The 286766-nt window shown below is 44.1% G+C and overlaps 10 protein-coding genes, 1 long non-coding RNA gene and 1 other non-coding gene across 21 annotated transcripts; 3 read left to right on the top strand and 9 right to left on the bottom strand.

Annotated features, from left to right (window-relative positions):
- Positions 1-63001: 63001 nt before the first annotated feature.
- Positions 63002-69145, bottom strand: SPATA31F1 (SPATA31 subfamily F member 1). The gene is made up of 4 exons (XM_061199200.1): positions 69002-69145; positions 68297-68342; positions 67696-67756; positions 63002-66758 (listed from the first exon to the last, which is right to left on the bottom strand). Exons 1-4 carry the CDS (start codon positions 69143-69145, stop codon positions 63002-63004), a joined length of 4008 nt encoding a protein of 1335 aa, XP_061055183.1.
- Positions 69146-103349: 34204 nt separating this feature from the next.
- On the bottom strand, positions 103350-109605 carry SPATA31F3 (SPATA31 subfamily F member 3). Its single transcript, XM_061201161.1, has 5 exons — positions 109462-109605; positions 108896-108947; positions 108253-108313; positions 106804-107318; positions 103350-103867 (listed from the first exon to the last, which is right to left on the bottom strand). Exons 1-5 carry the CDS (start codon positions 109603-109605, stop codon positions 103407-103409), a joined length of 1233 nt encoding a protein of 410 aa, XP_061057144.1. The 3' UTR covers positions 103350-103406.
- Positions 109606-131555: 21950 nt separating this feature from the next.
- On the bottom strand, positions 131556-134942 carry LOC133098375 (uncharacterized). Its single transcript, XR_009702134.1, has 3 exons — positions 134877-134942; positions 134047-134116; positions 131556-131610 (listed from the first exon to the last, which is right to left on the bottom strand). It is a non-coding gene; the product is annotated as an uncharacterized LOC133098375 (long non-coding RNA).
- A 24952-nt stretch (positions 134943-159894) lies between these two features.
- On the top strand, positions 159895-173448 carry PHF24 (PHD finger protein 24). The gene is made up of 8 exons (XM_061201160.1): positions 159895-160138; positions 166901-167282; positions 167918-168103; positions 171495-171573; positions 171870-172075; positions 172410-172570; positions 172876-172971; positions 173299-173448. The coding sequence occupies exons 2-8, from the start codon at positions 166905-166907 to the stop codon at positions 173393-173395; spliced, it is 1203 nt and encodes a 400-aa protein (XP_061057143.1). The 5' UTR covers positions 159895-160138; positions 166901-166904; the 3' UTR covers positions 173396-173448.
- A 6435-nt stretch (positions 173449-179883) lies between these two features.
- Positions 179884-179990, bottom strand: LOC133098485 (U6 spliceosomal RNA). Its single transcript, XR_009702185.1, has one exon. It is a non-coding gene; the product is annotated as a U6 spliceosomal RNA (small nuclear RNA).
- Positions 179991-184794: 4804 nt separating this feature from the next.
- Positions 184795-192542, top strand: DNAJB5 (DnaJ heat shock protein family (Hsp40) member B5). 2 transcript variants are annotated; one of them, XM_061201158.1, is made up of 4 exons: positions 184795-184914; positions 188248-188492; positions 191371-191972; positions 192115-192542. In XM_061201158.1, exons 2-4 carry the CDS (start codon positions 188282-188284, stop codon positions 192346-192348), a joined length of 1047 nt encoding a protein of 348 aa, XP_061057141.1. In that variant the 5' UTR covers positions 184795-184914; positions 188248-188281; the 3' UTR covers positions 192349-192542. The 2 variants fall into 2 exon arrangements, with proteins under 2 accessions (XP_061057141.1, XP_061057142.1); XM_061201159.1 differs by lacking the exon at positions 184795-184914 and adding an exon at positions 185712-185893.
- A 1669-nt stretch (positions 192543-194211) lies between these two features.
- Positions 194212-225349, top strand: SPATA31G1 (SPATA31 subfamily G member 1). The gene is made up of 6 exons (XM_061199199.1): positions 194212-194253; positions 213608-213762; positions 213852-213956; positions 221513-221657; positions 222038-222158; positions 223818-225349. Exons 1-6 carry the CDS (start codon positions 194212-194214, stop codon positions 225347-225349), a joined length of 2100 nt encoding a protein of 699 aa, XP_061055182.1.
- A 4757-nt stretch (positions 225350-230106) lies between these two features.
- VCP (valosin containing protein) lies at positions 230107-243902 on the bottom strand. Its single transcript, XM_061200311.1, has 17 exons — positions 243609-243902; positions 240272-240383; positions 239914-240086; positions 238673-238815; positions 237973-238103; positions 237108-237239; positions 236069-236171; positions 235283-235416; positions 235069-235204; positions 234598-234710; positions 234025-234189; positions 233813-233935; positions 233340-233552; positions 232834-233142; positions 232398-232553; positions 230921-231075; positions 230107-230770 (listed from the first exon to the last, which is right to left on the bottom strand). The coding sequence occupies exons 1-17, from the start codon at positions 243623-243625 to the stop codon at positions 230665-230667; spliced, it is 2421 nt and encodes an 806-aa protein (XP_061056294.1). The 5' UTR covers positions 243626-243902; the 3' UTR covers positions 230107-230664.
- A 1569-nt stretch (positions 243903-245471) lies between these two features.
- On the bottom strand, positions 245472-252916 carry FANCG (FA complementation group G). Of its 4 annotated transcripts, none has more exons than XM_061200308.1 (15): positions 251370-252916; positions 251121-251241; positions 250835-250925; positions 249995-250126; positions 249561-249763; positions 248919-249054; positions 248611-248741; positions 248364-248510; positions 248078-248229; positions 247645-247711; positions 247097-247386; positions 246899-246945; positions 246567-246722; positions 245984-246107; positions 245472-245854 (listed from the first exon to the last, which is right to left on the bottom strand). In XM_061200308.1, the coding sequence occupies exons 2-15, from the start codon at positions 251214-251216 to the stop codon at positions 245746-245748; spliced, it is 1881 nt and encodes a 626-aa protein (XP_061056291.1). In that variant the 5' UTR covers positions 251217-251241; positions 251370-252916; the 3' UTR covers positions 245472-245745. The 4 variants fall into 4 exon arrangements, 3 of the variants coding, with proteins under 3 accessions (XP_061056291.1, XP_061056292.1, XP_061056290.1); XM_061200309.1 differs by having other exon boundaries at positions 251420-252916; XM_061200307.1 differs by having other exon boundaries at positions 251121-251413.
- A 96-nt stretch (positions 252917-253012) lies between these two features.
- On the bottom strand, positions 253013-260773 carry PIGO (phosphatidylinositol glycan anchor biosynthesis class O). Of its 5 annotated transcripts, none has more exons than XM_061200303.1 (11): positions 260734-260773; positions 259447-259958; positions 258700-258843; positions 258387-258510; positions 257561-257720; positions 257170-257349; positions 255397-256921; positions 254622-254825; positions 254190-254404; positions 253513-253583; positions 253013-253359 (listed from the first exon to the last, which is right to left on the bottom strand). In XM_061200303.1, the coding sequence occupies exons 2-11, from the start codon at positions 259955-259957 to the stop codon at positions 253098-253100; spliced, it is 3396 nt and encodes a 1131-aa protein (XP_061056286.1). In that variant the 5' UTR covers position 259958; positions 260734-260773; the 3' UTR covers positions 253013-253097. The 5 variants fall into 5 exon arrangements, with proteins under 5 accessions (XP_061056286.1, XP_061056285.1, XP_061056289.1 ...); XM_061200302.1 differs by having other exon boundaries at positions 259447-259987; positions 260734-260762; XM_061200306.1 differs by lacking the exon at positions 260734-260773 and having other exon boundaries at positions 255397-255448; positions 256697-256921; positions 259447-260727.
- Positions 260774-264523: 3750 nt separating this feature from the next.
- Positions 264524-267817, bottom strand: STOML2 (stomatin like 2). The gene is made up of 10 exons (XM_061201157.1): positions 267710-267817; positions 267333-267470; positions 266764-266863; positions 266588-266646; positions 266395-266496; positions 266115-266249; positions 265811-265955; positions 265612-265691; positions 265237-265365; positions 264524-264804 (listed from the first exon to the last, which is right to left on the bottom strand). The coding sequence occupies exons 1-10, from the start codon at positions 267752-267754 to the stop codon at positions 264667-264669; spliced, it is 1071 nt and encodes a 356-aa protein (XP_061057140.1). The 5' UTR covers positions 267755-267817; the 3' UTR covers positions 264524-264666.
- A 962-nt stretch (positions 267818-268779) lies between these two features.
- On the bottom strand, positions 268780-280012 carry ATOSB (atos homolog B). Of its 2 annotated transcripts, none has more exons than XM_061201154.1 (9): positions 279923-280012; positions 272822-272965; positions 271601-272570; positions 271383-271441; positions 271086-271191; positions 270802-270960; positions 270409-270477; positions 270150-270325; positions 268780-270032 (listed from the first exon to the last, which is right to left on the bottom strand). In XM_061201154.1, exons 3-9 carry the CDS (start codon positions 272492-272494, stop codon positions 269879-269881), a joined length of 1617 nt encoding a protein of 538 aa, XP_061057137.1. In that variant the 5' UTR covers positions 272495-272570; positions 272822-272965; positions 279923-280012; the 3' UTR covers positions 268780-269878. The 2 variants fall into 2 exon arrangements, with proteins under 2 accessions (XP_061057137.1, XP_061057139.1); XM_061201156.1 differs by lacking the exon at positions 279923-280012 and adding an exon at positions 275542-275606.
- Positions 280013-286766: the final 6754 nt, after the last annotated feature.

Raw genomic sequence — 286766 nt, 5'->3', positions numbered from 1 at the left:
AAAAAAAATAACACTCTAGGTCAGAGATACCATTATGACAAAATGGCCACTTGAGCATGCTCCATAACTGTGTAGTTGTAAATGATCACAAGTGGGTATCATGGCTGAACATTCCCCAAAATGTCCCCCCAAAATTTTTAAAAATTGAAATTAAAAAAAAAAAAATGAAATTGAAGAGAGTGGTTGCCATCAGTGTGGGGCGGTGGCAGGGGGCGGGGATGGAGCTCTCAGAATCTCTTTATCTGGAGTGTTTCCGCCTGGTCACCTGAAAAGGACAGGTATGAGTACATTTAAGGGGAAACTCTTGATGGAGCCTGTATTTGGGGCTGACAAAAATTACAAGACACAGAGCTTTTGTAGCTCTCCAAATTTCTTATCTCTACATAAAAGAAATTTCATATTTCCATAGTTTTTCTTTTCTTGTGGTTAAGAAACATATAACGTGAAATCTACCTTCTTGACAAACTTGTAAGTGTGCAGTACTGTCACCTACATGCACACTGTTGCAGAGCAGATCCCTAGAGCTTGTTCATGTTGAACGACTGAAACTCTCTAACCCACGGAACAGTGACTCTTCATTTCCCAATCCCCCAACCCCTGCCAACCACCATTCTACTTTCTAAGAGTTGGCTATTTTGATACTTCATGTAAGTGGAATTATACATTATTGGTCCTTCTGTGACTGGTTTATTTCACTTAGCATAATGTCCTCAAGGTTCACCCATGTTGTCACATACTGCAGAAGTTCCTTCTTTTTTTTAACGCTGAGTGATATCCCATTGTATGTATACACCCCATTTTCTTTATTCATTCATCTGTCAATGGACACTTCAGCTGTTTCCAACTCTTAGCTATTGTGAATAGTGTTGCAATGATCATGGGAGTGCAGATATCTCTTCAAGATCCTGATTTCAATCCTTTTGGATATACATGCAGAAGTGGGATTGCTGGATCATATGGTAGTTCTATTTTCAATTTTTTTGAGGAACCTGCATACTGTTTTCCACAGTGGCTGCACCACTTTACATTCCCACCAACAGTGTACAGGTTCCCAATTTCTCCACATTCTAACTAGCGCTTATTACCTTCTGTGTTTTTAATAACAGCCATCATAACAGGTATGAGGCAATGTTTCACTGTGGTTTTGATCTGCATTCCTCTGATGATTAGTGATGTTGAGCATCTTTTCATCTCCTCAAAAATTTTTTGCCTGAAGGACAAAATATTCCAGCAAGGAAAGGAAATACCATTGTGGTACCAGAAAATATGACCTCTCATCACTAAATTCCCTGATTTATGATCAGAAATCATTCCATTCCAATTGATTTTTTAGCTGTCTTAAAACTGTGACAGACAAGTACGTCCAGCTTCAAATGAAGAGAAGGAAAGACATCAGGGGAAAAGGTGTTCTGGATATCTCAGTGCTTTCAGAGCTCAGCCCTCCTCCCCCAAGGACACACCTGTCAGGGCAGCATAACCTGGAAGTAGAAAATATTGTACAGCCTGTTGAGCCTGGACAAGGTAACTCTGAAATGACGAGAATATCCAAGAGCAAAAAAGAGAGTAAAGATAGACTATCTTTGGGTCAAAATATGATCCCACAAACTTGAAAGGGGAAGAAGTAACATGATTAAAGGTCTAAGGGCACCACGGAACCACATGTTCACGGATCTTCAAAGCAGGATCACAAGTGACACTTGAATTTACCAGGGCATATTCACAGGTAGGAAACAGGGGTTGCAAACTGGAAATGGTATCTTTCCCACCTCACGGAGTATGCAAAATTAGAAATTTCTACTTAAAAGCTGGATGTTTCACCATCCTTTATAAGCTGGCACCGCTGGCAACACTGGGCCTACATCCTGCCTGTCAGCATCTGTCCGTCCCCCCAGCAGATAAAGCAGAGGCTGCTACTGGGCCCCAACTCCATTCTATCAGGTCAGTGTTACCTGCCTGGCCGCGGAGGCCTCTGAGTTTGTGAGCCCCTCTCCGTGACATCAGTCACAGCCCACGGGACGGTGAAGATGGGAACCTGAAGATAACCTGACCAGGACCTAGAGTCTCTCTTGTTGAAACTGTATCATCACCACACAAGATAAGTGGAGATAACGTCTCTACTGAAGAGAGGAAGAAACTGCCTGAATTTAGTAGGTGTGCTTGATTTCCGACCCCCAGTGAGACCTGGACCCAGACCCTCCACCTCATGATTCTTCCCATTCATTACACTCACTGGTGCCTCTGGAGAGAGAGCAACTGGCCAAGAAACTTTGATTTTTGACTGGATATGATTTTAAAGCACCCAGTTCCTAGCGCAGTCCCAGGCACATGTGGATACAAAAAAAAATAGGAAAAAAGCAAGAAGAGTTTCTTCTGTGGGCAAATGACAAAGATGATCCTTAAGACTGGGACCAATTTAAGATGAACTTCTTCCACAATATTTTTGCCCTCTATTTAAATGATGGACAAGATCAATAAGCAATGAAAAATGGAGAAACTAATGTTTTCAATCTTTTATAGTTCTTGAGGAGTTCAAGTCCTTTTAGAACAGTACTTCTCACACTTGACTAACATGCAGACCTTATTAAAGAAAATATCTCCTATGGATTGCAGAGTTGACGTAAATATTGTCTATATCATGCTATGAACTATGAACAAACTTAAACAGACATAAACTAATTATACTTATAGTTCCAAAACATTAATGTGCCCAACACACATTTGAAAATCAATGGAATGATAATTAACAACATTCCCTTAATCCAACAAGGGATGCACTTCCACTGAAACTACATCCCCACAGCTAATGTCAGTAGGCACTGGCAGCTTGTGTGCTGCACTTCTGAGCTACATTTACAGGATCAAAACCCCATTCCCCCATCACTTTTCCATTGAGAACACAGAGACTCCAACACTCTATGTTGTCAATCAGTTTCACTTTACACGGACACATCACTTACATTAAGCCCACTGCTGTGCCTTCCTCATCAGCCCATGACAAGTGCTGCTGTGGGTGCCACATAATCAGTCTGAAACAAAGAGGCAGGTTTTGAAATGCTGTAGCCAAATCTGTCATGCAAGGGTCATCCAGGTGATTGCAAATGTGCTCCAAATAATTTGTTTTATATTATCATATAATGATAACATAAAGTGAAAACAAAATGTTTAGTCTTCTAAGACTGCCAAGCATACAAGTAAAGACCCAAAGGGCCCCTGATTGGAGAAACATTCTTGACATGAAATGTCCATAGTCCGAGGATGTGACCAGAGGTATTTTTCCATTTATTATACTGCATCCCACGTCCTTCAGGTGTTAGAAACTCGTATTTTAAAAGGTGAAACAATAAGCTTCTTGAAGGTCAGGGTCACTCTAGTGCCCGGGACACTGGCAGGCACATGAACACTGAGGGAATTAAAGAAACATGTCTGAGCTACTGCACCTATATATCTTTATAAGACATACAAACGAAGGCCTTAAGGTTTAAAATTCACTTTCCTCTTTTTATAATTACTCTGACAAAAGCAATTATAATTTGGAAGACCCCAAACACTTACCAGTTGAAGCAATGAAACTGTTTTTCTTGTTTGTTTGTTTGTTTTTTAAATTTTTGGCCAGGCCGTGCGGCATGTCGGATCTTAGTTCCCCAACCAGGAATTGAACCCTGCCCCCTGCATTGGAAGCACGGAGTCTTAACCACTGGACCACCAGGGAAGTCCCATGAAACTGTTTTTTTGAGGAACTAATTTCAATGAAATATGTGTCATTCCACCATTACAACTTTCCTCTGGGAAATAGTGTTTACTTCCCATTTTACAACATGGTATGAGACTAATAGTCAGATACGAGAAGCCCGAGTACCATGATAAATAATCTCTTCCCATTTCTTCCTTCCAACAATATACCGCAGTCAGGGCCTACCTAAGCTTTACCAAGCTACACAAGAAGCAAGAAGGTATACTGTATATACCCTCTTAAGGGAAGAAAGCAGACATCTGAATCACTACAGCATCCTAACCTTCCCCATCATCTAAAAGCTCTCTCCGCCGTCAGCCTCTAAGCTTCCATTCACGGCACATTAGCCTGTTTCAACTACTTCCATTTTACAAATGAAATAAGATCATGTAACCTGGGAAGAAACTGAGAAACAGGTAAAGATGTTTACATGCTCAAAGTGACAGGAGTAGTATGACTGTGAATTTGAACAGTGATTCAGGATAGGAGTAAATGAAAACTTCAGGTTAAAAGACAAGCCAGAGAAGAGTCTGCGGCTCTTAGAGAGTAGTCTTCCAATGACACCTCACTTTAAGCCTTTCTCTTTTTGTCCACACCATAAGGCAGAGTAAACAAGCTCTCATCAAAATCTGACAGCAAAGCTCGGAACAAACAGTGAGATCTGAGGGTCAGAGCAGGCCACTGTCCCAATGGCCAACACTGGTAGTCCTCTAAGGATGGGAAAGCCAGAATACCTTTCTGGGGCCAGGAGGCCAAAAAGAAATTACTATCTTGAGATGAAACTCAAATATCAGAACCAGAAGGGGTCACCACCAGCAAGTGGAGCTCAGAAAAACTAAGCCACACACAGATCCCTGCCAGGCCCAGGCGCAAGGTTTGGAAGGTTCAAGGTAGGCTGCGGTTTTAATAGACAGGTAGGCTTCTCCCACTCAACAGTAATGACACACATAATTGTAACAGAGGATATATTGAAGGGAAAAAACAAAAAGCAACAAGCCAGCAACAATTAGAAAATAAAGATATATAGAGAGATACACAGATAGAGATATATAGAGATAGATAGATAGATCTTTATATATCTATGCATCCATCTCTATATATCTCCAGTTCTGAATGCACAAAAGGCAGAGAATCTCTGGAAAGCCTGTGGCTAGCACACTGATAGGCCCCAAAGCCAGTGCTAAAGGAAAGCATTACACACAGTCAAAAACACTCGGTGGCGCAGTGGTTAAGAATCCGCCTGCCAATGCAGGGAACAGGGGTTCAAGCCCTGGTCTGGGAAGATCCCACATGCCACGGAGCAACTAAGCCTGTGCGCCACAACTACTGAGCCTGCGCTCTAGAGCTCACGAGCCACAACTACTGAGCCCGTGTGCCACAACTACTTAGCCTGTGCTCTAGAGCCTGTGCTCCGCAACAACAGAAGCCACCTCAATGAGAAGCCACCGCAAGGAGAAGCCCGTGCACCACAACGAAGAGTAGCTCCCTCTTGCCGCAACTAGAGGAAGCCCGAGTGCAGCAACGAAGATGCAATGCAATCAAAAATAAATAAATAAAAATAAATACATTTTTAAAATAAATAAATAAATACTGTATTAAAAAAAAAAAAAACTCTTCCAGGACCGAGGCTCAGCCCACCATCATGCCTCAAGGCTGAAACAAATCTTTATCTCCTTGGAGAGCACAGATATTACTGGCCATATGAGTGAAAAAAATATATTTATCTTCAAACACTACAAACACAGTCCAAAGCACCCAGATGCTCACATTTGGAAGATACTCAAGAGCTGAGATCAACCAGAGGAGAGCTGATTTAACTCTCGCATCTCAAGCTGCCTCAGGGCTGTTCTCATTGAGTGGGAAGAGGAGGGAAACTGAGGCACTATGGAATCAATCAGTCAGTGTCTCTCCATCCGTCTGCTCGTCTTCTGCCCCCTCTCACCCTGTCCCTCTCTCTCTGTGTCTCCAGATCACTCTCTGTGTTTATTTCTCTCTTTGCGTCCACCTCTCCTCTCTTTCGTTCCCATCTTGCAAAGCACCGTATCACGTAGGTGAAGTGGGTTTATGAAGCAACTGCACTATTACAAAAGAAGATGATCAGAGGGAAAAGCCCTAAAGTGGAACCCAAGAAAGGGAAATGTAAAGGAAACCCTGACCAATGCTGAAACCATGCCTCTGCGTACTTGTAGCTATGTGTTTTAAAAAATCTAGTGAAGTGGGATTGGTGTTCAACTGTTGCTCTTTTCCTCTCTGTCTTAGTCATCATCTTTATAGTTGTACAGACATGCTGAAGCAAACCATTTTGACAACCCATATACAGGTCACACATGGGTAGTTTTGGTTCCTTCTCCATTAAATTTCTTGCTTCTAAATTATTCAACAAGAGTCCTCTTCAACATTGTGTGTGCAGAAAAGGTGCAAATCACGTGAAACAGCTGACCACATGGGTCCAATTTTGGCACCTGAACGAATCCCACCCTAGCCCTGTCTGGCAGGTCACCAATCACACTAACCCTTGTTACACTAGATGCACCCACCCTGGGTCTGTCCCTGGTCTGGCTATTGTGACACAACCAGTGCCCACGCACAAACCCATTGTGGTTCCGGTGCCAGCTGGACCCTTGTGTTTCTGTTTCTAAGAATGCGGGGTTCTAAGTTAATTTATCAACGTGAATCAGTCCACAAATGACACTCGCTATCACTACAAATGGAACTGAGAAAACTCTGAAAAGCTTCAGCTCTGATTAGAGGAGAGAGATGAATTCCTGTTAAGCCCTTGCCTCAGTCAAATGCTCAATGTGTGCGTGCGCGTGCACACACACACACACAGACACACAGACACACACACACACACACACCCTATATCCTTCTCTCCTTGCCAATCTCAGAACACACCAGCGCTCACTAGGAACTTGAAAGTATAGGGAGGGAACCAACAAAAGAAATGAAGAGATTACACGCAGCATGAACTAACTGCATTCTCAGTATATGAAGCAAGGAATCAAAGAACACGGGCTTATTTGATTCATTCAGCAAATATTTATTGAGTACACTTATTGTACCGGGTACAAACCTTGCTTTCACCAAGAGAATGCCCCTGGCACCAGAAACTGGCTAGACTAGGCTATTACAAGTCTGCTCTCTGTTTCTCCCCAGACATCCTCTCCCCACTTTATGGATTCTTCTTGGCCTGATACAATCCTCCATCCAGACTTCTCTTACATAACTACATCACCTTGCCCATTCTGGTTTCACCTGCTGGCTGACCTAGTTCTAGCTTACTAGGAAGTGGTGACGGCCCATCCTGACCCTCTGGACCATTCACACCTGCCCAACTCAACAGGTCACTCGGACACTACCGTCCCCAGCCTTTAAGGAAAGGAGTCCCTCAGTATTCTAAGAGAAAACGAACTTAAGAATGTGTTAACCAGAGACCATTTTTATTCTTTCCCAATGCAATATTATTTTCTCTCTAATATCGCAATTATTGATAACTGAGGAATTTAACCCAAATTTGCTTAATATTTTGATCTAAGAGCTTGAATGATCTTTGAAATGGAAATCGCCACCACGTTTTGCCTCTACAGGAACCAAACATTCTTATACTATCTGATATCTGTTCTCCTCAAACTGTACATGAATCCTCCTAGGATAGGCATGGGACAAGGTCACCTGGGGGAAGATGGAGTGCCAGGTGGGAAACTAAGCCACCAGATGAAATGGCATGGCTTCCCAGAGAGACAATTTTCCCCTTGAAAGGAAATATAACATTTTAGATTAAAACAAGCCCCAACATATTATAGAGTAAAATGAACAAATACATGATTTTTTTAAGATAAAAACTCAAAACTTCAAAGAAAGCTCCTGCTTGTGGGCAGTCTGTCAGGCTATGCCCACAATACATGGTGTTTCCTGCAAATAACTCTCTTGCCTTTACAAGTTCTTCGATGAAATTTTTGAGAAATGTTTAACCCACACTATGAACTTCCTGAGGGCATGAACTACGTCTCCTCTTTCTCTTTGTCTCCAGGGACCTAGGACAGTACATAAGACAGTGCCTGGCACAAAACAGGCACTCTGATGTTTGCAGGATTAATTTGGCTGAAATAATGGCAACAGCACTGTCAATAAAAAAAGATTTTTTATCACATTTGAATGGGAGGAAGGGAAGGTGAACAGCTGTATGAGGACATGGAATAGAAGCAACCCAATTTACCAAAACAGCTGATGGCTGCCATGTGAACAATCAGATGAAGCAACTCAGTTTATTTCTTTTCCACTTGAACAAGTACAGGAAGGCAAATATTGTACCTGTTAATCTCACAGAAGATGGGGGTGGGGCTTAGGACACAAGTCTACCAGATGACATTGGTGCCATTAAATTTAATAACTTCTGAAGAATTGGAAAAGCATTGTGATAATAATAATGTCACCAATGATATTAAGTCCTGGTTTGTATGCTGATCCTAAGAAGGTCATTTTGATCATTTAAAGGTTGTGTCATATATTTGCTGCTGAGACTTGACAACTCTGAAAAGTAGTTCAGTGTGTGTGTGTGTGTGTGTGTGTGTGTGTGTAAAACGTGGTGTGGGCGTACCTTTCCTTATTCTTAATATTGTTACCTTTTTTAACTAGCTGGACCCAAACCAAGTTACACATGAAAGATGATTCGAAGTATATGGCTTATAGCAAAGTTTAAATTTTTCTACTTCCCTGGTGGAGACACTGCACTTTCACTCATTTGTAAATAATAGAAAAGATGGGTATCACACACACTTTCTCCACACAATCCATCTTATACTGCAACGAGTCACTTCCCATGCCCAGTATTCTCGGAACTCTCCAAACTGCGGGGAGAGGCTGTCCGGAGGAGGAAGTGAGGACTCCCAGCCCTGCAGGTCTAAGCGGTGAATGGGTGAGCCAGGCCACTGCTGCCTTCCAGGGCTATTTCCTTTTCTGAGTCATATGTCTCAAATATGTGAACTGCCAACCAAAATGATGCCTTTCAGATCTTCCTAATAATGACAGCCAGAGATCCATAAAATTTCAACGGAAATCCAGAGAGCAGAAAACCATTTTATAGTATTAACATGCCTGTAGCGCCTGAGGAAGAAGTGAAAATAGCTCAAGACATACCATGACTCCTGGCAGATAGATGCAAATTAATCTCAATAAAACCCGACTATCTTTCCCTCTATGCCCTGAACCTGCAGCCATCCCCTTTCGCCTGAGAATTACGTAACTTGATGTTATGTTATTTCTGTCGGAGCCATAAGAGGAGAGAGTTTATTTTTCATGATTTTATCATTTTATTCTGTGATATAAAAAGCGAGAGTTTTCACTCTCAGTTTACAACATCTGGGATCAAATGCTGCTCTTTTATTAACTGGGCAAGTCCCTTAAAGTCTTTAGGTCTAAATTTCTCCATCAATCAGAGATAAGAAAGTCTACGACCTGTTTAATTCTGAAAATCAAACAAATGAGCTTGTAAAATAGTAGGCATCAATGAATATTTGTGTGCAGCAATATAAATGCACAACAATGTCTTGTTTTCTATGTAGTAGCAGGAAAACAGGGAGTACAATAACTGCTATAGAGAAAGCCAAACTGGCTAACAGCTCGGGTCACGGCTCAGGTGCCGCTCAGGCGCAGCCAGGAAGCCTGGAGTAGAAGGTGACGTAATCAAGTCGCTGAGAAGTGGGAGCGCTCCTAAATCAGTGTCTGGGAAGATTCTCCGGACGCTGCGGATTTCACTTTGGCCTGTATAACTAACAAAGTGCCCTTTGCAGGGCTCAGATACGAGCAACTAAAACTTTCTCCCCAAATTCTGCCTCTGAACTCATTCCCTTTCCTTAACGCTAGGGGATCTCGTCTTGGAGAAGTTAAAGCGAGTCGGCGAATGGAGAAAAAGGAACTCAGAGAGAGACTGGGAGGTCTGCACACTCCGCAGTGTAAGAGGGAGAGATGGCAGCGCCCCTGGGAGGACAAGAAACACCACCACCACCTCCCGCCCTCCAAACCACACACGCACCTGGGGATGAACTTGGCCTCGTCCCAGAGTCGTGCCTGGAAGTCCTGCCACGCCTAGCCAGGGCTCGCCGCGTCCCAGGAGACGGCCAGAGCCGCCGCCGCGTCTTGTCGCCCTCGTCCTCCTCGCTGTCCCCGGGGTCGGACCCCGCCTGGTTCTCGCGGCCCCCAGGCAAGGCGCCGTCCCCCGCGGCCGGCCCCGCGGAAGCCGAGCGCAAACTCCTGGAAGGTGAGGCGCAGTCGCGGTCGGCTTCGAGCCTCCGGAGCCGGCCTCGGCGTCGGCAGCACGCGCAGCTCCGCCCACAGCGCGTGAACTTCTTGCGCTCCAGGTGCCCTGAGTGGTTCGCAGGCGACGAAGGCGGAGCGCAGCCCGGCCAGCTCCTCCAGGTCCCCGTCCGCCTCCGTCCCGCCTGGTGGGGCCAACCGAAAGGGCTCCGCGGCGCGACGGGGCACGCGGTCCGCCCCGGCTGTGGCGACAGCGGGGAGTCCGGGGCCACCTGCTGCCCCCGGGAGCCGCGGCAAGTTCGGCGAGTCGGGCTCATTTGGCCACTGGCGGGAAACTCCGGGCGGGGCGAGGCGCCTGGGTGGGTCGGGACGGCGCGCTCCGACGCGGCTTCGCGTTCTGCCAGCCCTGGAGCGGTGCCAGCGCGCCCCTGGCCCCGCGCAAAAATGCCAGTCCGCGACTGAGTGCCCGGCACGGCCGCACGCGCCTTCACGGCGGGGCCTGGCTCTGCCCAGCCTGGGAGGAGGAGCGCCCAGCTCCGGTTCCCACGCCTCCGGGATCCCGGCTGTGCTTTCCGTGCAGAGCTCTGGAGCCTGGGTTTGGGGCTCTTGGAGTTGGGGGGCCCCGCCGGAGCTGGGAGTGAGGCAGTAGGCTCTTCGGCGTAAACAGTGTTTACTCGGGTCAATCAAGAGCTGGCAGGAGCGTAGGGAGCTAACTAACTGGACAGAAAGGGGAAAGGAAAGTAGGGGTAGGATTCCAAATTGGTTAACGTTATGTGTATTTTATTCTTTTCTGCTTCCGGAAAATTGGTAAACTTCTGTATATACAAGATTTACCAGAAGACCCCCATTCTCTGATTTTACTGGCTTTCTTTAATGCATGTCCGTCCAACATTAAGATCCAACTAGTTAATGCACATTAGTAATCACATAGATCTTCCAGATCCTCAAATCCAAATAATTTTTCTCAGTTCTTGTCTCCAAAACCTGAGAAAATTAATAACCAAAATCCTTGACAGGCAGCAATATTTAAACAAGAACTGAGGTAGCTTTTAAACAAATCTTATGGAAATTATATGTGCAGATGTATGTTACCCTTTGATCTTAATTTCAACAGTGCTATTGTTTTTTTAATACTGGCTGCTTAATGGGTATAAGATCTTTAAAATTCATCCATTTTTATCCTTTTTTTAAAAAATCTCGTCTTATTTTCAAGAGACCCTCACTTTGTCATATGACTTATGTATATGTTCCCTTTGGTGATTCTCATAGCTTGTGAAAATGCATTTGGGTTATTTTTACTTTATCACATCAGTTCCCTCCACTTTTTAGACTTTTTTATCTATTTCCATTTCTTTTAGTAATGACCCTGTATTCCATTTATTCTCATTCTGGATTCTCTCTATTGCTTATTACTTTGATTGTTTTCAGTGTCATAAAAATAGAGGATTTGACGGACACATTTCTTCAAGCTGATGTTCTTAAACAGAAAGCTAAATGCTAAACATCTGAAGAACTGTTTCTTCTTGAATAGTACAATAAATAAGGTCAACACTCACAGCGTCTGTCAAGCTGTAACTGCCACTGATATTCGCCATCTGTAAATTTAACTGGTAAATTATGAGAGGCATTCTATTAAGAAGCCCTGGTCTTAGCAATCTAATTGCTAAGTGAATATAGTTCTGTACAAGTAGATAGCTAATACATTGGAATGAATTTTATTATTAGTGCAATATAAATTGTTATTGATTTTGAGTTTATGTGCTTTCCTGTTTATTCTAAAGACTGATTTTTCCATATAAAGTAAGAAGTGGCCTCGGTAATGCCACTTATTACCTCAGTAATGCCTTTAAAGCTTTTCAAATATACTTATTAAACTGAATCTTTGATATATTATTATCATTCTGTTAGCCATTAATAAATATCTGTATTTTTCAAAATAGGTAAGTTAATATTTTTAACTGCTTTGCCAGAAATGCTTTCTTGAAGACTGCTCATGCAACTTCCTTCCTTAACTCACACTGACCTTTGCACTTAATTCTAAATTCTTATATTCTTTGACCTGCTTTGTCCTTTCAATAAGCCCCTTCACTGAGGAGTCATCAAGAAACATGGATTATTCCAAATGTCTGTGTACACGCCTTCTCATTTCCACTGATTTTAATCTACTCCAGACAGTTATCACAACAGTTATCATAACAACACAACAAACACCTAGTGATTTAAAATAGCAACCATTTTATTTGCATAATCTCACTGCCATCAACTTGGGCAGGGCTCAGGTAGGTGGTTTTTCTGCTGGCTTGCCTGGGATCATATAGTCATGGTAGCTTTACTGTGGCTGCGTGGTCTTAAGAGTGCCTCACTCATACGTCTGGAAGTTGGTGCTGGCTGTTAGCTGGACATGTGTCTTCAGGAGGCTCACACCAGCTTTGTCACATGGTGGCAGTGTTCCAAGAGGTTTAGTACCAATGCACAAATGCTTGTCAAGCCTCAGCTTGTGTCATGTTTGTTGCTATTCCATGGATCAAAGGAAGTCACATGGCCAAGCTCTAACTCAATGGAGGAGGGGATTATACAAGGTCATGAATACAGGGAGATGTACTTTATTGGAGGCCCTTACTATAATAATATACTATACTTAGCCTCTAACACATTCTCTCAGGCTCCTGTCCTGCCAACCTCCTGTTCGTTCTACACAACCACAGCTGGACAGTCCTTCTTAAACACCAATTATTCTGTCATTTTGGAGCTTAGTGTTTCTCAATCAGTGGTAATTTTGTTCCCCAGGAGACATTTGGCAATATCTGGAGACATTTTTGGTTGTCACAATTTGAAAAGGGGGAGATGCTAGTATCTAGTAGGTAGAGGTCAGGGATGCTGCTAAACATCCTATGATGCACAGGCCCAGCCACCCATAACAAAAAAATTATCTGGTCAAAAATGTCAGTAGTCCTGAGGTTGAGAAAGCCTGCACCCAAGCTCATCAACCCCTAGAGGTGTCCCAGTAAAAAGAGAACCAAGGGTAAGCTCTTCATCTGGGCATCCAAAATCCTCTACAACCTGGTCCCACCTTATACTGTATATACAAACATTTCTCCCTTTAGTCTCCATCAGGGCTCCTCCTGTCCCCCAAATATGCCACACTTGATTACATGACTAACTTGATAGCTCCTTATTGTCATGACAAAATGTAAATACTAAACATCCTTTAGCTTTTTTCACTTGTACCTAACCAAACCATTTCCCAGCCTTAGGGGAAGAGTTGGATCCTGCTTTTCCTACCAAAGTTTCCACAATTTCATTATGACATGTCACTTACAAGGACATTGCTTAGCATGTACTATGTCAGCTCAGGCCACAGGAATGCTTTTTTCTTTTCTTTTTTAGTCTTTTCCACATTTTTATTTTTCACATTAAAACGCTGATTCATCTGGAATTTATTTTGGGTCAGGTGTGAGTTGTAGATTCAACTTTATTTTTTTCTGAATTTCTGCCTAGTTGTCTCAACACCATTTATACAACAATCTCTTCGCCATGGATTTAAATACCACCTTTAGCATATACTAAATTCCTGTACGTTTGAGTTTATTTCTGGACTTTGTAGTCTGGTCTATTGAGGAATCACTCACATTTTGAAAGGACTCTTCAGCTTATAAAAAGATTCGTAAAGGAGTCCTATTGGGTTGCTTTTCGTATTTTTAAGTGTTTAAAGTACCTCACAAGGTACTAAGGAATGCTTTTGAATATCCCTAGAAATATACTCAGGGGAAGGCAAATGTTACATAATCTATCTTTACTATTTTGAAAAATTAGAGGAAACAGAGGAGAAAAAAGAAATAGGAGGCATTTATTTTCTATTTTAGCATCTGTGCACAACTATTTCCTTGGCATGAAATATTCTCCACAGTAACTCAAGTCTAAGGGTGTGGCATTGTCTGCAGTTTGTGAAAGGGCCCTATGGAATTCATGGGCTACCTAGAAGTCACTGCAATGCCCTGACACAAGTCCTGCTGAAATCAACACATCTGACATTGCTGTAGTACACTGTAGTACATATAAAACCAGAGTGTATACAATTAAATATTTGTGAGTTATAAGAAAGAAAATACTCCTTTCAGAGTTATCCAACTTATTCTTGTCTCATAATACATTGAGTGACTGAAAAAAAGTAGATTGCAATGTACCATAGTAATCTCAGGTAAAAATTTAAATGCATTACAAGCAAGCAAGAAAATACAAACACTTAAAATTCTGTATTTTTTTACTTTATCATTATTTAGAGGGGTGGAGAGGGCAGAGATGTTTGGCATGCAAAATGCATTATTTTTGTATGAGATGTCAAAATTTCATGTGCAGTTACCTCTTGCTTACCTATCTCCATCTAAATTTTAAAATAATTTATACCTACAGCTGGCAGAACTTAAAGTGATGTCTGTATTATTGATCAATCTATGACTCAAAATACTGAATAAAGTAAGGTTACTTCAAAAAATCTTATATCTTATTTTAATTGGGAAAATTTCTGGGCATATTTAACTAAGTATATTTTCAAAGTCTTTGTTGCTAGAAATGCTATTTTCCTGAAAACATTAGCAGGTAAGGGCAGACGTGTTGTGAAATACTTCGACTCTTTCGTAAGCTTCTTTTATTTTGCACAGGTCAGAAGTGATGGTACAGCTGCAAAGATGGAGAATCTTCAATATAAAAAGAGAAAAGACAAGGCCATAGATTATGTGGAGGAGATACAGTTGAGCCTAGATTCTAAGCATGTTAAATGCATGAAAAGTCTTTAAAGTAACCTTGACTTGTACTTTATGTTTCTCAAAGGAGATGCCATCAAACTTGAGAAAACAGATGTATTTTTAAAAATCTGTCCCATAAGTGAAGGAATAGTGAGAATGTCTGAAGTTAAAGACCACCTGTGTTCCAAAGGAAAGGGTATTAGGCCCTGCTGTGAGAGAGAATCACTGCCCATAAATAAAGATTTTTTGGAACACAGTCTTGCCGATTCACTTTCACGCTACAGGAGCACAGCTGAGTAGCTGCAACAGATACATATGACCTGAAAAGCCTAAAATATTTATTCCCTGGCCCTTTACAGAGAAAGTTTGCTAACCCTGCTCTGTTTGAAGATGTGAGGGAAGGTAATGCATTGACAAAGAATCGTCTTAATTTCAAACCATTCTTCTACCCTGAAGGTAGCTTCGGTGCCCCTAAAAATTCTTCAAACCCAATAAAAACATAATAATTCAACTTACAGGAGAAGAATTAAAGTCATTACAAGGGAATGGTGATAGGATAAAGGAAGAATGCACAAATTTTATTAATGGTAACTTATTTAACATTTTTTAAAATAAGAAAATACCAACCGACCAGAATCTTGTGCAATTTTGTCTGGATGGTAAGTTTTTCGGCTCCTCAGCAATTTAGAAGAATCCTATGATAAATTCTGCTTAGAATGTATTAATTTTCCCTTTAATGAAGAATTGCCAAGCCTCCTTTTAGAAGGCAAAAAGGACCAAGGTTTCATGATGTTTCCCATCTTATTTCCCTGCCAGTGATTTCAGCTTACGTTTAGTGTTAAACTGAGGGACTCAGTTTGACCTCGGTTCCATTTCTGCTCTTTCTCTAGTTGGTTTCTGATCAAATTTTTTTTTTTATTATAATTGTGAATTGCTCAGCTGTATGTATGTGTGTGTGTGTGTGTGTGTGTGTGTGTGTTTAACCATAAAAAGTCCCAAAGCCTTTTTGACAGTAGGCAGAGTTTATAAGTTATAAATAATTATAAACAACTATTAGGCAGCTGTGTTCATTTTAATATTGGTAATATTGGAATGATAATTATGTCAATATTTCCTTGTTAGCAATTTACTAATTATTTTAGAGCTGCTCAGGACACACTCAACTTTTTCTGAAACTTGTATTCTAACAATAGGCAGATCATGTTCTAAGACCACAATGAATTTTTTCCTAGGGAAGCCTATGAATTTTATCTCAAATACTCAAAAATTACTTTTAGCTCTAGGGAATGCAGTGTGTGCATTGTTAGGTCAGAGATACATTTATATTCATGCAAAATAATGGCGAAATGTACATTCCTGTGTGACATGAAAGTTGTTCCCAATTCTATATAAGATGTTAAAATATTAATCCTTTTTAGACCAAAAAAGATTAAAGCTCTTATTCCCAGAAGTACAAAATGAGACAAAAGATCAGTCAGAAAGAGATCTATAAAATTCTAAAACCATTCCTATTCCTCTGGAAAGCATTATATAATTCAGAATTCAAAGGATGAGATATTCAAATAAGGCTCTTTTCACCAATACCCAAGAGCCTCAGCTTAGCAATGAACTAAGATACTCACCTTTTACTAATGTAGTAATTAGAAATACAGAATCAGAATTTCTAATGTTGTTAATGTATTCCTTAATTTGTAAGTCTTTAATGTTATAGAAGATGAGTGAATAAAATGAAAAGTTAGCTTTATTAAAAAAAAAAGTAAGAGGTCACATTTGCACCGTACAATGAGATAGAATTCTTGCCCACCAACACATTTGTTGAGAATGCCATAACTTTAGAGATGATTTTTTAAAATAATGTATATTTCATTGTCTTTTAAGCTCTCAATTCATGTCTTCCTGTAATAAACAAATTATTAGTTAATTTTTATAAGATATTTACAGTTGGCAAAAGAGATTTCCTCAGACTATTCCAATATGTTGTTTGTTTTGAAACCTAAAAAGTTCCAGGGCCCCATATACAAGTATTTGTTCTATGTATTCCCCTATCTGTTCCATGGATTCCCCCATTTCATGAAAGATTATTACAAAAATCTTAGATTTCATTCAAAGAGATCAGATTTCAGAGAGTAGACTAGGACTAATAAAATAATTCTTGAAATATGGAACACTTGAAATGGTAGCTTCAACTCTGGTAACTCCTGAAATCTTTTTATTTCCTTAGCTTGTATAATTCTCGTAAATGGTGTTCCAAGGACAGAGGCTGAAATAACTGAAAGGTATTTCATTTAAGTTTTCCAAATATTTTTTCTGAACTTTTCTATGAATTCCAAAGTACATTTGAGATGTCATGAAAGCTTGGTTTTGTCTTTTTTTTTGTCTTTTTTTCAGGGCCTAGGTACATTTATTTGTTTGTTTACAAAATTAACTAAGCCCAACCCCATCCTAGCCACTGGGTTCCTCCAGGGCAGCAGCTGAGCCTACACGCCCCATATAACATGAGCAGCCCAGGAAGGAGAGACAAGTGGGAGCTAGGACCAAGGGAGGGGAAGCCACAGTGGTCTGCTATGAGTCACCTTGGTTTAGTCTTAAATAAAGTTACCAGAAGCTATTTTCTGGGAAATATTTAATGATTGCTAGAACTCTGTTAATAAAATGGAAACAACCACGAGGATTTATAAAGCACAAACCAATGCACAGCTAATATCACATTTCCTCTTCACTTCATAATGGCATTTGGGACTGAAAGAGACACAAGTGGGCAAAATCAACATTCTCTTACCGTCGACAGTTTTTACAAAGTTTTTTAACCACATCCAGGGTGACATTCTTGCAGAAACTGAATTTCACACATTCCAAACTAATATGACAATAATTAGCCAGTGAGCAAACCCTGGAAAGAAGAAAGGACAAAAGGTTATTAGAATAGATTCTGAAATGCACTTTTTACAAAGTTTACAAAAATTCAACCCTCAAATTTACCTTGGCCCTGCATATCCACTAACCCCACCCCATCGCTCCTCACCTACTGGTCCTGCCTTCCCAACCAGGCTGAGGCTACAAATGGACCTTCCAGCAACACACACAATGAAGACACCTAATACAATTTCCAGACCATAAAAATAAAGTAAAAAAGTAAACATGACAAGGGCAAAGATTTAAAGATGTCAGAGTTTCATTCTGAGATTCTGAGAAAAATGGTAAAAGTAGATAAATCCAGATAATTGTTACAGTGTTATCATTTTGATGTGTATTTAATAATAATGAGGTAAAAGTAATCATTATCTTAACATCTGGCACCAGAATTACTCCCAGAAGGGAACCATCTTAGTTTGGGATAATACATTAAAAAAAAAAAAAAAAAAAAGATTTATTTATTTATTATTTATCTTTATCCATTTTGGCTGCATCGGGTCTTAGTTGTGGCATGCGGGCTCTTCGTTGTGGTGTGCGGGCTTCTCTCTAGTTGTGGCGAGAGGGTTTTCTCTTCTCTAGTTGTGGTGCACGGGCTCTAGAGCGCATGGGCTCTGTAGTTTGTGGTGCATGGGCTCTGTAGTTTGTGGCATGCTGGCTGTAGTTGAGGCGCGCAAGCTCAGTAGTTGTGGCACACAGGCTTAGTTGCCCCGTGGCATGTGGGATCTTAGTTCCCTGACCAGGGATCAAACCCACATCCCCTGCATTGGAAGGCGGATTCTTAACCACTGGACCACCAGGGAAGTCCCTGGGGTAATATCTTGATAGACTCTTGCAAGAGAAAAGAATCTGCAGAATAACATGTAATAGTTCTGCCAATTTTCATAGACAAGGATGGATTTTTCTTCCTCCTGACAAGTGAATAAGGAAGACAGTGGAGAGAAGAGAGACGACAGAAAAATGGAGAGAGGCTGAAGCCAGCAAGGTGAGAAGGCTACTGGGGAGCCAGTGGAAGAACTTGTGAAAGTGCTATAAGCCCTTCCTAGGGTACCTGAAACATTTCTGCTGAAGTCTGTTTTGCTCACAAATGAACTAGAAGAAGAGGCTGAGTTAACACTGATCACGTGAAAGGGAGCAGGAGCCCAAGAGGCAAGAGAAGACAGGAGGGCACATGAGCACATAAATCGCACCCCAGAATTTGTCAAAATTATGGGCATGGAATTTTGATAACCTTAAGCAAATGTTTACCTAGATCTCAGGAGTCAAAAAGCCTCCTTCAGGACAAGGGATCTCTATAACCTAAATCACAAGTTCTCAAAGGATGGCTCCCGGAACAGCAGCAGCAGAATCACCTGGGAAATTGTTAGAAATTTGGGGAGCTTCACTCCGACCCACTAAATCAGAAATTCCAGGGGTCAGGCTCACCAATCTAACAAGTCTTCCAGGTGACCCTGATGCACAAAAAATCGGAGAACCACTGGCCTGAAAAATAATTCACAGCCTTGGCCATGTATTAGTTTCACCTGTGACATGATGATTAAAAAATACTGATGCCAGAGAATCATTCTCAATGATTCTACCAACATAAACAAATTATACTTCAAAGAAACAAATTCTCGAAAGTAAGTCTATAGGCAGAAACGCCAAAAATCTCTATTAGACATAGCTTCAAGATGGCGGAGGAGTAAGACGTAGAGATCACCTGCCTCCCCACAAATACATCAAAACTACATCTACATGAGGAACAACTCCTACAGAACACCTACTGAACGCTGGCAGAAGACCTCAGACTTCCCAAAAGGCAAGAAACTCCCCACGTACCTGGGTAGGGCAAAAGAAAAAACAGAGACAAAAGAATAGGGACGGGACCTGCACCTCGGGGAGGGAGCTGTGAAGGAGGAAAAGTTCCCACACACTAGGAAGCCCCTTCACTGGTGGAGATGGCAGGTGGCGGGGTTGGGGGGAGCTTCAGGGCCACAGAGGAGAGCGCAGCAACAGGGGTGCAGAGGGCAAAGCGGAGAGATTCCCACACAGAGGATCGGTGCCGACCAGCACTCACCAGCCCGAGAGGCTTCTCTGCTCACCCGCCAGGGCGGGTGGGGGTTGGGAGCTGAGGCTCGGGCTTCGGAGGTCAGATCCCAGGGAGAGGACTGGGGTTGGCTGCGTGAACACAGCCTAAAGGGGGTTAGTGCACCACAGCTAGCCGGGAGAGAGTCCAGGAAAGAGTCTGGAACTGCCAAGGAGGCAAAAGAGCATTGTTTCAGGGGGCACGAGGAGACGGGATTCAGGGCACCACCTAAACAAGCTCCAGAGATGGGCATGAGCCGCGGCTATCACCGCGGACCCCAGAGACAGGCATGAAACACTAAGGCTGCTGCTGCAGCCACCAAGAAGCCTGAATGGAAGCACAGGTCACTATCCATACCTCCCCTTCCGGAAGCCTGTGCAGCCCGCCACTGCCATGGTCCCGTGATCCAGGGACAACTTCCCCGGGAGAACACACGTCATGCCTCAGGCTGTTGCAACGTCACGCCAGCCTCTGCTGCCACAGGCTCACCCCGCATTCCGTACCCCTCCTTCCCCCTGGCCTGAGTGAGCCAGATCCCCCTAATCAGCTGCTATTTTAACCCCCTCCTGTCTGGGCAGGGAACAGATACCCTCAGGCGACCTACACACAGAGGCAGGGCCAAATCCAAAGCTGAACCCCAGGAGCTGTGCGAACAAAGAAGAGAAAGGGAAATCTCTCCTAGCAGCCTCAGGAGCAGAGGATTAAATCTCCACAATCAAATTGATGTATGCTGCATCTGTGGCATACCTGAATAGACAACGAATCATCCCAAAATTGACGCTGTGGACTTTGGGAGCAACTGTAGACTTGGGGTTTGCTTTCTGCATCTAATTTGTTTCTGGTTTTCTGCTTAACTTAGTTTAGTATTTAGAGCTTATTATCATTGGTAGATTTGTTTATTGATTTGGTTGCTCTCTTCCTTTTTTTTTTAATATATTTTTTTCCTTTTTCTCCTTTTCTGAGTGTGTATGTGTATGCTTCTTTGTGTGATTTTGTCTGTATAGCTTTGCTTTTACCATTTGTCCTAGGGTCTGTCTGTCCATTTTTGGTTTTGGGGTTATTTTTAGTATACTTTTTAGTGCTTGTTGTCATTGGTGAATTTGTTTTTTGTTTTGCTTGCTCTCTTCTTTCTTTTTTCTTATTACCTTTTCATTTTTTTATTTTTAATAATATATTTTAATTTCTTATTTTAATAACTTTATTTTATTTTGTTTTGTTTTTCTTTCTTTCTTTCTTTCTTTTCTCCCTTTCTTCTGAGCAGTGTGGCTGACAGGGTCTTGGTGCTCCGGACAGGTGTCAGGCCTGAGCCTATGAGGTGGGAGAGCCAAGTTCAGGACATTGGTCCACGAGAGACCTCCTGGACCCACATAATAACAAATGGCGAAAGCTCTCTCAGAGATCTCCATCTCAGCGTGAAGACCCAGCTCCACTCAACAACCAGTAAGCTACTGTGTTGGACACCCTATGCCAAGCAACTAGCAAGAAAGGAACACAACCCCACCCATTAGCAGAGAGGCTGCCTAAAATCATAATAAGTTCACAGACACCCCAAAACACAACACCGGACGTGGTCCTGCCCACCAAAAAGACAAGATCCAGCCTCATCCACCAGAATACAGGCACCAGTGCCCTCCACCAGGAAGCCTACACAACCCACTGAACCAAACTTACCCACTGGGGGCAGACAACAAAAACAACGGGAACTGCGAACCTGCAGACTGTGAAAAGGAGACCCCCAAACACAGTGAGTTAAGCACAATGAGAAGACAGAGAAATACACATCAGATGAAGGAGCAAGGTAAAAACCCACCAGACCAAACAAATGAAGAGGAAATAGGCTGTCTACCTGAAAAAGAATTCAGAGTAATGATAGTAAAGATGATCCAAAATCTTGGAAATAGAATGGAGAAAATACAAGAAATGTTTAACAAGGACCTAGAAGAACTAAAGGGCAAACAACCAGTGATGAACAACATAATAAATGAAATTAAAAATTCTCTAGAAGGAATCAATAGCAGATTACCTGAGGCAGAAGAACGAATAAATGACCAGGAAGATAAAATAGTGGAAATAACTACTGCAGAGCAGAATAAAGAAAAAAGAATGAAGAGAATTGAGGACAGTCTCAGAGACCTCTGGGACAACATTAAACGCACCAACATTCGAATTACAGGGGTCCCAGAAGAAGAAGAGAAAAAAAGGGACTGAAAAAATATTTGAAGAGATTATAGTTGAAAATTTCCCTAATACGGGAAAGGAAATAATCAAGTCCAGGAAGCACAGAGAGTCCCATACAGGATAAAACCAAGGAGAAACACGCCAAGACACATATTAATCAAACTATCAAAAATTAAATACAAAGAAAAAATATTAAAAGCAGCAAGGGAAAAGCAACAAATAACATACAAGGGAATTCCCATAATGTTAACAGCTGGCCTTTCAGCAGAAACTCTGCAAGCCAGAAGGGAGTGGCAGGACATATTTAAAGTGATGAAAGAGAAAAACCTACAACCAAGATTACTCTACCCAGCAAGGATCTCATTCAGATTCGACGGAGAAATTAAAACCTTTACAGACAAGCAAAGACTAAGAGAAATCAGCACCACCAAACCAGCTTTACAACAAATGCTAAAGCAACTTCTCTAGGCAGGAAACACAAGAGAAGGAAAAGACCTACAATAACAAACCAAAAACAATTAAGAAAATGGTAATAGGAACACACATATCGATAACTACCTTAAATGTAAATGGATTAAATGCTCCAACCAAAAGACATAGACTGGCTGAATGGATACAAAAAGAAGACCCATATATATGCTGTCTACAAGAGACCCACTTCAGACCTAGGGACACATACAGACTGAAAGTGAGGGGATGGAAAAGATATCCCATGCAAATGAAAATCAAAAGAAAGCTGGAGTAGCAATTCTCATATCAGACAAAATAGACTTTAAAATTAAGACTGTTACAAGAGATAAAGAAGGACACTGCATAATGATCAAGGGATCAATCCAAGAAGAAGATATAACAGTTGTAAATATTTATGCACCTAACATAGGAGCACCTCAATACATAAGACAAATGCTAACAGCCATAAAAGGGGAAATTGACAGTAACACTATCATAGTAGGGGACTTTAATACCCCACTTTCACCAATGGACAGATCATCCAAAATGAAAATAAATAAGGAAACATAAGCTTTAAATGATACATTAAACAAGATGGACTTAATTGATATTTATAGGACATTCCATCCAAAAACAGCAGATTAAACTTTCTTCTCAAGTGCACAAGGAACATTCTCCAGGACAGATCACATCTTGGGTCACAAATCAAGCCTTGGTCAATTTAAGAAAACTGAAATCATACCAAGCATCTTTTCTGACCACAACACTATGAGATTAGAAATCAATTACAGGGAAAAAAACATAACAAACACAAACACATGGAGGCTAAACAATACATTACTAAATAACCAAGAGATCACTGAAGAAATCAAAGAGGAAATCAAAATATTCCTAGAGACAAATTACAACGAAAACATAATGACCCAAAACCTATGGGATGCAGCAAAGGCAGTTCTAAGAGGGAAGTTTATAGCAATACAAGCCTACCTTAAGAAACAAGAAACATCTCAAATAAACAACCTAAGCTTGCACCTAAAGGAACTAAAAAGAAGAACAAACAAAACCCAAAGTTAGTAGATGGAAAGAAATCATAAAGATCAGAGCAGAAATAAATGAAATAGAAACAAAGAAAACAATAGCAAAGATCAATAAAACTAAAAGCTGGTTCTTTGAGAAGATAAACAAAATTGATAAACCTTTAGCCAGACTCATCAAGAAAAAGAGGGAGAGGACTCAAATCAATAAAATTAGAAATGAAAAAGGAGAAGTTACCACGGACACCACAGAAATACAAAGCATCGTAAGAGACTACTACAAGCAACTCTATGCCAATAAAGTGGACAACCTGGAAGAAATGGACAAATTCTTAGAAAGGTATAACCTTCCAAGACTGAACCAGGAAGAAATAGAAAATATGAACAGACCAGTCACAAGTAATGAAATTGAAACTGTGATTAAAAATCTTGCAGCAAATAAAAGTCCAGGGCCAGATGGCTTCACAGGTGAATTCTATCAAACATTTAGAGACGAGCTAACACCCATCCTTCTCAAACTCTTCCAAAAAATTGCAGAGGAAGGAACACTCCCAAACTCATTCTGTGAGGCCACCATCACCCTGATACCAAAACCAGACAAAGATACTACAAAAAAAGAAAATTACAGACCAATATCACTGATGAATATAGATGCAAAAATCCTCAACAGGGCTTCCCTGGTGGCGCAGTGGTTGAGAATCTGCCTGCTAATGCAGGGGACACGGGTTTGAGCCCTGGTCTGGGAAGATCCCACATGCCGCGGAGCAACTGGGCCCGTGAGCCACAATTACTGAGCCTGCGCATCTGGAGCCTGTGCTCCGCAACAAGAGAGGCCACGATAGTGAGAGGCCCGCGCACCGCGATGAAGAGTGGCCCCCGCTTGCCGCAACTAGAGAAAGCCCTTGCACAGAAATGAAGACCCAACACAGCCAAAAATAAATAAATAAATTAATTAAATTTAAAAAGTCCTCAACAAAATACTAGCGAACAGAATCCAACAGCACATTAAAAGGATCATACAGCATGATCAAGTGGGATTTATCCAAGGGATGCAAGGATTCTTCAATATATGCAAATCAATCAATGTGATACACCATATTAACAAAGTGAAGAATAAAAACCGTATGATCATCTCAATGGATGCAGAAAAAGCTTTTGACAAAATTCAACACCCACTTATGATAAAAACTCTCCAGAAAGTGGGCATAGAGGGAACCTACCTCAACATAATAAAGGCCATATACGACAAACCCACAGCAAACATCATTCTCAATGGTGAAAAACTGAAAGCATTTCCTCTAAGATCAGGAACAAGACAAGGATGTGCACTCTCACCACTATTATTAAACATAGTTTTGGAAGTCCTAGCCACAGCAATCAGAGAAGAAAAAGAAATAAAAGGAATACAAATTGGAAAAGAAGAAGTAAAACTGTCACTGTTTGCAGATGACATGATGCTATACATAGAGAATCCTAAAGATGCCACCAGAAAACTACTAGAGCTAATCAATGAATATGGTAAAGTACAGGATACAAAATTAATGCACAGAAATCTCTTGCATTCCTATACGCTAACAACAAAAGATCAGAAAGAGAAATTAAGGAAACAATCCCATTTACCACTGCAACAAAAAAGATAAAATACCTAGGAATAAACCTACCTAAGGAGGTAAAAGACCTGTACTCAGAAAACTATAAGACACTGATGAAAGAAATCAAAGATGACACAAACAGACGGAAAGATATACCATGTTCTTGGATTGGAATAATCAACATTGTGAAAATGACTATACTACCCAAAGCAATCTACAGATTCAATGCAATCCTTATCAAACTACCAGTGGCATTTTTTTTAGAGAACTAGAACAAAAAATCTTAAAATTTGTATGGAGACACAAAAGACCCCAATAGCCAAAGCAAACTTGAGGGAAAAAAACATAGCTGGAGGAATCAGACTCCCTGACTTCAGACTATACTACAAAGCTACAGTAATCAAGACAGTATGGTACTGGCACAAAAACAGAAATATAGATCAATGGAACAGGATAGAAAGCCCAGGGATAAACCCATGCACATATGGTCAACTAATCTATGACCATATGGAGAAGAGACAGCCTCTTCAATAAGTGGTGCTGGGAAAACTGGAGAGCTACCTGTAAAAGAATGAAATTAGAACACTCCCTAACACCATACACAAAAATAAACTCAAAATGGATTAAAGACCTAAATGTAAGACCGGACACTATAAAACTCTTAGAGGAAAACATAGGAAGAACACTCTGTGACATAAATCACAGCAAGATCTTTTTTGATCCACCTCCTAGAGTAATGGAAATAAAAACAAAAATAAACAAATGGGACCTAATGAAACTTCAAAGCTTTTGCACAGCAAAGGAAACCATAAACAAGACAAAAAGACAACCTTCAGAATGGGAGAAAATATTTGCAAAGGAATCAACAGACAAAGGATTAATCTCCAAAATATATAAACAGCTCATGCAGTTCAATAGTAAAAAAACAAACAACCCATTCTCCAAAGAAGACATACAGATGGCCAAGAAGCACATGAAAAGCTGCTCAACATCACTAATTATTAGAGAAATGCAAATCAAAACTACAATGAGGTATCACCTCACACCAGTTAGAATGGGCATCATCAGAAAATCTACAAACAACAAATGCTGGAGAGGGTGTGGAGAAAAGGGAACCCTCCTGCACTGTTGGTGGGAATGTAAATTGATACAGCCACTATGGAGAACAGTATGGAGGTTCCTTAAAAAAACTAAAAATAGTTCCTTTAAAAAACATATGACCCAGCAATCCCACTACTGGGCATATACCCAGAGAAAACCATAATTCAAAAAGACATATGCACCCCAATGTTCATTGCAGCACTATTTACAATAGCCAGGTCATGGAAGCAACCTAACTGCCCATCAACAGATGAATGGATAAAGAAGGTGTGGTACATATATACAATGGAATATTACTCAGCCATAAAAAGGAACGAAATTGGGTCATTTGTAGAGACGTGGATGGATCTAGAGACTGTCATACAGAGTGAAGTAAGTCAGAAAGAGAAAAACAAATATCGTATATTAACGCATATATGTGGAACCTAGAAAAATGGTACAGATGAGCCGGTTTGCAGGGCAGAAACAGATACACAGATGTAGAGAACAAACGTATGGACACCAAGCAGGGAAAGTGGTGGGGGGATGCAGTAGGGGGTGGGGTGATGAATTGGGAGGTTGGGATTGACATATATACACTAATATGTATAAAATAGATAACTAATAAGAACCTGCTGTATAAAAAGATAAATAAAATTCAAAAATTAAAAAAAAAAAGAAGGAATGAAATCTTGCCATTTGTGGCAACATGGATAGACCTAGAGGGTATGATGCTAATGAAATAAGTCAGATAGAGAAAGACAAATACTGTTTGATTTCACTTATATGTGGAATCTTAAAAACAAAGCAAATGAACAAATATAACAAAACATCATCAGAGATACAGATACACAAAACAAACAGGTGGTTGCCAGAGGGGAGGGGGTGGGAGGAGGAGAGAAATAGGTAAGGGAGATTAAGAGGTACAAACTTCCAATGGCAAAATAAATGAGTATAGTGTGGGGAATACAGTAAATTATTTTTTTGAAAAGTAAAACTTACAGAGTAAGCAAATTAGGAAGTAGCTATTCATTTTACAGATAATTCCAGGCCAAGTTCCTAAATATAACAAGCTCTGACTACACATTCAAGATGGTATTTGCTTCACAAAATTTCAATTGACACATAATTTACTGTGGTATAGCCTTCATAGCCTGGTCTCAACCCAGTCATTAAGTTAACATAAATTTACAGAGCACCGACCACATGCAAGGAACTGTGCTTTGCTTCATGATCAATACCTAGAGCCCCAAACACCTTTTGGGGCTGTGCTCCAAATCTGTACTCTTGCATGTCTGTTTTTGTGACAGAATCTACAGAATCCCCATTTGAATATATAAATCAGAGAGTCACAGAAGTGCTTATCCCATATTGTGCCTAGATTAACTAAGGAACCTCATATATGATCGTAATACAACACTTATTATACTAGGCTCAAATAATTTAAGCAATAGGCTCTGCCCTTATATGGCATCCATCATCTTATTTAGGATATCAAGTAATCTAACATGGCACACATAATGCTAATTTAGGCGCTCTTCATGGATTAGAAGTAAATGCCTAGAAATTGAGTAAGATTAAGCTATTGTTGCTGTGTGAGTTTGCTGTTTTGAGTGAAAAGAGACTAAGAATGAGAGTTTATTTCTTTCCAGAATTTTGAGTTTGTACAAGACTTCTCCAAATATATCTAAATACATCCCAAAGCAAGTTAAGAGTGGACTGTCAACTTTTAAAGGAGAATTCCTTTCAAGGACATGACATTTTGATTAAAAAGAAGAAATGAAGTATTGTTCTTCTCTCATTACTTCATTCAGAGCAGTGTTCAAGGCAAGAACACTTCAGACCCCAAGGTGAACCTGGTAAAAGAGAAAACTGAGAACATAAAATGTTTAATTCAACTGCTTATGTCAGAATATCCTTTCACTGGCTTCCAACCAACCAGTATCAAAAAGCATGATAACAATCTGTTCTCAGCCGGAAGTACTGTCCACTCCAAATTCACAGAATTGCAATCAACATTCAGTCTGTGAAAATCAGCCTGTCCCACTGTCATATCACCTTTTGGCTAATCGTATCTGAGGGAGAAGTCAGACTCCCTTCTCCTTCCACATAGATGGAAGCCAAGGGGGATACAGTGGGGGGAAAACAGCAAACTTGGGTCCAGGCTTACTAGCTCTGTGACCTGTATCATTTCTCTTTCAACTTCCAGAGCCTCAATGACTCTATCTGTAAACTGGGGACAATGCTACTTCTCACAAGTAGCATTGGTAAGATGGGAAGCTGATGAAATAACGTGTGTAACAAGTGCCTTGTACGGTTCCTAGAACATGGAAGGGGCTCAGTAAATAATAACTATTATCATTATCTCTCATTTGTTCAATAGTTTTATTGAATTATTGTAAATTTTAGCTCAGTTAGAAAAGTGGCAAAAGATCCAGTTAATGGGCTGACTTTTAGATCTATTACCTATTCCTTAACTAAATAGCGATGTTTCCTCAGGGAAACAGTTTCAAATATTTCTTCTTTTGAGTAGAAGAAAGAATCCAATGTCCAAACCCTTTCTATCACACAGGTACTCTGGGATTCTTTCCCTCCTAAAATGCACACTTCAGAGCATTACTTCATGGTGGAAAGTCTGCATTTTAATGTTTAATGAGAAGTGAACATATGGTGCTGATAACATGAAATGAATTGGTAAATTTAATCAGCAGATGAACAAAATTCACTAAGCATGGTATCCTCAGTAAATCCAAGCCAGTTGATCCTCCTATGTTATATGAAGCTGCTGCAAACACTGATTAGCAAATACTCAACCATTGCTCCTAGGGGAAGTACCAGGGTTAGGTTTCTGCAAGCGTTTGAACATAACATTTTCGTCAAATGATCAAAACATAACCTTGTTTTTTGCATGCTTTTGTTTAAAGACACCTTATTTAATATATATTATTGGTTCATTAACACTGGACTCATGGACAACAGCAATGTAACTCATGCCTGAACAAAGTTAATTTGACACATATTTTCTCTATAAGGCACGTCACAGCCTTCTTGCCCTCAGGAATACTACCCAGCACTTCAGTACTATGTTTGGGGGCCATTTTAAACAGCAAGATCACTAATAAAGAGCACAAAAAATGTGAAAAACATGGCACTAAATGGACCAAGAAAAGGCCACTTCTTTACAGTATGAGAGCTGAAACAAGAAGGCAAAGCGTCGCCCTGTTGGATCTCAACTGAGAACATACACCTTGGGCTACTCAAATTTGCCCCTGCTCTGCACATGTCCACAAATGGCCAGGAAAGCATCATGAGTATTGATTTTGGGGTTATAAATAAATTTCATCAAGTAGGCAAGTCCTTAAATATGGAATCCATGAATAATAAGGATCAACAATATCAATACAGTAAAATCAGCAACAGCATATATGGTCAAAGGCAGCTTACAGTAGAAGCAGCATTACCTTAGTATGGGCTAGTGATACCTAAATTACAGGATAGCCATGATCCATGGCAGTGGAGATTTATCAAAAAATTTTCACATTTCTTACAAATTGATAGTACACAAGAATATGGAACCACCCCTCACCCTCAACTTACAGGACATGAAAAACCTGATTGTTTTAAAGCATTAAGGATTGCAGGTATTAGTGTCTGTTCCAGCAGCAGGTACTGTTGGTGTATTTTTCACACATATTTATGTGACTTGAGTTACTACTTGCATGGGTTTTAGGAGCATCCTCCTTTCAGGTCACAATAAGGGCACAGGGAAGATAGTAAGTAATAACTCTGACTACCTGGTATAAGACTGCAGGTCCATGAGTTGGTTCTGAAGGAATCAGGAAACTCACACCAGCCCCTCTTCTTGCATGACTTTCAGTTGAATGATTACCTAAGGCAGCATCTCTCCAAATGTGGTTCCTGAACCAGCAGTAACTTGTTAGAAATACAAATACCTGGGGCCCACCCCAGATCCTCTGAGGGTGGAGCCCAGCCATCTGTGGTTTAACAAGCCCCCCCAGGTGATTCTCATGCCTTTAGTTTGCGAATCACGGACCTCAGGAATCTTCCTAATCACACCCAGGTCACTTTAGTAGTTAGCACAGGCATATGAGCCCTGAGTCCATGATTATACCTTGGATAAGTGAATTCATTACTGAATAATGACGCTTTAATCATATATTTCCCAGAACCAGTACAAAATAATAAAATACTTCTTTAAACTGACAGCATACTTTTAGGACATTACTTCAAAATCAATTCATATTAAAATGAATGAGTTATTGTGAAGTGTTTTAACACATGAACTATTTATTGCCCCATCCATCTATATAGGTTAATTTGAGTTAAGGAGTTTTTTTTTTTTTTAAGGCAATAGGAAAGTGAGTATTCAGGTGTGGGGTGTGTGTATGTTGTGCGTTTGTGGCTGTTTATGACTATATTTGTATGTATGTAAGCAAAAGTCAGAAAGACAAAACCTGGGACTTCCCTGGCGGTCCAGTGGTGAAGGCTTCACCTTTCAATGCAGCGGGTGCAGGCTCGATCCCTGGTCGGGGAGCTAAGATCCTACATGCCTCGCGGCCAAAAAACGAAAACATAAAATAGAAGCAATATTGTAACAAATTCAATAAAGACTTTAAAACTGGTCCACATCAAAAAAAATCTTAAAAAATAAAAGAAAGACAAAACGTAACATATTGGGGGGTGGTGGTGGTGGGATGAATTGGGAGATTGGGACTGACATATATACACTAATATGTATAAAATAGATAACTAATAAGAACCTGCTGTATAAAAAAAACCTAACATATTATACAGTGCAGGTATTATAATGAAATATGACATAAACTATTATAAGAACTTTTTCATAAGGAAATAATTAATTTCCCAGTTATTTAAATAAATATTTGTTATATTGACTGTGCTACAGCCAAGGAACTCATGGTCCACTAGAACTTGTTATTGTGAGATATGATCTATATTAAATACAAGTCAGATTTTACCAAAAATTATCAGAATAGTAAAATAATGTGTATCTTAGTATCAAAAGGCCTTCACCTTTTTGCAGCCTATGTTCTTAGGACAAGTCCTTTACCTCTCTGAAGCTCAGTTTCCTCACATGTAAAATGAGGATGTTGGATTTAGAAGGGTCTATGGTGTCTGATCTAAAATTCTACCTGAGATGGAAACTGAGCTGGAAATGTAAGAGTTAGCTTGAAAACTAGAGTCTCAGAGAAGAGGAAACACTTGAGGTAGAGTCAGGTACTGAGAGCCTCAGATATAGCCCTTCACTGTAGACCAGTGCAAGACTGCATGGGATATGCAGGACCAGCAGAAATGGTGGCCTAAGGGAAGAAATATTGGGGAGACATCAACAACAGGGTGTGAGGGAACACTGCCTTCCTATAGTCCTAGGGGAACGTATTTGAGATGATATTGATACCTAAGAAAAAATATAATTCCCCCTGGAACTGAGCCCACCTTGGGAAGCCAGCAAGATAACTGAATGATTGCCTATTGCCATTCAATTATGATGTCTTTCACATGTTGTTGACCTCATTGCCTGTCCCCTATTGCTTTTAGAGTTTGATCTCCAACTCAATTACCTGACCCAGGACTGTCACCTGCTTCCAACTAAGCTTGTCAAATCTTCCAGCAACAAGCCTTGATATTAAGCCCCAGAGATTTTACTCAGCCTTAACCATTTTGTTTTAAAGTGCAGGTTTTATTATTATCCAGGTATGGCCAGGCCAGCAGATCAGGAGATGACTGCCATTGAAAAGAGAGTTTGTTATACTCACAGTTCCCAAGAGGAAGTAGCATGCCACACCACACTGGGCCACATGGGGAAGTACCAGTGTCAGGAGGCAAAGGAATGAGGGAAAAAATGTGGGCAAGAGCCTTTATTGTGGTCTTTATTGGAAGGAATGGTGAGACAGAGCAAGCAGGTTTAGGATTGGCTGGATTGAATAATTTTGGTGGATTCTAGGGCATAGGGGCTGCTCCTAGTTGTCAGGTACCTGGCCCGGGGGAGATTACGACTGGCAGATAGTGGCCTGGAGTGTAAGAGCTAGGTAAAGGAGGTGGTTGGGGAACGTGGGCATTGGATTGGTTGGATTGCTTATGAAAGGCAAACTTGCAAGTGAGTCCTTTACTATGTCTAGGAATTAGAGCCCTGGGAAAGGCAATCTCTCCAGGGTCAGCAAAGCCCCAGGTGTCAAAACATCAGAATAAAAAGACATGTTTAATACACATCTCCAAAGGCCACTTCCCTCTGGCTATGCTCACACTCTTTAATTGGTCCACAGGTATCACAAGACCAAAAGAAAGGAGCCTCTGCCCAGAGCAGTTGAAGTCAAATGCCCAAGGAATAGCTTTTACTTGGTATGGTCACATCTGCACCAGAGTGTAAGACTGACTGAAATATTTATGAGACCCAGGTTTGAAACCCACTGCCCCTGAGAATGTCATTTAACCACTCAAAACCTCTGGTTTTTTAAAATCTGCTCGACAGTGATGATAAAATTGATCAAATTTTTGTGATAACCTAATGAAATAAGGCAGGCTGGAACTATAAAGCACTATGTAATTTTTAGCATTTATAGTTATTTTAACAGCATAAAAATAGATTGACAGAGGTGAATACTAAAGTGTTTAGGGGTGAAATAATACATGCGTGATCTGCTTTAAATTATCCCAGCAAACAAACAAAAAAGAGGGAGGAGATTGATAACAGAAGATTGAAAAAAAAACTGGTAATTACTGAAGCTGAATGAGGTACATGGGAATTCATTATACAGTTCTTCTTTTGTGTATTCATGAATATTTTCATAATAAAAAAATTTAATGTAATTTAAGAGACAGGGAAAAGAAGTATTAGCAATCATTGGAGGACTGCTATTATATTCAAACCCAAACTCTATTGTACAATATTTTGCTATCATGAATCAAAAGCTCATCCTCTTTCCACAGACTCCTGGATTACTAAGGTTACTTGATCTTTTTTCAATGGTTCCAAAGATCTCCAGGCTAAAATTGACTTAGTTTAATCAAATTCTTGTGATAATCCATTTGTGTTAAGCAATGGAATTCCTAATGGTAAAACTATAATCAACATGACTGTTTCATGATGAGAGGTCCTATCCAATTAGGGAATTTACCTATCAAAGGCCCTTCACTCTCAAGAGAGCTTCACTGAATAGTGATGGGGATTGCTTAATTAGTGAGGTTAAAACATCCTTCAGAAACAAGGTCAAGATGACATTTCTATCTGTGCCAAGTTGATGAAAGAATCCTCCAAATACAGCACTCAGAAATCTTGGTGTGAAAATTCCTGTAAGACTTATCAACAGAAGGAAAAGGAAAATACATTGATCTTAATGGTATCAATGGATTTTTCTTTAGGCACATTCTAGGTATGAGATTTACATAAATATTTCCATAAAGTTTCCATAAAGTGACCAACTTTTTGCTTGAGAAAACTCTTCCTCCAAATTCAGTGTTCCTGTTTAAAGAAATAAGAATCCATTAAAAAAAAACAAACAACTGTGAACCATAACTCCATAACTATAAAACAATCAACAGAGGAAATTTAAAAAGAAGCAATTCTCTGAGAGTCTTCTTTTCATGATATCTGTAAAACCTCCTCAAGAGATTGTAAGAAACACTGAGTTCGTCTATGAGATAGAAGGAGATGAACAATATAAAAGACCCTTTAATCAAAATGCTGTATGCAATGACAGAGCACTTGATAATCAGTGTGTCTGCTCAAGGAAAGGAGAGAGAATGCACCTACGCAAATATACCTGGTGGTATCAGACCATTCAAACTACAAAGAATTATTTCCTTTTTCTTCCCATAAAAAGAAAATCTCAATGACAAATCCCCCTAAATTCTTTGCTTCATCTGACTAAACAATTCTGCATTTCCCAATGATTCGGTTCTTGGTAGACAGCACCAACTGTCAAACCCCTCATTTAATTTTGTACACTTTAATACAGTTACAATGATATAAAATGTCAGCTCTCTAAAAACATTAACTGCCCAAACTAGTATCAGGATATCCAGAACATGTAAAATAAAATAAGTCACATTATTTAAGACTTGCCCACTACCAAGGCTAGTTCGCCTTGGGCAAAAGTCCTCTTTATAGCCTTCCTACACTTTCAAACTTCACTTGAGTGCCAAGTGTAAACAGCAGTTCAGCTAAGAGGAAGAAATGAAAGCCTCACATTTATTCAATGTCTATTTTATTCCGGGTAAATGGGTATCATAACTTTCATTGTTAACACGGAGGAAAATGGGGTTCAGGAGCTGTTGTGCAGCTTACTCAAGTTTGAGCATCTGTAAGATGCTAAGTTTCAACACTTCATGCCCTTTCTACCTCTTTTTGCTACTTCGAAGGCCAAAACTGAGCTTCAAACTACCAGCTAACTGTTCACAATATCTGCCACTTCCACCCAATCTCAAAGAGTCACAAAGCTAAATGAGAGAATACAGACTCCTGCACTGAGGAACACTATGTTAAAAGTGAAAAAATAAAGAATGGAGGGAAGCCATCATCAAGTCTAGAGAACAGCATGAAGACCCACCTGCTTTAAATTAGTTTCAACTTCACCCATTCAGAGTCACTGAAAACTGACAAGGGGAACACCTTGGCTCTCACTCCCCAAGCTTATTTTTCAAATCTTAACCCGCCTCAATGTGTTTTTTGTTTCCACTTGACAAACCAATTAGTCTAACAGAAATTATAAACCCAAAATAAAATTCTCTTTTCTCAGCCTTAATTGTGAACAAACCATAAGAGAAAAGCTTTGTTTTTATAAAAGTAAAATGCATGGCATTATATGGGATCATGTGCTTGACTGAAAGTACCTTGGAAATTGTTCTAAAAGCTTTAAACATTATGGAAGTGTATGACTGCATTATTATAGAACCCAGCCAACTATGACAAGCAAGTATGATGGTAGGATATAAAAGCTGAAACCAATCATAGCCAGGAATTTTGGTTATAAGGTTGAATGCCCTGGCTGCAGGGTTGCAGCCTAGAAGAACACCACCCAAGGCCAAGTGACTGCAGAAATTGCAGCTGCTCAGCCCAACATCTTCTAAGAGAAGTCTTAGAAGTCCACTGCCCCCTCTTTTCAAAGGGATTAACTGAAAGCCCAGCTTGCATTTTCACCAGGAATACCCAAAGAATGCATCTCTGGCCATCCATTCTCTCCTCCCTTCTGCTTGGTACTTCTGGACCCTTGACCCAGCCCATCCCTACCCTACCCCATCTAAACCCTTGAGCTGAGCTCTATGGGAATACTGCTCCATACACCAAATCCTCTATGAATTTATCTGTTTCTTTGCTTAATCCCTCTACCTTGCCTTAAGGGAGACCCCTGCTGCAAATACTTTCCCACACCCCTCACAAGTGGAGACTGTTCATTCTCTCACTGTCATGTAGCTCAAAATCAGGACAGGGAGTTTTTGTCCTCTGTGCTCCCCATCATCACTTGCCAAAAATTATCACCTCCCCTCACATCATGCATGACAGCTTTTCCTCTTAGCTGTCAGTTACCATCCTTGCAGTTACACATCAATCACCACCCTTCATGAAGGACTTTAGTACACAATCAGTCTTCTTCTTCACCTTAAGTCCTGCCAATATCCTGGGGGACTTCAGTAGCCAAGTCGATGACCCATCTAACACCTTAACCTTGGGTTCTTGACCCAATAACTTAGAACCTTGTCCTCTGCACCCCATCAGCCACCCACTCCGTTAGTATGGCCTTGGACCTTTTCTTTCCAGCTTATAACTACTTTTCTACCTACTCCCATTGAGACCTTCTTCCACGTCACCAGGACCTCCAAATATCTGTCTTCTTTGCTTTCACTCCTAACATCAGCCTTCTAATTTCTTCATTTTATCCTTTTTTTCCCCAAGGCCAGATGTCCCATGTTTATTTACATGTGAAATGTGTTTAGCACAGTTATGATGAATGTAGTGATAACACCTGACAGCAGCAAGACCTTTTGGGGAATCAATGTTGACTACAGTATATCATGCAAGTATCTACATATATACAAAAGACTCACTTTATTCTCTTATTGTTTAAATCCCATGACCTACCATTTCACCGATAATCTAGCCAGTATCCCAATGTCCTGTCTCACTTGTCTGTCATAGTCAGAATCCACATAAATTGCTATCCATGTTCTCCGGCCTTGCACTGGAGCAAGGTACACAATATACTTACATTTTACACAAATGATCAGCAACCTGTTACATTTGTCTGGCCAACACACTACACTCTCTGAAATGGCTTTCAAACCTATGTCACTCATCTCTAGACATGTCCTTATAGCTCCAACTTCCCTTTTCCTCATAGCCAATGACCTTGCCTCCTACCTCATGCTCAACACTCCACTACCATATCCTTCCACATATTTTTTCAACTTTCTCCACTCCTCCTACATTAGTTGACCATTTCTCTTCCTTTCAAAAGCTAATTCCTAATCTTTGGATCCCATCAACTCCAGCCTTTTCCAGAACTATATGCTGTCATCTATACTTTTTCCATCTTATATATCCAATCATTCTGTCTGAAATGGATCCTCCTCACCAGAATTTGAGCATGTTCAAGTTTCATCAATGAAAAACCAAAAGGTTCCTTTGACCTCACGTTCCTATCCCGTCATCACTTTATCTTTCTTTCCTGCCCTTGTAGATAAAATTGCTATTTTCTATCTCCATTTTCTTATTCCCCATTCATTCAAAATTTCATGCCAATGTGGTTTTTTACTCTGTCACTCCCCCAAAATAATTCTCATGAAGGTCACTAATGATTGCTAGTAGCTAAATCCAACAAACATGGATTTTATATACTTTAAGCAGCACAGGACTGTTAACCACTGCCTATTTCTTAAAATGTTTTATTCTTTTCATTTCTAAAGAACCAAAAAAACCCATATTCTTCTGGTTTTCCTCATATCTCTTTGGCTATTCCTTCTCACTCTCTTTTGCAGACTCAGCTTCTTCTATCTGATCATTGACTATTGCAGCTTCTCAAGGCTAAAGGCAAGATCCTCTTCTCCCTTACACCATAATATTTCTCTGGATGTCAACCATGGCCATAGCTTCTCCAACTTACATCTCCAGGCAGATCCTGGTCTGAGCTCCAGAGTCCTATATCCTTATACCTACTCAGCATCTCCACTGATATATCCCAAAGCACTTCAAACTGAGTATAGCCAAGAACACACTCCAAATTTTCCTCCTCAAATAACATTCACTTCCAAGTTTTCTCTATCTGTTCATAGAAACATGATTTGCAATAAGCCAAATTGGACAACCTAAATGTCCATCAATAATAGACCTGATAAATACAAAAAGTGTGATGTATCAATGCAATGGGATACTATATATTAATTAAAATGAATGCACCATAACCATATGCTTTAACAACAGTGCATCTCACAAACAATATTAAACAAAAGAAACAAATCACAAAATGATAAAAATAGAATGATTCCAGTTATAAAAAAAATTTTAAGTGGCAAAATTAAGCTATTTTTAAATGATGCATATATATGTGGTAAAACTATAAATAAAAACAGGGTGATGGTTCTCACAAAGGTCAGGCCATTGATGGTCTCTATTACAGAGGCAGGGTGACGTACACAGAGGGTTTTTATGCAATAGATGATATTCCATTTCTTAAGACAGGTGATAGTTACATGAGTGATTTCCAATTAGTGTCTGTACTTTACAATTATCTTTTAAATTGGCTGTGTGTTACAAATATCAGTCTATATGCAAGGAGTTTTTCAAATACACACAATTTTTTAAAAGGTAGAACTACAATCTCATTTAAATGAAGTTCAAGAAAAGGTAAAACTAAGCTATGATGATAGAAGAGAGAAGAGTGGTTACTTCCAGGGGAGGGAGAAGATTATAACTAAAGAGGAACATGAAGGCCCTTTCTGGAGTGATGGAAATACTCTATATCTTGATGTGGGTGGTGGTTACATGGGTATATACATATGCAAAAATTCACTGAGTTGTACACTTAAGACTTGTTCATTTTACTCCACGTAAATTATACTACAATAAGAAAGAAAAAAGAAAATTAAATAAATAAAATTCATACATTAAATATGATTTATATAAAAGGGAAAACTTGGATGTACTTCAGCACAGTATTTTGAAAGTTCCATCTTACCAAATCATAGCCTAAACCAGAGGTGGGAGAACTACGGCCCCTGGACCATCTTGTTTTTGTAAACAAAGTTGCATTGGAACACAGCCACACTCATTTATTTACAGAGACTCTATGTTCTTCAAAGCCTAAAATATATACTATCTCATGTTTTTCAGAAAAAATTCACCAACTCCTGACAGGTCAATAGTTCATAACTTTTTTAGGAATTCATGACTGTCTTAAAGAATCCAGTGAAAGCTATAGATTATCTACTCAAGAAAACACACAGCTTCTTAAATATAAAATGTTATTCAGGAAAAAGAATATATATATGTATAATTGAGTCACTTTGCTGTACAGCAGAAATTAACACAACATTGTAGATCAACTATACTTCAGTAAAAATTTTTTTAAATGTTATTCATAATTTCAGGAAGTTCACAGACCCTCTGAAGCAGTCACTAACCCCAACTTAAGACTTCCTGTCTGAGGTTTTCATCACAAATAACTAAACCACTCTACTGAGAACAGTCCACAGGTTGGCTCGGTTGGCTCTTTTCTTTGAACCACAAATGATTGAACTTCCATTTCACATTCTTGCTTGCTCCATGGAACTACTCATAGTTATAGCCAATAACAAAGTTGCCCAGGTCACAATATCCAGTCCTGTATCAATCGATTTATTTTGTTCTCCCTCTGGGTGACAGTCTATATGCTACTTAGCCTTGAGAAGTCTTTCTGAAAATGTGATATAGTTTGGTACCAAGGGAGACCAAGAACACCAGAAGTGATGAACTGGCAGTCCCTAGCCTTAATACTAGAAAAAAGCACAAAGCAATGGCTTACAGACAGAGGAGTGAGCAGTGTCACATTCACATATGAAGAACATTGGTGCATTTATTCAATAGACCAAAAATGTAGAGGAAGAATACCGACCAAGAATATAGAGGAAGTAAAAACTTGTGGACCAAATGATGGAGTGTATGTGGATGCGGTGTGCTCTTTTACAGCAGGGCCATTTTTGTGCATCTACTTAGTCCCTGCAGTGCCTTGCACGTTGTAGGAAACTAATAAGCAATTTTAAAATGGATAAATTAAACCAATTTATAAAAACAAAGTCATTATTTTATAAATGGTTTAGGCTTCCTGGGAGCAATATGATAGTTTGATTTATTTTGCATCACAGAAAAAGACAATTATGAGTGCGGAACAGTCCCTATGTTGCTGTAATTCTGATTTCTTATTAATGTGCTCACACAACATATATCAAAGGTCTAGTTGGTGGGAGGCTGGCCAACTTATTAGCACCATTTATTGTTCTGAAAGAAAGCACTCACAGAAGTCATTTGATGAGGACAAAGCATGTTTTGACCAATTCCAGAATAACAAAAAAAGTCTTCACACAAAATAGACACAGCAGCCAGCATGATCTCTGATCTAATGCTTGTTCTTCAATTTTTCATTACTGCCTTCCTCACTGCTGTATGAACAGTGGGTGGCATTCAACAAAAGCTGATTAATGCTGAGATTTCAAATTGCTGAAAATTGAAAGAATGTGCCCCATGCTGACAATTTGTTAATCAAAAATTGTCATTTCTACCTCCATGCAAGCTTTAGCCCATCTAATTTTCTTCCCAGATGCAATGTTATATATTCCCCTTTCAATGAGATTCAATGCATTTTTCCTAACAGTGAAAAGATTTTATGGGCTCATCAAGAGGCTAAATCTCTCTAATTCCAAAGAATCAATTTCCAAAGTGGAGGGAACATATTTTGTCCATATTTGCTACTTCTTGTATCAAGTTGATAAGAATCCACAGATTTATGTGGACACTGAACTTACAAGTTCATCAAAAAAGGATTTTGTTGCTTACCAATTATATTTTAAAAGAAAATTAAATGTTTGTATTCCTTTCTAGTAGTTAGCATTATTAAGGCCTCGGAGCAATTGGCACACATCAGCCTACGCAAAGTGGCCATCATCTCAATGTGGACAGGTGACAACTATCAGAACAACCATATTTAGGAGGCAGAATGGACTCAAAGAACACAAAGAAGACAGTAGGCCCCAGGGCTCCTAAACCACAGGGAACTTGGGTCAAACTCTCCTGGTTTTTCTCATCACCCCTTCCCTCTTGACTTGAGGTCAAGGACACTTCCCTCCCCCATAAGTGTATTCCAATGACTCATTCCAAAAAATCCCTCCCCCCAACTCTTCAACCTCCACTTCTCATACAGGCTGAGGCTAAGTGTTTGCCATCCTGCAAAACTAATATTATACTCTCTTAGCATGTCCTATATGGGTGGCCTACCATCTTGAGTTAGAATGAAGATGGCGGTACTTGGCTCAAACCTTATATTTTAAGGGCACCGCAGAACATGGGATTTTAAAGCCTAGGGTGTGTACAAGAGAGAAGTCAGAAGAGAAATGTGCCCACAGAGCCAGGATCTTAAATGTCTCCACCTTCAGTGAAACAATAAACTATGATTGCCCCAAAAAAGGAGACACCACAGAAATTGCCCATCTCCCCTGAGTATTTATGGTAATCATAAGTTGGCCTTCACACTGCTTTGTGGCCTAAATTTATATCACCTGTTTGGTCTGAAAAGCCCTAAGTCCAGAATTTCTTTTAAAGTGATTCGGGGTTAGTAGTGTTCCAGGAACCAGGAAGAAGAAAAAGCAAATCCTTACTGGAGAAATGTGTGTTCACCCAGTCCTCCAGGTGTTTCCAGGGGAACTTGAAACATAAGCTGACATTTAAAAAGTCAAACCACTAGAGGAAACAAGGCATCATGAGCAAGAATTACCAGAAACAAGTAGCAAAGTCAGATGGGCAAAGCCTGCAGATATTGGAGTTTTTAGGTACAAAATATAAGATAAGAATGCATATTAACACTAAAGAAATAACAGACAGCATTGACAGTATGAGCAAATAACGAGAAACTATCAAAATTGTTTAAGCAGATTTGAAAAAAAAGAAAATTTCTAAGAATGAAATGTAAAAATTAAAATTTAAAACAATTGATGGATTAAATGGCAAATTGCATGTGATGGAAGAATTAATGAACCAGAAAAAGATCTGGAGACAATATGCATAGTGCAAATGTTTATAAATGCTAACAATTCTTCCAAAATAGCTTAAAGTGTTTTGTTTGTTTGTTTTTGTAAACTTATTTATTTTATTTTATTTATTTTTGCTGCGTTGGATCTTCGTTGCTGTGCGCGGGCTTTCTCTAGTTGTGGTGGGTGAGCAGGGGCTACTCTTTGTTGCGGTGCGCAGGCTTCTCATTGCGGTGGCTTCTCTTGTTGCGGAGCATGGGCTCTAGGCACGCGGGCTTCAGTAGTTGTGGCGTGTGGGCTCTAGGCATGCGGGCTTCAGTAGTTGCAGCGTGTGGGCTCAGTAGTTGTGGCGCACAGGCTTAGTTGCCCCGCGGCACGTGGGATCTTACCGGACCAGGGCTCGAATCCATGTCCCCTGCATTGGCAGGTGGATTCTTAACCACTGCACCACCAGGGAAGCACCAATAGCTTAAAGTTTTACACAGAATTTAATAAGCAAATTTCAAAGAGAATTTTTGATGAGAAAATAATTCTATTGATAAATATTTTCTAGAAAAGCAAACAGGGAAGAATGAGAATAAAATGTTTACAAATAAAATAAGGAACTTCTTTCATATATCAGAATATTTAATAAAAATATATAGAAAAACAGGATATTAGCACAGTAATTGACAAATTAATGCAATAAAATGGATAGTCATTAAATATTTTCTGATGAGGAGGAAAACTTACAATATGTTAAAGAAAGCATTCCAAACCAACCAGATACCATTTAGAAACATTTCTAATACTATCTGGTAGGTAGCATTAGAAAATTGGCCCAGCTCACAGAAGTTATGCCAAATCCTCACCTTACCCTGGTGACAAAAATAAGAGTGAGAAGGGACTTTCTGGGTTGTCTAATGTTTAACTATAACATTAAATCTCTTTTCCCCAATAGCCAATAAAATGAACAACGGAAACAAGAAAAAATTGAAAATATCTAAAACTCTTCAAGGGCAACCCAACAAAGACAAGGGTCATTGAATGTAATAAATTTCAAAAACTTTTGAAAGGAAAGAAACAGATTCTGGATCAGAGAAGGATTAGTATGACTTGGTTTCTAACCCCCCCCCCCACATCCCCAGAATTCATGCTGTCAATAAAATGCTGAGAATTTTCAGCAATCCTCCAATTATGAAGAAAAGCAAAATAAATTATGTATAATGACCATATAAATTATAAGTAGATGACTTTTCCTTGAAAATATAAAAGATTGAAAAAAATTAAACATTAATAGTAGATAATTGGGGGTGTTAAGAATACATATAATTATGTTTTTTGTACATTTTTAGTTTCCAAAGAACAATATCCAATAACATCCAAGAATAATATATTCCAAAAAATAATAAATATTTGTGTGGAAAGAATACAAACATGTATTCCACAGAAGAATAGAGGCAAATAATCAATAAACATGATAAACAAATGTTCTAATAAATGTTCAACTTTGCAGCAAAGCAAAATGATGATGTATAACTCAAATCTATCAAAGAAGAAATTTTTTTTGTTTTTTTAATTTTATTTTATTTATTTTTTTTATACAGCAAGTTCTTATTAGTTATCTGTTTTATACATATTAGTGTACATATGTCAATCCCAATCTCCCAGTTCATCCCACCACCACCACCCCCACCCCACCACCCCTGCTTTCTCCCCTTGGCGTCCATATGTTTGTTTTCTATATCTGTGTCTCTATTTCTGCTCTGCAAACCAGTTCATCTGTACCATTTTTCTAGATTCCACATGTATGTGTTAATATATGATATTTGTTTTTCTCTTTCTGGCTTACTTCACTCTGTATGACAGACTCTAGGTCCATCCACGTCTCTACAAATGACCCAATTAAAGAAGCAAATATTTTTATTTAAAGTTATAATAGTGCTCAATGCTAGCAAAATGAGGTTAGATTACATTTTCACATTCTGTTGGGATGCATATTGTTACCTCTCTATAGAAAGTTATTTTGCAGTATTTATGTCCCTGCCCTTTGATCCAATAATTCCACCTCTAAGATTCTATCCTAAAATTTTCATCATATTGCACATAATAGCAAATATTTAGTAATTATACAAATATCTGTTAGTGAAGTTGCACATTCGTTTTATGGAACCATTAAAAATTATTTTCACTACGATGAGGTACCACCTCACACCAATCAGAATGGCCATCATTAAAAAGTCTACAAATAACAAATGTTGGAGAGTGTGTGGAGAAAAGGGAACCCTCTTTACTGTTAGTGGGAATGTAAACTGATACAGCCACTATGGAAGACAGTACGGAAGTTTCTCAAAAAACTAAAAATAGAGTTGCCATATGATCCAGCAATCCCACTCCTGGGCGTATACCCAGGCAAATCTATAATTTGAAAAGATACATGCACCCCTATGTTCATAGCAGCACTAGCTATGAACACAATAGCCAAGACATGGAAACAACCTAAATGTCCATCGACAGATGTATGGATAAAGAAGATGTGATATATATATACAGTGGAATATTACTCAGCAATAAAAAAGACTGAAATAATGTCATTTGCAGCAACATGGATGGACCTAGAGATTATCATACTAAGCAAAGTCAGAAAGAGAAAGACAAATACCGTATGATACCACTTATATGTGAATTCTAAAATACAGCACAAATGAACATATCTACGAAACAGAAACAGACACACAGACATAGAGAACAGACTTGTGGGTGCCAAGGCGGGTGGGGAGAAAAGGATTGGGAGTTTGGGATTAGCAGACTCAAATTAGTATATACATGATGGATAAACAACAAGGTCCTACTGTATAGCACAGGGAACTATATTCAATATCCTGTGATAAATTATAACGGAAAAGAATATGAAAAAGAATGTATATATATGTATAACTGAGTCACTTTGCTATACAGCAGAAATTAACACAACATTGTAAATCAACTATAATTCAATAAAATTGTTTAAAAAAAGAAAGTATCATCAAGGAAGACTTACCTTAAAAAAAAAAAAATGAGGGCTTCCCTGGTGGCATAGTGGTTGAGAATTTGCCTGTCGATGCAGGGGACATGGGTTCGAGCCCTGGTCTGGGAAGATCCCGCATGCCGCGGAGCAACTAAGCCTGTGTGCCACGACTACTGAGCCTGCGCTCTAGAGCCCGTGAGCCACAACTACTGAAGCCCGCGCGCCTAGAGCCCGTGCTCTGCAACAGGAGAAGCCACTGCAATGAGAAGCCCGCGCACCGCAACAAAGAGTAGCCCCCGCTCTCCGCAACTAGAGAAAAGCCCGCGCGCAGCAACAAGAACCCAACGCAGCCAAAAATAAATAAAATAAAATAAATACGTTTATAAAAAATGATGTTTTCAAAAGATATTTAACGGATTGAGAATATTCTGTGTACTTAATGAAAATAAATGCCACAAAACTATCCTTGTGATTATGGTTTTGTTTTAAAAAACTTTTTTCCACACATAGAATAAAGACTGAAAGGAAATATGTAAGATGTACACAGTGCTCATCACTGGGTAGTAAAATTAAGGGCAATTTTAATTTTCTTTATCTAATTCTGTATGTCCTAAATTTTTTTAAAAGCCTTATTTTTTAAAAAATAAGCATGGTACTTAAAAATCCTTATGGATTTAAGAGTCAATTTTCAACAAATAGATAACAAGTAAAATAAAATATGGATATAATAATCTGAGATCTAGACAGAAAAGAACTGCGCTATCTTAAAGATAATGAATGAAATTTCTTTGTTACAAAAACCACTATGCCTTCAACAGGACTTGAACAGAAAATCTACAACTGAAGAAATGGAAATGGCAAACATATTTAAAGATAAAACCAAATAACCAAAGACAAGAATAATAAAGCAATCTTGCAAAAGAAAAAACTTCTTTTCCCTGTCAAATAAGTGAAGTTCACTTTGTCCCTGTGCCTCAACTCCCCACCTCGCCTCAAAGAACAGTGACTGGCAAGGGTATGATGAAGAGGCATTCCCTTCCACTGTTGATGGAGTACACATTAGTCCAATCCTTAAGAACATTTGGAAATGTAAATCAAGATTTAAATTGTTTTTTTCATGTAGTTAGACCCAGAAATCCCACTTTGGAGAATCTAGCCTAAATAGTCATTAAAGGGGAGATGGAAATCTCCGTGTAAAAAGCTGCATCATTGGGGCAGCATTTGCTTCAAAATATTAGAAACATCCTAACTGTTCAAAGCTTATGATGCTAACGGCAAGTTTTTAATAATGTAGGAAAATATTTGCTAAAATGTTAAAGAGAAAAAAAGGTACAACTATTCAAAAAATTAACCTATGCCTTAGAAACAATTAGAAGCAAATATATCCAGATAGTAATACTTTTTAAAAAGAAACAAGAAAAAATACACTGGAACTTTTCTGAACCAAAGCATTGGTATTAATGTTCCAAAGTGAATGAAGGTGAGATTTGAAACTGTGGCAACAGGGACCATTTTGGAATTCCCTGCCAAGACTTCATTTCTAGTTTTATCTTTCCATTTAATGTTGACTTATGTCAAAATTGTTCAAGGGCTAGGATTCAAAAGACTTGAGATAATGCAGAGAAACCACAACCTGTTGCCAACTTACGTAAGAAATGTTGGCCTCCTTAATTTACTTGTATACTTTGCCAATCAGAATTGGATTTGATGAGGTTTTTATTGGCCAGCTCCAGCCTTTCTTTATCATAGGGGCCACACTCCTTGGTGTGTTTTTCTACCAAATAAGTTATTACACAATTCACAGGCTGTTGACGTTGAGAGGATTCATGGTGTTTCCCCAAATTATTTCCTGCATTGTGCCAGATCCTGAAGGTGTAAAAAGTATTCTTTCTTTAAAAGTTGGTTAAGGAGACAAGGTTATCGTTATAGAAATATTAGGGGACAGTGTGTGCCATAGGCATTTAGAGAGGGGTACAATCAATGTAGGCTGGAATAAAATAATTTAAGTAGCATTTACTGAGCACATACTAAATACTAGTCACTAAGGGTCTTGTATACATTATCTTTTAAAATTTTCACAACAGCTCTCCACGATAATCATTATGACCCACACTTTATAAATAACTTGGGCTCAGAAAATATATAACTTTCCCAGATTCACATAACTAATAAACAGGTCTATATGAATCCCACCTTTTCCCCCCTACTACTCAAAGAAGGCTTCAAAGAAAAGTAAGCGTCTTCCCTGGTGGCTATTCCCTGTGAATAGCAAGATGACAGACTTAAATCCAACCATATTAATAATATTAAAGTAAATGATGTAAACATCCCGATAAAAAGGTAGAGGTTGTCTGATTGAAAAAGCAAAACCCAGCAGTATGCTGCCTATAAGAAACACACTTTAAATATATAGACGCTAACTGGTTAAAAGAATAGAAATATATATACCATGCTAATCCAAATAAAAAGAAAGCTGCAGGGGCCATATTAACATCAAACAAAGATATCAAAGGAAAGAGTATGACCAGCGATAAAGGTTATTATTATTACCATTTCATAATAATAAATTTCAGTTAATCAAGAGGATGCAACAATCCTAAACATTTATACTCTTAATAACAGAGCTTCAAAATAAATGAAATGATAACTTATAGGATTGAAGGAGAAATAAATCTACAACTGCATTCAGAGGTTTCAATACCCCTTTCTCAATAACTGATAGACCAAGTAAAAGAAAATCAGTAAAATATAAAAAGCTTGGGGCTTCCCTGGTGGCGCAGTGGTTGAGAATCTGCCTGCCGATGCAGGGGACACGGGTTCGAGCCCTGGTCTGGGAAGATCCCACATGCCGCGGAGCAACTAGGCCCGCGAGCCACAAATTACTGAGCCTGAGCGTCTGGAGCCTGTGCTCCGCAACGGGAGAGGCCGCGATAGTGACAGACCCGCACACCAAGATGAAGAGCGGCCCCCGCTTGCCACAACTAGAGAAAGCCCTCGCACAGAAACGAAGACCCAACACAGCCAAAAATAAAAATAAATAAATAAAGAGAAGTAAGAATTTGAGGGGGGAAATGAGTACTATATCAATAGGTAAAAGGACAGGTAATCTGTAAACAAATTATAATGTATCCAATACTTCCTCCTCATAACAAGTTGGCCAATTACTTACATCAGTTTAGTAGAATATTTTTTCTGCTTATAAAGTAGAACGTCTAAGGCACCAAAATAACCACAGGATTAAGAAAATATCTAGAGTCTCTCAGTTACTCTTTCCAAAAACATAATAAACTGATTTTTATGCTTCATGATTTATAAAATAATCAGGAAGTGAGTTGATCAGAGTGAGGCTGTTTCAAACAGATTCTTGAGAATACATCAGACTTCCAGGTCGCGTTGGGGTCATGATACACCATATTTTTAACACATCATCACAGCCAATGTACAATTCAATTAGACTCTCCCAGGCTGATGGTGTTGAGAAATTTTATTTTTAAAAAAAGACAAACAAAAAGTTGAAGAGAAGGCAGTAGCCTTTCTCCATTGGGAGTGACCAAGAGAAAAATTCTGTTCATCCAGGGGTTGTTTGTGCACAGAGCCTACACCTTGGTTTTCACACTGGGTAAAACTCACCAGACTCCTTTGGAACAAAGGAGAAGCAGACTCAAATAAGAAGCAGACTTAAATTAGAGGAATAAAAATCTGCCACCCACCGAATCATTTCACCTCACAAATATGGAAGAAGCCCACACTGCTGTTCATGAAGCTTCTTTCTAGATGGTTTTTATAGGTGTAGGAGCAGCAGTAGCTGCCCTGAGAGACCAGACGTGGATCTTTGATGCCACCTTATTTGAGGATCCCACACGCTCTCGCTTGATGAGCCTTCAGGTTACAGAAGTCAAACCTCATCAGACCCTTGGGAATCAGGTAAGTCTGGAGTACCTTCCTGCAGGTGCCATCTGCTACTGGTCATCTTACTGTAGTGGGTGGAATTTCTTCCCCAAAATGTGGGAGAATGACAGTTACTGAAAATACAGCTATTTGATGATCTTCCCAGAACGATGGGGGAAAGCATGGCATCAACTCTTTCAGCCCAAGACAGTGGAAATCAAATCACGATGGGAAAGTCTCTAGTTTTTTGTGATTAGCTTTGCAGTTCTGAACAAGAGGAGAGAGGGAAAATGTTTTCAAGATGTTTCCTTGAGTTGTGCTACAACACAAAGAACACTATGCTTGAGACTGGAAGGTCTAGCTTCTATAACGTACTTTGTGCCACTTAGCAGGTCACTTAATGTCTCTGGGCCTCAGTTTACTCAACTGACAAATATGGATAATGCCTACCTCAATGAATGCTTGATGAAAACACCAAATAATTAAATACAAATACAACAACAGAATGTACTCTGTAAGCTAATAGGTGATATATAAATGTTAAGGTATATGTAAATGAGAAATTTATCGTTACTTACCTGTTCCCATGCTTTTCAACTAAAGCTTTAATGGCTTTGTCTGTAATATGGCATACATTAGTGGAGAGTCCTTGAAGGCTGAAAGTCTACCAAAAAAAGAAATATCTCAATAACATCTTTATTTTAAAAAAAGGATTTAATACCAAAAGCTCAGTTTATTAGCTATTCAAATAACCACAAAATTATCTAAAGAGGATTTTGTTTTGGTAAACAATGCATTTTAATTACATCAACTTTGGAGGGCTCAGTAAGTCAGGAACAGATATATATATCTTTGTTTCTTGGATTTCTTTTCTGTTGCTTTGATTTTGTCTTTGTAGAAAACATATTTTTATTTCAAATTATTTTATCAAGGCTTTGATTGTGACCAAAGAATATGGTTGTGTAAGGGATATGGAATGCTCCTTAAGTGGCGTGGCCACTTAAAGTATAGTTTCCATCATCACCACCATGTTATTTGGCCAAGAATAGTTTCCTAGGGAGATAAATTAAGGAAAACATACAGTGACATCATGATCATTATACAGATTCACTTTGCTTACCACCAGGCCAAACTTCAGTCAGAAATTGACAAAGAAATGAAATATAGTGAGTCTTACATTTGTTTTTAGATTTATCACCAAATATAATGGGACATAAAAGTGACAATGATTTTATATTATATACTTCTTCCCACTGGATGCACAAAATCAGAAAAGCTGAAAGAGCATCTTACCTGACACTCACAAATCTACACCACCAGTATGTATTCTTTTTGAACACGAGGCTCAACTCTAAAAAGTTGGCACTTTACTAAAACATGGAGTTGATTTAATATAAAGTCTTTATCTTAAAACATCCTACAAGGAAGCTTTTTACATTGAGAAGAATGATCAGAGGACCCTTGATAAAGTTACATGTCATAGAAATGGTTATCCTACATTAAGGCTTGGAGCAAAGGAAGGAAACTGAAGCACTAGCTCTGGAGATGAAGACTTCCCCTTCCCATCAGGCATGCCATCTGCCATTTTGAAGCAGGCCGTGGAGAGCCAGCAGTTTCACCATTTTCATTACACAGGTAGTTGGAGAAAATTATTGCTATCACTCAGTGCAGCCATTTCCTGGTTTTCATCTCTTATTTACATGTCGACACCCTCAACAACGAACTTCTGTTTTGCTTTCACCTTTTAGGAAACTGGTAAAGACACTGATATCTTTAAAATAATACTGTATTTTCCAAACAGTTCTTATGGACCCTGTGTGCAGAAAGTATATTTGTCATGCTTGACAGCACATCTGATTTTGCTGCTCTGGATGGAAAGCCATAATGACTCATTGCCTTCTGCATCTGATATATATTGACATCAAAGTTTCTGTTAAAATATCTGAAGGAGGCCTTGCTTCCTTCCAGAATAATTATCATCAAATTCATCAGAACTAGAGATTAGTTGATTAGAGAGGCAGGTGGAAAACTAAAACTACCTTGGCCACAATTCTACTCTAAGAGATTGTGATATCAGGATGACTGTTCACAAATGTCTGGTTTTCTCTTTCCTTCCGGGAATGTGGTAGGATTCCAATTCCCCATGCCACGGAGCTCGTTGCTCTGACTATGAAATGTAATCAGTTGCTTTAGGATGCAGTGCATGCTTCACCACGTCCTCTTTTTCCCTTCTTCCATGACAGTTGCCAGTACTCCAGCCAGTGCCTGCTCTCCTAGCCCAGGCCCTGGACCAAGCAGAATGAAGCAAGCTGTGGAGTAGAGCCTCCAACCCATCCAAGACGGGCATGAGCAAAACCTTTATTGTTTTAAGCTACTGAGATCTGAAGGTTGTTTGTTACCACAACATAATCTAGCTTTTCCTCACTGATACAAGGCCTACGCCGGCCTTCTATCACTAAAGGAAATGGTTCTGCAACTAGAACCCTGCAGATAATCAAAAAAATTGCAGAACTCTTTTACAAGGTTCTTCAACTCAGGTGACCCTTAAAATTGAAATGTAGATCTGTAATCCTTGTCTTGCTGACATAAACACCACCAGTGATGCAAATCTGATGAAATATCTAACCTTGGCTACTTCATTAGGATAAATTTCTGCATGGGGGATGATGCGCCCTTATTACAAATTATCGTATTACCTCCAAAAGATAACCAATTTATAGAGCCACTACAAGGAATGTGTACCAATTCTACTACAACACTGCTGATACTATATAATTTTTTAAACTATTTTAGCTGGCATATTTTAGTTGTCCAGAGTTGTTTATTTCACATATTTATTCTTGCAGTAATAAGTTTTTAGAAGTTGGCTTTTATTTCATTTACTTATTATCATTTATTTATTGAATATTTATTACATACCTATTATGTGTGAAGTACAAGGAAATGTCCCTGTCCTCTCAGAGCTTACAGTCTAGTGAAATGCACTGATATCCTCTTTCTCGTTTATCCTTCCAAGTTTGAATGTCTTCTTTATAAACATGAATTTTTTAAAATATTGTATATATCAGCCCCTTTGGGGTTTTTTAACGGTATAGAAATTTTATATACGTATATTCTTGAAGCTATCAATCATCCATTTACAATTTTTTAATTTCTTCTAAAATGAAGACGTTATCCTCCTTCTATATATTGAATAATGATTTAATCTTTGTCAATTTTTATTATAATTTGATTCAATGTTTATATTTTTATTCCATATAGATTGACTTTGAAACATGATAAAGCAGGGATTCACCTTAAATTACTGAAATGTTATCCTGTTTCTATAATACCCTATCTTAAACAACACTTCCTTAACCTCTTTAAACATACATACAGAGTTTTGCATACATATAATTGTCTATGTTGGTACTCTCTAGTCTGTTGTATTAATTGGTATTCCTTATTGTAGCAAATACTATTTGGGGAATTGTAGGTTTATGGACTAACCCTGATAGTACACATTAAAAAAGAACACAGTCACTAGATGCAAAATGAGTAAGTTAGTAAGTATGTAATAAAAAATAATAATCATAAAAACTGAGTAAGTTGGAGTAGGGAGCTAAGAGTTGTGAAATATTTGTACTAAAAGTTAATCTTGAAAAACGTATTGCTAGGTCTGTCTTATAGTGAGATTTCCTATAATAGTGGAACACAATTTAGTAGATAGAAAAAAGGACAATTATGAATGTTGAGAAAGAAGGACAAAGAGCTAGAGACAGCATGATAGTAACAGATGGGTTCATGCTGGGAATAAGAAAAAGAGAGTGGTACAAATAAATATTCAAAAGTTTGCTGACTAGGACTTCCCTGGTGGTCCAGTGGTAAAGAATCCGACTCCCAACGCAAAGGGTTCAATCCCTGGTCAGGGAACTAAGATGCCACGTGCTGCGGGGCAACTAAGCCCTCATGCCACAACTACTGATCTCGCGTGCCTCAACTAGAGAGCCTGCGTGCCACAAACTACAGAGCCCATGCGCTCTGGAACCCGCGCCACAACTAGAGAAGAGAAAACCCACGCTCCACAACTAGAGAGAAGCCCGTGCGCCACAACAAAGAGCCCATGCTGAAACTTGCACCGCAATGAAAGATCCCATGTGCCGCAACAAAGACCCAATGCAGCCAAATAAATAAATAAATATTTAAGAAAAAGCAAAAAAAGCTTGCTGACTGAAGTCAGAAGTTGGATCAGCTGGGGCAGGGTCCACTGGACGATGCTTTATCAGAATGACACAGAAGTAAGACAAAAGCAAGACAAAAGATACTTAAAAGATTGTTGTTTTGGTAGAGAATATACAAAACTTGAACGTTATCCTAAGGAGCTGACCTATTTTAAGATATAAATGCAATCTAATTTTTAGTTATGGAGAACAGTATGGAGTTTCCTTAAAAAACTAAATATAGAACTACCATATGACCCAGCAATCCCACTACTGGGCAAATACCCTGAGAAAACCATAATTCAAAAAGACACATGCACCCCAATTTCATTGCAGCACTGTTTACAATAGCCATGGAAGCAACTTAAATGTCCATCGACAGATGAATGGATAAAGATGTGGTACATATATATAATGGAATATTACTCAGCCATAAAAAGAAATGAAATTGGGTCATTTGTAGAGATATGGATGGACCTAGAGTCTGTCATACAGAGTGAAGTAAGTCAGAAAGAGAAAAATATCGTATATTAACGCATATATGTGGAATCTAGAAAAATGATACAGATGAACCTATTTGTAGGGCAGGAATAGAAATGCAGATGTAGAGAATGGACATGTGGACACAGTGGGGAAACGGGAGGGTGGGATGAATTGGGAGATTAGGTTTAACATGAATACACTACCATGTGTAAAATAGATAGCTAGTGGGAACCTGCTGTATAGCACAGGGAGCTCAGCTCGGTGCTCTGTGATGATCTAGATGATGATCTAGATGGGGGGAAGGGAGGTCCAAGAGGGAAGGGATATATGTATACATATAGCTGATTCACTTCATTGTGAAGAAACTAACACAGCAGAAACTAACACAACATTGTAAAGCAATTATACTCCAATAAAAAACAAACAAACAAAACAACTACAATGATTTGTCCGAGGCTATAGAATTGGTGTCAGTGGTACTTGTGTTAATCTGCTTTTTCCAAACATCTAAGGCCTTTAAAGCTTCCTGGGCACGTTGCTTTCCTACCTGTACCCACTGGCCAAATAATCCCAGCAGGCTAGTTTCAGATGGCGCTATCCCTGAAAATGACAGCATTATCTTTGCTTTACGTAAGGCTCAAGTTTACTCTTTAGGCATTTCTAGCTAAATGCCTTGTAATTCTGAGCTACAGCACAACCCATAAACTGAAATTGTCGATCATGAAGAAGATTCTCCAAAGAAAATATTAGACTAAGAAAGTAATTATGCTGGAGGAGAGGTGTAGAAAATAGTGGATGACAAGCAGGCAGGGGAATAAAAGCAGTCTTATCCTGAAAATTAACTCTGACTTAAGTTTAACACCATGCAAATGCCCAAACTGGCAAACAAAAGACTACAGTGGAATCTATTTTGAGGGGTCTTCTACAACATATTGTCCAAATCAATAGGGGTATTTATTTATTTAAAATTTATTTATTTATTTGTTTTTGGCTGCGTTGGGTTTTCATTGCTGCACGCGGGCTTTCTCTAGTTGCGGCGGGCAGGACTACTCTTTGTTGCAGTGCACGGGCTTCTCATTGCGGTGGCTTCTCTTGTTGCGGAGCATGGGCTCTAGGCGCGCAGGCTTCAGTAGTTTTGGTGCACGGGCTTAGTTGCTCCGTGGCATGTGGGATCTTCCCGGACCAGGGCTCGAACCCGTGTCCCCTGCATTGGCAGGTGGATTCTTAACCACCGCGCCACCAGGGAAGTCCCGGGGCATTTATTTTTATTAACTGTTAAATCTTCCAAATCAATAAGGGTATTTATTTTTATTGAATGTTAAAACATCAACAATTCAGCTCTTCTAGAGCAGAGCCAACCTTTTTAACCATAGTTTCTTTTCCCATAGCTCCAAATACACCGTTGGCTATTTTTGCGTTCTTTTCAGAAATCCTTTTTGGAGCTCTGTAATCTCCTCCTCCTGTATCCATGGCCTCAAAGGACTGTCTGAATTTTTATGACATCACCTGCTATACAACAAACGCAAACTTTTAGAAGCTTTTTTAAAATAAACAAACAAGGGACTTCCCTGGTGGCACTGTGGTTAAGACTCTGCGCTCCCAATTCAGGGGCCCCGGGCTCAATCCCTGCTCAGGGAACTAGATCCCACATGCATGCTGCAACTAAGAGTTTGCATGCCACAACTAAGGAGCTTATGTGCCGCAACTAAGGAGCTGGTGAGCCGCAACTAAGGAGCCTGCGAGCCACAACTAAGACCCAGTGCAACTAAATAAATAAAATAAACAAATAAACACATATTATTGGTGTCATGAAAATGATGTGTCATATCTGTAGTTGCCACCTCCTTACTCTGTCTCCTCCCAGACAAAAAGGCCATATCTGAATGTGAAATGGCACACGAGTACTGATGGAGTAATTCTTTGGTGACAGTCTCTGCTTTGGAGGCAGGGGTCACAGAGCACTAGGCCCTTGGTGAGTCTGGAAATGGAGATGTTGCAGAATTTTCCCTGTTTGTGTCTTCCTGAATGGTAATTCAAATATGAGTGATTTGGGCTCCAAATCACGGACATCGCATGCCAGCTCTTCTAGCACCGTAGTGCTCTTAAGAGCGGTATCCACATCACCAGGGAGCTTGTGAGAACTGCAGAATCTGCATTTTAACAGCATTCCCAGGGGATTCACACACACACATTAAAGTTTTCGAAGCACTGTATATTAAAACTTGATATTCGCTGCTCTAGCACACACTCCTCCAAGATATTTCTGGGTATATAAACTAGAGCAGAAAATGTATTTTTCAGGAATTTAAGCTAAAAATCTTAAGGGTCATAGAAAAATATTCCCTCCGAACATGAAAACATTTCATTAGTTAGCCAATATTTGGATATTTTTAGTATATGGTAGCAGGTTGCTAATTTTCCCCTCCAACTTAATACCAATGTGGTAGGAAAACACAATAGCAGAGGAAACTAAAGATATAAATCAATGATATCAATGATGTTTTTTAGTCATTGGGAGGAATTAGTTCTAACTGTAATGTGGTTGGGCCAGTGAGCTCATATAAGTGTCTTTGAAAGACAGCAACACAACCACAAACATGAACCATTATATTAGAGACCTAGTTCCTGAGGGGAATCTTCCTCCCTAAGGAAATTCTTCCCTGAGGATTCTTCAGTGTTTCATTCCTAGATTCACTCTGGAGTCCTATAACGCCCGGTGACTGAACTTGGCCATGAGCTCAAGGGCCCATCAATATCATACCCTGTGGTGTCAAGGCATGAGTAGGTGGGGGCAGAAAAAGGAAGCAATCCACTTTGGAGACTGGATTCCCCATGCTCTACTTCCAACAAAGCAAGAGCTTCATGCTGATTCAAAGTTTTCAGTAACAAATACACTATCTCATAGTTAGAAAACCAGGTAATGGGAACAAAGTCATGCCTCAATAAAGTAATGTTGAACTGGATAAATGTCTTCTAGATATTAAAACTTAAATGCTAGGGATGTGTGCATCTGCTTGGCCTCTAGCTTATTTCCTGAAAGAGAATTCTGACGGTACATTGGTGGATGGTGAGAAAATCCAAATAGAATATGGGTCCTATCAGCTGGCAAATATCAGACCGGAATGTATCTTCTTTGTTCAAAGTTGAGTAATCAGGAAAATTATATAACATGCAGCATTTGAAAATCAAAGAAGAATATTCTTGCTCCAAAAATACAGAGAAAAATTATTCTTATTAATACTATGAAATCAGATAAAAAATTTTAAAGCACATTTGCAAAAACACAGAAGAAAGTAACTTTATAAAATTAATTTTAAAAAAAACAATAAAAATAGAACCGAGATGCCAGAGTGATGTAAAAAGGTAGAGCAAGGACACGACACAAACTTAAAGAAATCTAACATTGCAATAGCTAACTAAAGCCCATCTCAAAGGCACTGCAGAGCAGAATGAACAGAGATAAAGATGATATGATAAAAAGAGATAGCGATAGATTAAAAAGTTCCAATCAGTTGGCAATTCCTATCATTGAGAAAAACAACATAAAAGTGAGCCTCCTGGCTAATGGCTGAGTGAGGAGGTCAGCAAATCCTTTTCCCCCAAACAAGTGCAAACAATCATCTGTGAAACATTTGTGCTTAAAGAACAGCTGAACTTTAAGTAGCAGCAGTGGGAGTCTGAAGCACTCTCGTCTGAAGCAGCTCCAATCACTCCCCTCACCCTTCAGCTCAGTAAGGTTCTGCCAGGGCAGCAGGCAGGCTGTGCTTTGGTGGAAGGGAGTTCACTCCATGTGGAGTGGTTGGCAACACCTATGTCCAAAGGCGTTGCTGGTAGAGGTGATGACCTCAGTGATGAGTGATTAAGGAGGGCCACTACCTGCCCAAGGTTGAGGTCATAACTGGGGCAAGTATATTTCTGGCTCAAGCTTGGCTAGGGCTGGGGTGGGTGGGAGCAGTAATTAACTGCAAATGAGGACAAAGGGACTTTGGGGGATAATGAAAATGTTCTGAAACCAAAAATCATTGAACTGTTTACCACTTAGCATGTGTAAACTTTATATGAAATCGATACACCAATAAAAGTTTTTTAAAACTATATATACAAAGGAAAACTTGCTAGGGTGAAAAAAAAACGTCCAAATCTACAGCTCTAATGAGCTCACCATGCCCCTGGCAAAAATTAATTTAATGTTGTTCAGTCTTCAACTTGTCTTGGCAACAGTTTTATTTTCGTGATAAAAACTGTATAAGAACTATGATCTTATCCATGCAGGAAAAGAAAGCCAAACAAAAAGATTACTTGCAAAGGAAGAATAATCACACTGAACCCAAGCTTCTCCTGTGCAAAAGTAAATGTCGTGATAATAAAGGAAAGAAATTTTTACAGAATTTTAATAGGACAACTGAGCTCTCAGAATTCTATGCCAGGCTAAGATGTAGCTCTTGTCAAGGGAATAGAAATATAATCAAGTGTGCTCATTTGATGTACAAAAGAGTTAGTTTTTAGTTACAGTTGATTCCTCTGAATAGCAAACTGCATACATTTCAGATGAAGTTTAATTTGTAAACAATATTTTTCCCCAGTACTTCATAGAAACACATCTATTGCAAATCTGAGGACTCAAGTTCAATTGCCTTCAGTGACAGGCAAGTAACACAAATGCAGGGAGAAAGTCAGGTGTATTTCCATGGTACGCCAGACTCATCATTTTGGGAGTTTAGTGCTACTCTCAATACTTAGCTTCTGCATCAGGGACACTTTAGGGAATGGTGAGGACTGTGGCAAACTGGAGTGAGTTCCAGAAGATTGACACTTTTCAAGAATGAAAAAACAAAACCTAATTGCTGGGTCTTTTAATTTTTCAAAAGAAATCAGATTACCTAGATTTTATATTAAAAAATCTTCAATTTACTCATCTGAAAATAGTTCGTCCAGAATCAGTGGCTTTCATGCTGTTTTATGCCATAGAAACCTTTCTTCAAATTAAATTCTCCATAAAACACAATCATATGAACCAGAGCTAGATTATCTTTCAAATATCTATGATTCTATGGGATCCTAAATAAGAGTTGGCCAAGTAATCTGTTATCTAGCTGGTCAGCATATTTACCTCATGCCAATTTAACTCATTAGGTTAGCTCAATTTAACATGTATTAAGTGATTATTATGGACCGGACACTGTGCCTTTATGGATGCATGATCCCACCATTGGCAGTCATACATACCTATTTCAGGGCAGGGAAAGCAGAACACCACAGAGGACATACAAAACCCTGCTTCTAGAGGAGGAGGGGGAAGACGTCAGCCAAGGGCACATTTCCACTGTGCCTTAAAGGATGGGTTAAGTTCTTCCAAGCAGAAATGGGTGTCTAGAAAAGCCTGAAGAAACACATATAGGTGTGAAAGTACATAGTAACTCCAGGGAAAGTGAGATAGCTGGTACACAAAAGGAAACAGCACCCAGAAATTAGGCATTCACCTGTTTACTGGTAATTGAGTTATACTAATCAGTCATTTTCTTACCGTATTTGCATGGAGGAGGAGAAAAAACAGGCCTCAGAGTGGTGAGGATGTAAATCCTAGCTTACATGAATAAAACATTTACATAATTATATACTTTAAGTTAGAATCACAAGGATAATCTGTTATTTTAAGTTGTTTTCTTTTTGAGTTAATAGATTTTAATCCTAGAAATTAAGACTAGAAATGTTGATGAGAATCAAACCCATGATATTTTGTGTAAAAATCTGTACACTTCTGTGTTATAAATATTTATAAAATTTAAGAGGATTTGGCTTATTAAAATAAGATTATCCTTATTGTTCTCTCACATGGTGCAGGACGCAGCATCTCCGTGGGGTTTATTCCTGTGCCGTCCTGTGTTCGTTGCCCTGTGTGGGCTGCAGTGAGGAGGTACAAAAACGAAGCAGCCACGCTCCCTGTTCGCTAGGACTTAGTGTTTAACAGAAGTGATTTTGTGGAGAAGCCATTCTCCTCCACTGCAGGAAGTCAGCTGCCTTAAATTCTTTCTACAGAATTCTGAAATGCTTTCCTCAGAGACCAGGAGAAGGGCTCCAGAAGGTCTAAACCTTTCGCCATGACAATATGGTATCTCTGAGGGCAGAGGAAACTCCAAAGTTCCCAAGCAAGCATTGATGTACTCCTAGCATCTACCACCAATTCTGGAAGAGTAAATACTTGAGTTTGTGCCCTGCCATGAGAGTTTTCATTCTGATTTTACCTCTTGAGCCTAGGGGGAGCTGGAAGGTGGGGCTTGTGCTAGGGTTATAGGATGGAATGAGCAAGGCTTCATCCCTCTACAACATCCTGCATGAATCATAGGCTCTGACCCGGTCTTCTCTCAGCTCTTAACTTTGCTGAGACTTGAGAATCCTGAAGGTCTCAGTTCCAGCTCCTCTCTCTACCCCCAGGGGCTGGGCCCCCAACCCTTAGGCACAGAATCACCATTCAGAGGAGGGACACATTCATGCTTCTTCCCATCTGGCTTTTCTGCACCCTGCTAGCAGTGGACACATTGTGCTAAGTGCTGAGTCCTATCATAGGAAGAGATTCCTGCCCCCACCTCCTGGTTTGATGGTATGTTGAGCCATCTTGGGTTTCCTTAGGAAACAGTGAGGCGGGGGCAGCCCACAGTCCCCCATACCACACCATGAGGAAGCCACAGCACTTCCTGCCCTTACTCTCTCCTCTGTGCTAAGTCAGAAAGTGGGACTACAGAAGTGCCAACTTCTGAGAGAAATGAGGTGTCCAAAACAGAGCTCCCTCCCATCCACTCAGGGCAGCATCTTTGTCTTTCTGCTTCCCAGTTCTCTCCTCCAAACCCCAAAACTCCCTGGTCCCTGGCCGAACACTAGGATGCCATGCCTGTTACCAGGTGATCACCAACTTCAACTTTTTTTTCTGCCCACCTGGGCTCACATGCTGCTACCAACTCCTTAGGTCTTAATAAAAAACCTTGCCATGGCAACTTCCAGAATTCCTTTTCGTCTCCGGCTTTGGCTCTATGTATCAGCCCCTCCCCCAAGCCATGATCCTTCCCAGTTCCTCATTCACTCCCTTAGGTATTTGCCCTGCTCTCTTAATTGTAGAAAAACCATTCTTCTCATGATACACAGAGTCCCTCCTCATTACTGTCACCTTGTCTCTACTTACCACCAGTGAAACGTCTGTGCTTTTAGCCAAGGCCAACCCCTCAACCTGTGACTCACTCCTATTATGTTACTTTTGCACCATAACATTGCTCTAGCAGTTCTCCCTTTCTCTCCTCCATCATCAGTTTATTCCTCTTGACTGGATCTTTTCCATCAACATCCAACATGCTATATCTCCTACCTTTAAAAAGCCCTCTTAATGCTGTCTCATTTTTCTGCACCTCTGTGGAACAAAGCTCCCTAAAGCAGTTGATTACACTTGCTATCACCAGTTGCTCTTCCTCTCTCTCAAATCTACTCCCGTCATGCTTTTTACCTCCACTTCTCACCTGAGTCTATTCTTCTCAAGGCCATGAATGATCTCTGTGTTGTTAAATCTAATGATCAACTCTGAGTCCTCATCTTACTTGGTGGATTGGCAACTTTTCATGCAGTTGATCACTTTCTCCTTGAAATACTTTCCTCTCTTGCCTTCCAGTATGCCACACTCTCCTGGTTTTCCTCCTACCTCACTGGCTGCTACTTCTCAGTCTCTGCTTATTGGTTCCTACTTTTTCCTCCAAATTCTTAATGTTGGGGTGTCCCAGAGCCTGTCTTTAGATCTTCCCTTCATTTACAATCATTGCCTTGGTGATCTTATCCAGTCTCATGGTTTTACGTATCTATCTTTCTCCCTTCCTTCCTTCCCTCCCTCCCTCCCTCCCTCTTTCTTTTTCTCTTTCTTCCTTCCTTCCTTTCTTCCTTCCTTTTTCTTTTTCTTTATTTCCTTCTTTCTTCCTTTCTTTCATTCTTTCTTCTCCTCCTCTTCCTCCTTCATATTCATCTTCATCATCATCATCATCATCATCATCATTCAGTCTTAATCTATCTTTCTATCTAGTCTTCTACAGCCAGGACCTTCCCTGAGGACCATCAAACTTCTGTGCTGAGAATAGACTGTTGGAAGTATGGTCTCAGGCAGAAGCTGGGAGATTAGTTATGATGCTACCGCAGTAATCATAGCAGCAGAGTGAGTGAGAGACGCCGTCATGTTCCGAATTCATTTCAGAAGGTAGAGACAACAGGATGGACTGGATATGGACAGTTAGGGAAACAATGTCAAGGATGACACCAATGTTTTTGTCCTGAACAACTAGAAAGATGGAGCTGCCATTAAGTGATGTTGTGAATACTGTGACTGGAGAATGTTTCATATGTGTAATTAGATGATGGCTTGGAGCAGGGAATCAGGAGTTCATTGTTCTATAGTTCAAGGTGAATATTGGACATTCAAGTATATGTGTTGATTAGACAATTTGGGCATGTGAGACTATCCCATGCAATCATGAGCTCCATTGTGCAAGTCCTGTGTCTTTGTCATATTAGCTATGGTCCCTTGCATATAGTAAGTAAATATTTTAACTGAGTGTAAGATATTTCTCAAAATTATTTTTTAAGTTTTTTTTGTCCAGTTTTGAGATATAATCGACACACAGCACTGTATAAGTTTAAGGTGTACAGCATAATCAAGGTTATTTTTATTGTGACCTGTCTGAGGTCCTCATGAGCTGAGTACCCCAGTAATCGTGTGTCAGCATTCCCTATTCTATAGCGCTCATCATACTAATGTAATGATTTGTCTGCCTCCCAAGCCCAGACTTTCAATTCAAGTACTATTAAGGTATTATTATGCTGCCACTATCCTAAGCCCTGGGGATATGAGACACTATTGTATTATTTAGGCAAGAATGGATGAGTAATCTAACAAGCAGAGGCAGTAAACACAGAAAAAAGGGGGCAAAGTTGAGATATATCAAGATTAGAACACAGTCACTGACTTCATGTTTGAGCTGAGCAAAAACACAGATTTACAGTTATACTAATCCCTGACACTGGAAAACAGTTTTGTGGGATTGAGGGTGAGTGTTCAGAAATTTTAAATTAATATGCATTGCCTTTGAAAACAAGGCTCAACTCACTGCTCTCCATCACACTATGGACAACAGACCAAAACTCAGTTTATTCATCTCCATCCCCTGAAAGCACTTGGGTATTGGGTTGGCTTCCTGGCTCAGGGTTCTTTAGAGTGCATAGCTAACCAGCCTTTTCTCTTATCATGCCCTCTTCAGGAACATGTCAACTTCTACCCCAGGTATTCAGACCTCCATCTACATGCTCTCCCTCCCTGCCTCTCTCCCTGCCTACCCTTGGGAGTGGGGACCAGCCCCTCTCCATGTTCTACTGTGATCTTCATTCCCAGTGTCATTCAGTCCATGCAGCTGATAGACAGTGGAGGTGGGATAGAGGCAAGAGAGCTACAGCAGCCTCCCAAGTGAGTTCTCCAGAAAGATCTAACCAATAACCAACAGGGAGCAGAGAGGGGAGATTCTATCATTTGCTTTTGACTGTTGTCATATTACCTATATGCTGTTGATAAACACAAAGCACCTCCTCAAGGTTGGAACACTGGCACTCTCCTAAAAACCTCCCTTCCAGAGTGTGGGCACATATAGAAGTCATCAGTGAATTTTGCCTGTGAGATTCCTGGCCACTCCTCCTTGACAGTTCTAGCCTCATGTCCACATTGCTCCTCTGGGCCGAAGGACACCATGATAAAATTCAAGCCTGACCTTTACCTTCAATGTACCTTAGACAAGGGCCTTCCTTCTCTGTTCAAGTCCCTTTATCCGTAGTCCGGGATGGGGGTGGGGTGGAATGCTACCCAGCTTAAGTGTGGGTTAAAGCCCCTTCCCTAGATAGGCAGGACATTTACCTCCCTTATGCCTTCCCTGAACCCACCGCAGTGGAGAGAAGGAGCAGACGCACACCTCTCTACTTAGAGATATACAGTGTATTTTGGGTGGCACTCTGTCCACCTGCACATCAATGAAAATGACAGTAGCAGTCTTCTTCAAGGGATGCAGACGTTGGAGAGACTACAAAGTCTCTTGACTGAGCTGGGTCTTCTTGAGCAGACCAGTGTTTCCCTCCGAGGTGAGAGTTGGGAATTAGGGTGGGTTCCCTGGTTGGGTGACACAAGCCACTCGAGGACAGTGCTGAGGGCAGTGGCGGGGGATGCCCAGGACTGAGGCAGAGTGGAGTTGATGGGAGCGGGAGTGGTGCCGGAGCTTACTGTCTGGGGAGTGGGGCACATCCGAGAACGCCAAGCCCACCTGCTTCTCAGTGGGCGGAAATTGGGCCTTACGGTGCCCTCCTGTCTTCTCCATCTTAGTTTGCCCCTTGGGACTTTTGGCTGAAGCCAGGCTCTTTTCCACATTTTTTTTTCTGGTGTTGGCCACTTTCTCAGATGTGGAGGACATGGATTCCTCATGCCCTTTGCCTTTTGTCTTGGGGTTAATAAAGTCCAGAAAAGATTTCATCTTATTTCTCCAGCCAGATTCTGGAAAGCTGGGCCTCTTGTGAGTACAGCCTTGCATCACCTGCCCCTGAAAAACCTGACCTTGTAAAGTTTGGCCCTGCAACGGCTTACCCGGAGTGAGTTGGCCCAGGAAAGGCTGGCCCTGTGACACCTGGGGCACCACAGGCTGGGCATTCTCAGGAACCCTTGCTGGTTTGAGGATGACATTGAGCTTGGCTTGACTGTCCTGCAGGTCATTCTTCTCAGAGTCTTTCCCCCCAGGGACTCCAGGAGGTAGCTCTGGGAGTTTAAACTGAGGGCGATGCTGGGGACTGTGCTGACAGGGAGCATGAGGGTGAAAGCGACGTCTCCGTCGCCAGGGGCTGCAGGGTGTCCCATTCAGAAGCATCCCTTCTGGCCTCTGGGCTTCAGCAGAGTGGCTTTTCTCTCTTGTGGCGGAGACTGCAAACCCGGCATCCCCTTCTCCGTGGTCCCCGGCCAATTTGGGTTTGCCTGGCTCCTCTCTCTTTTCTGCCAGTGTGGGTACTTGGGCTGAGTCCTTGCTCTTGTCAGGGCTTTGGGGCTCAGGGCTCCAGGGCTCCTCCAGGCTGCAGTTGTTCACACTGGCCTCCAGCTGACCACAAAGCTCCTGGGCCTCTGTCAGGTCCCCACTGGGTTGCGAGATATTGGAGGCCCAGTGGACAGAACCGTGGGATACTGCACTGGAACTGGGTTGCTTCTGTTCCTGATACACTGCCTTCAACTCAGTGGCCAGCTGTTCTCTGAGGTAGAGGCATTCTGGATCTGGGGCACGTGGCATATCTTGTGGGATGGGGAGTTCCTCGAGCAGTGTGTTTCCTTGGTTGTTTAGACTCCCAAGAGACTCCTGTGTGCATATGTTCTCTGAGGTTTCTACAATTTGTTTCCTGGACTTCCTTGCCTTTATGGGAATTCCCAGTTGTATCTCTAGCATCTTCTTTCTCAGATGGAAATTTAGTTTGGCCAAGATGTGTTCTCCAAGTGAGGAGGGCCTCGCAGGCTTTGTCTGACTTTCTAGAGGCACCATCTCAATTACTTCTTCCACCTGCACTTCAGCCTGGAACTCATCTGCAATGTCTGCACAAGCCTTGTTGGCATCTTGAAAGCCTGACCCAGGACTTAGACCCTGCTCTTCAGGTGAGGTCATCTGAGTCAGAGGTTCTGTTGGGAACTTGATAGGTCCAGGTACCATCTCTGTGATCACAGCTTGGGAAGTGATTGCTGGGGCCATGACCCTAGAGAGAGCCACATAATAAAGAGCCGGCAGCCCTGACAAGAAGGCCAGATACTTGTGCCGTAAAGTTGTCTCCAGTTTCTCAATGGCTCCCTTGGACAGGGCTCGGGGCAGCTTAGGATGTTCAATGACAGCACCTGGTGAGGTTTGTTGCTGCTGATCAAGGGCCGTTGGCATCCAGGGTATAATTTTCTGTTGTAGGTCCGGGTCACTTGCTGCCTGTAGTTCCAGGGGCTTGCTTTCTGGGATGCAGGTGAAGGGAACCACTTCCAGGCCCCCAGGAATTATGCACTCCCAAGAGCTATATACACAGGTAGGGACGTTGCCCTGGTGAATCTGCCCACATTTGGAGTCAATATGGCTCTGCAATATTGCCTTGGCCTGGTCAAACAAGTGTGGCATGGGGACTGTCACTGGGTCCACAATGGGTGAGAATGGGTCATCAGCCCCAGCGGCCTCTAGAGATGTAGGCCAGGGGCCATTCACACTGTCTAGGGATGTGCTGCTCAGGGACATAGTCTGCTGGTTAGTGGGGGACAGGAGCAATTGAATGGACTGTTGGATCTTCTGCGGCAGGCCCCAGCGGTGGTGAATCAACTGTCTCTGGAGGTGGAATTCCAGCTGCCTCCTGGCATGCTGCTGCGGGAAGAGTAGTTCTCTTGTGAGGACTGAGACGGGATGCCCTGGCCAGGAAGTTTTCACAGTCTCAGAAGACCGGGCTTTGTCACAGGGCTTATACTGCACAGGGCTCTGGGTGTGTTGATCTCTCTGGGAAACATCTGGCCAGTCCCACTGAAGCTGGAGCTGCCTCTGCAGCAGGTGCCACTCCAAGGCTTCACACTCATCCAGGGTCAGAAATGGGACACTGATCTGAGCTTGTTGGTGGTCAGATGGAGCAACCCAATTTTGAGAAGACAGAAGAGAGGGTGGAGCTGACTGGGGTGGAGTTTTAGGCAGCAGAGGGAGGAAGGAGAGTTCCTTGAAGAGAAAAGGATCCTTCAAGCGGGGCTTGGACATGCTCTCATTCATGGAGAGGCCTTGAGAAGCCAAGAAGGTGTCAACCAGGGACTCACTGTGCAGAGAAGGAAGACCACAGAATAGCTGGCTATATTTCGGCTGCACATGGCCCACTGAGTCATTAGCCTGTTGCCCAGGCATTTGATAAAGGCCACTTAATTCTTTAGGGGCTGAAGAGGGCAAGGCAAGAGCCATATGGTTTGGGGTTTGCTGGTAGCAGTGTATTTGTTCTGGGTCCATAATGGACCATTCAGAAACCCAGAAGGCCTGGGTAGGCTGGCCAGCCATACATGGACCCCAGTTCTGGTATGAAATGGTCCCAAATCTCTCAACAGAGAACTGAGAAGTATCATTCTGAATGAAAGAAACTGGTTGGTTATATACAGGTTGGTAAAATAATGGTGGATTTGGCATAAGCTGCCTCAGAGACTCTTCCACACGTCTGGGGAGCCCCCACCTCTGGAAATGCATCCATTTTTTTACATGTAGCTCAAGAAGCCTCAGGACTTCAGAACTCAGGAACGGCGGGTGGGCAGGGAGGACACTGACCATCTGCAAGGCCACAGGATGTGTCAGGGTAGTAATTTCTCGGTTCAGGGTCAGCAGAGAGACCTGGGAATTTAAGGGCTGCTGGCCTTGGTTCCCACAGACAAGGTTGAGGTTGCTCTGCATCATCTCCTGCAGCTTCACTGAAACCCTAGGTTCCTCAATCTTTGAAGAAAACATAGTCTCTGGGCCCCTGGGCACCTCTGGCACTTGAAATCCCTGCCTTAGCATGAGGTGTTCAGCCCAGAAATCATGGATGCTGGCTGCACCAGTTGACTGGGCAGCTGACTGGGTTAAGGATTTCTGTGACTCTGTGAGGGTTGCAGATGGAAGTGAAAGGTCTTTGGAGTGTGGGCCATGCTCCAGAGTCTGTTCAAAAGACACAGTAGATGTGGACAAAACCTCTAGGCAAGAGGAGCCCTGCGATGGCCCCCTTGAAGTGGGGGAGATCAGAGTGTTCTCACCCACCACCACCTGCTGAATCTCCAGAGCCACAGCGTTGCAGGTTTGGCAGCAGGGATCTGCACACAGGAGCCGCCGCACGCTCCCCTCCTGAGGAAGCCAGCCCTGGCTGGGAAGGGAAACATGGCAACCGTTTGTTACTGATGGAATGACATCTGCCTCTTTTCAAGTGTGTGGCCTAGAGATTGACACTGCCCCCGATAGCCCTGTAAACTCTGAGGCCTGCACCCACTGGGTGTTTACTCATCTACTTTTCTTCCTAGGGAAATGTCATTTGGCAAGTTATGGTGTGCTGGGCTGAGAGCCTGGGGCTTGTTGGGCAAGGTCTCAGGCAACTGAAGGGAACGCAGGGCCTTGAGAGCCTGGGAGGTGGGTGAGTTCTCTGCTGACCTGTGCTGAGAAGCTGAACTAGGAGAAGGCAACCAGGCAGATGGGGGAGCCAATGGTTAGCTGATGGCGCAGCACCAGGAACATCACCAGACAGAACCTGGAGTCAGCCTCGTTTGGGGCTACGGAGGTCCTTGTGGGAACTCTGCATTCTGGGGATTAGAGGGCATACACAACATCTCTTGGAAGCCAATCCCTATTCTCTAGAGATCTTAAGAGGGGGATAATATGACAAGCTCCTGCCTGAGGGCTGTCCCAGGATCTGGCCTCCCTGAAGACAAAACCAGAGGAGGTATGTCAGCAGGGTCTAGCTGTAAAGAGAATATGAAAATGATGACTGATTTATGCACTTAATTATCCATCCTCCTAACTTGTCTTGTGGCTGAGTGAAAACCCATGTAGTTTTAAATCCTGCACTAGTCAAATCCTGAATGCCAGGACCTTTGTGAGCCTAGCCCAGAGCAGAACTGCAGGACTCCTCTCTCCTGAGACGTCTGATCCCACCCTCTCCTCTGGGAACCCTCAACCAGCGTCCAGGCTCCACTGTGTCTGGCTACCTCCCAGCCATTATGCTCCTCCCCAACCCTGCCCCAGGCCAAGCGGAGAAATGATCACAGGCCAGGCTGGGAGTTGCGAGACGGCAAAAAGCAAGAGATCACCTTCTCATGACAGAGAGCAGCTCCCACGGCTTCTCAGCTTCTTCCCGGGAAAGTCTCCTAGCTGAGAAATCAGCAGACAGTTACATGGAACGGGAGAGGATTCAGGGACATCCTACAGGAAGCTTGAGACCTTTGAATGACAGGAGACTGCAAACCCTAACAGCCAGTGCTCTGAGGCACGTCTGACTACAACTTAACCAGGTATGATGTGCTCTCCTGGACCTAATCTCCTTTGACCTCCACAACCACACTGTGAGTGAGACAGCATCATCATGCCCATTTTATGGATAACAAGACTGAGAGCTGAAGTGACTTCCACTGGGTCATAAAACTAGTAAATGACACAGTTAAGGACAGAGCCCTTATTTCCTCACTCCCCTACTTCCTCTTCACTCCCAGGGATAAGGTGGAGAATTCTGGAACATTCCCAGGCTCTGATTTCCCACCCAAAAAAGTCTTCTGGGAGAATTTGTCAACTTGGGGAATTGGGCCTTCAGTGGTTAGAGCACCTGGTGCCTGGCACCAGGGGTCATTGAGGGACAGGGTTCATGGGAGCCTCACCCACAGTAGAGAGATGTCAGAGCAGAGACTGGGACTTTACCTCTTGATGCTGCATCTCTAGCCCTTTGTCTGGCTTTTCGGTGACGCTTAAAGACAAAAGAGTTAGAGTATGAAGTTGGGACACCATTTTCTTTTTCATGTCCAAACTGAGACAAAGCTAATATAGAGTTCCCAATCCCTTGTAATTTATCTGTATTTTATTTACTTTCCTAACTTTCCATACTCTATTTTTTCACCCCAATATTTCCCTTCTCTTATTACTTCTGATTCATTTTGAGGTTCTTTCATCCTCAATACCTCCCATTTTTTTCCTAAGAGAAGTTGTGTATCAGGCTTATGATGGAACAAGAGAAAGGGTGGAACAGAATAAAAGGTGTGTAGGTCTAATAACCAAAGGACTTCAATTTACAAATGCCTTAATGGACCACAAACTAGAAAAATCTCCCATAATGGGAGGTCTTCTAAGATCCAGTGAGGCACATTCCATTTCATCCAAGTCTCAACCCAAGTCAGATAGAGACGTTCTTGATTTTTCAATTAGAATACACTGCAGGGATAGCCTGGGAAGAAATTATTTGTAGGCTCTGAGAAGGGAAATACCTTGTAAGAGTAACTAATGGATGGTAAAAAAAAAAAATCAAGGGGAGGGAGGGGAAAAGGAAGGATAAAAGGAGAGATACTGAGAGCTTAGAAGCTTCTTATCTGAGGCTTAATTAGTTCAGTCGTGGTCATAGTGTTTCCCTACCTGGCAGCAGCTCCTTTTATGTTCCATTGTTAATCCATGGTAACTCTTTTTCACTTGCCAGACAATTAGGATAACAATGAAGATGGAGCCATAGGTATATAAGGGAAACCCCAAATCCCACAGAAAAAAAGTCGGGCTCAACATGGTCTAAACCTCATTAGCATGAGGAGACCAACCATCCCTATATGTAGGCATTCAGAGTCCTGGCGCCTAGTGACTTCCAATGCTACACTTTGTCGTCTCCGCCTCACAGACAACGGAACCAGGCCACCAGACTGCATCACAAAGCTCTCCTGTTTCACAAGGCAGCTGTGGTGTCAAAGACCTTTACCTGTCTAGAGAAGCGAATGTGGTGATTCCGTTTGTAGATACGGGTGTCTGGTTGTCTGTAAGGACTGAAGGTGCCGCTCACAGTCAGTGTCTGTTCTCCCACTTTGTCTCCACTCTCCACACCCTCCACCAGCCTGATGGCCAGAGTCTGGTTATGGCGTGGAAATGGAGAGCTTTGATGTTACAGGCAGTGGAAAATGGGAAATCAGAGGTGCATGAAGGGACCATGGCAAGGCCACGGTGGTAGCATCTTTAAATGACGTTGTGGGAGTCAGAAAGGAATGCCTCCCAGACTGTGTGGCCTCAAGCTTGCAGATGAGTGAAAAGAGACTGTAAACACTGCCTTCCATTGAGACACACTAATGAGACTTCCTTACAGAGCTCTTTTCTTTTTTTCTTAGGCTTTTTTTTTTTTTGAATTTTATTTATTTTTTTATACAGCAGATTCCTTTTTTGTTTTTTAATTTATTTATTTATATTTATTTTTGGCTACGTTGGGTCTTCGTTGATGCTCGCGGGCTTTCTCAAGTTGCAGCAAGTGGGGGCTACTCTTCGTTGCGGTGCGCACGCTTCTCATTACAGTGCCTTCTCTTGTTGCAGAGCACGGGCTCTAGGCGCACAGGCTTCAGTAGTTGTGGCATGCAGGCTCAGTAGTTGTGCCTCACGGGCTCTAGAGCGCAGGCTCAGTAGTTGTGGCGCACGGGCTTAGTTGCTCCGCGGCATGTGGGATCTTCCCGGACCAGGGCTCGAACCCATGTCCCCTGCATTGGCAGGCAGATTCTTAACCACTGTGCCACCAGGGAAGTCCAGCAGATTCTTATTAGTCATCAATTTTATACACATCAGTGTATACATGTCAATCCCAATCGCCCAATTCATCACACCACCACCACCCCCACCCCCCGGCAGCTTTCCCCCCTTGGTGTCCATACGTTTGTTCTCTACATCTGTGTTTCAATTTCTGCCCTGCAAACCGGTTCATCTGTACCATTTTTCTAGGTTCCACATATATGCGTTAATATACGATATTTGTTTTTCTCTTTCTGACTTACTTCACTCTGTATGACAGTCTCTAGATCCATCCACATCTCAACAAATGACTCAATTTCGTTCCTTTTTATGGCTGAGTAATATTCCATTGTATATATGTACCACAACTTCTTTATCCATTCGTCTGTCGATGGGCATTTAGGTTGATTCCATGACCTGGCTATTGTAAAGAGTGCTGCAATGAACATTGGGGTGCATATGTCTTTTTGAATTATGGTTTTCGCTGGGAATATGCCCAGTAGTGGGATTGCTGGATCATATGGTAATTCTATTTTTAGTTTTTTAAGGAACCTCCATACTGTTCTCCATAGTGGCTGTATCAACTTACATTCCCACCAACAGTGCAGGAGGGTTCCCTTTTCTCCACACCCTCTCCAGCATTTGTTGTTTGTAGATTTTCTGATGATGCCCATTCTAACTGGTGTGAGGTGATACCTCATTGTAGTTTTGATTTGCATTTCTCTAATAATTAGAGATGTTGAGCAGCTTTTCATGTGCTTCTTGGTCATCTGTATGTCTTCTTTGGAGAAATGTCTATTTAGGTCTTCTGCCCATTTTTGGATTGGGTTGTTTGTTTTTTTACTATTGAGCTGCATGAGCTGTTTATATATTTTGGAGATTAATCCTTTGTCTGTTGATTCCTTTGCAAATATTTTCTTCCATTCTGAAGGTTGTCTTTTTGTCTTGTTTATGGTTTCCTTTGCTGTGCAAAAGCTTTGAAGTTTCATTAGGTCCCATTTGTTTATTTTTGTTTTTATTTCCATTACTCTAGGAGGTGGATCAAAAAAGATCTTGCTGTGATTTATGTCAAAGAGTGTTCTTCCTATGTTTTCCTCTAAGAGTTTTACAGTGACCAGTCTGACATTTAGGTCTCTAATCCATTTTGAGTTTATTTTTGTGTATAGTGTTAGGGAGTGTTCTAATTTCATTCTTTTACATGTAGCTGTCCAGTTTTCCCAGCACCACTTATTGAAGAGACTGTCTTTCTCCATTGTATATTCTTGCCTCCTTTGTCATAGATTAGTTGACCATATTTGTATGTGGGTTTATCTCCGGGCTTTCTATCCTGTTCCATTGATCTATGTTTCTGTTTTTGTGCCAGTACCATATTGTCTTGATTACTGTAGCTTTGTAGTATAGTCTGAAGTCAGGGAGTCTGATTCCTCCAGCTCCGTTTTTTTCCCTCAAGACTGCTTTGGGTATTCGAGGTCTTTTGTGTTTCCATACAAATTTTAAGATTTTTTCTTCTAGTTCCATAAAAAATGCCATTGGTAATTTATTAGGGATTGCATTGAATCTGTGGATTGCTTTGGGTAGCATAGTCATTTTCACAATGTTGATTCTTCCAATCCAAGAACATGGTATATCTCTCCATCTGTTGGTATCATCTTTAATTTCTTTCATCAGTGTCTTATAGTTTTCTGCGTACAGGTCTTTTGTCTCCCTAGGTAGGTTTATTCCTAGGTATTTTATTATTTTTGCTGCAATGGTAAATGGGAGTGTTTCCTTCTCTTTCAGATTTTTCATCATTAATGTATAGGAATGCAAGAGATTTCTGTGCATTAATTTTGTATCCTGCAACTTTACCAAATTCATTGATTAGCTCTAGTAGTTTTCTGATGGCATCTTTAGGGTTCTCTATGTATACTATCATGTCATCTGCAAACAGTGACAGTTTTACTTCTTTTCCAATTTGTATTCCTTTTATTTCTTTTTCTTCTCTGATTGCCATGGCTAGGACTTCCAAAACTATGTTGAATAATAGTGGCGAGAGTGGACATCCTTGTCTTGTTCCTGATCTTAGAGGAAATGCTTTCAGTTTTTCACCATTGAGAATGATGTTTGCTGTGGGTTTGTCGTATATGGCCTCTATTATGTTAAGGTAGGTTCCCTCTATGCCCACTTTCTGGAGAGTTTTTATCATAAACGGGTGTTGAACTTTGTCAAAAGCTTTTTCTGCATCTATTGAGATCATCATATGGTTTTTCTCCTTCAGTTTGTTAATATGGTGTATCACATTGATTGATTTGCGTATATTGAAGAATCCTTGCATCCCTGGGATAAATCCCACTTGATCATGCTGTATGATCCTTTTAATGTGTTGCTGGATTCTGTTTGCTAGTATTTTGTTGAGGATTTTTGCATCTATATTCATCAGTGATATTGGTCTGTAATTTTCTTTTTTTGTAGTATCTTTGTCTGGTTTTGGTATGAGGGTGACGGTGGCCTCATAGAATGAGTTTGGGAGTGTTCCTTCCTCTGCAATTTTTTGGAAGAGTTTGAGAAGGATGGGTGTTAGCTCTTCTCTAAATGTTTGATAGAAGTCACCTGTGAAGCCATCTGGTCCTGGACTTTTGTTTGTTGGAAGATTTTTAATCACAGCTTCAATTTCATTACTTGTGATTGGTCTGTTCATATTTTCTATTTCTTCCTGGTTCAGTCTTGGAAGGTTATACCTTTCGAAGAATTTGTCCATTTCTTCCAGGTTGTCCATTTTATTGGCATACAGTTGCTTGTAGTAGTCTCTTAGGATGCTTTGTATTTGTGCGGTGTCTGTTGTAACTTCTCCTTTTTCATTTCTAATTTTATTGATTTGAGTCCTCTCCCTCTTTTTCTTGATAAATCTGGCTAATGGTTTATCAATTTTGTTTATCTTCTCAAAGAACCAGCTTTTAGTTTTATTGATCTTTGCTATTGTTTTGTTTCTATTTCATTTATTTCTGCTCTGATCTTTATGATTTCCTTCCATGTACTAGATTTGGGTTTTGTTTGTTCTTCTTTCTCTAGTTCCTTTAGGTGTAAGCTTAGATTGTTTATTTGAGATTTTTCTTGTTTCTTGAGGTAGGCTTGTATAGGTATAAACTTCCCTCTTAGAACTGCTTTTGCTGCATCCCATAGGTTTTGGATCATCGTGTTTTCATTGTCATTTCTCTCTAGGTATTTTTTGATTTCCTCTTTGATTTCTTCAGTGATCTCTTGGTTATTTAGTAAGGTATTGTTTAGCCTCCATGTGTTTGTGTTTTTTACGTTTTTTTCCCTGTAATTCATTTCTAATCTCATAGCATTGTGGTCAGAAAAGATGCTTGATATGATTTCAATTTTCTTAAATTTACTGAGGCTTTATTTGTGACCCAAGATGTGATCTATCCTGAAGAGTGTTCCATGCGCACTTGAGAAGAAAGTGTAATCTGCTGTTTTTGGATGGAATGTCCTATAAATATCAATTAAATCTATCTGGTCTATTGTGTCATTTAAAGCTTCTGTTTCCTTATTTATTTTCATTTTGGATGATCTGTCCATTGGTGTGAGTGAGGTGTTAAAGTCCCCCACTATTATTGTGTTACTGTCGATTTCCTCTTTTAGAGCTGTTAGCAGTTGCCTTATGTATTGAGGTACTCCTATATTGGGTGCATATATATTTATAATTGTTATATCTTCTTCTTGGATTGATCCCTTGGTCATTATATTGTGCCCTTCCTTGTCTCTTTTAACATTCTTTATTTTAAAGTCTATTTTATCTGATACGAGTATTGCTACTCCAGCTTTCTTTTGATTTCCATTTGCATGGAATATCTTTTTCCATCCCCTCACTTTCAGTCTGTATGTGTCCCTAGGTCTGAAGTGGGTCTCTTGTAGACAGTATATAGATGGGTCTTGTTTTTGTATCCATTCAGCAAGCCTGTGTCTTTTGGTTGGAGCATTTAATCCATTCACGTTTAAGGTAATTATCGATATGTATGTTCCTATGACCATTTTCTTAATTGTTTTGCGTTTGTTTTTTAGGTCCTTTTCTTCTCTTGTGTTTCCCACTTAGAGAAGTTCCTTTAGCATTTGTTGTAGAACTGGTTTGGTGGTGCCGAATTCTCTTAGCTTTTGCTTGTCTGTAAAGCTTTTGATTTCTCCGTCAAATCTGAATGAGATCCTTGCCGGGTAGAGTAATCTTGGTTGTAGGTTCTTCCCTTTCATCGCTTTAAGTATATCATGCCACTCCCTTCTGGCTTCTAGAGTTCTGCTGAGAAATCAGCTGTTAACCTTATGGGAGTTCCCTTGTATGTTATTTGTCGTTTTTCCCTTGCTGCTTTCAATAATTTTTCTTTGTCTTTAATTTTTGCCAATTTGATTACTACGTGTCTCGGCGTGTTTCTCCTTGGGTTTATCCTATATGGGGCTCACTGCGCTTCCTGGACTTGGGTGGCTATTTCCCTTCCCATGTTAGGGAAGTTTTTGACTATAATCTCTTCAAATATTTTCTCTGGTCCTTTCTCTCTCTCTTCTCCTTCTGGGACCCCTATAATGCGAATGTTGTTGCGTTTAATGTTGTCCCAGAGGTCTCTTTGGCTGTCTTCATTTCTTTTCATTCTTTTTTCTTTATTCTCTTCCGCAGCAGTGAATTCCACCATTCTGTCTTCCAGGTCACTTATCCATTCTTCTGCCTCAGTTATTCTGCTACTGATTCCTTCTAGTGTAGTTTTTATTTCAGTTATTGTATTGTTCATCTCTGTTTGTTTGTTCTTTAATTCTTCTAAGTCTTTGTTAAACATTTCTTGCATGTTCTCGATCTTTGCCTCCATTCTTTTTCTGAGGTCCTGGATCATCTTCACTATCATTATTCTGAATTCTTTTTCTGGAAGGTTGTCTATCTCCACTTCATTTAGTTGTTCTTCTGGGGTTTTATCTTGTTCCTTCATCTGGTACATAGCCCTCTGCCTTTTCATCTTGTCTATCTTTCTATGAATGTGGTTTTTGTTCCACAGCCAGAGCTCTTTTAAGGGTTGGTTTTCTAGAGCTGTTTTTAACCATGTTACAGAATTCTGTCTGCTAACAGAGATACATACGTATATATAGTGCAGAATTCAACAGGCATAATAAGGTATGTAGTAAATATATCTCCTTCTCAACCTCTCATCTCCCATTTTTCTTCCCTTGAAATAGTCATTTCTATCAGATTCCTGTGTATCTTTCAGAACTAGTCTAATATAGCCAAAAACAAGTGGAATTTTATGTCTTTCTTCACAAATGGAAGTATAGTATAGACAGTTTTCTCTCTCTTATTTCATTTAATAATTAAATATATCTTGTGCATGCCATTTTATAAAATGGCTGTTGGGCTTCCCTGGTGGCACAGTGGTTGAGAATCCCCCTGCCAATGCAGGGGACGTGGGTTCGAGCCCTGGTCCGGGAAGATCCCACATGCCGTGGAGCAACTAAGCCCGTGCACCACAACTACTGACCCTGCGCTCTAGAGCCCACAAGCCACAACTACTGACCCTGTGCTCTAGAGCCCGTGAGCCACAACTACTGAAGCCCGTGTGCCTAGAGCCGGTGCTCCGCAGCAAGAGAAGCCACTGCAGTGAGAAGCCCGTGCACCGCAACGAAGAGTGGCCCCTGCTCACCGCAACTGGAGAAAGCCCGCGAACAGCAACGAAGACCCAATTCAGCCAAAAATAAAATAAATAAAATAATTTTAAATTAAATAAATAAATAATAAAATGGCTGTCATGTCTTCCTTGATATGACTATAACACAACTCATTTTAAATTCTCTATTCATGGATATTTAGTTATGTACGGTCTTTTGCGCTGAATAAAACCTCATATATATAAATCCTTGTACACATGGGTATATATGTAAGAAAAATTCCTATGAGTGAACTGACATCTTAACAATATTGTCCTTTGATCCACAGATGCAGTACATCTCTCCATTTTTTTAGGGTATCTTTCTCAGAAACGTTTTACCGTTTTTTTGTACAAGTCTTGTACATATTTTGTGAATTTATCCCTGTCAAATTTTATGATGCTATTGTAAATGATACCATTTTTTATTTCAGTTTCTAATATTTGTTGCTAGTATACAGAAACAGAAATTGAATATTTATCTTCTATGCTGCAATCTTGCCAAATTCACTTATTAGTTGTAGTGGCTATTTTTTGTAAATTCTTTAGTATTTTCCAAATTGATGATAATGTTGTCTGACAATTTTACATCTTCTTTTCCAGTCTGAATGCCTTTTATTTCTTGTATATTATTGCACTGACTAGAACATTCAGTATAATGCTCAACAGAAGTGGTGAGAGCAGACATATTTGCCTTGTTACTGATCTTAGAGGGAAAGCATTCCCTTTTTTTTGCTCCTCAAACTTGATCATTTCAAAGTCCTATCTTTAAGTCTGCTATTCCTTTCTTCTGCCTGCACAAATCTGTTAAACCCCTCTAGTGAATCTTTCCATTCACTTACTGTATTTTTCAGCTCCAGAGTTTCTATTTAGTTTCTTCTTATAATTTCTCTTTGTTGATATTCTCATTTATTCATACATATTTCTTATTTCCTTTAGTTCTGTATTTTCCTTTAGTTTTTCTTTTGCATATTTCAGAGAGTTGCTTTAATGTCTTTATTTAGTAAGTTTAATGCCTGTGCTTCTTCAGGGACAGTTTGTGACAGTTTATTTTCTTCCTTTAAATGGGCCATGATCTCCTGTTTATTGGTATCCCTTGTGATTTTTTGTTGAAAGTTGGGCATTTGTAAAAACAGCCACCTCTCTCAGTCTTTGCAGACTGGCTCTGTGCTGGGGCAGTCCTCTAATTATCTGGGCATGCTCTAAGCCTAGGGATCAGCTCAAGGAAAAAGTTTAAAGTCTTCTCAGGTCTCTTCTAAACAGCTGTCTTGGCTGGACCTTTTCAATTCCCCCATATACAATGGCAGCTTTTGAATGTCTCAGTCTCCCAAAGAATCTCACCTGTTTCTCCTTTGGGCCTTCTATGGTCTATTTTATGTCTCCACCCATAATCGCTTACCCAGGAGGTCTGTAGTCCCCTTGTAGCTTTCATGAGCAGCATCCACCACTTCTCTCTGCCTGAGATCTGAATTAGGGGATACAGAGACCACTCCTTAGGCAGCCCCAAGATGGTTAGAACATTCAAATAAGGTCTGCTCTTCTCCCTTTGTTTCAAGGGAGGGAACTGGGAATTGGGCTGCCACTTCCTCTACACCAAAACTACACTACACTGGGGAGGGAGGTGGGGCAGCAAGTAAAAACATCATGAAATATTCTACTATTTTGAATGTGACTTTTCTTGATTGAATATTTGCTTGGTTGCTATAGCCCTTTGACTATTTTCCAGAGCTTTTATAAGGTTATTATAGCTGTCAGTTCCTGCTTGTTTTTTGCTGTTTCCATGGGAGAACAAGGGCTTGGAGCTTCCTAGTCCACCATTTTTCTCTATAAATATTCTTGAGCTTTGTTTTGTGATTCAGTTAAGTTACTTGGAAACAGTTTGATTCAGGTATTCCTTACAAGCCTTATTAGGCAGATCCCATCAAAATTTAGTCCAGGTTTTTTTTTTTTTTTACAAATTTTTTTTTGGCTGCATTGGGTCTTTGTTGCTGTATGCGGGCTTTCTCTAGCTGCAATGAGCGAGGGCTACTCTTCGTTGCAGTGTGTGGGCTTCTCATTGAGGTGGCTTCTCTTTGTTGCAGAGCACGGGCTCTAGACACGCAGGCTTCAGTAGTTGTGGCATGTGGGCTCAGTAGTTGTGGCGCACGGGCTTAGTTGCTCTGCAGCAGCTGGGATCTTCCAGGACCAGGGCTCGAACCCATGTCCCCTACACTAGCAGGCAGATTCTTAACCACTGCGCCACCAGAGAAGTCTCTAGTCCAGGATTAATTTTTTACTTACTACTGAGGCAGAGCCTTTCTTGTTACTCTACCCAATGTCCCATTTATTAGGAGATTTTCTACTTTGACTATTAGAATAGGGTCTCTATCTGCCTCTGTGTGTGACCTCTGATACTATGCCCTTATATCTTTTCAGGTGTCTTTTTTAACCCCACCTCTGTTGCATGTTCTGACCAATCCTCTGCTGAACATTTGAAGGGAACCCTCTTCAGATCTCAAGAGTTCTCTGTCCAGCCCTCTCTCCTCAGATAATCTGCCCTGTGAATTCTAGCTGCCTTGGCCTCCTCTGACTCCCAGGTCCATCTTCTCTACTCATAGACTGCTAAGTTCTACGTGGGTTTCCTCCCTATACCATGGCCTAGGAACTTTGTCTAGGCTGTAAGCTGACACTATTGTAGGACTACTTCATTGATTTCCCATCTCTCACTGATCACTGTCATTTGTTATTTGATGTCTAATGTCTTAAGATTCACTGTATATTTTGTCTAGTTCTATAGTTGTTATAAATAGTAGGATAAATTTCAGCCCTGTTGCTCCATCTTGACTGAAAGTGGGAGTCTCAACAGAGTTGTAAAGTTTTCTTTTTATCATTCCTGCTTTATTTTAATTAGGGTTTATTCCTATGTATTTTATTTTTTGCTATTGGAAATAAATGCTACTCAATTCTGTTTATTAACTTCATAAACAGGATTAAATTTTTCAGTTTCTTTTGGTTTCCATCATTGGAACATAGTAATTTTTTATATCTTTCCTTCTAATTTTTATTCCTATTTGTTTTCCTGTCTACTTGTATTGGATACTACAGAGTTGACATGCTCCTGACTTCAATGAGAATGTATATATATTGATGACTTTTGCAATGATATTTTTAAAAATTATGTATAGGCATATGTATGTGTGTGGGGTGTGTGTGTGTATGTGTGTGTATTATCATGTTAAGGATTCTATTTTATATACAATTTCTATAAAGAATAGATGTTGAAACCACTTCAGATAATAATGGAGTAATTGAACTGCATTAGCCCTCCTGTTGTAAAGAAACTCAAAATTAGACAAAATACATGCACAAATTGTTTGGACAGTGGACAACAATGGACTGTGATCCTTTACACAGGAGAAACACAAGAGGAAAGCTGCACAATTGCCCCAGCTTTCCGCCTGGGGGCAAATTGCAGACTATAGCACAGGAAGGTGAGGCCCAGGCACAGCACAGTTATGTTGCTGTGTTTCTGAAGTATGGAACATCATTTCTGGTTTTTGAGCCTTTCTGCAGCTGTGCAGAAAAGGAGCACTGGAAATATGTATAGTGTGCCCATTAATTCTCTGGCCAAATGATAATCTGCACATGTACAGAATGAGACTCTGTAAGATCTAGTTTAGGACAGCTCCTGGAGCCGTGAGCTGAATGGAATTTCTGGAGGTTTCACAGTAGTTAGATAATGGAATCCAATGGGTCAAAACGGAGGGAATTTACTGAATATCATGGACACTCAAACAGCCTTCCAAAAAGTCCACACTGTAGGGCAAACTACTCTAGACCTTGATATGGCCACTCTAATCCCACCCTAACAAAGGTTAGAAAAACCCTTGAAAAAAGATTTACTGATCTGCCAGTAAATTAACTGTCTGCCAGAATAAATATCAATACTCTCTAAACGTGAGGCTGAGACAAAGTATAAGATTAGCCTAGACATCTTGTGCCAAAAAGTATAGAAGTTCTCAGAAAATCATGAAGAGGTATCAAAAGGACACAGCAGACAACTTCACGGAGCTACCACTGGCCAAGCATAGGACAGTTTGAGCATCAATAGTGATAATAATGGCTTATAACATACTGAATAAGTTAAGAATCAATTAGTCCATACTGATATAAATAAATATGAAAGGAGGGAAAGCTCTTCCTTCCAGAAGAACGGCAACTTATAAATATAGGAGAAATAATGATAGAAAGTCTATAATGAATGCTTCAACTAGTGGGTGAAAGTTTGATGAGGAACAGAATATTTTCACAGACTCAGAGTATCTTGACATAAGTTAAGGCACCACCTTAATCAAATTTAACATCATTAATATTGGGACAAATCAAGTCATTTGCCTCCTGATATAATGCACTGAGAAGAATACAGTATCACTTTGGTTGCATAACTGTCAAAAATGCATGATTTGAATCCAGTCATGAAGAAACACTGAACAAATAGAGGGATAATCTATAAAGTAACTGGCCTATACTCTTCCAACAATAAGAGACAAGACAACTAAATGCATGAGGGAAAATTAGCTAAAAAGGACATTAGAGGAGTAACATTGTCAGTTTCTACTCTTTAGAAAGATCACTTTAGTTGCTTTATGGGGGACAGACTTTAGGGGAGCAGGAATAGAAAAGAGACCATTAGGATGACATTGTCTAGCTCAAGAGTATTAGGATGCTATACCTAGCTCGAGCTAGACATAGTTGGGGGTTAGACTGGGTTTTTAACAGTGGATTTGTTAAGAAGTTGTGCAATTTAGGATATATTTGGAAACACATCTACTGGTGGATAAATGTTGGGTGTGAAGGTAAAATAAAGAATTAAAGAAAATCCCTGATTTACTATTGGCCTGAGGAATTGGATGGATGGTACTGTTAATGATAAGGTGAAGACTTGGGGAATATGGACTTGGGGAGGTAGGGGATGAATACTTTGTATTTGGCTATATTATGTTTGAGGTACCTATTACACTTTTGAGCAAAAATATCATATAAGGAGTTGGATGTACAAGTCAGGGTGTAGGTCTTGGCCAGAAATACAAACTTGGGAGTCACTAGCTACACAAAATTGAAGCTATGTGGCCAGTTAAAATCTTTGAGAGAGTATAATTAGAGAAGAAAAGAAAATTAAGCAGGCCAAGGACCGAATCCAGGGTTACGCCAACATTTAGAGGTCTGGTAGAGGAGGAAGAGCCAGCAAAGGAAATCAGAAGGGATGAACGGTGAGTTTGAAGAGAAAGGAGAGTGTGGTGTTCTTCAAGAAGTAAGTGTTTCAAGAAAATGGAAACGGTCAACTGTGTCAAATGCTAATAAAAGGTCTATTAAAGTGAAGATGGAAAATGACCGTTGGCTCTGGTGAGATATGAGTCATTTGTAGATGCTGACAAAGGTCCGTTTCAGTGGAGCCGTGGGGAAAAAGCCTGGTTAGAGGAGGTTCACCAAAAAATGGAAAGTGAAAAAATAGGGCAAATGAGTATAAATATACATTTTCAAGAAATTTTGCTGTGTAGGAGAACAAAAGACTTGTTTGGTAACTAGAAAGAATACAGGATCAAGGTTGTGTGTGTGTGTGTGTGTGTGTGTGTGTGTGTGTGTTAAATTTGGTAGTACTACCACATGTTTCTATGTTGATAAGAGTGATCTAGATATGAAGAAATTGATGGAAAGAGGGAGGGAATACTTAATGCAGTGTAGTTCAGAGAAAAGGTATACTATGTGAATACAGAAGGAGAAATATTGGCAGAATTTGATGGGAAAATGAGAACATTTCTTTTCCAATTGTACTTATTTTCTATACAAAATTGTAGTTGTTCCTCACCTGAGTGTTAGAGAGGAGGGTAGTGAAGCTATAAATAAAATGGGGGTGTGAAATGGCTGGCTTGGGCGTGAAAAAATGTCTGTTAGTACAAATGCCCATTTGAGAATTACGGTAATAACCGCTGAGTCCAGTCAGCACTGTTAAATGATTTTCTCCTGTAAGGTTCAGCAGCTGTGTGAACTAAACAGATGATTTAGGTTAGCCAGAGTGTGAGTTTTACCAAGCAAGAGTTATGGACAAAAAAGAGGAGCAACGGGGGTTAGGTGTTTAAAAAAGACCATTTTTAGTGCTACTCCATGGCCTCTAGTCTGGCTAGGAAGGGAAGTGAGCATATGATGAAGGTGTAGGATAGTGAAAGAGTTTAGTCATTGAACTGAAAGTCATAATAACCAAAACTGGAAACAACCCAGCTGTCTATCAATTGATGAATGGATAAATAAAATATGCTGTATCTATAAGTAGGAATATTATTTGACAATAAAAAGAAATGAAGTACTGATATATGCTACAACATGGATGAACCATGAAAACATTATGCTAAGTGAAAGAAGCCAGTCGCAAAAGACCACATATTGTATTATTCTATTTATATAAAATGTCCAGAAAAGGCAAATATACATAAACAGTATTAGTTTCCTAAGCCTAAAGGCAGTGAAGGGAAGCAGGAAATGGGGATGGGGTATGCTGATGGTTACAGGGTTTCTTACTCTAGCAATAAAAAAAATTCTGAAATTGATATGGTGATGGCTACACAACTTTGAATATACTAAAAAGCATTTAATTATAAATTTTAAATGGGTGAATTGTATGGTATATGAATTAGATCTCAATGAAGTTATTTTTTTAATGTGAAGTAAAGACTTTAGACATACAAAAGTTGAAAGAATTCATCATCAGGGATCACAAAAAATTTTAAAGGAAATCATTTAGGCAGAAGGAAAATGATACCAGGTGGAAATAAGAATTATATAAAGGAATGAACTACAAATGGTAAGAACATGGGTAAACATATATTTTTCCTATTATTTATATCTCTTTAAAAATAATTGACTGTTTGAACAGAAATAACAATAACATAATTGTGTGTTTTTAAATATATGTATAAGCAAAATGTAAGACAATATCATAAAGGCACGGAATGGAGAAATAGAAATATACTATTGTTAAGTTCTCCTACTATACATGAAGTGGTATAGTATCACTGTAATCACTTGAAGTTGGTAATAAGTTAAAGAGTTAAACTGTAAACCCTAACATGACCATCAAAATAACAAAATAAATATTTATAGCAAATCCAACAAATAAGATAAAATGGAATCATAGGAAACAGTCAATCCAAAAGAAGGCAGAAAAAGAGGAAAATGGTACAAATAACACAGAAAATGAATAGCAAGATGACAGACTTAAATCCAACCATATTAATAATATTAAAGTAAATGATTTAAACATCCCGATAAAAAGGCAGAGGTTGTCTGATTGAAAAATCAAAACCCAGCAGTATGCTGCCTATAAGAAACACACTTTAAATATATAGACGCTAACTGGTTAAAAGAATAGAAATATATATACCATGCTAATCCAAATAAAAAGAAAGCTGCAGGGGCCATATTAACATCAAACAAAGATATCAAAGGAAAGAGTATGACCAGCGATAAAGGTTATTATTATTACCATTTCATAATAATAAATTTCAATTAATCAAGAGGACGCAACAATCCTAAACATTTATGCTCTTAATAACAGAGCTTCAAAATAAATGAAATGATAACTTATAGGATTGAAGGAGAAATAAATCTACAACTGCATTCAGAGGTTTCAATACCCCTTTCTCAATAACTGATAGACCAAGTAAAAGAAAATCAGTAAAATATAAAAAGCTTGGGGCTTCCCTGGTGGCGCAGTGGTTGAGAATCTGCCTGCCAATGCAGGGGACACGGGTTCGAGCCCTGGTCTGGGAAGATCCCACATGCCGCGGAGCAACTAGGCCCATGAGCCACAACTACTGAGCCTGCGCGTCTGGAGCCTGTGCTCCGCAACAAGTGAGGCCGCGACAGTGAGAGGCCCGCGCACCGCGATGAAGAGTGGCCCCCGCTCGCCGCAACTAGAGAAAGCCCTCGCACAGAAACGAAGAACCAACACAGCCAAAAATAAATAAATAAATAAATTTATTTATTTAAAAAAAATATATATATATATAAAAAGCTTGAACAATACTACCAATAAATGACATTTTAGAGGACATTTTATTCCACCCAATAACAGCAGAATACACCTTTTTCAAGAGCATGTGGAACATTAACCAAGACAGAAAATATTCTAGATCATAACACAAATCTCAATGAATTTAAAATAATTCAAGCTATACAAAATATGTCTTCTGACCACAGTGGAATTAAATTAGAAATCAATTTCAGAAATACATCTGGAAATCACCAAGTATTTGGAAACCAAATAACACATTTCTAAATAAGTCATCAGTAAAAGAAAAACTCAAAAGGAAATTAAAAGTATTTTAAACTGAGTTTTAAAATATATTTTGAATGAAAATTAGAATAAAATTTGTGGGGTGCAGGGAGAGAGAAATATATAGTACTAATCAGGTATATTCAAAAAAGAAGAAAAATCTCGAATCAACAATTTCAGTTTCCATCTTAAGAAACAAGAAAAAAAGAGCAAGTAAATTTCAAAGCAAGGAGAAAGAAGGAAATAATAAATATGAGAAGGGAAATCTATGAAATAGAAAACAGAATAGAGAAAATAGAGAAAACAGAATTTCTAAAGCTGTTTCTTTGAGATTATCAATAAAATTGATAAATTCTAGCCAGGTTGATCAGAAAAAAGAAAGGACTGAAATTACCAATACAAGGAATGAGAGAGATCACGTCACCACCAACCCTAGAGATAATGAAAGAATAATAAGAGACTATAATAAACAACTTTATGCCAATAAATTCAACAACTTAGATGAAAATAACAAATTCCTTGAAAACACAAACTACCAAGGCTCATTCAAGAAGAAATAGACAACCTTAGTAGCCCTATATCTATAAAGAAAATTGAATTTTTGTCAAAGACCTTCCCACAAAGAAAAATCCAGGCCCAGGTGTCTTTTTTTTTTAATTAATTAATTTATTTTATTTATTTATTTTTTGGCTGGTTTGGGTCTTCATTGCTGCGCATGGGCTTTCTCTAGTTGCGGCAAGCAGGGGCTACTCTTCCTTGCGGTGCGCGGGCTTCTCATTGCGGTGGCTTCTCTCGTTGTGGAGCACGGACTCTAGGCGTGCGGGTTTCAGTAGTTGTGGCACGCAGGCTCAGTAGCTGTGGCGCACGGGCTTAGTTGCTCCACAGCATGTGGGATCTTCCTGGACCAGGGCTCGAACCCGTGTCCCCTGCACGGGCAGGTGGATTCCTAACCACTGCACCACTAGAGAAGTCCCCGCAGGTGTCTTTATTGGTTATTTCTACCAAACATTTAAGGAAGAAATAATACCAATTCTCCACAAACTCTTTTGTAAAACTGAAGAGGAGGGACTATTTCCCAACCTGTTCCATAAGGCCAGCACTACCTTGATGCCAAAACCAGACAGAGACATTACAAGGAAAAAAAAAGTACAGACAAATATTCCTCATAAGCATAGATGCAAAACTTCTAAGCAAAATTTTAGCAAATTGAAACAAAAAATTATGAAGAAGATAATAAACCATGACCAAGTGGGGTTATCACAGGAATGCAAGGTTGGTTTAACATTTGAAAACCATCATACTGATATAATTCATCATATTAACAAACTAAAAAGAAACAATATGATCATTTCAACAGTGTAGAAAAAACGTTTGACAAAATCCAACATGCATTCCTAATTTTTTAAATCTCAGCAAACTAGGAAAGGAATTCCTCCACCTGATAAAGGGCATCTATGAAAATCCCACTGCTAAGGTCATATTTAATGGTGACAGACTAGATCAGTGGTCCCCAACCTTTTGGGCAGCAGGGACCGGTTTCGTGGAAGATAATTTTTCCACGGACGGGGTGGAGGGGGGAATGGTTCAGGTGGTAATGAGAGCAATGCGGAGTGATGGAGAGCGGCAGATGAAGCTTCGCTCACTCGCCCACCGCTCGCCTCCTGCTGTACAGCCCAGTTCCCAGTTCCCCTGGACTAGATGTTTATCCTCTAAGATTAGTAACAATACAAGGATATCTACTTTTAGAACTTCTATTCAACATTGTACTGAAGGTCCTAGCAAATGCTATGAAGTAAGGAAAAGAAATGAAAGGCATCCAGGTTGGAAAGAAAAAAGGAAAACTGCCTTTATTCACAAATGACATGATCGTCTACATAGAAAATCCTGTGGAATCTGAAAAAAAAAAAGCTATTAGAACTATAAGTGAATTTAGCAAGGTTGTATGATATAAAGCTGATATACAGATTCAACTGTATTTCTGTATACTGGTAATGAACAGATAGAAATTGAAATTTGAAAAAATCAATACCATTGAAAATATCATAAAAACATGAAATAGGGATAAATCTAGCAAAAATGTAAGAACAATGCACTGCATCTTTAAAACACTGCTGAGAGAAATTAAAGAACTCAAAATATAGATATAACTTGCTCATGAGTCAGAAGACTCAATATTATTATGATGTCACCTCTCTCTAATTGATTTAGATATAAAAGTCAGTCCCAATAAAAATCCCAGCAATTTTTTTGAGAAATTGACAAGCTCATTCTAAAATTCATGTGGAAATACACAGAACTCAGAATAGTCAAAACAACTTTACAAAAGAACAAAGTTTGAGGATTAATACTAAGTATTATATATTAAGTCACCTATTATAAAGCTACAGCAATCAAGACAGTGTGGTATTGGCATAAATATAGACAAACAGATCAATGGAACAGAATAGAGAATCTAAACATAGACTAACTCATGTACAGACAGATGATTTTCAACAAAGGAGTAAAGTCTTTTAAACAAATGGTGCTGGAATAATTGGTTATCAATATCCAAGAAAATGAATTTCAATCCCCACTTCACAATATATACAAAAACGTATTCAAAATTGATCATAGATTGAATGCAAAGCCTAAAAGTATAAAATTTATAGAAGAAAACCCATGAACATGAGTTAAGCAAAGATTTCTTAGACATAACTCCAAAAGTATGACCCATACAAGACAAAATGGAGAAACTGTACTTCATCAAAAATTTAAAACGGCTGCCCTCTGAAGGACAATGTTAAGAGAATGAGAATGTAAGTTATATAGCGGGAGAAAAATATTTGCATATCATATACCTGGGAAATGACTCATATCCAGAATATATAAAGAACTCTCAAGACTCAACAATAAGAAAGCAAACAACCCAATTTTAAAAAGAGGAAAAAATTTGAACACACTTCACCACAGAATTGGTGAGGCACAGGAATGCTGTGTCCAAGGCCTTTGCCATAACTGCAGTGCATATATCAAGAGCCCTGGAATTTATCAGAGCTTCCCCACTTCCTGTCTCTATTAAATTGCTTCATAACAAATTAACCCAAAACTTAGCCAGTTACAATAATACATATTTATCATCTCATGGTATCTGTGGGTCAAGAATCCAGACACAGCTTACCTGGATCTTCTGCCTCATGGCCAAAATCAAAGTGTCAGCCCAGGTTCTGCAATCTCATCCAAAGTTTCAAGTGGGGATCTGCTTCCAAGTTCACTCAGTGGTTGTTGGCATAATTCAGTTCCTCAGACTCTTCTGGACTGAGAGCTTCTTTTCCTCACTGGTTGTTTGTCACAAGCCACCCTCAGTGCCTTGCCATGTGGGCCTCTCCAACATGGCAGCTTACTTCATAAAAGCATGCACACCAAGAAGGCAATAGAGAGTTGGCTAACAAGATAGAAGTAACCTAATCATGGAAGGTGATACCCCTCAGTGTTGCCATAATCTATTGGCCAAAAGCAAGGTACTGAAGAGGAGGAGGTTATACAATGCCATGAGTATCAGGAGGCAGAGCTCAGTGGGAGTCATCTCAGAGGCTGCCCACCACACTGGCCTCAGAAAATGCAGTTCTCTGGCAGTTTATTTATTTATTTATTTTTATTGTATAATCTCATTTATATGAAATGTCCAGAAAGGCAAATTTATACATACAGTAAGTAGATCAGTAGTTGTCTGGGGTTGGGGTGGGAGCAGGCATTGATTGCAAAAAAACTGGGCTTGAGGAGAACTTCTGGGGTGACGGAAATGTTTTAAAACTGGACTGTGGTTGCATAACTACATATCTACTAAAAATCAGTGAACTGTACATTCAGAATGGAGGAATTTTATGGTAAGTTATATATCAATAAAGCTGAAAAAAATGTGAAGTTATTGCTGTACTACAACAGACGTGTCAAGGACGCCACAGCAAAGGAGAAAAGGTCAACCAACCAACTTTGCCTGTGTAAGTGGGGCAGAAGCCAAGGACAGAGAGGGACGGCAAGGCAGAAAGGAATACACAGATTTATTTCCTCAACAAATATCTATTGTCTACTCTGTTCTAGGTGCCTGAGAACAAATCAGGAGCAAAGCCTACACCTGTAAAACTCCTATGCTAAAGGGGAGATAGGAAATAAACAATAACAAATATAATAAACAAGTTAAATGCATAGTATGTATAGACAATATTTGAATTTAATATTAAATGACGAGATTCCTCAGGCACAAGGGGAAGGGCAGGTACAGGACGTAGGATGTGCCACAGAAGAACTAGGGTATGTGGTTCCACTGTGTTCGGTGAGCCCTATGACTGGGGGTGTACAGAAAAATAACCAAAGATGGCAACAAAAAGGTCAAAGTAGGAATCAAAAGTGACACTCACTGTTTCATTTAATTATTCTGCACCTCATATGTATTTTCATTGGTACAGATGAAACTGAGATTAGGGCATTTGCCTGGCAAAATGATAGTAGCAGTATGTACTGAAGATGGTCTTTATTGGACTAACAGTGCCTGGCATGTAGTAAATGCTCTAAAAATGCTTGCCATTATGTTTATTATTAATATTATGGTGTCACAGTGCCTAAATTATTAAGTTCTATAGTCTACCCTGAAAGCTATACAAAATGAATCAAGAAGAGATATAAAAAAAGATTTGAAAATGATCTCTTTCAAAATGATCCTTGCAGAAACAATACACAGAAGTGTATTTCTAATCCTTAGGGCATGGGTTCATACGACTGCAGTTCTCTCTTCCAGAAATACCTTTATAGCCCTTCCTTGAATTTATTGACAGTTTTAAAAACTACCTAAATCTTTCTTTCTTAGGCCACCAACTCAGTGCAGACAAAGGGAAAGCCTAACAGTAACAGAATACTCCACAGAGGTTATTGTGAAGATTAAGTGAGTTAATATATGTATGCACTAATGGGTTAATTCAGGAGGCCTGGGATGCCCAAACCCTGAACATCTCAAAGATCTTCAGGACTGGCCCTTGACTGGCTCCTGAGATATCCTCTGAGCCCTTGGAATATCCTGCTAGTACAGTATATTTGTATGCCATTCTTTGGGCCACACTGTATCAGCCTGACCAGACAATTTATGCTAACAATGTGACTTGCAGTGAATGATTCTGTAGGCCTGAAGTCCTTGGTTTGACCTCTGGGAGTGCTAGAGATTGAGTAGCTAAGATCAGCCACATGGGCACTACATATCCATGTGACTGACCCCCAAGAAAACCCTGGACACCAAGACTCAGGAGAGTTTCCCTGGTTTGCAACATTTTGTCACTGGGAGAGTTAAGTGTATCCCCATGCAACTTCGCTGGGAAGGGACATCTGGAAGCTTGTGCCTGGTTTCTCCTGGACTTCACCCCATGCTTTTTCCCTTTGCTCATTTTAAATCTGTATCCTTTCACTGTAATAAACCATAACAGTAAGGATAGCAATTTTTTCTTTTTTGGAGTTCTGTGAATCCTTCCAGTGAATCACTGAGCCTAAGGGTGGTCTTGGGGACCTGTGATGGAATACGGAAGTCCTTAGAACAGCACCTGGCATCTAGTGAGCAATATATGGATAATTATTATTGCCAAGTGCAGAGAAGTCATTTAAAGGTTTAAGGATAGCAAGATAGTGCTATTATTTCTGCCAATCTCTGATCTCAATTTCCACAGTAGGTTGGGGCTAAGATGATTAAACAAGAACATACTTCTTTCATCACAAGCTTGAGACACACTGGATTTGATGGCAACACAAGTCAATTTCCAGGAGATTCTGGTTCTAGTCAGTGGACAGTACTTGATTTCCTTTATGCTTGGAAGTGATGCATTTAGAAATTCCTCAGTTAATCTCTTCCAACTAGCAGCTTTGCTGAGATCAGAATGAATGATGAATTTTTCATAAACCCTTTCTATTGTCTTTCCTACTTTGTGGCCGTTGACATCTAAGAAACGATGAAATCTGAAGTTGGACCAGCCAAAGTGCAAGGCGAGCCAGAAGTTGGGGTCCGCCTTGTCCTGGACGCCGGCCACAAGGCGGACGAGCTCGCGCACGTCGCGTTCTTGCCTTCGGTCCACACGGCTCCAGGACGGCACCGGCGACGCCATACCTCTGGCGCTCCCGCCGTCCTTCGCGAGGTCCGGGTCAGTTTATTTTTAATTCCTGAAATCCAAGGACATATTTCCTTCTACTCACTTTAAGCATATTATTTCCAATCAGTTCTTTGGGCTGATAATTCTATGTGGAACGAGGTTTCCTTGCCTATTCCTACCCAGCACTCAGTCTGGTTTCATTCTGAGTCACAATAGGGTCTCTGTAGATCTATGTGCCTTTGTCTGTGCTTTTACCTCCTTCTAGAATAACTCTTCCTTTATACATTGTAGGAACTCTTAATTGACTTTTAAGATTTAACTTATGCAACAATACCTTTTAAAAAAAATCCTCCACTTAGCTTTCTATGTTACCACTTAATTGTTAATAAAATTTAAGCAGAAATATAAAAAAAAAAAATCCTCCGCTAATGCCCCCTACACACACATACTCACACTGCATTCTACAGGCTGAGGTTCCATTTATTCCTTTTACCAACATTTATTGAGAGGCTAATCTGTGCCTGTCACATACTAGTCTGCACTCAGCAAGTATCTGTAGAACCAACAAACTAGTGAATGGTGATAAACGGGGTGTAATGAGTGCCTTAAATGGGGCTGAATCTGTGCTTCAGGGGACCAGACCAGAGAACAAGGAGTGTCTCTCCATCTTGCTGAAAAGTTCTGCTTGCTAAGTGCAATCATAGCAGTCAGTCATCGATAGTGTGATGTTCCTTAACTGTTGCTCTGCTTTGGTGGGAAGCCAGCCCTACAGCTTTTCATGAAGACTCCTCCCAGGCCTCCAGGGGCTAAAGATCATGCCATAATTTTGTCCTCATGTTTATTAGAGCTTTTGGACTTTCAGTAAATATTAAACAACAGCAGCACCTCCCTCGCGCCTCATTCTCTTGAGCTGAGTCCAGGAAGACTCAGTTTCAGTCCTTGGAAACCCCAAAATAATTCAGTTAATTTAGGGTGGCCGTGTTTTCCTGGGCTGACTGAAGCCAGTTCTGCTGTACTATATAAACAGGAGTGAATGGAGAGACACTGTACCTACAGAGGTGGAAACTAAAAGGAGCACATAGGCTACAGCCAAATGACTCTGGCTAGAAATAGGCTCCAAAAGCACTGTGGTGAGGCACTCGATTCCTAAAACAACAGTCAGTCACTAGAGAACAGGCAGGTCACTTAGGGCTTGGATTTCCTCAAAGAGCTGGAGTCTCATCGAGGGGTTAAAAAGACTTTTGTTCTTTTGGTTTTGCTCAGAGTCTCCTCTGGGTTGATAACACCCAGACGTGCAGTGGTGTTGGTATGTGCGTTCTGCATTTCTTACAGATCCTAGTTCTGCTGGTTTTCCACTGTGTTAGGTATGTGGCTTTCCCTGAGCCTCTCACACAATCTTTCAGGCACATGCTTCCAGGAGCCAATTATCAACCACCCTGAAATTTTTCACCCTTATGTGCAGATGCTGCTCATGCTAAATTTCCCCAGCTCAAACCCAGGACAGAGGAGATGCATTTTTTAAGCTTCCTGCACATGCCTTTAGGGAAGCTGCCCTCCTGGGGGCCAGGCCACAATGCCCAGAACTTAGGATAAATGCAGGAAACTTTTGACTTTGGTAATTTTGATCTTTTCTTATCATTGTGGTTTGTGGTAACTGGCTAAATTCCAGAATTTTGTAGCTCTCCCCTGTGGTGAGAGAAATCACCTGTAGCTACTGTATGTGTTGCCTCTTCTCTGCTAGCCTGACTCACCATTCAGGCTCTTCCTCTGGGGAAGCAAAGTGGCTGTGATGAGCTGGTGACTGTGTACTTTCTAGAAGTGAGTTTTGAAGACTTGGTCTGATCAGTCCTTCTGGCCCATTTTTGAGGAAAAGAAAAGGCACCAATGCCATGATCTCAAACTTTTCTGTTGCCGAGTCACTGATGCAGCATTCATTCAACAAAGGTATACAGAACACGTGCTCTGTAGAAGGCAGTGACAGCTGTCTAGATTTGCTTTCCTCCCTCCTGACCTCAATGAAAAGTTAGGGCTTATTTTCCCACCTTTGGAACACTCTTCGGTTGCTTCCACCCATATTCCCTTTCAGAGGTTTCTTTTGCTTTGTTTTTGCCTAATGAAGACTTCTCATTTTTCAGGAGATCACTGTTACTTACCTTTGAGTCTTTTCCAAGCAGTTGTCACTCTCATGTCAAGAATCAAATGAAAGCAAAAGCTCATCTTTTACAACTGCATTTAACATAGCAGGATGAGACACCTTTGGTTGCTGCTGATTAGGAGGCTGCTCCTCAGACTTTCTCAGCAATTTTTCCTTACAGAGAGCTGTTCCTAAACTGCATTCTGATTCCCTCTTTCCCTTTCCTGCTGCAGAGTACCGCGCCCTCCCCCGCAATTTGCCCTTATAAATAAGCAAGTTCTCTGCAGAGAATATATGTTTTTTACATACACAGACACACAGCCCAAGTTGCCACATATATCTTACTACCTTACAAACACATCTAGACAGCCAGTCATCTGATTTCCTGTAGGTCATAACAGCCAGATAGATGGCCCTATTATACCTTTTGTCCCACTTTTTGCCTCTCTGACTTTGTTCTCCTTCAAAATTGAGTTAGCTATTCTAGGTCTTCTGTTTCTCCATATAAACTTTAGAATCAGTTTGTTGATCTCTACCAAATAACTTGCTGGGATTTTGATTGGGACTGCATTGAATCTATAGAACTGGCAAGAACTGACATCTTGATATACTGAGTCTTCCTTTCCTTGAATATGGAATATCTCTCCATTTATTAGGTTTTTCTTTGGTATCGTTCATCAGAGTTTTGTCGTTTTCCTCATATATATCTTACACATATTCTGTTAGATTTATATCTAAGTAACTTTGGGAGGTGCTAATGTAAATGGGAATGAGTTTTTAATTTCAAATTCCACTTGTTCATTACTGGTATACAGGAAAGCAATGAACTTTTGTATATTAACCTTATATCCTGCAATCTTGCTATAATCACTTATCGGTTCCAGTTTGTCAGTCGTTTTGGATTTTCTACATAGACAACCATGTCATCTGTGAACAAAGACAGTTTGATATCTCCTTTCCCAGTCTTTAAACCTTTTATTTCCTTTTTGTGCCTCATTACACTAGCTCAGACTTCCCAGACACTTGTTTTTACCCGTTACCACTACCACTTTTTTCTCTGGAAATTAGAGCTGAGTCTGTCAATTTCTCAAACACTCCATGCGCACTGATATCTGGGAACACACGCCTTAATCAAGGTGTCTTTTGTACATAGGTTTGTCTCCTCCATTAACCACTAAAGTCTTTGGCCTCATTCATTAAGCCTAATTCTGTTGTGCCCTCACAGTTTACTCTCAAAATCAAAGCCACGTCAATTTAAAATGACTTGGGATTCTTATTTGGATTTTGATGTACTCTTTTTAAGGTTCTATTTTACATTTTCTGCCTTTAGAGGGAAAAAAAATTGGCCAAGAAAATGGAGCCATCTTAAGTAAAAGGAACAGAAGTATTCTTAGAGCCTGTGGTCAAGGCTGGAAAGTGTTGCGGTGTTTTTTTGGGGTGTGTGTTTGTGTGTGAGGGTAGTTTATTTTACTGGTGGATATCAGCTTTAGTTCACTGAGATTCCTCTAAAGACAGACTCCTGAAGCCACCAATTAACAATTGAGTAGCTTAATAGTGATTCTTGTTATCCTTAGAGAATAACTGTTGTAGCAAGACTGCGGTGTATTAGGGGATGCCTGTGGTTAGTTTGCTGATACACTATTAATGAGTCAGTTCACTTACAGAGTAACCCTCCTAATCAGTTGGATGCTGTTCAATAACTCTGTCTTGCCTGAAAAAGTCAATAAGGACCAAATGCATATTTTATTGATTTTCCTCTAAGGAATCATTCTTAAAAAATTAATTTTCCAAGTATGTTTATTCCAGGTCTTTGAACAGTGTTTCTCAGTTTTTCAACATAAAAATCTTTTGGCTGCTCCCTAAGACTTTTGATATAACTCTGGGAAGGGGCTTTCCCGAACTATTTAGAGAGCTAGTGCCTTCTATGTATCCCCGAATACCAAGAAGATACTGTAAACCTTTGCTGTTTTGTAGTCTGTTACCAAAAAAAAAAAAAAAGCAGGTAATGGCTTTTTAATATTTGTTTTCCAAACATAAATATGTATATTATAATGGATATGCTTTTTCAGTCCACTCATTTCCCCCTCTCTTCCCCCCCCTCTTGGAGTTTCTTACATACACTTCCCACCTGCCTAGGATCCAGCCAGTTCACCATTTAATAAGCTTAGCTCTACACTTCCTATTCCTGTTGAGGTTGTTTCTACCTTTAAATCACCATAAACTATGCTCCAATAAGTATTCCTTTACATATGTCCATAGGTCACAGGATCAGCCTCTCGTATACAGTAGTTTTCTTCAGTCAAAGGTATATCAGTATCAGTTCAGATCTGCTAGACCTTCCAACCACACAGACTCGAAAGACAAGCTTGAGAATTCTGTTCTTGCATCACTCCAGTCAAGGGGAAAGCTTACCTTATACCCCACAATGTTGCCCTTGTCTTTTAGACGTAACCATGTTTAAATCAAAAGACAAAAGCGTAGTTCACTAGTCAAAAATATATAATGATCCTAAGGCTATGTTTTTCAAATTGCAAGTCCAGACCCATGAGGAAGTCATGAAATCATTTTAGAGAGTCACTATCAGGATTGTTTTAATGAACTAGGTTAGAGAGGATAGAAAATATCAGGGAGAATCATGTGCAGTAAAATTAGGATTGTTTCATAAAATTTGGGGTCAGTTATAGATCTATGAACATGTGTTTATAACTATGTGTGTACAGGATCACATCATAAACTACATTTCTTACTATGGGTCGCAGTCAAAAAAATGTGAAAAATATACCTCAGAAGGTTTCTGAGGAAAACACTGTGACCTTGGAAATAGTAATGGATCCTGAGGAAGGTTTGCAGTGAAGGGCTGGGTGTTAGTTTTGCATTCTCTTTCTTGGTGTGTTGTGCCTGTTCCTCTCGCTGTAAGGTGGGGGCTTTCACAGCCAGTGTGCATTAGGCATGTGGGCAGTGTCTGCAGACTACAGGCCCAGCCTCTCGCTTCAAGAAATTCCTAGGTGAATAGTCTAAAAAATGTTTACACATACACACAGAGTCCTCCCCTGCCCCGTGGCTGGATATCCCATGACTAGATGCTGCAATTAGGTCCATGGACTTTTAAAAGAATTTGAAAATAAACATGATCATTCTAGATGTTTATGACAGAAAGGGAACTCAGTGACTCTCTGTTCCAATACTCATTGATAGACAGGGAAACTGAACCCAGAGCAATAAAAGCTATGTTTTCTGAGTCACAGAATATTATATGTAAAACTAAAAGAAGCCACTATGTTGCCAACCCTGGGATTTTAAAAAATTATATAATGAAGTATATAATTAATTTGCAATGTAGGAAAATTAGAAAGTACAGATTACTAAAAAGATGAAAAACATATACACATTTTGTTCTTTCAAAAATGAGATTATGAGAAAATGTATATGACTTTGGGTTTGGTAGTGACTTTTTAGATACACCACCAAAAGCACAATCCATGAAAATAAATTAAGTTAGACTTCGTTAAAATTAAGAATATTTGCTCTCCAGAAGACACTGTTAACAGGATGAAAATACAGGTCACAGTTGGAGAAAATCTTTGCAAAACACATATCTGGTAAGGGACTGGTATCCAAAATACACAAAGAACTCTTAAAACTCAACAATAAGAAAATGAACAGCCCAGGCTTCCCTGGTGGCGCAGTGGTTGAGAATCTGCCTGCCAATGCAGGGGACACTTCCCTGGTCCGGGAAGATCCCACACGCCGCGGAGCAACTAAGCCAGTGAGCCACAATTGCTCAGCCTGTGCTCTAGAGCCCGCAAGCCACAACTACTGAGCTTGCGTGCCACAACTACTGAAGCCCGTGCACCTGGAGCCCGTGCTCCGCAACAAGAGAAGCCACCACAGTGAGAAGCCTGTGCACCGCAACAAGGAGTGGCCCCTGCTCGCTGCAACTAGAGAAAGCCCACGTGCAGCAATGAAGACCCAATACAACCAAAAATAAATAAATAAAATAAATAAATTTTAAAAAGAAAATGAACAACCCAATTTTAAAACAGGCAAGACCTGAACACCTCACCAAAGAAGATATACAGATGGCAAGTAAGCATATCAAAAAATGTTCAATATCATATGTCGTTAGAGAACTGAAAATTAAAACAGCTGTAAGATACCACTATACACCTATTAGAATATCCAAATTCCAGAACACTGACAACATCAAATGCTGGTGAGGATGGAGAGCAACAGGAACTCTCATTCATTGCTGGTAGGAATGCAAAATGGTACTGCCAGTTTGGAAGACAGTTTGGCAGTTTACTGCAAAACTAAACATACTCTTACCATATGGATCCAGTAATTGTGTTTCTTGGTATTTACCCAAATTAACTGAAAACTTATGTGCACACAAAAACCTACACACAAATATTTATAACAGCTCTATAACACAAACTTAGAAGCAACCAATATATCCTTCAATAGGTGAATGGATAATCAAACTGTGGTAAATCTATACAATGAAATATTACTCAGCCTTAAAAAGAAATGCGCTAACAAGCCATTTAAGACGTGGAGGAAATACATATTGCTAATAAGTGAAAGAAGCAAAACGAAAAGGCTACATACTATGATTACAACTATATAATGTCTGGAAAAGGCAAAACTATGGAGACAATAAAAATATCAGTGGTCAACAAGCAACAAACAAAAATTCAAAAATGGGCAATGGACTTGAATAGACAATTCTCCAAAGAAGATATGCAAATAGATATTAAGCACATGAAAAGATGCTCAACATCATTAGTCATTAGAGAAATGCAAATCCAAACCACAATGAGATACCATTCCAAACCCATGACGATGGCTACTATCAAAAAAAAACAAAAACAGAAAATAACTGTTGGTGAGGATGTGGAAAATCTGGAACCCCTGTGTACTGCAGGTGGGAATGTAAAATGGTGCAGCTGCTGTGGAAGATAATTTGGCAGCAGTTCCTCTGAAAGTTAAACATAGAATTACCATATGATCCAGCAATTCCACTCCTAGGCATATACCTAAAGGAATTGAAAACAGGGGCTCAGATACCTGGTCACCAATGTTCAACAGCTCAGATACCTGGTCACCAATGTTCAACAGCCAAAAGGTGGAACCAACACAAGTGTCCATCAATGGATAAATAAACAAAATGCAATATATACATACAACAGACTATTATTTAGCCTAAAAAGTAACTGAATTCTGATACTTGCTACAACATGGATGAACCTTGAACACACTATGCTAAGCGAAATAAGCCAGACACAGAAGGACAAATATTAACAAATGGTACCTAATTAAACTCAAAAGCTTTTGCACAGCAAAAGAAACCATAAACAAAACGAAAAGACAACGCACAGAATGGGGGAAAATATTTGCGAATGATGCGACCAACAAGGGATTAATCTCCAAAATTTACAAACAGCTCATGCAGCTCAATAGCAAAAAAACAAACAACCCAATCAAAAAATGGGTAGAAGACCTCAACAGACATTTCTCCAAAGAAGACATACAGATGGCCAAGAGGCACATGAAAAGATGCTCAACATCGCTAATTATTAGAGAAATGCAAATCAAAACTACGAGATACCACCTCATACCAGTCAAAATGGCCATCATCAAAAAGTCTACAAACAATAAATGCTGGAGCGGCTGTGGAGAAAAAGGGAACCCTCCTACACTGTTGGTAGGAATGTAAATTGGCATAGCCACTATGGAGAACAGTATGGAGGTTCTTTAAGAGACTAAAAATAGAGCTACCATATCATCCAGCAATCCCACTCCTGGGCATATATCCGGAGAAAAACAAGATTTGAAAGGATACATGTACCCCAATGTTCATTGCAGTGCTGTTTACAATAGCCAAGACATGGAAGCAACCTAAATATCCATCGACAGATGAAGGGATACAGAAGATGCGGTACATATTGGGTTGGCCAAAAAGTTCGTTCAGGTTTTTCCGTAACATCTTACGGAAAAACCCGAATGAACTTTTTGGCCAATCCAATACATACAATGCAATATTACTCAGCCATTGAAAAGAATGAAACAATGCCATTTGCAGCAACATGGACGGAGCTGGAGATTATCATACTAAGTGAAGTAAGTCAGACAGAGAAAAACAAATATCACATGATATCCCTTATATGTTGAATCTTAAAAAAAATTACACAAATGAACTTATTTACAAAACAGAAACAGACTCACAGACTTGGAAAACAAACTTATGGTTACCGGGGTGGGTGGGGGAAGGGATAGATTGGGAGTTTGGGATTGACATGTACATGCTGCTATATTTAAAATAGATAACCAACAAGGACCTACTGCATAGCACAGGGAACTCCGCTCAATACTCTGTAATAACCTAAATGGGAGAAGAATTTGAAAAATAATAGCTACATGTATAACTGAATCACTTTGTTGTACACCTGAAACTAACACAACATTGTTAACTATACTCCAATATAAAGTAAAAATTAAAAAAAAAAAAGATCAATGGTTGCCAGGGCTTTGGGGGAAGGGAGAAAGGGATGAATAGGTGGAACAAAGGGGATTTTTAGCACAATGAAACTCTTCTGAACTGTAATGGTGGATATATGTCATAAAACCCATGTATAACACAAATAGTGAACCCTAACGTAAACTATGGACGTTAGTTAATAATAATTTATCAGTATTGTCTTATCAATTTTAACAAATGTACCACACTAAATGCAAGATGTTAGTAATAGGGAAAACTGTGTATGTGACCAAGGATGAGGAAGTATACGGGAACTCTGTACATGCTGCTTAATATTTCTGCAAACCTAAAACCGTTCTCTAAAAGTCTATTAATATTTTTTACATCAGGTGCAGACAAATACCGTTTGATTCCGTTTATACAAGGTACCTAGAATAGTCAAATTCATAGTGTCAGAAAGTACATTGGTAGATGCCAGGGGCTGGGGGTGTGGAGGTGGGGAGTGGGAATGGGGAGTTAGTGTTTAATGGGGATAGAGTTTCAGTTTAGGAAGGTGAAAAATTCGGGAGATGGATGATGGTGAGAGTTGCACAACAATGTCAATGTACTTAGTGCCACTGAACTGTACAGTTAACTATGGTTAAAGTAGTATGTTTTACATTATGTGACCTTTACCACAATAAAAAAAATTTTTTTTAAGTCTGTTAGTATTTTTTATATGAGACTATAACATGGATATTTTTGTAACTTGCTTTTTCCCACTACTATGTTCATATATTATTAACATCTTTTCAGGGATTCAGCCTGGACAGGGTGGCGATGGGAAAGTTAGTCAAGGATAGAGATGAGGCTGTGGAAGGAGGATGATTCAGAGGATGTGGGAATTTAGGGGCAGGGGATGTTCTATTCAAAAGACCCACAGAGGAGAGGGACTAGAATTTGAGTGGACCAACAGACTAACTGAGCCCTTGAGTCGGAGCGTCTCCAGCAAGCTGGGAATTCGAGCAGGGCAGGGAATTTCAGTTCATGCTCAGGGAGTCCCAGTCCCCTGCTGGCAAGAGGCTGGCATGACAGGATTGAGCAAGTCACTCCTGAGCTCAGCAACAACCTTCCTGCTAGGGTGGAGTGAGCAGGTACAAAAGACAAGCAATCACGATGGTCAGTTGTCTGAAATTTCCGAAACAGGAATCTGCTGAGGCACGTGGGAGCCTGTGGGGGACCATGGGAAGGCTGGTCCACTTAAGCCAGGATGTGTGCACATTAACCTTGGCTTCCCACCTGACGCTGCTGTGACCCTTCTGAGTCACATTCCTTCGCCTGGGCATCCTCCTGCATGGCTCTCAGCCCAACTCCCACCAGGCAGGGAGGATGTGCCTGTCACAAGACTTCCTATGATCTTTGGGGATGTTTTAGGAAACCACTGAAGAGTGTGGTTCAGCCGGCCTGGGCCCTGTGCCCCCTCACTCTGGGGGCCACAACAGGGGCTGGGCCCCCAACCCTTAGGCACAGAATCACCATTCAGGGACTTCCCTGGTGGCGTCGTAGTTAAGAATCCACCTGCCAATGCAGGGGACAGAGGTTCAAGCCCTGGTCCGGGAAGATCCCACATGCTGCGGAGCAACTAAGCCCGTGCGCCACAACTACTGAGCCCGCGTGCCTAGAGCCCGTGCTCCGCAACAAGAGAAGCCACCGCAATGAGAAGCCCGCGCACCTCAACAAAGAGTAGCCCCCACTCGCCGCAACTAGAGAAAGCCTGTGCGCAGCAACGAAGACCCAACACAGCCTAAATAAGTAAATAAACAGAAATTGTAAAAAAAAAAAAAAAAAGAAAAAGAACCATTCAGAGGAGGGACACATTCATGCTTCTTCCCATCTAGTTTTTCTGCATCCTGCTAGCAGTGGATACACTGTGCTAAGTGCTGAGTCCTATCATAGGAAGAGATTCCTGCCCCCGCCTCCTGGTTTGATGGTATGTTGAGCCATCCTGGATTTCCTTAGGAAACAGTGAGGCAGGGGCATCCCACAGTCCCCCATACCACACCATGAGGAAGCCACAGCACTTCCTGCCCTTACTCTCTCCTCTGTGGTAGGTCAGAAGGTGGGAATGCAGAGGAGAGGTGCCACCTTCTGAGAGAAATGAGGTGTCCAAAACAGAGTTCCCTCCCATACACTCAGGGCAGCCTCTTTGTCTTTCTGCATCCCAGTCTCTCCTCCCACCCCCAAACACGCCTGGTGTCTGAACACTAGGATGCCACACCTGCCCCCTTTCTGTGTCCCTAGTCCCATCCTCTTCCTCATGTTCTGTGCATCTAGAGTTTCTCTGTGATCTTTCTTGCTGATCCAGTGTTCCAAGAGCACATTCAACCACCCTTTTATACCCACATGGGCCCTCAGTTGGCCACCAACTCCTAGGCCCTAATAGAAACTTGCCATGGTAACTTCCAGAATCTACCTCTACTTCTGCCTTCAGCTTTGGTTCTCCATACTACTTCTTCCACCCCCCAGCCATGGTACCTTCCCAGCTCCTCACTTACCCTTTTGAGTCTTTGCCCAAATTCTGTTACATGTGAGAGCAACCTTTCTTCTCCTAATACACAAAGTCTTACCTCATTAATGCTTCCTTCTTTCTACTAACCACCAGCAAAGTGTCTGTGCTTTTTCCAAGGCCATCTCATGAACTTGGACATTCACTCCCATCCCCTCACCTCTATACCACCACATGGCTCCAGCAGTTCTCCCTGCATCATCAGTTTACCCCTCCTCGACTGCATCATTTCTGTCAACATCCAACACCTTATGTCTCTCATCTTTAAAAAAAAAAAAACCCTCTCTGGGTTCCACTTCCTCCTACAGCTCTATCCCCATTTTTCTGTACCTCTGTGGAACAAATCTCCTTTGAAGGAATTGATTACACTTGCTATCACTACACTTGCTATCACCAATTGCTCTCCTCTCATTCTCTCTTGAATCCACTCCACTTCAACTCCATCACACGCGAGTCTGTTCTTCTCAAGGCCATGAGTGATCTCTGTGTTGCTCAATCTAGTGGTCAGCTCCACACCCTCACCTTACTTGGCCAATTCACAACTTTTCATGCAATTGATCATTTTCTCCTTGCAATATGCCAGTATGCCACACTCTTCTGGATTTCCTCCTTCCTCCCTGGTTCCTGCTTTTCAGCCTCCTCTGCTTACTTGTTCCTCTTTTTCTTCCCAATTTCTTAAGGTTGGAATGTCCCAGAGCCAAGTCCTTAGATCTCTCCTACATTGATACTCATTCCTTTAGTAACCTTATCTGGTCCCACAATTATACATCCATCTCTCCATCTCTTTCTCTCTCTCTCCAGCCAGGACGCTCCCTGAGCACTATAAGGCTTCTGTGTTGAGAACAGACTGTTGGAGATACGGTCTCAGGAAGAAGCAGGAGATTATGAAACTATTGTAGTATTAGTAGCAGCAGAGGAGGCAAGACAGGGTCGTTTTCTGAATTTTGAAGGTAGAGACAACAGGATTTACTGATAGACCAGAAGCAGACTGTTAGAAGCAAAAGTCATGGTTGACACCAGTATTTTTGGTCTGAACAACTGGCAAGAGAAAGGTGCCATTAACTGATGTGGGAGCAGGTTTGGTATGTGTGATTGGGTGGTGGTGGTGGTCTGGGGAATCAGTTCACTTTTGAAACAAATACTGGACATCCGAGTATATACACTTTTGATTAGACAATTTGGGCATGTGAGACTGTCTACCCCTTAAGACAATGATCTCCATGGAGGCAAGGCCTGTGTCTAGGTGACTGTTGTGTCTGACATAGTTCCTGGCACACAGTAAGTACTCAAACATTTTAATTGTTGAATGCAAGATGCCTCTCGAAGTCATTTGTATTGTGACTCTTTGGAGACATTATCATCAACTGATTTTCATTCTAGGAGGCATTTATTCCATGCAGCTGAAAGGCAGTGGGGGTCAAACAGGTAACAGGGCTACAGCAAGCTCCCAGATGGGTTACCCCTTAAAGTCTAATCAATAACAACAGGGTGCAGAGAAGGGAGATTCTATCAATTGCTTCTGACATCTATCATATTAGCTATGTGCCTTTGATAAACACAAAGCACCTCCTCAAGAATGAAGCACTGTAACACTCCTCTAAAAACCTTCCCTCCGGATCATGGGAATATATAAAAGTTATCAATGAATTGTGCCTGTGGGCAAAAAGTGCACTGGATTCTTGGCTACTACTTCTTGTACTGCATCATGCACACTTTGCTCCTCTGGGGCCCAAAGACAACACGGGAAGCCATGACAGAAGTCAAGCCTGATCTTTACCTTCAATGCACCTTAGACGAGGGTCTTCCTTCTCTGCTCAAGTCCCTTTATCCACAGTCCAGGGTGGAGCTGAAAGAGTTGTGTGGAATGCTGACCCATTTGTAAAATGGGTTTAAGCTCCCATACCATATGGGAAGTACAATCTACCTCCTCTACTCTCTCCATCACATATCACATAAAAACAAAGAGGCACAAACAGGTGGTTCTTTGCTTAGAGGTACACAGTATATTTGGAGAGGGTCCTGCCTCACCTGCATATTAATGGAAATGATGATGACAGCCTTCTTCAGGAGGATGCAGAAGTTTGGGAACCTATGAACTCCTTTTTCCTGGACTGGGTATTCTCCTTGTATAGATAAGTGCCTTCTGCTGAGGTGAGAGTTGAGACATGGGATGGATTTTCTGGCTGAGTGGCACAAGTCAGCTGAGGACAGTGCTTGGAGCTGTTGCAGGAAAGGCGCAGGAACCAGGATTGGCTGGACTGAAGGGAGTATCGCTGGAACTCATTGTCTAGGCACTGGAGGGCATCAAAGAAGGCCACGCCTTCCTCCTCCTTCTCTGACTGAGCGCCCTTCACAGGGCATTTGGTGGGAGGTGGACTCTTCTCAACATTTTTTGTCTTGGTTTTGGCCACCTTCTCATCCTTAGAGAGGAGAATGGATTCCTTATGCCCTTGACCTTTCACCTTGGGGTTAATCCAGTGTGTAAAGTGCTTCGTCTTATTTCCCAAGCCAGCTTCTGCAGCTTCTGGAAGGGTAGGGCTCTTGTGAGTATGGGCTGTCTTTACCAGACCCTGCAGCTCTTGGCCCTAGAAAGTGTGGCCCTACAAAGCTTGGATCTGAAAAATGTGGCTCCTTTAAATGCTGGACTTGCAAAATGTGGGCCAGCAAGTTGGTCCTGTAAGATCTGGCCCTTTAAGCCCTGAACACTCCAGATCTGGCATTCTCAGGAATCCTTGTTTGGGTGAGGTCATTCAACTTGCCCTAACAGCCTTACAGACCATTCTTATCTGGTCCTTTTGTCCCAAGGAATCCTGGAGGATGCTCTAGGAACTCAAGGTAAAGGGAGAAGCTGGTGAAGGTACTGACAGGGGGCACTAAGCTGACAGGATGGAGATGGTGGCTCTAAAGATCCAGACAGAGCCTTGCTAGTCCCTACTCACTCAACGCAACCATCCTGGCCAAACTAAAATTTTACCTGAGAAAGATTCTGGAGATACATTTGGGAAGTCAGGGGCTCTGGGGGTTCTACTTAGAAGTGTCCCTACTGGAACCTTGGCAGGGTAGATGTTCTCTCTGGTTGGAGAGAGACTCGGCGCTGTACCCCCTTCTCTGTGATTCTCTGATGCTTTGAGTTTCCCTGGGTCCTCTGTTCTCCCTGCTAGTGCAGGGAGTTATTCTCACCTTTGCAGAGGCCTGGGGCTCAGGGATCTTCCAGGCAGGGGTTGTTCACACTGGCCTCCAGCTGAACACAAAGCACCTGGGCCTCTGTCCTGTCCCCACTGGGCTGTGAGATCTTGAAGGCCCATGGGAAGAACCATTAGGACTGCTCTGGAACTAGCTTGCTTTTGGTTCTGCTGCACTGCCTTAGTTTAATTGCAAGCTCTTCTTTAAGGTGGGCCGTTTTGGGGTCTGGCGGGATGGGGAGTTCCTGGAAAAATATTTTCCTTTGGTTGTTTAGATTCCTAAGGGACTCCTAGGCACAGATATTCCTTGGGGCAGCCATAGTTTGTTCCCTGGACTCCTCTGTCTTTATGAGACTTCCCAAATGTATCGCTAGGAATTTCTTTTTCAGGTAAAAATTTAGTTTGGCCAAGATGGGTGTCTTGAGCAAGCAGGGGCTAGCAGGATCTGTCTGGCTCTCCAGAGGTGCTTTCTCCATTCACCTGTACTTCAGTCTGGAATGCCTGTGCACTGTCTATACAAGTCTCACTGTCATCTTGAAAGCTGGCCCAGGATTTATACACTGCTGCTTAGATGAGATTGAGCCAGAGGCTCTGTTGGGCCCCCAACAGGCCCAGGCACCATCTTTGTGATTGGAGATTGGCTAGTGATTGCTAGGGCCATGGCCTTGGAGAGTGCCACAATACAAAGAGCCCACAGTTCTGACAGGAAGGCCAAAACTTGTCTCCAGTTTCTCAAAGGCTCCCTGGGAGGGCACCTAGGTAGGTGCTAATCAAGGTGATCAGTAACAGCGTCTGGTGAGGCTTACTGCTGCTGGTTAAGGCCTGTCAGTATTCAGGGTGTCACTTCCTAGTCCATGTAGGGACTGATTGCTGCCTCTATGTCTAGGGGCTTACTTTCTGGGGTGCAAGGGAGCCGAGTTGCTGCCAGGGCCCCTGGAATTCTGCAGACCCAGTGATTTGAGTCCCAACCGCTGCAGATGTGGGCAGGGACAATCCCCTAGCAGATCCTCTCATATTTTTAGCCAGTATGGCTCTACAACATCACCATGGCCTGGGAAGCAACTGTGGGCAGGCACTACTGGCCACAATAGATCAGAAGAGGTCACTATCCCCTCTGGCCTCTGGGTCTGCAGGCTAGGGGACACTCACCCTGGTCAGTGTGCTGCACTGGGGCAGGGGCTGCTGGTCAGCAGGGGATAGAAGCGACTGGATGGACTGCTGGATCTTCTGGGGCAGACCCCAGCAATGGTAAATCAAACTGCCAAATCAACCACTTCTGAAGGTGGAACTCCACCAGCTCAGGGCATGCTCCAGGAAAATACTACCTTGCTCTTGAGGATTGAAATGGGCTTCCCCAAACAGGTAGGCCCCTAAGTCTCAGGAGACAGGCTTCAGCGTGTCTCAGGGCTTATGTTGTATGGCTCTCTGCATCTACAGAGATCTCTGGGCAACAGCTGGCAAGCCCCAGGGAAGCTGGAGCTGCCTTTGAAGTGAAGGTGCCACTGCAAGGCTTCACACTTGGCCAGAGTCAGAAATGGGACATTGATATAGGCTTGTTGATAGAAAGATGAAGAAGCCCAAATTCAGGTATGTGGGAAGAAGGTGGGTCTAACTGAGGTAGAGGAAATTTTAGACAGTTTGGAGATTAACAAATCATTGAAGAAAAAGAAACCAGGCTCCACTTTTGTGGCAAGATGTCTAGGGGTGGACCAGGAACTCAATGTGCAGAAAAGAGGAACCATAGAAAGGTAGCTGTGTTCTGCTGCAGACAGCACACTGAGGCCTCAGCATGTCCCCCAGGCAATGGACAGAGACCACTCATAAACTGAAAGTTGATAGAGGGTAGAGCCAGAGTCACAGAGTTTGGGATTTGTTTGCAGTGACATCTGCACTGGATCCATAGCGGATCCTAGAAAAACAGAAAGTTTGGGTGGACTTGCTTACCTCCCATGAACCCCAGGTCAGGGAGATAAAAGCCCATCTTTTCAACAGAGGCCTTAGAGGTAGCATTCATGATGAAAGAAATGGTAGTGTTTTCCCCCAGGCTTGGAAAATTTGGGGGCAGTGTGACATAAGTTGCCACAGGAATCTTCCACAGAACTTGGGAGCCCTCAGGTGTAGAAATGCATGCATTTATCTACACATACTTAAAGATACATCAGGGATTTGGGGACACGGGAACATGAGATGAAGGGAATGAAAAGTCATGGGGTATTTTAGGTTTGTGAGCTTTGGGTTCAGGGAAAGAAAAGGAATCAGATATTCAAGGGCTGCTGACCTCGTTTCTCTGGAACACATTCGGAGTTGCTCTTCTTCTTGTCTTGCTGGTTCACAGGAATCCTAGGCTCTTCAAGGCTTGAAGAAGACAGAGCTCTCACGTCCCAGGGTACCTCTGGCCCTTGACATTCCTGCCTTAGCTGCTGGTGGTCCGCCCAGTATTCGTGGATGCTGACTGCACTGGCGGACTTGGTGGTTGACTTAGTGGCTGACCTGGCAGCTAACCGGGTTAAGGATTTCTGACTTGTTAGTTGTGACACTATGCGCGTTGCTGATGGAAGCGAAAGCTCTTTGGAGTGCAGGGAATCCTGACTCTGCTCAAAAGAGAGACTAGACATGGACAAAACCTCTAGGCAAGAGGAGCCCTGCGATGTCCCCGAAGAAGTAGGGGTGGTCAGGGTGGTCTCACCCGATAGCAACTGCTGAATCTCCAGAGCCACAGCGTTGCAGGTTTGGCAGCAGGGATCTGCACACAGGAGCCGCCGCACGCTCCCCTCCTGAGGAAGCCAGCCCTGGCTGGGAAGGGAAACATGGCAACCGTTTGTTACTGATGGAATGACATCTGCCTCTTTTCAAGTGTGTGGCCTGGAGATTGACACTGCCCCCGATAGCCCTGTAAACTCTGAGGCCTGCACCCACTGGGTGTTTACTCATCTACTTTTCTTCCTAGGGAAATGTCATTTGGCAAGTTATGGTGTGCTGGGCTGAGAGCCTGGGGCTTGTTGGGCAAGGTCTCAGGCAACTGAAGGGAACGCAGGGCCTTGAGAGCCTGGGAGGTGGGTGAGTTCTCTGCTGACCTGTGCTGAGAAGCTGAACTAGGAGAAGGCAACCAGGCAGATGGGGGAGCCAATGGTTAGCTGATGGCGCAGCACCAGGAACATCACCAGACAGAACCTGGAGTCAGCCTCGTTTGGGGCTACGGAGGTCCTTGTGGGAACTCTGCATTCTGGGGATTAGAGGGCATACACAACATCTCTTGGAAGCCAATCCCTATTCTCTAGAGATCTTAAGAGGGGGATAATATGACAAGCTCCTGCCTGAGGGCTGTCCCAGGATCTGGCCTCCCTGAAGACAAAACCAGAGGAGGTATGTCAGCAGGGTCTAGCTGTAAAGAGAATATGAAAATGATGACTGATTTATGCACTTAATTATCCATCCTCCTAACTTGTCTTGTGGCTGAGTGAAAACCCATGTAGTTTTAAATCCTGCACTAGTCAAATCCTGAATTCCAGGACCTTTGTGAGCCTAGCCCAGAGCAGAACTGCAGGACTCCTCTCTCTTGAGACGTCTGATCCCACCCTCTCCTCTGGGAACCCTCAACCGTCCAGGCTCCACTGTGTCTGGCTACCTCCCAGCCATTATGCTCCTCCCCAACCCTGCCCCAGGCCAAGCGGAGAAATGATCACAGGCCAGGCTGGGAGTTGCGAGACGGCAAAAAGCAAGAGATCACCTTCTCATGACAGAGAGCAGCTCCCACGGCTTCTCAGCTTCTTCCCGGGAAAATCTCCTAGCTGAGAAACCAGCAGACAGTGTTACATGGAACGGGAGAGGATTCAGGGACAGGAGACAGTGTTACATGGAACGGGAGAGGATTCAGGGACATCCTACAGGAAGCTGGAGGCCTTTGAATGACAGGAGACTGCAAACCCCAACAGCCAGTGCTCTGAGGCACGTCTGACTACAACTTAACCAGGCATGATGTGCTCTCCTGGACCTAATCTCCTTTGACCTCCACAACCACACTGTGAGTGAGACAGCATCATCATGCCCATTTTATGGATAACAAGACTGAGAGCTGAAGTGACTTCCACTGGGTCATAAAACTAGTAAATGACACAGTTAAGGACAGAGCCCTTACTTCCTCACTCCCCTACTTCCTCTTCACTCCCAGGGATAAGGTGGAGAATTCTGGAACATTCCCAGGCTCTGATTTCCCACCCAAAAAAGTCTTCTGGGAGAATTTGTCAACTTGGGGAATTGGGCCTTCAGTGGTTAGAGCACCTGATGCCTGGCACCAGGGGTCATTGAGGGACAGGGTTCATGGGAGCCTCACCCACAGTAGAGAGAAGTCAGAGCAGAGACTGGGACTTTACCTCTTGATGTTTTATCTTTAGCCCTTTGTTTGACTCTCCGGTGACAGTGATGCTTAAAGGCAAAAGAGAGAGTGAAGCTGGGGTGCCCTCTTCTTTTCATGTCTAAACTGAGACAAAACCTGCAAATATTTCCCAAGCTTTTTCTGTGTTCCAATTTTACACATTCTCCTACCTTTCTTTTTCCTACTCTACCTTTTTCACACCATCATTTCCTTTCTCTTATTTCTGATTCATTTTGAGGCTCTTCATACTCCATACCTCCACCCCCATTCCCTAAACAAGTTCTGTGGAGAGATCAGGATAAGACAAGAGAAAGGGAGGAACAGAATAAAGGATGGGTGGTCCAGTAGCCAAAGGACTTTAGCCATCCAAGGCCCTAAATGTCCACCAACCAGAAGAATCACCCAAATATGAAGCTGTTCTGAGATCCAGTGAGGAAACTTCCTCCATTAAAAAAAAAAAAAAAAAAAAACAGGGGTAAGGGGTAAGGTTAACAAGAGACAGTGAGGGGATAAAACCTTGTTTAAGGCTTAATTGGTTCAGTCGTGGTCATAGTGTTTCCCTACCCAGCAGCAGCTCCTGTTAGGTCCCAATCTTAAATCTTGGTGATTCTTTCTCACTTGCCAAATAATTAATGCAATAATGATGATGGAGCCATAAGTGTAAAGTGGATATCCAACATCCCACAGAATAAAGGTAGGGCTCAACATAATCTAAACCTCACTAGCCATCCCCCTTAGTAGGCTTCCTAGGTTTTCAGGGTCTTAGAACCTAATGCCTCCAAATTCTAGACCTATCATCTCTGCCTCACAGAGCACAGAACCAGACCAGTAGACTGCATCACAAAGCCCTCCTGTTTCCCGTCATGCATAGCATCACAGACCTTTATTTGTCTAGGAGAAACTCATGTGACACAGTGCAGAGCCTGAGCCTAAAGGTGCCAAGTCACAGGAAGCAAATACTCTTTCATGCTCTATTCTCTATATCCTGTTGGCTCAGCCTTCTTCTTTCAGATAACAGTCTGGCATCTATCCCCAGATAACTGAGTCTTTATGTACACTGCATGCCCTAAAACAGAGACAGTGGCTAGGTCAGAGGAACTCCATGAACTATATCACCTGTACTGGGAAGATAACTAGAAAACACACAAGAGGACAGTGCACACATTGTCTTGTTAAGTCTTGGACAGTGAAGGTTTTGATGCCACAGGCAATAGGTGGTCAGTATCAAGAGGTTCAGGAAAAGGACAGTGATTAACGGGACAAGGAAAGGACATAGCTTCTGTTCTTTTAAATAACTTACTGAGAGTTAAAGAAGGAGTCCTCCCAGTCTCATCCCTAAGCTGGACGGTGTCAAAGGTACAAAGACATTTGAGTTATGTTACCTGCCTGCTCTCAAGACACTTAAAAACCTAGTTTCAAAGACAAGATTAATTCACAATCAAGAACGCACCTTATTAAGAGTTGAATCAAGAACCAGCCTTACTAGGAGTTGGGAAAGAGAGGTGTAGGGAGTTATTTAATGGGTACAAAGTTTCTGTATGGGATGATGAAAAAGTTCTGAAAATGGATGGTGGTGATGGTTGCACAGCACTGTGAATGTCTTTAATGTCAGTGACAAGTACACTTAAAAGTGGTTAAAATAGTAAAGTTTATATTGAGTATATTTTACCACAATTTAGAAAATAAAAGGCCAAGAAAACCCAATCGTTAGCATGAGGGGTTTTTTTGCTATCTATAAGGAAGAATATTCTGAAAATAATTTGGCAAAAAAATGGATTAGTGAATGTTTTTCTTAAATGTCCTTTTTTACAGAACAAAATAAATACAAAATAGATCCTTACATTTAAGATAATTTAAGAAGAGTCTCACCCTGAAGACGGGATGAATTTGAGCCATTTCAACATCTTTCCTGAACTTGTAAATTCCATAATACAGGAATGAGAAGACTTTTCCAACTAAAGAGCACTGAATGACAGGTTAACAATAATCAGTGAAAAAGCATCTTGCGTCAGCTTTTTAGCAGTAGATCAAGATACGTACAAAGTGGCTTGAATCTTTTATTACTGTTGTTATTCCTACCAAACCAAGCTCCGGCTTCCTGCAGCTGCTGCCGGCCTCTATGCTGCTGCAAAGGTTCTCAGCCTCCCGTTAACCTGACCCGGTATGGATGGCACTGCGTGGTGCTTGGGGTCCTCCTTCCCTGGACTATGAATGTAGGTAATTAATAAACTTCATTCAGTCTTATAGGTCCAGTGTCAGATGTTGCTCGTTCGGCCATCCCCAGAACCCCAGGGTTACCAATGGGATGAAGAGGAGGTGCATAGAACACTGTATCTCCTACACAACCAGCTCCTGCTTCCTGCAGCTACTGCTGCGACACTACTTGGTCTCCCATTAGCCTGACCTCTTTGCCCCAGACAAAATCACCAAATTTGGCAACATTGGCACCAGCTCCAACTAGTATACTATTTACTTAACAGATAATCCACAGCCACTGTCATCCCACTAAACTGTTAAAACCATATGCTGCGAACTCCTCTATAGCAACGTACCCACCCTTGCTCCTCTGTCTCAGAGCTGAGGAGGTAGAGTCAAATGACAATCTTATGCCGTTCTGCAGAGTAGACTTTTAGTACAGGTTTATTTATTGATTTGGTACCCACTGACAGAGAGTGCTTGTGTGGATAGGACAGTGGGATCAGCGTCTTCCTAAACAAGGGCACATTCATGTAATGAACACACTATTGTTTTTGTTTTTTTAATGGATCATTTTTTTAAAAATTTATTTATTTATCTATTTATTTTTGGCTGCATTGGGTCTTCGTTGCGATGCGCGGGCTTCTCATTGTGGTGGCTTCTCTTGCTGCGGAGCACGGGCTCTAGACGCGCGGGCTTCAGTAGTTGTGGCACACGGGCTCAGTAGTTGTGGCTCATGGGCTCTAGAGCACAGTCTCAGTAGCTGTTGCACACGGGCTTAGTTGCTCCGTGGCATGTGGGATCTTCCCGGACCAGGGATCGAACCTGTGTCCCCTGCATTGGCAGGCGGATTCTTAACCACTACACCACCAGGGAAGTCCACACACTGTCTTTTTTTTTTTTTTTAAAACATCTTTATTGCAGTATAATTGCTTTACAATGGTGTGTTACTTTCTGCTGTATAACAAAGTGAATCAGCTATACGTATACATATATCCCCATATCCCCTCCCTCTTGCGTCTCCCTCCCACCCTCCTTATCCCTCCCCTCTAGATGGAAACAAAGCACCGAGCTGATCTCCCTGTGCTACGCAGTTGCTTACCACTAGCTATTTTACATTTGGTAGTGTATATATATGTCCATGCCACTCTCTCACTTCGTCCCAGCTTACCCTTCCCTCTCCCCGTGTCCTCAAGTCCATTCTCTACGTCTGCATCTTTATTCCTGTCCTGCCCCTAGGTTCTTCAGAACCAGGTTTTTTTGTTTTAGATTCCATATATATGTGTTAGCATACGGTATTTGTTTTTCTCTTTCTGACTTACTTCACTCTGTATGATAGTCTCTAGGTCCATCCACCTCACTACAAATAACTCAATTTCGTTTCTTTTTATGGATGAGTAATATTCCATTGTATATATGTGCCACATCTTCTTTATCCATTCATCTGTCGATGGACACTTTAGGTTGCGTCCATGTCCTGGCTATTGTAAACAGAGCTGCAGTGAACATTGTGGTACATGACTCTTTTTGAATTATGGTTTTCTCAGGGTATATGCCCAGTAGTGGGATTGCTGGGTCGTATGGTAGTTCTATTTTTAGTTTTTTAAGGAACCTCCATACTGTTCTCCATAGTGGCTGTATCAATTCACCTTCCCAACAACAGTGCAAGAGGGTTCCCTTTTCTCCACACCCTCTCCAGCATCTACTGTTTGTAGATTTTTTGATGATGGCCACTGTCGCTTTTAATGATGTGGGCATGGACCTTCACCTTTGCCTTTCCTGCCTCATGGTTTATCGTGAACGGCAAACAAGGGAGATGAAGTACATCAAAGGCCTCTGTTGACTCTGGAGGGCTACACAACTGTAAAGGATTCAGATTCGTCTGTTTCTAGAAAACTTGCTAAAGCTGGACCCTGCTTGCATGATAATGCTACAGTGCCACAATTACTGTAATAGTAGAATTTCTTCAGGAAACTGTTCATGATTACTGATTCATATGCACCATGGGTCATATCACAGCCCGATAAAGAAAAATCCTGATAGGACACTGATGTGATTTTGTCCCTCCACACAAGCCTTACTTAGGAGTTTTGCTGTGTCTCATTCTCAGAAAACACTAGTGAATACCTTAGATGTCTCAGGTGATGGGGACAGAGGCATAGCTGCTTCCATTCAGAAGCAATATTTTTATATGCTAGCATTTTTATTAATGCCCAAGAGTTGGACAGGAAGAGTTGGACACACCCCAGAGCAGTATCTGCAAGACCACCAGCGCTTCACAGCAGGTTACTACGCTACGCAGAAGTGTAGCAAGCAGCTAGAGGCACTAGAGGGCAGCACTTGCCCACCCAATGAGTCCCGAGGACTCCGTTTCAGGAACTTTTAAAAGGCCGTCTGTTCCAATGGCTCTCAATCCTGGCCTTACATCAGAATCATTGGGAAGCTTGTGGAAATATACATTTCCTGGCCTCACCCTAGACTTAATGAATCAGAATCTCTAGGGGCATGGTCTTGCAATCTATGTATTAAATAAGTGTCAAAAATAATCCTCAAGCAATAGAGCACTGGGCTTTGGGGTCTGTATTGGGGAGCAAATGGCCTCCAAAGAGCAACAATTCTTCCTCCCACCCAAGTTTTATTGAGATATAATTGGCACATAACATTGTATTAGTTTAAGGGGAACAACATAATCATTTGATGTATGTAGGTATTGTGAAATGGTCACCACAATAAGTTTAGTTAACATCTATCACCTCAGAGTTATAATTTTTTTCTTGTAATAAGAACTTTTAAGATCTACTCTTTCAGCAACTTTCAAATATATTAACTACAGTCACCAGGCTATACATTAGACCCCCAGAACTTATTAATCTTATAACTGGCATTTTGTCCCTTTTGATCACCTTCATCCATTTCTCCCTCCCCCACTCCCTGACACTGGCAACCACCAATCTGTTCTCTGTTTGAATGAGTTTGGTATTCTTTTTAGATTCCATATATAAGTGAGATCACATAATATTTGTCTTTCTCTGCCTGACCTACTTCACTTAGCATAATGCTGTCAAGGTCCATCCGTGTTGTTGCAAATGGCAGGATTTCCTTCTTTTTTATGGCTGAAAAATATTCCATGATATCATCTTCTTTATCCATTCATCTGTCAATGGACACTTAGGTTGTTTTCATGTCTTAGCTATTATAAATAATGCTGCAATGAGCATGCGTGTACAGATATCTCTTGGAGATAGTGATATCACTTCCTTCAGATATATAACCAGAAGTGGGATTGCTGGATGAAATTTGAAGCAACTATCTGCGGATGATGTTATAAAAAAAAAATTCTCCTATAATAGGTGAGTTTGGCCATCTCTGGCAATGACCTAACTTAGACAGCGATCTGTAAATGGAAGTTAAGAATTCAGGAACACAAGGAAGAAAGGAGAATTGACCCTGACTGAGAAAAAGTACTATGTGCCAGGCCCTTTACACACATCACCTCATTCAGTCCTTACCCTCAACCAGACCCAGGTACTGTTATCCCTTGTTATGTACGAGGAAACTGAATCACCTGTAAGTAAAGTAACACTAGCCTGAGGTCACGTAGCAACTTAGTGATGGATAAAATGTTTGTTTCTAAACTCCACTAAGCCTTGCAACCTTCAATTCAATCAAGTTGAGAGGAAATGGACATACATATGATTCTAAGATGTTTGAAACTGCAGACTACTCACATGTCCAGTTGTTTTTGAAAAGAAGGGCCACAGTAATAAAAGGACTCTAAAACAGGAGCCAAAGAGCAAGGCTGGGTCCAAAGGTATCCAATGTCGTCCAGGTCATACCTACTTCTCATCAGCTATGTCCCCCAGGGGCAACAGCCCAGTGACAATAGCATCTGAGACTGTCCCATTCACACGCCTGGCTTGATTACAGGCTCACCAAGTGCCTTCTGACTAGAATGTAATGTACAATGTAAATGGACCTATACAAAGAGAATGACCTGACTAGCATGTAGGAGTATTCCAGGTCCCTCGGGATTATATTTCTCAATATAAATTCGTAAATTAGCATGATGATTTTATGCCTCAGACTCCTTTCAGTTTAATTTCAGTTGGTAATTCAGTTTAAATACAGTTGGTTTCTTCAGGAAACCAACTGGCTCAGAGAACCTTGACAAGATGTAGTCTTTCTACTTGTACAGCTGAGGAACACTGACTCCTAGTTCTCCCTCCTTTCCGTTCCTCCTAGTGAGTCTCCACCCTCCTGACCAGTTGCAGAGGCAGAGAGGGCAATTCTAAACATGAGGCTGCTGCAATGACCACAATCCCCAGCCTCCTCACAGAGGAAAGCAGCACCACTATTTCTCAGTCTGAGCTACCTTCCTCTGTGTGCCTCAGTTTTTTCCCATTAGTACAGAGTAGTATCTATCAAAGGCTATTTATTGAATAAAGCATTTGGGTGGGGGGGAGAGTAATAAATGTTATCCATAAGTGAATCCCGATAACTTAAAAGTAGGAAATAACAGTTAGTTATACAGAAACACTCAAAATATCTCAGAATGTGCCTGGTACAGATAAACTACTACATAAATCTCCTCTAAAGAGGAGAGAGGTTATTTTTGGCTGAAGTGATCTGGGAAAGCTCCATGTTGTAGAAAATGGCATTTAAACTGGTGCTTGAAGCAGACAGAGGATTTTAATACGTGGAATTGGAAGAGAGTGATCCACATGCAGGAGTCAGCATGGATAAAGCCGCTGGTGCCTCTGTGTAATGATATGTGGAAATAACAGAAGGATTCCTGAAATATTTATTTTACTATGGGTACATTTTATTTTGTATATATTCGATCTCAATGAAGTGAGGTTTAGATTTCTTTTTGTCTTTGTGTGAAAACTGAGGTTGTGGATATCTCCTTGTGGGTGTGTTTTTCTGCATCACGTGGACATGAACTGTGTAGATGGGTCTCCTGAATCTGACCATATGTGTTTCTAGGTATAAATGCCTGCATGGGTGCATTTCTCTACAGACTTTTTGATCTTTGTGGGTGTGTGCACATGCAGTCCTGAGGGAATGGGAAGGAAAGAGAGAGGAAGGAGTAGAGGTGAGGAGGAGAAGAAAGAGAGGAAAGGGAGTGAGAAGCTGTTGAGCTGAACCTCTGTCCAAAGCCCAAATGTGAAACTGCTACACATCATTAGTAGTTTAAGTAGTTGATAATTGATTGTCCTATTCACCTTGGAAGTTCCTTTTCTAATAATAAAACATTCATTGGTAAAAGGCTAGTGTTTCAAACTGCTATGTTTTATCCATCACATTCTACGTCTTTTCATTTGTCCTTCCTTTCACCCAATTTAGTCCTCTTTTTGGATTTTTTTTTTCTTTTGGTGTCTTATTTTCTTATCCTCCCAGTCCTATTAATTTCTTTATTGGAATTTTGTCTTTCTGTAAGTTTTTCCTTTCTCTTCTAACTTATGGGGCTAATACCATACCCCACCCATACCCCAGAAAACAAATGTTTTTAAATTGCGAAAGGGGTACTTCTTGTTGTAAAGATACTTTAGGCTCAATCTTAGGCGTTTATCTTCACTGCCACAGTCGATTCAACAGATTTTAATTGGGTCCTTTGGTGTACGTTAAAGGCATTGTTCTAGTTACTGAAGAAACAGAGAAAAATGCCTAGAATAGTCAACCAATTATATTAATGATCATCTTTAACTAAAGTAACCAGCTTTTCTTTTCTCCAGACATAGGCGAAAACTAGAAGACAGAAAAGCAAGAGTGATTTAGCTAGTTTTTCCATGGGCATCTACTACATATCATCTTAAGAAAACTGAGGTAGCAAATAATCATCCAGTGAATTTGCATATTTTTTCGTATTTGTTAATATACTGCCATTCCAAGAAATGAGGGTAAATCAAAATTATATTTAGTGAGCAGTATTTTTGCATCTGTTTCTTAGAAATAGTTCAGGTATCCAAAGATGGTTTATTAATTAACTTAATCATTTGTTTAATGATTAAGCTCTTAAGGTTAAAGATCTGGAAATATAATTTTAGCTAATATATCCTTATGAGTTCTAGAATTGTAAGGATTTCATAATAATTTCAGAAACAATGACTTGAAAATTGCTCAAACTTAATAAAATTCATAAATTCAAAATGTTCAATGAGCTCCAAACAGGACAAATTAAAAGAAAACCATGCCCAGACACATCATAATCAAGTTTCTTAAAACCAAAGATAAAGAAATCTTGAAAACAACAAGAGAAAAATACTACATTACACAGAGGACTCAAATCAATAAAATTAGAAATAAAAAAGGAGAAGTTGGGATTTCCCTGGTGGCGCAGTGGTTGAGAATCTACCTGCCAATGTAGGGGACACAGGTTCGAGCCCTGGTCTGGGAAGATCCCACATGCCGCAGAGCAACTGGGCCCGTGAGCCACAACTACTGAGCCTGCGCGTCTGGAGCCTGTGCTCCGCAACAAGAGAGGCCGCGACAGTGACAGGCCCGCGCACTGCGATGAAGAGTGGCCCCCGCTCGCCACAACTAGAGAAAGCCCTCGCACAGAAACGAAGACCCAACACAGCAAAAAATAAATAAATAAATAAATAAATTTTTTTAAAAAAAAAAAAGGAGAAGTTACAACTGACATCACAGAAATACAAAGGATCATAAGAGAGTACTACAAGCAACTATATGCCAATAAAATGGACAACCTGGAAGAAATGGACAAATTCTTAGAAAAGTATGACCTCCCAAGACTGAACCAGGAAGAAATAGAAACTATGAACAGACAAATCACAAGTAATGAAGTTGAAACTGTGATTAAAAATCTTCCAACAAACAAAAATCCAGGACCAGATATCTTCACAGGTGAATTCTATCAAAGATTTAGAGAAGAGCTAACACCTATCCTTCTCAAACTCTTCCAAAAAAATCGCAGAGAATGGAATACTCCCAAACTGATTCTAGGAGGCCACCATCACCCCGATACCAAAACCAGACAAAGATATCACAAAGAAAGAAAATTACAGGCCAATACCACTGATGAACATAGATGCAAAAATCCTCAACAAAATACTAGCAAACTGAATCCAACAATACATTAAAAGGATCATGCACCATGATCAAGTGGGATTTATCCAGGGATGCAAGGATTCTTCAATATATGCAAATCAATCAGTGTGATACACCATATTAACAAATTGAAGAATAAAAACCATATGATCATCTCAATAGATGCAGAAAAAGGTTTTAACAAAATTCAACACCCGTTTATGATAAAAACTCTCCAGAAAGTGGGCATAGAGGGAAACCTACCTCAACATATTAAAGGCCATATATGACAAACCCACAGGAAACACTATTCTCAATGGTGAAAAACTGAAAGTATTTCCTCTAAGATGAGGAACAAGACAAGGGTGTCCATTCTCGCCACTATTATTCAACATAGTTTTGGAAGTCCTAGCCACAGCAATCAGAGAAGAAAATGAAATAAAAGGAATATAAATTGGAAAAAAAGAAGTAAAACTGTCACTGTTTGCAGATGACATGATACTACACAAAGAAAATCCTAAAGGAACTTCCCTGGCGCCACAGTGGTTAAGAACCCACCTGCCAATGCAGGGGACATGGGTTCGATCCCTGGTCCGGGAAGATCCCACATGCCACGGAGCAACTAAGCCCATGTGCCACAACTACTGAGCCTGAGCTCTAGAGCCCACAAGCCACAACTACTGAGCCCATGTGTCACAACTACTGAAGCCTGCATGTCCTTGAGCCTGCGTGCCACAACTACTGAGCCCATGCACCACAACTACTGAAGCCTGTGTGCTCTAGGGCCCACATGCTGCAACTACTGAAGCCTGAGCACCTAGAGCCTGTGCTCCGCAACAAGAGAAGCCACCACAATGAGAAGCCTGCACACCGCAACGAAGAGTAGCCCCTGCTTGCAGCAACTAGAGAAAGCCTGCGCACAGAAATGAAGACCCAACGCAGCTAAATAATAAATTAAAAAAAAAAAAGAAAATCCTGAAGATGCCACCAGAAAACTACTAGAACTAATCAATGAATTAAGTAAAGTTGCAGGATACAAAATTAATACAGAGAAATCTCTTGCGTTCCTATACACTAACAACGAAAGATTAGAAAGAGAAATTAAGGAAACCATCCCATTTACCACTGCAACAAAAAAAGATAAAATACCTAGGAATAAACCTACCTAAGGAGGCAAAAGACCTGTACAAAGAAAACTATAAGATACTGATGAAAGAAATCAAAGATGACACAAACAGATGGAGAGACATACCATGTTCTTGGATTGGAAGAATCAAAATTGTGAAAATGACTATACTACCCAAAGCAATCTACAGATTCAATGCAATCCCTATCAAATTACCAATGGCATTTTTCACAGAACTAGATCAGAAATTTTTACAATTTATATGGAAACACAAAAGACCCCAAATAGCCAAAGCAATCTTGAGAAAGAAAAACAGAGCTAGAGTAATCAGGCTCCCTGACTTCAGACTATACTACAAAGCTACAGTAATCAAAACAGTATGGTACTGGCACAAAAACAGAAATATAAACCAATGGAACAGGATAGAAAGCCCAGAGATAAACCCACACACATATGGTCACCTTATCTTTGATAAAGGAGGAAAGAATATACAATGGAGAAAAGACAGCCTCTTCAATAAGTGGTGCTGGGAAAATTGGACACCTATAGGTAAAAGAATGAAATTAGAACACTCCCTAACAACAGACACAAAAATAAACTCAAAATAGATAAAAGACCTAAATTTAAGACCAGACACTATAAAACTCTCAAGAGGAAAACATAGACAGAACACTCTGACATAAATCGCAGCAAGATCTTTTTTGACCCACCTCCTAGAATAATGAAAATTAAAACAAAAATAAACAAATGGGACCTAATGAAACTTAAAAGCTTTTGCACAGCAAAGGAAACCATAAACAAGACAAAAAGACAACCCTCAGAATGGAAGAAAGTATTTGCAAATGAAACAACTGACAAAGGATTAATCTCCAAAATATACAAGCAGCTCAGGCAGCTCAATATCAAAAAATAAACAACCCAATCAAAAAATGGGTGGAAGACCTAAATAGACATTTCTCCAAAGAAGACATACAGATGGCCAACAAACACATGAAAGGATGCTCACCATCACTAATTATTAGAGAAATGCAAATCAAAACTACAATGAGATATCACCTCACCCTGGTCAGAATGGCCATCACCAAAAAATCTACAAACAATAAATGCTGGAGAGGGTGTGGAGAAAAGGGAACCCTCTTACACTGTTGGTGGGAATGTAAACTGATACAGCCACTATGGAAAACAGTATGGAGGTTCCTTTAAAAACTTAAAGTAGAACTACCATATGACCCAGCAATCCCACTACTGGGCATATACCCAGAGAAAACCATAATTCAAAAAGACACATGCACCCCAATGTTCATTGCAGCACCATTTACAATAGCCAGGTCATGGAAGCAACCTCAATGTCCATCAACAGACGAATGGATAAAGAAGATGTGGTACATATATACAATGGAATATTACTCAGCCATAAAAAGGAACGAAATTGGGTCATTTGTAGAGACGTGATGGACCTACAGAGTGTCATACAGAGTGAAGTAAGTCAGAAAGAGAAAAACAAATATCGTATAGTAACATGTATACGTGGAATCTAGAAAAATGGTACAGATGACCTTATTTGCAATGCAGAAATAGAGACACAGACGTAGAGACAAATGTATGGACACCAAGGGGGAAAGGGGTGGGGTGGGAGGAATTGGGAGATTGGGATTGACACATATACACTATTGATACTATGAGTAAAATAGACAACTGAGGGGAACATACTGTATAGCACAGGGAACTCTACTTAATGCACTGTGGTGTCTTAAATGGGAGGGAAATCCAAAAGGGAGGGGATATATGTACATGTATGGCTGATTCATTTTGCTGTGCAATAGAAGCTAACACAACATTGCAAAACAGCTATACTCCAATAAAAATTAACTAAAAAAAGAAAAAAAGAAAAATACTACGTTACAGTTTGAATGACTGAATTTCTCATCAAAAACCATATAGGCCAGAAGACAGTGTAACAACATCTTTAAAGTGTTCAAATTCCACAATGTTATAGCCAGCTAAAATGTCCTTCAAAAATGAAGATGAACTAACATGCACCCCAGTGTTCAAACTGCCAAGGTATGGAAGCAACGTGTCAATCAACAGATGACTAGATAAAGATGTGGTATATATATACAATGGAATACTACTCAGCCATAAAAAAGAATGAAATTTTGCCATTTGCGACATGGATGGACTTAGAGGGTACTTATGCTAAGTGAAATAAGTCAGACACAGAAAGGCAAATACTGTATGGTATCACTTATATGTGGAATCTAAAAAATAAAACAAACCAGCAAATATAACAAAAAGGAAACAGACTCACAATACAGAAAGCAAACTAGTGGTTACCAGTGGGGAGAGTGAAGTGGGGACGGGCAAGATAGGGATAGCAGATTAAGAAGTACAAACTATTATGTATAAAATCAGGGACTTCCCTGGTGGTGCAGTGGTTAAGAATCTGCCTGTGAATGCAGGCGACATGGGTTTGAGCCCTGGTCCAGGAAGATCCCACATGTCACGGAGCAACTAAGCCCATGCACCACAACTACAGAGCCTGCACTCTAGAGCCCACGTGCCGCAATTACTGAAGCCACACACCTAGAGCCCGTGCTCCACAACAAAGAGAAGCCACTGCAATGAGAAGCCCGTGCACTGTAACGAAGAGTAGCCCCCGCTCACCTCAACTAGAGAAAGCCCACCCACAGCAACGAAGACCCAACGCAGCCAAAATTAAATAAAGTTTAAAAAAAATTAAAATAAAATAAAATAAATAAGCTACAAGGATATATTGTACAAACACAGAGGGACTATAGCTAATATTTTACAATAACTATAAATGGAGTATAACCTTAAAAAATAGTAAATCACTAAAAAAAATTATAAATCACTATGTTGTACACATGTAACTTATATAATATTGTACCTCAACTATATCTTAATTTTAAAAGTTTTTTAAAATGAAGATGAACTAGAAACATTCTCATAAGAAAGAAAACTAACAGAATCTGTCACCAGTAGGCCTGCTCTAAAAGATATTCTAAAGGAAGTTCTTCAGGCCTAAGAGACATGATCCCAGAAGGAAAGCTGAAACTTCAGGAATTAAGGAAGAACAACAGAAAGGGTAAATATCAGGATAAATAGACTATTTTTCTACTCTTAAGTACTTTAATATATGTATGAATGTTGAAACCAACAATTACAACATTGTATTTATAGATGTAACACATAAGACACTGATAAAGGGACATGATAAAGGGAGCTTTGTGGTTGTAAGGCTCCTGTGTTTCACTCGAAGTGATATTAAATCTAAACAGACTGTGAGAGCTGGGTATGTATTATATATTATAATCACTGGAGCAACCACTAAAAATGATGCAAAGCTACATGGCCAAAAGCCAGTAAATAAGTTAAAATAGAATATTAGCAAATATGCAAAAATTCCAATAGAAGCCAGGAAAGCAGAGCAAGAAACAAAGAAGACAAACAGGAAAATAATAAAATGTACAACTCAATCTAACCATTTCGATTATCACAGTAAATATAAATGGTCTATACATAACAATTAAAACAAAGAAATTCTCACATTCAATTTTTAAAAGACCAAACTATATAACAATATGCTGCTTTCAAGAAACCTACTAGATAGATAGATAGATAGATAGATAATGCAAACACTAATCAGAAAAAAAGCTGGATTGGCTCTTTCAATGTCAGAAAAAGCAGACCTCAGAACAAGGAAAATTACCAGCAGTAAAGAGGAAAATTTTATAGTGAAGAATGGGGCAACTACCCAAGAAGAGAACAATTTTAAATGTACATGCTCCTAAGAACCCAGAGCTCCAGAATACATGAAGCAAAAACTGATAGAAAAGAGATAGAGACAAATCCACAAGTATACCTGGACATTTAAATACCCCTCTCTCTGTAACAGGTAGACCAAAAATTAGCAAGGATATAGAAGACCTGAATACTATCAACCAACTTGACCATATTGACATTTATAGAGCACACCACCCAACAGGAGCAGAATACACATTCATCTCAAGTGCACATGGGGTATTCATCAAGATAAGCCATATTCTGGGCCGTAAAACAAACCTTAACAATTTTTTAAAAATTAAAATTGGGGCTTTCCTGGTGGCGCAGTGGTTGAGAATCTGCTTGCCAATGCAGGGGATACGGGTTCGAGCCCTGGTCTGGGAAGATCCCACATGCCGCGGGGCAACTAAGCCCGTGTGCCACAACTACTGAGCCTGCGCGTCTGGAGCCTGTGCTCCACAACAAGAGAGGCCGCCATAGTGAGAGGCCTGCACACCGCAATGAAGAGTGGCCCCCGCTTGCCGCAACTAGAGAAAGCCCTCGCACAGAAACGAAGATCCAACATAGCCAATAAATTAATTAATTAATTAATTAATTAAAATTGTACAAAGTATATTGTCTGATCATAAAATAATTAAACTGCAAGTCATTATTTAATGACTACAAAGATTTCTGGAAAATCCCCAAATATTTGGAAATTATAAAACGCTGATGGAAAAAAATTGCTGATGAAAAAAATCAGAGAAGACCCAAATAAACAAAGAGAGATATTAAGCTTAAAGACTGGAAAATTTAATTTAGTTAATGTTTCAATTTTCCCCAAATTGATCTGTACATTCCCAGCAGGATTTCTTATAGATTTATATGGAAAAGCAAAGAAAGTAGAATACCCAAAACAATTGAAGAAAAGAAAAGTAAAGTGGAGGACTCCCATTACCTGATTTCAAGGCTTACTACAGTAACCAACACAGTGTGGTATTGGAGAAAAGAGAGACACAAAAGTCAATGGAACAGAATAGAGCAGGGACTGGCAAGCTGTGGCCTGTGGGCCAAATGTGACCGACAGCCTATTTTGAAAATAAAGTTTTATGGAACATAGTCATGCTCATTCGTTTACATGTTGTCTATAGTTGCTTTCATGCTACAATAACTGATTTGAGTAGCTGCAACAGAGACCATCTGACCTGCAAAGCCTAAACTATTTAATATCTGGCCCTTTAAGGAGAAAATAATAGTCAATTCCTAAAACAGGGAGTCCAGAAATAGATCCAACACATAAATGGACAAATGATTTTTGATCAAAGTGAAAAGTCAAATCAATGGAGAAATGATAAGTCTTTTCAACAAATGGTGCCAGAATAATTGTGCATCCATTTGCACCCTCCTCACAATAAAGACCAACTGATTCTTGACTTATACCTCACACACTCCAAATTAACTCAAGATTGATCACAGACCTAAAGGCAAAGTATAATACTAAAACTCTTAGAAGAAAACACAAGAGAACCTTTGTGATTTTGAGCTAGGAGCAGAGTTTTTAAATATACTATCCAAGCAAGATTCATAGAAGATCACATTGCTAAATTGTACTTCATCAAAATTCTGAACTTCTGCTCTTTGAAAGATACTGTTAAGAGAATGAAAAGACAAGCCACAAATTGGGAGAAAATATTTGCAAATCAGATATTTGACAAAGGACTTTATCCAAAATATATAAAAAACTCTCAAAACTCCACAGTAATAAAACAAACAACCCAATTTTAAAATGGGCAAAAGAAGATATACAGATGGCAAATAAGCACATGAAAGATGCCCCACATCACATGTCATCAAGGAAATACAAATTAAAACAATGAGGATGGACCTAGAGTCTGTCATACACGGTGAAGTAAGTCAGAAAGAAAAAAACAAATACCATATGCTAACCCATATATATGGAATCTAAAAAAAAAAAAAAAAAAAAAAATGGTTCTGATGAACCTAGGGGCAGAACAGGAATGAAGACGAAGATGTAGAGAATGGACTTGAGGACACGGGGAGGGGGAAGGGTAAATTGAGACGAAGTGAGAGAATAGCGTTGACATATATACACTACCAAATGTAAAATAGATAGCTAGTGGGAAGCAGCTGCATAGCACAGGGAGATCAGCTCGGTGCTTTGTGTCCACCTAGAGGGGTGGGATAGGGCGGGTGGGAGGGAGACGCAAGAGGGAGGGGATATGGGGATATATGTGTACATATAGCTGATTTACTTTGTTATACAGCAGAAACTAACACAACACTGTAAAGCAATTATACTCCAATAAAGATGTTAAATTTAAAAAAAAACAAACAAACAATGAGATACCACTAAACACCTATTAAAATGGCCAAAATCCAGAACACTGACAACACCAAATGCTGGCAAGGATGTAGAGGAACAGGAAATAATCTGTAATGTTTTGTAATGGACAAAAGCCTTGAACAGACAGTTAACCAAAGAAAGATACACAGATGACAAATCAGCACGTAAAAAGATGTTCAATATTATTAGTCATTAGGGAAATGCAAATTAAAGCCACAATGAGATACTATTATAAACCTAATAGAATGCCTAAAAACCAAACCAAAACAACAAAAAAAAACTGATGTTACCAAGTGCCAATCAGGATGTAGAACAATTGGACCTCTCATTCTCATACATCGCTGGTGGAAACGCAAAATACAAAATGCAAAACATTTTAGCAGTTTCGTATAAATTTAACAGACTTACCGTACAGCCCAGTTATCCCAGTCCTAGGTATTTACCTAAGTGAAATGAAAGCCTCTGATGACACAAAAACCTGTATGTGCATTTTTCTCATTTTTCTCTCATTTTCAGCCTTGATCCTGCCACCAGATGTCTCAACTGCTTTTGGCTTCTCAGCTTGACTCTCAGTTTTTCTTACAAACTTTCTTTATAACTCTTCCTAATCATCCTGTTCTTTGCTGCTTCAGTAAGTTATGCATCTTAGCATCAGCCCCTGGAACCTAACCTCTAGCACCAGCAAATACTCCACCTAGGACTACTAGTTTCAATTATAAGCATGATGTCATGCAAGTCCATTGCTCTGTTTTATCCATAAACATTTTATTTATTTTTTTTAAATAAATACACAATAGCATGCACTCTCTAACGGGCCCTCTACTAATTTTTAACACACTGGAAACTACCAAACTATGAAGTTATACGAAAATTGGAATAAAACTTCTCTAATGGCTCTGTTTAACTGAAGAAAATCCTGAGACTGAAAGACAGTACATAAAAATAGTTACATTTTACAACCACTTATCTATATGTATAAGGACTTTCCTAATGCTGTTCAAAACAAGTCAGAAATACAAACAAGGGGGCTGGGGCTCAAGAGTAAGATTAGATCAGCTTTTTTTTGTTTTTGGCAGCACCACAGCCTGTGGAATTTTAGTTCCCCGACTAGGGATGGAACCCGGGCCCTCAGCAGTGAAAGTGCAGAGTCCTAACCACTGGACCGCCAGGGAATTCCCTAGGTCAGCTTTTTTTTAAAAAACTACTTTTTTTGGTGTATGTGTTCGAGTTTAAAATTTTTGACCCAACCTCCCACCAGCACTATATTATCACACAAAATAAATATAAAATTACAAAAAGTGCTACTTAGGAATAAGAAGGGTATCCTGATTGTGTATAGGACTGACATGTAGCCTAACCTTGGGGATATGGCTATCAGGGAAAGCTTTGCAGAGGAAGTGACATTTAGGCTGAGCCTGAAAGAGTGAGTTTATTTGAAGAAGAACGTTTTAGACAGGGAATAATGTACACAAAGGGGTTGAAGTGGGAAAGCACTTGCACTATGAGGAACTGAAACAGACAGTACAGTGTGGTGGTGAAGTGCCCAGGTTCCAAAGTCAAATGGCCTGGGTTTGAATCCCAGCTATGCCCCCAACTTGCTGTGTGACCTTGGAAAAGTTACATAACCTCTCTGGACCTTGGTTTCCTCATTTATACCTACCTCATAGGGTGTTTGTAATTGTTCAGTAAATATTAGCTTATTATTATTCTGACTGGTGAGATTAAAATGAAGCGGTACTACAAGATGTTGGAGGGCCACAATATCATAGAGGTTTTTAGGCCCTATTAAAGATTTAGGATTCATTCTAAATGTAATGGAAAACTATTGAAGGATTTTAAGTAGGGGCATGGCATCATGAAACTTGTGTTTTAAAACATTAATCAATTGACAAATATTATGCTTCTGCTTTGTGGCAAAAAAAAAAAAGACTCTCATGAGCTAAACTTTTCCGATCAGTCCAGGCTTCTTTTCATTCTCTCCTTTGCCCCTTGATCTTTTCATATGTGATAGTCACTTTCTGGTAAGTATTAAGCCAATTCGAAGTTCAGCCCTCATAGGAGTGTTCTTCCCTTCCCCCTCCCGCTTCTCAAACACAGTGTCCCAGTGTCAGGGAAAGTCTACTACTCTTCCCTGGAAACATGGGAGTACAGCTGGTCTCTGTACTCTTTTTCTGCTGGTCTTCAATTGAGCTGTTTCACCCTGTTTATCTCTAATCCACCCCTGACTGTTAGTTTCTGTCCTTCTGGAATCCACTTGGGATCAACAAGGACCACCACCAACCTCCATTACTGCCATCATCTCAGTGGCTCAGGTGTCCCTTGGTCTTGCTGTCCTCACAGTACTCTAGGGCTACACAGAGACTGTTGAATCTCTGCATCTTAAATACAGATCACTGAGAACGAGCAGCATTTTGGGAGGAGTTTTACCCAGACACTTGCCTTCACAGATGCTCCTTCGTTGCCTACTCTCCCCTTCCCCACCTCCACATCAAACATAGAGCTTCTCCAAGGTTTGTACCTGCCATCAGGCTCAAAGGGTCTCAGATCACCTTCGCACTATCTGAATATTTCTGTTACATCCTCCCACCTCCATACCCCTACTCTCAAAGAAAGTGCTTTCTTTTACTTCATCATTTTCTCTGGAGGGAGTTTCCCCTCTATCATATGGTTCTTCTTTATGGTGGAGAACATACTGGTGGAATGGCTACAAGGGAATACGATTGGATTTGGGAAACATGATTGGGGTTAGGATGTCTGTGAAACAAATCCACATTAGTTTATTATTAAAATACCACCTCCATTTAAATTATTTGTTTATTGTCTGTCTCCACAAGATACAAGCTCCAAGAGGGATGGGTCTCCCTTGTCTGTCTTCTTTACTGCTACATCTCCAGCACCTAGCACAGACTGCTACGCAACAAATATTTGTGGAAAGAATGAAAAAAATATGAGCAAACCAATAAATAATGAGTGCCTTGTGCTACTGGCACTAGGATCCATTGGAGGCCTCTGAGCAGAGGACTGAAGCAATCAGATTTGCAGGTCATCAAATGTCTTTGTATGGACTAAATGTTTATGTCCCCCTTACAGATTCACATGTTGAAACCCTAACCCCAATGTGATGGTATTAGGAAGTGGGGCCTTTGGGAGGTAATTAGGATTAGATGAGGTCATGGAGGTGGAGCCCTCATGAATGGGATTGTACCCTTATAAGGGTCATGATAGAGCTTGCTTCCCCCTCTGTTTTCCACCATCTGAGACTGCAACAAAAAGATGGCCATCTATGAACCAGGAACTGGGTCCTCACCAAACACTCAATCTACTGACTGGCACCTTGGTTTGGACTTCCCAGCCTCCAGAGCCAAAAGAAATAATTCCTGCTATTTATAAGCCACCCAGTCTATGGTATTGTTATAGAAGCCCAAACGTATTAAGTCTTCAAGTTGTCACGTCATCATAAGCAGCAGTCTGTATTATCCTCCCAAGTAACAGTTATTAAATTAATTCTCAAGTATACGTATTTCAGTGGGAGAATTCATTACTGTAGATATTCAAATCTATGAACAACTTCCCCAGAAGAGCTGAGGAGATGTCACAAACCTAATACTGCCTCCTCCTCTCTCTACATCACCTATTTTTACCCCCTACATCTCCTCACACCGTAGCCCTTTAGTCAGCTGCACTAGTTAGCCATTGTAACCCTTTCCGAGAATTTCAGCTGAGATCTGGATACACAGCCCACTCTGATGTGGTATTTGCATTTCGTGCTTAATTTGTCTATAACATTACAAATTCCACACCCCTACATTTCTACTGTTATAATCATAATACTATTTTGGTACTTCTCTTCTGCAAGTGAGATTAGCATTTCCATGTAAAATAGAAAAACTGTTGGTCATCTCCCTAATGTGTCTAGGGGCTTCATCCAAGCCTGAAGTTTAAATTCTCAGCACCTGGGACAAGGCATCTGTTTATGCAGGTTTCTCAGTGCACTGAAGTGCTGCTGTGGACTCCTGCCTGGGTCTCTTCAAGTCAGAGGATGACCTGGCTGACTTTTCCTTTGGTAAAACAGAAGGAACCTGAGATCAGAGACACCATTTGGGAGTTTTCTCCTAAAACAACATCTCTTGTTCCTAACCCTCATAGGATTTTCCAACAGAATGACAAAGCATGGAGGCTGCACCATTAAAGGAGGTGCCAGGAAGCCAGTGGGCCTAGTGTCCAGAATAAAGAAAGCTTAAGGGCTTTGCAGCTAGTGCTCACACCCAGAGCAGAATCAAGGGAGTGTCTCAGGAAGGGGCCTAGAAGGCAGAAGAGCCTCCAACACATTTTCATCAAGATCGGGGACATTTACTCCTGATATTCATGAAGATTTCTGGTAATTGTGTGACTGTTGGTCTCATTTTATGAAATCTTGCTGTCAGAGAACTAAAGTTTTAAGCAGGACAAAGAAACAAACAAACTTTTCAGACAGCGTCAGGAACATGGAGAGAAACTTCCCAGATGACCTTTTTGGGCATATTTTTTAATTCCATAACTCTAATTCTGACCTTAAAAATCTACAAGTTGTTCATCAACTCATTTCAGTGTCCGAAGAGTGAGGAATAAATTGGGAAACTGCATCACAATTTAGATGTATCCAGGCAAGAACCCAGACTGAGAAGACATTGGTGGAAGCTGGAAAAGAGGGAAAGAGGCCAAAACCACAGCTTGTGGAACTCCAAATTAACTCATTTCAGGGTCATCTTAGCAAGGACTCTGGCTTGCATGTCAATCCACAGCCCTAATACCCTAACAGAAAGAAAAGTGTTAAGTCTTTACGTTGCGGGGGTAGGGGCAGCTGTTTCCCCAGAAATCACCTGAGGTTGAGAAGGCAACAGTGAGAACCTGGGGCTCCTCTCGACCTCCAGAACCTTCTCTCTGGTCTTCTGGCACCTGGCATGTCCCAGGGATTTAATCCTGATCCAGTCTACTCATCTTTACCTGCTCTTTTTCAGCATGGCCAATATTCCTCTCCCTTTACCTCATCCCTTCAAAGCAGGCTCTGGGCTAAGGGAGTTCAGGATGCCTTTATGTGATATCCTTTCCCACGGCTGCCATCCCACTGAGCTGTCTGCCACTCCAAGCCATGCCCAAATGTCAGGAAACTGAGCCCATTTTTCCTACGTTGAAGCAGGCGACTTAAAAGGAATAATATTGTAATGAAATTATAGATACTTTTTCTATCTTAAAAAATTTCAGTATGGTGGTATTATTATTTATATTATAATAAATAAAATAATATTTTCTTTAAATATTTTATAAATTCCTAAGTATATTTTTCCTAAAATAAAATAAACAAGTATATATTTAAATACTTTTATAAAAATGAATAGCTTAAACATAAACACTTAACCTATTGCTATAACAAAATACTATTTTTATATAAAAATTTCAGGAAAAAGTTTTTCCACACATATTCTAAATATACCCTAATCATGCTTCTCTCCTCTCTATCCCAGCCTAACTCCCACTAGAATGTTAAGTCCCTCCTCCACAATGATGTGAGTCCTCCCCATCCTGCCAGAATATAAGCTTCATGCGAGCAGGTACTCCTTTTTTGTTCACCACTCTATACCTAGCTCCAAGAACAATGCTTGATAAACAGTAGTCACTCAATAAATATTGCTGAATAAGTGAATGTACATCTGCATGCATCTTTACCCAAAGACAGGAACACTAAAGAAAGAAATCAAGTGGAGGAAATAAGAATGCATATGTTACTTGGGTCTTGTTACAGTATTAATAATGGATAACATTTATTAAGCACTCATTAGGTAAATACGCTAGGCACTATGCTAAACACTTGATATGTAAAAATATGATATAGACACTATTATTAATTTTATTTTTTAAAAATCTGGAGAAAACAATTTTTGAGAAGTTAGTATTGTTATTATGTACCTACATATAATATCTTTTTTAATATAGCAAAGTACTAAACCATCTTCATGAGTTACTCTTCATAATAAAATTACAGAATAAAACAGTGTTAAAGTTCTTCTTATTCGGATTCTCAAAGTCACAAAGGAAGTAAAAGAGGTGCAATAAGGATTTTGATTCCTTAATTCTAGTATGAGGCCAAAGCAGCTCAAATTTCTTCCCAGAAGACAAATACAAACATCTGTGGTACTGCTGCCCATGTCACAAGGTTCTGGTGGGGGAAAGTTAACAAGCGATTACAAAATTCTTTGTAAATACAAAGTGCTATAGAAATGCAAAACATCTACAACAACAGTAATTAGTTCTAATCACCATCTCTTTTCTGTGTGCAGCTGTCTCTCAAAATTCACTTTGGGAGTTTAATCACCCCATCTCAACAAATAAAGTAACCACCCTCTTTCTCAGACCCTACTAAGAAGCTGTCCCTCATTCCTCCCCCCAGCCATGCCCAAGTCACCCTCCACCCCCTACACACGTCCTTCTCCCACATGATGAGCAAAGGCTGAATGCTGACATTAATAAGAAAAAAGAGTTCAGATTGAGCCTTGAGCCTTGAGCCTTTTAAAACCCTTGAATTTTAAACAAAATTGGGCACAAGGTCCTGGAGAAATATACAGACATTTCAAAATAGAACTCCCCCCCACCCCCGTCCCCAGCACAGGTGGAGAACTTTTCCTCCCTCTGAGTTCCAGTAATGCTCAGGTAACTATGTTAAAATACCAGGTTGATAAATTATTGTTTATTTACCAATGTAAGGCTCAAAATAAACACTGAATGACTACAGCAATCATGACACTGATCAATTCAGCATTCATGTTTGTACTGTCTATGGCTTCTTGAGTAGTTGTAAAAGACCATATGGCCCACAAAACCAAACATATTTACTATCTGGTCCTTTATAGAAGTTGTTTGTCAACCCTTAATAGGGTATGAATATAGGTAGAGAAAAGGTCTGAGGCCGGAGTCCTAGGGTGCTCCGATATGATAAGAAATATGAGATAAAGAATATGAGGAGGAGCAGTTCATGATATAGGCAGGAAACCAGGGGAGTGTGCTGTCTCCAAAGTCAAGTGAACATCGTTTTGAAGGTCCCAAGGAGTGATCGACTATGTTAATATTGCCTAGTGGACAAGCAAGATGGGGACTTAGAATTAAATGCTGAGTTTCATAAACTGGAGGCCACTGGTGGCCTTCACAAGAGCATTCTCAGTGGAATGGTAGGAATGAAAGTCTAATTGATGTAGCAGGTTCAGGAAAAAATGGGGAGAGAGGCACTGGAAACAGATAAGAGTTATGCTAGAAAGGAGAACAGAGAAAAGAGCCATAAATTGAAAATGGTTGTAGAATAGAGTACATTTCTGTACTGTTTGTGGTTTGTAGTTCTGTGATTTGTAGTTCTGTGGTTTGTTTTTTGTTAAGATGGTATATCACAGCATGCTTGTGTGCTGATGAGAATATGGGAATGATCCAGTAGAGATGAGAATGATGATGAAGATGAAGATGGGCGAGAAGAGGTTAAATTATGATACGCTGTGGAAACTGCATCCTTACTGGAAAGGGATAGAGTTTCAGCAGTTGGGTGAAGAGACTCCCTGTGTCAAACATCTAGGGTAAGCAAGGCTCCTCAAAAAAGAAAGGGAACAATTTATTTGAAACAGAACAATTAAGGTGGGCCCTGAGGCAGACAGCTATCTGGCCTCACTCCTGTAAAAGGTAGTGGTTTTCACCTAATGGAAAGGGCCAGGAAGGGAAGACCTTGGCTGAGCTGTCCAGGGATGAAAAGCATCCTGCAGACTCTGAAAACAAACCTGACTTGAAAGCCATGTTGCCTGCAATAGGCAGACAGCACTCCCTAGGTTGGTTTTCCTTTTGTTATCCTTTACTAACATCTCATTCAGATATTCCAGCTTTCGATAGAGAATCTCACAAAAACCATATGTCCACGTGAGAATCCGCATGGTAAAAGAGCACAATCTCCTTGAGGCCAGGGCAGTGAGGGAAACTGTGATCAGGAAAGGGTGAATGAATTCCACAGGTGGTGCCTAGCCACAAAGTCCACACAGCCCTTGATTTTCACTCCTTAAAAATTGTGTCGTATTTAATTAAGAGGAAAACTCACAAATTCATAGAAGATGAGGGACATAAAGGAGGGACAATTACTAGTAAGATCATGCGTATAAAGGCATACAGCTTCTCTTATAAAACAAAACTCTGAACTTTCACGGTTTAACTCTCCAGAAAGACTCTCCAGGAAGGGAGGGGAAGTTCAGCAACCCTGTCCCCTTAGTTTCTCCTTCCCAGGTGGGTTCTTTAAACCCAAGAACTGTAACTGACCCCAAGAGTACAATGTTCTTTCTTTCACATTCTGTTACAAGTGTAGTACTCAGAAGTCCTCCTGCCTTTGCAGGGTAGAGACAGACTAGAATATTCAAAAGCCTTTCCAGGAGACTGGGGGAGAATGAAGCTAACAGAAACTGCAGAAGCAGGAAACAGAAATAAGAAATCTAGGCACATGAGCTTTGAAGCCAGATGATCCTGGATTTAAATCATGGCTCTGCCACTTATTGGTTATATAACCTTGAGCAGGTTACTCAACTTCACTGAAGCACAGTTTCTTCATCTATAAAGTGAGTAAATTTCTACCTACCTGTGTCAGTTCAGGTCCAAGAAGTAGACACCAAGATCAGACTAGACTTGCAAGAAACTAGGGGAAATGCCTGTGGAAAAAAATGGGGAGAAAGCTAGAGAAGGCTGAGATCTGCCGGACAGTGACACACATCTAACCCGTGGGAAGGAGCGAGGCAAAGAAGGAAGGTAGGAGGGGCCTTAGAATGCCATGAAGCTTTCAGAGAGTATCTGAAAGCTGATGTAGAATCCTCAGGCCAAAATCATCTGTCAGAGGCATCCTCTGTCTCACAGGAATGGGCCTGCTGTGTACCACCACTGTCTGGAAAAAGACCACAGGACACGTGGCCTCGGAGCAAATGTGGTGGTGTATGTAGATCAGAGCAGATGGGGCATCAACTACGCTGCCCACAGTAGGAGATCTGAGAGGCACATTCCCATGGCCGCACACATCTCCTTCTCCACAGGGGCCTGGGGAGCAGCTCCTCCATGGTTCCATGGGGCCTCTCTTCCTAAGGAAGGGCCCGCTGAGTGGAAAAAACTACAGCCCTCATCACTGCTGCTGATCTCAGGCCTGCAACTGGTACTCATACTCTGCCTCCTCCTTTCTAAATTCCCCTCACTGTCATCTGTCACCTTGGCTGGTCTTGTTGATTCACCTGGTAGTGTGACCTGAGTCTTCATTCCTGAAAGGTCCGGTAATCATGCTGTGGGTAACCACACCCTTCTCAGACTACAGTTGCTGCATGTGTCCATTCAAGAGGGCAAGGAAATACCAGGAAATGCCCAACTGCATCACAGAGATTCCACACATATTCCCTCCCTGTCCCCACTGGGTAAAAACACCCTTACCTTCTCCTGCTGATCAGGGTCAATTACTTCTGCCAATATGGTAGCTCTTCTCTCAGGCTGGTCCCTGGACACAGGAGTCCAAAATGCCCTGGTGGCAGCCATCGCTTATAGTTCAGTAGGATCCTTGCTGTGTCCCCTGGCAAGAGTACACCTTCTTTAGAGATCAGAATCTCCAACTCTACAAAGCTCAGAGGTGCAGGGATAGGAAGTACAAAATCCCCCACTGGGTCATTGTGAGTAATGGTAAGTGGGGTTACTTCTGCTTGTACCCCTTGCTTCCCAGAGCCATGTATTCTTCCCATACACACACTGGCACTTTAGCTGTGCCTTTAAAAGGCTATTCAACATTTTCTGAGACCAGCTGCCCCTGGCTGGTATAGTATGTGATACGACCAGTGGACCTATGATCATGGGCCCACTCCACACTTCCTTCACTATGAAGAGGTTCCCATGTTTGGATGCTAAGCTGTGTGAGAATCCCTGCCTGTAGATCAGGCATTCCATAAGTCCCTAAATAGTGATGCTGGCTGAGCCATTACAGGTAGGAAATGCAAACCCATACCCCAAATAAGTCATATATTCCTGTGAGGATGAACCACTGGCCCAGCCATTGTGGGAGAGGCCCAAAGCAGTTGACTTGCCACCAAGTAGCTGGTTGGTCTCCTCAAGGAAAAGTGCCCTATCAAGGGCTCAGCATTGGTCTCTATTGCTGACAGGTTGAATATTCAGAGGCAGCAGGAGCCAGAATTCCAAGGGCCTGCAAAGTGATTGTCCCACTGGAGCTTAACATATGCCCATACTGCATCATTTCCTACCACTGACACTTCCAACACCATAGGGTCCTCCAGATCCTATTGGCAGATACTTTCCTTTCCTCGGTCTCACTCAAAGCTGGCAGCCTTTGGTCACTCTATGTGAGCCAGAGCAATGAACCTAGTTGTAGAAAATATTGCTTTCCAAACCCAAAGAGGACTACTGGTGCTGTGCTTCCATCATTGTGGTAGGGGATACAAGATGCAGTGATTTGCTTTTTACTTTGGAGAGCTATCCCAACATACTCCTGACCACTGGAATCCTAAAAACTTCACTGAAATGGCAGGTTCCTGAATCTTTGTAGGGTTTTTCTCCCATCCTCTAGAGCACATCAGCATGCCATCAATGAAATGGATCAGTGTGATGGTCTGTGGAATGCCCAAGCAGTCCAGATCTCATCAAGCTATATTATGACTGGGCAGGAAAGCTGACATAGCCCTGAGGCCAAAATGTAAAGAATATTGTTGGCCATCCCTCGTGAATACAAACTGTTATGACCCTCTTTTCTGATTGGAACTGAAAAGAATGCTTTTGTCAGATCAATGGCCATATACCATGTACCTGAAGCCTTACTGATCTACTTTAGCAATTAGATCATATCTGGCACAGGAGCTATGATGAAGGCTACTGCTTGTTTAAGCCAGCAATAGTCTTCAGTCGTGCTCCAGGGATGTGATATTGTTTCCGATTTACTATCGTGGCTGGGAGAGGAAGGAAGATGAAGGAACAATTTCAAAGCTTCCCACTTGGCCTTCCTCACTATACCTTTTACCCCACAGACTAAGAACCCAACACGAGGGCTACCCTAACATGCAACTATATCAATGCAATCAGGAACAGGAGAAATGACCACTGAGTGTATCCACAAACCCAGCAGGCCCACTTGGAGCCAGACGTGAGCAAGGACTTCATTTATGTGGTCCCTGTAGGCCTATTGGAGGTCCACTCTATTAGAACTATGCTGATGCTTTGGGTCTCCAGGTATCAATGTCAACTCAGACTGTGGGTCTAAAAATGTCTGGGTATTTTCCCTTTCCCAATATACAATCACCCAAGTAAACGTCCACAGGTCCCTTTGGAAAAGAACTAGGGAAATCATCATAGTATATACCTGCCATGCTTTGCTACCTATTTTTCTCCTGGGGACATCATGCTCTATTACCATCTCCACAACTCCATGCAGCTCAAGTCCCTTGGCTGTTCCCTCAGACCCTGAAGGTCATTACAATTATTATGGCCTCTATTACAATGAAGCTCCTCATCCCCATGGATATTTATGAACTCAGCTCTGCGACCACCTCTCCTACAATTAGCCCTGACCTGTAGAGAAGAGCCACCACTGTGATGCTAGTGCTACTCTCACCAGTGCTTTCCTGATGGCCTTGGTGAATGGTGTGTTTCCTGAGCTCTCTCATGGAATACAATCAATGGATATGTTTTGTATCCTCACATAATATAGTCATTCGTCCTTGGCCACTTTCCTCAGCCTTCTACTATCTGCCAAGATAGCTCAAGCGTTTCTACTTCACTCAACATTGGGCATCACATTCTTTCTTTTGTTTTTTTTTTACTATTTAGTTTTAAGAGTTCTTTATAGCTCGGACCTCCAAGATGGCAGAGGAGTAAGACGTGGAGATCACCTTCCTCCCCACAAATACATCAGAAATACACCTACATGTGGAACAACTCCTACTGAATGCTGGCAGAAGACCTCAGACTTCCCAAAAGGCAAGAAACTCCCCAAGTACCTGGGTAGGGCAAAAGTAAAAAGAAAAAACAGAGACCAAAGAATAGGGACAGGACCTGCACCTCGGGGAGGGAGCTGTGAAGGAGGAAAAGTTTCCACACACTAGGAAGCCCCTTCACTGGCTGAGACGGGGGTGGCGGAGGGGAAGCTTCGGAGCCACGGAGGAGAGCGCAGCAACAGGGGTGCAGAGGGCAGAGCGGAGAGATTCCCACACAGAGAATGGGTGCTCACCAGCAATCACCAGCCCGAGAGGCTTGTCTGCTCACCCACTGGGGCGGGCGGGGGCTGGGAGCTGAGGCTCGGCCTTCAGAGGTCAGATCCCGGGGAGAGGACTGGGGTTGGCTGCGTGAACACAGCCTGAAGGGGGCTAGTGCGCCACAGCTAGCCGGGAGGGAGTCCAGGAAAAAGTCTGGAACTGCCTAAGAGGCAAGAGACCATTGTTTCGGGTGCGAGAGGAGAGGGGATTCAGAGCACTGCCTAAATGAGCTCCAGAGACGGGCGCGAGCCGCGGCTATCAGTGCAGACCCCAGAGACGGGCATGAGACGCTAAGGCTGCTGCTGCAGCCACCAAGAAGCCTGTGTGCAAGCACAGGTCACTATCCCCACCTCTCCTCCCGGGAGCCTGTGCATCCCGCCACGGCCAGGGTCCCCTGATCCAGGGGCAACTTCCCCTGGAGAACACAAGGCATGCCTCAGGCTGTTGCAATGTCACGCCGGCCTCTACCGCCACAGGCTTGCCCCGCACTCCGTACCCTTCCCTCCCCCCGGCCTGAGTGAGCCAGAGCCCCCTAATCAGCTGCTACTTTAACACCATCCTGTTTGAGCGAAAAACAGACGCCCTCACATGACCTACACGCAGAGGCGAGGCCAAATCCGAAGCTGAACCCCAGGAGCTGCGCGAACAAAGAAGAGAAAGGGAAATCTCTCCCAGCAGCCTCAGGAGCAGCGGATTAAATCTCCACAATCAACTTGATGTACCTGCATCTGTGGAATACCTGAATAGACAACGAATCATCCCAAATTGAGGCAGTGGACTTTGGGAGCAACTGTAGACTTGGGGTTTGCTGTATGAGACTGACTGGTTTCTGGTTTTAATCTTTATCTTAGTTTAGTATTTAGCATTTATTTTCATTGGTAGATTTGTTTACTGATTTGGTTGCTCTCCTCCTTTTTTTTTTTTATATAGAGATATATATTTTTTTCCCTTTTTCTCTTTTTGTGAGTGTGTATGTGTATGCTTCTTTGTGTGATTTTGTCTGTATAGTTGTTACCATTTGTCCTAGGGTTCTGTCTGTCTGTTTTTTTTGTTTGTCTTAGTATAGTTTTTAGTGCTTGTTATCATTGGTAGATTTGTTTTTTGGTTTGGTTGCTCTCTTCTTTCTATTTTTGTATTACTTTTTAATTTGTTTATTTTTAATAATTATTTTTATTTTTTATTTTAATAATTTTCTTTTTATTTCCTTGCTCCCTCCCTCCCTCGCTCCCTCCCTTCCTCCCTCCCTCCCTTCCTTCCTCCCTTTTCTTCTAAGCCGTGTGGCTAACAGGGTCTTGGTGCTCCCCAGGTGTCAGGCCTGTGCCTCTGAGGTGGGAGAGCCGAGTTCAGGACATTGATCCACCAGAGACCTCCTAGCTCCACGTAATATCAAACGGCGAAAGCTCTCCCAGAGATGTCTATCTCAACGCTAAGACCCAGCTCTACTCAACCACCAGATATCAACAGTGCTGGACACCCTATGCCAAACAACTAGCAAGACAGGAAAACGACCCAACCCATTAGCAGACAGGCTGCCTAAAATCATAATAAGGTCACAGACACCCAAAAACACACCACCAGACGCAGTCCTGCCCACCACAAAGACAAGAGCCAGCCTCATCCACCAGAACACAGGCACTAGTCCCCTCCACCAGGAAGTCTCCACAACCCATTGAACCAACCTTAGCCACTGGGGGCAGACACCAAAAACAACGGGAACTATGAACATGCAGCCTGCGAAAAGGAGACCCCAAACACAGTAAGTTAAGCAAAATGAGAAGACAGAGAAACACACAGCAGATGAAAAAGCAAGGTAAAAACCCACCAAACCAAACAAATGAAGAGGAAATAGGCAGTCTACCTGAAAAAGAATTCAGAGTAATGATAGTAAAGATGATCCAAAATCTTGGAAATAGAATGGAGAAAATACAAGAAATGTTTAACAAGGACCTAGAAGAACTAAAGAGCAAACAAACAATGATGAACAACACAATAAATGAAATTAAAAATTCTCTAGAAGGAATCAATAGCAGAATAACTGAAGCAGAAGAACAGATAAGTGACCTGGAAGATAAAATAGTGGAAATAACTACTGCAGAGCAGAATAAAGAAAAAAGAATGAAGAGAATTGAGGACAGTCTTAGAGACCTCTGGGACAACATTAAATGCACAAACATTCGAATTATAGGGGTACCAGAAGAAGAAGAGAAAAAGAAAGGGACTGAGAAAATATTTGAAGAGATTATAGTTGAAAACTTCCCCAATATGGGAAAGGAAACAGTCAATCGAGTCCAGGAAGCGCAGAGAGTCCCATACAGGATAAATACAAGGAGAAACACGCCAAGACACATAATAATCAAACTATCAAAAATTACATACAAAGAAAAAATATTAAAAGCAGCAAGGGAAAAACAACAAATAACATACAAGGGAATCCCCATAAGGTTAACAGCTGGTCTTTCAGCAGAAACTCTGGAAGCCAGAGGGAGTGGCAAGACATATTTAAAGTGATGAAAGGGAAAAACCTATAACCAAGATTACACTACCCAGCAAGGATCTCATTCAGATTCGATGGAGAAATTAAAACCTTTACAGACAAGCAAAACCTAAGAGAATTCAGCACCACCAAACCAGCTTTACAACAAATGCTAAAGGTACTTCTCTAGGCAGGAAACACAAAAGAAGGAAAAGACGTACAATAACAAACCCAAAACAATTAAGAAAATGGTATTAGGAACATACATATCAATAATTACCTTAAATGTAAATGGATTAAATGCTCCAACCAAAAGACACAGACTGGCTGAATGGATACAAAAACAAGACCTGTATATACGCTGTCTATAAGAGACCCACTTCAGGGCTTCCCTGGTGGCGCAGTGGTTGAGAGTCTGCCAGCCAATGCAGGGGACACGGGTTCGAGCCCTGGTCTGGGAGGATCCCGCATGCCGCGGAGCGACTGGGCCCATGGGCCACAATTACTGAGCCTGCGCGTCTGGAGCCTTGCTCCGCAACAAGAGAGGCCACGATGGTGAGAGGCCCGCGCACCGCGATGAAGAGTGGCCCCTGCTTGCCGCAACTGGAGAAAGCCCTCGCACAGAAACGAAGACCCAACACAGCCATAAATTAAAAATAAATAAATAAATAAATAAAAATGTACTTCTCAATAACCCATGGGTCAAAAATATCTCACAGGAAATTTAAAAAAAAAAAAAAAAGAGAGACCCACTTCAGACCTAGGGACACATACAAACTGAAAGTGAGGGGATAGAAAAAGATATTCCATGCAAATGGAAATCAAAAGAAAGCTGGAGTAGCAATTCTCATATCAGACAAAAAAGACTTTAAAATTAAGACTATTACAAGAGACAAAGAAGGACACTACACAAGGATCAAGGGATCAATTCAAGAAGATATAACAGTTGTAAATATTTATGCATCCAACATAGGAGCACCTCAATACATAAGGCAAATGCTAACAGCCATAAAAGGGGAAATTGACAGTAACACAATCATAGCAGGGGACTTTAACACCCCACTTTCACCAATGGAGAGATCATCCAAAATGAAAACAAATAAGGAAACACAAGCTTTAAAAGACACATTAAACAAGATGGACTTAATTGATATTTATAGGACATTCCATCCAAAAACAACAGAATACACTTTATTCTCAAGTGCTCATGGAACATTCTCCAGGATAGACCATATCTTGGGTCACAAATCAAGCCTTGGGAAATTTAAGAAAATTGACATCGTATCAAGTACCTTTTCCTACCACAACGCTAGGAGACTAGACATCAATTACAGGAAAAAACTGTAAAAAATACAAACACATGGAGGCTAAACAATATGCTACTAAATAACCAAGAGATCAATGAAGAAATCAAAGAGGAAATCAAGAAATACCTAGAAACAAATGACAATGAAAACACGATGACCCAAAACCTATGGGATGCAGCAAAGCACTTCTAAGAGGGAAGTTTATAGCAATACAATTTTACCTCAAGAAACAAGAAACATCTCAAACAATCTAATCTTACACCTAAAGCAATCAGAGAAAGAAGAACAACAAAAAAACCCAAAGTTAGCAGAAGCAAAGAAATCAGAAAGATCAGAGCAGAAATAAATGAAAAAGAAATGAAGGAAACAATAGCAAAGATCAATAAAACTAAAAGCTGGTTCTTTGAGAAGATAAACAAAATTGATAAACCATTAGCCAGACTCATCAAGAAAAAAGGGAGAAGACTCAAATCAATAGAATTAGAAATGAAAAAGGAGAAGTAACAACTGACACCGCAGAAATACGAAGCATCATGAGAGATTACTACAAGCAACTATATGCTAATAAAAGAGACAACCTGGAAGAAATGGACAAATTCTTAGAAAAGCACAACCTTCCAAGACTGAACCAGGAAGAAATAGAAAATATAAACAGACCAATCACAAGCACTGAAATTGAGACTGTGATTAAAAATCTTCCAACAAACAAAAGCCCAGGATCAGATGGCTTCACAGGCGACTTCTATCAAACATTTAGAGAAGAGCTAACACCTATCCTTCTCAAACTCTTCCAAAATATAGCAGAGGGAGGAACACTCCCAAACTCATTCTATGAGGCCACCGTCATCCTGATACCAAAACCAGACAAAGATGTCACAAAGAAAGAAAACTACAGGCCAACATCACTGATGAACATAGATGCAAAAATCCTCAACAAAATACTAGCAAACAGAATCCAACAGCACATTAAAATGATCATACACCATGATCAAGTGGGGTTTATCCCAGGAATGCAAGGATTCTTCAATATATGCAAATCCATCAATGTGATACACCATATTAACAAACTGAAGGATAAAAACCATATGATCATCTCAATAGATGCAGAAAAAGCTTTCGACAAAATTCAACACCCATTTATGATAAAAACTCTCCAGAATGTAGGCATAGAGGGAACCTACCTCAACATCATAAAGGCCATATATGACAAACCCACAGCCAGCATCGTTCTCAATGGTGAAAATCTGAAACCATTTCCTCTAAGATCAGGAACAAGACAAGGTTGCCCACTCTCACCACTATTATTTGATATAGTTTTGGAAGTTTTAGCCACAGCAATCAGAGAAGAAAAAGAAAAGGAATCCATATCAGAAAAGACGAAGTAAACCTGTCACTGTTTGCAGATGACATGATACTATACATAATCCTAAAGATGCTACCAGAAAACTACTAGAGCTAATCAATGAATTTGGTAGAGTAGCAGGATACAAAATTAATGCACAGAAATCTCTTGCATTCCTATACACTAATGATGAAAAATCTGAAAGAGAAATTACGGAAACACTCCAATTACCATTGCAACAAAAACAATAAAATACCTAGGAATAAACCTACCTAAGGAGACAAAAGACCTGTATGCAGAAAACTATAAGACACTGATGAAAGAAATTAAAGATGATACAAACAGATGGAGAGATAGACCATGCTCTTGGATTGGAAGAATCAACATTGTGAAAATGATCGTACTACCCAAAGCAATCTACAGATTCAATGCAATTCCTATCAAACTACCAATGGCATTTTTCTCAGAACTAGGACAAAAAATTTCACAATTTGTATGGAAACACAAAAGACCCCGAATAACCAAAGCAATTTTGAGAAAGAAAAGTGGAGCTGGAGGAATCAGGCTCCTGGACTTCAGACTATACTACAAAGCTACAGTAATCAAGACAGTATGGTACTGGCACAAAAACAGAAATATAGATCAATGGAACAGGATAGAAAGCCCAGAGATAAACCCACACATATATGGTCACCTTATCTTTGATAAAGGAGGAAAGAATATACAATGGAGAAAAGACAGCCTCTTCAATAAGTGGTGCTCAGAAAACTGGACAGCTACATGTAAAAGAATGAAATCAGAACACTTCCTAACACCATACACAAAAATAAACTCAAAATGGATTAAAGACCTAAATGTAAGGCCAGACACTATAAAACTCTTAGAGGAAAACATAGACAGAACACTCTATGACATAAAACACAGCAAGATCCTTTTTGACCCAGCTCCTACAGAAATGGAAATAAAAACAAAAATAAACAAATGGGACCTAATGAAACTTAAAAGCTTTTGCACAGCAAAGGAAACCATAAACAAGACAAAAAGACAACCCACAGAATGGGAGAAAATATTTGCAAATGAAGCAACTGACAAAGGATTAATCTCCAAAATATACAAGCAGCTCATGAAGCTCAATATCAAAAAAACAAACAACCCAATCCAAAAATGGGCAGAAGACCTAAATAGACATTTCTCCAAAGAAGATATACAGATTGCCAACAAACACATGAAAGGATGCTCAACATCACTAATCAATAGAGAAATGCAAATCAAAACTACAATGAGGTATTACCTCACACCAGTCAGAATGGCCATCATTAAAAAATCTACAAACAAAAAATGCTGGAGAGGGTGTGGAGAAAAGGGAACCCTCTTGCACTGTTGTTGGGAATATAAATTGATACAGCCACTATGGAGAACAGTATGGAGGTTCCTTAAAAAACTAAAAATAGGACTACCATACGACCCAGCAATCCCACTACTGGGCATATACCCTGAGAAAACCATAATTCAAAAAGAGTCATGTACCCCAATGTTCATTGCAGCTCTATTTACAATAGCCAGGACATGGAAGCGACCTAAGTGTCCATCAACAGATGAATGGATAAAGAAGATGTGGCACATATATACAATGGAATATTACTCAGCCATAGAAAGAAACGAAATTGAGTTATTTGTAGTGTGGTGGATGGACCTAGAGTCTGTCATACAGAGTGAAGTAAGTCAGAAAGAGAAAAACAAATACCGTATACTAACACATATATATGGAATCTAAAAAAAAAAAAAACGGTTCTGATGAACCTAGTGGCAGGACAGGAATAAAGACACAGACGTAGGGAATGGACTTGAGGATACAGGAAGGGTAAGCTGGGACGAAGTGAGAGAGTGGCATGGACATATATACACTACCAAATGTAAAATAGATAGCTAGTGGGAATAGTGGGAAGCAGCTGCATAGCACAGGGAGATCAGCTCTGTGCTTTGCGACCATCTAGAGGGGTGGGATTAGGAGGGTGGGAGGGAGACGCAAGAGGGAGGGGATATGGGGATATACGTATGCATATAGCTGATTCACTGTGTTACACAGCAGAAAGTAACACGACATTGTAAAGCAATTATACTCCAATAAACATGAAAAAAAAAAAAAGGGACTTGTATCAGAATATATAAAGAAGGGGCTTCCCTGGTGGTGCAGTGGTTAAGAATCCGCCTGCCAATGCAGGGGACACTGGTTCGAGCCCTGGTCCGGGAAGATCCCACATGCCGCGGAGCAACTAAGCCCGTGCACCACAACTACTGAGCCTGCGCTTTAGAGCCTACAAGCCACAACTACTGAGCCCACATGCTGCAACTACTGAAGCCCGCACACCTAGAGCCCGTGCTCCTCAACAAGAGAAGGCACCCCAATGAGAAGCCTGCACACCGCAACGAAGAGTAGCCCCCGCTTGCCACAGCTAGAGAAAGCCCATGTGCAGCAACAAAGACCCAACACAGCCAAAAATAAAAATAAATAAAATAAATTAATTTTAAAAAAAAGAATATACAAAGAACTCTCAAAACTCAATGATAAGAAGACAAACAAGTCAATTTTTTTAAAAAACGGGCAAAAGATTTGAACAGACACTTCACCAAAAATGTTAAATGAATGGCAAACAAGCACAGGAAAAGAGAAGTTCAACATCATTAGTCACTACAAAAATCCAACAGAACTCAGTAAGATACCAATACATACTTATTTAAATGTCTAAAAACAAAAAACTGATAATACCAAGTACTGGAGAGGATGTGGAGCACCTAGAACACCCATACATTGCTGATGGGAATGCAAAATGATACACCCATTTTGGAAAACACTTTCCTTATAAAGTCAGACATACACTTACCATACCACCCAGCCATCACACTCCTAGGTGTTTACCAAAGTGAAATGAAAACTTATCACAGAGAAACCTATATGTAAGTGTTTCTAGTGACTTTATTCATAATCACCAAAAACTAGAAACAGACCTAATGTCCCTCTACTGGATGGCCAAAGCATAAGGAAAAGGGATGGAAGGAAGAGAAGAAGATCCAAGATGCGGGAAGAGCAGGGACTGAGACAGATCTGGGGTCTAAGCAGCAGCAGTGGGAAGTTCTCTTCAGAACACATTCTCACTAACTCAGGTCTAGCAATTCCCAAGCTCTTTGCTGCTTGGTTCTGAGTTTCAGATTCCTGGGAGAGACTATGATTGCACCGGTTTATGTTGGATGTCTACCTCTGGATAAAATTGGCAGTAGGCGGTGGGCAAGTTACCTAAGTCTGAGAAAGTCGTTGGGACTTGTCCCTGTGCACTGGAACCATTCACAGCGAAGGGGAACTGTGTGCTAAGTAGGTGCCCCAAGAAATGTGTATTATAAGTAAAAAGGATGCACCAATCCTCTTCCACTAGAGGTCACCAACAGGATATGGAAAGGACAAAAAGAGTTCAGTGGCATTCTCATTACTTTTTCCCCCCCAGTCTCTTTAATATCCCAACAGGTTTTTGTCTACAGCCTAGGAGAAATTACCCTCATTCTCATGTTTATATTTTAAAGTTTTGTTTAAACTACTGACAAAATATCATATGCATTCTCACTCGGTCCTTCATCTAAAAGGTAATACCTCTAAATGCTTAGGTTATGACATATGTACACTATTGATACTATGTAAAAAATAGATAACTAATGAGAACCTACTGTATACAAGGAACTCCACTCAATTCTCTGTGGTGACCAAAATGGAAAGAAAATCCAAAAAAGAGGGGATATATGTATACGTATAGCTTGTTCACCATACTTTGCTGTACAGTAGAAACTAACACAACAGTGAAATAAAGCAACTATACTCCAGTAAAAATTAATTAATTTTAAAATAAAAATAAATAAATAAATGCTTAGGGTATGTTAGGTAGTAGCTTTAACATGCTACTACCTTGCTCAAAAACTTGTAGGGGCTCCCTATTACCCACCACATTAAAGCATCTGAGAATTTAGAGTTCCTTATCAAATAGCCCCTCCCTGACTTTTCCAACTCCTCATTTATTAAACATCTGTTGAACATACAGTGATCTCTACTTTCTAGACACTAACATGAATATGATGACCTTATTCGTCAATCTTATTGACAAGAATTTATGGGCATAATGGAATCAAATATCTGAACTGAGACCATCCCAGAATATTTGTGGCATGTTTGCCATAATTAAAAGATACCACACACACCAAAAAAAAAGTTGAAAACACAGTCTATCTTGCAAGAGTAGTTCTGTGTGGTACAGGCTACTGCCCAGCAACCTTTGACCCTGTTCAGAATCCAGGCTGCCCCCAGGCCTACCTTGTTCACACCCACCTTGCTTTTCTTTTGCTATTCCTTTGACCTTGAAAATCTTATCTTGTGCATCATCACTCTATTCTGTGCCCCCCACTCGAGGAAATAAGGTAAACCATCTTCAAAATGTTTGTGCTTACTAACCTCTCCATACTCTGAACAATTCTTGTAACATAACAAAGAGCTGTCTTTTCTGAGTATGAGAAGAACTTTGCATGTAATTTTTCAAAAATTAAGGAATTGGATAAATTTTTATACTATTTGTAATACTTTAGTATCAAGAATAAGTTAAACGATAATTATGTGTTTTCCTTAACCCAAGCACCTCCCTTCATGAGGTAATGTCTCTCTACTCCTTGGAACTTCCATTACATTTCATTCCTCTACTGAGCACAACTCGTTTTCTGTTTTGCATTATGGTTCTCTGTCAATACCTGTTTCTTCTGTGAGATTACGGCTCCTTGAGGGCAAGAACTGTGTCTTACTCTAATGTGCACCCCTTCTAGTTCTCAGCACAACACACTTTTTTCTTAAATGAAGGAATTAACCAACAGAGATTTCTATGGTGATATTATTACAGTCTCATCTTCCATATAAGCCTGTCGAACAGCCCAGAAATAAAACACTGAAAACAGTTCAGAGAACCCTATCTGTGAAATTGTTGGTACAATGTAATTCTAAAGTAGGTTTGGGGCCCCCAGACTATACAGAAAGCTGTCTTCTCTTCTGTGTTACTTTCCCAAGCAAAAAAAAAAAAAAAAAAAAAAGATAGTGGCTCCTCAGAAATAAGTGCTAATTTTAGCATTCCGTATATGAATGATTAGCAAGCAGCCAGTTCTTTCTCAGTAGCAGTACAGTAAAATGGTTAGGAACTTGGGGTCTGATGTCAGACTACCTGGATTTCAATCTTACCTCCACCACATATTAGCTATGGGACCTTAGGCAAGTTGTTTAATATCTTTGTGCCTCATTTTCATCACCAGTAAAAGGTAGAAACTTAACAGTACAGTCCCTCTAAGGAATGGTGTGAAAAATTAATGATTTAATATATTGAATATTTAAAGTGTTTAGAATAGTATACCTGACACTTTGTTTAAAAGTGATTGTAATATGTAGCACTACATTTACCTTATATTCCCTATTGGTAAGTTTCATGATGTTAAGAACAAAATGAGTTTTTTTTTTTTCTTTTTATCTCCTACAGCACTTAGCAGAGTGAAACAAATACTAGACGTTCAAAAAATGACGACGTGAATTGTATTTGAGACACAGAGATCGAATGCACAAGAAAATGAATGTAGGTTAGAATGTAAACACAATTAATTTAAATAAAAAGAGTTCTTGGCATATCATTTGCATACCTTCAGTTATTGCTTTATAATTAGTTGCTAGGTGCTTTATGACTTGATCTTTTTCTTGCCCTCTCAAAGCATGTAGTTTGGTGTAATACAGGTTATATCTCTCAGAACTGCTGGCCTCCTGACAAGCTGGCTATTCAGTCTGAGTGATGAGGTTACTGCAGCAAAAACTGGGTTAAAGTACATTACTTTTCTGCTGGAGATGAAAGGCCAATAATCCCAGAAAACAGCGCACAGAAAGAGTTGGGCCAGCCAAGCACTTTGTGAAGGCTCATTTAGACCCTCCGCCGTGGGGTACTATGAAGGTGAGTGCCCTGATGCCAGGGTCGCGGGCCCGGAGGCCTGAGTGGGCAGCTGGCCTCGGTAGGAGAGACAGAGCACGGCCGAGGCCTCTGGATGAATCATTCTCACCTCTCTAGGCAGGTGCGGGCGGCAGGACGCTTCCGCTTCGCCACGGCGCGGGCGGGACTGGGAGCGGCGGCATTCCCCGCGGAGCTCTCTCCCGGGCCGCCTCCTCCGGGCGGGCACTGACCTTGCCGTAGGCGTCCGGGCTGCCGCAGTCCCAGCGCTGCAGAGCCTGGAGCTGGTGGGGGGCGCCCACTGGCACCCGGACCCACAGCTCGTCGGGGCGGGCCGCGGAGCCCTTGTGGAGCCGCCGCCCTCCCGCCGTCCCTCGGCGCTTCATTCCCGCGCGCGGTAGCCGACTGAGGCGCGGGGGCCGCGCGTCTAGGCGCCGGAGGGCGGGGCGGGGTGCGCGCCCCCCGGACCGCGGAGGTCGTCTCGCGCGGGCGCACGCGCCGCAGCCGCGCGGGGCGGGGAGGGTGGGTATGCTTTGGGCGCGCGCGCCGCCGCCGCTTCAGCCTGCTGCTCCGCCCGCGCCGCCTGCTCCCGGCGCTCGGCCGCAGCACGCCGACTCCGGAGCGGCCATGGGCTGCGCGGGGCCCGCGGTGTAGAGTCCGCCAGCCCCGGACCCGCATCCCGCACCCTGACAGTCCCGGTAAGCGGGGGCGGGGGCGGCGGGGACCAGGCAGGCACCGTGAGGGGCGGGTCTGCGGGCAGCGGACAGCGGACTCAGAGGTGCTGTGTGGGAGCCGCCCCGAGGGGGTCCCTGTGTAAGTGGATGAACCCCGAGTGTCCCTGCCTCTCTACCCCTTGGGAGAGTCCCGGAGGCGGTGTGCGGAGCCGCCCCCATGGAAGACCCCTGTGCGAGTGGAGATTCCCAGGGCTCTCGGCATTTGCTGCCACGGGGAGGCCCAGTGGGGAGGACGCCATCCCCAGAGAGACTGTGTACCTACGGGAGGGCAAGGGTGGTCTCTGGTGTTGTCTCAGTGGAAGACCATTCGGGAACATAGGGGAGCCTTAGGAGCCTGCACCGTCGGGACGGACCCCACAGAGGACCCGTGTATATAGGAGGACCTGAGACTGTGCCCTAGACCTGCCTGGAAGAAACCTCTGACTGGAAGGAGAGGATCCTGCCTTGGGATCCAGGCCAGGAGTCACTTCCCGTATGCTCAAAGGTCTTTGGCTTTGACCTCCTTCAGGGCTCAGTGTTTCCTAACTTGTATCCCTCCAGCGTGGTCGAGAGGCAGGGGTCCTGTGGGGCTGCGCCTTTGTCCATTCGTCCCCCACCCTATTAGAATTTGTATTCTCCGTGGTAGCCCAGTTGGCTCCAAGCTGAAGGCAGGAACTAATATCAGAACACAGGGTGCAAGAGAGGGGAGGACCAGTGAGGCCTCTGAAGCAAAGAAAGGAGATTTGAGCCCCTGGGCTTGACCCTCAGGAAGAAAGCAGTAAAATCAGGTAGAATAACTGACTCAGCCAGGTCCTGTAAAGAAAATCCTTTGACCGAAGGAAAAAAGGATATGTAGGATTATTGAGCACCAGTGTGCCAAGTACTAAACCAGGGATGTTTAACGTCTCATAGAGTCCTTACAACAGCCTTACGAAATTATCCCCTTTTAAACATTTGGCACTTTAGACTCAGGTTTAGCAATTTGCCCAAGGTCACAAAGCATGGAATCATGAAATCTGTTTTTCTAAGTTTATTTGGGTATCAAGGAGAGGCAGAAGCAAGAATGTTTATTTGTTAATAAATTGCATTAAGATACCAAGCACAGGGCTTTGCAATAGTATACGCTCAGTAAATGTGATGATTAATTAAGTGGATGAAGACAGTTTAATTGGGGATGCGTGTGCTGCAGGAACTGATTTCCACTGAATCCCCAGATTTCAGGGTATGGCTTCCTTCACTGGCAACCCTACTGTAATTATGCCTCTGGGTGGCTCTGCACTTAATTGGGTCTGGGAGAGGCCTCTGGGTGTGGTCTTTGACAGGACTTGCTCTGGGGATCTAGTGGAACCCTTCGGAGGATGGAGTATTCTGAGACTACCCTCCCTGCTTGCAGAATCCTTGAGGGAGAGGACAGAGAGACAGGATCACTTTTAGGAAGCATGACCCACAGTGTCTTTGTGGCCATCTGACTCCATGCACTAGCAGACATTGGTCCACAGATACCACTCAGGATACTTGCCCAGCAGTGCCTCTGCATGATGAGGAGGAGGGCAGGAAAGGCTCAGAGCCAAGGAACGTTTATTGGGAGTCCATCGTCTGGGGAATGCAAAGGGTCTGTGCCTGACATAGTGATGCACCCTCATCTCACCCCCTGGGCTGTGGTAGCTTTCATGCCACCTGAATCCCAAGGGTGTGAATTTGGAACCAAGGATAGACTCTGGTTTCTTGTCCAAAAATGGAGTGGTGAGGGAGCTAAGCAGTGGAATTCACCAGAGTATTCTGGAAGAGTTTTCCTGTTCCCCTTCCTTTCTCCTTCCACATAGGCAAACCTAGTGACATCCTCCCTTAACAGAAGTGGGTTCCCTGGGCTCCTGGGGTTACATAGTGAGAAGGGAGATCAGGCTTGTGAGAAAACAGAAAAACCTGGGTGTGGCATCTCATGCACAGCTCAGTGGAACAAACTCTGACAAAGGCTGATATTGGTTAAGCACCTCCCCATTAGAGAATTGTTTATAATCCCCTTTCAGTTCAAACCCCTCTCATCAGTTTAACACACCAAAATAAACAGGGATATATATCTTTTTTAAGAAAATCAGAGCAAGCCTGCAAATATGATCTTTGCTCCGATTCAGAGATTTGTCACTGGGTTTTATTCCTAAACTGGTCGTTTTAGTGAGGGCTCTTGGTATCACACCCACTCATGACCCTGGAAAAATTGCTAGATGGCTCCAGGTGCTCCCCAAATATTGGACCTTGGATATCACTTTTTTGATGTCCAGCATTGGGTAAACATTAAGATTACAAAATCCTAAGAATACTGACTGTCTCCTCTAATCACAACGTGAGTCTGCAAATCAAATCATTCCACAGTGGGTATGAAGGATGTCACCAGGTGGCCTTAATCTTCTTTTTAAAAAAAAGCTCTCTCTAAAGAGAAGAGCATGGCTCACACAATTTCACTTGAGTGTACACAAATGAGTCTGGATTTTTTAGCCTTTAATCTTCCTCATCATCTCTGACCACATTCTTATGGTTTTCTTCCTCCTACATTTGCCATCTTTAGACAATGCTTCCTCTTCCTCAAACACATAAATAGTAGGACCTACCCCTGCCCATTTCTCATACTCCTTGTATTTTTTCCAGTACACCTGTTCCTAAGTGGATCATATTTATGCAAAAAGTTTCCTTTCTTTTTAGCTACAGAATCTATTATCTTCCAGTCCCACATGCTTTTCTCCAGCAGTGCTCTTGGTTTCTGCTATCTTCATTTCCAAAATTGCTTTATTCATTTCTAATGGGAATATCATTATCCACTCCGACCCCTCAATCTTAATGACCAAGTTCTGACAGAAATGCTTACCAGCTTTTGACCAAGAAACCAAGACCATCAGTGTCCAGCTGGAGACATGACTATTTTTTCTATTATAACATCCCCCTTCATCCTTCCTCCCCTTCCAGCAATCCACTCAGAGACCCATATACATTTACTAAGTGCTACCCACTTGCTAGGCACTATGCTAGATAAATATGAGAGTTCCTTCCCCTTGAGGTGTTCACACAGGATCAGTCTGCATTTCTCTAATCATTTACTATAAAAAGTAAGAAAAAAAAAGAGAAGTACAGCTTTACAGAGTATCTATAGGAATCATCATACACTATGCCTTTTCCCAGGCATCACTGAAGCACCACTGCTGTTCTGTGCCTCCTCTGGCAGCCACATCCTTAGCCCCCGTGCCATTGCTCTGCCAGAATTACTTCCGCCCATACACTTTGAATGAACTGGCCACTCTTGGCTCTCTATGATAATAATGACAGTACCTTATATTCGGATAATATGTGACAATTTACAAGCCCTCTTACATGATCTCATTTGGTTTTCAGAAATGTTTCATCTTAACTGTGGTCTTCTTACTAAAACAACAGTGTGTTGGTTGGCTGGCTGGTTTTCTCTCCTTTTTTTTGCTTTGTTTCATTTTGTTTTGTTTTTTGAGCCTCCTAATCAGGGTTACGGGTCTCCAGAGGGAAAACCCCAATTTACTACAGCCTCTACCTACTAGCTCTTAGGCTATGAAGAGGAGATTCTTGTTGGGTCCAAAGGCCAAGCAATGCACTCACTGGTCAACCCTGGGACTTATCAGGGCTGTCCTGCTACCTGGCCTCAGAAAATCCAATTCTCTGTGTTTTCTTTCCTCCCTGAAATCTAAATACATATTCCCTTCTAGACAAATAGTTTAAGCATACTATCTCAAACCAGTTCTTTGGGCTAATTCTTATGTGAAGGCAGGTCTCTTTGCCTATTTGTATCTAACACCCGGCTGACTTCATACCATCTAAGCCATGATGGAGTCTCCATATAGCTCCATGCCTTGGCATGTGCTTTTATCTCTTCCTGGAATGCCTTTTTTTTCCTTATCCACTGGGGTAACTCCCACTCATATTTCAAAATTTAGCTCAAGCAACACTTTTTTTTTTTAATCCTACACTTATGCCCCCTACACACGCACATACTCACACTGCTTTCTCACAGGCTGAGTGAGGTTCCATTTGTTCAATCTACCAACAGTTACTAAGCGCCTAATTTGTGCCTAACACATAGTAGGCTGCACTCAGCAAATATTTGTAGAATCAACAAATAAGTCATGATAATTAAGGTGTAATGAGTGCATTAAATGGGGCCGAATCTGTGCTTCAGGGCCCCATCTGTGCTTCAGGGCCCCAGAGCAGAGAACAGGGAGTGTCTCTCCATCTTTCTGAAAAGCTCTGCTTGCTAAGTGCAATCACACCAGCCAGTCACTGATGGTGTGCTATTCCTTAACTGTTGCTCTGCTTCTGTGGGAAGCCTGCACTGTAGCTTCTCATGAAGACCCATCCCAGGCCCCTAGAGGCTAAAGATCATGCCATAATTTTGTCCACATGTTTATTAGAGCTTTTGGGCTTTCAGTAAATATTAAACAACAGCAGCACCTCCCTCACGCCTCATTCTCTTGAGCTGAGTCCAAGAAGACATTTTTACTCAGTCCTCAGCCCTTCTGCTCCTTGGAAATCCCGGAAGAGTCCTGTGCAGTCAGGGGTGACTGTGTCTTCCTGGGCTGACTGAAGCCAGTGCCGCTGCACTGGATGAACAGAGGAGACTGGAAGAAGACAGGGAGGTATCAGTTAGACCCCTTTAGACATGAAAACTATAAGTAGCCCATAGGCTACTGCCAGGCAACAGAATGGCTGACTGGAAACAGGCTCCAGGAGCACTGTGGTGAGGCAATGGATTCCTAAAGCAGGACCCAGATACTGGAGATCATCCAGACTATTTCGGGCTTGAATTCCTCAAAGACGAGCAGAGGGTAAGGGGACTCTGATAATTTTTGTTTAAAGTCTCTAGATTGATGTTGATGTGCACAGTGAACTTAGGGTCTGTGCTGTGCATTCTGCATTTTGTAGACCCTGGTTCCGCTGGTTTTCCATACCCTTATGGCTAATCACCTTCTGTATTAGGTATGTGGCTTCCTTGAGGCTCTCAGACAACCTTTTAGGCACATGCTATACCTGGAGCCAATTGTCAACCACCTTGAAATTTTTCACCCTTATTTGCAGATGCTGCTCATCTCATGCTAAATTTCTCCAGCCCAAACCCAGAAGGGAGGAGATACACTCTTAAGTCTACTGCACATGCCCTCAGGGCAGCTGCCCTCCTGTGGGCCAGTTCACAGTGCCCCCAGGACACAGCATAAATGCAGGGGACTGTTGACTTTGGTAATATTAGTCTCTCTTTTTTAATAATTGTGGTTGTGGAAACTGGCCAAATTCAAAAATTCTGTAGCTCTCTCCTGTGGTCAAATAAATCACCCATAACTACTGTATGGTTACCTGTTCTCATCCCTGCTAGCCCTGAATCAGCAGATAGGGTCCCCTCTGGGGAAGCAGAGTAGATGGGATGAAATGAGCGGGTGACTGTATAGTTTCTAGAATTGAGTTCTGAAGATTTGGTCTGATCAGTCTCTCTGGCCAACTTTGAGGAAGAGAAAAGGTAGTGACACCATGATCTCAAACTTTTTATGTTGCCTAGTTATCTCTGCAACATTCATTGAACCAAGATTTATAGAACACATACTCTGTGGAAGGCAGTGGGAACCATCTAGATTTTTCTCCTTCTCAATCTCAGTGAAAAACTGGGATTCCTTTTTCCATCTGCTCAACCCACTCTGGTTGTTTTCCCCTGTCTCCCAGCTCAGAAGTTTTCTTTGCCTTGTTCCTGCCTGGGGAAGCCTTCATAACCTCCAAACAATCACTTTTAGTTGCTTTTGAGCCTTTTTCAAACAGCTGCCATTCCCATACCAAGAATCAGATGAAAGCAAGTAAATGTGCTTTACATTTAGCATGCCCAATGAGGAGACTCCTGCCTGTTGAGAGGCTCCTCACAGCCAGAAGTCTTTATAGAGAGCTTTGGAAGAGGTTTCCTAGCTGCCTTCCTTTTCCTTATTTTGCCACCAGCTCCTGCTGTGGAGCAACCCCTCCTCCTCTTACTCCCACCACTTTGCCCTTATAAATCATCCCACTGCGTTGTAAGCATGTGCTCTGCAGAGAATGGGTGTGTCTTGCACGCACACATTTCAAGCTGCCCACGTATGTCTTACTGCCTGACAAATTCATTTAGACAGACTCCTCTTCTCTGAAGAAAGGCTGTGGTTGTCATCTGTTTTCATTTCCTCCAGATCGTAGAGTCAGACAGCCCTGTTCTACCTCATGTCCCTCTTATTCACCACCACCTGCTCCTGCTCCCATGAGGTTTTTTTCCAAGCCTTCCCTAGGTTCTACAAATCCTCTGACAGTCACATCATTCTTGGAACAATGTCTTTTTATCCCTCTTTCATCCTTGTTAGGGAGGCAGAAAACCCCAGTTCCACCCATCAGCCAAAGGAGTAATCATTAGATATAATTTGTGGCATCTTTGCAACTTGATTTCCTTTTAACTCACTCTTCTTCCTAGGACTCCTTCCAGCACAGGAGAGGCCAGGTTTTTCTCACCAGGCATTTGTTTTTACTCCTCACTAATCAGGACCACTTGTTTCTCTAGAAATTAGAACTGATTTTGTTAATTTCTCAAACACCCCAGGTGCACATCGTGGATATTTCAGCATACTTGCTTTTAATCAAGGTGTCTTTTGCATATAGTTTCAACCCTCTCCATTAAGCATTAAGGGGTTTTAGCCTCACTCTTAAAGCCTAATTCTGTTGTGTCCTCACAGTTTACTCTCAAAATCAAAGCCATGTGATGAAAATGACTTGGGGTCTTGTTTGGATTTTGATGCCTTCCTTTTAATGGCTCTGCTCTACATTTTTCTGCCCTTATGGGCATAAAGTGGCCTAGAAAACTGAAGGGAATAGCAGTACTCCAAGATCCTGTGGTCAGGACTAGAAAGTAGTTTTTTATTTGTTTTTATGTCTGTTTGTTTGATTGTTTTGCTGGTGGATGTTATCTTCAGTCTTCATTGAAATTCCTTTGAGGACAAACTCCAAATCCACTGCAGTGACATCATTAACAGTTGAGTAGCTTAATAGTGATTCTTGGTATCCTTACAGAGAGTAGTGGTTGTGCAGGACTGCAGTGTGTTGGGATATGCTTGTGGTTAGTTTGCCGATACACTATTAATGAGTCAGGTCACTTACAGAGTAACCCTCCTAATTGGCTGGCCTTTGTTCAAAACTCTTATTACATTATCTGAAAAAGCCAATAAGAACCAAATGCATACCATTGATTTTCCTCCAATGAATCATTCTTGAAAAAGTGAATTTCATATGGTTATTCCAGGTCTCCAAATAAGTGTTTATCAACCTTTTTTTTAACCCATGCCTTCTTGCTGATAAACATTAATGTCGGGACTTCCCTGGTGGTGCAGTGGTAAGGAATCCGCCTGCCAATGCAGGAGACACAGGTCCAATCCCTGGTCCGGGAAGATCCCACATGCCACGGAGCAACTAAGCCCGTGCACCACAACTACTGAGCCTGCGCTCTAGAGCCCGCCAGCCAGAACTACTGAGCCCACGTGCCACAACTACTGAAGCCCGCGTGCCCTAGAGCACGAGAAGCCCGCGCACCGCGACTAAGAGTAGCCCCCACTTGCCACAGCTAGAGAGAGCCCGCGCACAGCAACAAAGACCCAGCGCAGCCAAAAAAATAAATAAAATTAAAAAAAATTTTTTTTAAATTAATGTCTTATGACTGCTCCCTAAAACTTGACCTACAACTTCTGGGAGGGGGCTGCCCCCAACGATTTGGAAAGCTGGCACCTTCTGTATCTCCCACAGGAACCAGGAGGATACTGTCAAGCTCTGCTGTTGTGTTGTCCATGTTACGAAAAAAAAAGTAATGGCTTTTGATATTTGCTTTCCAAATATAAATATATTATAATTTATATGCTTTTTCAATCCACTATTTCTTCCCTCCTCCTGGAGTTCTAATATATAAACCCCTATATGCCCCAGGATCCAGCCAATGTGAGTCATTGCTCTGATCTTTACGTTCATATTGGATTAAACCAGTTTTTTCTCTTTATTTTTATAGCATGAATATATCACAAGTTATCCAATAATTCTCCTACTAAGGTTATTTCCACCTTTTTATCACTGTGAAAAATGCTTTGATAGGGACTTCCCTGGTGGCGCAGTGGTTAAGAATCCGCCTGCCAACGCAGGAGACACGGGTTCGAGCCCTGGTCCAGGAAGATCCCACATGCTGAGGAGCAACTAAGCCCGTGCACCACAACTACTGAGCCTGCGCTCTAGAGCCCACGAGCCACAACTACTGAGCCTGCGTGCCTAGAGCCCATGCTCTGCAACAAGAGAAGCCACCGCAATGAGAAGTCTGCACACCGCAACAAAGAGTAGCCCCCACTCGCCACAACTAGAGAAAGCCTGTGCGCAGCAACGAAGACCCAACGCAGCCAAAAATAAATAAATAATAAAAATTTTTTTTTAATGCTTTGATAAATATTCTTTTAAATATGCCCACAGGTAGAGGATCAAACTCTTGTATGTAGTACGGTTTTCTTCATTCAAAAGTATATTAGTATCAGTCCAGATCTGCTAGACCTTCCAACCACACAGACTCTTAAGACAAGCTTGAGAATTCAATTCTTGCATCACTCCAGTCAAGGGGAAAGCATACCTTATACCCCACAATGTTATCCTTGTCTTTCAGAGGTAACTATCTTTAAATCAAAAGATAAAAGCATAGTTCTCTAATCAAAAATGTATAGTGATTCTAAGGCTGTGTTTTTCAAATTGCCAGTCCGGACCCATTACACAGTCACCAAATCATATTTTTACGATCTTTTTTTTATGTGGACGATTTTTTAAAAATATTTATTTATTTATTTGGCTGCACCGGGTCTTAGTTGCAGCACGTGGGATCTTTTAGTTGCAGCACGTGGGATCTTCCTTGCGGCATGCTGGCTCTTAGTTGCGGCATGTGGGATCTAGTTCCCTGACCAGGGATCAAACCCGGGCCCCCTGCATTGGGAGTGCAGAGTCTTAACAAGTGGACCACCAGGGAAGTCCCTGATGTGGACCATTTTTAAAGTCTTTATTGAATTTGTTACAGTATTGCTTCTGTTTTATGTTTTGGTTTTTTGGCCACGAGGCACGTGGGATCTTAGCTCCCCGACCAGGGATCAAACCTATACCCCCCACATTAGAAGGCAAAGTCTTAACAAATGGACCACCAGGGAAGTCCCTCATCAAATCATTTTAGAGAGTCACTATCATGATTGTTTTAATGAACTAGGATAGAGAGGATAGAAAATATCTGGGAGCATCACATGTAGTAAAATTAGGATTCTTTCACAAAACTTTGGGTTCAGTTATAGGTCTATGAACATGTGTTTATAATTTTGTGTGTACAGGGTCACATCATAAACTATACTTCTTACTATGGGTCACAGTCAAAAAATGTGAAAAACATACCACAGAAAGTTTTCTGAGGAAAACACTGTGGCCTTGGAAATAGTAATTGATCATGAGGAAGGTTTGCAGTGAAGGGCTGGGTGTTAGTTTTGCATTCTCCTTCTTGATGTGGTGTGCCTGTTTCTCTTGCTGTAAGTTGGGGACCTGCTTTTCCACCTAACTGTAGAGCACAGCCAGTATGCATAAGCCATGTGGGCAGTGTCTGCAGACTGCAGGCCCGGCCTCTTCAAGAACCCCCTGGGTCCACAGCCTCAGCAAAAGCTCTAACATACACACACTCCCTTCTCCACCCCTAGCCCCACCGCCACCCAAGGCTGGATACCCTCATTAGGTCACATGGACTTTTAAAAGAATATGGAAAAGAAGCATTCTAAATGCTTGACTACATATTCCAAGCATACGCATTAGCAGATAGAGAACTGAAGCCCAAAGCAGTAAAATAACGTGTCCTGGGTCACAGCAGATCCAGAACTAAAACAAGTCACCAGGTTGCCTCTGTGACTTTTTAAATTATATAATTAATGTACAATGTAGGAAAATTAGAAAAAAACAGATTAACAAAAATATGAAAAAACGTGCATTCTTACAAAATTAGATCATAACGAGCATTTCTGTAACTTGCATTTTTCATAAATATGTTCATATATTTTGAACATTTTTCCACATTAATAAATTTACTTTTACCTTCATGTTTTACATATTGTTCATTCTTCCATTGTACCATAATTTAACCATTCCCCTATTGTCCCATATTTGTTTGCAACTTAGGAAAAGAATGAGTTTTTAATCATCTTAAACAATTTCCTAATTTGATCAGTAAATCTTTCCTTGAACTCCCCTGGTGGCGCAGTGGTTAAGAATCCGCCTGCCAGTGCGGGCGACATGGGTTCGAGCCCTGGTCCGGGAAGATCCCACATGCCGCAGAGCAACTAAGCCCGTGCACCACAACTATTGAGCCTGCACTCTACAGCCCACGAGCCACAAGTACTGAGCCCGCATGCCACAACTACAGAAGCCCGTGGGCCTAGAGCCCGTGCTCCACACCAAGAGAAGCCACCGCAATGAGAAGCCAGCGCACCACAAGGAAGAGTAGCCCCCGCTCACCGCAACTAGAGAAAGCCCATGCATAGCAACGAAGACCCAACGCAGCCAAGTAAGTAAATAAATAAATGAATCTTTCCTCAATAAATCTCCTTTGCCACCATCCTGTAAATGACAGTCACTTACTCAAAGCAAATATTCTTTTTTTTTTTTTTTTTAATTCTTTATTTATTTATTTTTGGCTGTGTTGGGTCTTCGTTTCTGTACGAGGGCTTTCTCCAGTTGCGGCAAGCGGGGGGGCCACTCTTAATCACAGTGCGCGGGCCTCTCACTATCGCGGCCTCTCTTGTTGTGGACCACAGGCTCCAGACGCGCAGGCTCAGTAGTTGTGGCTCACGGGCCTAGTTGCTCCGCGGCATGTGGGATCTTCCCAGACCAGGGCTCGAACCCATGTCCCCTGCATTGGCAGGCAGATTCTCAACCACTGCGCCACCAGGGAAGCCCAAAGCAAATATTCTTTAGTCATATATTTTAATTTTACAAACAAATTTTACAAATGGGGAGAGGGGATCTTTCCTTTCTTATCAGTAGGTTTATAAATTTAAAAATATGGGCTGGGTTTCTTTGATAACAAGTGATGGCAGGGCAAGCACCCAGACAGGGTAGGAATTTGCACCACTGTGGCACAGAAAATAGTTGTTTCTAGAAAGAAGACGTGGCTGTCATCAGATATTATGAGTATTAAGACTTTATTGAAAAATCAGAAAGACTTATACACAATTAATTAATTGGGAAATATTATTAAATGCCTTTCCTCTTTTAGACATATTGCTAGGCAGTGGAGACAGGTACTACACATGGTAAAACGATCTAAGAGAGGAAACTGACACTGATTAGATAATCATCCTATTGAATATGTAATAACAAAGATGAGTGTTCTAGAGCAGAAGAGCATGGTGCTGTCAGCACACCTACCTGGCTTGGGGAGACGGCAGTAACTTCCATGAGGAAGCAGTACTTGAACTGAGCTCTAATCAGGGGAAAGGAATGTTCAAAGGTCCAAAATAGAGGGAGCATGGAGACTTCTCTGGTGGCACAGGGGACAGAATCTGCCTGCCAATGCAGAGGACACAGGTTTCAGCCCTGGTCCGGGAAGATCCCACATGCCACAGAGCAACTAAGCCCATGCACCACAACTACTGAGCCTGTGCTCTAGAGCCCGCGAGCCACAAATACTGAGCCCGCGTGCCACAACTACTGAAGCCCATGCACCTAGAGCCCGTGCTCTGCAACAAGTGAAGCCACCACAATGAGAAGCCTGTGCACCACAACGAAGAGTAGCCCCCACTCGCCACAACTAGAGAAAGCCCGCACGCAGCAACAAAGACCCAACACAGCCAAAAATAAATAAATAGATTTATTAAAAAAAATAATAATAATAGAGGGAGCATGGCAAACAAAGACGGAAAGACCAGTGTGGTTAGAACAGAGTAAAGAAGGGACACCAGACCGAGGAGAGCCTCACAGGCCATAGTAAAGAAACTGATTTGGAGGACTTTATCCTGAAAGCTTTGGAAAGCCATTGAAAAGTTTTAAGCAGCAGATAACATATCAGCTGAATGTCCCAGAGACATCTTTAATTCAATACATACAAAATCCAATTTCATTGTTCCTCTTTCTTATTTCCCAATTTCTTATTTCCCAATTTCTGTAAATGGCACTACCCTTCTTCTCGTTAGTCAATTTAAGACTGCCCTCTAAGTCAAGCGGGGATAGGCTGTATGAAATATGAAATACTGTATGACTTCACTTGTGTGCAAAATCTAAAAACATTGAACTCATAGAAACAGAGAGCAGAATGATGGTTGCCAAAGGCTGAGGGGTGAGGGAAATGGAGGGATGTTGGTCAAAGGGTACCAACATTCAGATATAAGATGAAAAACTTCCAGGAATCTAAGGTACAGCATGTGACCATAGTTAACAATACTATACTGTGTACTTGAAAGATGCTGTGAGAGTAGAGCTTTAATGTTCTCACCATAAGAACAACAACAAAATGGTAATTGTGTGAGATAAAAGATGTGCTAACTAATAAGAGAAAGAAGAACAAAAAAAACCCGAAGTTAGCAGAAGGAAAGAAATCATAAAGATCAGAGCAGAAATAAATGAAAAAGAAATGAAGGAAACAATAGCAAAGATCAATAAAACTAAAAGCTGTTTCTTTGAGAAGATAAACAAAATTGATAAACCATTAGCCAGACTCATCAAGAAAAAAGGGAGAAGACTCAAATCAATAGAATTAGAAATGAAAAAGGAGAAGTAACAACTGACACTGCAGAAATACAAAGTATCATTGGAGATTACTACAAGCAACGATATGCCAATAAAATGGACAACCTGGAAGAAATGGACAAATTCTTAGAAAAGCACAACCTTCCGAAACTAAACCAGGAAGAAATAGAAAATATAAACAGACCAATCACAAGCACTGAAATTGAAACTGTGATTAAAAATCTTCCAACAAACAAAAGCCCAGGATCAGATGGCTTCACAGGCGACTTCTATCAAACATTTAGAGAAGAGCTAACACCTATCCTTCTCAAACTCTTCCAAAATATAGCAGAGGGAGGAACACTCCCAAACTCATTCTATGAGGCCACCATCACCCTGATACCAAAACCAGACAAAGATGTCACAAAGAAAGAAAACTACAGACCAATATCACTGATGAAAATAGATGCGAAAATGCTCAACAAAATACTAGCAAACAGAATCCAACAGCACAATAAAAGGATCATACACCATGATCAAGTGGGGTTTATCCCAGGAATGCAAGGATTCTTCAATATATGCAAATCAATCAATGTGATACACCATGTTAAACTGAAGGAGAAAAACCATATGATCGTCTCAATAGATGCAGAAAAAGCTTTCGACAAAATTCAACACCCATTTATGATAAAAACTCTCCAGAAAGTAGGCATAGAGAGAACTTACCTCAGCATAATAAAGGCCATATATGACAAACCCACAGCCAACATCATTCTCAGTGGTGAAAAACTGAAACCATTTCCTCTAAGATCAGGAACAAGACAAGGTTGTCCACTCTCACCACTATTATTCAACATAGTTTTGGAAGCTTTAGCCACAGCAATCAGAGAAGAAAAAGAAATGAATCCAAATCAGAAAAGAAGAAGTAAGGCTGTCACTGTTTGCAGATGACATGATACTATACATAGAGAATCCTAAAGATGCTACCAAAAAACTACTAGAGCTAATCAATGTATTTGGTAAAGTAGCAGGATACAAAATTAATGCACAGAAATCTCTTGCATTCCTATACACTAATGATGAAAAATCTGAAACAGAAATTAAGGAAACACTCCCATTGACCATTGCAACAAAAAGAATAAAATACCTAGGAATAAACCTACCTAAGGAGACAGAAGACCTGTATGCAGAAAACTATAAGACACTGATGAAAGAAATTAAAGATGATACAAACTGATGGAGAGATAGACCATGTTCTTGGATTGGAAGAATCAACATTGTGAAAATGATCGTACTACCCAAAGCAATCTACAGATTCAATGCAATCCCTGTCAAACTACCAATGGAATTTTTCACCGATCTAGAACAAAAAATTTCACAATTTGTATGGAAACACAAAAGACCCTGAATAGCCAAAGCAATCTTGAGAAAAAAAAACGGAGCTGGAGGAATCAGGCTCCCGGACTTCAGACTGTACTACAAAGCTACAGTAATCAAGACAGTATGGTACTGGCACAAAAACAGAAATATAGATCAATGAAACAAGATGGAAAGCCCAGAGATAGACCCACGCACATATGGTCACCTTATCTTTGATAAAGGAGGAAAGAATATACAATGGAGAAAAGACAACCTCTTCAATAAGTGGTGCTGGGAAAGCTGGACAGCTACACGTAAAAGAATGAAATTAGAACACTTCCTAACACCATACACAAAAAATAAACTCAAAATGGATTAAAGACCTAAATGTAAGGCCAGACACTATTAAATTCTTAGAGGAAAACATAGGCAGAACACTCTGACATAAATCACAGCAAGATCCTTTTTGACCCACCTCCTAGAGAAATGGAAATAAAAACAAAAATAAACAAATGGGACCTAATGAAATTTAAAAGCTTTTGCACAGCAAAGGAAGCCATAAAGAAGACAAAAAGACAGCCCTCAGAATGGGAGAAAATATTTGCAAATGAAGCAGCTGACCAAGGATTAATCTCCAAAATTTATAAGCAGCTCATGCAGCTCAATATCAAAAAAACAAACAACCCAATCCAAAAATGGGCAGAAGACCTAAATAGACATTTCTCCAAAGGAGATATACAGATTGCCAACAAACACATGAAAGGATGCTCAACATCACTAATCAATAGAGAAATGCAAATCAAAACTACAGTGAGGTGTCACCCCACACCAGTCAGAATGGCCATCATTAAAAAATCTACAAACAATAAATGGTGGAGAGGGTGTGGAGAAAAGGGAACCCTCTTGCACTGTTGGTGGGAATGTAAATTGATACAGCCACTATGGAGAACAGTATGGAAGTTCCTTAAAAAACTAAAAATAGAACTACCATATGACCCAGCCATCCCACTATTGGGCGTATACCCTGAGAAAACCATAATTCAAAAAGAGTCATGTACCACAGTGTTCATTGCAGCTCTGTTTACAGTAGCCAGGACATGGAAGCAACCTAAGTGTCCATCGACAGATGAATGGATACGTAAGATGTGGCACATATATACCATGGAATATTACTCAGCCATGAAAAGAAACGAAATTGAGTTATTTGTAGTGAGGTGGATGGACCTAGAGTCTGTCATACAGAGTGAAGTAACTCAGAAAGAGAAAAACAAATACCATATGCTAACATATATATATGGAATCTAAAAAAGAAAAAAAGGTTCTGAAGAACCTAGGGGCAGGACAGGAATAAAGACACAGATGTAGAGAATGGACTTGAGGACACGGGAAGGGGGAAGGGTAAGCTGGGACGAAGTGAGAGAGTGGCATGGACATATATACACTACCAAATGTGAAATAGCTAGCTAGTGGGAAGCAGCCACGTAGCACAGGGAGATCAGCTCGGTGCTCTGTGACCACCTAGAGGGGTGGGATAGGGAGGGTGGGAGGGAGACGCAAGAGGAAGGAGATATGAGGATATATGTATATGTATAGCTGATTCACTTTGTTATGAAGCAGAAACTAACACACCATTGTAAAGCAATTATACTCCAGTAAAGATGTTAAAAAAAAAAAAGGATGTGCTAACTAACTTTATTGTGTTACACATTTCACAATATATTCATGTATCAAATCATCACATTTACAGTTTAAACTTAAACAATGTTATATGTCAATTATATCTCAGTAAAGCTGGGAAATAAATATAAAATTGCTCTCTTGCGCTTTATGCTTGATCCAATCAAGTTATCAATTTATTCCTAAATTTCTCTATTTCCATAGTATCAAATCAACTCAGTATCATTCCTGCTGCCACCATTTCAGTTTAAACTCTCTACCTCTTGCCTGGACTATTATAGTAGCCTTCTAGTTGGTCTGAATCTCTCTTCCTTCCCTCTGTCACCTTTTTCCCCAAACAAACTGAGGATAACTTCCTACCCATCCTTCAGGGTCCACTCTGACTCCCAGTAATATGGTCTCACCTTCCTTTAGGCACTTCCAGCACTCTGTCTTACTCTTCTTTCAGTTCTGATATTAAGTAGCTTGAGTGATGAGACTCTGTTCTCCCATCTTCTATTTCCAATGATGAGCAGTCGGTGCCTTGCATATAGTACTGTTCAATAAGCCTTGATTATGATGGACTGATAGCAAGGCTAAAATGGACTCTCTGCTCCACTTAGAACAAACATTCCCCAACTGAATGCCACTAAGACCCTTCAGGCTAGGAAATAGCAGACCAGCTTTGCAGTGTGCCATGTCATGCCCTCACTTTCCAATGCCCTGGTACTACAGAGGAAGAACAAGAATAACATTCCTTTTTAACCTGTAAAGGATATGGACCTTTCTTGAACAGTTCTGAGAATCAAAGCAGAAAATGTGGCAGTGACATTAGTAAAGCCTTGCAAGTGTGAGAAGCACCTGAGAGCTTGTGATGGGCAGGTTGTCTGTGATAGACAAACAGACCCATAAACAGGCATAGCTACTAATTAGAAGGAGCAAAGGAGTGTGTGAGACCTTGACCACATGGATGAGGTGGTAGAGTTTCCTGAATGCCTAATTCAGGAGTCTTCTAAAAATAGGAGTTCATTCACTCTGACTCAAAAAGTAGGCGTTTGATATGGATTCTTGTGCACAGCACTTGTCAGAGGAGCATTCCTTCAGTCAGAAGTCTGAAATGTGTAGCTGTAGTCTTGCTTTATGCCTTGGGTCATCTTTGGGAGAGACTTGGGCTCTGGAGTCTCCTACTATCTCAAAGTAGCGGAGGCCTGGGACCCCTAGACCTAATTGGCTTTGGGACAGGAAGGGAGACAGAGATACCATCTCACATTTGTAGAATGCTTTCTAGTCTACACGCGCTGTTAAGCCCCTTTTCTGATGTTATCCTCATGATAGCCCTGTGAAGTGTGCTGAGCAGATCGCCCTCATTTTGTAGACAGGAAAACCAAAGTCACAGGGCCAGTCAGAAATAGCACCAAGGTCTTCTGACTCCTTAACAAGTGCTCTGTCCACCCCGCCATGCTACTGAGTTCCAGAAAAGGGAGAAGCTATTTAATAGCACTTGCCACTTAGGTGAATGGTTGAAACGAATTGCCCTAATATGGTCAGCCATTGGCTGAGTCTGGGCCCCTCTGCTTTCTGTCCACAGAGCCATGGGGGTGTTGATGTCCAAGCGGCAGACAGTGGAGCAGGTGCAGAAGGTGAGCCTGGCTGTGTCTGCCTTCAAGGATGGGCTGCGGGACAGGCCTTCCATCCGACGCACAGGTGAACTTTCAGGGTCTCACCGTGGCACGGTAGACGGCTCTGTCCAGGAGGTGCAGGAAGAGAAAGAAGCAGAGGCAAGCACCCCAGCACTCCAAGAAGAGAGCAGTGTCAACCGTGCTGCCTGGGAGAGGCTCCGGGATGGGCGTGGAGTAGAGCCGGAGGAGTTTGACAGGACCAGTCGTTTCACACCCCCTGCCTTCATCCGCCCCACCCGGAAGCTGGATGATGACAAGCCTCCAGATATCCGCTTGGAGCCCAGAGAGCCTGTGAGTGTCCAGTAAGGGCAGAATCCCGCAGTCTTAGACCTTCTGGGGATCAGGGAGCAGGACAGGGAGGCCTGGGTATGGTTGAAGTGAGACTCAAAACCAGAAAGATGGAGCTGAGTCTTTGAATTTCTTCCCCAAGAATAAAAATGTTACATCCTGGATTTGTCTTAGTGAAAGACTTGAGGAAATGGGTGATAAGGAATTATACCATGCCAGCCCTCCCACCTAAGGGATAATACTGTCCCCTGTAGGAGGCATTTGGAAATTTGGGGTGGGGGTAGGGGGAGTTCAGGAAGGTCACAAAACTGGGAGTTGCTCCTGGTATTTGGTGCCAAGAAAAACAGGGATGATAAGGGTCCTGCAATGCCTGGGACAATCTCTCACAACAGATTATTCTTTCCAAAAATGCTAGTAGCATCCCTGCTCAGAAACATGATCACAGAGACCTGAGCAGCTGGAAGAACCTACTGGTTCTTGTCTTCCAGAGAGAAAGCTCTATTGCCATAACATTGGCTTCAGTTCCTTTAGGCTGCTCCAGGGTCACTCAGCCCCAGGCAGGTAGCACTGTGCTTGGTGGCCTAGGATCTTGCTGCTGTGTTTATACATCCCTATACACTCCTGCCATCTTTCCCCAGGTTGTTAATGATGAGATGTGTGATGTCTGTGAGGTCTGGACAGCCGAGAGCCTCTTCCCGTGCAGGGTCTGCACCAGGGTCTTCCATGATGGCTGCCTGCGCCGCGTGGGCTACATCCAAGGAGACAGTGCCGCGGAGGTGACTGAGACGGCACACACGGAAACAGGCTGGAGCTGCCACTACTGTGTGAGCCTAGACTGCAGGGATGGTGGGCTCCTGCACTGCCAGAGATTTGGCACATTTCCTGGAGGCCCAGTCTTAGAACACTGGTTTCTAGGCAGTAACCTGAAGAGTATTCAGGTTCGGGTCACTAGAGTTAGGACAGACTTTCCTTACCTCAGTACTGTTGACGTTTGGGGCACAATAATTCTTTGTTGAGCGGGCTGTGTGCACTGTAGGATGTTTAACAGCATCCCTAGCCTCTACCCATTAGACGCCAGTAGCACCCACCCCCAGTTGTGACAACCCAAAATATCTCCAGATACTACCAAATGTATCGTGGGGGAATGAAATTGTTCCAATTGAGAACCACTGAGCTAGAGGACTGAATGGGTAGGACGAGACCTAATTATTCACAACGAATTCTGCTTGGAGCAGTACTTACTCTCTGTTAGTCTATAGTTGTCATTCATTGTATTCATCTGAAAAACCAACCTGAAATCCTAACCGGCTTGCTTCCAATAGGGATGGATTCCATCCAAGGAAAACATCTTAGTCCTAAGATTCTCACTTGGTCTTCTACCTAACTCTTAGGAGCATTTTTCTTCATCTCTGAAGCAATCATTTTGTGAATTAAGTAACAAAGGCCTGTTGATTCAGAACTTTGCAAATTATACATAAATGCCTTCCAAATTTTGAAAAGATTAAAAGCCACATTCATAGCCATTTCTCAGCACACCTGAATAGAGTTCAAGTCTTGCTTTATTGATCTGTTGCCCTGCAGATATCTTCATCCACTGATTTCAGAGTAAGGAGTATCTGCTGATCCCCTCTTCTTCCTGCTGCCTAGGAGAAAGCAAAGATGTGCCACTTTCTAACAAATAACACTTTCTCTATGGCTTGTCCATAAAATGAAGTATAGAACAGTTATTTCCAGTCACTTAAATACCTTCTCCCCAGCTGGAATATGCCACAGCAGAGCCTGCTCTACAGGCAATCTTCTCTAGTCACCACTCCTCCAAATGCTAGCCTTTTCACACTCACAGCAACTCGGCTTGGCAGTGTTCTGCTGATGTAGGACTGAGTGTCTCCTTCCTAAACCCTCAGGATTACACGGCTCCCTTCCTGGCTTTCTGTCACAGTCCTGCCTTCATTACCACCACTCTCCACCAGACCTTTTACAAAGCCTTCTTCCAAGCTCCTCCCTTTTCTTTCCTTCCCTTCACAGCCAAGCTTCTTGAAAGGACTTCATTATCTCCTTGTGGTTCTGCAACCACTTGTAATTCGGCTTCTGCATCCATCATTTTGCTGAATTAGCTCTTCTAAGGTCGCCAGTGACCTAATTGTCAAGTCCGGTGACCTTTTCTCAGGAATCTTTTACTTGATCTCTCTGATGTATTTAGCACTTCCTTACTGCCCCCCCTTTTCTTAGGGTATGAGTATTTTTGTGAGAATTATTACACAAAACACGGAAACCAGAGAAAATAGAAAATCAATAAAATTCCATCTGACTCGTATAACCACTGTTAACATTACCTCCTACATTGTACAACTCTCTTTTCTTGGCTTCCAGTACCCTCTACTGATTCTCTTCCCAGGTTCTCCTCTGACCATTCTTTCTTTCTTTTTTTTTTTTTAGATTTTTTTTTTTGATGTGGACCATTGTTTAAAGTCTTTATTAAATTTGTTACAATATTGCTTCTTTTTTATGTTTTGGTTTTTTGGCCACGAGGCACGTGGGGTCTTAGCTCCATGACCAGGGATGGAACCCACAACCCCCTGCACTGGAAGACAAAGTCTTAACCACTGGACCGCCAGGGAAGTCCCGACCATTCTTTCTAAGTGCCCTTAGTTTCTTGTCCCAGTCCTAAATGCTGGTGTTTCTCAGGGTTCTTTTCCCACTATACTCTCTCTCTCTGGGTCTTCATCCACTTCGGTGGCTACTCCACCATCTAAATACCAATCATTCCCAAATCTGTGGGTCCAGACCTAAATTTCCTGTCTCTTGGACTTATATCCATCTTGATGTCTCACAGGTACTTCACACTCAACATGCCCCCAAATGAACTCATCTTTTTCCCCAAACCCATTCTCCCTCCCTGCCTTGTCTCTGTGAATAGTAATACCACCACCACCCCACAGTTACCAATCCCAACTCATTTCTCTCCCTCACCCCTCACGTCCAGTGAGTCAGCAGGTCCTATACACTCCACCTCCTAATCTCTCTCAAATCTCTCCCCTTTTCTTCATTCTTATGTCTTAGTTTAGCCACTTATCTTTTCTTTATTGCAACAATTACTTAACTGCCCTCCATGCCTCCAGACTTTGCCCATCTAATCCATTCTCCACACAGCAGACAAAGAGCTGACCATGGCACTCCACACTTAAAAACCCTTCCGTGACTCCCATTTGCCCTCAGAAAAAAAGGCCCAATTTGAGGGGCTCAATAAAGGGCATTTGAAGCACTTCACAGTCAGGCTTCTGCCTACCTCCCCTGCCTTATCTTTTATCCCCACCCTACCCTCTCCCAAGACACATACACACACACATTCTACATTCCAGCCATACTAAACATCTCACAGTGTTGTACACCATTGTGCCAAGCATATACTAGGTGCTCAAAAAGTGTTTATTGCAAGAATGGTTTGAGTTCTTCATGAAATGGGCAAATGAATAGACATGAAATGTCTGCTCCTGTTCTTTACTGGTATTTTAGAGGGAAAATGATCTACTATAAAGAATATTCGGTAGTTTAAAGACTGTAAGACTGTAAATTAATGCTAACAAAATAACATATCAGTGCTCTTTTGGAATTAAAACTTCCCTGGCACCCCAAAAATATTCATTTGGTTTTAGGAACTTTTTCATGATGGCATCTCTTTCAAAACCATTCTGGAGTTAAAGTGATACAACTTTAGGATTAAACAATTTTTAGAAATATGGAAACTGGAGTTAGAATTAAACTTTTTTAACTAAAATACTCTTTGAACACAGCCTAACACAGAAGCCACATACATAAAATGGATAAAGATGGAGCTGCTCTGGTTGATGGAGCTAGGGATTCAGAACCCTGCCCACTTGCCCCCTTCTCCCTTGCAACAGCTTCCTAGGGCACCTCCAGGGAACCCCTAAGCTATCTCAGAGAATAATTCAAAAACCACTATTTTAGTAAAAGGAACTCAGGGCTGGAGCCAGGATATCTGGGTTCTGGGAAAGATCCTGCCCAGAGCTGGACAGCTCTGAGAAAGTCCTTTCCCCTTTCTGGGGCCTCAGTCTCCTTGACTGTGAATGAGAGGCTGGGATTAGATGATCCAATAATTGCCTTCCAGCTGAAATACTGTTTCCATCCTTCTTGATCCTTGATCTTTCTTTCTTACTGGCCAACATGGCCACTGACTTAGCTCTTCCTCTTTTTCAGAACAACCTCAACTTGCTGCTAACTGAGGAAGAAATGTACAGCCTCACAGAGACCTTTCAGCAGTGTAAAGTTATCCCCGGTAAGGCTGGATGGTACTGCCAATGGAGAGAGCCAGGCAGATTTCTTCTTCATACTTTCTAGGATGAACCATGAAAGGAGTATTCCGGAATTTGTGGGGCAAGGGCATAAATGGGACCGTGTTCGCAAGCTGTTGGCCCACCACTGGCCACAGCCTGAGTTATCCTGGCTATGGAGACAAAGACTGGATGAGAGCTGTGGGTGGTGGGGCTCTGGAGGGTACCCTAGCGGTGAGTGCAGGTACTCCAGAGGCTGCGGAAAGGGTGGGCATGGCTAGCACGGGGTGCCTCCCCACAGACTGCTCCCTGACGCTGGATGATTTCCTGCGCTACCGCCACCAAACAGCGAAGCGAGGGGACAGTGACAGGGCTCTAAGTGAGGAGCAAGAGGAGCAGGCAGCCCGCCAGTTTGCAGCCCTGGACCCTGAACACCGAGGACACGTAGAGTGGCCTGATTTCTTGTCCCATGAGTCCCTCCTACTTCTACAGCAATTACGTCCCCAGGTAAGGGCCAGCTGGGGGTAAACGTCCGTGGGATACTGGGTGACAGAGACCAGGGAAACATGCCAGGCAGGTTGGAGGAGCACTGGGTACTCTCTGAGCAGGAAAGGGCTCAGGTTCCATCCAGTGACAGGTGATCCAGTGCCTAGGCTAGGGAAACTGCCCAAGGAAGATTGATTAGCGCTGGACCCCACTGCAAATGTTGGTGTTACCAGAAACGCTCTGGGCAGCTTCAAAGGGAGGGTGCAGAGGTGGTAATGGAGGTAGGATTCTCTGTGGCTTGACCGTTTACAAAATATTTTCACCTCCAGGTCTTACTATATCTCTTCTTCCCCAGAACTCTCTGTTAAGGCTTCTGACAGCCAAGGAGCGGGAGCGAGCCCGGGCCACTTTCCTGGCCCGGGGCAGCGGGAGCGCTATCAGTGAGGCAGAGTGCCGCCGTGCCCAGCACTCTTGGTTCTGCAAACGCCCCCCAGATGCTTCCTCCTGCAGTGTCAGGTCCGCTCCCTACCAATCCCTGCCCCTCCTCCTTTCTCCATGCCAAATGGCCCTTGGTATGAAAGGTACCTACCTCCCTGTTTCTCCTGCCAGTTTCTCCAACAGCCAGAAGATCCTCCTGTGCTTTACACAGTGGACAGTGACTGCTACTGGCCAAGGCGTAGAGCAGCCTCTGCTCCGAACTCCGTCGCCCCATGTCAGAAAAGCCTGGACAAGCACATCCAGAGCTTTGGGTTCACCAGAATGTGGAAGGGGCCGGACCTTTCAGTGTCCCACTCCTAACCACATGTCCTTGTGCCCAACAGCGTCAGCCATGTGGGTCCCATAGCAGACAGCAGCCCAGCCAGCAGCAGCAGCAAGAGTCAGGACAAGGCCCCGCTGCCCACAGAGCCTGAGTCCAGGTGAGTGACACCTCCTCACCTGGCTGTCTACACCCCTGACCCCTACACACACACAAGTAAGATTGGGTGTTACCCGCCATCACCCCAAAACAGCAAATGCCCACCCCAGAAACCAGACTTCAAGAGTACACATTTGACCCCAGATCCATAGGGCCAGTGAGCTGGTCTGTCACCCTGGAAGCACAGCCTGCCATCACCATGTCACGCACAAGCCAGGGCTTCCCTGAGTTTTGCCCACCTCAAGCCATGCTGCCACTGGGAGCAGGTCTCATGAGCCTCCAGGCTCAGCAACCGGCCTCACAAACCTGTTCTTTGCTTCCACTCCAGATTTGTGGACTGGCCTACCTTCCTGCAGGAGAATGTCGTCTACATCTTGGCTGCTCGCCCCAACAGTGCAGCCATTCACCTGAAACCCCCAGGATAGCATGGAGCAGAAAAGCTCAGTTTGGGGACAGTGGCGTTCTCTCCCTCCTTTACTTTCTCCCTTCCCCCACCAACCTCTGGTACTGAGACTTATGGGGATGGAGCACTGGCCACATCTCAGTTTGTCACTAAGCTTTATGGCACTGAAATCACCATTCCCATCACAAGAGAGACAGTAAATGCACTGCCACAGGGAGAAGCCCTGGGAGCTGTGGCAGTATCTGCTCCTGGACCACCCCCTGCCCTCACACCGTAGACTGGACCTGCCACTGCACACGTATATGTGTGCACACACATGCACACATACACACATGCCTAGCTGTCCATGCCTGCAGAGACCTGGTTCTTTTTGGTTGAAGAAGGACCAAAGTTCTTTCGTGAAGCCCTTGGTATAAACGAGGGGGTCTCTACTCAGCCCTTCTATTGGCCAGTTCTGATTCACAATAGATCAGTCTCTGGCCAAGTGATTCTTAATAAGGGGGCATATCAGACTCACATACTCTCCTAGAGATGCTGACAGGCTCCCTCTTCCCACACTGAAAATCCCTTCTGTGGTGAGCCACTGTTCTGGTAGGTGTGTGTTATGTCCCTCAGGTGGGGTGGGGAAATGGTTGAAAACCACCACTGCACTTATTATTTATTTATTATTTATTTAAATTCCAATTCCTGGTGACAGAGAAGGCAACTAGTCTGTGGAGTCCTAATTAGAAAAGGGAAGGCAGCCCCTCCCAGGGACTCAGAATTCTAGGAACCTCTCAGCCAGGTCATTCAAGTCCAAAAGTCTTTATTTAACAGAACAGTCCAAAACCAAGGTGAGCCATCCTGGCCCCTGTTTTTTAGGTGGGTGCTCATGGCCCAGAGCCCAGGGGCCTGAATGGAACAGGTATGATGGCAAGAGTCACAGCCCTCTGGGTTAAGTGCTTCACCCAAGTCAGCTACCACAGAGACCCAAAGCCTGAGCTCCAATGAGGACAAGGCCTGGATGGAAGAGGAGAGAAGAAGGCTCATGCTTTTCCATTCTTCCAGCTCAGCTCAACTGCAGACCTAGAAAAGTGTGCCATGGTATGGAGTACAGAGCCAGCCTTTTTCATAGCCCAAGAAAGAGCAACTCCACAGAAGCCCTCAAAAGGGATTCCTTTCAAACCACCTGACAATGAGGATAAGACACTGGAGCTAAGAAGAGGATTTGCATCTCAACTCTCTTGAACAGAGAAAGTCCCAGCAAAGCCTCACAGAAGGAAGAGGTGTTCCCTTCTCCCTGTTACTGAGATACGGCCTGAGTTGCTGCTTTTCCCCATTGCTCACTACATGTCCTTCCCCACCAGCTTAGGGCCTGGACCTGGCATGGGAAGACTTTGGGGGCAAGGAGAGGCTGCCACAAGGCCACCAAGCCTGGCCTCCCAGCCCCAGCTGTCCTTCCTAAGTTGTCATTAAATTCCCCAATCAGTGTATGTTACAGGTAAGCACAGGCCCTGGAGTTCAAGTTTCTGTTTCCAAGCTAATAGCTTAGGTTAGCCAGTTCTGACGACCAAGTTATTTGAGAGGGGGTTGGCTCAGTCATGCAGAAGTTAACACAACCCCATTGCTCAAGGCACTTCTACAGAAGAAGCAGCATACAGCTCAGTGCTGCTCAGAGGAAAGCAGGGAGCTGTAACCTGGGGCATGGTAAGAGCACTATATGGTCTCCTCCCTTAGAGCCTGACCTAGAAACCAGGTAAGAGGCTTCTGAGGTTGGATTATTTAGGACTGAAAGGAAGCATACAGAAGATGAACTGGGTTCATGTGTATGGCTCTGAACATTTCAAAAACCCCAGTTCTTTGTAAATACTCCATAGCCATACTCCCAAGACTAATCAGTAGGAGCGGCCATTATTCAGTCCAGCCAAAAAAAGAAAAAAAAACAAAGAAAGAAATAGAAAGCACATGACTTTTGGGCCCAAAGACTGCATCCGAAGCAGCCAGCCCTAGGGTTTTGCGCTGAGATTAAAGCACATTAAGCACAAGGGCTTTTGCTTACTCTCCTGGCAAATCACCTTCTATGTCAATGGCCTTGGGCTGCTTGATCTCATGGACAGGGCATTTTGAGTAAAAACAAGCTCTGGGCTTTGAGAGCTCGGTAGCTTTTTCTCCTGCCTCGTCATCAATCAAAAGGATTGGCAGTCCATCTTCTTGTTCCCTGATCCTTCACAGACCAAGGCGATGCCTACCTCTCTGGAGCTGCAGCTTCTAGCTTTCTGTGGGTGAGTGGTAAAGACTGGGGGCCACTGGATCAGGCCAGCTGTATACCAGGGCCTGGCAAAGCAGACCCCAGAGTTCTTCCACAACAGGATCTGGCCCATTTGGGATCACCCTCTCCCTATTCCAGGGCGGCAAGCTTCCTTAGTGGGGGCGTGCTGCAAAGGGTCCAGGGGACATTGCCCTCAGCAAAGGATAGAGTGCCCAGTCACAAGAATCCTAGGAAGCAGAAAAGCACAGAGAAGCAACCAGCCTCTTCTCCATAGGCATCTAGCTTTTTACCAAAGGAGAGGTTCCATTGCTCCCTCAGTCAAGAGTTGCAGAAGCTCTACCCCAAGCCCCTTTCTAAGATCTCCCTTTGCAGTGTCCTAATCCACAGAGCCCCTCTCCAGTACATATGGAGATGTTCAAACTTTTATAAACCTAGTGAAGCCAATTTCCTTTCCTTTTCAAGCCCTTTCATCATTGTGACTGTCTGAAATTCTGCCAAGTACAGAAATTAGCGACTGACTCTAATAAGAGTATGAGAAAATGTTTCAGTCTTTTCTCCTTGGCTGCCCAAAATTGCAGAGATCAGTTCTTTTCCCAAGCACCACCCACCCCACCCCCCAGCCAAGGGAGGCTGAGGTTACACAGATGCTCCTCTGAAGACTACTTGCCCTAAGTCTGTTTTTCACCCAGAAGTCCTCTTTTCCATGCTCAGATTTAAAGACAGGGGCATTTGATGACACGATGGAGCTTCAGGGACACAGGGTCAGCTAAGGCAATAGCTGTGGCCATGTAGCCTCTTTAGGTCTGCTCCGTGGCTTCCTCACCTGAGATCAGCCTTCCCCAATAGATTCAGGCTCTGCTCTTTTGAGCAATGGGCCCCTTTGATCCCAGGGATGGAGCAGTTTCCTTACTCCTAGGTACTGACCCCTTTCAAGAGCTCTTCCTTTGAGGACAGCCACGGCTGAAGCTATGAGCATGTTGCCTCTTTCTGTCCTCAGCCTAAGCAACTGTGGCTGCAGGCCAAACACTGGCCTTTCTGGCCCTGGTGCTCCCTATGGGATGTCACCCTGGCCTTGTTAGAGTGGCCAAATATAGGGGTCCCCCATTCCTATCAACAGTATGGGAAGCACAGAATCAAACCACCTGGGAAGAGGGCACCTCTCTGGGGGGTGGGCTCAGGATTGTGCCTAGGCCTCTAAGCCTCAACCTCAACCACTGCATGTCTCGTGGCTTCAGTAAAGCTGATGCAAGAAACCCTAAAGGCAAGAGGGCAGCTCAGAAGAAGCTGTATGGCAGGGTCACAGGCCAGCCATGACCACCACAGAGCCAAGAGTAACTTTCAGACAGGACTGGTGGCAGGCTCTAGTAATCCTGCAGGCATGTCCCCTTTAAACCAGCAGAGTAAAGGCAGATACATACTTGGAGTTTAAAAGGCAAAACAACATTGATGCCAGAATTTCAGGACATCCAGGCAGCACCTGTAACCGTAACCCCTTTTTACCCCTCTATTTACAGTGGAATAAAATTGCTGCTTTCTCCATGCCTCTTAGTTTGAATTGCCCAGAATCTCTCTCTGGGCCCTTAGCTACAGCCCAGACAACAGCGTTCTCCTTGATTGGGGGATAGTAATGCATCCTGCCTGCTCCCGACAGCCCACGCCGGAGTGGGGTGGGACTGGGCATTTTCTCTGCTGTTGCTTTTCTGCTGCCACTGCTTTTAGCAACCTTGAAAGGAAAGAAAATGAACAGGTTACAGAATCTCCCGTAGACCCCACTAGCACTAAGGAAAAACTTTCTTCCCTCTGGGCCAAATGCCCCGATGACCCAGATCATGGAGAGGGTGTCAGGTCTGCTCAGGCCAGTGACTAAGAAGCCCAATCACATTCCGGTTTGTATAGCATGGGTTGGCATGACCACAGATAAGAACGTCAATGTATAAGTAGCAACGCCTTTCCATATCCATGGTGAAACGAAGGCCATCAAGCCTAGCCTCCTATAAGAGATGGCCTCTGATCTGTCTCCCCGCCAAACACAGGCTTGTAAGAAGGGCTCTGAGAGCACTCAAGTAACAATGGAGGATCCAATGGCCTCTGGTCCCTTATGCCCTTCCTATGTGCTTTTCTGCGGAAGGTAACTTGACAGTAAGCTGAGGGGAACATCCTCAAGCCCTGTCTTCCCATCACTACAGCTGCATGCTCCTCCCCATGGCTCAGCCTTCACTCCAGAAGGAGCTGATGTTCCCAGAGGCTGGGCACAGTGGGAATCATAATAAAAAGATTGTGATGCTATTTTGGCTTCTTGTTTCCTGTTGTTTGGGGCACCTACCAAGTTTCTGTTTGGTTTCCTATCATCGGCCAATTCCTGAGTCTAAAACAGGAGCAGCTGTGGCCTCCAAGGAACCCATAAGATAGGTGGGGGTGGGAGGAGGCAGGGGCTCCACCACGGACACAGAGGAGACAAGGGCACTGAAGAGAAGAGCCAAAGTTTTTGAAGAAATTAAGGAAAAGGTAAGCCCTCCAAGCCTGTCTGCTATGTATTGCCCCCAAACACACACCAAGGGCCAGCTTTAGACATTTTTCCCTTCCCAGTTTCTGCTGAGCTACAAAGTAGGGAAGCTAGTTGGCTGTTTTCTCCGGGTCTTCTGGGCTGTCCTTGGTCTGAGTTTCCGCCCCATCTTTGCAAATTGTCTTAATGTGATATGGTAGGGCTGGGTAAACTAAGGTCTGGAGAAGCTTTCAGAGGACTATGAAATCCCCATTCATCCCTTTTGCCTGGTATGAACAGAGCCAGTACATGTAGACGGGAAAGCATCTCTAGACTGTGGATCAGAGGCAGATATTCTACCTCAAAACCATAGGAGCCCCAGATACAAATATGGTTAACCCCTGAGGGACCAGAGGCCATTTAGTTGCATGCGTCCACTTACATGAAGATTTTTTTCAATAAATAGGTACAACAGTACCACACAGTCCTCAGTTGGTTGAATCCACAGATGTGGAACTGGGGATACGGAGACCCAGCTATAAAGCTACAAGAGGATTTTTGCAGCGGGTGCACTGGCACCCCTAATTCCCACATTGTTCAAGAGCCAAATGTGATTACTAATATTTTTGAGCACTTACTATGCACTGGGCAATTCTAAGTGCTTTGCATAAACTAATTAATCTTCAAAACAACCCTATGTGATTTGTATTACAGATGAGAAAGTGAGGAACCGAGAGGCTGAGAATTTCTCAAGGTTCCACAGTCACACAGCTAGGAAGCAGGGGAACCAGGTAGTCTGGCTTCAGTGCCCATGCTCTTAACTACTTTATTGTGCTGCCTGTCAAAGTACACCTCAAAGAAAGCTGCTGTGTGGTCCAGCACCTCCTGTTTCCACACCCAGGGAATAGGCATACACAGATAGCCAGACCTGTAGCCCATGTCAGAGGATTTCTTACCACCCGCACAACTCACCCCCTTCACAAAGACTCCCACACCCTTCCCGGAATTTTCCCATGAAGGTCCATCAGGCTCAGAAACACCTTAATAACATCCTACACGTCCCTTTTCCTTATCTCCAGGCTCAGTGAAGCCAAGCATTGGGACAGAAGAAGAGGCATAAAAGCTGGACCTCTGTGAACCTTAATGACAAGCAAGGTTTCCCCACCCTCATTCGGGCAGTCCTGACTGGAACTTCAGAGCCTCCCAGCACTGTTCCTGCTACCAACTGCCACTTGTTCCCATGGTTGGCTGGAACCTCAGTTCCACAAAAACTTCCACCGACCCTGACTTTCCCTAGAGATAAAGAGGAGTGCACTTGAGCCAGAGCAGGGCAGTGGTTGCTAAATTTGCTAAATATGGAGTAATTAGTGTTCTCTCTCCCATCCCACTCATAGGGTTACTTGGAGTTTGGCCTTGCAAAACCTCAGTTTCCTCATCTGTAAAAATCTGGAAAACAGTTCATTTTGTATGCTTCCTGGGCTGATAGTTGAGTGAGGACAGAATACGTCTGGTAAGAGGAAAGAGCTTGGTACACTGTAAGGCACTGAGTGAGCAGCAAGAATTTCTGGCCCCACCTGAAGGCTGTGTGTGTATCATCTTCCACCCACCCACAGTCCCAGGCATAGCCGGGGGAACTTCCATTGGCCTCTGTCCACAGTGCTGAAGTCACAGCCAAGCCAGCTGGGGATCTTCAGTCCCTCTTTTTTTTTTTTGGCAATATACTAATTTATCCATATATACATTCACTTTACATTATTACATTTTAATATTCATCAAAAACAAAAACATGGAACGCTTCATGAATTTGCATGTCATCCTTGTGCAGAGGCCATGCTAATCTTCTCTGTAATGTTCCAGTTTTAGTATATGTGCTGCTAAAGTGAGCACTTGAGTCCCTCCTTGTCCCATCTAAGTAAGCATCAAATACAGAGACTTCCAAGCCCAAGGATTGCCCTAAAGCTCAGAAAGTAGTGCCAAAATGTTTATTTCACTAATTTCAAGTATCTTTGTCTTTAAAAATAATAATAAATAAATAATAACACTCCTTTCAAAATTATAACAGGTACAAAATGGGCAAGATGTGATTTAGCAGGTCAGGGAGAACAGAGGATGCAGTCTTCACCTGGTGTGAGTGAACTACTAAAAAGCTGATGTAACCTGAGGCTACATGGAAAGAAGTTCAGGGTGAGAGGAGGGACGCGGGCTGGCTAGTATGCTGCACCAGCACTCCTGGAAAAAGCTAACCAGAGCCAGGCATCATGAACTGAAACCCAGCCAGGGGAACATGGTCTTAGTGGCTGGAATTGAACAAGGCGAAGGAAGAACCCATGAAGGCCTGAGAGGTGTTCACCCTGTCAAGGATCAGACTCAAGGGATGCAGATGGCTGATGTCTGGTAGATGGGACCAATGAAGTCAATGTGACCTCAAGCACAGAGCTAAGATCAAAGGTGGAAGAGAGACAGATTTCTGCTCAATAGGACCAAAAGATAACTGAATACCAGGGAAGGTAGTGAAGCTGTACAAGCATATGACAGAAATGTGGAGTTGGGGGTGAAATGTCTTCCCAGGTGTCCAGTCCTCTTGAGACCTGCGATGCCAGTAAATGGTTAAGCACCTTCTGGTGCATCCCCAGCCCTGAGGCCTGCTGAGCTGTAGGGAGATCCATGCTTATACAGACCCAAGTGACCCCAAAGCATCAGCATCACTGGGTTGGGAACCTTTTTTTAGTTCAACCTCTTAAACTGACTGCTGTGCCTCCAGCTCTGAGTCCTGAACTGAGAGAAAAGATCCAAGATCCCAATATGGCTATTATCCCCTTTCCAGGTGGGCTCTGGGAAGCATGCCTTTAGAACCTGATGTTGCACGCCCTCTGCTGGTCATTCCCAGTACAGTTCTCTCACCCCAAAGAAAAAACCCATTTGAACCTTTATGGTACTAGTCAGTGCAGGTTCAGAACAGACAGGGAGACACGAGGCAAGTACCAGGGAGTTAGATCACTGGTCAGTGTTCAGTCAACTTACAGGATCATAACTGAATCTGTGGATGTTTCAAGTATCAGTATCAAGATTAGGGCTCATCTGTGTCTAGGAGGAGGGCTTAGACTGAGGCTGGGTATAGGGAACTTTCTGCTCCAGGACTAAGACCAAGGTCAGTGTCTCAGGCTGAGGCCAAAGTTAGGGCTCATTGTGGGACTGAACTCTGGGCTCAAGTGTCAGCATGAAGTGTGTATCCAGGTGATATGCTAAGAGTCTGACCACAGGAAGGAGTCAGTCTGCATCCAGGGTACTGGGGTCAATGTAGTATTCCTATACCAGGTGGAAACATCAGATAATAAGCACCAGCCATTGGAGAACTCAAGCAGAGATATTGCCAGAGAAGAAGTAGAAGAGATGGGGGACAGAATAAGCAAGTCGCTAATTTCTAAGGACCTCCCAACCTTAAAGATGGAAATAGCCAAGCTAGAGCACCCCTTTCTCCTCAGAATGTGAATCTCAGTATTCTAGTTCCAGCTTCCTGTTAAAGCCCCCCACCAACCCTAGTACTGCCACATACAAATTATAGGAACAATTTGGGGACAGGAGAGGTCCAAGGACCAGTCCTGTCACTGCAGAAAGCTGGCAGCTGTGGGGGTAGTCTTCCTTTCCCCCAGGATTCTCTGTGTCTACTGGCAACAAGGCTTGGCAGCCTCCCACACCCAGATCTTAGCAACCCTGGGAGCCCCTGGCAACTGCTGCCATGGTGACAAGACAGGGAACTGAGAACAAGTTGGGGGGGAGCACTTCCTCTGGAGGCTCCAGGATATGTGCAAGATAGGGCTCCCCCTCCCATACACAGTCTGGGAGGGAACATGTGCCCCTGTCTAAACACCTCCTCACTGGCACCCACCCCCGCCCCTGCCCCCGGGTTCTGGTTCCCTCAGGGTGAGGAAATGAGGGACATCTAGGGTTGTGACGTCTCCAGAGGGAGGGAGGGTGAGTGGGGGTGTTTGGAACTGACATGATCACAGATGCATGCATACACTGGCAGACATGGTGTCAGCATATCAACAGCCATGAAGCCACACTTCATCCGCTCTTTGTCATGTAGACACAGGCCTGCTTAGTCATTTAATCACATATGTACAGTAACACAAAATCACATACCTACAGCAAATAACACAGAATCAGGCACACTACCACACAAAAATAATTACACAGATACACTCACTTACAAATTGCATGACAGATACAACATGACAAATAATTCCCAGGCTCAAACATTTACAGATGCACTCACATACCGAGATATCTGTGAGCATACAGTGTAAGTTAACTTTCTTGAGCGTTAACTACAGGCCGAGCTCAGAACTAAGGGCATTACATGTGTTACCTTAATTAACCCTCTCAACGACCCTATGAGGTACTGCTGTCCCCATTTTACAAAGGAGTAAATGAGGCACGGATGTGGCAAGTAACCTCACAAGGTCAACAGTCTGCCTTCAGAGCCTACATTCTCATACCCTATGCCACACCCTGAGGCACCCCTGGTTCCTCTCACACATTCCTGATACCCAGCGCAATGGGACACAGGACAGCAACTGCAAACTCGGCAAACAACGGAATCTGTGCCACCAATACCTGAAGGCACAGCCCTGCACCCTTGAAGGTCTAAGCCTACACTTCAGCATTAGCAGGGACCAGGTAAAGGCCGGTGACTAAACTCTGCCTCCGTGTTGGCACAGGCAAGGCTGGAGGAGGCAAAATAGACAAACCTGGCATAGGAAGAAGCAGAGCCGCCCACAGCCCAGGCCCCCATGAATCTGGAGGTGGGGGAGTGAGAGCCCTCAGACATAAGGAGCCAGTACCATTCCTGGGCCCCCTCACCCTCCCTTTCCCACCTCCATGTCACACTATTCCATTCCCTCATCACCCCACCTCCCCTCCCTTCCTCATTTCTTCTCACCTCATCTCTCTGTCCCATCCTTTTGCTACTCATCCCATCTCCCCTCCCTCCTCTCCCTATCCCCCTCACCCCATCTCCCCTCCCTCCACTCCCTTACCCCATCTTCCCTCCCTCCTCTCCTTATCCCCAGCACCCTGCCTCCTCTTACCACATTTCCTTTCCTTGCCACACACCTCACACCCCTTTATACCTGGGATCCCCATCGTGATAACTAGAAAGAAGGCATATAGTGGAGAATAGGCAGACCTAACCTCAGGATCCCTAGACTGCTCTCCTGTTCTGCTCTGTGGCCTAGGTATTGATGCTCTCCAAGCCTGTTTCCAGCTCTGTCTAGTTTGCATGACCTCATGGGTGTCCATACACTGCCTCAGGGAAACTGCAAGGAAAGAGAAGTGAGAGCTTCTGCTCTGGCCCTTCCTTTGTCCTCAAAGCCCCCAAGAACTCCTTCCCTCTCTTCACCCCTGGATTACCCCCTCCCTACCCCCGCTCCCTCTAGCACAGATGGGCCTGGGAGACAGTGACGTGGGCGCCAGGCACCGTGTCTGCTCAAGCGTCGGCTTCCGCTGGCAACCGCCTACGCAGCCCTGCCTGCTCTGAACATCGGGGACACTGGGGCTGAGAATTAATGGGGGTGGGGGTGGGGGTACTGAAATGGGAGATTCTGAGGGTGTTAAGAAAGGAGATCATGTGGAGCTGAGACGAAGGGTTAAAGGGGGGGGGGCTAGGATAGGGGAGCTCATGGGAGTGGATAAGGATTAAGAATAGGATAAGACAGAAGATCATGGGGGAAAGACAGGAGATCATATGGGGCCAGGAAGGGAGGGGGGGAGTAAAAGGGGGATAAAATGTGGGAACTCAAAAGGGAAGTAGGATGAAAGATTATAGGGAGAACTTTAATGAGGATTGTGGGGACTGTTGAGAAGGGGCTGCTCATGAGGGAGCAGGGATGAGGGGATTATACAGAGGATGAAAAGGGGACTCATAAAGGGAATCTTGGAGGTGCTAAAACCGTGGAGAACTGCTCGGTTACAAAGGAGAGAGCAGAAGGGTACTTAAGCTATGCTCGTCTACCGGGGTCCGTTTTGAGATTCAGTTAGGTCATATCAGGTCAACTCCGGGTCACGGTAAGGTAAAGCTAAATCAGGTCAGGGCTAGGTCAGTTCACGGTTCAATGGAAGACAGGTAAGAATGGTAACCTTTTCACCCCGGTCCAGGGACCACACCTCCCAGAGTACACTATTCTCTCCCCTACCCTCCTAAATGAAGACAGGAAAGAATGCCCAGAGTCACCGCCAACTGGTGGGCGCAGTTTTCCTTTAAGGCTGCCTTTGACGTTGCACGGGTTCCAGAAGGTTCTCCCGGGATTCGGGCAGTGGCCAGTACGTCCCACGTTCTCAAACCGGAGATTGGACTAAAATAGTTGTCCCCCGACTGGGGTCTGAGCCCCACAAACCAACCAATAAAATCAAAGGGCGCGTGGAGTTGCCGCCCTCTGTCCCTTTTACCAATGACACGACGAGATAGCGAAGAGGTGTGGTTGATTGATCCCAAAGTGCACCAATCAGACCCACACCAATCACGGCCCGGAATGTGTGCGCGTGTGGCCGGGTGACAGGGGCGGAGAATGGGCGGCTACCACAAAGCCACTCGTTGAAAGCTGTCCAATTACAGCAGAGGCTGAGCTGAGTGACGGGCAGACAGCGCAATGGGCAGCGCGGAGGCGGAGCTGTGGGGGCGGGTTCCCGGGCCCGCTGGCCGCCGCCGGGCGGGCGGGCGACTCCTGTCCCGAGTGGAGGCGACGGAGCCAGAGCCGGGGGAGGGGGCAGCGGCTGTCTGACGGACCGCGGCGGCGCCCGCAGCTCCTCACTGGTGAGGGCGCCGAGCCAGGACTCGAGGGTCCCGGGAGGGGGGCGTCGCGCGTCGCGAAGCCAGGGGTCTTGGTGTCGGGATGTCGGGACACTGAGGGCCCATCGGCTCTTCCACCGCGGGGGTGTGGAGGCTCGGGGTCTGCAAGGTGCTCGATGTCCGCGACCCTCTTACATGGGGCAGCCCGCGTCTGAGCCGGGGGAGGGTCGGGCCGGGTCGCACTGGGTTCCGGGGAGGCGTTTCTCAGCCAGCCCAGTCAGCCAGCGCCGGTGACATCACCGACCACCCTCCCCCGCCGGAGCCCCCTCCCCTCTCCTCCCCTCCTCTCCTCGCCGCGCCTTTTGTCCCAGCCGAGCTCTGCCCCGCCCCGCCCCGCCCATCTGCGAGGGAGGAGACTCCCTGTCAGTGACTTCATTGAGTAGATTCTTGGGGATTGGGGTCTGGTCCTCCCCGGAGAGAGAGGCGAGAACACGCTGCCTCTCAGGCCCTCACAGACAATCACACCTGTCAGAGGTACACACGCTGCCACTCACAAGCACACACTCTTCGCACTGCCAGCCTTACTGTCACACAGCCATACAGCCATTCACAATCAGCCAGACATCGCTGCACCTGAGAGCAGGTGACCGCTGGACCCTATTCCTTCACTCTCCACACCTGGGGATCAGGTCCAGCTCCTGCTGCACCGGACAGGCCTTGCTGGGCAAGTGCCTCTGAGAACCTGAGGAGGCGGCTTCCAGAGCTGCAGCTCTCCAAGCAGGCTCCAGTGGAGCGATCAGAGGTGAGGGGCTGGGCTGGGCATGTTTAAGCGTACAGTGCTCTCCTGCCCATCCCCAGCAGCACCCCCACTACAGGCCCGAGGCGCTTTCCGGAGCTTCCCACACTTCTGGGGAGAAGACTTCTTAGCCAGCTTGATGTTTAAAATTCAGCTGGAGCCCTTAAAACTTCGAGCGTGGACGCTGAATGGGTTTGTAAAGTTTCGGTAAGTCCCTCTGGAGAAGGGCACTCATACCCATACCGAGTCAAATTCTCCATGTCATATCCCCCTCCATTGCCTACCCGCTTCCTCCATCTCATCCTCGTCTCATCCCCAGTTACGTATAAGAACCCCCCTTCTGTCCCACCCTTACATTTGAATGAACTGCACCCCTTGTCATTCATCTCTTATACCAAACCCTTCAGGCATCCGTTTTCCACTAACACCTCCTCTAGTATTTCAACTCTCTACATCCCATTGGTAACCCATTTGCCACTTCAGACATTTCCATTTGTCATCCTTCATCCCCCTCCATCAGTACTTCATTTTCTGTATCAACCATCCCCCCTCCCTGTACCAGTCCCTCTTGCCATTTCTCATTTTTTAGTCCTGCCTCTACATTAACATCCTCTTCATTCTCTCCATCAAAGGCAGTGCCATGCCATGGGGCTCCTTTGTCATTCCAACACGTGGCTTGTGGGTAGGGGAGGGAGGGAGGAAAGAAGGAGGAAAAAAGGCAACTCCTGAAAGAGCTTGCCCTATGTCTGTGGAGGCAAGAGAATTACAGGTGTAGAACAGCTAGCACGGGGGTGCAAGGGAGGAAGCTGGCCGGATGAAGGGGTAATGCAGGGACAGTGAGGGGAGGGTTGAAAGCACTGGCAAGGCGTTCCACTCGCCCTCAGCCTAAAAGCTGCTACAGTTCTCTGGGGGCACCCTCTTGGTGTGCTAGGGTTCCTTCCCAGTTTCAGGGGAAAGAAGGTGTAGGCTGAGGCAGAGATGGCGGCAGACCACCCCCAACTCCCTCTCAGACAGCTTTTACTGCTGCTTCCGAAAATGGCTGCCCTCCCCCAGATGCCCTTTCTTCTCTGCCTCCCCAGCCACAGGCTCCCCCACCAGGCATGACATGCTGGTAGGGGAAAAGGGGGAGTGCCCGCCCTAATGGAGCCTTCTCTTCGTCAGAGTGAGGTGACTCCCAGAACCATGAGTCAACCCAGCCACCTGTAACAGGCCCTGTGGGGGCAGGAGTTAGGGCTGTTGTCCCTGTCTACCTGGGCCCTTGAGGCCTCCCCTAACCCATTACAGCCCTCACTCCTGCCAGGACACCCTGTAATCTCTCTGAAGCAGTCAGAGGCAAAAAAGCAGGCCTTAGCTGTGGCTGCCAGCCCAGGACATTGCTAGAAAGACTCCGGTTCTCTGGGCTTTGGCAGGGGTTGGCCAAGTCTCAGATGGGTTAGAGAATGGCTTCTGGCCATTCCCCCAACTAGCTCTAGCTACAGGAAAGTGCCTTTCCCTCTATCCACAACAGAGACATTGATGGAGGGAGATTAGAGTGAAAGAATGAGAGTCCTGTGCTTCTCCCTCATATAAATAACAAATGCCCCTGCACCCAGCATGTCAGGGACTATCAGAGGAGTGTGGGCCTGGCACTGGGCCAGATTCTAAACCATGAGGCAGGTGAGAGGGAGGGACTGGTAGAGAAGGTACTAAGGAACTGGTGGTTAGTGCCCAGTTGTCTCCTAACAACTAAGGTTTAAAAGGCCCTACCTCCAGGATGCTTTTGTTCACTAACACTGATGCTTAGGTGGCACAGACATGTCTTCACACACAGTTTTGTGTGTGGACACTGGGAAATGACTAAAGGGAACTGTTGCCCTGGTTGCGGGAAGGACGGTGTCACCCCGCCCTGCTAATGAGAGAGTTAGAAACAGCAGTATCCAAAGGCTGTGAGTCATCCTCTAATCTGAATCACACGTGAGGCTTAGCATAGTCTGGGGAGCGGGGGCAGGGAGGCCTGGGGTCTCCAGTGGCCGAGAGGAATTCAGGTACACACTCCCTGACTCAGCCTGTTTGGCCAAGGCAACTGGCTGAAGACCCAGGCCTGTTCCCAGTCCTGGGCCACTGCCCCAGCTGCCCTTAGCCTGGGCACTATGCCTGAGGCATGGCATAGGAGACCACGATGCTCAGGTGACCTCACCCAGTACGCTGATCTTTACCAGCTTCTGTGCGTGGGTCTGTCAGTCCATGGTGCCACCTCACTCAGCAGAGCTCGTGGGAGTCCTCAGCCTGGCCCAAGGACCTGGGCCTTAGAATAGCCCCAAGAAGTGGGCCACAGCCCCCAGCTTCCTGTTGGGAAAACCCAGGAGCTAAGGAAAGAATCACAGAATCCTAGAATGTCAGAGCTGGAAGAGATCATCTAGTTCAACCCTTTCATTTTACTGATGGGGAGACAGAGGCCCACAGAACAGGCATGACCTGCTGAAAGTTACACAGTGAGTCATTTAGGGATTGCAGGATCATCAGGAACAGGACTGGGGTAGAAGGGAATAGAGGCATCAAGGATCGGCCCTGGTTTCTTTCAGAAACAAGGACACCAGTGCCGGTCCAGTGGCTGTGATGGGAAAGGATTACTACAAGATTCTTGGGATCCCATCGGGAGCCAATGAGGATGAGATCAAGAAAGCCTATCGGAAGATGGCCTTGAAGTACCACCCAGATAAGAACAAAGAACCCAACGCTGAGGAGAAGTTTAAGGAGATCGCAGAGGCCTATGACGTGCTGAGTGACCCTAAGAAACGGGGCCTGTATGACCAGTATGGGGAGGAAGGTAAGAGGGCAGTGCTCCAGCCTGATACTGGACACCTGTCCTTGTTTGGGGTCCTGGGTGACCCAGTTCTCAAAGCAGGGAACTGGAGACTGAGAAGGGGGTGAGGGAGGCAAGTGTTCCCAGCACTGACATCCAGAGGAAAGAAGAGACTACCCACTACCCAGCCTCAGCTCACCACAGCTCTCCCTGCCTCTCTCTGCCCCTCTCCCTCCTCAAGTTAAGGCCTTAGAAAAGCTAGAGCCAGAGACCTTCCCCGCCCTTCTTTCCCTCCCAGCCTTATTAGTCCTGCCTGAAGTCCCCGCTTCTTCATTGGCTGATGGGGAAGGTTAGGAACGGGAGTGTGTGGCTCTCTGAGGACAGCGCATTTACAGTCATCAGCATAAAAGTTTGGCCCTTAAGCAGCCGGGGAATTAACCACTGGAGCTCTGAGCTAGAGATGGTTGTCCCCTTCCCTGCCCCCTTCCTGCCCACTTCAGGCCAGCAGAACAGAGGTAGAGTTTCGACTCCCTGCGGAAGTGGCAGGGATCCAAGCAAGAGTGGAAGGGGAACTGCTGCTGGCACCTTGCCCCCTCCTGGGGTAGCTGGTGGCCACGCACAGGGTGTCAGGAAAGGTCCAAATAAAGCCTCTGAGAGGGCGGCTCCTCCCAGCACATCCCACGGGCATGATGTAGCTGCTAATTCTGGGCCTGCCCCTCAGGGCCGCCTGCCACCCGCCAGCCACAAGCACCTGTCAGGCTATATTAAGAGACATTGTCACAGCTGAGGACTCTCCTTTCCAGGAGGAACTGTCCTTCCTCCCCAGTGGCATCCACCTTTCTTCCACATTCTCCTCACTTCCCCCGTTCTAGTCTCAAAATTAGATGGGCAAAAAAAAAAAAAAAAAATTAGATGGGCTAATGATATATACTGTACCTGATACAAAGCAGGTGCTCAAAAGAATGTTCTTTTCCTTTCCTCCTCCTTGCTTTATGTTCCATGGCCCTGTCCTCTGTACACCCCAGTCCTCCCAACCCCCTCTTCTTATTCTCCATGCCACTAGTTCCTTCCGTTTTTCCCTCCTCACCTACTAGACTTGCCAATTCCCAGATTCACCAGGCATCTGCTGGAATCCCCAGTATTCTCTCAGCTAAGAAATGTTTCTCTCTGGGGTAGAGGGATGGGAGGGGTAGTGGTGGGGAAGAGGGAAGCAGTACAGACACCATGCCACCATGTGACCTGTCTAGGAATTGCACTCATTCCTCTGCTCGGCCTCACCTTTGATTAGGAAGAAGGTAGGAGCTGGGAGACCTCCGCTTTCTGCATGACCAAACCTAAGCGAAGGGCAAAGCTCATGCCCGAGGTCCAGGCACCAGTTCTAATGGAGATCTACATCCCAGGAGGGCTCCTGAGGATGCAGCACAACCTTAAGGAGACATCCAGGGCCTGGGAAGGGAGAAGCAGCCTTGGAAACGTGGGTTGTATTTCTGTCTGCCCTGCCCACTCCCCAGTAGCCAGCTAGAACAGTTGTGCACATAGACTCTGTGTGCAGCCCTCCCTGGGGACAAGTTGTTCCCAGCTTGAAAGGGGGGTGGTAGTGGTACAGCAGGAATCCTTGCAGAGAAGTCACCCCCTCCTGTCATCATCAGTCCAACTTCCCTCTCTCACTGAGCTCTGCCAAGCTTCTTGAACTTACCTGATAATCAGACCCTCAATAAAAGGAAAGAACAGACCTTGAGTCTTAGGGGAAGGGTGAAGAGGCAGCTGTCACAAGTCACTGAATTGCTTGCCACTTGGCCTCTCTAATGAAACCCAAATCTCCTCTTGTGGTCCCAGGAAATAAGAGGCTAATTTAGGCTCAGGCTTCCACAGCCAATGAAATTCTAGATAAAGCCCTCAAAGAGAAGAGTCCCTTCCCCAAGCCTGGGCTCCACCCCCAAGTCTATATATTCTAGATCATTTCTCAGTGTTAATCCCCTTCCTCACTCCTCCCCACACAAGCTCCCCAACTACTCCAATCACCACCACTACCATCCCCCTTGAAGACTGCCCCCACAAATCTGAGCCTCTTAGACAGAACCTGACTCCAGAGAGAGTAGCTGGGGTCACCACCTGCAATGTGCCAGCTCACTCATCCTTTTTGGTTGCTCTGACATTAGGTATGGGGTGTAAGCCTTGGTGTTGTACAACTCCAAGGAGCTCCCTTCCCATTGCAATCTATGTCTGTCCAGTGTGTGAATGGCAACCCCTGGAGCTGTGCAACACTGTGAGCCATGAGTGTGGGAACAAAGCACTTGAAAACTTTTTGTAGAGAAATAGCTCCTCTTCTCCAACCTAATGATCTTTCCTGCTTTTTTGGGGCCCTCCTGATTTCCCATTTGGGCACGAGTCAGAGAAAGAGGAAACCATGCTAGAAGTAGAGTGAGAGTGGACTTCCTCCTGGACTGTATCGCCACCTTATTTGGGACAGGTCACTTACAGCCCTCTGTATGGTCAAATTCTGTCTGATTGCCTCTTGCCCTGTCTTTGGAGATAAGCAAAGATATGGGAGCCAGGTATGACTTGTAACGTGACCCTAGGCCACTCACTCAAGGCTTTGTGAGACATCTTTGGGTCACAGGTACATGGAAGAGTTTACAGTGCTGGAAGTCACATCTTACCAGTCTTCTAGTCTTAGCTTTTCAGCCTCTTTGAACCTCAAGATGTGCCTTATTATTAAACATATAATTAAGAGTAGAAATCTTGCCAGAGATTTTTCTTACTCTACTAGGCCAGCCCTCTCTGTGGGAGTTAAAGCTTGCTTCTTTCTCTAGGCCCATGAACTAGGAACTAGAGGGCAGGGGGAGGAGAGTGGGGTGGGGCAGAGACCAGCCATACTGCCCCTAACTTCTCCTCCCTCCAGGCCTGAAGAGCGGCGGCGGTTCATCAGGGGGCTCCAGTGGCTCCTTTCACTACACCTTTCATGGGGACCCCCACGCCACATTTGCCTCCTTCTTTGGTGGCTCCAACCCCTTCGATATCTTCTTTGCCAGCACTCGCTCCACTCGTCCCTTCAGTGGCTTTGACCCAGACGACATGGATGTGGATGAAGATGAGGACCCATTTGGCTCCTTTGGCCGCTTTGGGTTCAATGGGCTGAGTAGGGGTCCAAGGCGAGCCCCAGAACCACTGTACTCTCGGCGCAAGGTGCAGGACCCACCTGTGGTGCATGAGCTGAGGGTGTCCCTGGAGGAAATCTACCACGGCTCCACCAAACGCATGAAGATCACAAGGCGGCGCCTCAACCCTGACGGGCGAACTGTACGCACCGAGGACAAGATCCTGCACATTGTCATCAAGCGTGGCTGGAAGGAAGGCACCAAGATCACCTTCCCCAAAGAGGGCGATGCCACACCCGACAACATCCCTGCTGACATCGTCTTTGTGCTCAAAGACAAGCCCCATGCACACTTCCGCCGAGATGGCACCAACGTGCTCTACAGTGCCCTGATCAGCCTCAAAGAGGTGGGGCCTGGATCAGATTGTGTGTGTTTTTATCGGGTGGGGGGTGGAGGCGACGGAGACATTCTTTCCCCACTTTCTCTTTTCTTCCCTTCCCAATCACTCTACCCTACCTTTTCCTCACTTTCTGTCTCATTTTCCCCAGGCACTGTGTGGCTGTACCGTGAACATTCCCACCATTGATGGCCGAGTGATCCCTTTGCCCTGCAATGATGTCATCAAGCCAGGCACCGTGAAGAGACTCCGTGGGGAGGGCCTTCCCTTCCCCAAGGTGCCCACCCAGCGGGGAGACCTCATTGTTGAGTTCAAAGTTCGCTTTCCAGATAGATTAACACCACAGACAAGACAGATCCTTAAGCAGCACTTACCGTGCTCCTAGGCCCTGCCCCAGCCAGCCCAGAGCCTTCCACAGCAATAGCCCCACACTCACCCCACCCATTGTGCACCCAGCTTGATGTCCGCTGGACACTAGCAACTCTTTCTAAATGCAAAAAAAACAAACAAAAAAAACCCCACTGGTTTTCAGGGAAAATGTTCCTGTCCCTGACCCCTTTCAGAGCCGGGCTGCCTTGGGGGAGTGGGAGGGAGGTGGGGAGAGCTAGCCCAGGCCAGGGGTTAATTTTCATGTCACAAGCTTTGAATCCAGTTCCCACTCCAGTGGCTGGAGAGTGACCTGAGTGCTACTTGAAGATATAGAGATTCCTTGTCCACGCCTGTAAATAGCATGTCCTCCTTCCCCTCTCAGCTTTGCTAATACCTCTCCTTTCCCTTCCCTTCAGCTTCCTCCTACTGGGGGAGGAAGAGGATAAAAAGGACACTGCTTTCCCACCCCAGTCCCACCCCCAAGTCCACAGTGTCCAAGGTTATCACACACATATTCATGCACACAAAGCACACACCTAGAGCTGTGTGTGCCTCTCCAGGGTTGAGATAGGAAGGGAAGGTCCATAACCCATGAACCAGGCCATTGAGCACGAGACACTTTTCATTTGGGAAAGGGAGGTGAAGGGGCCCTCAGCAGCCTCCCTGACAGCTGCCCTGCCCAGACTCTGCAGAGCTGGAAGTACTGTCCTCCCTGCTGCTTTTAGGAGTGTGCAAAGGTAGAGGAAGGGGAGGGGGCTGCTGTATTAAGTCAAAGAGGTGGAGGGCAGGGTCTGTCTCCTAGCCTTCATCAGGAAGGGAAAGGGCTTTGGGTCAGGTGGCAGCTATTCCCCACCAAGAGATTCAGGGTCACAGGTTTCTCCCCACACCTCTGAACTCAGGGCCTAGCCACCCCTAAACTCCCAAATCCCATTTTTGTGATATATAAAGCTACTTATTTCTTACCCTTCATGGAGGCTGCGGGGGAATTTCTAGCCCTCTGACGCCTGTGTGACCCCACCCCACTCCCATAATTGTATAAAGATCAAATAGTGAAGGAGCTAGGGTAAGACTGCTTCAGCCATGTTCTGGGGTGGGGTTTTTAGGCTTTCTCACTTTGACAAGCCCCTGAATGTTTTTATAGTAGTTTTTTTGTATTTTTTTGTAATGACAGTATTATGGAAAAAATAAAGTATTTTAAAAATATGGAATCTGAGCAGGAGCAACGAACCTGTGATAGGAGTGGATGTGCCCTGACAATCTCCCTCCTGAGCCCCGCTCACCTTTGAGAAGCCCAAGCAGCCCTCGATATACAGTGAAGCTGACTCCTTCCTTCCTCTAAGCCCAGATTCCCAGAATTTCCAAAATGTACACCCAAAACACAGCAAAGACAGAAGATATCACTCAGCTATTAGAGGAAACAAAAAATATTTGGAAAGAATAAATATCCTGGGTTATGAGAAATAGAGACTATCCTCTAAGGATGTGCTAGCATGAGAATCAATAGATTTTTCTCTACATGGACTGGAATTTTCCTTTGAGAGAAATTTTCCTCCTAGGAGGGATGGAGGAGGACTTTCTGGCTGACTAGAAGAGACACATTCCCAAAGACAGAGCCTGAGGCAAGTGGAGAGGGTGGCTGGAGGTACCTGGCATCCTTGGCCCATGCTTAGCAGGGCCTGGCTGAAGACACAGGATTCCTGTGAGGCATGAACACTGTTACTGATACTTAAGTCTAAATTTTCCAGGGATGTCTGTCCAGGTCTTTGAATTGCCTGTCCCTGCTGAGACAACTCTGTTCCTCAGGGCCTGTGTGTTGACTGCATGATGCACTTGTCACTTTCCTTGGATCTGGGTAGGGAGGAGCCCTCTAGTCGCAGGAATGCTCATCTGCAGGCTCTGCCTGGGCCTGGACTTCCTCCTGGTACTGACTTTCCTCCCAGATTCTTTTCCAGGATCAGGCCCATGACAGCCCTGCCCTCCTGAACTTCAGTGTCCCCAGTGCTATGAAGACAACTCTGCCTTCACCTGTACCTGGGCTCCACATAGAGGCTGACAAGGTCTAGGCTTTTAACAGGGATCTTCCTGCCCTTGTTTTTATCCTGGGACAACACCAATGAAAAAAGCTCATTCTTTTATTCAAGGGAGAATAAATACTTTTGGGCGGAGCCTGTTCCTTCCAGTGCAGAAACCAAGGGGTTTCTGTTCAAAAGGATGTCTGCTAATCCCCCAGCCTGGGCAGGGAGATCCCTAATCCTGCATCCCCTACTCAATGTTTTCCTATTCCAGGTCTCCTAGGGTTGTCCCTCTCTTCACCCAGGGCTAAATTCTTTTCCTAGCTCTTTCCTGAGGCCTGAAGCTTTGGGATCTAGGTATGCTGGGCCAGACTGCTCCCTCTGGCCTCCCTGTGGACACGGAGGATCTGGGATCTGGAAAATTATCATGTCCCCACTGAGTACTTTCTGGGGATAGACTATGAGACCTTAGAGGCCAGGCTGTCTGAGGTCAGGGGCACTTCAATGAGAAAGCCCTGAAACTGGCCTTGCAGCTATGCCTACAATCTAAGCCTTATCATTCTTGGAGATTACATGCGGGATTTGTGGTTCTTTAATACCTGTGTAACCTTAAACACACACACACACACACACACAGACACACACACACACACCTGTATAAAAATCAAGATAGTAAAGAAACTGGGAGAAAGTCTGGTTCAGCCAGGTCCTGGGGAATGGGGTCTTTATTGGGTTATCTCACTTTGATCAAGCCCCTGAATCCTTTTATAGTAGTTGTGTGTGTGTCAGGGGGTAATTTTGTATGACAGTACTATGACAATCATTTGTTCATTTATATAATAACTATGATCGGCCTGTCCCTCATCCTGCCTCGGGGTTTCTTTCAAACAGCTAAGCAACCTCGGCTTAGCCATCCCTCAAACAAACCAAATCAACTGCACAGTTGGGTGGCTGAGAGAGAAGGGTGGACTGAGGAAGGGGCCATGATTGAGTCTCTATCAACTAAACAGTTTTATGGATTCAAGGAGCTTGAGAGGTAAGCTCTGCCTCTACCATACCCCAAACCATATAATCTGGGCTTACTAATGCTTGTCTAATGCCTAGATCAAGGAAGGAAAGCTTCCAAGAGGTGTTCAGGCAGTGTTCTTGACTCACTGAGTAAACCAAATATCCAGTTTCCAAGTGGCTATAGGACTTTCCAGGAGGGGGTAGAGTATACTTGGCAGCAAGCCATGAACAATACATATCTATAGGGATCCCATTCTAATAGGTCTGCCCCAGTTTCTTGCCCAAGTAAACCTTCAGGACATTTTCCAGTTGCTTCTAGTCTAGGTTCTCTTTTAAACACATTGATAGGTCATTTCCTGATCCATTCCCTGAGTGACTCAAGTCACTTTTTATCTCCTCTGAAGAATGGTCCCTCAAAACCTTCACTAGGTTGCTTTCTGAATTTCTTGACAGGTTAAATTTGGGGCCTTTTCTCAGGCTATGCCTCAGGTTCTTCCCTAGGTCATTCTCTAATTGGAACTTTGCTGGGCCCCTCACATAGAAAATTCCTGAGTGCCACAATCCAATCATTCTTAGATCATCGTTGTCTTGGCCCATAAACACAGAGGGCTGTGAAAGTCTATGATCGCTCCTTCTCTGAGATTTGTCTGTTAGTTGCCCTGAGGCTACATCAGTGCCAGAAACTCTTGGATCCTGCAGGCCAGGACCCACTAGTGTTACATGGAACTCTTTCAAAGGTGGTGCTTTAGTTGGTTCCAAATATTATTTATAGGAAATTCTCTAAGAAAAATGGAAACTGGAACATAGGGCTGGGAGCCCAGGCTATACAAAAAGAAGTTAAAACCTACAAATTTTCAGTCTGCTTCTGTAACAGGTATTATTTCATTTGGAGTGAGAGACTATACCTCACACTGGGTCCTAGGAAAGGTTACTCCAAAGGCCCTAATCTGGGGTGGAGAAGAAGGTAGTAAGAATAGGAGCAAGGATTGAAGGTGGGCCTTAGGTAGGGGCTGGGAATGAAACAGGGTTCAGGGCTGGGGAAGCAGTGGGGAATATTTAGCCTGCATTTAAATTAGAGGGGATGAAGGAACAGGCATTAGAAATTCCACTGAATAAAACAAAGGGAGACTCCAGTGGGGAGCAACCACCAGAAATCAGGACAGCAGCTACAAGGGACTCATTGTGCAGAGAGGGGAGACCCTAGAAAAGCTGGCTCCATTTATGCTGCAAACGGTCCTCCCAGGTTTGAGGATGTGGGAGCTGCTGAAGACTGTGCAGTCGATTTGGTTTGTCATCAGTGTTCCACAGTGGTTGGGAGCTTGGGCGTCCTGCATGTCAGCAAATGACTCTAAAATAGTCCCAGATATCCTCTCAGCAAAGACTGGGCAACTCATTGGTTCTAATGATATAACAAAACCTCTATTCAATAATTAACTGACCACTAAGCTAATCAAGCAGAGACTTAGTGTCTACACACAACAAAGAATATAGATCTTACAGAATTAGTTCAGAAAAGTCAATATGCAAATAACAAAACAGCAATAACAACAAACTCTGGAGAGAATATGACTTCTAGAGTTGCCATGTTATGTTATTTAAAATGTCCAATTTTCAATAAAAACTATAAAACATGCAAAGAAACAAAAAAGTATGGCCCATACATATATGCAGGGGAAAAAACAAAAATCAATAAAAAGTGACCCTGGGAATTCCCTGGCAATCCAGTGGTTAGGACTCCGTGCTCTCAGTGCTGAGGGCCTGGGTTCGATCTCTGGTAAGGGAACTAAAAATCCCACAACCTGCATGGTGCAGCCAATAAATAAATAAATAAATAATAAAAATAAATTAAAATTGACCTTGAGGAAATCCAGATACTGGACTTACCAGACAAAGACTTTAAATCAGCCATTCAAAATATTTTCAAAGAAGTAAAGACAACTATGTTTTAGAAAAAACTAATGGAAAGTATGAAAACAATGGCTCACCAAATAGAGATTATAAATAGGAGATAGGAATTACTTTTTAAATATAACCAAATAGGAACTCTGAAGTTGAAAAGTACGATAACTGAAATGAAACTTTCAATAGGAGCTCAAAGACAGACCTGAACGGGTGGAAGAAAAATCAGTGATTTTGAAGATAAGTCAACTGAGATTATCTAATGTGAGGAACAGAAAGAAAAAGTAATGAAGAAAAATTAACAGAGCCTAGAAGACCTGTGGGACAACATCAAGTATACAACATACAAATAACGGGAGTCCCAGAAAGAGAGGAGAAAAAGAAAGGGGCAGAAATAATAACCAGAAAAATAATGGCCAAAACTTTCCAAGTTGAATGAAAGACTAGTCTACACATCCAAGAAGCTTAACAAGTTCTAGGTATGATAAACACAAAGAGATCCACAGTTAGACACATCATAATCAAACTATCAGAAGACAAGACAGGGACAATCTTGAAAGAGGCAAGAGAAAAGTAACTCATCACGTACAAGAGATCCTCAATAAGATTAGCAGCTTATTTCTCATCAGAGGCTATGAAGGCCAGAAGGCATTGGATGGCATACTCAAAGGTCTGAAAGAACAATTCTATAATCACTGAAACTATCCACAAATATGGAGGAAGAATTAAGACCAGATAAACAAAAACTGAAAACCCATTGCTAGCAATTCTGCTCTACAGAAAATACCAGTGGAGTCCTTCAGGCTGGAAAAAAAATAAAAAAGGAAATTAGACCAGTAACTCAAATCCACATGAAAAAAATAAATAGCACTGGCAAAAGGTACCTACAGAGGAAAATATAAAAGATAGTATAAATGTATATTTGTTTGTAACTCTTTTCTTCTCCCATCTGATTTTAAAAAATACCTTCATAAAGCAATAATGATAAATCTGTGTTGCTGGACATACAATGTATAAAGATGTAATTTGTATGCCCATAAGAGTACAAAGGAGGGGGAAGAAAAATGGAGCTGTATAGGAGCAAAATTTTTATATACTATAGAAATTGAACTGGTATTAGTCCAAACTAAATTGTCATAAATTAAGATTTATTAAGATAAAATAAGATACAGATAAGATTTATCAGGCTAAATTAGTAAGATAAATTATGATAATTATAATCCCCAAGGCAATCACTAAGAAAATAACTCAAAACTATAGTAAAAGAAATGACAATGTAATTAAAATAGCATACCAGAAAACATCTATTTAACAAAAAAGAAGGCAGTAAAGGAGCAACTGAGAAACAAACAAAAACGACATAAGAAATATAAAAAACCAAAAGCAAAATGGTAGATATAACCCCTACCGTATACTACACTAAATATAAGTGGATTAAAACTTTCCAATTAAAAGACTGAGATTGGAAAATTGGATTTTAAAAAATATACGATCCAGGGCTTCCCTGGTGACGCAGTGGTTGAGAATCTGCCTGCCAATGCAGGAGACACGGGTTCAAGCCCTGGTCTGGGAGGATCCCACGTGCCGCGGAGCAACTCGGCCCGTGAGCCACAACTGAGCCTACGCGTCTGGAGCCTGTGCTCCTCAACAAGAGAGGCCGCAATAGTGAGAGGCCCGCGCACCGCGATGAAGAGTGGTCCCCGCTTGCCGCAACTGGAGAAAGCCCTCGCGCAGAAACTAAGACCCAACACAGCCAAAAATAAATAAATTAATTAATTAATTAATTAAAAATATATATATACGACCCAATTATATGCTATCTACAAGAGACACACTTTGGATTCAAAGACACAGATAATTAAGAATAAAAGGATGTAGGGACTTCCCTGGTGGTCCAGTGGGTGAGACTTCAGGCTTCCAATGCAGGGGGCCCGGGTTGGGGAACTAGATCCCGCATGCATGCCACAACTAAGAGTTCGCATGCCGCAATTAAGAGTCTGCATGCTGCAACTAAGAAGCCCCCATGCCGCAACTAAGAAGTCCTCATGCCACAACTAAGAAGTCTGCATGTCACGACTAAGAGTCTGCATGCCACAACTTCACAATAAGAAGTCCGGATGCTGCAACTAAAGATCCCGCGTGCCATAATGAAGATCCCGCATGCCGCAACGAAGACCTGGCATAGCCAAAAATCAATAAATAAATAAATAAATAAAAATTATAAATAATTTTTTAAAAATATGGTCATCTTTTAAAAAAAGAGAGAGAGTAAAAGGATGGAAAAAGATATACCATGCAAACAATAACAAAACGAAAGCTCTAAAGTGTCTGTACTAATATCAGACAAATCAAACTTTAAAAGAAAAACTGTTACAAGAGGCAAAAAAGAAAGAGATTATATTTTATAATTATAAAAGAGTCAATTCATTAAGAAGATATAACAATTATAAACACACATGCACCTAAAAACAGAACCCCAAATACATGAAGCAAAAACTGACAAAATTTAAGGGAGAAATAAACAATTCAACAATAATAATGAGAGATTTCAATATGCCACTTTCAATAATGTATAGAACAACTAGGCCAAAGATTAACAAGGAAATAGAAGACTTGAACAACATTATAAATCAACTAGACCTAACAGACATCTATAGAGCACTCCATCCAATAATAGCAGAATATACATTCTTTTCAAGTACACATAAAACATTCTCCAAGTGAGACCATATATTAATCGTTAAAACAAATATCAATAAACTTAAAAGGACTGAAATCATACAAAGTATGTTCTATGATCACAATGGAATGAAAGAAATCAATAAGAGAAGGGAAATGGGGAAATTTGTGTATATGTAAAAATCAAACACACACATAAATAACCAATGGGAGATCTTAGATTATATATATATATATATATATATATATATATATATATATATATATATATATATATATATATATATACATTATTATACATATTATTAGGAGAGCCTAGGTTTTATATATATATATATATATGATCTCCTATTGGCTCTGTTTTTCTGGTGAACCCTGATTAATACACATAGAAATTACCAACTGACTTCAAAGGAAATAGAAATCTCAACAGACAAATGACAAGCAAAGAGATTGAATCAGTAATCAAAAGCCTTCCAACAAAGAAAAATTGTAGAATGATGGCTTCACTAGTGAATTCTACCAAACATTTAAAGAATTAATACTAATCCTTCTCAAACTCTTTCCAAAAATTGAAGAGGCAACACTTTCTAACTCATTCTATGAAGTCAGCAGTACCCTGATACCAAAGCCAGATAATGAAAAATTAGAAAACAATACATTTTACATTCTAAAATCAGAAAATAATAAATTTAAATAATAAAATTAGATTAGAAAAGAAAATTACAGCCCAACATTCCTTACAGACACAAAAAATAGATGCAAAAATCTTTAACAAAATATTAGCAAATTGAACTCAATAGCATATTACAAGAATTATTTACCATAGCTAAGTGGGATTTATTCCAGGAATACAAGGGTGGTTCAACATAAGAAAATCAATCAATGTAATACATCATATTGATAGAACAAAGGGGAAAAAAACCACATGATCATCTCAGCTGACACAGAAAAAACATTTGACAAAATCCAAACTTTTCATGCCAAAAACTCAGAAATAAGGAGTAGAGGGAAAATTCCTCAACATGACAATGAGTATTTTTTTTAAAAATCCACAGCTAGCATCATATTCCATCTTAGTATTCCCCCTAAGATCAGGAACAAGGCAAAGATGCTCACTTTTACTACTGCTGTTCAGCAGTGTATTGGAAGTTCTCCTTGATAAGAAAAAGAAATAGAAGTCATCCAAATTGGAAAGGAAAAGGTGAAACTATTTCTATTCACAGATGACATCATCTTATATATAGAAAATCCCAAAGAATCCACAAGAAAGCTAGTAGCACTAATAAATAAATTCAACAAAGTTGCAGGGTACAAGATTAACACACAAAAATCAGTTGTGTTTCTCTATGCACCACAAATAAACCATCCAAAAAGGAAATTATGAAGGCAATTCCATTTATAATAGCATAAAAAGTATCAAGTACTTAGGAATTAATCTATCCGAGGAGGTTAAGGATTTATATCCTGAAAACTACAAAACATGGCTGAAAGAAATTAAAGAACTATATAAATGGAAAGACATCTGTACCCATGGATAGGAAGACGTAACATTGTTAAGATGTCAATATTATCCAACATGATCTACAGATTCAACATAATCCCTATTAAAATTCCAACTACCTTTTCTGTAGAAATGGAAAAGCCATCATCAAAATCATATGGAATTGCAAGGAGTCTCAAATAGCCAAAACAATCTTGAAAAAGAAGAATAAAGTTGGAGGACTCATACTTCTTTACTTCAAAACTTACTAAAAAACTACATTAATTGGGACTTCCCTGGTGGCACAGTGGTTAAGAATCCGCCTGCCAATGCAGGGGACACAGGTTCAATCCCTGGTCCGGGAAGATCCCACATGTCATGGAGCAACTAAGCCCATACGCCACAACTACTGAGCCTGCGCTCTAGAGCCTGCGAGCCACAACTGCTGAGCCCGTGTGCCACAACTACTGAAGCCCATGTGCCTAGAGCCCATGCTCCACAACAAGAGAAGGCACCGTAATGAGAAGCCCGCGCCGCAACAAAGACCCAACGCAGCCATAAATAACTAAATAAATAAATTTTTTTAAAAACTACATTAATTAAAACAGTATAGTACTAGCATAAGGATAGACATACAGACCAATGGAATCAAATAAGGAGCCCAGAAATAAACCCTCACATATATGGTCAATTGATTTTTGAAAAGGGTTCCAATACCATTCAATGGGGAAAGGACAATCTTTTCAACAAATGATGCTGAGAAAACTGAATATTTATATTACACCATATATAAAAATTAACTCAAAATGGATCAAAGGCCTAAACTTAAGAGCTAAAACTATAGAGCTCTGGGGAGAAAACATTGGGAAAAAACTTTATGACAATGCATTTTGGAACAGTTTCCTGGGTACGACACCAGAAGCACAGGCAACAAGAGAAAAAAATAGATAAATTAGACTTCATAAAGTTCAGCACTTCTATGAATCAAAGGACACTACCAAGAAAGTGAAAAGACAACCTACAGAATGGGAGAAAATATTTGCAAATTATATATCTTATAAGATATTAATATCCAGAATATATAAACAACTCAACAACAAAAAAGCAAACAATCCAAATCAAAGATAAAAGGACTTCACATTTCTCCAAAGAAGATATACGAATAGCCAATAAGTACATGAAAAGATGCTCAACTTCATTAGTCATGAGGGAAATGCAAATCAAAACCACAATGACATACCACTTCCACCAAGTAGGATAGTAAAATTTAAAAAACAGAAAATAAGAAGTGTTCACAAGGATATGGAGAAATCGGAACACTTGTGCATTGCTGGTGGGAATGTAAAAATAGTGCAGCCACTAAGGAAAACAATTTGGTGGCTCCTTAAAAAGTTAAACATAGAACTATCATATGACCCAGCAATTCTACTCCTAGGTACACATCCAAAAAAATTGAAAGCAGGAATTTGAACATATATTTGTACACCAATGTTCATAGCAGCATTATTCACAATAGCCAAAAAGTGAAAACAACCCAAGTGTTCATCAACAGATGAATGAATAAACAAAATGTAGTACATATATACAATGGAATATAAGTCAGCCAAAACAAAGAAATGAAAATTTTTATATATGCTACAACATGGGTGAATCTTAAAAACATGTGAAATTAACTAGACACAGAAGGACAAATATTGTATGAATCCACTTATATGAGGTACCTAGAGTAGGCAAATTCATAGGGACAGAAAGTAGAATAGAGGTTACCAGAAGCTGGGGTTGTGGGAGGGGGAAGGAGAGGGAGTTATTATTTAATGGGTACAGAGTTTATGTTGGGGATGATGAAAAAGTTTTAGGAGTAGATAGTGGTGATGATTACACAACATTGTGAGTGTATCTAATGCCTGAATCTGAATTGTACACTTACGAATGAGAAATATTATGTGTATTTTATCACAATAAAAAACAATGAAGTCTACATCTAAAACTAATACAATGTTATGTGTCAATTATATCTCAATAAAATTAATTAATGATTTAAAAGAAACAACAATGACATCAAAATGGATCAAAGACCTAAATATAAGAGCTAAAACCATAAAACTCTTAGAAGAAAACACAGAAGTAGATCTTCATGATCTTGGATTTGGCAATGGATTCTTAGATATGACACCAAATATGTGAGCAACAAAGGGAAAAATAGAAAAATTGGACTTCATCAAAATTAAAAACTTTGGGCGTCAAAGGACACTATCAAGAGAGTGAAAAGATAACTCATAGAATGGGATAAAGTATTTGCAAATCATACATTTATAAGGGCTTAGTATCCAGAATACATAAAATACTCTTATAACTCAACAACAAAAAGACAATCTACCCAATTTTAAGACAGGCAAAAGACATGAATAGAAATTTTGCCAGACTACAAGATATTTAAATGGCCAACAAACACATGAGAAGATGTCAATGCCATGGGTCATGAGGGAACTCTTGTACATTGTTGAGAAATGTAAAATGGTGCAGTCACTTGGAAAATAATTTTATGGTTCCTCAAAAAGTTAAACATAGAATTATCATATGACCCAACAATCTCACTCCAAGGTACATACCCAAGAGAAATGAAAACATATATTTCCACAAAAACTTACACACAGATGTTTATAATAGCATTATTCATAATAACCAAAAGATGGAAATAACTCAAATGTCCACCAACTGAAAAATGGAAAAACAAAATGTGGTATATCGATACAATGGAATATTATTCAGCCATAAAAAAGGAATGAAGTACTAGTACATGCTACAAAAGGATAAACTTTCAAAATCTTATGCTATGTGAAAGAAGCTAGACACAAATTTTCAATTATATTATATATTCCATTTATATGAGATATCCAGAACAGGCACATCTATAGAGACAGAAAATAGATTAGTGATTGCCAGGGGCTGGGAGAAGGAAGGAATGAGGAGTGTGTTAATGGGCATACCTCTTGTTGAAATGATGAAAGTATTTTGAAATTAGATAGTGGTGATGATTGCACAACCTTGAGAATATCCTAAAAACTATGAATCGTACACTTCATAGGGGTGAATTCTATGGTATGGGAATTATATCTCAATTTTTAGAAATAATATTTTTTTAAATGAATAAGAGAGATCCATGCATAAGAGGTTGATATCCTGAGAAAAGGTGGAGTTAGGTGACGTGAAATAGTCCAGACACAAAGTCTAGCTAGAGAATAGGATCTGAGCGTGCTCTGAAGGAAAATGGGAAAAGGCAAGTGTTAGAGATGGAGGACAATCCAATAAGAAAGTGGGAATCAGTGGCAAAAAGGGCTGGTGGCCAAAAGGTGGTGAGAGTAATAAAAAAGACAGGTTATAAAGGGAGGCTCATGCGCGTCTGGAGCCTGTGCTCCACAACAAGAGAGGCCACGATAGTGAGAGGCCCGCGCACTGCGATGAAGAGTGGCCCCTGCTTGCCGCAACTAGAGAAAGCCCTCGCACAGAAACGAAGACCCAACACAGCCAAAAATAAATTAATTAATTAATTAAAATTTTTTTTAAAAAAAGAGAGGCTCAGTCTTGAGAGTTTGGGGGGAGGTAGGGTCTAGCAGCAGAGATCCTGGAACAAAGATAAAAGTTAGAGATGGGGTCTGGGCTTCCCTGGTGGCGCAGTGGTTAAGAATCCACCTGCCCATGCAGGGGACACGGGTTCGAGCCCTGGTCCGGGAAGATCCCACATGCCGCGGAGCAACTAAGCCCATGAGTCACAACTACTGAGCCTGTGCTCTAGAGCCTGCAAGCCACAACTACTGAGCCTGCGTGCCACAACTACTTAAGCCCGCGTGCCTAGAGCCCGTGCTCCGCAACTAGAAGCCACAACGAAGAGTAGCCTCCACTTGCCGCAACTAGAGAAAGCCCGCGCACAGCAACGAAGATCCAACACAGCCAAAAATAAAAATAAATTTATTTTCAAAAAAAGAAAGTTAGAGGTGTGGTCAAAGAAGGTTAAGTGAATAAAAAGGCAAGGAGGGCACCCAGTGGCAAAACTCCACAGATGGAGGAGATAAAACTATCAGTGGATGAGAAAAATAGGTCAGTGAAAATAGGGGGGCAAATGGCAGAGTGACCTCTAATGGCAGAAAGAAGGCCAGTGATGTGAATGAAAAGAGTGATGTAGGCCTGGGGCCCACTGGGATGTTGAGGTACAATTAAAGGAAGGGAGACAATGAACTAAGATGAGTACAGCATGGGAAGATGGGTCTCTGTAGGTTCTCAGGCTGACAGAGGGATAAATAGGACAGTGTGAGAGAGGTCACTCAGAGGGGCTCTTAATTCCTTTTCTAGAGGGTCTGGTGAGAGTGGAGAGGACAGAGAGTGGGTGGCTCAGGCAGAGAACCTATGGGACACAGCCAAAGGGACACAGAGGAAGCAGCAGCTTCCCCAACCTCCCCAGACATCAGAAGATCAGCTTCTACAGTCACTCTATCATGATCCTCTCAGCAGGGATCTTGCTACAAATTGTCCTCATCAAGAAGCTTGCCCAGATGGCTGCAAAAGACAGGATGTACAAGCTGCAGCTGGGAGCAGAATGAGGATAGGAGGGCCCAACAAGCCTGGCAGGAGTCACGTTCCCTACGTCACTGACTTCAAGATGCTTATTTTATTCCTCAATGAGGGATTTCTTTCACATTCCCTTCCCTATAGGATTACCCTCTCATGTCAACCTCGGCTGCACAGGGTCCCTGCAGTCACAGAGGCTATGCTAGGAAGAGGGGGAAGGAAAGAAGGAGAAGAGCTTCATCAATACCTGCTTTTCCAAAGAGTAAGCAGGTCCCATGTCACGTGCGCTCCTTTCTGGCAAACTCTCCAAGCTGGGAAAGCAGGAGACTTGGCTACATGCGGTGAAGGTAGGAGCAAAGGATCTTATAGGAGGCTGAGCAAAACTGTCCTCTGGGGGAGGCTCTTGGGAGACTAGACTCCAAGAGCCCCAAGCATTAGTACACAAGGTCAAACAGTCAGTGACAACAATAGACAGGCTCAAGGATGGAATAACATTTTATACTTTATCCCATCTGATCCTCGTTACCACGCTGTATCTCAAGGAGGAATCTGAGCCTTAGGAAAATTAATCAATTTGTCCCAAAACAGGACCCAAAAGGTCTGCCTCCAGATATCCTTTCCACTGTGTCTCACACTGCCACCTAGTGGGCAAGACCCACAGGCCCACTCCACCATTTTTCCATTCCCAGGGATGGACCTAGCAGGGAACTGGAGAAGTGTTCTTGGTTCTGACTCCTTCCTATGACTCTCCCTGTTGAGAACTTTGTTTTCTAAGAGTGATGAGCTCTAGTAGCTGACGTCCTTAGAGACTATGGATATGGACCTGGGTCTCACAGAAAGGAGAGATTAAGGTTAACCCTTCAGAGCTCCAGATTGAATAGGCAGAACCTTACCCACAAAATGCTCCCTCTTTGCTCCTCTTCTTCCCTGCATTGATGCTGCAAAACAAAAAAGGAATGAGGTGCTTGGACTCAATTCTTATTCTCCTCTCTCTAGGCAAGCTGCAGACATTCATTATATATGAACAATATGATTTTCTACATTGAATTAATGAAATTCTGGGTTCTTACCCAGAAATCATTTTTAAAATGGTTAAAGTATTTTCTATTTTTTCTCCTTTGAAAATCTCAAACAAATGTTTTCTGTACGTGATCCTCAACTGATTTTTAGTCAGTATTCCTTAATGAAAAGGGTAAATAATCTCAGACCAACAAGTGCATGAATGTTCCATTCGATAGGATTTTGTCCCCTGGGTATGGAGCTTAGACTCTAGCATCTCAGCATTGTGCTCCAGATCAGCTCAATCACGAAGGAAACACGTGATCCAGAGATACCTGAGAAGGTACCATGACTGATGAATGTGTGTTGAAAGACTGTTCTCCTGTAAGTATCCTGAACTGTCTTCATAATTTAATCCTGTGTTGTTACATATGGTAGCCACTAGCCACACGTGGCTAAAGCACTTTAAAATGGGGCTAGTCTGAATTGAGATGTGCTGTAAGTGTAAAATATACATTGGATTTCGAATACAGTACCAAAAATGATGAAAGATGTCTCAGTAATTATTTTTTCATATTGCTTACATGTTGAAGTGACTGTCGAAAGGAAACTCCTTACCAAATTTGCTCTTAATATCTCTTAATATTGCTCAAATGTCTCTTAACATTGTCCATTTTACTATCTGGAAATTTTTTACACAACCACCAGCTTTTTCATTTTTCTCTGCTGTAGAGCATTCTTTTGGTGTTTATCACTCAGAAACACACTTTTTCACAACAGACTTTTGCAGCACTGGTGATGACCCTCATTGAACATTGGGTCTCACTCTGTAGTCAACTGTGAGGACTCATTTAAGTGAATTTCCTCCACACGACATAAAGGAAATCATCTGTCAAAGGCAATTGCAGTGCACATTATTACACACAATATTATGTGCACAATAATGACACAGTAACTATAACATGCCAAAAAATACATAAAGAAACAACTGTGTATGTTGTTAAAAACTTGAGATTTCTATATAAATACTTTAAAATATTTATGAGAAAATGGATCTTGTTCTTTAACACATTTAAAATCAAGTGTTTGATAGAAAACAAACTTATGGTTACCAAAGGGGAAACGGGGTGGGGGAGGGATAACGTAGGAGTTTGGGATTAACGGATACAAACTACTATATATAAAATAGATAAACAAGGACCTACTGTATAGCACAAGGAACTATATTTAATATCTTGTAATAAACCATAATGGAAAAGAATACAAAAAAGAATATATATATAACTGAATCACTTTGCTGTACAGCAGAAATTAACACAAAATTGTAAATCAACTATACTTCAATTTAAAAAATCAATATATACTGTCTAAAATTAATAAATCAAGAAATATTGGTAAAAGTTTATTACTTAAAAATAAGGATGTGGGGCTTCCCTGGTGGCTCAGTGGTTAAGAATCCACCTGCCAATGCAGGGGACACAGGTTCAAGCCCTGGTCTGGGAAGATCCCACATGCTGTGGAGCAACTAAGCCCATGCGCCACAGCTACTGACCCTGCACTCTAGAGCCCGCGAGCCACAACTACTGAGCCCACGAGCCACAACTACTGAGCCCATGTGCCACAGCTACTGAAGCCCGTGCGCCTAGAGCCCATGCTCCGCAACAAGAGAAGCCACCGCAATGAGAAGCCAGCGCACCACAACGAAGTAGTAGCCCCCGCTCGCCACAACTAGGGGAAGCCTGCGCACAGCAACAAAGACCCAACACAGCCAAAAATAAATAAATAAATAAACTTATTTTTAAAAATAAAAAATAAGGATGTGAACAATGCAAAAAATAGCCAAAAGAACTTAAAGTGGTTACCTCTGGTAAGCAGAGCTTGCAGTAGAAGAAGATGGGAGAAAAGAGCCTGCCTTTTTTTTTTTGCCTTGCCCACGCTGAACGGATTGCGGGATCTCAGCTCCCCCACCAGGGATCAAACCCAGGTCCCAGCAGTTAAAGTGCCGAGTCCTAACCACTGGATGGCCAGGGAATTCCCAAGCCTGCTTTTTGTTACTATCTGACTTTCAAAGCAATGTGCATATATTACTCTGATTTTAAAAAAAAACAACAAAAAACACTAATTTTAAATATAACCAAAAGAAAAGCAAACAAGTATTTGACAGAGATTCCATGGTAAAAATCTGCAAGTAAGCTTGAAATAGAATCCAATTTTTAAAATGAAGTCTATAAGATTTCCATTTCTGGCAATTTAACTAGGCTAGATGTTATGAAATGCCCTTGCACTGCAAAAATCCAAATGCTGGCTTAACTAGAACAAATACACTTTTATAAGGGGAGAAAGGAAGGAAGGAAGGAAGGAAGGAGGGAAGGAAGGGAGGAGAGAGAGAGAGAAAAAAAGAGAGAGAGGGAGAGAGAGAGAGAAAGAAAGGGAAAGAGAGAGAAAGAGAAGGCAGGAAAGAGAGACAGAAAGAAGAAAGGAGACAGGGAGGGAGAGAGGAAGAGAGGAAGAGAGAAAGGGAAAAAAAGAGAGGGGAAGGGAGAGAGGGAAAGAGGTGAGGAAAGGAGGAAGAAGGAGATTCTAGAGCCAAAATTAGATGGAAAGCCAACACAGACACTACGGTTGCCCTAAAAATATGCCCAACCCAGAAACCTAAAGTTTTGCTGGTTATCAGCCCCACCAAGGAATAGTATTTAGACTTGACAAAGTGGGGGAGCTGAATCTGAGAACTGCACATAAAGCGAGGCAACCAAAAGGGCTATATTGTGAACACGTGAACAAAAAAAATCTGCATGCTGGAAACAAGAGCCAATAAAAAACCAATTTGTCTCTGGTGACACTAAGAATGTGAAACCAAGCAGGACCCTGTGGGGCTCCTGGGCATGGAGGTCTTTCTGTGTCCCCCATTTCTTGTTTGTAGGAAATAGGCTTCAGTCTCCATGACCTTCCCTTAGTTCCAAAGGACAGGTTCAAACAGTTGCTAATCAGGGAAGGGAGGGGATGCAGAGACAAGGGAGGAGCAGTCAAGAAACAACAGTGCAGCCTTGGGACAGGGTCCTGGTTCCTCCTCGCCCCAAGGGATACACATAACAATATCTTTGAGCTCTTCTGCAGAACTAAAACCCCCAACAAATGGAAGATGTTAACTACTTGATGAAGCATTCTTCATTCCAGAGAGAAGGTCACATTTTGATAACCTTGAGAACAACAGAAGCTCATCAAGAGACCACCTGAGGCCAGATTAAAGGAATGCAGGCCTTGCACACACCGTGATCCTTATCAGCAACCCCACCCTTGAACCACTGCTATAAAACTCCTCACCAAGTGCCCCCCACCACACCCCGGGTTGGGACACACAGTTTTTGAGGGCATGAACCCCCTGTGTCCCCCTTTGCCTGGCAAAGCAATAAAGCTATTTTTTTCTACTTCACCCAAAACTCAGTCTCTGAGATTCGATTCAATTCAGCACCAGTGCACAGAGGCCAAGTTTTCAGCATCAAATTGGGAGAAGAGACAGATTTGAGAAACAGAATTAGCAAAACTGAGTGGAAACACTAATAACATTAATACTAATAATTTTCCCTAATAATTTATAATCATAGCCCTAGTTTCATGAAGACCCGGGATGTGAATTTACACCATACTCATAGTCTGAGAAATAAACATAGTCAATCCAAGAAAAAAACAAATAATTCCAGGTTGGCCAAGTACCTTAGCACCCAGGAGAAACCAAGACAAATCATCTCAATGCAGGCCCTTCAGGATTCACAAAGTTTAAAAGTATAACCAAATGAGCTCCTAGTAAAATATAGCAAACATACAAGGAAACAGACCTCCTAAGCAAGAGTCTAGGAAGACTACAAACTGAAAAATAAGACATGCTCAGACTGCTGCTATTGAAATTATAAGGAAGTCATTATAGGGACTTCCCTGGTGGCACAGTGGTTAAGAATCCGCCTGCCAATGCAGGGGACACGGATTCGATCCCTGGTCCAGGAAGATCCCACATGCCGTGGAGCAACTAAGCTTGCAAGCCACAACTACTGAGCCCATGTGCCACAACTGAAGCCCACATGCCTAGAGTCCGAGCTCTGCAACAAGAGAAGCCACCAGAATGAGAAGCCCACGCACCGCAATGAAGAATAGCCCCTGCTCACTGCAACTAGAGGAAGCCTGCACCCAGCAACGAAGACCCAACGCAGCCAAAAATAAATAAATATAATTAATTTTAAGAAAGAAAGTCATTATACACAAAGTAATAGATTTAAAGGGTTTTGAAGGATGTTTTAAATGAAAAGACAGAGATAATCACTATTGATGCCAAAATATTGGTTTCCTGTACACTGATGCCGAAATGAGATACAAGATATGGAGACAGAGTTTTGGAGGAGAAAGAAAGGGTGGCTTTATTCTTTGCCAGGCAGAGAGGGGAACACAGCAGGCTAGCACCTCAAGAACTGTGCCCCCCCTCCCTGGGGAATAGGGAGAGGTCTTATAGTTGGAGTTCGTGGTCAAGGGTATGCAATAAGGATCAAGGCAGTAACAGTCTTGCATTCTTTTGCAAAGTTTCAAAATGGCTACAACACTGGGTCTGGTCGGCTCCAAGGGTGGGGTTGCTGACAAGATGAGGGTGTGTGGAGGGTCTCAAGTCTCCTAATCTTAATGAGCTTCTCTAATCCCTTTAATCTTGCCTCAGGTGGTTTTGTGGCTGCTCCTTCCTTCACTAACTGTTCGAATCTGCCCTTTGGAACTCAGGAAATGTCATGGAGGCTGGAGTCTTGCCTACAAGAAATGGGGGACAAAAAGGCCTCCATGCCCGGAAGCTCCACAGGGCCCCACTCGGTTTCACTACATAGAGCAGGAAAAAGGGACATTTAGCCCAAAGCAGACCTTCAGGGTAAATTTTCTGAGATGATGCCTGAATTGGGATAGAAGGACAATTAAGAATTAGCCAGGTTGGGGACTTCCCTGGTGGTCCAGTGGTTAAGACTCCATGCTTCCAATGCAGAATTAGCCAGTTGGAAAAAAGTGGTGAGGCCATTCCAGATAGAGAAATCAAAATATTGATGAGCAAAAAGATATAGAAGCAATGAACAGCATGGGGGGCTCAGGGGAAACTAGAGGCATTCTTCTATTACTAGAATAATAAACGCCAGCAGGTAATGACTAGAGAAGCTAAAGGAGTAGAGAAAGACCTGCATGTGGAGGGTTCTCTATACCATGCAGAAAGTATGGCTCACTGAAGGATTTTAAGGAGGCGAGTGTCATGATCATTTTTGTTTTAGGTAGATTACTTTGGCAGTAGTGAATGGAAAGGATTTAAGATGGATAAAGCTGGAGGAATGGAGATCAGCTAGGAAGCTACTGCACAGTTTATGGGAGAAATGAGGAGGGCCTGAACTACTAGGGTGACAGTAAGGATGGGGCAGAAAGATTTGAGAAATAGCAGATATAATTAGCAAAAGTTGGTGACTGACAAGTAATAGGAAAGATGAAGAGGGAGCAGTGTAGAATGGCTCCTGTGTTTCTTGCCTGGATGATTAGGTGATACTAATTGCTTTGGGAAATACAACAGGAAGAACAGGTTGGGACAGAAGAAGAAAATGACCTAAGTTATAAAGATGTTAGGCCTGGGTACCTGTGGGAAATTGAGCTTACGGATGTTTAGCAAGCAACTGGAATCGATGAGACTGAAGCTCATAGAAGTCAGTGCTGAAATAACTAACCACATGAGTGGCTAATTCACTACTTCACAGAATCTACTTCAGAGAATAATACAGTCAGCAGAAATGATGTTTAGGGGAATTCCCTGGCGGTCCAGTGGTTAGGACACCACTGTGGGCCCGGGTTCGATCCCTGGTCAGGGAACTAGATCCTGCATGGCGCAACTTAGACCCGGGACAGCCAAATAAATAAATGTTAAAAAGTAAATAAAACAGGGCTTCCCTCGTGGCGCAGTGGTTAAGAATCCGCCTGCTAATGCAGGGGACACGGGTTCGATCCCCGGTCTGGGAAGATCCCACATGCCGCAGGGCAACTAAGCCTGTGCGCCACAACTACGGAGCCTGCGCGCTAGAGCCTGTGAGCCACAACTACTCAGCCTGCGTTCATAATTACTGAAGCCTGCGCACCTAAAGCCTGTGCTTCGCACGGAGAGAAGCCCGCGCACCACAACAAGAGTAGCCCGCGGCAACTAGAGAAAGCCTGCGTGGAGTAACGAAGACCCAAGGCAGCCTAAAATAAATAAATTTATTTTTAAAAAATAAAATAAAAAATAAAAAATATTAACAGCTTTCTTACCTTACGAAAACCTACATTTATTTAAACACCGTAAAAATGTGAATAGCCAAGTCTGGAAAGAACTACATCAAGATGCTATGGAAATTATTTTGAGATTGCAAGTTTATGGGATTCTTCCTTCTACTTTTTTATATATTCTAAATTCGGTATAGAATACTATCATAACGGGAAAAACTTTTTTAAAAAGTAACATTTCCTCTTACCTCAAGCGGGCCATAGCTAGAGTTCCTATCAAATACAGGACCTGACACATAGTAAGCCCCCAACAAATGCAGCAAAGGACCAGCACCTGAGATGTGGGAGCAGTGGCCTCGGATCTTCCTGCCTTGTAGAAGCCTGTCCTGCGGGCCCTCAGGACTCGGCCTCACCTCGGCCCGCCCACAGCCGGGCTAACGGGCCGCGCCCGGCTCCGCCCCCCGCTCCCACTGCCCGAGCCCCGCGGCCTCCCCGCTGCCGTCATCCCGCCTGAAACAACTCCTCCCGGACGGTAAGCACCACCCTCCTGAGGACGCTGGCCGCCGCCGGAGGGGCGGTTCCGTCAGGTCTCACTGTCCTGACCAGTCCTGACATTTTCAGGACACTGGTCCCCTCAGGGGCAGGGGACAAGAGCGTGCCGAGCCCGCGCGGCCGCTGGAGCTGGGTTGCTGGCCAGGACCTTTACTCGGCATCCCTCTGGAGGAGGTGGGAAGGGGAAAGGGGGGAGAGGAAAGAGCGGTCAGGGAAGGGGAGAGGTGAGGCGGAGGGAAAGGGAGAAAAACCAGTGGGGTAGCTTAGGAAGCCGAAGCGACGGCCGCGCGTGGACGCTGGCGGGCTCCGCGGCGGGACCTGGGCGCAGCCGCCCCCTCCAGAGGCCCCACGGATGAAGGAGTCCTGCCGCGGAACCGGCGCTGGGGCGTCCGAAAAGCCTCACCCGAATCTTGGCTGTGAGCTCTGGTCTCTAGGATGCTTACTTCAGCGTCCTGAGGTGTCGCCTGGAGGCGACCTCCAAGAAGCCTGAGGGGACAGCCCTGAGGCTGCCCCCGCCCTGCCCCGCCCCCCGCGCCCTCCCCGGCGCAGGCCCCGCCCCGCAGCAGGCCCTCTCCCAGAAATCTCGCCCTTTCATTCGTTCACCCTGAGGGTACTGAGCTCCAAACAGATACTAAGCGCCAGATGCTTGGGTTAGAGTGGTGAACGTGGTAGACCGGATAATTAAGACACCAGTTACAATCTAGTGTGGAAAGTGCCGGTGGGGGAGGGGAAGATAAGGGCACCCGTCCTAGCTTGGGAGGGTCAAGGAAGGTCTCACAGAGGAACACACCTTTCACTCTAGCAGGAAGAAAGGAAATCGGAGGCAATGGTTTTTGATGATGAAAAGTTCCCATTGGATGGCTCCTGGTTCCTCTGAAAAGTAGAGGTCTGCCATATCTGCTAGGGGCCAGGAGAAAGAGAAGTTGAGGAAAGTAAAGAAGGTTTGAATTTATTTTGAGTAGGATGGGAGAGTTTACTAAGGAATAAATGACGTAACTAACCACTGGACCGCCAGGGAATTCCCAGGAAGCTTTGCCTGTTTTGATCACCCATGTATCCCAAACACTTAGAACAGTGCCTAGCGCATAGCAGGCACTTAATAAATGGAATGCATAAATAAATGTATTTCAAGTGATGATGGAGTTGCCCATTAGTTGTAGACCGTAAGTTTATGGTGGCCACCAACTTACCTATAAGTGTGATTTTATCCAATAATGCTGACCTCTGCCTTTCTAGAGGGCAGTTCTGGCAGAGGCAGAGTTGGGATTTTGCCAGGTGGAAATGATGAAAGGAGAATGAATTGATAGATGTTGATTAGGTAACGAACCATGAAGTCTATCTTGGAGAGGGAGGAAATAAAGGCAAGAGGTTTCTTTTTTTGTTTTTTTAAAAAATTATTTATTTATTTATTTATTTATTTTGGCTGTGTTGGGTCTTCGTTTCTGTGCGAGGGCTTTCTCCAGTTGCGGCAAGCGGGGGCCACTCCTCATCGCGGTGCGCGGGCCTCTCACTATCGTGGCCTCTCTTGTTGCGCAGCACAGGCTCCAGACGCGCAGGCTCAGTAGTTGTGGCTCACGGGCCCAGCTGCTCCGCAGCATGTGAGATCTTCCCAGACCAGGCCTCGAACCCGTGTCCCCTAGCATTGGCAGGCAGACTCTCAACCACTGCGCCACCAGGGAAGCCCAGGCAAGAGGTTTCTTATGGACAGGGAAAAAAGTGGAAAGAGCAATGGGCTAGACTCCTGACAAGGTTGAAGAGTTGGCATTTTAGGAGAAGTTTGGAGGTTGAAATCAGAGGGTGATGCAAGACAGAAGGCAGAGTGGTTCCTGATGATGATGCTTCAGATATGGCCATAGCTGGATTGGAGCAGAGGTAAAGGACTCTGAGATGTAAAGGTCTAGGAATTGAGAGTCTAGGTCATTTAATAGGTTATCCACACAGATGTTTGGGTTTCCCATAGATTTCCCTCCTTCAAGATCTCTGCCCTAGGCCACATCCAGCCCCTTCACCAACCTTCATAGGATCTGCATTCACATTTTAACTTAAGCCTCAGATCCCAAAAGATCTGGCATGGCTCTGGGCCAGAAAACAGAATGGGCTAGCTAGAGCTGTAATGGACATCTCTATTATTTTGTTTTGATACCAGCATGCATACACCTTTCTGGAAACAGTATGTCTATGTTTTCTGGAGGAACGACCAGACCCCCACTTCTTCGGTCTCAGGCCATGTGCAGATAGTGTTCTTCCCTCCATACCCTTACTCCAAGGATGTGTATGTGACTCAGACCTGCCAGAAGAAGCATCCTATTCCCCTGTGTACAGTTCAGTGAGTAGTTCAATGATGTATGCATGACCAGCTAGAACCCATAAAGACAATATTGTCATAGCAACACCACATTTTCAGCTTCACTTGAACTTGCTACCACACAATACCTAAAAATAAAGTCAGCACAGAAGACAGAGAGTCAGGGACTTCCCTGGTGGTCCAGTGGCTAAGACTCTGTGCTCCCAGGGACTTCCCTGGTGGTGCGGTGGTTAAGAATCTGCCTGCCAATGCAGGGGACACAGGTTCGAGCCCTGGTCTGGGAAGATCCCACATGCCACGGAGCAACTAAGCCCATGCGCCAAAACTACTGAGCCTGCGCTCTAGAGCCCGCGAGCCACAACTATTGAGCCCACATTCCACAACTACTGAGGCCCACGTGCCTAGAGCCCGTGCTCCGCAACAAGAGAAGCCACCACAATGAGAAGCCCGCGCACTGCAACGAAGAGTAGCCCCCGCTCGCCACAACTAGAGAAAGCACCGCGCGCAGCAACGAAGACCCAATGCAGCCAAAAATTAATTAATTATTTTTAAAAAGATATTGCTTTAAAAAAAAAAAAAAAAAGACTCTGCGCTCCCAAGGCAGCGGGCCCGGATTCGATCCCTGGTCAGGGAACTAGATCCCACATGCATGCCCCAACTAAGAGTTCGCATGCCGCAAATAAAGATTCCGCATGCTGCAATGATGATCCCGTGTGCCGCAACTAAGACCTCCCACAGCCTAAGTAAAGAGATAAATAAATATATGAAAATAAATAAATCTTAAAAAAAAAAAAGAAAAAGAAATGAAAACTGAATCCCGATGACATCGAATTGAATCCCTGCATCAATCCAGTTGCCTGAAGCCAACCCTACCCCTGGATTGTTCAGATATGAGTCAATACATTCCCATTTGTTTACACCAGATTTTAATTTGGATTAAATTGGATTTTAATTTCTTTTTTAAAAAATATTTATTTATTTACTTATTTTGGCTGCACCGGGTCTTAGTTGCGGCACACAGGATCTTTAGTTGCGGCATGCAGGATCTTTTTAGTTGCGGCATGCAGCCTTCTTAGTTGCGGCATGCTAACTCTTAGTTGCGGCATGCATGCAAGATCTAGTTCCCCAACAAGGGATCGAATCTGGGCTCCCTGCATTGGGAGCATGGAGTCTTACCAACTGGACCACCAGGGAAGTCCCTGGATTTTAATTTCTGTCACATACAAATGATTCCTCACAATGCAAGGGGGTTCTCAGTCCCTAACTCTGCCTTCTGGGATATCTACATATCTATGGATATATAGATATAATAATAATGATAATAGTTAACATATGTTAATTTCTTTGTGTCTCAGTTTCCCCTTTGTGAAAGAATATAACAATACCTACTTCAAAGAGTTGTAAAGATTAAATGAGATAATAAACGTTAGAGTATAAATTTGTTCCACAACACTGAAACACAAGAAACATCACATTACTTAATTTTTCTAAATTAAATTAAACCTGGTTCGAAACTCTCATTTACCAGGGTTGGAAGACATCTAATATTAATCATGATTTGGGTCGGGAAGGGGGCTTTTCCCCTCTTTAATGTGATATACATTGACCAAAAAAAAAAAACCACTTAGGAAAGAAACTTGGGTCTTGATCCTGTCATGGTTGCCACTGGGATGTGCATTATCTAAACTCATACAGTCCATTCAAAGGCAAATGGCTCCACAGCATCTCTACCAAGTATATATATCAACATCTTCTGCTGCAGTTCCCAAGACTATGTACTAGATGTTTAGTGCCCTAACTATTAAATCAGCTCTCCCCATCAGAAGTCCTGCTGCCTCCTAATTTACTTCTGTCACTCATGGAGCCTATTGCAACATCTCTTTTCTCAAGTCCCTGAAACCACTGCTATCCTTGGGCAACTCCTCTTCTTTCCACCCAGCATCTCCTCCATCTTCTCCTTCTGAAGAGCACCCAGCTAAATTAAATTCTCCTCCCACACAAGAGCCTGGATAAGGTTGTAGAACAGGTGTATTGCAACTTTAGTTTGGGACTAGAAAACTCAAAATCCATTAACTATTCCATGAGACAAGAAATCTAGAATTCCTGGAAGAGAGGAGAGCAAAGTTACCTTTTTATCCTACTGAGTGTCTCTTTTGGCAATGAGTAGCAGACAGCAACTTGGTAGCTTATCCTGCCATAAATGTAAATTAGCACAGAATTCAGCATTGCCTTCTCTATTTCCTATCAGAACTCAACTTACTTTATTCATCCAGAGGTAGGAAACTCAGATACCAGGCAGGTAATGCAAATGACTAAAAATAGGCAAGTGTAAGAAAACAACAAAATCATAGGCACAATAATAAACAGCAACTAGCCCTTAGCCTCGGCTTTAACAAAGAGAACATGGTGAACTGGAAAGCACATGGCCACTAAGGGAGCACCTGCTACTTAGCTCTAAATGGTCTTTACTGGGCTTCCCTGGTAGCGTAGTGTTTAGGAATCCGCCTGCCAATGCAGGGGACACAGCTTCGATCCCTGGTCTGGGAAGATCCCACATGCTGCGGAGCAACTAGGCCCATGCGCCACAACTACTGAGCCTGCGCCTAGAGCCCATGCTCTGCAACAAGAGAAGCCACCGCAATGAGAAGCCCGTGCACCGCAACGAAGAGTAGCCCCGCTCGCTGCAACTAGAGAAAGCCCACGCACAGCAACGAAGACCCAACGTGGCCAAAAATAAATAAATAAAATAAATAAATTTATTAATAAATAAATAAATGGTCTTTACTTTGTGGGAATGAGAGCCCTATGTTGCCAGATTTTAAGCCAAAAATATTATTACGTACAATCTACTAATCTTATAATGTTGACCGTTCAAGTTTAAAAAAAACAAACAAAAAACTGCTGACCACACTGTCTGAGCCAAATGTTATATATCAGTATGTATCTTTAAGCCGTTTTATGGTTTCAGCTGCTACATATATACTGGTAGCTGTCAAATTTATATCTCCCCCACAGACTACTTTCCCAAGCTTCAGATACATGTATCTATCTGCCTCCTGCCTGACATTTCCTTGTCACAGGAGCCTCAAATGCAAATGTCTAAAATGGAACACATTGTCCCCTCACCCTAAATTGGTTACCAGGTTTGTGTTACTTATCTCAGTAAAATGTCACTAACATACACACCCAGTTCTCCAAGTCAGAATCCCTAGAGTCATTCTCAACTCCCTCTCTACTCCACCCTATCCCACTGGTAACTAAGTCTAATCAATTATAACTTTAGAATTCTACTTGAACCTGTTATTCTCCATTCCCACCATCACTGCCTTGGTTCAGGCCTCATCTTTCATTTTGCCTAAACTAAAGCAAAGTTTCCCTAACCAATCTCTTGCCTTCAATCTCTTTGCCCTCAATATAGCCAGAGTGTTCCTTCCAAGACACAAACTTGATCTTGTCTCTTCCCTGCTCAAAAATTTTCAATTATTTCCCATCACCTTCAGGATAAATTTCCAACTTCTTAGTCTGGTATTCAGGGCCCTTTGTGATCTTGTCTATCCTACTGCTTCCCCAACCCCCAACTAATACTACAGCTGCACTGAAACACCTTCAATTTCCCTAATGGGACATGCTTTCTCTGACCCACCACCTTTATACACAGGCTGTTTCTACTGCTTGGATTGTCCTCTCTTCCCTACACTCTCATTTTCTTGATTCCTCAAACCAAGCACTGGTCATCTCTTCTGGGAAGCACCCCCTGACAAGCAACCCCCTTCCCCAAGGTGGTTAGATGTCCTCCACCCCCCTTAATACCCTGTACATATCTCTATTTTAATTGTCTATTATTTGACTGTTTCCCTCACTGAAATGGGACCTACTTTAGCACAGAGACCCTGTCTTACTTCTGCCTCCTCAAGACTGAGCATGATACCTGATCCATAGTAAGCACTTAATAAATATTTTCTGAATGAGTGAATGAATAAATCTAGTCCAAATCATGGTACCAATGGAGAAAACTTTCTTGCCCAAGATTACGTGGCCAAACAGTGACAGAGCTAGAAAATCCAAGTCTCCTCAACTTCAGCTCAGCGCTCTTTCTACCAGACTAAGCTGGCAGTTGATGGGGGATAGGGTGAGAAGAGAGGCATTGAATTGTACTGCAAAGGCAGATATTGAAGTTTGACCCTAAAAAGAGGAGTTGACATGAAACAGAGTAGTGGTTTTAGGGAAAAGAGGGGCAAATGAAAAAAAAAAGGGTTAAGCACGTTTGATTTGTTATCCTTAACGTGAATATTTGTGAAAAAGGTCTCGGGCAACCTAAAGACATGAGATGTAAAAGAGGAAACAGGCTCCATCTATTAAAGATGGAATGAGGCGTATAATCAGGAACCTTAAAAGTGATGGAAGAAATTTTCATATACTGTGGTATAGGGAAGTCATTCTGGCTTATATATGATTTGACTTGAACTTTATACTAACTACAAGCCTGTCTTGTGGTCTATCAAACATACATTGCACATCTGCTTTAACCATTAAAGAAAAGGGTGCATTGTCCAGAAGTAAAGAATATCTGTTATGATATTAGAGATAAATGCCTTCCTTCCCAGGATGTCAATGCTAGTACTCCTTTGACGATAAGGCTCCCTTCCCAGGCACCAAGGTCATGCTGACTTGCTGTGTACGAGCTAATCTGTCGTTTTTGAAACGTTGAAGGAATGTACCCCTGTCATGTTTGATGTCCTTTGTTCTGACAAGATATAAAGCTGTGCTGGAAACCAGGCTTCTTGGGAGCAGTTCCTCAGAGCTATCTGAGAGGCTGTCTCCTGGGCTACAGTCTTCAGCTTGGCTGAAATAAAACTCTCCTCTATTCTTGTTATAGATTGGTTATTGATCATTTATGGCAACAAAAGAAATAATATTTTAACATAGCATATACTATGTACTACTCTAAGCATATAAATGTTTTCATTTAACCCTCAAAACAACCCTATGTGGTAAGTAATAATATTATCCCCATTTTACAGATGAGATAACTGAGGCACTGAAAGATAAAGTAGTTTGAGATTTCACAGGTAGGAAGTGGCAGAGCTAGGATTTGAATAAGGTAGTTTGATGCTAGAATCCATGTCCTCAACCACAATGCCTGAAGATAATTCTGACCTTGGTAATCAAGACAAAAGGGGATCACTAAGCTTTCACTGAATAAAGTATGAGTTGTCTGGTGGGTGCAATTTTTGGGCCCTAAATTCACAGAGACTGCTGTTAGGTATGTGGGGGATGGGAGTTCTTTGTTCTGTGATGCAGTGATGACCTCAGGGTAAACTGCCACTAGGCTGAGGAAAATGGAATGGCTGCCAGAGGGCCTGCTTGGGGCTGAGGGGGACATGGGGCTTCTCTGGGGCCAGTTGACCCATGCCCTGGCCTGCAGGCACTGTGGCAGCAGCTGCCTCCTGAGTCCAGGGAACCTGGTAACACTGTTCTTGTTCGTGGTTTGGCAGATCCAGAGGTGGTGGCAGCTTGGGAGATGGCGACAGCTTCAGCCCTGGTACTCTGGGGACAAGATGCAAGGCAAGGTGGGTGACATAGGTGTGCAGCTGGGTAAATGACTCACCACATGAGTTCAGGTGAGGAATCATTGACATCGATGTGGGCTCAAAGGAGTGACTATAAGCCTTAAATGTGAGGCTGGGTGAGTGACCATTAACACTAGATTTCAAGCCAGCTGAATGATCATGGACCCTAGATGTGGGGTTATGTAAGGGAATGCAGATCTCCAAATGTAGTTGAGTAATGGCCATTAACACCAGATGGGTAAGTGACTATTGTCCACAGATGTGGGCCCCAGTGAGTAACTGTTCACTCTGGGTGTAGAACAAAGACTGAGGGCTTAACGGTACATCTTGTGTCTCTGAAAAAGGCTTCATGCCTGATTGTATCTTTCTCCACTCCCCAGGGCCTACCACTTCTGTACCGCGTGGCTTTCCTTGATCGCCTGTGGAAGCAGAAGTCAGGGGAGGAAGAAGAAGAGGAGGAGGAGGAAGAAGAGGAGGCACTTCTGGATCCACTGAAGCCATGTTCTCTTCCCAAAGAAGCTCCTATTGGAGAACAAGCCACCACAGCCCCATCCCAGCCATCCTGTGATTCTGAGGGCCTCCACAAGGCCGTAGGGACACTAGAGCAAGTACTCACGCAGACCCCAAACCCTTCCAGATCCTTCCCCACCTTTCAGATCTTGACCAACCTGCCTGTGAGGCACAAGACAGCATCAGGGAGCCACCTACAGCAGAGAAAAAGCCAGCTCTTCTGGGGTCTCCCCTCTCTGCACAGTGAGTCCTTGGAGGCCATCTTCCTGAGCTCAGGTGGCCTCTCTCCCCTGAAGTTGTCTGTCAGTCCTTCTGTCTTCTTTAACAAGTTTGCCTTCCTGCCTAGAACCCCAGTATTGCTGCTTCCCCAGTATTGCTCCCCAACCCCACTTCCTACACATGAAGTCCATACTACAGAAGATCTGGAAGGAATGGCCTCTGACCCTCAGCAACTACCCTCCCCATCTTCCCCTCCTGTCCCATCACTTCCCCTCCATCTTAAATCCTTTCCCATGGTCCATAAGAGAGTCCTATCTGGCACTGAGGCAAATACACAGTGGCTTACACAGCAGAGAGAGGTCCCTTGGGTCTCTGAGGATCAAGCCCTGCACCCACAGCCTAACCTCCAAAGAACCAGGCCCTCCAAACTCTTCCATTCATCTGAGGTCTGGTGGAAGGTGCCATGGGATCCTGGCCTCCAACAACACATTCCAGACTCACTCTCTGCCTCCCTAGCAGAAAATCCCGCTAGCCTTCCAGGAGCCCTAACTAGGTCTGAGGCCCCATGGGGGACCATGGGGCAAAATGAGGACCCCAAAACCCCTGAGCCAGCAATGCCAGCTCCCAGCCTAACCCCAGCTTCTCTGCCAGAATGCCAGGGAGTCAGCCCTATAGGAGGCCTCTCTGGACCTGAGGCCCTCTGGGAAACCACAAGGCAAAGAGAGAATCCTCAGATCTCTGAGCCTACGACCTCAGTCCCTTGCCAATCTGTAGCCCCCATGGCAGAGCCTCAAGGAACCAGCACCCTGGAAGTTCCACCTGTATATGAGACTCAGTGGGGAACCACAGGACATAAAGAGAGTACTCAAGCCTTTCAGCCCCCAACGCCAGCCCCCTGCCCTCCCCTACATCCCCTGCCAGAACTCCAGGGAGGCAGTCCCCTGGGAGATCCATCTGGATATGAGCCCCAGTGGAGATGCAGAGAAAATTCAACAAACCTTTGGGCCTTTGAGCCCCCAGCCTTGGACGTCGACCCAGGACTCCATGGAACCATGCCTGCATGTGTCCCATCAGGATCTGAGACTCCGTGGAAGGGCACGCAGAGTAGAGAAAATCTTTGGGTCTCTGCAGACCCAGTTTCATCTCCCAGCCTTCCCTCAGCCTCTCTGCTGGAGTCCCTAGGAACGGGTGCCCAGGCAGTCTTGTCTGAGTCCAAAGCTTTGTGGGAGGCCATGAGGCAGACAGACAACCTCTGGACCTCAGAATCTCCAGGCCCTGGCCACAGCCCATCTCTAGCTCCTATTCTAGAACCCCACAGAATCCATCCTGTGGGAGGGCTCACTGGGTCAGAAACTGCATGGAAGGACACTGTTCATTCCCAGGATTCCTGGGCTTTTGAATCGCCATCTCTGGCCTTCAGCCCACCCGCAGTTCTTGTACTGGATTCCCTCAGAGCTAGCCCTATGGGGGTCCTGTTTGATTCTGAAGCTACATGTGGGGACACAGAAAGGAGAAAGAACTCCTGGGCCTCTGAGCTCCCAGCTTGCAGCTTACCCCAAGACCCATGTGGAGCCAACCCCTTGGGAGTCCAGTCTGACTCTGAGCCTACTAGGGGGGACATGGAGCAGAAAGAAACCTGTTGTGTTCCTGTGTCCCCATTGTGGGGTCCCAGCCCACGCCCAAACTCTATGTCAAAGTCTCACACAAGTGAGCCTATTGGAGACCAATGCAACTGTAAACCTGAGGGGGAAACAGTGGAGCAGAGAGAGAACTGCTGGACCATTGAACTCCCAGCCCCAACCCCCAGGTCACTCTCGGCTCCTCTACCAGATCCACACATTGACCTTGAGTTTGTGTGGAGGAATGTACAACAAAGAGGGATCCCCCAGGACCCCAGCCTTCCAGCAGTGGATCCCCTCCAGCCAATACCCTGGTCTCCCACCCAAGCTGAAGCTCTGAAGATTGAGTCCAACCAGCCTGGCCTATCCAAGGGAGAGCTGTTCCCAGGGGCTAAGGCGGAGACTCCATCCTCCCAGGGTGAGGCTGTCCCAAAGGTGCCCACCCACTCTGAGATCCAGGCCTGGCACTGGAGTAAAGAGTTGGAACTCAGGCTGAAGAAACTACAGCAGAGCCCTGCTTCCAGATCTCTTGGCCCAAGTCAATCATTTGGCAGCTCCCCTGCCCTGAGCTCCACAACTCAAGCCGCCCGGAGACTCTCTTCTTGCCCACCACAGCAGATTCATCCCCTCAGTCTGTGCCCCAACTCTTCAAGCTGTCATCCCCCCAAACCTCAGAGCACAGTAACTCAGCCTGTCCAGGTCCCCCACTGTTATCACTCCCACTCCTCTATCCAACCTCAGCTGTGGAAGTCTGGCAGGGCAGAACAAGGGTCTCAGAAAGAGCAAAGAATGAACGCGAAGATGGTGTCCCAGATCTCATCCCAGGGGTCATATGTTCACTGCCCAGGCCTGGAAGAGCCCTCATACCCTGAGGTTCCAGCCTCAGGCAAAAGACAGGACAAGGCTTCAGCCCTATCTTCAGCCAAAAAGAGAGAGAGCCCCAGGAAACCCAAAGAAGGAGACCATGGAGAAGGGGATGCAAAATTGGGGTCAACCACAGTTACAGGGAAAAGCCACCTAGCCCAGGCCAGACTAGCAGAGGTCCCTGTAAGCAGACTTTCGCAAAGATCTCAGCACAGGGACCAGAGCTCTCGACACACTGCTCTCGCCCCGCAGCCTCACTCCAAGGCTTCAGGTTCCCAAGATCAGAGAGGGGCAAGGCTGGGAGCTGGTGACACCCTGGCCCCTCGGCATTGTAAGCACTGCCCTTGGGCCCAGAAGCGTCTTTCCTCCCCCACACCTCAGGCTCCCCTTACCAGGGGTCTCCAAAGCATGTTAACCAAATTTCTGGGTACCCATGGACCCCTGCCCACCAAATCCAGTCAGCAGAGAAAAGGCTGGTAGTACTGGCACCCAATATAAGTACCCCAAGACCTGAAGCCAAACCAGTTGGGGGGTGGAGACACAAAGGAAATCCTAATAAACTAGCTGAACTAGACAAATCCCACTCATGTCTTTTTTGGAGTCTGGGGTACTGGGAATGACAGTTCCCTATTCTGCTGCAGCTGTATCTCCTCAGGATCAGGTCCCAGAAGTAGAGAGCTCAGGATTCTACAGGCTTAACTTTCTTTTCAAGCTGTTCACAGATGATCAACCTGGAGTCTACAACCTGGAGTCCTCACTCTACAGGGTGAAGCTGTTAAGGCCAGGGGAGCACAGACCAATGCTGCCCTTGAGAAAAACTTCACAGCAAGTCAACAGAAGAAAAATATATCCATTCACACGAGCAGAATTGGTCTGGGTCTAGGCAGCTGCTCTTGGTCCTGGGTATGGTCCCCTTCTTCACATACTTGATACACAAGTTCCCCACATATGTTTCTAGCCAATTCTTGTCAGCTCTCTGCTCTTTTCTCTCTCTAGTTTAGCTCATGCATCCCCAAGGCCACAAAAAGAAGTCCCTTTTCATATGTTTAGCGGTCGCTGGATTTCTTCTATAATTGCCTGTTCATATCTTATACCCATTTTTCTACTGCACTGTTTGTTGGGTATTTTATTACTTTTCTACTGCTGCCATAACAAATTATCACAAAACAACATAAATTAATTTTATTAGAAGTCTGATATATGTCTCACAGGGCTAAAATCAAGAGGTTGGCAGGGCCGCATTCCTTTCTGTAGGCACTGGGTAGGATTCATTCCTGGTCTTTCCCAGCTTCTAGAAGCTGCCCACATTCCTTGGCTATTGGCCCTCCTCCTTCATCTTCAAAGCTAGCAAAGGCAAGTCAAGTTCTTCTCACATCACATCACTTTTTCCTCCCTCTCCCACTTTTCAGGACACTTTTAATTACATTGGACCCACCTCAATAATCCAAGATACTCTTCCTATCTTAAAGTTATTTGGCTAGCAACCTTAATTCCATCTGCAACTTTAATTCCCTTTTGCCATGTAGCACAATATATTCACGGGTGCCAAGGATTAGGACGTGGGCATTGGTGGGGGGGTTCGGGAATGGCATTATCCTGTGACAGATATTAACTCAACCTGTTACATATGCTGCAAATAGTTTCTCCCAATCTGTAGCTTATTTTCTAATTTTAAAGCGATTTTTACCATGCCAAAGTTTAAATCTACCAACATGTTCCCTTATGGATTCTAAAGCACTTTCTTCTAGCACCCCCATGGATGTTTGTTTGTTTGTTTATTTTTGGCCGTGCCGTGCAGCATGTAGGATTTTAGTTCTCCAACCAGGGACTGAACCTGTGCCCCCTGCAGTGGAAGGGCAGAGCACTAACCACTGGACTGCCAGGGAATTCCCACAGATGTTATGTTTAGCTTGTTAATCTAATTTTTGAGTATAGTATGAGGAGAGAATCTAACTCCCCCAACTCCCAAAAAAGATATCTAATTTTACCAATACCATTAAAAACATAATGTCTTGAACCCATTCCATTAAGTGCCGTATTTCAAAACATGGGTCATTTTTTAGCCATCTCTAGGCTTCAGATCCACCTATCTAACCACCTACTAGTATTGTCTCATATACAACCTGTCTAAAACTTACTTATTTTCCCTTTAACCTTGTCCTCCAATGTGCGAATTCCTTTTGAAGGGGTGTACAACATCCACCCCAATACTGAAGCCAGAAGCCTCCTCCTGACTCCTCCTTTACCCTCACGCCCCAATCTAAAAAAGAAAAAAAAAAAGATTATCTCTGGTTATTGGGAATATTATATAATTTTTGGCTGCATTACAGATCTTAGTTCCCCAATCAGGGATTGAACCCGAGCCCACGGCAGTGAAAGCACCAAGTCCTAACCACTGGGCCACCAGGAAATTCCCAAAAGTAAAAGTTTTTTAAAAAGTGAATTGTTGGAAACTCCCTGGCGGTCCAGCGGATAGGATTCAGTGCTTTCACTGCGGGGGCCTGGTTCAATCCCTGGTCGGAGAACTAAGATCCCACAAGCCGCACTGTGAGGCAAAAAAAAAAAAAAAAAAGTGAACTGTGAATGAAAAAAAAGTGAATTGTCTATACACAACAATGCACATGTGGTTGACAATACTGTACTGTACACTTGGAAATTTTTGTGTGAATTTTATGTTATTTTGCCACAACAAAAAAAAAGAAAAAAATAAGTTCTCTAGCCCTGAAATCTGACGGTTACTTTCCTGCCTAAACCCCCAGAGGACCCACAGCATCTTTAGAATAAATTTCACAGCTGGCATTTGAGGTTCTTCACAATGTGGTTTGGCCTCTCAGGATTCACTCCCTGGCTAGTCAACCTGATGCTTCTTAAGCATGCTCTGACCCCATGTCAAGCCTCCCACCTTCCTTTAACCCCCAGCTCAGACTGCCTCCACAGCCTTCTCAGATTCTCCTATCTTGGTACGGTTTCCCCTTCCTTGCAGCCCCATTAACAATTTATGTCTTGTTGATAGCACTGCTTTCCTGATATTATGGCTATCAAGCTCTTCAAAGACAGTGAGGTTCTGTGAGGTCAAGTCCACACTCCCAAACCAGTGCTCTTCCCAATCTATAACATTCGCTCTACTCTGTATAGTTGGTTGAGAAAAAGTCAGAAGGTACATGCTTCCCTCTGCCTCCTCTCACTAATGTTACTATTCTGTTCCAAAGTTTTATTTAGCCCTAACTTGTCTATAGGGTCTGAGCCCAACTTACCACCTGCTGGCCAGGAGTGGAACTGAAGGTACTTTCCTTCTCCCCACCTATCCACCCCCAGAAAAATAGTCTCATAGTCTCAAAGACAATGCAATTCTGAATTTCCACTTGACATAGGGCCATTTAATGAGTCTATGCAACTCTGAATAGCTTTATGAAACATCCAAGTCCTATATTCTTAAGTCTTTTTAAGCCCTCAGTAGGTTGTAGGGCTGGGCAAGATTAACAAACCATGTAACATTTGCTCAGTTCAGTCAAACTAATGACTGGCAGCCCTGTGTTCCTCCTGGGCATTATGTAACCACTACTCTCAGGGCTACTTGGCAGGATCAGTATCTTGGACCCCAATATATTTCAAGATGTTAGATTTATAGTTCCATCTTTGCTTTTGCCTCTGTGGTGAACTGTTGGTCCTCCATGATCTAATTTGATGACATATTCTTGGTTAGAAACCCATCTTCTAATCACAGCACTTATCCTGTGGGAAGATTGGCTATAGTAAGATCACATTCCAATTTCTTTCTGGGAACCCTGTGGGGAAAAAGATGAACTGCCTATACAATTTGCCTCTTGGTTTAAGTATGCAGGCTTCTGCAGGTGCATTTTGACAATAAACAGTCCCTCACACTGCTTTCTACAGTTTACGAAGCACTGTCAATCATTTTATCAGACTAAGAAATCTCGAGGCCCCAGAAGAGCTCCGTGCCTTGTGTGACGCTACATTGTTATAAGCACAAGTGTGAGAAGCAAAACCAGGCCTCTCACAAGTCTGCTATTGTTTTTTTTCCTAAAGAATCTATAAAGCTCCAACCATCTTCCCTATAGACACACTTCGTGTTATAAGTGAGTGCAAAGCAATCATTCCAACACAAATTTCTATCACATATCAACCAGTACCTCTACCTATTTTGTGGGATCTTGCCTTCTGTTCTGTTCCCATAGCTTGATGCAGAGGTACCAAATATCTTTACCACAAAAGACCTTGTTTTTGGTCTTACTGAGGTTAGGTTGCCACAGGGATGAGATAGAGTGACAATGTTCAGAGTAGGAAGACTGAAAGCTAAGCCGTCAGGATACCTAAAATGGTAGGAAAACCAAAGGAGGACCAAAGACAGGATCCAGTGGAGGAAGTGTCACAAGGGGCAGTCAGTGCAAATCACAAAAGTGCAAGAATATCTATTTCACAGCACGTGAGTTCAAGATGCCCCAGTTTAATCAGCCAGTGTAACTATCTTGAGTCCTTGTAGTTTACCTACCTACGTAGATCAAACCAGAGGCTGGTATAAGTACTAGAATGACTAACTTGACTCTGGATTATTTTCTCTGCACCATACTCCTTCTTCGATAAGGCATCGAGGTACTGATCCCAGAAGCACTAAGTGATTACGTTAGTACTTGCTGAACGAAGAGGATACTCTATACCTGGACAAAACTATGCAAGTAATCATCTGAAAAACGAGGAGCAGGGGAGGATGTTTCGTTTAGAAAGAAACACATCCAATACTAGAATTTTATATTAGAAAAAAAGCTATGTTTTCATAATACAAATTACATAAAGGTGGACATAACTGTAAGTGATCCTCAAGCAAAACATATGAAATTTTTAGATGCATCAAGAGAACATCCATCTCCAGAGACTGTATCTTTCTACAACTTTAAGATTTTTGGAGGGCACCCCAATCCAGCCTTGGTCAGGAAAAGGGGACTCTGCAGGCCTAATCTCACCATCCACATCAAATACAGGTAGAGGATCCCACATTCAACACATCTGGAGTTCCATCAGGCTGCTCCCCCTCCACTGCAGTCCTATCCAGTGATACTGCAGACACTGGGCGAGGCAGCAGTATACCAATGTTAATCAGTAGGGGAAGAGAGTGCAATCTTACTTCTAGAATTTCACATTTGGAAGAGTGCCTTGGCAGTGAGGAGTAGCCCGAGGCCCTTCCCAGGAAAAGAAGCAGGCACAGGGGCCAGGACTCAGGCTCCATTTTGACCCAACGTTTATTGTCCTTTTACAACATGTCATTTTGGTTTAGAAACTGTTCGTGATTAGTTTTCCAACATTAACTCAAAAGCATGTAAAATAAGAATCAACCTACTCTCTATATAAACACCCAGCAACTGTAGCCCTTCACCCTCCTGCCCAGGTTGGGCAGGGGGAAGAAGGGAGGGCTTGGGCAGCATTGAGTGAAGTGCAGATGCTTTACCGTGGGGAATGGCGATAATGCCTTTGTTCACACCCACAGAGGTCCCCTGCACTGCCCCAAACTACAACAGAAACGGCATGGGCCCAAGGCCCAATTCCTTGATGGTAATTCACTCTCCGCCTCCCAAATGGAAAATCGCTTTTATTTTATCGCTTTTGTTTTGTATTTTTTTGTAACAGCAAGCCCCGGTCCAGAATCTGACTGCGGCTGAACTGCTCAGACCGAGGAGCGGAGCAGGCCGTGGGCGCACCCCTGGTCCCTCCTGGGCGAGCGCCCCCACCCTCAGGGAACAAGGTCCAGCCAGGCCAGCTCACTGCGCGCTGGCCACCACCACTTAGCCATACAGGTCATCGTCGTTATCTTCCGTGTACACACTGCCACCTGTGCCAGCGCCACTGCCCTGACTGGGGCCAGCTCCACCTTGGTTTCCTGAAGGGAATCTGCACAAGAGCAGAGGCAAAAAAGAGGGTTAGGGCAGGGCTTGTGTAGGATTTTCACAACTACCCATTCTAACCCCCTGAGGGCTCCAACTACCTTGGTTGTAGAGTTCCCCAAGACAAATTAAGCACTGCCCACTGAAACCTAGTTACCTGAAGCTGCCAAAGCCCCGACTCTGTTGAAGGGTCTGAGCAAACATCTCATACTTCCTGATGTCATTATCACTGACAGAACGGCGGGCAAAGCGCATGGCTTCCTCAAAGTGATCTCGACGGATCTCAGGCACTGGATCATCCTCTTCTACCTCCTGCAGGATAGGTAAACACAGACCACCGGGGCTAGTTAAGGCTCAGCCTGCATTCCTTCCCTGGCCTTCCTGACCCCATTACTGCAGTAGCTTATGGCAGAGGCTTAGAGGATTGGGCCTCTCCAATAAGGTGGGCCTCTCCTGAATAGGTTGCCAGGCCAATCTTCCTAAAACCGAGTCACTGCCCTGCTTAAAAACCTGTCAATGCATTCTGGAAAAGGTAAAACTGTAGGGACAGAATTCATATCAGTGGTTACCAAGGGCTTAGGGTGGGAAAAAGCAGCTGATTAAAGTGGTATAAGAGGGACTCCCCTGGCGGTCCAGTGGTTGAGACTCCGTGCTTCCACTGCACGGGTTCGACCCCTGGTTGGAGAACTAAGACTCCACGTGCTACAAGCCACAGCCAAAAAATTTAAAAAAATTTAAAAAGTGGCACAAGGGAACTTTTGGGGATGATGGAAATTTGTCTATCTCAACTGTGGTAGTAGTTATAGAACTTATGTATTTTGTCAAAAAGCACAGAAATAGTACACCTAAAAAGGGCGAATTTTACAATATGTAAATTATACCTCAAAAACCTAAACTTTTAAAAAGAAAATGTCAATGGCTCTCAGTGCTTATCACATCTAGATTACACCTTACCTACTGGCCTCACTTCCAGCAACATATGATCTCTTCAATTCTACCCAGGTTTTCCCAGATCCTGCAATCCTACTTCTCAAGCAGGTTATTTGGGTGACTTATTTCCTTTACCCAAATTCTACTCTCTCTTCACAGCCCAGGCTCACACCCTATCTCTTCTACTGAGAAGCCACTCAATTGCTATGATTTATGAGACTGCCCTCGGATCAGTGTATCAGTAGTTTATAAGCTTTGATGAGAGGGAGGAGAGACGTCACAGGCCCCCTCTAAAAGGTAAAGAAAGCCATTTATTTATTTATTCGTGAAGTCAGTCTCTAACACTGTGCCATGATACAATGGGAAACAAGCAAGATGATATAGAGTCCCTATCTTTATTGAGCTTACACACACACACCACCAAATTGTGCATTTAATTCAAGGGGTCCATGGAACACCAGGGATAGGTCCACAGACCCTAGGTTCTTAGCCCTGCTCTATTTGTTCCTCTGCTGATCTCTTCTCAGCCTTTATAATTCCTGATTGAAGGGGTTATATGCTCAGCATTTTCTCTTTTGACGCCCTGCTAAACATCTCAGTCAGGTGATCTTTCCAAAACCTTATACTCTTAACTCTAGGGCATTGTGGAGACTGTCCCCTGGCTCCCCCCAACTGGCACATCTGGGGAAAGGATGCAGACTCACCATGGCTGATGGGTTGGTCTGCCTCTCCCGTTCTCGCCTGATCTCACTCTCGATCGATTCACGGATGGCCAGCTTGCAAGCACGTTGGCAAATCTCTGTCAAGTCAGCTCCAGAGAAGCCATTAGTCATCTTAGCCAGGAACTCCAAATCCACATCCTAAAAGAAGCAACATATCTATCTTAGCATTTAGTCTCTCCTCCCCTGTGATACATTGATCTTTGACCATCCAAGCACTCCCAATTCCAGTTTATCCCATCTTCTGCCACCCTGTTTTATTCCTTATTCTAGATTACCCTAATACCCTCAAATCTTCCATATTCTCTTTTCAACCATAACCCCAGGAATCCCCAACGGAATCTTGTCCAGGAACCAAACACCACTCCACACAGCCTGCAGATTCACAGAAGTCCCCATGACCCCAAGACCATGCACCTGCCTTGGCAACTGGGGACTTGCGCAGGTTGGCCTTGAGAATGGCAACACGGGACTTCTCATCAGGAAGTGGGATGTAGATGAGCTGATCAAGGCGGCCAGGTCGCAGAATGGCAGGATCAATGATGTCAGGCCGGTTGGTAGCGCCAATGATAAACACATTTTTTTTTGTGGACATGCCATCCATTTCTGTCAGGATCTGGTTGATGACTCGGTCAGCAGCCCCACCACCATCTCCAATGTTGCCACCACGGGCCTTGGCAATCGAATCCAGCTCATCAAAGAACAGTACACAGGGGGCAGCTTGGCGGGCCTGTGTGAGGGACAGATGGACTCAAGCATTAGCACAATCGGATCTCTCAGATCTGAGAAGGAATGGAAAATAAAGTGACCTTCACTGCCCTAGCTGAGGTGCCAGAATGAGATGGTTTTAACTCTCCCAAAGAACAGCCTCCACCCTTAACTTGTCCCCAAGCAAGTGAATTGATAGCCCAGCCACCTATAGCTCACCTTGTCAAAGATTTCCCTGACATTGGCCTCAGACTCCCCAAACCACATGGTGAGCAGCTCAGGACCCTTGATGGAGATGAAGTTGGCCTGGCACTCATTAGCAATGGCTTTGGCCAGCAAGGTTTTCCCACAACCAGGAGGTCCATAGAACAGTACTCCCTTGGAAGGTGTCATACCAAACTTGAGGAATTTGTCTGGGTGCTCCACGGGATACTAGGAGGAAAAGCAAAGAGGGTTCAGGGATACCTCCAGAGTTTGAAAGAAACCTAACCAAACAGAAGCATCCTCCCACACCATCCCATGGTGAAGACCCAGGTTCCCTAAAAGCAGGCTCCTTAGTGCCTCCAACCAGAGAATAGCAGGTTCCTGAATTATGCTCACAATTTCTGCAATGAATGTGACAACACCCCAATATCACCCAGCTCAATTACAATGTACTGAGGCAGTGACTCACCCTGGACCAAGCACCCTACCTGGACCAGCTCCTGAAGCTCACGTTTGACATCCTCCAGGCCCCCAATGTCCTCCCAGGTCACCTGTGGTACCTCTACCACAGTTTCCCGCAGTGCTGATGGGTTGCTCTGGCTCAGGGCCCACTAAAAAGGGAAGAAAAACTGAGGATGAGACTTGCCAGGGGAGATCAAAGTGCATGTGTGTGTACCTGAGATATGGGAGAGGCCCTTACTCGGAAGTCATCCATAGTAACTGCCAGGGAGTTCATGACCTCAGCATCGATGGTCTCGTCCTCTAGGTCAATGAGGTCCATCTTCTTGCGGATGGCTTGCAGAGCAGCCTCCGAGCACAGGGCTGCTAAGTCTGCGCCCACATGCCCATGAGTTTCATTGGCTACCTGCAGAGAGAAGATCTACTTACTATGCTGTCTCTGAGATCTAGCTGCCTTAGGAAGCTCAGAGACAACAGAATCCTGGCCCCTTCCCCTGACTTCTATCTCTGGGTCCTTCCATTTCCCTGAACACATACTAGTGGCCCTTTCATCGGCTGGGTTTTAAGTATTCAAGCCTGGACTTGGGGCCTGGAAATAAAGCTGCCCCCCAAATTCTGGTTCACTCTAATTCAGTGTCAACCGAGAAACATGCCAACCCTAGTTTTCTGGATTCAATCTGAGATCACTTCCCTTCCCCTGCACAAGAATCAAAATCAATTGCCTCACATCTGAAGCTTATGTCCCTAGTCAGTTCCCTTCAACTGCCTGGAAACAGATATCCTAACTTCTGGCCAGCCCTCATCACCACTCCACCTGTTCAAGGTCCACATCATCTGCCAGCTTCATGTTCTTGGTGTGGATCTGAAGAATTTCCAAGCGTCCTGTAGCATCAGGGATTCCAATATCTACCTCCCTGTCAAAGCGACCTGTGAGACAGTGCATAAACATAGACAGGAATCATTTCTGGTGCAGAGGGAAGAAAGGGCAGGCCTAAGGTGACCAACCATCCCAGTTTGCCCAGGAATGTCCTGGAGTTAGCACTGAAAGCCCCATATCCTGGAAAATCCCTCGGCCTCAGGCAAACCAGGATGGGTAGTCACCCTAGACATGACATGGAATATGGGAAAGGAACCCTGGGCCCTAACACTGCAAAGAGCTTCAAGAAATCCTCAGGATTAGGTGACTTAGATGAAGGACAGATGTGGGATCAATGGGATTAAGGCCAGTAGAGCCACAATCTCCCCAAGAGCAAGGACAGCAAAAAAAGAAATTTGGGGTCCTTACCAAATCGTCGTAGGGCTGGGTCAATGCTGTTGGGTCTATTGGTTGCTGCCATAACTATGACATGGGCTCTCTGCTTTAGGCCATCCATGAGGGTCAACAACTGTGATACGATACGCCGCTCCACCTCCCCATGGGTCTGTCAGGACAGAATGTCTGGTCAGAAGTGAAGTCAGGACCTTTCAACACCCCACTATCCCCTCGGGTAAGTTCCTACTTTCTCTCTTTTGGGAGCAATGGCATCCAACTCATCAATGAAAATAATAGCAGGAGCATTCTTCTCAGCCTCTTCAAAGGCTTTACGAAGGTTGCTCTCAGACTCACCAGCCAACTTGCTCATGATCTCAGGACCTGAAAGCATATAGAATGGATACAATGACAAAACTATATCCTTTCTCAATCTCAAAAGAAATCAGCTATCTTGTTTGCCCAGTCCAGAGACAGGTCCTAAGTGAGAATGTGGTAATAACCTCTACTTACTTTCTCACAGTCCCTACCAACCATTATCCCAGGGTAGCCACCAAGCCAGGATAAAAAGTCAAGGAGCTCAATACACTTATCTAACAGTTGAGCTGGAAGTACGAAATGATCACAGCAGATGCTATGGGACCTCGGGCCAGAGCAGCAGCAGCACACCAGTTGGACCTCTACCAGCTAAATATCATTCTCAAAGAGATCACTGATCTCAGCCAGTCTTCCCCCAAACCCTCTCAAATAAGTAAGCATAGACATTTTGAGTTCTCATTCTAACTTACTCCTCTTAAATGTCTTCAGCCTGTCCACAATCTTTCTCAAGTTGGGGACAGATCAGGCGGCACCAGAGTAGAATACCATCCCCTTGTTGCTTATCTGTCTGCAATGTACTTTACAATAAAAATACTAAAGTATACACGAGGATAGGTATACAAATGAACATGTCCATGAGTTCTCCAGCTCATGAGACTAGGTCATGCTCAGCTCAGAGTTGAGTCCAGCCAAACAAAAAGCGAACCAAGACTCCTACCATTGATCAAAAAGAAGAAGGCGCCAGTCTCATTCGCCACAGCTCGAGCAATCAGGGTCTTTCCAGTCCCCGGAGGTCCATAGAGCAGGATTCCCCGAGGAGGCTGAGGACCAGTACAGAAGGTGTGATTAGGTTCAGACTCCCGCCTTCTCCCAACCCCAGCCACCCTAAAATGGCTTGACAAGGGCTCCATCTAGAGAGGGTGAGAATCAGAGCTCAACTCTGACACCAGTAAGAGTGAGCCCTCAAGCAGCAGCTGCTAGGAAGACAGTTTACTTCAGACCATACTCACTCCTCTTAGCAGCAGAGAAAATACTGCTAGAAAGCTGACAATACTTATGAATGCATAGGAGACAAAGAGCAGAGAAACCACACTAAGAGACTCTTAGTGTAACTGAGTCTGAAGATCCTGGGACTAGGAAAAGCAAGAGGCCATTAGGCCAAGGGCCTGAATTTAGACAGACAAGAACCAAGGACTAGCTTAGACATTTAAGAGTGTTGGCCAGAGGCTCACTCCAGTAATCCCAACCCTCCAGGATTTATTATCATGTTGGAATGCCTTCTCTTACCAACTACCACAAGTATTCCTCTTTGAAGTTGTCTTTCATCTTCAGGGTGTCCCATGATACGGGAATGATTGGGATGTTACATTTCAGACCAGCAGTTCTCAAATATTTTGGAGATAAGCAGTTCTCAAATTTCCTTAACTTCTACTTCTACTGGGCAGCACTGTTCTAGACAGGTTGGCAAACTAGGGTGAAATTTTATTTACAGGGTCCATGAGATAAAAATGGTTTTTACCTTTTGAAGGGTTGTAATTAAGAAAAAAAAAAAGCAACAGAGAACTTAACTGGCCCACTCTGTTCTAGACCATTAGTAGCGTGAATGAATTTAGAGCCCTCTATAAACTCAAATACAGTACTTCCTCTCTAATCCAAGGCAATGATGAAACACATGTATGAAAACGTCCTAGGATTAGACAGCAAGTAGTTGTTAATCACCACCCTAGACTATATCCCACAGAGCCCAGGATGCTCACCTTCACACCAATTGCCTTAAAGAGAGCAGGATGTCTCAGGGGCAGCTCCACCATCTCCTTTATCTGAGCTAGCTGCTTCCTGCAGCCACCAATGTCATCATAGCCCACTTCATTCAAAGACTCTTCCTCATCCTGAATATGGAAGAGACAAAGAAAAGAAGAAGGCAGGAATACTACTATCAGCAAAAGTTGAGTTTCTCCAAATCTGATGTAGAGAAATCTGCTGTATGAGAAGATTCTCCTCTAAGGGGATCATGCCTCAAAAAACAACTCTAAAAATCCCAAGAAAAAGATTTCTTTTGTTTTGTTTTTATGTTTATTTATTTGGCCATGTCGTGCAGCTTGTGGGATCTTAAGTTCCCTGACCAGGGATCGAACCTGCACCCTCAGCAGTGAGAGTGCAGAGTTCTAACCACTGGACCGCCAGGGAATTCCCAATTTTTGCTTTTGTTTTATTTCAATTATTTACTTATTTATTTACTTACTTAATTATTTATTTATGCCAAGGCAAAGATTTCTAGCATAGCCTTTCCCTATCACACTGTCCTTAGTCTTACTGGGATGGGCTCCCCTAAGACCTGAAGCTAGAAACTGTGGGAAATGCACAGGGGTCTAGATGCCAGCATCAGCACCACTTCTTCAAAAATTATTCCAACCACTTAGACCTTTTAGGTTCAATCTAGGTTTTAAAAATTATTGGTATCAGATACTTCCAAAAAACACCTAGGCCCAGAAGTGAATAGCTAGGTTTTCCACCTCTGGCAAGAAGCTTAGCTATCAAGTCTGGAAATTCTTTGGAACTACCACACAACTGTCCCACTAAGTAATCACAAAGTAGGATACCGGGATCAGGGAGAGAACTCACCTCTCGTTTGATAGGCTCCCCTTCACAGTGAATCACTGTGTCTGGAGCAACAATACAGTAAGGACTGGGATCTGTCTCCACTACTTTGAACTCTACGGCACGCATTCCACCCCGGACAAGGAAAATGTCTCCTGTGAGAGCAATCAGCACAAGAGCAGTTAGAGGTATCTATTACCAGACCAAGTGAGAATTCCTCATCAGAACCTGGGATCTAGAATGCCAAGTTCACGAGATATTGCCCTTTCTCCTTCCCATCCACATCTTATTAAGCATCAGGCAAAAAGAGAAAGTAAACTGTGAAGAGTCCCTCTGCCACTCAAGACAGTGAACGAAACCTGAGGTGTCAGAAAGAAGCCCATAAGGTTTTTGATTTCTGGGGGATAGATAACCCAGGCTTTCACGACAACCACCAATGGTAGAACTGTGCTAAATATTAAGTACACTTTGGACAGCCAAAATGGCCCACCTCTTCCTTCAGAGATAAAAGAGAAGACAGCTTACTCTACTGGAGCAAGGAGTGAGAATGGGGAAATGGGGGAGTGGAAGGAAGGGGGGAAGGAGAGAGTACACATGAGCATGTGTACAGAATGTGTGTGTATAGACACACATATGAGAATGAGACAAAGATATCCCAAGGTTTACTCTTGGGTATCCCTACAAACAATCACCCTTAAGTTCAGTCCCTAGAATTATTTCTCACCTTTCCGGATGGGTCGATAAGCTTCCAGGAAGTACGGCTTAAGGTAAACCTCGAAGAGATTGCCAGTGATGCCTTCCACCGTGTCATCGATGGGTAGTACATGGATACGTTTGCCGTACTTCACATCAGGGCATGGCTGGATGCTGAGGATGACAAGCAGACTCCACGTTACCAACCAAACTGCAGCCCCAAGCACTGGGTGTCCAAAAAGGCCTGGCATAGAGAGCCAATGGCAAGCGAAAGAGAAAAGGCAGGGATGGCTTTAGGTGAAGAGAGGCAGGAGGGTAGGGTGGGAGTGAGGGCAAAGAAACAGCCAAGCAGAACAGGTCACACGCAGGGTGGGGTAGTAGGGGGAGCCTCTAGAAGAAGATGCTGGGGTGGCCCACTCCCAATCAGTGAGCCAAAAGGAAGACCCACACATCTGGAAGCCTCACAAAGACACAAGAGGGAAGGTCTTCAGTGAGAGATATCCAAGGATGACCCATTCTGGTCAGTATTGGTAACCCAATGTTACAAAGGGAGACCTTAGTCTGACAAGTGTCAGGGTCAGAGAAATAGAAGTGAAAAAATAATCTCAGTCAGGTGGTCAGAGCACCTTGAGAAAGTGACTAAGCACCTCCAGGAAAAAGGCTACATGAAACCTATAATCCATGGAAAAGAATCAGAAGCCTGAGATGCTCCTGGCCAAGTGACAGATGGTCGGGTAGCAGTGGCTAGAGATGACTCCAAGATGGGGAAGCCTCTTGCCTAAAGTTAAGTCTAAAATCACTCAGACTGGCGCTATCCTAGGTCTGGCTCAAACTATGCCTCCCTCCTAGATTAACTTGGATCTTTACACAAACCTGCTACGAGTCCACCTTCCACGCCCATACTCCCATCTCATTCCAGCCCCAACAAAAGCCATTAATGCAACCCAGCTGTAAGGTTACTTGGCAGATACAAACACTCAAATGGCATCCTAAACCAGGGTCTAAGGTGTGATAAGTTATACCTCTGGTAGAAAAATATAAAGGTACCAAGAAAGTCACAGAAATGCCAACTTGTCCCAAGGGTCATGCAAAGGCAGGTTTTGAAGTCCCAGAGGCAGAACCAAAACCTAAAGACAACCCAGAAACATAAGTCTTCCCATGGCCTGCAAGTTCCCAATATCTGCAGCTGTCAAGGCCTTGGTGGGGGTACTGCTTGTAACGCAGGCTGTCTCTGGCCTCCCATCCCTGAGGGGCCAAGAACCCCACACACACCTGATGACATCCCCCAGGTGTACGCGAAGGTTATTCCGAACAACTCTATTCATTCGAATCTTCTCATCAGAACATGTGTCATCAGAAAGCACAATGCACACAGCTTCCCGCCTCTTCTTTCCTTTCAGCAACACTGTGTCACCTCGGAACAACTGCAGCTCATCCATCTTGGGCTGAGGAAAGAAGGTTAAGGCCTTTGGGTCACTGGGTCAGGGGGTAAGCAGCAGCCCTGGAGGTTGGGATTCCCAGTAAACCCCACTCTATCTGTGGTCACTGCAAGAAAAATGAGAAAAGAAACCTGGGAAAAGCCCTCAGGTTAAGTGCAATAAGCAAAGATTGGACTGTGGACCCAACTTACCTGGGACAAGGATACCACACTGTTGTCCTCATTGATGGCTTCATCAACAATTAACCGATTGGGACGGTTCTTCTGTTTAAGAATGGCTGTTGATAAATCATCACCTTTTGAACTAGAAAGAGAAAATGAAGTCAGTTCCAAAACATATTCCAGCAAGGGCCCCACCAGTCTCTACCAGCAACTCTTGGTATTCTGAGTACTGGTATCCTAGCTGTAAGGCCCCAAGTGATCTTGCCCCAGGGTCAGGAAACTAAGAAAACAAAATAAAAGTGGAGACTGAGCAGTATTTAGAGAAATGAAAATAGTCTCAGACAGTATAGAATAGTGATTAAGAGAAGGGGCTCTGTAGTCAGACCTGTTGGGTCTGAATCCCAACCCTGCCACTTAACTGGGATCTTGGGCATGTTATTTAACCTCTCTGGAGGTTGATGTCCTCTTCCGTAAAATGCGTACTATAGTAGCACCCATCTCAGAGGATTACTGTCTTAAGCAAGATAATGAATACAAGTTCAACACAACGCCTGGCATATGGTATCAACGGTCAGTATGATTAGCACTGCAGAACATAGCACAAGCTCTTTCCTTGCTAACCTTCTTGCAGAAGGAAGCAAGCAAGACAATCTCCCATAGGGCTCAGGGAGGCCCCAAGCCCCGCAGAGCAAGCCTGGGAACAATGAAGAATCATTAGAATTACCCTTCTTACTGGCTAAACCTGCTGAACGCCAGAGCATTCTGTGTACCACAGGAATGCAAAGCATAAAGACGATCATATTTGGAAAAAACAAACAAAAAAAATACACACACACAAAACACCAACAGATCTGGAACCTTCATCAGAAAGAAGCTCAAGCTCAAAAGGAATCTCAGAAACCTCTGCAAAGACACACAACTCCATGGGGTTGGTTCAAAAAGTTAAAACCAAGAAATGTTGAGACATGGGGCAAATCCAAATCCCTCTCACCCAAATCAAGGTTGCCTGAGTCTGAACTGAGTTTAAACTATCTAAATAGTTCCTATCATTTCCTAGAAGCTAAGATCATTCATCCGACACCAATTTCTCACTTAGCTCATCTCCAGCCTTCACTAACTAGACTCAGTGGGCTCTCCCTCTGAAGAGGGCTACCTCCTCTTAGTAAGGCTCAGGAAAACATGAGCATTAATCAAAATAAGAGGGCCAGACAATGGAAGAAGCCAAGAAATAAATAAAAAGGAACCTTTTCCATGGATTATTTCTTCACTCAACAAATTCACGTGTGTGTGTGTGTGTGTGTGTGTATACATATACATAAAAAATACGTCAGGCATCGTTCTAAGCATCTATCAGTCAACAAAAGAAGACAAAAAAGTATTCCTACTGGAAATACCTTCACAACTTGCAAGAAAAAATATGCCTATGCTCTAGAATACCAGCTAGGGAGTTACGGGATTTTTTACATCTTTTGGCCCTGATACACTCAAAAGAAATACAAATCCCATTCATCTAAAGAAGCTGTAAGTTTTCTGCTGACCCTCTCACACAGGCTGCATCTTTATTTACTCCCTTTAAACTAGTTTCCAAGAGTGGAGTTTCCTTAGGTTTAAACTTGCCTCCCCCAACCCCAAAGTGGTGGTCACAATGCTGCATACTCTTCCAATGCTTATCAACACGCTAGAAAGCAAGCATGGTCAATATGAGAGTTGAGGGCAATTTAAATCCATCCATTCTCCCTCTCCCCTATGCATTAAAATACCCTTCAAGGGCTGCCCATCTTCCCGTTTGATGTATAGGACCAGGGCTAGAGAAAAACAAAATGCCAGATGCCTCTAGTCATCAGTTTGTATTTTAACCCCGAAGCTGCATCCTAGGAAAACCTCCAATCTGCCTACCATTCCTGATCCCAGCACTGGAGATGAGTGGGATGCTCTTCCCTTAAAGTAAGGACCTTTAATTCCACATCTATCTATTGAGATCAAAGGAAGTAATCTCTACATGAGAAAATTCAGTTTGATCATGGGCCAAGAGCAGTCCCGGAGGCTCTCTGGGGACATCCCGCTGGTCTTCTGCATGAGTCAGGCCCTTTCCAGAACCCCAATGGGCCACAGGGGACTTGGACAGAGTTCAGGTAAGTCATCAAGATGACCTAGAGATCAGAAACTGTCTATGATGCCAGGTTCCAAGAATTTTGGACTTTTAGTCTTGGAAACTAAAGACTAAGCGACTACTTTAATTCTTTATTAAGCAGTCCTTTTAAATAGGCACCTGAGTAATACTTCATCTCAATTCAGAAACTTGAGAAAAAGGAACACATCTCAAAAAAAACTAAACTCTCAAGTCAGGAAGGTGATTTGCATAGAAGGGTTTCCATAGGATGAGGGTGTCTTCCCCTCGCCCCCGCCCCCCACCAGTATCTAAAGCTCTTAATTCTAAAACAGGTAGAGGTGGCCAGGTTTTATCTGATGCTTTCCTGAGTAGAGGGCCCAGGATTTCTCAACGTAACTGCTTACGGAAAGGAACGTGTGTGTTTGACTAGTTAAGACAACTCTAACTCTCACACCGCAAAGGCTGAAATCTAGAAAGGCTCACAAAATACGAACTGAAGTTTGAATTTTAGCAAGAACCTAATGAACCTCATTTCACAACATCAAGGAAAACTGACTAAAGCCTTCTCGTATGAATAACAACATGCCTAAAGTATGAAAGCGGCCAGATGTGAAAGGCAGGGCCCGCCTCTCCCCAACAGCTTCTCATCACTCAGGTCGTAGACGATGCCAACCACAAGCCAGGCCGAGCCGGCTCTAAAAGTGGCCGTCGTGAGCTTCCCTGAGCTCGCCAGGCCTTCCCCTGCTCCGGCCTCCGCCTCGGTCTCCGGGCTCCTAAGGCCTTCACGTGGCCCAAAGTCCACGCCCACCGGGCGCAGTTAGGGCGTTGGGCCCGCGGGGCCTGCACTCTCTGGGGACCAAAGGCCTAGAGCGGGTGGCAGACCGGATCGCAGGTGGGCGCCCCCAACCCCCGGGGCGCCGCGCCAGCAGTGTGGGCCCGCAGACCTCTCACTAGGCCGGGACGGCCGCCCAGAGAAGCCAGTCACGCCGGCCCGGGCCTGCATGACACAGCACGATCTGGCCCAGGCCCCGACCCAGGCCCAACGCAAGCCCCGCCTAGGGGGCGCGCGGGGGCGCAGCCGGACCCAGAGGGGTCCGCGGCTCCTCATTCGCCCCCTTCCTCTCCTCTCCTCTCCCTCCTTCCCTGTCTCCACCTCCTAGACGCGCCCACAGCCAGGCCCGGCCGGGCCTACCCAGCGCAGCGGGTCTGCCGCTGCGCGCACCCGCGGCGGGCGGACGGGCGCGCGCACACACTCACTCAGCTCCGGAGGCCATGGCGCGCGCCTCTCCCGGCCGGCGGCTGTGGCGGCCCGTGGGTAACGGCTACAAGAGGTGGCAGGCGACGGACTGGGCCGGGGCTTGGGTCTCCCGGGCGGGGGACGAGCGGAACGACAAACCCGCAGACGGCCTCCCTCTCGCTTCCTCCCAGTGGCACCGGGGCGGTGGGCGGGCGGGAGACGCTGACGCCTGATCCGCGAGGGGGCAGCGGCAGCCACGACCCAAACGACGGCTGCAGACGCTTCGCTAAGACTGAGCCGAGAAGAGCCGAATCATCGGAAGGAGAGGTGCTCTCACCTCAGCCAATCAGCGCCTGCCCTGGGGACTCCCGCCCGCCTCTCCGCGCCTCTCCCCAGCAACCCGCGGACCGGAGCCAATCAGGAAATTCGCTTGCTGCCCGGCTCCCGCCTCAGGGATGCAACACGCCTAGTAACGCCACGGCAATTGGCCGCAACGCTACGCTTCCTCGACGGATTGGGATTCTCGACCAATCAACGAATGGAAGAGGGCCAGATCGACTGGCGAAAGGAGAGGCTTTATCCCTGGGAGGCAGGCTCTCCCACTTGGCTCCAGTTCATTGGCTCCTGAGCTTATCCTGCTAGAAAAACCTGGCACAATGGATTGAACCCTTGTATTAGTCTAGTTCCGTGGTAGTGACAACCTACACACCCATCTTCTTCCAAAACCTGAGTCTCAACCCTAAGCCCTCTCCTTGCTCCTTCAATACGCTGGCTCCAGCCATCTCTATTCTGGACTCTTTGACTAGCACCCCAGCTCTTAATCCACTGTACCTTATTGTCATTGCACTCTTTGGTAATCCTAATCCCATAGGCTTTACAGTTCCTCAGGGCTTGGAGATACATGCTTCCTCTTACCACCAGGTATTAATATTTATGGCTAAACGAGGGAGGGCAGTCAAGTCCAGAGAGGAGTCAAAAGGCAACTACAGGGGCTTCCCTGGTGGCGCAGTGGTTGAGAATCTGCCTGCTAATGCAGGGGACACGGGTTCGAGCCCTGGTCTGGGAAGATCCCACATGCCGCGGAGCAACTAAGCCCGTGAGCCACAACTACTGAGCCTGCACGTCTGGAGCCTGTGCTCCGCAACAAGAGAGGCCGCGATAGTGAGAGGCCCGCGCACCGCGATGAAGAGTGGCCCCCGCTTGCCACAACTAGAGAAAGCCCTCGCACAGAAATGGAGACCCAACACAGCCAAAAATAAATAAATAAATTTAAAAAACAAACAAAAAAAAACAAATGTTCAAGTACAATTGGTGTCTTTAAAAAAAAAAAAAAAAAGGCAACTACAGAACACACAGCGGATTCAACAGAGCCCGAAGCAGCAAGAAAATTGTAGGCTGAGACTTGAAGTCCTCGGGCCCAAAATGCCAGCTAGCCCTGACTATATTCAATAGGCAGCTTTGGGGGCCTGTTGACTGAATTCACTCTTCACCCCCTATCCACACAGACACATTTGACTGAGACAGTGGAAATCCAAATCTGGGATGAGGGAGGGGGTGGGGAGTCATTCTGAGAGACTCAGAGGTCTGCTTGTCTTTCTGCTCTAAGAATCAGATACTTGCCCTTCTCCTGAGGGCACCACCTTCCAGACCTAACTCCACTCATTCTGTCACCTCACAAAGGATCCTGGGCTTTGGGGTTTTGCTTTTAGGCAACAAGAAGGACTAAAGGCACTGCCACCTGAGTAAGGATTCCTGTAGCCCTTTCTCCTGAGTCTCATAAGGTAGACGATGTTGGGAGAAGGTATCATAGACAACCAGCACTCAACTGAATCAGACAGCTTTGAGTCTTCCCACTCAAGTGTATGTAGTAGGCAGACAAGAGATAGACATGAAATTTTACTCAACACATGAAAAGGGAAACAGGAAAAAACGTGCTATGAGCAAAGTCAATGCCTTGTTGGTGGAAGGGAGGCTTCTTCTGGAACCAGAACAGCAGTAACCAGACCAAACTTTGGAGAACTACCACCAGCCTCTCCAATGCCAGACTTATATTGGAATGGTCAGCTCCAGCCATGTTCCCCAAGGACGGTATAGCAGAAAGCCCTCCCCACAGATGGCCCACGGAGGCCCCAGCTCAGGTTCTTTGAAACGTGGCAGCTACAGGTCACGAGTCTCCAGCAGAGACGTCCGAAATTCCTCAAGAAGGGTTTCACGGTCAGGGGGATGGATCCAGCCCAAACAGGTTTCTAGGTACAGGGGGAGAGACCTGAAACCAAAAAGGGTGATGTCTAAGGGAGGACAGGCAGAAGACTGCGCAGCCATTCCCTCCCTTTCATTCACCACCGCTCCCAATAGGCCCAAGGACTCCAGGACGCCAGCTGCCTCTCAGCCTCACCATGCAGCATTCTCCTGTGGCAACTCAGTTTGGGCCTCCAGCCTCCGCCAGAGAGCAGTGGCCTCATCCCTCCGATCCAGCCTCCTCAGAGTCTGAAGCAGGTGAAAGGAAGCGTCTTGATTACCTGTAGCCCCACCCCAGAGTAGAGAGCCTTAGAACTTGACACAGACTTAAGCATCATTTTATAAAAGGGAAAACTAAGGCCTAGAGCAGGGAAGTGTCTTGCCTACATGGTACCAGGGGTACATCACTGCCAACCATGCCTATACCTGGGCACTGCCTGCTCAGGACAAAGGGCTCAGCTGACCCTGCTCCTGCCCAACACATTCTCAGCACAGTTATGGTCTTTGTGTCTGAAGACACTGGGAAGCCTAGAGAACTCCTGAGAGGCCTTCATACACACTTGTATATGTCTTGCATATGTCTGCACACCTGGATATATCCCTATATATATACAGGCACAACCCCATTCACCCCTCCTATCAAGGAACATCACTCTTACACTAATCCCCAAGTACCTCCCCCACAGCCCTCTCTGTCCTTACGCATCTGTGCATAGCTGATGTCTTGCACATGTACATACCTGGGCACACCTGCACACTGAGAAGGAAGTCCTGTAGGGCTTTGGTATCCTGGCCACTGGCCACCCATTCCAGTCCACGACTAATCAGGGCGGCTGCACGAAGCTGTTGTAGTGCCACATCTGATGTACACCCCTGCTCACAGCTGGAAGCAGGCCCTGGGGACCACTCCCAAAGTCAAGACATGTGTTCCCAGCCACACTGTCACCAACACTTCAAGTCCCCTCTCTATCTCTTGTGTTTGGAGTCCCTTTCTCTTAAATCTCCTGGTGGGCTAGGACACATGGAAAGGAAACCACCACCACCACAGAGGAAAACTGAGAGTCTAGATTACCTTGTTCTTTATCCTTGGGTGTGGCCTGGAAGAGCAGCTCAAGGCACCTGAAGTGGGACACAGAGCAAGGGTAAAGAAGAGTCAACCTCAGAAACTCTAGGGTGAGTAGATAAGAATGGAGCTCACCAACTCAGGTCCCAATTAGAAAATTATCCCTCCACATTTCCCGGAGGGTCGTGGTTGGCTTCCTGGGCTCACCGGCTAAATTCACTAATTGCCTCCTTTTGGGCCCCCAGTTGCACCCAAGCTTGGCCCTGAAGCAGATAGGTGGCAGAGACCCAGGGTGAGCAGTGTGGTAACTCTTTGGTTCCTCTTCTGGCATCTTCCCACAACCGGGGCCTCTTGGGAAGCAGGGATGACATGCGGCTGAGCAGCTCCTCACACACAGTCAAAGCATCCTGGGCTCGGCCTGCCTGAATCAGCGCTGCTGCTGCCTCCAAGAACACCTCAGGCACACAGGGCCCTGGGGGGCATGGGGGTGGGGAGAACTGGGGTGGGAGGAGAATGCAGTGTCTTGAAGAGACATGAGCCACCACCCCCAACCTCTTCACCAGGCTCTCGTATCATGCAGAGACCACCCATTCCTTGCTGCCCGGATCCCCCTTGCTCTGGGAACCCTCACAGTCTGGTGCCCCAGATTAGACAGAAAGAAGAGCAGAGGAAAAGTCAGAAAAAAGCAGTCCTGCGCTACTCCAAAGGAGACTCCAACCCTCCCACCCCATTGCAGAGCAACATGACATACCCACCTTTGGCTCCGAGCCATCCAGCAACAGGGCCAGCAGGTCCAGGTAATGTTCTGCAGCATTCTCTGCCCTGAAGAGTCATAACCCATGAGTCTCACCTTAGGCCATAGCAGGGCACTCCAAGGGCTTTTAGCTAAGGGCCCTGGGGTGTGGGGAGGGCGAGGTTTGGGGACTCCAACACTGGCTCAGTATGGATCTCTACTACTTACAGACTGGATTTGGGAGAAGACTTTAGAGTTTTCAAGATACAGGAGGTTAGTGTCTGCGTAAAGAATCCTCAGTTCAGGTCCAGCAGCAAGGCAGGAAGCTGGTGGGGACCCATGTCCTGCCCCTGACTTGTCCATCCCCCCAACTCGTAAGAACAGAAGCAGAGTCACAGCACAGGGGAGGCGCCAGAAGCGGGAAGAGGAGCTCAGGTGAGCAAGGTGGACCTCACCTTCCCGTCTGTAGGCATCGGCTTGCTAGCAGGTACTTGGCCTGGCTCTGTGTGCCACAGTGAAGGGGTGAGGCTGGGTCAGGTCGTGGGAGTAGTAATTCTACCTCAATGAGAAGCTGTGGGGCTTCAGGAATATGAGCGACACTCAAGGCCTAAAGAGAACAAAAAGAAGAACGTATATCTATAATCTCTGGGAACCATACTTCCTTCTACTTACACCTTGACTACTTACCCCAACACAAGCATCTCAGCAGTCCCCGTATCTTCACCCGACACAGTTCCTTACCTCAACCAGCAGCTCCAGACACTCGATCTCTGCTGCCGTGTTCTCCAGTTGCCGATACAGCCTGGAGGCCTCCAGAAGCGGGGGACCCCAGGTTGATTCCCCTTTCAGGGCTGCAACCAAGTACAGCAGAGCTCTCTGTGGACTGCCCTAGAGGGGTGAGAGGACACAAGCCTCAGCTACCCTCACAAAGCAGAAAGCTGCTCCTAACACCCCTGGTTTCCCCAACCCACCCTAGGACTGTCTTTACCATCTTACGAAGACAGGTCCCCAGGGCTGTGTACACCTGGACCAACACAGGCCGTGGGCACAGACCTGAGGCCGCTTCATGCAGGCTGCTCAGTGCCCTGGGTAGGTTCCCTGTGATCAGCTCCTGGAGGCCTGTGGGCAACCAGGGTGTGAGCTTAGAGAGGCCAATAAGGCAGGGGGCATGATGGGGAAGAAGAGCACAGAGAAGCTCTACTGAGCTGAAGGGTAGAGGATAGAGAAGACATGAGCCCAGAGGACCCCTTAAGACAGGGAGTGGGGAGGAAGGGACAAGTCAGATTGCTAGCTGGCCTTGGCGATAAGCAAATGCTGTCAGAAGGACACCCCTCAAGTCCTGGGCATCCTGCAGGGTCAACGGAGCATCTGACTCCTCAGCTGGGGGCCTCCAAGTTTTCAGGAGCAGCAGCAGATCCTCAGAGGCCCCGCTCTGGGGAAAGAAGGATGATCAGAGGTTCCAAGCCTGTAACTACCCCTTCACCTATCTCAGTCCACCCTGGCTGGACTCTGAACTTAAGGATCCTCCTGATTCTTGTTCCCTCAATTCTAAGAGATCGATAGCTGTGGGGCAAGGATAAAGGGAGGAAGAAAAACCTGGGGCAGAGATGATCTATTTTAATGAGTCTCCTCACTCAGGATCAGCCCACGAGGACACAGGGCAACGACCATGTTTGGGTTACTGATGAAAAGACTGAGACTGGGAGGTGACTTCAGCAAGGTCACGAGAGCTCTAATTCTACCCAAGATAATCAAGCTCCCAAGAGAACCCCTCCAATGAGGAACAAACCAGAGCAAGGTCACCTAAGAGTCCCTGAGAGAACCTGGGTCTTCCGAACACCAACCCAACAGCCTTTCCAACACATAATGATGATACTGCAGCTAGGAAGGGTGGGAGGAGGAAAGAGACCCTTAGGTCCAGATCACTACCTGAATTACCTGGCTAACATTCAGGGTCTGCAGCAGCAAGGTCAGGTCCCCAAGACGGTCAGTGCTCAGCCAAAGGGCAGCCTGCAGGCCAGCAAGGTGGTGAAGGGCAGGGAGCAGCTCCGGCAGAAGGGAGGAAACATGGAGGACGGAGTCCCACAGCCCCCTGAGCCCATGTTCCAGCCTGGCCTTCAGCTGCTCCTGGGTCTCCAGCACTGTAGAGTATACACACACATACAGCTGACGTGGGACCTCATCTCTGGCTTTTCTTCTCTGCAGGAGCCCAAAGGTCACAAAGGCGCTCCTGGTCCGAGGAGCACATGGAGGATCAGAGAAGGGCATCTCCGTGGAGGTGACAGATTATGTTGCTCCTCCTATCCCCCTTGCAAGAACTTAAGCCCAGCCTGAGGCTGGCAGGGGCATGGAAGGCAATCTCTGGCCCTCACCTCTCTCTAGGCCCTGCTGGATATCCTGTGCCAGGTCCTCAGTGAAACCCTGGGCCAGGCTTGCCCTCAGGGTAATGAAATTGCAGATGACAGTCAGTTCCAAGGGGAGAACAGAAACAGCCGCAGGGAGCCCTGGAGCAACAAATGCTGGTCTCACAGACCACTCTCAGGTGAAAGAGATCACCCCACCCCAACCAAAATGGCCTCAATAAAGAACCCACCCTTTGGAGACTTCCCTGCTGGCGCAGTGGTTAAGAATCCGCCTGCCAATGTAGGCGACACGGGTTCGAGCCCTGGTCCGGGAGGATCCCACATGCCGCGGAGCAACTAGGCCTGTATGCCACAGCTGCTGAGCCTGCGCTCTAGAGCCTGCGAGCCACAACTACTGAGCCCGCGAGCCACAACTACTGAAGCCTGCGCACCTAGAGCCCGTGCTCCGCAACAAGAGAAGCCACCGCAATGAGGGGCCCGCGCACCACAACGAAGAGTGGCCCCCACTCGCTGCAACTAGAGAGGGCCTGCACGTAGCAACAAAGACCCAACGCAGCCAAAAAAAAAAAAAAAAGAAAAAGAATCCACCCTTTGGACAGAGAATTTGGAAAGGGCAGAAGGTTTTCCAAATAGACCATCCTGGAGACCACTTCTTCAAATGCTGCTGTGTGTGTGTGAGTAAGGACAGAGATTCACCTGTATAAAGACGATTCCATTCCAGTCCTGTCTGTGCCTTAAACAGAACCCCTTACCCCCTGAGTAATCTCCTCGATCCCAGAAATGCAGAAGAGGGACTGGTCTCTGGCTGTGGAGGAGGGGAGTGACCATCCTGGGGAGAGCGCTACTTACCCTGCAGACTATGGAGGAGTCCCCGGAGCCCTTCCAGTGCATCTTGAGCCAACTGCTGTCGCCTCGGAGACAGACCTGAGTCCTGAGCAACCTAACAAATGTGGGGTGGGGTACAGTCCTTCCCTCTCCCCTTGCAGCTGTGGCAAGGGATGTCATTCTCCAGCCATTTCTGGCTCTTTAGGGGAGGTCACGCTCAGCCCCTCCCCATCGGCCAGGGTAAATCCACTGCATACCCCTTTCCTGGTATTTTGGGGTTGCAAAGAGAGGGTCCCAGCAACCGCGTTACCTTGGCCTGTTGAACTAGTTGGTCATTCTTTTCCCTCCACAGGTCCAGGCAGCTGGCGTGAGAGGCTGAAGAGCCCGGAGGGGTCCTGTGAGCCATGGCGGCCGAGGTTGGGCCCAGACACCTGAAGGGGGCCGCTGAAGGGTAAGCCTGGCCCCTCCGACGCCCCACTGAGAGCGGAGAGGCCCGTGCACTTCCGCACCCCGCCAAGGCTACTTTGCTCCCCTCGGGGTTCCAGCCGGGGCGGCCTACCCTTTCCGGGAGAAACGGACACCCCGCCGCCCGCCTGGCCGGGATTCTACCTCCGCCTCTTCCACCCGCGCCTCTGATTGGCCCGGCCGGCAAAATGCTCGGCTGCGGTTGGTCGTCTTCGAGGGTTACTCCCCGCGGGAAACTGGAAGAAGAAACGAGTCGGGGCCAGACCAGAGAGGAAGGCAGAGGCGGGCCAGAGGCCGGGGGCGTGTCTGAGTGGGTAGGTCTTACGGCTCGCCGTTCCGCTGCTCAGCCCTCGCGGAGGCCAAAGCCTTAAGTCGACCTCAAAAACCCGGAACCCGCGGCTCAGCCTTTCCCTCGCCGCCACACATCCAGGTCGGCCGGGGATTTACCCCGCCGCGGAGGGCTGGCCCGCGCGATGCACGCTGGGAGTTGTAGTACCGCCGGGAGCCGCCACGAAAGGTCCAGCCCCAGAAGTGTCTTCAAAAAGAACTGACCTGAGACCGAGGCCCTCGGTAATCGGCCCATCCTATCTCTGCTCACCATGGAGCACCAACACGCTCACCACAGTCTGCTCAACCACATGCAGTCCGACTAGCTGGCAGCGCAGCCCTGTGCCTGTGCAGCCTGCCCTGCTCAAATATACCTGCCCAGTCCTTTCAACATATGGAGGTAGAATTGGAGATCCGTAAGCAAAGAAGAAACAAGCTGCGACGCTTGCCATCTATAAAGTCAACTCAAAATGGATAAATTGGACTTCATTAAAATTAAAAACTCTTGTGCTACAAAGACACCATCAAGAAAATTCAAAGATGTAAGTCAAACTGTTATGCTGGACACCTTAAACATATCCAGTGATGTATGTCAATTATATCTCAATAAACTGGGAAAAAAAGAAAATTCAAAGATGTCAATTATACCTCAATAAAAAAAGAAATAAAACTCAAAAGTCACAAAGTGGGAGAAGTTATTTGCAAATCATATACGTCATCTTTCAGTGGTCTCATCTCTTCCTGTCCTGGGCACCCTCAAACCTCAAACCCCAGTCCTGACCCTTCTCAGAACCTCTTCCCCACTTCTTTGATGGATGTTTCCATGAGGATTTCATGCCAGCACTTCAACATGACACAGGAGTAGTGAGGTGGATGGAGGGCACAGGAGACGTGTGAGGAGCATTAGATTCATACAATTTTGGCTTCAAGTCAGGAATAATCAATGGGACAAGGTGTGTTAGATGGGTGAGTAGGTCTGATAAAAGGCAGCACAGGTTGGGAAACCAGGGAAGCCTCCACAAACGTGAAGGGCAAAGGGTGTTCTGAAGTGAAAGGACACAGTTGAGGAGGAGGAGATACAGCACTATTGGGGCTTTAGACAGTGAAAGTCTGTGTGCTCCATGATGCCTGGGCCTGTCTTTTCAGCCATCTGTGTTATCAGCCAAAGCAAAAGAATTTAATAAAATATGTTCCATGGCAAAGGAAAATGGCAGGTGGAATAACAGTAGTGATTTGGGAAGAGTTGGGAGAAGTGAATTCAGACAACTCCAACCACCTCCCAGCGGTTCTCAGATGTGGCCAGGTCTCCATAAGACGGCTGATCCCATCTGTGCCTGGATGAGGGGAGATTGGCCCTCCTCATATCCCCTACAGGACAGTGGGGGCTCCCCCACACCTCAGACACACATATTTACATCATTATTTTATTCCACTTCGGAGGCAGCCCCTCAGTCTCTCAGATGTATCCAAAGCAGGAGTTACGGATTAGGCTCCACTATGATTTTGAATTATAAAATAATGAAGTCCCAGATGCCAGTAGATCCTGGCTGTACGGTGGTAAGAGGTGTGACTGAGCCTCTCTTGCAGATGATCCAGCACCCATATAGACCAGGCTAGACTGTTCTCCAGCTTTCTGCTGGGCCAGAACTAACTGCCTGAACCAGGAGCTCACAGCACCATCCACTCGCATCACCAAAGCTATGCCCAGGCAAAGTCCCACGCTGCTCACAATGAAGCCCATGGCCTCAAAAATGAACCTGCAAAGAAAGGTGGAGAATCTCAAAGGACACAGACAGGAGGCCTAGAGCCTTTTCCCTGCTGAGGCAAAACCTTGTCCACTCTGGATGTTCATTGTTTGCTCCAAGCTTCACCCTCCCCCACACCAATACTTCTCAAGCAAATCCACTCACTTGGGGGCAAACACCTTCCAGACCATGAGATGCCTGCGGAGGATGGAGGCTGCCAAGGCACAGGCCAAAATCTAAGGGAAGAGAGGAGGGATCAAGTTATTAAGGAAGGGGAGGAGGAAGCAGGTCAAACAGAGAACTGCTGCAGGTCCCCGTGAAGAATGGAAGGGGAAGGAAAGTAGTGTGTGTCAGTGGAAAAAAACCCTGGGCTAGGAGTTAGGAGACCTAATTCTTTTCCTGGCCCAACCACGACTTGCAGTGTGACCTTGGGCAAGCACTATTCATCTGTGCCACTGACACTCAGGCTCTGCCTCCCAGGGTGGAGGGAATGTCAGAGTCACACCTTCTGCCTCTGAAGGAAAAGAAGATCAACGATCACAGCTTGGGAAAGAATCCTGGCCATCACCTCAGCTTTTCCAGTCTGTCCACTAATGGAGTAATCCCTGGATGCAACCATCAGGTCCAGATCTAGCTTGCAGAGAGGAAACAATTCAAGACTAGGATGAAGGAGACCCAGGTTCAAGTCTTAATACTGCCATTTGAAGTCACTGGCCTTCGGGCAATCACTTCGCTTATCTATACCTCAGTCAAGGCTCTCTCCTAGGGTTTTGGCAAAGTGTGAAAGAATGTGATGTACATGCATGAGAAAACTAACTCCATGATCTCTCCCCTGCACCCACCTGAATACCAAGGACAAAGAGGTACTTGAGGCCCAGCTGCAGCAGCGCTGCATTGAAGTGGTGAGGCGCATCCCGGAGCCGCATCTCCATCAGTGGCTCCTCCTCCTCCTCAGGCCTGACTCTGGCCTCTGCTTCATTCCCTGGGGGCTGCCGCCTCTTCCGGGGCCCTTGACTCTCACAGAGAAAGGGCCAGAGCAGGAGCAATGGGCAACCTACTGCCTCAGAGGAAGGCAGGGCTAGAATCAATGGAGGACCCAGAGACCAGGCCACCCTGGCCCCCAACTACCCTAGTTGGCTCAGCCTCCAATTAGCAAAGGCCAAGGGGTGCCAAAGATCTAACAAAATCACATTTCCCCACTCAAATCCTGGGGTTTCCTTTCCTTCCACGAAGCCAGAGTAAACAATGGAAGCAAGGGAGGAATGAGGAGGTACCTGCAAAGAGGATATGGGAGGCAAAGGTGTTGGTTCCCACCAGCAAAGCAGACAGCCAGGTAAAGTCATGACCCTCTGGGACTCCCACGAAGGCAGCATGCCAATGGATAGCTGGGAAGACGGGCTGGTGACCCGTGGAATAGAAGGTCTGTGTTGCCATGAAGGCCCAAGCAGAGACTGCCTGCCAAGGCACAGTAAAAGGACCTGGGGGAAGAGATATGCCTCTTTACAGTCACGTCCCACTCCCTAACCCACAGCCCACTGCCCCAAGATCATATACACCTACTACCTCAGTGCTGTCTCTTACACACGAGCATGCCCATCACTCCAAGCTTCTAATAGTCAACACTCTGTTATTCTAATTCCCTCCGTGGCACAAAGCCCCACTGCTCTAATCTGTGGTCACCCTCTTTCTCTCATATACACACAGCTCACTATGAGTGGTGAATATACTCGTAATTCACCACTCTCATCACTGGAGAATCAGGAAATGCGCTCACGAGGATGCAGCATTTCCATAAGAATTGAGTCTTGGAGTACTGTTTGTCTCCCTCCTCCATGAACCCTGCTGGCCCTGAAAGCCAGTGGGAGGGATCAATTAGCTTGGCTACAGCAGATAAGAGACAGGACATCAGGAAGACCCTCTCAACTGTTGGGGCGTGAGACCCTGTATCAAGGTGAAGAACCTGAGGAGCAACACCTCCCTGAAAATAAGAGGGGCTGAATTCACATCACTACTGTCCTTGGATGAATCAGGGCTGAGATATGTATTTACCAGGGGTGGTGATGGGTATCCCAGCAGCAAGCAGATGCAGGAGAAGGAAGCTCTGCAGAAACAGAAGCAGGAACACAAGGCTAATGCGCTCTGCATGCAATAGCAGAAGTGGAAAGGCCAAGAGGGTAAGGGCCGTGACCATAGCAGCTGAGTAGACACTCCCCAACTGATAGGCGGCCACCGTCAGGGGGCCCTGAGATTTGGTCCTCTCTAGCCGGCCCCGGAACTCCTCCTGCATGTGTCGGTAGATTTGAGGAACCACATAATCCAGGTCAGCCTGAGAAGTGGGGGGGCCTGAGAAGGGAGTGAGGACAGTCCTGGTCCGTGGAGCACCCGCTGCAGCTTTCACCAGCACCGTCACAGGCCTCCAGAGCAGCAGCATGAGCCCTGAAGCAGCCAACCCGGCCACAGCCCTAGGTAACATAACTGATGCCCCAGCGACCAGGGCCCGGAGACGGGGGGGTGCTTCATCCGCCCCTGATGCCAAGGCCCAGTAGGCGGCAGTGCCTAGTCCCATCAGTGGCAGCCCCCAGCGCACAAAGAGCACAGGGGGCTCAGGGCTCTTGAGATTACCATAGCGGCGAAGCCACAGGCGCACGGCAGCTAACAGGGCCGCCAGCGCCCCCACACAAGCTCCATACCACACATTCTTGGCTCGACCACCCACCATGGATGCCAGGGGACTCAGCCAGGGAGAGGAGCTGCAAGCAGGCGTCTCTTCAGGGCATCGATGAAAAAGCCCAGCTAGCCTTATACATAAAAGCAACCCAACTCCAAGCCCCAGGGCATGCGTGCCATTGTGATGTGGGGGGCCTGCTGGGGTCAGAAAGCCAAGGCGAGGTATTGTGAGTAGCTTAGGTGGCAGCAGCTTGCCCTCCCAGTGAAGCTGGGCAACCAGGAGCAAGATGAGTGAGATCAAAAGGAAGGGGGCGGCCCTGGCCTCGGCTATAACAAAGCTATCAGAGAAGAAGCCAGCAAAGCGAATGAGCAGGAGTAACAGGACAGGCTCAGGCATGGGAAGCAGGGCTGCCAGGGGCCTCTTAGCTCCCCAGCCAGCCCAGGCTTTCCACAGAAAAGGCAGAAGTGAGCCCACTGCAGCCATGGCCCCTAGAACCACTGAATCCAGCTTCAGCCCAGTAGTTGCCAGGAGTCCAGCACACACTACGGCCCCAGTCAAACCCCAGGCCATGGGTATTAGGAGAGGGCGGAAACAGAAGCCTGGGGATGTTGCCCACTGGGATACCAGTAGGCAAAGAAAGCAGGTAGCAGCCAAGAGAGCAGCACCCCCTGCCATGCGGACCAGAGAAAAACGAGCCCAAGACTCAATGCACATGGCCCGAACTCCCCGCAGGAACTGCTGCAGCTCAGTAATCACAATCTGTAGTGCTGCCTCAGCCCCCTGGGGGCTCTGCAGAAGCCGCTGGTAGTCAGCAGAAGCCTTGGAGAAGAGGTTCTGCAGTCGATGAAGCTCCTTAACTTGGAGGTCCTGAGCAGCAGTTGAGTAGGTGTGAAGAAATCGGGACACCTGGCAGAAAAGATCAGAGACCAAGGGGAAAAGCTCAGAGACGTGAACTGGGACACAGGCAAGGACAGGTATTACCATATGGGGTACGTAGAAATCAGGGACCCAAACTCCGTCCAGGACAGGGAGAGAGGGAGTACTTGGCTATGGAATGTGATATTAAGACTGAACAAAGGACAACAGAGTGGGTCATTATGCTTCTCCCATGCTCAACCTAACTCTGTCACCTGGAAGCCCAGCCCATTACCTACCTGCTGGGCATTGAGATGGAGAGCTGAGGCTTGGGCCAGAGTAGAAGAGTGAGGCTGGGAGTCTTCGACCTCTGAGAACACCTCAGCTATCACCTCCCCGATGTTCCCAAATGGGATGGGCAGGCCCAACAGCAGGGCCAGCGTAGGCACAAGGCTGATTTGAGGAATTACCTTTGGCTCCTAGAGAACAAGGACAGGGGTCAACGGGTTCAACAAAGAGCTGAGGTCAGTGTTTAGGATGGAAGACATAGGGGCCTAGGTAGGAAATAAGAATGGGGGATGCCCAGGGTTATGAATTTGGGGGCTTAAAATGGAGGGATCCACAAGGATGCTACGATTATGATGTGGATTGAATAGCGGGTAACCACACAAAGCACACCTCAGGCCTCACCTCTGGTGGGGCGCTGGGGAAGAGGGCTGTGGGACTATACAGAAAAAGTGCAGCTGAGGTCTCCAGCTCACTGTCCCCTCCATGGTTCCCACTCGTGGTCATCCCATGGTCCCCAGTCACTACCAGCAGTGTGTCATTCTCCAGACGCTCCACGAGTCCCCTGGGGGCCAAGAAATGTGTCAGGAGGTAGGGATAAAGACTTTTCTCAGGGACTTCCCTGGTGGTGCAGTGGTTAAGAATCCACCTGCCAATGCAGGGGACACGGGTTCGAGCCCTGGTCCGGGAAGATCCCACATGCCGCAGAGCAACTAAGCCCGTGCGCCACAACTACTGAGCCTGCCCGTGCTCTAGAGCCCACGAGCCACAACTACTGAAGCCCACGTGCCTAGAACCCGTGCTCTGCAACAAGAGAAGCCACCGCAATGAGAAGCCCACACACCGCAACAAAAAGTAGCCCCTGCTCGCCACAACGAGAGAAAGCCCGCGCGCAGCAATGAAGACCCAACACAGCCAAAAATAAATTAATTAATTAATAAATTAATTTTAAAAAGATTTTTCTCAGGGGCCCATTCACCCCCAGCCATAACTTCCACTAGTAGGGCCTAGACCTCTGGCAAAAAAACACCTCTTCGGTCATAACTCTACTGCCCAAAATCACATGCTAAGTTATTCAAAACAGATGAGGCCCCTAGCTTCAGAAAAAGGCCTAGAGAAGACAGAATTCAACCAAGTAAGAGTTCCAAATAAAGATTTTTTTCTCTTGGGACCATATATTATGAGATTCTCAGACACAAACCCACTCCCCCAGCCAATATCCCACACTCACTGGATCACTTGGTCCATTTGGCTAAGTTTCTTGGCCATTTCAGGATGATGAGGGCCATGCTTGTGGCCACAGTGATCCACACCCAGGAAGTGAGTAATCAGCACATCCCATTCACCACTGTCCACTGTGAAGGAGAGAACCTAAGCACAGGGGACTAAGGCCCACTCCTCAACCCCAGCCAGGCTCTGATGCTCCTATGTCCAGGGGCACAAGCCCAGGCCACTGCATCCATGGGAGGTTCAGAATTTGTGGACTGACGTGGCCCTCCCCAGCTCCCAGTCTTAGTCAGGCCTGCCTCTGGCCCCGTGCTCACTGGTTGGGTAGAGGTGTTCCAGGATACCATTGTCCACTGTGTGTAGGTCTCTAACATCGAAGGACGGGAAAAAGAAAGCTTGGGAAAAAGCTCCAGGAAAAAGATCGTTCCAGGTTTCATCTCCCATGAAGACCACACGCCTTCCTGCAGGGACATGAGTGGGTCACAGCCTGAGCAGGAGTCAGGGGAGGGGGAAGAGGAGAGGCCTTTTAAAGATCTATCAGAAATCCCAACCATGCACTCTAAGGCACAGCAGTTCCATCCAACAACTCTTTATCCTTCAAGGCCTAAAATTTTCTGCCAGGAAGCTTTCCCTGGTAACCATACTCCACCCAGACCTTTTACTACTTATTCCTATAAAAAGCTCTGCTAGTCCTCAGCCCCTGGCCATCTCTGCTGCTCTATTTTTCCTGGGTACATCTTGCTTTTTCCCAGTCAGTGAGTGGACAGGGCCTGGACCCTCTGCTCTCTTCTCCACGCTTTTGAAAATACCAGACCCACATCTTCTTTTCGTCTCTCCCCTGCCCCTTTACTGAGGCTCGCCCAAAGTAAAACCAATACCCCATGCAGATTAGAAACGCCAGAAGGACAGAGCCTGGACCTGAGCTCCCTGCATACAGAGCCAGGGTCTCTTTCTCCTTCCTGTACTCCTAGTTAAGCATGCAGCTGGGCACCCAAAGTTCTGGCTCTCTGACGTCTAAAGAAATTTGCCAAGGTACTCCTGGCCACCAAAGAGGCCCGACTAACCTGTACTGGTAAGCTGCTTAACGAGATTGTCTTCCGCTATGGCGTAGCTGGCAAAATTACTGCCAGCGTCAATAAAGGTAGGCAGTGAGCCGGTGGTGAGGGCCTTGAGGCGCTGCATGGTGGTGGTCGGGGGGTCAACCCTGGACTGGTAGAGCCTGGCATGGTGGGGCTGAATTTCCAGGATCCTCTGCAAGAAGCCCAGTTTGCCCAGGAAGGGCAGGGAGACGGGAGGCTCCCCAGAAACATGTGAGAGCTGGGGCTGGGCAAAGTCAAATCGCAGAGCGTCTATCAGCACCAACACAAGCCGGGAGAATCGGGAAGCCATCCAGCAGGCCCCGGGCTCCCCTCGGCTCCCCCATGGCAGGGACCCAGGGCCTGGGGGCTCTTGGCAGCTGCTATGGTTCGTGAGCTCCAAACGGGTGAGCAGGAAGCCACTGGTGAAGAGAGCAATGCCGGCGTAGAAGAGGAAGCCCACCCAGGCCAGGAAGAGCAGCACTGAGATCTTCCGCATCCTGGTGGTGGCGGGGGAGGGAATTCATAACTGTGAGGCAAAGAATCAGCAGATAGTCTAGTCTCTCAATACAAAGCCCAGCTAGAATCACTTCCTCTTGGAAGCCTTCCTGAAGATAAACAGTCCCATAGCCAACCCAATGCAATGTTCCTCTCCACCAGTTATACCAGCGTTTCTGAAGGCGAGGTGCGCAGACTATGGGCATCAACCTGGAGCAGCTGTTTTAAAATGGTGATTTCCAGGCGCCACCCCAGATCCCCTGAATCAGGATCTTCGGGGGTAGAGCATAGGAATTTGTACGCCAGGAGATCCTAATGATGGAAAACACAGTCCACGAGGGAAACTTATTCCAAGTGGTAGACTGCTTTCTGACAGCCCGTTTCTCCTCTCTCCTCGCCAATTTGAACACCCCTGGAGTGACCAGGGCTCGCAGCCGCAGGGGAATCCCGGCCAGGCTGATGGCGCCGCCTGGCGGGGACCCAGGGGACGAAGAGAAGGAGTCCTACTCCACTTCCGGACAGCCAGGATCGCCAGGAGACCAGAAGCGCGACCTCCCCGGCGCAGCACGGCAGAGGTGCGAGGTCTTGAGGCAGTTGGGCCTCGCTGGGACCCAGACGTCCGGATGGCTCTGCCTCCTCAGGTGGCTACCCGGCCTCCGGCTGGGCACCCTGACCTGGGTACGGGGCCCGCTAGACTGCGAGCTCTGAGTGGGGTGGAAGGGCCCCTAACTTCGGGCAAAACCGAGCGCAAGGGGATTTGGGGAAACCCTGGCTCACCTTGAATGGCGCCCGGAAGTGCAGCGTCGGCGCCTGCGGCCTGGCACCACAGAGGTGCGTGCGCCGGCTAGAGCGACCCTCGGGGGTCCCGATCGCCATCTGCTGGCGCCTCCGAGGAAGTTCGGCAAGGAACGCAAGGCTGGCCAGAGACGGAGTTCGATGGGAGAGTATAGTAATTTAGAATTGGGGGCAAGGCACTAAACTAGAAGAGTTCAGGGAGCCACTGTCCATTCTTGGTTAAGACTAAGATCTAGGCCTCTGGAACCAAACTTAGCTTGAATCCTAGCCCTGCCACTCACTGTCATTATTGGGCACTACCTCATCTGTAAAATAGGGATAATATTTATTTCCCCCTTTTTGCCAAGCTGACTCCAACTGATAGATTTTATTATTCATCCTTTCCAAGGATGAATCTTACAACTCAGTAATAAGACAATCCAATTCAAAAATGGGCAAAGAGGCACAACATTGTAAATCAACTATATTTCAATTAAAAAAAAATTTTTTTTAATGGGCAAAGGATCTGAATAGACATTTCTCCAAAGAAGACTTTTTTTTTTTTTTTAATTTTTGGCTGCGTTGGTCTTTGTTCCTGTGCGCGGGCTTTCTCTAGTTGCAGGGAGCGGGGGCCACTCTTCGTTGCGGTGTGCAGGCTTCTCTTTGCAGTGTCTTCTCTTGTTGCGGAGCACGGGCTCTAGGCATGCAGGCTTCAGTAGTTGCAGCATGCGGGCTCAGTAGTTGTGGCACAAGGGCTTAGTTGCTCTGCAGCATGTGGGATCTTCCCGGACCAGGGCTCGAACCCGTGTCCCCTGCATTGGCAGGCGGATTCTTAACCACTGTGCCACCAGGGAAGTCCCGAAGAAAATATATAAATGAACAATTAACACATGAGAAGATGCTCAACATTATTAGCCATCAGGGAAACGCTGGAGATACCACTTTAAACACAGGAGGATGGCTATAATAAAAAAGATAAATAACAAGTATTGATGTGGGTGTGAAGAAATGTGAACCCTCATAAACTGCTGTTGGAATTGAAAAATGGTGCAGCAGCTTTTGAAAAGAAGTCTGGCAATTCTTGCAAAGGTTAAACATAGAGCTACCATATGACCCAGCAATTCCACTCGTAGGTATATACCCAAGAGAAATGAAAAACCTGTGGCCACGCAAAAACTTGCACATGAAGGTTCATAGTAGCATTATCATAATAGCCAAAAGGTGGAAACAACCCAAATGGCCTTCACCGATAAATGGATGAACAAAATATGCTATATCTATACAATAGAATATTGTTTGGCCAAAAAAAAAAGGGATGACGTACTACAAGTGGTTACATGCAACTACATGAATGAAACTTAAAAACATGCTCACTAGGGGACTTCCGTAGTGGTTCAGTGGCTAAGACTCCACGCTCCTGATGCAGGGGGCCCAGGTTCGATCCCTGGTCAGGGAACTAGATCCCACATGCCGCAACTAAAGATCCTGCAGGCTGCAATGAAGATCCCGCACGTGGCATCGAAGAGCCCGGGTGCCACAACTAAGACCTGGTACAGCCAAATAAATAAATATTAAAAAAAAAAAACCATGCTAAGTGAAAGAAGCCAATCACAAAATAGCACGTATTATTCCATTTACATGAATATGTAAATCTACAGATACAGAAAGTAAATTAGTGGTTGTCTAGGGTTGAGGGGAGAGAGGAGTGACTACTAATGGGTACAGGGGTTTTGTGGCGGGGTGGGGATGGGGAGCAGTGATGAAAATGTTCTAAATTGTGATGGTTGCCCAATTCTGTGAATATACTACAAATTACTGAATTTACACTTTAAGCAGGTGAATCACATTGTATGTGAATTATATCTCAGAAAAGCTACCATTTAAAACAAAACAAAAAACCTCTCCAATGGTTTCTCATCTCAGAGTAAAGCCTAAATTCTTGTAGTGGTTCTACATGGCCCTACAAATCTACACACTGACTCCCCACTTCCTTCTTTGATTCATCTAGCTGCCACTTGTTTCCTTAACTCAGTTCCATCCACTGTAGTTGCTTTGCTCTTCACATTACAAGGCAGCCACGCTCTGCCTCTGGACCTTTGCATTTCCAACTCCTGTCAGCTTTACTCCCAGATGCCCAAATGGGCCTTACCCTCCTCGTCTCCGTACCTAAGCTTAAATGTACCATCAGTGAGGCTTCCTGTAACCCTCTACTTAATGTTACAGCCCTCCTCTCAAGTTCCCCATCTCCCTTCCTTTCTTTACTTCCCTCTGTAGTACAACTCATCAGCATCTGGAATACTATACATCTTATTAATGATTTGTCCCTTCCAAATAGAATGTAAGCTCATTGAGAGTAGGGAATTTTGTTTTCTTTATTACTATGTCCTCGGTGCCTGGCATATAGTTGGGATTCAATAAAATTATTAAATGGATAAATGAATAAATTCTAATTCAGAAATATGTTGAAATATCCCTCCACCTTCATCCCCAAAGCCCCTTACCTATGTTCAGGCCTCACCACCCTCTCCAGGACCACTGAAGTAGCCTTCTTACTGTCCTTCCAGCCTCCCATCTCTCCTTCAAATCCCCTGACCACATCGCAGCAGGACAGCTCCATCTGAAACTCTGATGTGATTACCTTAATCTTCTTAAAATTCTTCATGGGAAGGGGAAAAACCCTTCATGTCCCCCACTCCCCAGATAAAGTCCAAACTCTTTCAGGACCCTATCTCCCTGAGATTTGGCCCCTGCCACATAGTCACACCCCCTAACACCCCACCCATCAGCCACAGCGAACAACTCTGAATACTCCAACTTCTCTGGAGCCATGGGCCTTTGCATATTCCAGTCCCCAACCGTAGCCTGATGAAAGCACTGATTTTTCCAGCCTGAGCCCAATGTCCGAGTTGGTAACCTTGCTGCCCACAAAGTGACATATGCTCCTCCCCCAAGGATCCCTCAGCCAGAAATTTCCTCCACCTCAGCACTTATCACTTTGTAGCTCTGTTTCCTGTGAAAACAGGGACCATAGGATTTGGGTTCTTCTGTAACACTGAGCTTGGCACATGGTAGACATCATTGAATGTTTTTTTTTTGTTTTTTTTTTTACACAGCAGGTTCTTATCAGTTATCCATTTTATACATATCAGTGTATACATGTCAATCCCAATCTTCCAATTCATCACACCACCACCTGCCCCCCGCCACTTTCCCCCCTTGGTGTCCATACGTTTGTTCTCTACATCTGTCTCTATTTCTGCCCTGCAAACTGGTTCATCTGTACCATTTTTCTAAGTTCCAAATATATGCATTAATATACGGTATTTGTTTTTCTCTTTCTCACTTACTTCACTCTGTATGACAGTCTCTAGGTCCATCCACGTCTCTACAAATGACCCAATTTCGTTCCTTCTTATGGCTGAGCATTGAATGTTTTTGAATGAACGAATGAGTGTCCTCAGTCCCTGAGGACCCTTTGAGCACTACTCCACCAGGACAGTCCTCTTTCCCATTAAAAAAAACCCCAACACCTCCTCAAATTCACAGCCCTACACTTAGCAAGAGGGGGGACTACACTCCCCAGCTGGCAGTTCAGTAGACATGTGGTTTAATCCTTCCACTGTATCCCACAGCTTCTCCTGAAGACAGGCAGGATGATTTCACTTTACATGACATTTAATGTTGCTCATGGAGGAATCAGTTCCCAAGACCTGACAGGACTGGAGGTGGCAGTGGTCATCCAAGGAGAACACCGGTGACTCTCCCAACTTCATTCCCCAATCAAAGAGGACAGTTTTGGTTTGCCATTGGTAAGTTTATTACATGATTAAAGTTCAAATAAAAAAATAATAACCAAAATCTTGGCAGGGAGGCTCGAGCCAGAATCTGGGAGTGCTGCTTCCCTGTCCCCAGCCTCCCTGACCAAGCCCAGCTCCATTAACTCAGCTTGACTCGATCAAGTTCCTCATCAAGACTTGCATCTGTGCTCTGGACATCTCTGCTGCTCCTGCTGGAGACTGAGTCCTGGGCTCCTGGCACCGGGGCTTTGGTGAGGGCCCCATACACACCCATGGCCTGAGGAGAGGGACAGAGAGAGAGCCATGATGACACATGGCAGAAGGCATAGCCCAACCCACCAACGGCTCAAAGGAAGAAGGTAGAGCCAGGGCCAGTAAGCTTGTTTTTCCTTTCTCTCTCTCAAGCCTCAGTCTTAAAAGCTTTGGAGTCGGTTCTAGGAATGTTACAAACTACCAGAGCAGGGTCACCCTCAAAATACTAATACAGGCATCTGCAAAAAAAAAAAAAAAAAGGAAAAAAAAAAAAGGAAAGATGTCTCAAGAGGTTCCCTATTGCTAGGGATGAGTGGGGGTGTCTCATTCAGGGGATGAAGAGAGGTATAGGTCTCAGGGCACTCTAGAGGACTCGATGGGGAAAGTGATGGTGGTGGTGGTAGCGTCTCAGTCTCTGGCACTGGTGCTCTATGCTGGGTCCTCAGGGCGCTCTAACCTGAGCCACCATACTGGTGACGTCGCCAGGGTTGGAGGGCAGCAGGATAGTGTTGGAGTCCTTGGCCAGTTTAGAGAATGCGCTGACATACTGCTCAGCCACAGTCAGTGAGGCTGCTGCATCTCCATTCTGTGGCCACAGGGAAGATAAAAATCAGAGATCACAGACTTGGATGGGGGGTCGGGGGGGGTGGGGGAGGAAAGGAAGTGGAGAGAAATCAGGTTCCTAGAAAGAGGATATGCAGATCACAATACAAGAGATCATGTAATGTGGCTCAATGGAACCAAAACGGCAGGAATTTCTCCCAAGGGTAGATAAGAGAACCTCTTCTACTGCCAATTCCTGATCCCCAATCCCACCTAGGGGGTCTCTCACATGTTGTGTCAGAGCTGCAGCCAGGACGCGAATAGCTTCAGCTTTAGCCTTGGCCTTGGCCAGAACTGCACTGGCCTCTCCTGGAAGAAAAGAGACAGAGCTTGACCTATGAGGTCAGGGTACCCCAAAGCTCCTGTCCCAGTACCAAGCCTCAAAGACCCATACCCTGTTCATCCCTCAGCCTCTACCCTCTGCTGACCTGCTGCCTGATTTATTTGTTCAGCCTTTTCTGCCTCAGAGGCCAGGATCTGTGCCTGCTTCTTCCCCTCTGCCACGTTGATGGCCGACTCTCGAGTCCCCTCAGACTCTAGAACTGTGGCCCGTTTCCGCCGCTCTGCCTCCACCTAGAAGCCCCCAGCAAGCCCCATCAACAATAAACCAGAGTAAAAGTAAACTCTTACACAGACCTGCAACTGTACCCATCACAACAGGGAAGGGAGTCCAGGTCCCTATGCAACTGGAGCATCCTGAAGTACTCTTCCCCATCCCTCTCTGGCCCCCACCTGCATCTGCATGGACTCTTTCACCCGGGGCGGCACATGGATATCCTTGATCTCATAACGGAGGCAGCGGATGCCCCAGCAGTCGGCAGCCTGGTTGATAGCATCCACGATGTTAGCATTCAGGGACTCCCGCTCCTGGAGGAAGAGAGGTGTAAGCTCCATGGCCTCAATCCAACCTTCAGGCGGCTAAACCGAGAAGGTCCCGGAACTGATCCCCAGAAAGGACTGAGAGTGCCAGGTATGTGTCTTCAAACCCTAACTCTGGCTCAGATCCCCTTACCCGGAAGACTTTGTCCAGAGAGAGTTTGCCGAGCTCTGATCTCATGGTTGTCTGAGCTAGCTGGGTGACAGCATACTCAGGGTCCTCCACACCATAGCTTGCCTGAAAGGGGCATGGATAGTGTCAGTAGCTTGCGTGCAGGATTTCAGTGAGGAGAGCAACTCAGGAGCTGAATAAAGCAGAGAGCAGATACCTTGTAAGGGTCCATGATGCGCAGGTAAAGGACTCCATCGATTTGCAGAGTTACATTGTCTGTAGGTGCAGGAGCAGGAGAGAAAGGAGGTCAGGCCTCCAGGTCCCAGTCAGCTCTTTCTCCTGCCACCACATCCTAATAGCCTCAGAGCACCCATGTCACCCCGCACCCCTCACCAAGAGTCACGGCAGACTGCTCAGGCACGTTGATGACAATTTCCTTGAGACTCTGCACATATCGGATCCGGTCTAACACAGGGATGAGGATATTCAAGCCCTGGGAAGAGGAGTCACAGGTCTTCAGAAGGATGGGGGGCTGTAGGGTTGAGATCGAAGCTAGGCCTGGAGTGGGTAGGGAATCAACATAGATTCTGCCCAGAAAAACAGAAGGCTTGGGGTGTCACTGGTACGTAAGAATGTAAGGATAGGAATGTAAGGCTGGATCTCTGAATGGAAGGGACAGTCAAGGAGATAGGAGCCAGCAGAGTAGCCTTTTCCATGCAGACAGGTGGAGCTGAGAGGATTAATAGAAGAGATTCCTAACGTGGGGCCTGTGGGATGCTAGGGCAATGGGAAAAGGTGGTAAGATGGGTATGACCGTCAGCAGTCTGGGCCCTGCCAGGTCTGGCCTGGGGTGTCAGAAGCCAAAGGTGAAGGCAGGCCCCAACGAGGTCTCATCCTATTCCCCCATGTCGTGAGGGAATTGGGATTCAGGCTGGCCCGGGGTGGGCAGAAGAGGTTCTCACAGGCTCCAGGATGCGGTGGAATCGGCCCATTCGCTCCACCACCCAAGCCTCCTGCTGCGGCACAAACAGCACCACGGTGTTTCGGGGCAATCCAGAGGAGGCGCGGCGCGCAGCGCGGCCAGAAGCCTGCACGGAGCCCTAAAGGGAAGACGAGGATTAGCAGAGACCCAGTCGGCCGGGCACCCCGCCCCTCTCGGTGCCTGTCCCGGAGGCATGTCCTTAAACCGCGACCCTAACGGGTTTTCAGAAAGGAACTCAGGCGAGTACCATAACCTCCGATCCCAGTTCTCTCCCCACACTTAGAATCTGGCCCCTTCCCAGTTGAAGACCCAGGTGATCTCTGGCCCGACCCTTAGAGAAGGATGCCTTGCACTCACCCTCAGCAAAAGGGCCCCAGACCCCCGCACCGCGCGCGCCAGCATTTCCCACTGCCACAGCGGCCTCCGGAACCAACGAGACGCGGAGCAGAGCGGTCGCTCTAGATGCCCGGACCTGAGCCTTTCCTCCCGTATTTCCACTCCCCCGGATGTACTTCCGGCCTTCCCTTCCCCCTTCCACACTCAGCCAATCAGCGTTACTCGGCAGAAGCGTGCATCAAGTTGCTCGCTGGGAGACGCAGACCTTCTAGAGAGGGCTCAAGGCTGGAGCTTATTCTTTTTCTCGCTGCTCAAGCCCAAGATCCCGAACACGGTGACCAAATGGAGGCTACTTTTCGCGTGCAGGTGGCCCAGAAAAGCTTCCCACAGAATTCTTTATCCCCACTGGAGACTCAGTTTACCCTTCTGAGCGTATGATCGCCCCCATCTTTCACCATAGCGACGAGCGATTGGAGCTGACTCATTGCCGTGGTTGCCATAGTGACATTCTCTGGTAGTCCTGCTGTGCTGTACCCAGCCCTCCCACTGGGGACTGACCCCATTCCCGTTACCATGGTGACTGGGCCTAACATTGCCCGGTGATTGGACTGAGGTTTCCCCCTCCCCTCTTTTCCCAAGGCATCATAGCTTTTTCTTCCTCTACCCCGTCAGGGTCTATCAGGCCAGGTTCCCTCGCATACAGAGTCCAGCACACAGCCCCAACATTCAGCCTTCTCTGGAGCATGTCACCCTGCACACATCTCCGATGCTGTCACATCCATTAGGAGACTTGCACAGTCACCCTCATTTTACATATCAGAGCACTGAAGCTCAGAGGAGCTAAAATCATCAACAGAACCAGTGTAAGAATCCAGATCCGCATTCAGAGTTCAGCTTTTACAGCAGAACCTTCCCTACCACACCACCCCATTATGTGAAAGGGGCAAGACCAGACCCTAAGAATCATGGGGGCCTCCCCTAAGACTTCCCTGCCTCAGCCCTCTTTCCTGGGGAAAGGGCAGAGTCCCAGCTCTAGTTAGGCCCTCCATCCCCATTCCCATGCTCTCCCGAACAGAAAAAGTAAGGCTTAGTTCAAGTTTCAAACAAGAATTTATTCTTTCTTTCTTTCTTTTTTTTTAAAAAAAAGTACCAGGTACAATTTTTTCCTGTTTTTTTTTTTTTTCAAGTTTTAGCAAATGCTTGTTCCCCTCAGCCCAGCCCCAGGTATCAGGGCTAAGGCTGGGTCAGAGTCTAGAGTGGGGAATGGGGTAGTTGATAACTACATGACTGAGTTTGAGGGGTGCCCCTCACCCCAACTGAGGTAGGTGGGTCAGAGTCTGGCCAGGTGAGAGGAGGCACCCCAGTCCTTGGCCCTGACTCTGTCCCCTGAACACCTTCCTCAGTCAGGACCCCAAAGCAAGGAGACACAGGCAGAAGGAGAGAGACAACCAGAGTCTGAAGTCCTAGATGAGGGGTGGTTGACCCCTGTGTGTGTGTGCCTGCACGCATGCTCTCTCTCTCACACACATACACGTACACAGACACACACACACACTGACACACACACACACACAAGTTGGCCTTCAGAAAGAGGTGAGAGGGTCAGGGAAGTGAAAGGAATAAGGAAGGACAGGGGAAGCTGAGTCTTTGGCTGGTGACTCAGTTCTTCCGGGATACTTCTCAGCTCTCAGCTGAGGGAGAGCAGTTCTCCTACAGCCCCCATATCAGCCTCTTCAACTCCTGAGGTTGGAGCAATATCTGAGAGTGGGAAAGGAGGAGGGGCAATGCCAATTATCAGGTTTGGGACGTTACCAAGGCAATCCAATTTGAATAAATTATAAATTAAAATAAATAAAATAATAAGTGGCCCCTGCCCAGGACAGGGAGGCAACGCTGGCATGACTTGCCTGGGAACTTAGGACAACCTCAGGGTAGCTCCAGTTCCTCCCCACTACCGCAGCTGGCCTGGGAAATCCAAGGGAGGGGGCAGGCACGTGGAGTACTCAGAGTAGGGCAGAGTGTGGTAAGATCAGAAGCTTTAAACACCCAAATAATCAATTTGGGCATGAGCGTGGTGAGGGCTTTAATTCAAGCCTGAAGGGTCTCTTGCACCTCTCCACGTGTTTGCTCTGCCCAGGATGGAGCAGGATGGGCAGGTCCTTGGCCCACATGGGTTCAGGGCACTGACAATCAGGGCAAAGGTGAATAACGTGGATTGTGAGGGGCCTCAGTCACAGCCTGCAGTTCGTAGGGGAGCCCTGTGTCCAGTTCCAGGCTCCGGCGGGAAAAAAGCAGGCGGATGTCTCCATGCAGGCTTAAGCGGCCTGAGCGGGAGCTCCGGAACCTGGGGGAGGACAGGGTGATCAGAGTAAGACCCCAGACTGTAGACAAGCAAGGAGAGACGCTATTCAGGGAGGACATGCCTGGGTTGTGGAAAGGATACCCAGGGCCCTGTCCTCACCTGAGGTGCAACAAGTAGCAGAGGAGGCGGTGGGTGGGGCTAGCATTGCCCTCCTCACCCACAGGCACCAAAAAGAGGCGATGACGCAGGAAGGTCATGTGGGCAGCAGGCATGTCCGAGAAGTCAAAGGTCACGAGGAACATCTTCACCACAGTCTGGTTGGGGTTAAATAAGGTCTGGGGACAGGAAGGGCAAGGTTGGTAGGGTCTAGGGGATGTTCTCCTGTCCCCACTCCCACTCCCCCTCAGGGAAAACTCACCACTTGGATGGTGCCCACCTTGGGCACGCTGTAACCCTTCCTCCCCAGGGGGTTCAGGTCCACGACGCCCTGGGAAGGTCACGGAGCCATCAGCCAAGGTGGGGTCTGGGAGATCCCTGAACACTCATCCATCTCCACAACCTCTCATTCTGGGACCTGGCCCCTCCCCTACACTAGAGTTCTCCCCACCTGGCTCTGACTCTTAGGCGAGAACATCTAGAGAATACTTCCAGAGCAGTTCTCCTGGGTTCCCTTACTCTGCTGGTCTCCGCCCAGGGTGCCCTTCCCAATAAAGTCTTTTGCTTTGTCAGTTAAAAAAAAAAAAAGAATACCTCCTGCCCCCAACCCCTCATGCCCCTCATGAGCTAACTTTGGGTTGAGGTCAGGTCATACCAGGAAGGGAGCCGGGGCATTTTGCTCAGAAACATCAAAGAAGGTGACAGTGACAGGCAGCGTGACATGCTGAGGGCAGTAGGATCCACTAGCTCCAATCTCTGCTGTGAAGCCCTCAATGTGGCCAGATGGTGCAAAGCGTCCTCGCAGCAATGATTCCTGCGGATGGGGTGGGAAAACATATTGTGAGACAGATGCTAGCTGTTTTCCTTACCCATCCAAGCCACACACACCACCATCCCTTCCCGCAAGATCCACCAATCAAGGAACCCAAGGGGAACTACCTCAAAGTTGCCCAACAGGGTACGGCTGACGGCGGGGGTAGGAACAGGGGAGGCACTGGCGGGGCTCAGCAGGCCTGGCCCCTTCCGGAGGCTTCGAAGGGAGCTCCTGGTAGGGGAGGGGACACACAAGTGGGTTGGCTTGAGGTATTCTGCTACGCTTGCTACTGTCCTTGGGCCCCACCATTTGCTACTACCTAGGGCTCCTTCCCTGAGGTCCCCCACCCTGGGGTTGGAAAAAGAATTACAGACATCTGCCCCATTTTCAGGGAGGGGCAGAGGGAGAAGCTGGTTACTTACAGCTTCAGGCGACAGGCACCTTTCAGCCTCCGCCCCATGGGACTGCAGTCTGTTGGGTCCTATGGAGAGGAAAGATTAGCGAAAGAGATTGGGTGGAGGCCAGCTATGTTTGGAGCAGGGGCTCATCACAAGCTCTCATAGGAACATCCTCCCAAGCCCATCACCTTTCCCCACACAGATGTCCACTTAAGAGCAGACCACTTCCTCTCCTGGCTTACCAGCACAGGCTCCTTGGGCCCAGGCAGCAGGTGGCTCCAGAAGGGTGTGGCTTTGGCATCAGAACTGTTGGCAGCAGGAGGGTGGCCCAGGGTTCCCCGGCGCCTCCGAGGGGCTGGCCCCTCATCCTCAGAGCTGACATCCGGGGCTTCTACAGCTGGAAGCAGCCTTCGCTTGGTGGGGCAGGGGCCTGGAGGTCCAGGGCCAGGGGGTGTGTGCTCGGGGCTGTGCCCATTGGCAGTGCCAGGGGACTCCCTAGGCCAGGGGCTGCCCCCATTGCCCACCCCAGCCACTAGGCTCTTACCCCCTATTTGTGCAAGACTGTGCAAATCAGTGTCAAGTGTGTGCAGCTGGCCCGGAGGGGCTGGCCCTGGGGACTCCCCCAGGGACCCCTGTCCCCCAGGATCTGGGGAAGCCCAGTCTCTGGTGTGCAAAGTACTGCAGGAAGCATTTGATGGGGGCCAGGGGGGACTCCGGGCCCCTGAAGTCCAAGGTGAGGTGGAGCTACCTCCCTGTTCCACAACACAGAGGCCATGATGGCAGAAATGTTGGCTGGCCACGCCCAGTCCCAGCCCCAGTCCCTCTGGGCCCCATAGCCCCAGAGTAGGTGGTTCTTCAGGGGGTAGTCCCTCTCTGGCCCCCAGCCCAGGGCCTCTCTTCAGCTCCCGGGGACCCTCAGTGGGTGGGGCTGGCCGTTTCAGGGCCCTATGAGGCTCGGAGGCACCAGCTGGAGGGGAAAAGATGGATACCTGGTAGACCCCGGGGGATGTTGCCCCCCCTGCCGGGCTGTAGCCCATGAGCAGGCCACCCTGGAGGGCCCCCTGCCTGACTGCAGGCTGTGAAGGGCCAGCCTCTGGCTCTGAGGATGGAGACGGCTCCGCCTGCACGTGGCGCATGAAGCCCGCCCTTAGGTCAGGGGGGACCCCCCCCAGAGCCTTTATGCTGGGCCTGGGCTGGGGGTCCTGGGGACATCTGTGCAAGAGAAGAGAAGAAAAGATGGTCAGGGCAGTCAGTGAATCATCTCCCTCCCAGGTGAATTTCAGATCCTCCCCTGGACTGAGGAGGTGAGCTTGTGAGGTTCCTGGGGGCGAAGGTTTCCCAATCTAATACCTCCAGATGGACTAATGGAATATAAAGGCCACTCTCAGAACCTCCGAGAAGGTGACACATTTAGCTCAGGTTTCTAACTGTACCTGCTCCCCCTCCCTCTCCCTGGCACTCACCCCGATGAAGAGGCCTTAAGCCTAGCTGTGTGTTCCCTCTTCCTGACTGATGCCTTGCTCTCCTAGCTTGCAGTCTGGTCCATGCCTGCTGCACTGGCGAGGTGACTGCCACCATTCCGTGCAGCTCCTAGGCTCAGCTGGACCCTGAGGAGAGAAAAACAGACATAAGCCAGGATCTCTGGAGCCAGCAGTAAGGCTGCTCTCCAACTGTCAGCTAATAGGGTATACCCCAGGACATCCTCCTCCAGTATGAGAAGCCCTTCAGAAACAGAAGGGGCAGTCTTGGGATCCAGGGCCCAGAGGGCAGAACTGGGCTATACAAGGAGTCACAGAGAGGCAGGTCTTAGCTCATTGTAATAAGGATGTGACAAGTAAGTTGAGGCAGGATTACTACTAATCAGGGCCACCAGCTGGGGGACTCCTGCCCTGAATGAGAGGGGGAATGAGATACCCCAAGATCCAAGAGACCATGCCAATTGAGAGGTGGCCAAAGCAAGAATTCAACTCTCCTAGTCAAGGCCACTGAGTTGCACAACTCCTTCCCACATACCTGTCTCTAAAGGGACAAGTGCCACCCCATAACCCTAAGGGCAGAGGTCTTACAGAAACTTACATCCCCATCAGTGCTCCTTAGAAGTACAAACCTCAGGTCAGCTCAAAGTGGGCCCTTCAGCATTAAACTCCCAATTGCCCCCAGCAGTCTGTCCCTTTAACAGGAAGCAACAAATCTAACCAAAAACAAGTCTAGAGGGGGAGGGGTGGGGGAGGAAGCACTGCTAGAAGGCACTTTCCAGGGCCTACCCCTCCCCCTACCTAGGCCCTGCAAACTAGTGATAAGACAGTGACAGTCAGAGAGCTGGAGTACCTCGCCACTCCTCCCCAACACATCCAACACCCAAAAACCAAAACCACTGCTTTTCTGTCAGGGTACAAGATGGTCTTCACTGACTAGTCCACTCTCAGGAGTCCATATTGGGTGAGGGGATGTCCGGTTGAAGGCCATCTTCCTTCATGGGAGAAAACATTGCCCCCCAGGATCAAGCTTATCCTTTGGTCAGTAGCCTGTGCTGCCTGCTATCCACAAAACCCTTTCTCATTCAAGGAATGTTCCCTTATGCCTATCGGAGTCTTAACCTTCCTTGGCTAGGCCAAATGCCATCCTCTCCATAAAGCCTACTCCGGCCACCCTGGACCATAAATGTCTGTCTCTTCTGAGACCTCACCTATAGCAGTGCCACTATCTCCTGTAACCCAGTGACAGTTTTGCTTGCTCCTGTGGGTAAGACATCTCGTAGACTGACCATAGGGTTCTTGAGGATAGGTTTGTACTTCACTCCTCTGCCCAACTCCAAGCACAGGGGTAAGCACATAGCAGGGCTCAAAAAAGTAAAATGCAAGTCCCAGAGATCTGGGCAGCAGTCCTGACAGTGCGGAGAAAAACTCCCAGAATATGAGAGAAGCAGGGAGATTAATTGTTTAGGGAGAATCAGCAACAACAAAGATGGGGGTGGGACGCAGGGAGAAAGGGGAGCTTTGCATCCAGGGACTGAAAAACTCTCCTACCCCAAGTTCCCATCACTGCACTATCCTACACTATCCTATCTCACCAAGTTCTCATTAGAACTGGAAGCCCTAAGAAAATTCTGGTTCCCTGTGGTGGGTGGGGCGTCTGGAAAGGGCAGAACGCCAATGGCAGCATTGTCAGAGGGTACGACCTGTACTCATCTCTTCCCTCCTTTCCTCTACCCATGCTATACAGATTCAGGAAGGGCCTTTTCCTTAGCACTCCCACCCCTAAGTCATCCCATCATCCCAGTTGACCTCTTGAGCCCTTGCCCTAGGGAAGCCAGGTGATGACATGATGCCCTACTTGACCCCAGCATGGCTGGCATCTGCTCATTACCCCAGAGCCCTCTCAGTTCCTGCCCTGTCAATGAAAATCTCTGAGACTCACTTTCCTGCCACCCAGCCAGTCTGGCTCTAGACCATGGCTTCAAGCTGACTCATGGGGCAGGACTTGGCGGGGGAGGGGCAGGGTAGGCCAAATCTCACTCTGTGCAGGGGGTGGGCAGCAGCTGGCGTCAAACAGCTGTGCCAGGCTGTGGCTGGCAAGGACTACAGCTCCCAACATGCCAAGGGAGCAAGGCCAGCAAAAACAACAAGTCCCAGAATACCACGGGGTCTGTACCCTCAGACACCTGCTAGGCCTGGGAGGTGGGGTAGGTGGGTGTTGAGCTGCCAGGCTCACTCTCCCCTTCAGTATTAAAGATATCCATTTCTACCCTGATCAAGGAAGGTGGCAGGAAGGAGAATTCCTCTCCATGTGCTTTTCACCTTCACGCCGTTCAGAATGAACTGCTGCCAGCTGCTCTACATTTTGTCCCTACACACGTCTACACTAGCTACGGGGGCTGTTCCCATGGACCACTACTGTGGGTAGGAAGGTTAACCTCTGCCCTCTCACCAACCCCTTGCCTCTCTCTGGCCTAGAGCCCTCCACCCTCCGTGGAGAGGAAGCAAATCTTAGCACCTCCTCCAAAATGAGCCCAGTAGACTCACCCCAGCACCCCGGCTCCAGGACTCCTTGTTCTGACCGATCCCCCACCCTCTGCTTAGCCTCCCAGGTCCTTTCTCTCCCCTCTCCTCCCCAGAGCCTGGGACAGGCCCCATTCCCTACTGGGGCTTCGGAGATTGCCTATTTCCCCCTAGCACAAACTCACCCCGTTCCCAGACTGGCTCCGCCGCGGCGCCGCTGCTCCAGGCCCTTCCGTCCCGTCCCGGTCCCTCCCCTCGAATGCCCGACCCTCCCCAACACGGGCCCCCAACCCAGACAAAGGGTGGCTCAGCCTGAGCCTTGCTCTGCTAGGCTCTTCTCTGTTCAGCTTCGTGTGCAACACTAGCGGGCCCTGGCGCCCGCAGCCCCCAAGCCGCTGCCTCGCCCCTCCCCGCGACTGTCCCTCCCCGTGGGCGCCCGGGCTCCGCACTGCCGACTCCGCTGCCCCTCTGACTCACAGGCCATTTCCTACCAGCTGATGGGGCAGCCCGCCCCGCCCAACACCCCCACTCCCCCACCGCTGCAGCCGCGGCCGCCACGCCCCCCTCAAACTCCGCCCGCCATGGGCAGCGACCATGCTCATTGGCCTAAAGGAGGCCAGCCTCCCCACGACCTCAAGCGTGAGGCACGCCCCCTCCAAGAGACGCAAGCCCATTGGTCCACAAGGGGGGGCCGGCCTACATAGGGTCGCTCCGCCCATCTCCTTAACCCCTCAGCTGCCGGAGTCCAAAGCAGCTCTCAGCCCAGCCTTTCAACCCTTTGAAAGACGTAGGCCTCCCACTTTTCACCCCTCCCTTCCTCTTCAGAGGCAGGTCAGTAGGACGACCTAGGGCGTCCACAAAGTTCGACAATCCCCAAAGTCAGCTTGCTCTTCCAACACCAGATCCCAAATATCCCCAATCCCGTTCATCTCTCCGTGCCTTGCAAACCAGAGGTCCAGAGACCAGAGGGCTGTTGAATCCCAGGAGGCTTCCTTCGTGCCAGGGCAGATGAAAAGGTCTTGAAGTGGGATCTCATCTCCTTCCACTGAGAAATAGTATTGTTCCTCTCTTACTCTATATTGATGTTCTTTTGCCTTCATTAGAGGGGCCCCAAGGGCTCCTGAGATAGGGATACCTTTTAATTCAGGAACTTAGACATCATTCTTTGTGCCTCTAAACTTCCATTCTGAGATCAGGCTGCTTCAGCCCTTCTGCACTCTTTCTATTCATCAGCCCCTGTTCAAGGAGGCAGAGCACCCAGGGGAAGAAGTGGGATAGGAAGGCTTCTGCCCAGAGTAGGGGGAAATATGCCCAGCTCTTCTGACAGAGCTCACCCCCATGACTCACAGCTCCCTCGAAACTCCCCACCCTCCCCCTGAGTCACTGGGCCCCAAGCCCAGCCCAGACCCAACCAAATTAAGTGGCAGCAGAACCAGCGTTCCTAACTCTTATTCTCTTATCCTTTAAATGACCAGGATGGAAACCTTTGCAAGGATTAGACATTAAAAGACACTTTTTAGAGGGACTGATCTACGGGAAAGCTAAGAAAATAAACAGTCCTGCCTACCTTTTCCTCTGCACTTGTGAAGTCAGACAGTTTGGAGCTTAAGAGGTTTCTAAGACTCAGGTCTTCCACAAAACAAGAGGCAAACACCAGAGCCAAAAGAGGAAAGACTCAAACTGAGACCCTAGAGAATTAGCATCAGCCAGGGCAGGCTCCCTGGCTGTGCCTCCAGAAGAGTGGGAGTGCATTCTTTTATAGTTCAGAAGTCACAGAAGCCCCAAGGTCCTTGTTTCTACCTTGCTTGTAGTGGTGGGCCCTAAGGGCCCTGAGGTTGTCACTGGACAGTAAAATGAGGCTCTCCTCCCCTACTTCCTCCCTGTGCCCTAGACTTAGGAAGGACAACCAAGTAACAGTTCCTCTAGCCTCCTTTCTCCTTACCTCAGACCAGGGGAAAAACGCTGAAAAAGAACCCAGTTGCCGTGGACTGACTTCCTTGCTGGTTCCCTAATGCTAAGGAACGGGATTTAGGAAATTTTCAACACCCTGAACAAAATTGCAGAGTACCAATGTAAAAGCCCACTTGCCTAAGTAAAAGCTTACTGGGAAGACAGGTAGACACAGAACACTGTAGAAAAGGAGTAATTCCTTGGTGACCCCACCTTGTTCTATCTAACTGCCACTACCATAGGCCCAGGCCTTAGTTATTTGCAAAAGTCAGGGGGCAGTAGTTCAGGGGGAAGGATCAAAGATGTTCTAGGCCTCAGTGTGTACCGGGAAAGCAAGCAGCATGGTACAATCAAGAGGCTTTACCTAGCTGCCCTAAATTCTTACCCTGCTTTATTTTTTTCATAACAGTTAACACCAGCTGACACTTCTCCCTCTTTCCCCTTCCCCCTCCCTCTCCCCCCCTTTCTCTCCCTTCCCTGCCACACACACATTTATTTCTCCCCCTATTAGAATGGAAGCTCCATGAGAACAGCAACTTTGTCCATTTTGTTCATGCTGGTATTCCCAGAATCAGCATCAGTGCCTGGCACATAATAGGTGCTCAATAAACACTGGCTGAAAGAAACAATGAGCCCTGGGCTGAGTAAAGAGCAATCAGGAGACCAGGATCCTAACACCTGCTCTTTCACTGTGAGACCTGGAGAAAATCTCAGTCTCTTTGTTTATTTCCAAATCTGTAAAATGAGCGTTTGTATAGACAATGACCATTGAGGGCCTCTGCAATTCGGACCTTATACTGCTATAATTCTAATGGCTGCTGTTCACTCATATCCATTTTCAGAGGATGGGTCCAAGCATCTGAATGCCCTGCTGCTTGTACCGAAGCAGAAAGTCTATATACTCCAGCCTCTGCACAGCAAACTGATGCCCTTTCTCTTCACGCTCCACCCACTCACACAAATGCCTCAGTCTTGAGGAAGCTGGAGTGAGTCCGCCCTAAGCCCGCCTCTCAGAGAGACAGTCTGGGAAGCTGTGTTGCCATAGCAATCAGCTCCTCCTCAAAGGTTTCAGCCTGCCCTCCTTTACCCCACCCTACCCCACGGCTTTGTCTGGCTTCAGCACCCCGTCCCTCCCCAGCCAGTCTCTCAGCCAGAGGAGACTGGCTTGGGGCCCCTTTCAGCAACACTGTCACACTCATTCAGCCACTGTGTGGAAAACAGGGCTTTCTCACCCTCTCCCAGCCTGCCCAGGGGCAAAAAGAACTCTGGCACTACATCAAGTCCCCTCAGGGAACCAGAGGAGCCGCCACAAGGACTAGGCCCTAGTCTCAGTTCTGATAGCTTCCAAGCCAGGAGGGCGGGGAGCCATTCCCTCTCCCTCCCCCAGCAGAGACTGGAACCTCACATCCCTTCCCAAGTTCAGCCGACAATAGTGGCCCACCTCTCAAAACATGCCTCATAGACCTTCAGTACTTCTCACCATTTCCCCTTCCCAAAGAAGCCCAGAATTTTTGAGGGGCCTAGGGTTCCCTACCCAGGAGAAGGAAAAGTGTGGGGAAATCAGTTTGTGGCAAGTGGTAAAAAGGTGTCTACCATTCACTTGGGGGGCTGCTGGGAGAGACCTCTGCAGTAGTGAGGGCGAGGTCTGGGCCTTGCTGCTGGTTACTTAGGTCTCTGGCCACGGAGTTCGAAGTCTGGGGCAGGGCACAGCTCCTAGACAGGCAAGGACCAGGCCAGGCCCCAGGGTGAGGAAGGAAGTGGGAAATGAGCACACCCAGAGCATAAGGGCAGGGCAAAGTGGGGGAGGAGGGGGAAGACAGGGACCAAGGCAAGCTTCTAGGAGGAACAGGAACTAGAGTGGGGGGTTAACAGGAACCGAAGCAGGGGAAGGGTCCCCAGGGACACCAGCTAAGGGGAAAAAACCTGTCTCAGCCAGACAGATCCAAAGCCGACTGAGAGAGTCACACAAGCCCTAGTGGCAAGTGGGGCCTGGATCCTCTCTAAGAGTGCTCAGGCCTGAAGGTGGAGTTAGGAGCTGAGGAGCCAGGAACACTACAGACTGGCTTCTTCACCCCACTAATTCCATCACCCTCATTCCTGAAACACAGTACACAAACATCTTCCCGGAGTCTCTACAATGCCCCCAGACTTTCTCAAAGCACTAGGGGTTCTTCCCTCCCCAGATGGGACCTGCAACCCCTTCCCCTCACTCAGTGCCCACAGCCCCATCCCTTCTTCCTCCACACAGTCCCTCCCACACTCCGGACCACCAGCCCTTCTCCATCACACGACACCCCCCCCCCTTTCCTTAAAGCGCTTCAGATCCCCTCCCCCTCAAGTGTCGTCTGAACCCTCCACTTCAGATAGCGACCTGACCCCTCACATTGTACTTCCCACCTCACAAAGCACTCCCGCTCCTCCCCCGCAAGGGCTACTGGAGAATGCACCTCCTAGCCCCTACACTGAGCCCCCAACTCCTCCCCCAACTGTTTCACTCCACCCCCACCCAGCATTTCTCTAGATCCTCTCCTTCCCTAACGTGATCCCCACCTCCTCATGTCTGCCCAAGCGCACCCCCGTCCTTGTCCCTTCTTCCACATGCACCCCGCCACACACCTGTAGTTCCGTGAGTCCCGTTGCACCTGGGGAGGTAATGCCTTGGGGCAGTTACACAGCAGCCCTAGCTGCAGCCTCGGCCTGCAAACCTCGCCCCTTTGGTCCGAGCCCCGCCCCCGCAACGACGGGACCCACCCTCCCCCTTGTCCCACCTCCCACCTTCCCCTGGCTCCTCCCCTCTCCCAGTTTCTTTAATCCTGGGGCTCCTCCCCTGTAATCCAGGTCCCGCCCCTCTCTGGCTCCGCCCCTTCTCCTCTCGGCGTCTCCCCATTGAACCTCTGCTTGTCCCTCATCCCACCCCTGATCCCCGCCCCCTTTTGGTCTCTCCGCCTTTCACTAGGACCCGCCCCCTCGGATTCCAGGCTGGCAGAACCCGTGCCAGGCTCCCTTCCCCTGCTAGCCCCCTCCCATCTCGGGGCCTCTCCTCCCCCCGCCCCTTCTCCCGCTTGCCTCACCCCGGCGCTGGCTCTCCAGCCCGGAACCGCTGGCTCTGATTGGCTGCGGCGGCCCCAATGGATGGCGGAGGAGACAAAGTGATGGCTGCAGGTCGCCTGAGGTCCCACCCCGGCCACGTGCGGCTTCTGTGATGACAGGTCTAGAGGGGCGGGGCCTCGGCCCGCAGTGGGCGGCCTAGGCTGACCGGATCCGGCCAGAGGTGGGGAGCCAGAACCGGCGCCAAAGCGTCAGCTTGCGGGCGCCGAGCCTGGCTGGGGCCCTCCTAGGCTTTCGAGCTGGTGTGAGCTGCCTGCGAAACTTGAACCTCTTAGTGAAGCCGTCTGCGTTAGCGCGCGTATTTGCCCTAATGGGGGAGGTCTGTGGGGTTTGCAAAGTAGTGCCATGAGTCTCAGGAGTCTGTGAAAATGCGGGAATCTTATTGGCGGGGTCTCAAGACTGTGAGGATGACCAGTTTCTGCAGCCTACGCTTTGCGGGAGATTCTGAGTTCTGAGAGACTGGCAGTACGAGTCAGATCTGTACCTGTGGAGGTAGGTCAGCAAGAAGTCTGTAAATTTATGAACCTAAGTGGTAATACGGAGTTATGGGAGCCTGCAATCGCCGGAGAAAAGAAGAGCCTTTGCTTTGTACAAGTGTCGATTGAACTATGTGACAGTTACATATATTCTGTAATTTAATTAGCTCTTGAATCTTCTCTCCAACTACCCCCAGCCCCACGGGTTCCCGAGATACAGCAGGGGAAGGCGACGCTTTACGAGCTACCGGTAGATGGCAGCACAGGACCCTTGCAGAACTGAGTGGCTCTGAGCCCAGGGCCTGGCGGGCTTCTCTCTGGAGCCGGCGGTATTGATGGCTGTGCGATGGACTGGACTTGTTAAAGTTTTCTCAGAGTCTCAGATTCTTTAGATCTCTGTGACTTTCTTTCTGTGAGTAGTTAACTTAAGCGGCTTTACTGAACACCAGTGGTGTGCTAGGCAAAATGAAAAAAGAGAAAAAGAAAAAAAATTTTTTCTTCCCTTATGGAACTTGTTCCGATTGTCATACAAAATACCTCTATAATCCAAGAGAGTAAAGTTGTAAGGGTTTTGTGTAGTGGAAAAAGCTCAAAGTTTAAAGTCATTTGGTTTGGTCTCTGAACTTTGGGTAAGGAGTATTTACTAGCTGTATGAATTTGGGTAAATTACTTGACTTTTTAAAAATAAACTTTTAATTTTAGATTTACAAAAAATTTGTGAAGATAGTACAGAAGGTTTCCATATACCCCACACCCAATTTGCCCTCTTATTAACATCTTACATTAGTATGGTTTGTGTGCTACAATTAATCAATATTATTGATACATTATTATTAACTAAAGTCCATACTTTATTCAGATTTCCTTAGTTTTTACCTCAAGTCCTTTTTCTATTCCAGGATCCCATCCAGGATAGCACATTACATTTAGTTGTCATGTCTCCTTAAACTCCTCTTGGCTGTGACAGTTTCTCAGACTTCCTTGTTTTTGAGGACCTTGACAGTTCTATAGAGTACTGATCAGGTGTTTTGTAGAATGTCTTTCAGTTGGAATTTGTCTGATGTTTTTCTCATGATTAGACTGGGGTTATGGGTTTCAGGGAGGAAGATCCCAGAGATAAAGTGTCAGTTTCATCACTTAGTATCTATATATGAATATGTATCTATGGTATGTTTACATATACAATATTGGCCTTATACTGTATTTTCCTATTACAGTCCTTTTTTTTTTTTTAAACCAGTGGCTCCTAAACAATCTCTGAATCTCTATTCTTCTACAAGATTTTAAAAATTTCTTTATGAAATATTTTAGGCATTCAGAAAGTTTTAAAGAATACTGTAACAAACCCACATTCTTTTCACACAGCTTTATCAGATCTTAATATTTTACCACCACATTTGCTTCAAATTCTCTTTTAAGGAAATTAATATTTCAGATAAAGTTGAGCTTATATATACTTCTTCCTAATCTCATTCCTCTTTCTCCCTTGTTCTTCATCTTCTCTTCCCAGAAGTAACCAATATCTTGAATTGGTGTTTATTTTTCCTCTGCAATTTTAAGAATAAATTTATTGACTGATGTACATGTATTTCTATTGGGTATATACCTAGGAGTAGAACTGCTCAGTCATAGGGCATGTTTATGTTCAGCTTTAGTAGGTATCACCAACATTTTTTTCCAAAGAGATTCTAACAGTTCACATTCCCACAACAAGGTCTAGTTTCTCTACATCCTTGCCAACTCTTGAGGTTGTCAGTCAATTTTTTTTTTAATTTTTAAATTTAATTTATTTTTTTATACAGCAGGTTCCTATTAGTTATCCATTTTATACATATTAGTGTATATATGTCAATCCCAAACTCCCAACTCATCACACACCCTCACTCTCCACTTTCCCCCCTGATGTCCATATGTTTGTTCTCTACATCTGTGTCTCTATTTCTGCCCTGCAAACCGGTTCATCTGTACCATTTTTCTAGGTTCCACATATATGCGTTAATATACGATATTTGTTTTTCTCTTTCTGACTTACTTCACTCTGTATGACAGTCTCTAGATCCATCCACGTCTCTACAAATGACCCAATTTTGTTCCTTTTTATGGCTGAGTAATATTCCATTGTATATATGTACCACACCTTCTTTATCCATTCGTCTGTCGATGGGCATTTAGGTTGCTTCCATGACCTGGCTGTTGTAAATAGTGCTGCAATGAACATTGGGGTGCATGTGTCTTTTTGAATTATGGTTTTCTCAGGGTATATGACCAGTAGTGGGATTGCTGGGTCATATGGTAGTTCTGTTTTTAGTTTCTTAAGGAACCTCCATACTGTTTTCCATAGTGGCTGTATCAATGCACATTCCCACCAACAGTACAAGAGGGTTCCCTTTTTTCCACACCCTCTCCAGCATTTGTTGTTTGTAGATTTTCTGATGATGCCCTTTCTAACCGGTGTGAGGTGATACATCATTGTCATTTTGATTTACATTTCTCTAATTATTAGTGATGTTGAGCAGCTTTTCATGTGCTTCTTGGCCATCTGTATGTCTTCTTTGGAGAAATGTCTATTTAGGTCTTCTGCCCATTTTTGGATTGGGTTGTTTGTTTTTTTAATATTGAGCTGCATGAGCTGTTTGTATATGTTGAAGGTTAATCTTTTGTCCGTTGATTCATTTGCAAATATTTTCTCCCATTCTGAGGGTTGTCTTTTTGTCTTGTTTGTAGTTTCCTTTGCTTGGCAAAAGCTTTTAAGTTCCATTAGTTCCCATTTGTTTATTTTTGTTTTTATTTCCATTACTCTAGGAGGTGGATCAAAAAAGATCTTGCTGTGATTTATGTCAAAGAGTGTTCTTCCTATGTTTTCCTCCAAGAGTTTTATACTGTCCAGTCTTACATTTAGGTCTCGAATCCATTATGAGTTTATTTTTGTGTATGGTGTTAGGGAGTGTTCTAATTTCATTCTTTTACATGTAGCTGTCCAGTTTTCCCAGCACCACTTATTGAAGAGACTGTCTTTTCTCCATTGTATATCCTTGCCTCCTTTGTCATAGATTAGTTGACCATAGGCGTGTGGTTTTATCTCTGGGCTTTCTATCCTGTTCCATTGATCTATATTTCTGTTTTTGTGCCACTACCATATTGTCTTGATTACTGTAGCTTTGTAGTATAGTCTGAAGTCAGGGAGTCTGATTCCTCCAGCTCCTTTGTTTTCCCTCAAGACTGCTTTGGCTATTCAGGGTCTTTTGTGTCTCCATACAAATTTTAAAATTTTGTTTGTTTGTTTGTTTGTTTTATGCTTAGGAATTTTTTTTTTAAACATCTTTATTGGAGTATAATTGCTTTACAATGGTGTGTTAGTTTCTGCTTTATAACAAAGTGAATCAGTTATACATATACATATGTTCCCATATCTCTTCCCTCTTGCGTCTCCCTCCCTCCCACCCTCCCTATCCCACCCCACTAGGTGGTCACAAAGCACCGAGCTGATCTCCCTGTGCTATGCGGCTGCTTCCCACTAGCTATCTATTTTACATTTGGTAGTGTATATATGTCCATGCCACTCTCTCACCCTGTCACATCTTACCCCTCCCCCTCCCCATATCCTCAAGTCCATTCTCTAGTAGGTCTGTGTCTTTATTCCTGTCTTGCCACTAGGTTCTTCATGACCTTTTTTTATTTTTTTCCTTAGATTCCATATATATGTGTTAGCATACTGTATTTGTTTTTCTCTTTCTGACTTACTTCACTCTGTATGACAGACTCTATCTCCATCCACCTCACTACAAATACCTCCATTTCATTTCTTTTTATGGCTGAGTAATATTCCATTGTATATATGTGCCACATCTTCTTTATCCATTCATCCGATGATGGACACTTAGGTTGCTTCCATGTCCTGGCTATTGTAAATAGAGCTGCAATGAACATTTTGGTACATGACTCTTTTTGAATTATGGTTTTCTCAGGCTATATGCCCAGTAGTGGGATTGCTGGGTCATATGGTAGTTCTATTTTTAGTTTTTTAAGGAACATCCATACTGTTCTCCATAGTGGCTGTATCAATTTACATTCCCACCAACAGTGCAAGAGGGTTCCCTTTTCTCCACACCCTCTCCAGCATTTATTGTTTCTAGATTTTTTGATGATGGCCATTCTGACCGGTGTGAGATGATATCTCATTGTAGTTTTGATTTGCATTTCTCTAATGATTAATGATGTTGAGCATCCTTTCATGTGTTTGTTGGCAATCTGTGTATCTTCTTTGGAGAAATATCTATTTAGGTCTTCTGCCCGTTTTTGGATTGGGTTGTTTGTTTTTTTGTTATTGAGCTGCATGAGCTGCTTGTAAATCTTGGAGATTAATCCTTTGTCAGTTGCTTCATTTGCAAATATGTTCTCCCATTCTGAGGGTTGTCTTTTCGTCTTGTTTATGGTTTCCTTTGCTGTGCAAAAGCTTTTAAGTTTCATTAGGTCCCATTTGTTTATTTTTGTTTTTATTTCCATTTCTCTAGGAGCTGGGTCAAAAAGGATCTTGCTGTGATTTATGTCATAGAGTGTTCTTCCTATGTTTTCCTCTAAGAGTTTTATACTGTCCAGTCTTACATTTAGGTCTCGAATCCATTTTGAGTTTATTTTTGTGTATGGTGTTAGGGAGTGTTCTAATTTCATTCTTTTACATGTAGCTGTCCAGTTTTCCCAGCACCACTTATTGAAGAGACTGTCTTTTCTCCATTGTATATCCTTGCCTCCTTTGTCATAGATTAGTTGACCATAGGCATGTGGTTTTATCTCTGGGCTTTCTATCCTGTTCCATTGATCTATATTTCTGTTTTTGTGCCACTACCATATTGTCTTGATTACTGTAGCTTTGTAGTATAGTCTGAAGTCAGGGAGTCTGATTCCTCCAGCTCCCTTGTTTTCCCTCAAGACTGCTTTGGCTATTCGGGGTCTTTTGTGTCTCCATACAAATTTTAAGATTTTTGTTCTAGTTCTTTGAAAAGTGCCATTTGTAATTTGATAGGGATTGCATTGAATCTGTAGATTGCTTTGGGTAGTATAGTCATTTTCACAATATTGATTCTTCCAATCCAGGAACATGGTATATCTCTCCATCTGTTGGTATCATCTTTAATTTCTTTCATCAGTGTCTTATAGTTTTCTGCATACAGGTCTTTTGTCTCCCTAGGTAGGTTTATTCCTAGGTATTTTATTGTTTTTGTTGCAGTGGCAAATGGGAGTGTTTCCTTAATTTCTCTTTCAGATTTTTCATCATTAATGTATAGGAATGCAAGAGATTTCTGTTCATTAATTTTGTATCCTGCAACTTTACGAAATTCATTGATTAGCTCTAGTAGTTTTCTGGTGGCATCTTTAGGATTCTCTATGTATAGTATCATGTCATCTGCAAACAGTGACAGTTTTACTTCTTCTTTTCCAATTTGTATTCCTTTTATTTCTTTTTCTTCTCTGATTGCCGTGGCTAGGACTTCCAAAACTATGTTGAATAATAGTGGCGAGAGAGGACATCCTTGTCTTGTTCCTGATCTTAGAAGAAATGCTTTCAGTTTTTCACCATTGAGAATGATGTTTGCTGTGGGTTTGTCATATGTGCCCTTTATTATGTTGAGGTAGGTTCCCTCTACACCCACTTTCTGGAGAGTTTTTATCATAAACGGGTGTTGAATTTTGTCAAAAGCTTTTTCTGCATCTATTGAGATGATCATATGGTTTTTATTCTTCAATTTGTTAATATGGTGTATCACATTGATTGATTTGTGTATATTGAAGAATCCTTGCATCCCTGGGATAAACCCCACTTGATCATGGTGTATGAGCCTTTTAATGTGCTGTTGGATTCTGTTTGCTAGTATTTTGTT

Source organism: Eubalaena glacialis, chromosome 9 (genome assembly GCF_028564815.1).
Source record: "Eubalaena glacialis isolate mEubGla1 chromosome 9, mEubGla1.1.hap2.+ XY, whole genome shotgun sequence".
NCBI classification, from domain to species: domain Eukaryota; kingdom Metazoa; phylum Chordata; class Mammalia; order Artiodactyla; family Balaenidae; genus Eubalaena; species Eubalaena glacialis.
The sequence above is the reverse complement of the archived record's forward strand: the minus strand, read 5'-3'. Positions and strand labels throughout refer to the sequence as shown.

Bases quoted from the DNA above. Each gene is read 5' to 3' on its own strand.
- FANCG (XM_061200308.1), bottom strand. From the start codon at position 251,216: ATGGCTCACAGGACCCCTCCGGGCTCTTCAGCCTCTCACGCCAGCTGC. The intron at 249,764-249,994 runs GTGAGGGCCAGA...TATACTCTACAG, and splicing joins CCAGCAGGGCCTAGAGAGAG to TGCTGGAGACCCAGGAGCAG. The intron at 245,855-245,983 runs GTGAGGCTGAGA...TTTTGGTTTCAG, and splicing joins CCACAGGAGAATGCTGCATG to GTCTCTCCCCCTGTACCTAG.
- SPATA31F3 (XM_061201161.1), bottom strand. From the start codon at position 109,605: ATGTTGAGCCCTACCTTTATTCTGTGGGATGTTGGATATCCACTTTAC. The intron at 108,948-109,461 runs GTAGGGAAACAC...TTTGCCTTTAAG, and splicing joins CTAACAGGAGCTGCTGCTGG to CATCACTGTCACCGGAGAGT. The intron at 107,319-108,252 runs GTGATCTCTTGC...TTCCCTTCCCAG, and splicing joins CTGCTCTCTGTCATGAGAAG to CCAGGGCTGGCTTCCTCAGG.
- SPATA31G1 (XM_061199199.1), top strand. From the start codon at position 194,212: ATGCTCATCTGCAGGCTCTGCCTGGGCCTGGACTTCCTCCTG. The intron at 213,763-213,851 runs GTAAGCACCACC...TGACATTTTCAG, and splicing joins GAAACAACTCCTCCCGGACG to GACACTGGTCCCCTCAGGGG. The intron at 221,658-222,037 runs GTGGGTGACATA...TCCACTCCCCAG, and splicing joins GGGACAAGATGCAAGGCAAG to GGCCTACCACTTCTGTACCG.
- STOML2 (XM_061201157.1), bottom strand. From the start codon at position 267,754: ATGCTGGCGCGCGCGGTGCGGGGGTCTGGGGCCCTTTTGCTGAGG. The intron at 266,647-266,763 runs GTGAGGGGTGCG...CTGCACCTACAG, and splicing joins GCAGTCTGCCGTGACTCTTG to ACAATGTAACTCTGCAAATC. The intron at 265,366-265,611 runs GTGAGAGACCCC...CTGTGGCCACAG, and splicing joins CTGCAGCTCTGACACAACAT to AATGGAGATGCAGCAGCCTC.
- PHF24 (XM_061201160.1), top strand. From the start codon at position 166,905: ATGGGGGTGTTGATGTCCAAGCGGCAGACAGTGGAGCAGGTGCAGAAG. The intron at 172,076-172,409 runs GTAAGGGCCAGC...CTTCTTCCCCAG, and splicing joins TACAGCAATTACGTCCCCAG to AACTCTCTGTTAAGGCTTCT. The intron at 172,571-172,875 runs GTCCGCTCCCTA...TGTGCCCAACAG, and splicing joins GCTTCCTCCTGCAGTGTCAG to CGTCAGCCATGTGGGTCCCA.
- ATOSB (XM_061201154.1), bottom strand. From the start codon at position 272,494: ATGCGCCACGTGCAGGCGGAGCCGTCTCCATCCTCAGAGCCAGAGGCT. The intron at 271,442-271,600 runs GTAAGCCAGGAG...TCCTCTCCATAG, and splicing joins GGCCCAAGGAGCCTGTGCTG to GACCCAACAGACTGCAGTCC. The intron at 270,326-270,408 runs GTGAGTTTTCCC...TCCTGTCCCCAG, and splicing joins AGGTGGGCACCATCCAAGTG to ACCTTATTTAACCCCAACCA.
- VCP (XM_061200311.1), bottom strand. The intron at 234,711-235,068 runs GTAAGGACCCCA...ACTGTCTCACAG, and splicing joins CCCAGCCCTACGACGATTTG to GTCGCTTTGACAGGGAGGTA. The intron at 233,143-233,339 runs GTGAGCTATAGG...TCCCTCACACAG, and splicing joins TCAGGGAAATCTTTGACAAG to GCCCGCCAAGCTGCCCCCTG.
- SPATA31F1 (XM_061199200.1), bottom strand. From the start codon at position 69,145: ATGTTGAGCCCGACTTTTTTTCTGTGGGATTTGGGGTTTCCCTTATAT. The intron at 67,757-68,296 runs GTAAAGTCCCAG...CTGATTTCTCAG, and splicing joins TAGAGATGCAGCATCAAGAG to CTAGGAGACTTTCCCGGGAA. The intron at 66,759-67,695 runs GTGATCTCTTGC...TTCCCTTCCCAG, and splicing joins CTGCTCTCTGTCATGAGAAG to CCAGGGCTGGCTTCCTCAGG.
- PIGO (XM_061200303.1), bottom strand. From the start codon at position 259,957: ATGCGGAAGATCTCAGTGCTGCTCTTCCTGGCCTGGGTGGGCTTCCTC. The intron at 257,721-258,386 runs GTGAGTGTGGGA...CTTGGCCCCCAG, and splicing joins CAAATGGACCAAGTGATCCA to GGGACTCGTGGAGCGTCTGG. The intron at 254,826-255,396 runs GTAAATACATAT...CTCTTCCCCCAG, and splicing joins GATACCCATCACCACCCCTG to GTCCTTTTACTGTGCCTTGG.
- DNAJB5 (XM_061201159.1), top strand. From the start codon at position 185,712: ATGTTTAAGCGTACAGTGCTCTCCTGCCCATCCCCAGCAGCACCCCCA. The intron at 188,493-191,370 runs GTAAGAGGGCAG...TCCTCCCTCCAG, and splicing joins TGACCAGTATGGGGAGGAAG to GCCTGAAGAGCGGCGGCGGT. The intron at 191,973-192,114 runs GTGGGGCCTGGA...CATTTTCCCCAG, and splicing joins CCCTGATCAGCCTCAAAGAG to GCACTGTGTGGCTGTACCGT.